General features: G+C 38.6%; 1 protein-coding gene and 1 long non-coding RNA gene across 4 annotated transcripts; one reads left to right on the top strand and one right to left on the bottom strand.

Moving 5' to 3' along the window:
* Positions 1 to 137287: 137287 nt before the first annotated feature.
* On the bottom strand, positions 137288 to 155479 carry Inhba (inhibin subunit beta A). Of its 2 annotated transcripts, XM_063233925.1 has the most exons (3): positions 155371 to 155479; positions 152391 to 152936; positions 137288 to 142986 (listed from the first exon to the last, which is right to left on the bottom strand). In XM_063233925.1, exons 2-3 carry the CDS (start codon positions 152776 to 152778, stop codon positions 142100 to 142102), a joined length of 1275 nt encoding a protein of 424 aa, XP_063089995.1. In that variant the 5' UTR covers positions 152779 to 152936; positions 155371 to 155479; the 3' UTR covers positions 137288 to 142099. The 2 variants fall into 2 exon arrangements, with proteins under 2 accessions (XP_063089995.1, XP_013008060.2); XM_013152606.3 differs by lacking the exon at positions 155371 to 155479 and having other exon boundaries at positions 152391 to 154251.
* LOC111756934 (uncharacterized) lies at positions 146424 to 280296 on the top strand. Of its 2 annotated transcripts, XR_010042278.1 has the most exons (5): positions 146424 to 146608; positions 178341 to 180082; positions 272060 to 272212; positions 273761 to 273851; positions 273991 to 280296. It is a non-coding gene; the product is annotated as an uncharacterized LOC111756934 (long non-coding RNA). The 2 variants fall into 2 exon arrangements; XR_002791326.2 differs by lacking the exon at positions 178341 to 180082.
* Positions 280297 to 288358: the final 8062 nt, after the last annotated feature.

Below are 288358 nucleotides of genomic sequence, written 5' to 3'. Positions count from 1 at the left end.
TTTTACTTCTCTGTGGCCCAACAGTGACCACTAAAGCATGTATCTCATAGTGGGAATTTACATAAACTGAGGATATTTTGACTTTGCTTCCCCATGAAGAGGCAGTCTGATGCATTGGCACTTGACTACTGTTTGATCAGAAGTGTTCACAACTGTGCAATACCAAGTCTGCCATTTTTCCCTTTGCCAATTCATTCATTCATTGAGGTCATCAAGATTTTTATATTATGCTACTCAATGTGATAGCATAATATGTTGACCATGATCAAACAGCTGCCTTTTCATAAAATGCTCCACCGTTCAGTAACTTTTTCTATGTTTAGAAGTTGCACAAAGCCAAGCATGGTGGTGTATGCCTGTGATTTCAGCACCTGGGAGGCTGAGGCAGAAGATCACCATGAGTTTGAGACCAGCCTCGTCTACATAATGAGACACTGTCTCAAAAATATTTTTTAATTCCTGTGGAATGGAAAAGCCTTTATTAGAGTTAAACTCTAACTTGCTCCTTGAATAGAGTCAACCATAAAAAACAGATCCCAAATAAGGGTGAAAGACACTGAAGCAAAATATAAAGAGAGGCATCTGTAAAGAAATGGCTGAAGATTCCAGTCTACGTAGCATGATTTGCAGCGGTGTCTCCCACTGTCCTAGAGCCTTTTTTCTGCAGGAGAATCACCATTCTGCAGAACTGAACTGTTCATTTTTGTCTTCCATTTCACCACCTCCATTCTTCTTAGTGACCAGTGTCAATTCCCAACTTTTCTCTGCAAAAGTGACTTTCACACCTAATCTGTCACCTCCTGATAAGCCTGTGAGTCTATCCCTAGGAAACACTAGGACCAAGATAGATCTAGCAGAGAGACCCTGATTTAATCTTTGAGCAACTCTTCAAATAGCTTTGTTCTCCCTTCTAGTTTTTCTTCCTGTATTAGTTTTCATGGAAGTCATGAAAAAGAGATAAAGTTGAAAAGATTTTTGCCATATTTTGGGGAAACTGAAACCTCTTATTTAGTGCCAAGATAAATAGGACCAAGAATCAGAGTTGCAAGATTCTCTCACTTGCAAAACCCAGGAATCATGCAAGTGGGTTTAGAACTCAGTTCAAAATATAAAAAAAAAAAAAAAAATCGGAAATCCCACAAAAGGAAAGACATCACAGAGATTTTTATGAGAACAATCAGACCCATGCTAGTTTTCATGAGAAAATTCAGATACGCAAAAGGCACAATTCAGAGCAAATTGTTGGAGTCAGGCTTGGAGGGCTTCCAGGATCGTCAATCATTCCTAAGACTCATCTTTCCAAGAGAGATCTCCTATTTGCATTTAAACAAGAACCAAACTCTTTGAATGTAGACTTCAGAGGCAAGTAGAGAAACAGTAGCTGTTGGAAGGGCCCAGAGTTTTTTTTTGTTTGTTTGTTTTTTGTTTTTTTCCTACAACCTGCTTGGGCTAGATTTAAGCAATATCTTAAGCCACTGGTTTTCAGAGTATTGACCCTCAGCCAAGAGCATTGGTGTCATCTGAAACTTATTAGAAATGTAAGTCTTGGTTTCCATCACAGACCTACTAAGGATCAACTTAGAGTCAGGTCAGTTCACTATGCTATAACATCGAGTCATGCTGATGCTTCACAAACAAGGGAGCTCTGACCTAGACAATCACATCGGGGCTCCTGGTTTTGATCTTCTCTCTTGTTTTCTGTCTTCCCTTCATCCTATACTCACCACCTCCCAAATTCCAGTGACTTCAACTTGCACAGTTTAAGGGGTTGTAGCATGAAAAAGTGATCTTGAAATTTATCAAATAACCTGCCACTAATGAAAATGAGAAGGCAACAGGAAATCCTTCCTCCCAACCAAGCAATGTGTGCTAGTTGTGTTGTTTCCATGACGGCATAGTGGTGACAGAGACTGACTCCAAGCCAAAAGGCTTGGGTTTAAATCTCAGCTGAGCTACCTGCTGTTTATGTGATAATGAGCAAAGCATTGTATGAGGAAATCATCATCGGGGAAAGAGGGAGAAAGACACAGGGCTTGACAAGATGGCCATAAAGATTAAATGTAAAAATAAAAGTAAAGCCTTCAAAATAGGGTCTGACACACAGTTAGTGGAATGGACTTGCTAAGTATTAGAACTAAGAGTCAGTCAAAACTGAGCTTTACCTGAATTCATCTACTCAACATGGTTTTTTTTAGAAATGGAAGATTGCTGAGTAGCTGAGTTGTAGTGGTAGACTATAAAGAACCCTAGTATTACTAGGTCACTCAATATACTCTTCAGATCTGAAAACCACTCCCTGGGTCCTGGTCCCTTGTGCTGTCTCCAGGGATCAGGACTATACCTTCCCAGGAATCACACGGGGGAGATGGAAATAGCTCAACAGCTTGGAGCTGAGGGGAGCTGGGAAGACCTGGGTGATCCAACTCCGCTGGGCACCGGACAGTCCATTGCACTGGGTTCTAAGTTTTGCCAAGGAAGCCATATAGGAAGGGCTGAGGGGATAAAGAGAGGAGGCTGGAGGATGGAGTCAGCAGCAGGATGGTGGCTGGGCTCCACACTCAGAGAGGAGCCAATCAGCCTTTGTCTGCACAATGAGCCCTGCGGGCTGTAATCTGAGTGGGGACCACCAGTCGCCTGGGCAACACAGGCAAAGGCTCAGCCTCTTCAGCACCAGTTCTGTGTGGCTTCCGTTTTCTGTGTCACTCTCTTGGGCCCTAATGCAGGAATCCGAGGGAATAATAACAGAAGCGGATTTCAGGAGACTTCATCTCTAATCAATCGTGGGGAAAACTACTTGCTATAACTCCAAAGATGCTCCTGATGGCCTAAATTTTCTTAAAAACACAAGGTCACATTCCCAGTGCGGGGTTCCTTGCTCAGCCTCTGCTTTTTCTTGTTCTTTCCGGTTATATTTTGTATTCAGCCTGACAGTTTGGATTCAGGACACTGTGCTATTCTGGATAAAATTACCAGCAAACATTCCCGGTTACTTCTCTCTGTAGATATATATCACTGAAGTATTTTATTCTACTCTTCCTCGGACTTCAGGCTGCTTTTAAATGACATTCTAATTAGACGAGATCAAGTTGTTAAGTTTGGAATAAACATCACCCAGGTGAAAAGGTTAGGGACACGTACTTAGCTTTAACAGGCGAGTTCAGGACAAGGTGTACACACTTTACTACTTCACGCCCATTTCAATCTAGATTCTTCTGTATCAGGTTGTCTTATGTATGTCATGTGTATGTTTTCTCATGTACGCCAATGGACAGCTTTTCAGTTAAACCATTCTGATAAATAGAAAGGAAATTAGCTCTCCCTTCTTCAATCCCCCACAAAATGCACACTTTTATAGCCTGTCTAACCCCATTCATTCTGTTATGGTTCTGGCAGAGATATTACTGTCTGGAAAAACAAATTATTTAAAACTCAGTCTAAGACTAAGTGAATACACCATCAAAACCACCTATAAATATGTCACTATATTGCAAGTTTAAACCATCTGCTTAGCATTTTATAAGCCAAACAACTTCACTTCCCCTCACTTCTATTCGTGGATGGGTAGTAGATCAATTACCTTCATATTACCTCATTTTTGAAAATTAATGTCATGAGAACTCTTGAGCCAAGCTGAAGTCCCTGGGATACCATTGATTTGGTACAGTAATTCCCCCCAAAGATGTAAATATCTCAGGCACATGTGACTACCCCATCTATATTATACTCAAGCTGAAAATGACTTGCATTGAATCTTTTATCTGCGTCATCTCCAAGGCCATTTAACTGGCAAGACAAACGGACTTGACTACCTAATTTTTTCCTTAGTCTATCAACTGATTTCTGACCCTACCTAGTAGACCATCTCATGTGTTAAAAATCAGTTAAACTTCCTCCAGGCTTTTAACTAGGCCATACTTCCTCTTCACTGAATATTGTTCTTTTACTCTTGTTTTTTTTTTTTTTAACTTCCCCATTTAAGTGAGTAACTCGTAACCACCTTCCTCCTAAACACCATGACTCCTAGAGTGCATGCTTCAATAGGTTACAGCCCCCAGCTGTAGCCAACACTCTGCCTTCCCTCTACCACTCTCCGTGTGCTGTTATATGTTTTCCTAGCTTAGTGACCTATGTCTCCACCTGCTCCAGATAAGAGGGAACAAATCAAAGTTGCTACATAAAATAAAGTGCCAGAATTTTCCTCATCTGATAATAAAGACTTTCATAACCAGATTTTTTTAAAAAAGCAACAGCTATCACAAGCTGGGGTTTAGATCTAATTTGTCATATATACTCTTGTGTCCTTACTCCTAATTTTAGGTGATCACCTTTTAGAAGTTTCTCCATATTAAGAGAATTATTGAAATTCACATTTCACTAATAGCACTGTCAGTGATTTTTCACCCCTGATTTTCATAGAATTGTCTTTGAAGACAGATATGTCACTTTCTAGCCCCAGCACAGTCAAATTTCAGCAGGCTTCCTGAGTGCTCAAGCAGAAAGATGCTAGAACACGCAAATGTTTCCATTTTCCTGTGCTAGTGACCCCTTGAATTCTCAAAGGGAACCCTAATTGCATCATAAATTTTAAGGTCGCTGCACTCTTAGCTCAGGTCCGCTCCATGGATAGTCAGGAAAGTTTCAAATTTCTCATGAAGTGTTAATACAGAAGACAATCCATAAAGAATTAATATCGGTGGGGTCATTTCGTTCTCTAGGCCCCAATGCCTTCTAAAGGGCGTTATCTTATCTTTGATGTAATTAACACACTTAACTCATCTTCACTACACATGCACACTTCGAACTATGTTTTTCCAATGCATTAGGTCTTTATCAAAACAGAAAACAACAGAGCAACAAGCCAGATTCAGACTATTCTGAAAAACTCTGCAAATTTGAATATGAAAGAGATGACTCCAGAATTTTGTTAATGCTTGCCTTCAATTTTGTTATTGTTTGGGTTCTTCGTTTTTTTGTTTGTTTGTTTGTTTGTTTGTTTGTTTTGTTTTTCCTCCACCTGTTTCTGTAACCCTGACTCTACCACCTCTGTCCTACCCTCTCCACCCAGCTCCTACCCCACCCCTATACCCTGCAATGGAGGAAAAATCCTTTAAAACAATTATCAAGATTGGCTGCCTACTGTGATCAAATTCATTAGATAATAGCTAAACTCTACATTTCACTTGGTGTACAATGTTGTACTTTTTTTCTGTCTCCTTTTCTCTTCCCACTATTCACATGGAAATAATGCCACAGTTGTTTAGGGGTAAATTCAAGGTGCTCTCTGAGGACCTGGCATATTTCAGTGAGCACAGGCAAAAGATGGATAGGTATCTCTGGCAGCCAGAGAGATGAGGAGAAAGAGGAGAGTCTTTTTAAAAATGCTTTTAAAAAGAAAGAAAGAAAAAAAAAAAAAACCAATTATCTCTGTTAGTGATTACCTCTAAGAAAGTTTCACAAAGAAAAGTTGAAAGTAGAAAAAAAAATTATTAAAGAGACTATTTTCTTTTCTTTTTTAGAAATAAATAACATAGGCAAGATTATAGCATAAATTCTTTAAACTTGGGGTCATAATAAGTAAATGCACTTGTAGTTTAAATTTCATATCATATTAACAGCTTTTTCCAACAGTGTTCAATATTGTTTTAGAACAGCGGTTTTCAGTAAAAGGTTTGCATCTGAGTCCTGTAGAAAGTCCTGTGTTATAACAGAATATCAGGCAGAAGATGCTGGAGTGAGAATGACAGGTTCAAATAGGTCTGCTCTTTCAAAGATTGCTTTGAGCTGATGAATCCATAAAAGTGACTGTTAGAAACCATGTGTAACAGTGCTGTAGATGTAGGTGCATCTAACAGTGGATAGATGCAGAGGCTCTAACCAGTCCCCTAACACTACACTTTTAGGTTGTAGTGAAATCATTTACTAGGCCTCAGCAGGTAAGCATTTTTAAGGCTTCTGATTTACCATACCCAGACAACAATAAAAACTTACAATTTAAAAGTATATGAAAAAGTGCATCTGATGAACTGTTTTGTACTCTCATAATACGAGAAAACTTGGCTAATCAATAAGTGAAACATGATTCCTAATTGTCTGTTAACTTATATGACTTTTGGTTTTCTAATAGGTTTATATATTCATGGGCTTAAAGACCATTTATGGTTTTTCCTCCCTTCGTAGTAGAGAAATTCATTTTTCCGAGTAATTACTATGACATCTGCATTTGTTGAGGATGTTAATATTTGTTTTTCTTATATTTTTCCATGTTTTATTTATCCTTCCTTCTGCCTTTTAATTTTATTTGCTTGTTTGGATAATAAAGTATAGATTATAGTAGTGTGAACATATGAAGTATAGATTATGCTGCTATTCTTTGTAGTTTTTCTTATGAATAACCTTCAGTTGAAACAAGGTAAATAAATTATGTCTTTCTTTTTTTTAGTTCTACTACAGATTGAATCTATAATTCATCTGGAATCTATTTTAGTATATTATTTGAGTGTCTTTTTTTTTTTTTTTTTATCAGTACCAGGGATCGAACTCATGACCGCCTACAAGCGGTGCTTATGCCGCTCAGCTAAATCCCCAGTCCCATTTTCGTATATTATTTGAAGAAATTTTGTTTATCTCTTTCAAAATAGTTTATCAATTTTTCCAGGAATTCTTTACTAAGTAATTCATTTTAACTGCTCTAATTTTAAATGCCAAAATTATCGTATTGGGATTTTTTTAATTGATTAAAGAGTCTATTTCATTGTTTTCTGTTCTATTTGTTTTCTTCTGACATTAGTGGCACACTTTTCAATAATGGTAACTTCATACTACATTTTAGTATAAAAATGCAATTTTCTAGTCAATTTGTTTTTCAAATATTTCTCATCCAGAATTTATCAAGTTTTATATATATTTTATTACAATTTCACTTGAAATCACATTAAATTTGCAAACAATTTGAAGATATGTTAATGGCAGTTTTTCCACAGGAGGAAAAAATGTTTCAATGGTAGTTTTTCCACAGGGGACAAAAATAGAGTTTGTTACTTTATCAAATATTGTTTCATGCTAAGTAGAGTTTTTAGTTTTCTTCACATAGGTACTAAGCAATTTTATTAACTGTAATGTCATCTGAATTATACTCTAGCTGTGTCATTGAGTTTATTTTATGAAATACAAATTTGAAATGAAAATTGAAAGTCTACTGGTTGTTGTGTGGAATTTGTAGCTCTGTTGATAATTTTGCAAATTATTAATAATTCCAGTGTTTCATAAATTACAAACTAGATCATCTAAAATTAACAAACATTTATCTTCTCCTTCCCAAATCTTAAACTTCTTAAGATATTCAGTTGTTTTTACAATGACTACTCCTTTTATAAAAATCTGAGTACTTGTGGAAATAGGAAGTATCATTTAAGTATGAGATTTGTTTTTGATTTGTGATAGCTGTAGTGCTTTTAAAATCAGGTTTTAAAAGTCTTTTCTATTAGATGAACATTCAGGCACTGTAATTTATTTTGTAACTTTGCCTTGGGATACTTTTAGACTTATAGGAAAGTTGAAAAAATATGTTAAGAGACACAACTACAGCAAATACAACTTTTCAGACCTGAATTGGCTTTATTTTTTGTTCTAGAATGGAACAGTAAGCTGCCACAAAAAAAAAAAAAAAAAAAAAAAGGTTTAAACTTCCTGACTTAATACAGAGCCATACTATATTTACTGCCAGAGAGAGGGAAGTGACTTACAGAAAATGGAACCGAGACAGAGACAGTCTGATTGGTTACAGTGCATGTCTGTCTATCTTATTTGGCTATGATTGGAAGAATTGGCTGTTTGTGGTTGGCTGAGACTAAGCTGCTTGTTACAAGAGTAGACTGCATTAGGCTTATGTTTCAAGTTAGGGTAAAGCTCACTACCACAGAAAACCTTAAGCTAAATTTGAAATATGTAGAGTGTAGCTTTAGACTAAACTTAACAAGATCTTTCACGTATCTTTCTCCCAGCCTTCTCTAGTGTTACTATGATACACAGCCATGGCACATTTATCAGAAGCAAGAAATTAACAGTGGTTGAGTATCATCAACTAAAGGTCTATTTAAATGTCACTTTTTCTCTTTTAACAGTTATCTTTTGTGATTGTTGTCTGTTGGATCCTGTTCAAGATCCCTTGGCCCCTTAGTTTTTGACAGACTATGAAATGATTGTTTCTTTCAGAGTTACCTGACATTTTCATGTTTGAAACTATGCAATTTTGCTGAAAATACCATAAAAACCATGGCACATTATTCTGCACTTATGATATTGTTATAGGGAAATGAAACTCCTACTATATGTCCAGTGTGAGTTCCTGTTCTCTAAAATCTCAGAATGAATTTTAGGAACAGCAGAGGTTAAGAGTGGAATATATTTACTGAGAGAAAGAAAGCTTCTGTCTGAAAGACAGAAGGGGTCCCAAGTGGATTGCCAATGACTTTGTCTTCTTCAGGGACTTTTATAGAGGAAAATCACTAGAGGGGTTCAAGGTAGGGAAAAATGGGAACTTGCAAGGTGGGCATAAGACAGGACAGAACTGTGGTCAACCAATAAGATTAATTGCTCAGGTAAAGTTGATTAAATTAGGAACAAATGGGGAAGCGAATCATATAGTAAGCATGTTTAACAGCAGTGACTCTTCCTGTAGGGTACTGGGATGCTGACTCCTGACTTCCTCAGGGCGATAGAGAACTCTGTGGCCTATGGATCCTTAGGATGTGGTTGCATTTGCTTTGCCTTTTGTCTTGAGATCTGGCCCACAGCAGGAGGTGATTGTCTCTTCCAAGGCTGCAAGGTATCTGAACTTCTGCTCTGGCTCCTTTGAGGGTTCAGCCTTGTCTGACTGCCCCTAATATTTCTAACTAACTCAGCGGCCTGTAATAATATCACACCACAGAGTTCATGTTGGCTAAGGTAACTTCTGCCAGATTTTCAGCACTGTAACTTATCACTGCTACTGGAGGTTACAAAAAACTTGAGAGAGGCAACATAGTCCTGCAAAACCTGCTTTCCTTCACACTTTTATTCAATCCCCAATGTTAGCATCCTTCAATGGATCTAAAAATAGTTTTTAATGAAAATAATTTTTTTTTACCAAAAATTCTTTCAAGATTTGTCAAGATAATCCTATACTTCATCAAATTTAAGATATGGTGCCACTGAACACGCTTATTAGATTTTCATTATGTTTAGAGAAAAGCAGGATCATTAATTTTTGGTTGTAATTAACTTATTCATTTGACTCCTTGAGTAACACCTACAGAGGCAGGAGATTAGTAGGGTATGGCCAGCGACCTGGGCAAAGGGTAAAGGCCTGTTAATCACAGCCATGACACATGCCAAGAAATCAGTTCTTAAAGTCCTGCACCTGAGACTAATGCAAAAATGCTATTTATAGTTCTTGAAGAGAATTCAAGCAAGCTTTTAGTAGGACAATCTAGAACTGACCTCAGCCTGAGAAACAGAAGACACAAAAGATGGTGGCCAGTCAGTAAGGTCTTAGCTGTTGTGAGCTATTTCACTGGCCAGGTCTCCACTCCTAGAGCGTACTTCTTTTTTTCCTGCTTTTAATTGGCCTGCGCTCACTCTGCAGATCGTATTTCTTTTCCTTACACTAGTACCTTTAGTAGATATAAAACCTTGCCCCCTTTGCATTTGGTAAGTTCTTTTCTCAGGATGACTAGAAACTGTAGTGTTTTTAGAAGGAGTTCACAGGCCCAGAACACTGATAACCCTACTGTTTATTTTTCCTTAAATATACTATTGAAATTAATTTGCTAGCATTCTTTCTGAGATTTCTGCCACTAGTATATGATGGTTGACCTGTGAGATTTTGGTTTCTCTGTATTATTAGTATTCTTTACTTTATTCTCCATGAGCTAAGCTAAAAACTATGAGGGTTATGCTAATGTTGGAAGTGTGTCTGAGTGTGTGTGTATGTGTGTGTGTGTGTGTGTGTGTGTGTGTGTGAGAGAGAGAGAGAGAGAGAGAGAGAGAGAGAGAGAGAGAGACAATTGTCCAAAATATGCCCAAGTATGGATGGTATTTAAGGGAAACTATTGCCACATTCTTTTCTTTGATGTCCTTCCTCAAACTGCCTAAGAATGGAAATGGGGTCAAGTCTAGCAGACTGACTGCTTTCACATCATTTTTTCACAAGTACCTTTCTTCTATTTTGCATAAGACAGAAAAATGGTTCACCCAATGGAAACTCACTGGTTGCATTGCTTCAGGGCATGCACATCTCTAAAGTGACTCAAGTCTCTAATCTAAGTAGGAGTCAAAATACTCTTACAGGTTTTGAGAAAGTGGATGATGTTCATTTTTGGTTAGCAAATTCCTGCACTTTTCAGGTGGTTGTAAGTCTTTGCTTTCAACAAGATTGAAGGAGGACCTAATGTTATTATCACGTGTTAGATCACCAAGTATATAACTTGAATTCAAATAATTATGTGATGTTTTAATAATAAAATTTGTTCTATTCCCAAATTTCTGCCTCTGTGGACTGAGTTTCTCAAAGATAAAAATTTTTGCAAAATAAAATCAAGGATGGAAATTTTAGGAAATGCTATTGATAAAAGTGTTATTCACCCACTGATAAATGAATTATAGATCCATCTCTTTCTCATGGGGTACAGTTTCAAAGAGATTTGCTTTTTCATATTTAAGATATACCATAGTCATTTATGTGATCATTTGTCTACTGTTAATTGTAATAATAATTACAGGAATATTTGCATTAAAAATAACATTTTAAAAACTTAATAGACATTTTACAAAGCTATATGACAGGTATGAATAAAATTTTTAAACATAAATTAATAGAGAAAATTGATGAGGAATGTGAAATAGAAATACATATTTAAAGAGAAAAGGATATACAAATATGAACTTTAGAACAAACGATTTTTCCTTTCTTTTTAAATGGCTGATAATGTTTATCAGATTGCTGTGATATTTTACTGGAAAATATTAAAGAATGATTTATTTTAGAATTTAAATAGTTAAAGCATTAAAATTATCCTAATTGTTTAAATCCTATTAAAATCACCTGATTTGCAATTATATGTCAATTTTAAAATATATTTTAAGATACAAATTTTGAAATTTCTTTTATGAGTATAGAAGCAGAATTTTGATAGCCAGTGTTATATTTTGTATCTGAATATCCCCCCAAAGCCTCCTGCATCATGGGAGCAGGCTTCTAGAGTTTGTGATTGATATATGGTCCACTACTGGGATTATGGATGTATTATATCCACCCTAGGCTGGGTGGCCTACATACTATATAAGGGACAGAAAGAGTCTTCTCTCACACTGCTCTCCTTTGCTGTTACTGTGTTTGCTGTCTTCCTCCACCATAAATGGTTGTTCCTCCGTCATGCCATCCTGCCTTAAATCCAGATGATTATGGACTGAAACCTCCACAAACTGTGAGCTAAGTAAACTTTCCTTCTCTAACTTTTGATGTTGGGTATTTTGTCTCAGCAATGAGAGAAAAGTAAGCAACATAGCCATTATTTTACTACAACTGTAAAGATTCTATTTCATTCAAATATAAAATACTGTATCAGTTCAACAGAAATACTAAAGAACCAGGCTGTTTGCGTTAATTATTTGAATGAACTACTCTATGTATTTGGGGAAAGTTGTTTATCCAAAACCCACACAACAGTTTAATTCTACTTTGCTTAAACAATTAAAGAGACTGCCTACTTATAAGCAATGACTCAAGCATTGTAAGATAAAACTAAATGAATATTTTTATGTGAGTTTCCAATCCTGATGTTCATAAAACTTTTTCTCAGTTATACAGTGTTAGTAACTTGAGATAATTTGCGTGAATATTGGATGGTCAGTTAACACATTATACTGATGCTATAGTTGTACTACTTAAAATATCCATGTGTGTTCTGAATTTTAAATCACAAATGAAAAGTCTTGGATCTATTTTTTTTAATTTTTATTTTTTATTATTACATATTTTCAGAACATAATGACATGCTTTTACAGAGCTGGTCTTTGTGTATAACACATCTTAATTGCTTTTTCATCCTCTTTACCTCCAATCCCTCCTGCTCTTTTGGTCCTCTGCTCTTTTGAAAAAGATATATCTTTTTTCCTTTTCTAACTTTTGTTTTGCTCTTTATATCTTGAATATCACATATGAGAAAAATAGGTGATATTTAAATTTGTGTATCTGATGTATTTCACCTAACACTGTGGCCTCAAGGTGCAGCCAATTTCCTGTAAGTGACTCAAGTTTACCCTTACTTATGGCAAAACAGTATTCAACTTTTCACATTTTCTGTATTCATTCTTATGTGGATGAGTATGTAGTTACGTCTAAGATTGTATCTGTTTTTGACAGAAATAAAGATGCTATCACTTCCAAAAATTGTCTTATAAAAAATAATAATAACAAATATAGAGGGGATTTCCGGTTTTCTGTTCAACATACAAGGAGTAAGAAGTCTTCACTCTTACAGTTACAATAACAACAACAGTAAAATGTGGATTTATGAAAATGAACAAGTCTTAGATCCTTCAGACACCTGGGGTTGCAGGGCAAGTCATTGTCCCCAACAATGTTAAGAATCATGACTCACCTGTGTGTGAAGAGCTACCAGGTCTGTACACAAGTGAGAAAACCTAAATCATCCCTTGGAAATTCCTGGGAGCTTATCATGGACAAGAGGTAAAGATACTTGAACAAGCTATTCTAAAAGGAATTTCCCAACTATTATGTGATTCACCTCCAAGAGCCAAAATGGGTTCACAGGGTGAAAACAGAGAAATATATTGTATTTTGGAGTGGGGAAGTGGGAAATAACAATTCTGAAGTGCAAGATGTGATAAAAATATGTGATTTATATTTAAAAATTTTAAGAGGTATTACAGTAAAAGACACATTGCCATTGATCCCCTTGAAAGATTACCCCCAGCTTCTAGCACACACACAGCATCATCTGTGTCACTCCCTGAAACAGTTCATCCAGTCTTCCTCCTTGAGAGCTTAGTTGTGCCTCTTGGTTGCCTCAATGTTCTGAAGTCAGACTGTATCTTTAATGCTCATTTTGACTTTGGGGAAGAATCAGAACTTGTACAGCGCCAGATCCAATGGGTGAGGTGATGAGAACACACAGTGATGTTTTTACAAGCTTGCCTTTTCATTGGATGGTACTTAGTAGCAGCAATGACACCTCATAAAGACACTCACAAAGAGGATTCTAGAGTATGTTCAGGAAGCTGCAAGAAATACAGGATAAGTGTGCTTACAACCAAGAGAAATATTTTGAAGGTGATGAGCAACTACTTGTCTTTTACTGTAATTTTGGTTTTATTTAGACACACAGTGGTTTTTCATTAGCCCTTGTATAGCAGGAACATTCAGTTATCTTTAACTATGGAAAAGATATGGGAAACTATGTTAGGGTTTAAAGACAGAGGTTTTACAAGCCAAAGGTTTTACCAGAAGTAAAATGCTCTAGAGAAGGGGATGTCTAAGTCCAACTTCCTCTAGGTTTCCCATATGACTTAACAAGGGAAACCTGCGAAGCAATTGTTACGATCACAGTTCAATGGCACGGACTTAGATCAAATTATAGGACTATAGGATGTTCTTCCCCTCACAATTTACTGCTGCATTAGTAGGGTTTCTGTAAAATAAGAGTCCAGTTTGCAGCTTTAAGGAAAATTCAAAAACAGTACAGAAACAAAAACTAGAGAACAGAACACTTTAGCTTCTTGCCTCTATAGTTTCAGTGTGTATTAAACATAGTTTAATTCATGGATAGGTAAAAACAAAGCCTCTCACTAACAGCCTATCTTCCCCACTATCTTTTACCCAGTACACCATTTCCAGCTTTCATTAAAAGTTTATAGGGGGCAGTAAAAGATAAAACACAATTTGATAATAAAGAACACACATCAGTACTCTACTCAGTTGTGGCAGATATTTTAGAAATATCAGATTATTAATTCAAAACAACCGTGATTAATATACTAATGGATGGAGCAGAAAAAGTAAAGCACATATACAGGAAGAATAGCTGGGCAGTAAGTTTGAAACTAGAACAATGAAAAGGCAATTGTACAAATCAAAACCCTTGCAACAAAAATGAAGTATGTCATTAAAGAGCACATCAAAAAACTGGACACAGCCATAATCAGTGACCTTCAAGAAAGTACACTAGAGACTTCCAAAAATTAAATACAAAGATTTCAAAAGGGTAAAGAAAGACAGATGGGAATGTCACAAGAAAATAACAGTGACAATTAGGAAAGGTACAACCCTTATATAATGATGCACCAAGACAAGACGAAAGCTCAGAAAACAATCAAGATGAATACCAACATTTGTACACACAGGAATATCGTGTTTCAACTTTAGAAATCAGGAAAAAAAGAAATAGCTTTTTGAAAGAGGCAGAAGAAAAAAGCTTTTACCAAGGATCAAAGAACTTCGCTTCAGAAACCATGCAAGCAAGAAACGCGTTAAGTAAAATATGTAGTGTTGAATGAAGAAAACCACTAACATGGAATTCTATATCAAGTGAAATTATCCTTCCAGAGTGGAGAAAGACCTTTTTCATACAAACAGTAGTGGAGGGAATTTGCCAGTAGTAGAACGGTTGCACAAGAAATCATTTAAGAAGTCCTGGATCTGTAGACTATGAGGAAGAGACTTACACAAAGAAAAATGAATACAAAATGGGATTTTGAACTGCTTGATTCTTTTAAAATTCTAACATAATCATTTACTCTAAATATTAAAATAGCAATGCATTTGGTGATGATAGCTTAAGACAGGAATGGTGTAAGGGATGGACAGAAAAATCTGTGAAAACTCTGTTATAAGGGGCTTGTAATGCCAATGAATCAGACACTAGAGAATGAACCTGGAGTACTCGTAAACACATATTGCATTTTCTAGGGAAGCCACTAAAAAGGGTTAAAGATGATATGCAAAAATGGAAAGTAAATCACATGAAAGTCTTAAAAACCATAGATGACATAAAATGTGTGGAAGACAAAAGAAAAGGAACAAGTAACAAAAGCAAAAAGTAATTTACAATTTTTCACTCACAAATATGGAACTATTAACTATACTAATAATTGCTTTAAATGTTGTTTATCTAAATACAATACTATCAAATATAAAAACTCATATGTATTAAAAGTAATGAGATAGAGAAAGATACTACCATGTTAACATTTAGCAAAATAAAGCTGGAGAAGTATGTAAATTTCAGACAATTTGTCAAATTGTCTGAAATTGAAGTATTCACACTTCAGGGCATGAAAAAATATTACCAAAGGGGATTTTTCCCAGCTTTATAGGGTTGTTTCAGTGTTACAAGTCAATGCATATCACTGATCACACAAACATACTAAAGCAGAAAAATCACATAAACATACTAACAGATGCAGAGAAAGCACTGAACAAATTCTAACATTTATTCAAAATAACAGTTACTAATTATGCAGAAAAGGAAACTTCCTCAGTTTGATAAAGAACATCTATAAAAATTACAATCTACTGCTAATATGACCCTTAATGATTAAAAAAGAAAAAAAAACTATTTGCTTTCCACTAAGATAAAAGTTAAGGAAATTATGTTCCTTCTTTCTACTGCTAATCCATACAAATCTGGAGGTCTCAGCTAATTCAATGAGACAAGAAAAACAAATAAAATGAATGCACCTTGGAAAGAAGAAATAAGGCTCTTTGTTTGCAGATGGCATAGCCACTTATGTAGAAAATAAATAATAATAATAATAAATCTTCAAGAACTAAAAATCTATTATCAGGTTTCAAGAGAGGAGATAGTATAAAAAATCAAATGATTTTTACATATCATCAAGTGAGATCTTAAATTAAAAGAACAATGCCATTTGAGCAACCCTCCTAAAAAAGAAATACTTATACATTTAGTAAAATATGTGTGAAATTTATATAAACAAAACTAAAAACTTTTAATATTTTCAGGAGTCAATTCTTCCAAACTTGATTTCTGGATTCAATTTCGAGATCAAAATCAGCAAGTTATTTTGTGGTTATTGATAAAGTGACTCAGAAGTTTATATACAGATGCACAAGACCCAAAAAAACAAACACAATATCAAAGAAGAAATAAGTAAGATTAACACTACCCAACTTCAAGATGTACAACATACCTAATGATCAAGAAGAAGCTGAAAGTGTAGGTGAACAGAGTCAGAAGAAGATGAAGAACTGGAAAAAGATTCATATGAATATAGGCACTGACTTTCATGTATCTGCAAGGAAATTCAATGAACATTATTTTCAATAACTGAGGCTGGAACAGTTGGACAGCCGCATGTTGAAAACATGAATCAAGATTCAGGTCTTATAGTTTTCTGAAAGTTAATTTAAAATGTATAGTAAACCAAAATTTTAAGTGCAGAACTACAAAATTTCTAGAAGATAACATAGGAGATAATCTAGGTGACTTTGGGTTTTGTAGTGACTTTTGTGTAAGACATCAGAAGTATAATGCATGAAAGAAAAAAAAAGATAAATTGAGTTTCATTAAAAACTTCTGCAAAGGACATTGTTAAGAACGGATACAAGGGAGCAAAGGGGGAATATGGGAACCTTCTGTATTTTCCGCTTAATTCTTCTGTAAACTTAACATTTCTCTGAAAATAAAATCTGTTATTATTTTCTAATCTGAGACACACACTCAGGACATATGTGGAAGGCTCCTAAAATTTGTGAATTTGAGACTTGCAATGTTGTGTAAGTTATTGTTTCTTCACAAAACATCAGCTGGGGACAGCAGGTGCTCCTTCCAAAAGGAAGCCTGAACTCCATGGAAATGGGAGTGCTTGAAATGTGTTTGGATCGGGGAGTTTCCAACTGAGGAAAGAGAATAAGCAGCCATGAGAGGGAAAGCAAGATGGCCTGGGTAATCTGCTAGGTGAGGGTAGGTCAGGCATTCCTGAGAGTGGCAGGGAGACATTCATCTGAGATGTGATGTCTTCCTCACCTTTCTGAATATAGGGCTTGGTTTTGGTTATTTTCCAGGAGTAACTGCCCAGGAATCAAAATTATACTTACTGAGCCAAGGTCTGTCACCGATGCCATCACTAATAAGGACCATTTCTCTACACTGTGAGAGTTATGATGAATTTGATTGTGGCTTTTTACATGGATTTTTGTTTTCTCATAGTTAAAAATTCACCTTTCATATTAGGTGAAATAATTTTAAGTACACTTTTAAACAAATAATGTGCATCCTAGTTTGACACAAATGTCAAAGTAAGAAAGGGCTTTAGGCTCAAACTGAGTTCTAAACCCAAATCCCCTGGTCACCTTGGTAACATGATTTTTATCACTGCAGGCTGAGCTTTCCTCAGTTTTTCTCCTCCCCATCTATCCTCGCGCTGATCTGGGCCTTGGAGAAATTGGTACCCATAGAGGACACCACCTTAACTGCTTTATCCTCTGAATTATCAGTTGGATTGATAAATTCAAAGCACCAGCAGAAACCTGGATATGGGAAGAGAAACAGGTGATTCTCCTTTTTTCTTACTCCTTTCTTGAATATGGACTGCGCAAGGCTTGAGTTCCTGTGTACCTCCAGTTCTCACTGGCATCTCTCTCAGATTGCCCCTTCAGTCTAGGATGCTAGTCCCTAGGTACTGCTCTGTTTCTTGGTGATTTCTTTGTCCCTACTCAATTTGTAGGTAAGAAAATTAAGATCAAGGAGTTCATCTGTGTACTAAGAAGAACCTACATTCAAATCCATTTGTATAAGTCAGCTTTCATGTTGCTAAGATACAATACTCAACACTCACAAATTAAGGAGAAGGAGCTGCAAATCTGGGAGAACATGGCGGACAGACAACAGCAACTACCGAAGGCTCTCTGAAAGGCTCGGCTCAGAGGCCAGGAATGATGCGGACTAAGGAGACACGAATCAGTAGAGATATGCTCTGCTGACTCAGGAACGAACTGGGCTGAGAGAAACCAACTTAGGATACAGTTCTGGCGCTAAAATAGGAACAGAAAAGACTCGGGATAGAGGCTCGACCCCGCGCCATTGGAAGCCGCGGTTTGGATTTCCCGCCGCCCGGGGGCTGGCTGCCTCCACAGCGGCTCGGCAAGGAGAGACGTGCCGAGCTCTGGGAACAGGAGTCTGCGAACGGAGTCGGAAACAGGATGGACAAGGAGGCTACACCAAAACTGACTGGTGGCGAGGTGAGCAAGAAACTGACCCCCTACCACAGTTTGACTACAGCGGCGGACTTTCTGGGCTCAGGGAGTCCTGTAAGAGCAGGGCGTGGTGGCGACTCCAGCCACACATTCCCCTCTCGGACGGGATTGGTGAAAAGTGCCTGGCCTGGGTGACGCTGCTGGTGGACTCCCTAGGCTGGCCTAACCCAGATCCCAGAGCCTGATGGTGGCCCAGAGGAGCGACTGACTCCTGCATAGGCTGCCTCCTCTGCAACTCCCTGGTGCGCAGCGGTGGGCGGGAACAACTAGCCAGCGCAATTTGATCAGGCTGTGGCTGACAGGCAGGGAAGTCGGGCCTCCTATGTAAGCTTGCATTTTATAAGGAACAGAAAATATGGGGAAGGGAAGCAACAGAAAAGGCTCCTCAGCCCCCAATCCTGAGAATCAGGCAGTAGTGGACACCGCACCAATATACATTAAGCACCATATAGAGAGCCTCATAGACCAATTCAGGAATGAAGTTATCAATGACCTGAAGCTAGAAGTATGCAGAATAGTTAGAGAAATGCTAAGCACCACCCAGGAAAAAACAGATGGTGGAATGGAAGAACAGAAAAAGAGGGGAGAATTGCTTGATGGAGAAAACAGAGAAAGCATTGAGTATGTGAAGCAGGTTCAAAGGGACTATCAAGAAATTAAGAAGTCTATCCAAGACTGGCATAACAGCTTGAAAGAAACTAAGGACAGACTATCTGAACTGGAGGGCAGACTTGAAATATGGGAGAAAGAAATGAAAAATTTCTTAAAAATAACAAAGAAACAAACAGCAATAATACAAAGACAAGAAGATGATAAGAGGAGCCATAACTTAAGGATTAAGAACATAAAAGAAGAAGTAGGGACACAAACAAGTGAACTACAAAAGCTACTCACAGAAATAATCCAGGAGAATTTTCCTAATTTAGCAAAAGGTAAAGATACTCAGATGTATGAGGCATACAGGACCCCAGCTACCTACAACCCTAACAGAGAAACACCCAGGCATATAATAATAAAAATTCCAGAAATTCAATACAAGAACAGAATATTAAAAGCTGTTAGAGACAAGAAACAGATCACTTACAAGGGAACACCCATCAGAATCACAGCAGATTTCTCTTCACAAACCATCAAATCACGAAGAGCATGGGGGGAAATAATTCAAGCTTTGAAAGATAATAATCTCCAGCCAAGATTGAGATATCCTGCACAACTGTCCCTGGAAATTGATGGAAAAACGAGGTGCTTCCAGGATAAAGAGGAACTGGGGGAATTTGCAACCACCAATTCAACCCTACAGAAAGTATTGCAGGATATTCTAAAAAAAGAAAAATACAAAGAACCCAGAAATAGTGGCGGGGAGGCCACAACGAATGGAGCAGAGAACAAAATGAAGAAGACAAACTGACAGCTACTGACAGAAAAAGAGCTCAACAGAAATGAGACAGAGAAGATTGGATGATAGGAACAGCTATTTTGGAGAAAATGACATCTTAATAGGTAATGCTGATTTAGTACCATCTTGTTTTGAAGTCTCATCTAGCTTTTGTTCTTCTGTCTCCAATGGTCTAAACAGGTTGTATCTTATTTGATTTTGTTATGTACGATAGTATAAGCAAAAACCTTTTAAAGACAAGGAGATTATACAGAGACCATTGTTCATTTTCTGTTAGTCGATTCTAAATACTCTATAATGCTGTCATTCTCTTAAATGGTTTTACATTGTTTTGATATACTTAATGCTACAGTATATGAAGTTGTACTCAAGGACTTCAGGGAGGGAGTCAATATGGTAACTATTTTTGGGTCGGAAATATCTGGTGGTGAAACACTATTCTGCTTAAATGGTTATGTTTTGATCTGCCCTGTTTCGCTGTTATGCCCTCTTTTTTCTCAATCTCCACTCCATTATTTACTTTTTTTATTTTTATCTATTTAATTAAAGGGAAAAATATAGCAGGATATAATATAGTAACCCACTTTGACTTTCTATTATCTCGATTTGAAGCCCTGTATTACTCTCACCATCTTGTTTTTGACTGAGGTTCCTCTATTCTGTTTTGCTGGATAGTATCAGGTTCGAAAGTTTAGGCATCAGCTGAGAAGATAATGAGATTCATTATAACGCCCATTCTCATTGACTTTTATCTACTTTTCAAGACCTACAATATCTCCAATGTTTTGGTTTTGTCGGTTTTATTCTTTACGGTTTTGTTCAATTGTATTACAACTAATGATATAGGCAATTCTATTAGAAATAGCGGGAGGCATTATGGTAACCATTGTTGATCACCTTGTATTATGTTTTTATATTATCTATTATATCCACCCTTTTGACTTGACTGATTCTGTTCTGTTATGTCACATTTGGTTTTATTCTCTTCCAAAAAAGCAATAAGAACCGTGGGAGCAATGAAACCCAAAATGTGTAATAGTCACTGTACAAAAGAGAGGAAAAGAAAGTGCTCTAAACTATATAACTGCATGTATATTTAAATGTATAAGATAGAAAATGATATCGCAGAGTTTTATTGGACCATTGAACGGAACTGTTTGCAGTATCATTGTTGGAATGTCCACTCTACAGGCTTTAATTTTGTGACTTGAACAATTATTTCTAAGATGGCAATATGTAATCCATTAACTAGTGATTTCCTACTGCGCATTTTTTTCTTCTGTAAATCTGTATAACTTGTACCCCTTCACTGTTTTTTTTTCTTTCTTTTCTTTTCTCCTTAAATAAAAAAAAAAAAAAACAAATTAAGGAGAAGAGCTTCATTTTGGCTTACAGTTTTCAGAGTATTCAGTCCATGGTCATCTGAATCCAAGGCAGAAACAACATTGTGGAAGGATATGATGGAAGTTAACTGATTATCTCATGGCAGCCAGGAAACTGAGTGAAATATAACATTCCAGGTCACACCTCTAGTGACCCACTTCCATCAGGTTACACCTCCTAACAGCACATTTAATCATGAATGCATCAGTGGGTTAATCCTCTGGCCAGTGTATCCCCCCACTCCATGATCTAATTATCTTCCAAAAGTCCCACCTCTGAATACGTGAGACTTTGGAAGGACACTCCAGGTATAAACCATAGCATAATTTCTGTTTGATTTGGGAGACTTTGCTTCAAACAATTGGATATAATACTTCTCAATTTGGGTGATACTATTAACCTCTAATAAAAAGTCAGGAAGCCTTTGAGATTATTCACCTTTTTACTTTCCAACAATAAACAGAAATAAGAAAATTAAAAATTCTAATGACAAATCATTGAATGTAGTCTCTTCTTCACAATATATCTTTTTGGGTTGTGTTCTTCAGCATAGCCAGAACACTGTGTCCTCTAAGATTTTATTTTGATATTGTCTCTCAATATGTAACATACAGTTAGAACCTTTTAAAATGCCATAGCTTCACAATATATGCGAGGAAAGGATCAGACAGGAAGGTGACCAGTCATGAGTGCTGAATGACAGATTAAGTAAAGCCCAATCAGTTAGTATTGTATAATTCTCTGCTTTATATTCATAGTTCTGTATTAAGTCAGGTTTAAAAAAATACAAGGTCTATCAATTCCATGTCAAAAATAAGAGCTTTTAGCTTTAAGGGACATTCTTTTCTTTACTGAAGGTTTGGAATTGATTGAGACAAATAGTTTCTGCTCTTTAGTTTAACTTTAGCTACTTCATAGGAGGTAGAGGTCCCTCACCTGGTGTCCTTGGCTTTCCTCATTGATGTCTACCTGTATCTGAAGGATGGGCACAAAGGATCTCAATCCCTCTTCAGAGCTGGGGGAAACCTCCCCTCGTGATTTAAGCCTCTCTTACAATATGCACTATTATTTAAAACGGATGCCCATGGCCTTTGATTTAGGGGATGTCTCTTGACATCCTACATAAATTCCTGGGGCTTGGCAAAATCAAACACCAGACAAAATTTCCTTTGATTTTTTTTTTTTTTTGGTATGGCAGTAGTTTGATAGAAATAAAATAATTATATTGTGTGTTTTTAATTAATTTAAAAGTAATCCATCCAAATTCTATTTTGCAAGCCAGAATTTGTATCCAAAAAGTGTATTTGGCCTTTTGGTCTGTTAAACTTCTTCAAGTGAATTTTTTCATTATTATCATTATTTTGGTTGTTGGATGAAAAAGTTGGCCAATGCTTAAAGGCTAAACGTAACCCTAACTTCAAAGGGCTGGAATTATGCTTAAAACCCAGACACTTAGAAATGTCTCTTGTCTGAATTGGAGTGTCCATCTTGCTCTCTGTCATAATGCTAGATCTCAGGCAGGGTGGTGGTGGCCTGGGAGTCTCTAATCAGTTCTTGTGGTGAGGTTGGTCACTGGGCTACAGTTCCTCCACTGAATTTCATTCATGGTGTGGTCTCTGAGCTAAGAGCTAAGCCTAAGAACTTGATCGGGAGGTCTAGGCTGAGAATAACAATTTTCCTTTCTTTTTTGGTGATAGAAATGATTGCTTCTTTTGCATCCCACACATCAATTAGCAGTGGTCAACTTTCAGTGAAAAATGTCTTAAGATTTTTCCTCAAAGTAGTGATTGACCAGGCTCCCATTAATATCTCCCTAAGAACTTCCTTTGTGGTCTTTTTACCATTAAGGATCCCCCAGCAATGAAAATTGTAGGCTTCCTGTAGCTTATACAATTGCTGCCTCTCCCTCAATTTGTAGCCTATAAAATCTGCTTCAGTGTTTATAGCTCAGTTCAAAGGCTACTTCCTCCAAAGAAGGGTTAGAGCCTCTTCCCTCCCAGCTGTTCTTAGTGTACCCACTTTGCAATAGTTATGTTTTCTCATTTGTAACTCTCTACTCTGTAAAAGGTAAGGTATTTTAGACAGGAATTTGTTTTTGCCTCTTATTTCCCCAAATCCTTTCAACATACCTGACTTCAATATATGAATATTCATTTGAATAGACTAATAAAAATAAAAGGAAAATTTGCATATTAAGTAGCTGTTTTCTTCATGAAAGATCTCAGGTATGAGTATTCAAATTTTCTAATATATCTCTTCTTAAACTGTAGCAAGAAACAAATCCCTTGTTCACTGGTCAGTATTTATGGAGCCAACCATCTGTGCCCAATCTTAATGCCAGGTTCCAATAATGTTGTATTTCCAAATGCAGGTGTGACCTTGACCCCAGGACTACAAGTATTGGCCCTATTTTCCTGGGAAACTCGATAGTGTTTGCAATTATTCAGATAAAAAAATAGTTCTTGCAACTTTATTTCTCATTCTATGACAGATCAATTATAGTTTTTATTGTTATTTTTGCTATGACATTTGCATTGTCTAGATTTTCCTGGCACCAGCATAGCATTGAAATTTTTATGGCAACAACGAACACTTACCGTCCCAGAGAAGGTGGAGGAGGTTCTCAACTGGCCATCGGGGAAAGAATTTCTGCCAGTGGCTTTTAAGTTTGCTGGCCCCAAATTGCCTCTTTCCTCCCTGAAACTATGGGTCATCCTCTCTTAAAGCTGTTTTGAGACTTTTAGACAAAGAAAGAAAAAGTTTCTGGGAGAATGAGCACCAATTCTCTTCAAATATTGCTTGGTCTTACTTCAATCAACTAGTAAGGGCAATGCTGTGCGAAAAGGTAATAGAGAAATATTCAATTTGGGTGTGTCTGGTTTTTGAACATCACAACAGGTTATGGAATGGAAGGATTCCTCTTGTCTGAGAATGTTAACTAAAGCCTCAAGCTTAGCCTAATGGCTTTTTAAGCACCAGCACATTCCTAAAGGAGGCAGTAGATTAGATATTCCCTACCAGACTTGCTAAGCAAGGTCTAAGTCCTCCCATATCACCCAGATAGCCTGTAAAAAAAGAACAGTAAGATTTTAGCAGAAAGAGAAGTCATTTCTTTGAAGTGAGTGCAGAAGAATACAGAGCACTGCACTATTTGCCTTCTCTCCTTACTTTCTTAGGCTCTATCCAAGCAGTGGGCTGGTGGAGGTACACTGACCACTCTGGCAGTAGTCTGTGAGAGAGAACAGTGTTTGTATCTGTGGCCAGGAGAGTGTTTGGGAAGTACAGCCACCCACAGGTCCACAGCAGGAGTGCAGTCAGAGACATGAGTTGGACCCCAGGAACTGGGGATCTGTGTGCAGATAAAGGTCAGATTCTTCTTCTCCTGTACAGATGCCCCCCGAGTGTCAGAGTTAGGGGGAGAAGTTTTCAAGAAAAGTGGTGATCCCCAGAGGCTGTCTATTCTTCGGTACATGGTAGATAAGGATTCCTGAAACGACTCTAGATGGTGTAAGGGTGGGCTCACTATCCTGAAACATCCTCAGGAGGATTTCTGGACCAACATGGAGGAATAAAAATAAAGATGTTTACAAGAGCATGAATTCAGAAGTCACTGGCAGTTGACTATGTGTGGGTTGGACAAAGAGAGGCTCAGAGGAGCCTATTAATGTACCTCTATAAAAGATGATGTCACAGTACAATGGGTATTCAATGGCTCAGAAAGGAATTAGAGGAATAGTAGGTAAGGAAAGAAGTCTTTTGCTTTTTTTGCTATAATCAACCAGCTTCCTCTATCTCAGAAGAGCCAGAAAGGAGGTAATGGGACACATGTAAATTTAGGGTAGAAAAAGATTAACTGCCTCAAGTCAGTCAGCAATATGGAGAAGGAAGGTCCTGTGGAAGCTGTTTAAAATTAGAAGAGACCGTCATGGTTTGTTAGCCCCAAGCCTCATGCAATTATGGATGCAACCAAATCTAGCATTTGTGATTGGTTTGTTGTCTAGCACTTCTATTGGTGGTGTGAGTGTTTCACCCACCCAAGGATGGAGCCAAAATATGATGTATCGGTGGGACAAAGGTGTGTGTCTCTTTGCTGTTTGCCTGTTAGAAGCGGCCATGAGTGGCTGCCCCACCACGCCATGCTGCCTTGGAGCCAACTGAGTATGGACTGAAACTTCCATGAACTGTAAGAAATAAATCTTTCCTACTTTCATGTCAGGCTTTGGATATTTTGTTTCAGGAACAAGAGTGGAAAGTAACTAAGATACTAACTTACCAAATTTATAAAGATTTAGCTTGTGCTAGATTTTATAGACTTTGGAATTATCAATATTTTTCTTAGCATGCTGCTAAATTGCCATGGAATTTGAAAGCAACAATTAGGAAAAAACAAAGTACTATTGGACTTGATTCTACTGTGTTCACCTGTTCCCTTAAACAAGTGAAGCCACATAATGGCTCAGGGTTGGATCTACACCGTGATCAAGGTCCTTCCTCGGTCAGTGGAGGTGAACAAGGAGCACACACCATATTTGGCTGGCTGGGGTAAAGTGTGTGGCACAGTAGACACTGTGAATGATACTCTCATGTCCCCTTGCCACTCTCTTCTCAGGTCCCCTTGCCACCATGGCTGCTTGACTCCACCTCAAAAAAGGTTGATTTTTCTGTAGAATATCTATGCCATCAATGTAAGTAGCTGTTCCATTAAAAAAAATTGAATTTAAAAGTTTATAATAAAAAATACAGGTATTTATCCCTCAGAATTCATTATAGTAAGGTTTCTTAGAACTTTCTAGATTATGAAACAGTGTGACCTGCAAGAGAAAGATGAAAATGCAGAGTTTCCCCAAGGTCTGTGGTCCTAGTACTCTTTGTTTTCAAAGAGTGTCCAAAGTGATAGGAAAAGCATGGAACATGTGTTGGATTGTTATGGTACTGAAATTTCAGCTCTTCATTAGATGTACATAGTTACTCAAGTTATGTAAAAACTGTCTCAGTTTAGCAGTTGCACAGTAGGAAAAATGATGACCTGATATGATCTGAGAGTTTGTGTACTTTTAAAATTCATATATTGTAACAAATCCCTAAAGTTAAGGTATCTGGAAATGAGGCCTTTAGAAAGAGATTAGGTCATGAGGATTGAGCCTCTATGAATGTAATGCCTACCCTTGTAAAATAAGACTCTCTCTCTCTCTCTCTCTCTCTCTCTCTCTCTCTCTCTCTTTCTTCCTTCTATAAAGTAGGAAAGTAGGAATTGGGTTTCTGGCTTCCAGAACTGTGAAAATAAATAAATTTCTGTTATTTAAATCATTGAATATATGGCGTTTTTGTTATAGCAGCTCAAACTAACGTAAACTTCTATCACTGAGTTACTATGAAGAATGTATAATGTTAGCAAAGTACCTACCAAGTAACCAAGCACATGGTAAAAGCTCAAAAAATGTGAGCTTACTGCTGTTTGTTTTTTCAGTTCTTTTTAAAGAAAATGATCCCTGTAAATATCTCTATAAGAAGTTACCAAGAAACCATCATTTTATTAAATCATCATATGAATCAATTCATCAGAATCTGTTCTTTGGAAAATAATCTTTTTTTTTCCAACTGGAGGAAACAGAATCCACCAGGACAATGTATATGGTATATTCTGAAAAGAGTCCTTTGTTACAGGTGAGACCCTGATGAACACCATTGTTCAGACTGTTATACTATACTGATTTCAATGGAGTCTTTAGGGAGAAGAGACAGAATAATGGATATTATTTTTGTGCAAAAGAATAGCAGAGATGAGAAGAGAGGACAGGAAAACAATGTCTGGTGGTATCAGTAGCAAGAGGATCTTACAAGTTCATGTTAATAAAGAAGGGCAAGAGATAAAACAATCTAGGAAGAAATTCAGCTTCCACTAACCCCCAAGAACTTTCTACAATCATAGTACTGATTTCAGGACCAGAATTTTGAGGGCAAGAAGGGGCAGCCACAAGGAACAAACCTTCTCAGGAAAGATGCTTTAGAAGGATATTTGCAAGGATACGTGAGGGGATCAGGAGTTAAGACTTTGAAAGGATGAAACATTGAAACAAGGATGAGTATAAAAATAAAAAGTAGCCAAAGCACAGAAAAGAGTTTTTTCACTTATAATCACCATTTGATAAAAAGTGAGCAGGATCTTTTTATTCGGGAAAATAATTTTATCACTTCTGAGAGAGAAGAGAAGGTAAACTTGGAACAGCATGAGAAAGCATGATCAGCTAAAGCTATGCCGATTTCAGGTGTATTGATTAAGGAAGTTATCTTCAGTGTCTAGATATTCTTACTATCTGAAAGAGCTCAGAGTTGCTCATCTCAGAGTTCTACCCAATGTACAAGACCTCCAGACTGGTCATGCTGTTATCTGTTAAAAATGACCGATGCCAAAACCAGATAAAAGGAACTGAAGTAAGGTGCTCATGAGAAAATTTCTCTTTGAGTCTTACACCAAAGAGTCACACAGAAATGGCATTCAAGTCACAAACTATCAACTTTTCGTGCAGACTAAACCCTGTACTTCTGACCTACTGATTCGCTCTGTCCTGGGAGATGCTGACGGTCCTTTAGAGGAGGCAGAAATTATTTCACTGTGGAGCCCAGAACCTGGCTTGCTTCTTATAACTTATTCAGAATAAGTCAATGGACACTGGGATGATTTTGGTTTACTGGTATACTAATTATAATAACTATTAAGTTTTACAATTCTTTCTGTTTCATTAGTATATCAGTTTCTGCATATTTTTCCTTTTAAATTAGAACACTGTTCAGAAGAAATTATTTCCCACAGCACATGAAACTGTGTTTAAATAAATGAAACGAGTTGTTTTGTAACTTTTTCTAAACATTTTTGCGTTTTATTTTAGAGACCAAAGTCATGCCAGCTTTTTATCTTATTAAGGACATATATTTCAACAATGAAGCACATTCCAAACACATTAGCAATTTTAAAAATGTTTTGGAATCCCAACAGACCTCAAAATTTGATGCATTAAATCCAATTTGTTCATTAAATTGAGACTGGTTCTCAGAAAATATATGCTGTGAATTTAAAAACTGTGTCACGGTGCTTTCAGCTTAAGGCCAGGGTAATGATATATTTTGTTAATAATTCAGAAAGTGATGACCAGGTGTTTTAGAGAAATTGATTTATCCATTAGAACGCAAAACACAAGCTGGACAATAACTTGGCTATGACTATTCCATAATTTGAAGAATAGTGACATTTACTCTATACCATATCCTCTCTCACCTCTTTTATCATTTTAGAGATCAAAACGAGCTAAGATATCACCCATTTGATCATTTCTTCACTCAGTAGAAGTTGATCAAACTGCTGACTGCCAGCCACTCTGACACCAAACTGTAACCTTCCTCACTTCAGGTGAGTATGTACATTTGCTGAAGTCTTCATCCTTAAGCAATGTAACCAAAGTGCATGGGCACACTATTCTCAACCAGGAAGGAAGGACTGATTTTATGTAGAAGACCTTCAACAGGTTGCACTGAGTGGTGCGCATTTGAATTGAGTGGGAAAGAAATTCTCCAGTTAGAGAATGAAAGAAAAAGGTCTCATTCGGAGCAGAGAATCCTGAGTATGTAACGTCCACATATATGAGAAGCCAAGCGTGTTAGAGTGGGTGGGACAGAGTGCTCCTGAGAGAGAGGAAGGTGGGAGTCCTGGGAAGGAAGGTGGCAGGTCCACTGCCAGTGACTGGTAACAGATTTCCACCAAGGTTTTTAGGTAAGGAAGTGTGACAAGATTAGACTTGTTCGAAAAGATAATATTTGCAGGACGTTAAGATACAGATTAACATAGAAACAAGTAGCAATAAGAAGAAAAAGAAGCTTTTGTATATTCTAGACAAACGATAGAGTATTGCTGGGCTCAGGAAGAAAGGGAGAAGTGAATGCCTTTTTGATAATTTTAGGAGTTAGACTTCTAGGTCCTAAGGAGCTATTGGAAGGAGGGACCAATGGTTACAATTTTGACACCTATGGACATATGAATGCCCTTAACTATCCAAACACTCCACTAGCAGTATATTTGAGGAGAGCCCAGGTTGGCAAAATTGGAGAGTTCTGCTGGACATGTTGAGTTTCAGATGATAATCTGAATTTCAGATGGTACATAGCTATGTCCAGCTATGGAGAATAAATTGCACAGTTCAGTAAACAGAGGATCCATGCATATGTAGAAGTTGCCGATAAAAAAAACTATGGGATCAAAGATGTATGCTTATATAGAAATTATATATAAAGAAATATTGAATCAATGGTATATGTTGCTATGGTCTGAATATTTTTGTCCCAAACAAATTCATAGGTTAAAATTCAAATTCTCAAGGGTGTGTTTTTAGGAGTTGGAATTTCTAGAAGGTCAGTAAGATTCCTGTCACTGTTCATGGTTCTCCTTTATAATGACATATTCCTTCTAAGTGAAATATGTGTTCTTATCAAATAACCCCCTGAGGTGACACCTGACCATTCTGTCATATGAAGATATGACAGGGAGATGCTGCCTATCAACCAGAAAGCAGGTACTCACCAGACACCAAATCTGCCACTTCCTGGCCTCCAGAACTTTATGGTATTTTGTTATTGTAATCCAAACTGACCAAGATATAGTAGTAGTAGCTGATATAATGAATGAGATCACCCACAAAAAATTATATGATGTTTGAAAATGAAAGGTTCATGAAAAGAATTCTAGTTAATTCAAAATTCTGTGCTATCTGGAATATAATCATTAACTAGATGTTTGGAATATATCAAAAATTGTTAGGTACCATTATTAATGCAGTCATTGATAACCTAGTAATTCAATTAATGTATAATTTATTTCAATGAAATTCCATCATTAATTTTGTCTGACTCATTAATGATAATCTAATTGTCTTTCTTATAACAGTCACATTTTTGATGTCTTCTAAGTTTCCCAACTATTCATCAGTGGCAGAATATATAATATCTAGCCTAATGGGCACAGATAAATGACATATACCATAGACGCGGGTAAGATATAGAGTTAACTCAAATATAGCTAACATGTAAGATACATGAACTAAACACAGCATACATGTAGGTATAGATATCATTCAATATTCATTCAGTAATTGTCTTTATCAGGCATTGTTTCTTCTAATGACTAACTTTCTAACTTACAATCTTTTGTGTTTCTAATCCTAAGAAAATAAGTTTAGTACCTTCAAGTAAATTTCTGTTCATATCTACCTCAGTAGTTCTAGTTTTGGTTATTGTTTTGGATTAAAAACTGGTGGTCAACTTAACGCCAGTGGAATTAAATCACCATGCTGCTGCGCGAAGATGTTTCACTTGAGGAACCAGCATAAATAGAGATGTGGAGGAGAAGGAGGTGTTGAGGCATTGTGGCATTGTGGGTTCTCCTACGAGTTGCTGTTTGAGCCATTGGTGCTCCTGGAGAAGCTCTGGTCCTCACATTGAGCATTGCTTCCTGGCTCCGGAAGGGAAGATGTGTGTCGCTTGTCTCCAGGACAAACTTGTCACGTTGGCCTCCTGGCATATACTTGACCGTCTTATTGTTGAAGGAGCATGGGGCCTCCTTGTAGCTGAGGTTGGCTGTGGTACTTTTCGGGACATCCCTGGTCTTTGTTGTGAGTGTGGCTTCTTGGCTCCAGCATAGAACCCTCGGCCCACCAACACAGCTCCTTCACCCCCAGCATAGACTTTCTGGCTTCCACCGCTGACCTTTGGGCCTTCCAGCACGGATCCGTAAAAGACACTGGCGTGAGTCCTTCTTGTGGGCTCTGGACCTCCAGTTGGACTTATGGGAGGCACTGTCATGAGCTCTGGGTTTTCATCTGGACTCATGTGGGACATTGCTGTGGGATTTAGGCCCTTGACTAAATATTCTATGTCTTCGGTGTTGTGGATAGATTTCCTTCAGTTTCTTGTGTTAACTCTGGGTGACCATCATAAAACAATATTATAAATTCCATGTGCTGATTCTAATTGTTCCTCACAACCCCTGACTATAACATCTATCAAGTGGCATTCACGCTCTGGATAAAATCTTGTTATGACAAATACGTATGGGCATTATAGCAATGTCAATCCCACACAGTGACCCGTGACAGATTTCTTGAATGTATTTGAGAATAAAAGGTGAAAGACCTTCTTGACACTATCCTTCAGTTAGGCATACACAAAATCGGAGTTAATTCAGGTCTCTTCAGTCAGTTATTCAGCAATTTCCATTAGCTATGTCATCTTGGGTGATTTTATGGCTCTCAACCTAAACTGTAAATGGACCAGATTTTATTTTACCCCTCTTCTACCTACAAAACAGTACAAGTTCAGGCAATTACATCCTCAAATACACAGCCCAGGCAGATGTATATATGATCCGTCACATAAAATCCCTATACATTTACACAGTGTATTTGGATAACATACACACATAATAAAGCTTTCCATACATACTTTTTCATGCTATGTTCTCACTTCTAAGTGAAATGAAAATCAACACAAGAGATCACTAGAATGTTTCACCCAGATGACATTATTGTCATGTGTGCCATACCATAATTCATACATTAATATGTAAAAATGACATTTTTTAATAAAATGTGTCACTTTAATTTAGAGCTGAAGGAGAAGACATAGGAAAATATTTTCCAATTCATTAGGCCACAGGCCCAAAGAAATAAATCCTTCTGATGAATCCTGTCATCACTTTGTAATTCCAACACTTCAATATTCTGAAATTAACCAGACCCGTGCCACCCCCCACTTCACTATTTCAGCCTAAAATGCTTCCAGAAAGTTCCCCAAGCGCTAACTGTGAAATTACATTGTGTACTAATGGGAGTCACCAGGCAGGGGGTAAAAGAGGGTTTTATGCAGTGTGTAACTGATTTCAGATAAGTGGTGAGCTCATGTATCAGGAAAATGACTTGCTTCCTTTTCACATTTTACATAGAGAAGCAGCCAAGGTAATTTTACAAGCGAGGATTTTGCTGTTGCTGTTGAGATTCTGATTGTGCATAAACAAATGTCCGCTGCTGCGGCCCTGAAGCCTTTCCTGGTGACATTTATTTATCATCTTCAGAGGGATTCTTCTCCCTCATGGTACCATCTGGCACAGGGCTTTATGGAAGCTGTAGATTCAGTCTCCATGGCAAGGAGAAAATGAACTGGCTAGTTGGCTGCCTTTGCTCTTCTATTTTGATTCCTCAGCACTTCAGATTTGACTCGTCTCTTGGCCAGCAAGTTGTTGTAAGAGACTTGCAATTTTTCTTCTAGGCGCTGGCCTTTCAGAACCTGCCTCCTGTCTTCAAAAGACTGAGTTGGCGCCTTTAAACCAATGGGCCTGCAGTCCTACTATGCATCAGAGAGAGTGTTCACTCTTAACTTTGAATATGTTCCTTCCAACATTTTGGGCTTGTTGAGAAATTCCACTAAGTTATAAAGTGTAGGTTTGTAGAGAAAACCATAGTCAGTTCCTACCCACTTCCGTTTTCCAAGCACTGTGTAGGTTTTATTTCTCCTAAACACATTCAATGCATTTCCTGAGCACTGACAATGTGCTAGTGCTTGGGACAGGGAAAATAAAATGAATATCACTGCTCCAAAAATTTTCCATGAAGAAATAATTTGGAAAAGCCTATGTTAAGACCTTTAGAAATATGTCTTTCCTGTGGAAATTTATCAGATCTGTGAATAGGCTAAAAAGTACTTGGAAATTTTGAAAGGGGAAGAAAAACCTGTAAGCTTTTTCACATTTATGTTATCAGGTTAGTTTTTTGTTTTGTTTTGTTTTTGTTTTTGTTGTTCAACTGAGGAACATTCATTTGGGCCATCTGGCCAGATAGTAATAGCATTTCTTATTTTTATATATTCCTAAGTCTTAATCATGCTCAGTTATTGGCTACTGTGAACATGAGTCCATCCATGCAGAGGTGAAAATATTGGGTGCCACTATGTTATTTAAGAAGTCTTATTTGCATTGGATATTCCCTGAGATTTAAATGTCAGAATAATAACTAAAGATGCCCTTTCCATAGTAAATAGGAAGATACTGAGGACAACTTTAACGTGTATATTAGGTCTGTGCTGAGTAGCTTTTATCTACAGCTAGATTAAAATCTTAAAATAACCAACTGAAGCAGCAGCTGTGTTTACCCTCATTTTTCAGATGAAGAAAGGAAGAGGCACATAGGTACCTGCTGAAGTTCTGACAGTTATGCTGAAGTACAGCTAAAATGCACCCTGAAGTACTCAGCATCCAGACCCAGGGCTCTGGCTCTCACAGTGGGGAAATTTGCTTATAAAATTATTATGTGTGTTGCGTGCTCAAAATGATGGTAGAAGGCCTTGCACTCCCACACTCTTCCCCCAACTGATTGCAGTAACCCTCTTATCTACAGGGGCACAGTGGATTCTGAAACCACAGGCAGCACAGAGCCCTCTTTACGCCATGTCTTTCTTACATGTATCTATGATAAAGTTTAATGTACAACATAGGTAAGTCATATCCTGACCATAAATAATAATGAAATAGAATAATTTGGTAACAGTATATTACAACAAGATATTTTATCATGAACTTTTATTTTTGGAATTTTCCATTTAATACTTTTAGACTGTGGTTGACATAGGTAACAGAGACATGGACAGGACAACAGGAGATGAAGGGAACTTGGGCAAATTCTCACTTGTTCAGTAAACACTCATCTTTTAGGAAGGATGCCTACTACATTTGGCTTGCAAATATTAATTTGTTGAATATGTGATTTTTCTAACCACTGGCATCAAAAAACTTTAATGTTAATAAAATATGTATCTCACGTAGACGGTATTTTTTGGAATTTCTGTTATCTTTGACATATCTAAGGTAGCAGACAGCAAGGTACAGAAGGTGGTAGGGACCCAGGTAGAAAAAAGAAACAGCAGAGTTTTGGAGCAAATTAAACTCTTATTTAAAGAAAAGGTAATGAATGCAAATGGAAGGAGTTAGCAAATAGGATGAGGTGGGAGAAGAGAGGTCCATCAAGTACAAGGGGGATGGAAAAAGAAATGTTCCCTGATATGTCCCAAAATATAGGGGGAAAATGTGCCATAGTACCTTGTTTTCAGAAAGAAAATAAGTAACTGTGTGAAAAAATGATACTAGTGATACTAAACAATTAAAATATTAAATATCTGTGCTAGAATGGAAATGTGTATATATATAGTATATATACTAGTGTAAATAGTATATATACTATATTTATACTAATATATATACTATATATTATAGTATATATAGTAATATATACAAATATACACATAGTATACAGTATATATAGTATATATACTGTATATATATAGTATATGTATATATACATATAGTATATGTATATATATTATATATATTATATATACTATATATAGTACTGTATAGTATAGTATATAGTATATATAGTATAGTATAGTATAGTATAGTATATAGTATATAGTACTATATATAGTATATATAATATATATACATACATTGTATGTATAGAAATATATATACACATAGTATATATGATATATAATGTATAATATATATAATATATAATATATATTATATATTTCTATATATACTATGTATATATACTTATAGTAAATAATATAAATAGTATATAGAGTATATAGTCTAATATATACTACATAGTATATATAGTATAGTATATGCTATATAGTATATATATATTATATAGTATACTATAGTGTATATATGATATATATATATTTTATATATAAAATATTAAATTTCTATGCTAGAATGGAAATGTGTATGTATAGTATATAATGTATATATAGTCCATTGTTAATTTTTTATTAATAATTTTACATAGAATGTTACGGAAGAATTCAGCAAATATCTTAAATTCATATCTCAAAATTCAGCAAATATCTTAAAACACTGAATTAAACAGATTTCATTAAATCTTTATATATTGATTTTCCACTGACTTCATTCAAATACAAAGTGATATTAAAAGATTCTATTGCAGAGTATCGGTTCCATTAATACTTAATCCTACACCTCGTCCTCTTGATTCAAGTGTCTGTTGAACATCTCTTCCCTGTTTATGCAAAATACATTAATTAAGACCTCAGTCCATGCCAGGCACACTGCTAAATGCTATGATATACAAAGGTGAATATATTAAAGGAACAACTTAGGTGGTATACAATGTGCTCATTTGAAGACAGTAAAAAAGAATAGACTCACTGTACAAGGTAAAGCAAAAATAAACACAGGCTGTGATTGTAGGTTACATAAGAAACCAGAGAACATTGAAGATTTTTTAACACTAGTGTAACTTATGAATTTAGCACTGAATGAAGGCAATCGTGGCAGTGGTGTGCAGGACCCTGCGCTCTGCTTGGTCTCTGGAGTCATTTCTAACTAAAACGATGAGGTCCTGGTCCTCATGATGAAAGAAATTGTGAGGAAAAAGAGCAAACTGAGCACATGCTTCATTAAAAAGGAATCCAAATAAACCAAGAACAGAAATAGGATTCAGAGAATAACTTGCTGAGAAGGCAAACAAGGAAATTAGTTAAAGACCGATGCGAAAGTTCAGGACTTCCCATTTCCAGTCCCCAAGACAGACACTTGGAAAGGACCACGTTAGAGCGAAACACTTAGTTAATCATGTAGTTTACAGTGACAAACAAGCATGCAGGGCAATTGCAGGCACAGGTGCAGAGTCCAGGAGACAAGACGAATGAAAATCTTAAACATTACAACATCACGCAGGCAAGACGGCTGCAGGACTAATGAAGTCAAGCTGAAGTGTTTCACCTTACTGGACCTGCACGTCGTGCCCTGAGTCTTTTACTTTTCCTGCTGTGGACTTGCACTTTGTGTATTTTGCACTCTGTTTCTGCCATTCTGCCATTTGTCTCTCTCCCCCCTCCTGATTTCTTCTTCAGTTGCTTGGCCTCACTGACCTTAGCCAACGTCTGGGCACCCATTGATTATTTCTCCATTCCTCTTCAACGCCAGAGAGTTAGATGCCATAGATCAACACACAGTGACTCAGTCAGGTTTTCTTTGCTATAACAGAAATAACTTACGTAAGCTCATTGTGAAAAAAAAAAAAAAAAGATTTGTTTACTCAAAGTTCTGGGGGTTGAAATCTAAACAACACGATGCAGGTTTTGTGCTGAGGGCCAGCCCGTGGCTACGTCACTTCATGGCATGGAGAGCGAGGGTGAAAGCAGGGCAGGAACAAACATCTCTGACCAGGAACAGAGAATGAGAAAGGTGGAGTTTGCTCCTCTTACAATTCAAGGGAGCACATAGGGCTACTTCACTCTACTTTACATTCTTATTCCATACTACTGTACCTCCATTAACTCCCACTTTATAAAGGTTCCACACCTTCCAGGAACACCCCCTTAGAGACCACGCCTCCAGCCAAAATGAACCCTTGAATGTTAACCACACCCAAACCACACCACACAGCATCCCCAAATATTTCATGTGCTGTCCTCTCCTTCTCATCTCCCCTACGGTTAAGTTAGGGCCGTGTGCCCAGTTTTGGTGGGTACACTGTGAGAAGGACGAAGTGTGCACTCAGCTCAAGGCAGATTCTGTCTCCTCTGTGCTCCTGTTTCTCTTTCATGACAGCCCTGGAGGCCATGTGATCCGGGCAGTGTCACCCAAGATGGAGATCAGCCCACATGACCCACACTAGACTTTGTGTAAGCAAGGAATAAATCTTGGTTGGGCTAAAGCCACTGAAATTCAGGGAGCGGTCTGTTGTGGCCAGTGTATTATTGACAACAACTCACATAGCAACCTAGAGGATCCTGATGATTGAGAACGAATGAGCTATTTCTGAAAGAAGTTAAGAGAGAGTCAAAAGCAAGACAAAGTCTTCTTTATGGAGGAGAATCTGTCCTGCCTGCATCCTGAGATTGCCCCTTCAAACTTCGTGTCTCTGGCCCTCAACTCTCAGATCATGCCAATTTGAAATTAATAAAGGTCCTTAAATTCTATTATCTTTTGGCACATAACATGAGCAAGCTACATAGGACATGAGGACCACAGCTGCTTCAGTAGTTATTACCTAATGTGCAATAAGAATCCACCAGATATTTATTACTGCATATCCCACTGTGCTTGCATGCTGCACAAACACGTAATAGCACAGAAGGAAATTTACTGGCTAATATTATTTGAGGATTTCTTGTTAAACTAAAATATACACTAAAATGTGATGATAATTGTGTTTTTCTACCTGATATTCAGCATTGAACACTTGTCAAATAAAATTCAATTCTATACTAATTATGTAGTAGGCATCTTCTGTTTTGCATGTGATGTTTATTTTTGGTGGAAATTATCGGTGGAGATGTTTTTGGGAGTACGTGTACTCTCCATAGAAACTGTTCTTTTTTAAGGGGAATAAATGCTGAGAATACAGGAGTCATTGGGAAGTTTAAAGCCAGAGCTGTCTGCTTGGAGTTAATCATAATTTCCTTCCCAGCCCCCATAAATAGCTGAGATTACAGAAGTGATGAGCAGGGTGATTAGGGTTTACAGAGCTCAAGGCACAAGATAGTTACAAAGTTTCGGCATGAAATCTTCTCTACGCTAACACTATACTTTTTCCCACACAAATCTGGGGTGGGCATTTGGTTCCTTATTTTGTCATGAATGGTTCTTCACTGGTCTGTGGAATTCCTGCTCTATTACAAACCAAAATTTGAAACTATGACACAAAAAGTCCAATTCCTTTCATATTGAAAACCAATCATAGTATCAGGTTTACACAATCATACAGTTAAAATAGTTGAGTTGGTCTTAAATTCTCAGAATGACCTCACAAGTCTTCCTCGAGGCTTAGACACTTGACGACAACCCTTTGGGAAGACAGCTGTAAACAAGACTCCTACAAAAAACAGCGTGAAATCGCCCAAGATAAATGATTTTGGAAGCTGGTAAGTTTAACAAGACATAATAATTGAATGGAGGATGAGTGTGAGGAGTGGTTGTCTTCTGGACGCAAACAAATATTCTGAAACACAGATTGCATTATAAAATGAAGTGTTTTCTAAAATATAAAAACAGAAAATAATTAGCAAAGTGGATCAAGATTCAAATCTAACATTTAATGATAATATAGTTTTCATTTAGACAGAAAAAAAGTTCATGCTTCTGTAGAATTTTGACACAATTTGGAACCAAGAAAAATAAAGTTTCCTTAAATATTTGATACTCTGTATGTGCCAAACAAAATAATAGCTGTGTATCTTATATCATTTTCCTCAAAACACTCTCTTAAGAAGCTATTACTATGGTGGATACTCCTGTTACTGATGATGATATGAGATTGTGGGGTCTAATTTTCCTCTTTAAGTAGAGATAACATAATGTGAATTAGATAATAAAATGCCAAAGCCTCACTTTGCTTCCTCTGGCTCATGTAACTAATTGTGAATTTTGAGCACTTGCACATCAGTTTGTCTTGCTTACTTTTATTCTCTTACAGAGAGAGAGAGAAAGAGAGAGACAGAGACAGAGACAGAGACAGAGAGGGACACAGAGAGACACAGAGACAGAAACAGACAGAAAGACACAGAGACAGAGATCAAAAGAGACAGAGACTTACAAACAATTTCTGAAAGACTGAAAAGCTCAGATTCTAGACAAAGACTGGTACCTGGTACCTGAGTATCTTCTACAGATCTGGGTGTTCCCCTTCAGTATTGTCAATAGGATTGTGCTTTTGCATGATTTCTTATTCATTTAATCATTTTCACACCAGCATCATCTGAAACACTATCAGAAACTCTAAGTAGTAAGCAGGTCCTGGCTATGGTCCCTGCCACCTCTTTCTCACCAGCAGTCCTTCCATAAACCTTGTATTAGCTTCTTTAACAAGACTTCTGCAGCTAGGAACTTTATAAAGAAAACAGATTTATTTTGCTCACAATTTTGAAGGCTGAAAGTTCAGGACTGGGAGGCCAATGTTAGGTCAATGGGTTGGCCATGGCTATATCACAATATGGTGGATGGCATTATGATATATGAGAGACGGAAGGATTGCACAGTGACACAGAAAGCAAGAGGCCAAGAAGGGGCCAGTTGAGTTCCCATTATCACAGGAACACATAGGAGTCCTGTAGGACCTAAGCTAATCCTTCGCAAAGGAAGCACACCCATTGACCTCACCACCTTCTGCCATGCCCCACCTCTTTAACAGGCTCCACCTTTTCAACACTGCAGCACTGAGGTCAAACTTAGGGCTCATGATCCCTTGGGGAACAAGCCACATCCCAACCACAGCACATCTCAACCTCCAATGGGAGCTGTGCCTAATGGAAAGACTTTGCAACCACATCTCCTGCGCTCACTGGCCTTTAAAATTATACCCCTGCCTTAGATGCTGCCCTTCTGGGTGCCATACTGAGGGTCCAGATATTGATAATGGCCACAACCATTCATGAGATTCAAAATCAGCCACAGAGTTTTCAAAGCTACTCTCAGCAGAAACCGCTTCTTTTGTGAGGCTAGTTCTCTTCAGATCCTCCCATGGCCTCAGCAGCTGGTCTCTACTTAAAAGTCACTTTCTTTTTCACCACTGGGTGTGCCACCATGTCTTACTAACCCAAATGTACCAATAAGCACTAACTAAAAACTATGCTGGAAATGTTTGTGGGTTTTCAGCGATAAAAACTATATAAGGGATTGGTTTAAACCCTGGGAAAATTCTCTCCATTCAGGCCATTGGAAAGTATATGGAAACAGAACTATTTTTATTTAGTTAGGCAATGTGTAATGCTTTATAGATTGGCTCCAAAGACAGCCAGCAACAATTCCTCCCACGCCTCTCCTCCTACTAAGAAGGGAGTGCGTTTCCCCTCCACTTTAGTTTTGTATGGACTTTTGGTTTCTTGGTGTGCTTCAATCAACAGATACGGTACTGATGTTGGGTTCTGCAACATTCTTCTTTGCTCTTGTGGAGGCTAAGCCACTGTTCAAGAAGCATGATTCTACAGCAACAGAGACAGAGACAGCGAGAGAAGCCAAGACCAGCCAAGCTTTAACTATTTTAATCACTCCAGTTGAGGTGTCAGAATTTGAATGAAGCCATTTCAAACTTTTCAGTCAAGCTCCTAGCTGAATTCAGTGTGACCACCAATTGCAACCAGAGCAAAAGGACCAACCACTCAGCTCCTTATCTCTAATTGTTGCTTTAAACCACTATTTTCAGATGATTTGTATTTAGAAATATATAATGGAAACAAGGGTGTACCATTTGCTTCTATCCTGCTAATATACAATACACATTAATTTCAATAAATTATTTTCTCTAGTATTTGTAAAGATTCAACAATAAATAACCCTACAGGAGAATGTCCTGAAATTTCTGCTTAACACTTCCCATCTTCATTCCTGGCACAGCTTTCAGGCAGTGGCTAAGATAGATTCCCAAGGGTCAGGGGCCAGCCATGGGCTTCTATTTTTGGAAGTGCCTTTTGAGGATGAGGAGAAGTGACTTTTAATCCAGCTCCTGGTCAAAAGCAGTGCTCTCAGGAGCGGGCTTAAGAGTGAAGTTATCTCTGTATTTGTTACCTGACAACTTGACCTTACTCTCTGTCTCCTACAATATCGTGTACAAACAAGTACTTACCACATCCAGCTATTTTGTCTTCCCCTATTCATTGGAATTCCACAATAGCCTGGTAGGACTTGGATTTGGAACAGAGTCGAGTTGATGTTTAACATTTCTTATTTTAAATACCATGGATTAGGCTATAGATTTCAAGGAAAAGGACAAATATTTCCCTGAGAGGTTGTTATAAAAAGAAACTTCCAAATAAGATAATTGCATCTATTTTCAGTAAGAACAACCAACAGTCATGTTTCATAGTACTTTTCATTTGTGAAAGGTCTTCATTTAAGGATGTATTTGCCTACTCTATTTTAAACTAGCAAAAGTTCCACCAGGAGAGCAGCGAGGAGCCCTGCAGATCACTCTTTCAGATCACCAGGAAGCTTTGGATAAATTTCCAAGTCACTGTTCTGTATATGATGATTTGATGGCCCAGAGATCATTTGAGTCCCCACAGGTAGACAGCTGTTAACTGTCCCTGAGCATCTTTGGCTCCTGGAAATAAAGCAAAGATGAAGCTGTTTGCAGCTGCAGTCAACAGAGATGCCATCTGCTTGGCTCTCCGGAAGCTCTTAGCCAAGGACTTTGCATCTAACAGCTTCACAGCAGAACGGGCAGTTTTCTGTAGGGAGCTGGCTTGAAGGTCACCTCTTGCCATCTCCAGGAGGCATTTCCAGAAAGAAGCACATGGCAGCTCTGACCCTTTGTAATCTATCTCAGCTACTGTTCTAAAACTGTTCCAAGGACAGGGAGGAAATAGAGAATTCAAGAGACTTTCTCCCACTGGTATTCTATGTGGCACTCTGGTATTGTTGCCACTGACCCCAGTGTGAAACCCTGATTTTCCTGAAATTTTGCCTATTCTACGTCTCTATCTTTGGGCTCTTTCTTTTGCACAATCCCTTCTCTGAAAATGTTTTTTTCCTCCAATTCTCAAACATAGTAGTACCGAAATCTGAGTCTTCTTTTCTCTATTTTTCTGTTTCTGAACCTCCCTTGCACTCTATCTACGTCCAAACAAACATACCCATATTTCAGCCATATCTCTGATTTCCAAAAGCATGTCTCCTACTAGACTTTCTAACTTTTTCATATCACCGTTTCCAAAGCAAAAGCAATCATATTTCAACCCAAAGGATGGCTGACTCTGAAGTTTACAACCTGCTGACTCAAGCACTGAAAATAAACATCCTACCAGCTATTCACTTCCCATGCCCAATATTACAACCATAAATAAGAGCTTTACCACCTAAAATCTGGCTGCTTGCAGTAGTTTCCCCATTCTGCTCCTTATCGCTATTATTTGACTATTATTTTTATTCTTCTTAATTTTAATACTTTGACTTAATTTTATTATTTTGAAAGCCATCCTAGATACATATCCTAGAGCAAGGGTTCTTAACCCTCGGCAACCAACCAACTTCCTCTGTTATTTACACTCACTCCTCATTGCTTGCATTACCATCTGTCTGCCCCACTCCCTGCGCCCCCGCCCCCACCTCCTGCCTTCTATCACACCAGCAGTGGTGTTAGATTCTCATAGAAACTCAAACTCCACTGTGAAATGCATATGATATGGCAGTGGAGGGGTTCCTTGGTTGTGTACTTCTTGGAATCATCCTAAAACCATCCCTTTCTCTCCTGGTCAGTGGAGAAAAACATCTTCCATAAAACCAGTCCCTGGTGCCAAAAAGGTGGGGACTGCTGTCCTACATGAAGTATACACTTGCAATTCTTCTACTTCATACCTCCAGTTAGAAACCTCCAATCATTTCTATGTTCCATATTAATGCCTTTTTACTGGCCTTCAAAGACTTTTACACCATGGCCCTGACCTACTTATTCAGCCTCATGACAAGCCCATACACAAAGGTAGATAGATAGATAGATAGATAGATAGATAGATAGATAGATAGATGATAGACAGAGGCAGAGACAGAGATAGAGTGCCCTAATTTTGATTTGGTATAATCCCAGAAACCTACTTGTTAAAAGCCTAGTCCCTAGCTTTGCGCTATTGGAGATGTGGAAACCTGAGGGCGGGACTTCAGGGGAGGTCTTTAGGTCATTGGGAACATACCTGCAAAGGGATAATCAGTCTTCAGCTTCTTCCTTTTTCCCTTTCATCTCCTTCCCTAAAAGGAAAATTTTTACTCACACAGTCCTACCACAAGCAGCTGCCTCATCATAGTAAAAGGGTCCATCAATCATGGACTGAAATCTTCAAAACTTGGAGTCAAAATGAACCTGTTCGTCTTGTAAATTGATTTCTCTCCAGGATTTGTTAACATGGCAGAGAACTGATGAACACACTGAGTCACTGTGTTGAACAATTTTGGAGGGTAGTGTTTACAGGAATCACAATAGCAAAGTTATCTCATAGTGTTGGTGATGCACGAATGTACCACAGATACTTCTACCTCTAAGCCTTTTCCTTTTCCTAGTATTTGCTGACTGTGTGCCTCCACATGATTTTGTCTCCCTCATCAGCATTTTCTCTTTTCTCAAACTCCAGCCAGTAACCTTTCTCTTGGGAATAGTTCTCCCATCCACTTCAATTTTTATTCCAAATTCGTGGGGCAATTTTTTACTGAAGTCATTATTCTGGCACTTATACTCCACTGGGCACTTGTATCAACTTGGCATTCTTCATGTATGATCTATTTCTGGGATCAGAGCAAACTTCCTACATGGCAGGAACTTCCTCTGAAATTATGTGCAGCTTCAATGTTCATTGAAAATGAGGGTTCTGATGACAGTTTCAGATATTTTTCTCACACACAAATGATAGCATTAACAAAGAAATAAGATCATTTTGGTAATATCTGGGCAGAAAAATTTGAATAAAAGAGAATGGGTAGTTGTTTTCCCATAAGCATACATCACCTTTTCCATTAGTCTTAGTATCTAATTTTATATTCCAACAACTTTATTCTCATTGGTCATGATGCAATTCTTAATTATCAACCAATCAGTTTTGTCCTTGCCTTGTGGAAAATATTGCTTATGGCATAGGCACTGTTGCAAATTTTCTTTTCCATACTGAAATTTTCTCCTCCCTGGACACTTTCACTACATCCCATAATTCTCTTCCTGTCTCTCCCTCTTTATGTTTTTGCGTGGGTAATCTTGCTTGCCTACATCTTACCCCTGGATCTGTCCTTTTTGTCCCTTTCATTGTCTCAGTCCACTTGCTCAAAGAAGATGGTTCCCAAACCTGTCTTCAACCCCCACCCTTTTCTTACGTGCAGCACAGAAATTTTTCCATTGCCAGCTGGAGACTTCTGCTCTGATGTTCTCCAAACCCTTCAACCTCAACACCTTCTCTTTTCACCTCATCCTTTCCCTTGGTTCATGAGATTGCTGTCTTTTGGTGTTACTGTCATCATGCACTTCTTCCCATTTCTCAACCTCAACACTGTTCTTATTTCCTTTCCATTCACCTCTTGAGTATTTTTCTCTGCTTCTAAATTCTGCTGATACATCCTTGATTCAAATCCTTCATATTCCCTACAATGGTTAACACTCACTGCTATGACTGTCAAACTTGGAAATGTTAGTGGTTTAAAATAACAGAGACTTCTTGGTATGAATTTACCCAAATTCACTGCAGGTTGAATGATCATCAGTTTGGTTCTCCTCCTTGTGCTAAGTCAGCATCCATTCTGTGGCCATCTTGTGACTCTGTTATCTCAACACATGCTTCTGTAGTCTCTGACCAAGAGGAGAGAAGGAGGAGGGGCTAGATCACCCTTTATTTCCTGAAGCAGAAGGTGAGACAAGTTATAGGCAGCAATAGAAGTGACAGAATACTGAACAGAATGAGTTACATGATCTAATTTAACTGCAAGAAAGTCTGAGAAATGCAGAGACACATGGAATATATGGCGAGTGTTAAGTATCTGTTAGGCTTCTGTCCTCTCTTACCTGGATTAGTGCCACATCTCCTAACTAATGTTTCTATGTTCACTTTCCTCCTTACACACTGTCACCAGAGATGTTTTATTTATTATTTCTGTTCTGTGAAGCATAAAACTGATCATGCATTCCCCTTTAGCATCTATCAATGGGTCTCCACTATTTATAGATTAAAACTTATATGGCCTCAAACCACTTTTCCAACTAAACCTCCATATCTACAAACCCTTAGCTAGAACCACACCAGATGAAATATTCTGAACATTCTGTTCACTCTCTCACTTTCATGTCTTAGTGCATATGGTACCCTCTTCCCGGAATACATAGAAAATGTAATTTAAATGTTTTGACTTTGTTCTGAATTGTTATGTTAATGTAAACACGGAAAGTGAATCCATACCGAAAAAAAATAGAAGTAAACAAACCCAACTCTTACAGCTCCCCTTATCTTCGGAAAGCAGATCTAAGGCTTCATGACTTTTTTTCTCTTTACGTTAGGAATGTGACCACAATTGGCTATAATTCCTGTTCTATGTATACTGTAATCCCTCAAAAACCCAGCACTAAATGATGCTACTTTTTTGAAGACAGGTTCCAGATCCCTAATGAGCCCATTAGAGGAAAATTTGGAAATACTTAACAGCTGATGCATTTCATATAAGAACTGGAGTATTTCCTTTCTGGTCCAGGCTGTGACCACACTAGTTAGGTTTCTCTGCCAGAAATTACCTCTGGGATAAGGTTTATATCTGGATGTAAGAGAAGATGAGGTCTGCGCTGCTGACAGTTTAAGCCACTAGGAGCTAAGATTATTCAAGCACAGGATAAGGAAAGCTCCCTTAGGAGGCCAGGTTGCTTTAAGGATAGACCGAGGAATTAGTGGGAGGGCAGGGTAGCCTAGTGAAAGCAGCCAGGTGTCCGAAGACAGACTAAGCCAAGGTCAAGTCTATTAAGAAATGTGTGAGCTCTGGAGGTTACTTGCTCCTCTGCACCACAGACTCATCAAGATCTTCTCCAGGAATACTGCTTTCTGGTGGTAATTATATAAAATAATCCATGACAGGTTAGTATGTTTAGTTGTTAGTTTGTGTTTTCTTTCTATATCTCCTTCATTAGTTACATACACACTTAAATTTTTTTTAAAGCTTTGAATTTTCTTCAGTCAAGGACTTTTCATAGCTCTTTGTCTCAGAAAAACCATTCCTCTTGCTTTTTTCATTGTGAGATTTCTCCAAGGAAATATCACTACAGAAGAGGATGGAGGAGACATAACAAAAACAGAGAAAACTGAAGGTTAAAAGGTGAAACAAATCTGGAACTTTGTGTGGCAGGGCCTGGAATATGTGGTCAGACCTTAGAGTGTATCTGAAAGGGGTTCTACAAATGCGGAATGGCTCTCAGCCTTTCCAAACATCCCCAGGCCTTGAGCATATTACTGAAAGCTCAGATCTCTGTAAATTGGAGGTCCTGGAACCAACCAGCATGACCTCAAGACTGAAGGTACGACAGTAATGACCTCAAGTAACTTTCCCTCCCAAGGGGGTTGGATGAAGACTACACCCTTATGCTCAGTGTGATGGTATCAGGAGGTGGGCCTTCGGGAAGTAATTAGGTTTAGATGAGGTGAAGCTGGACCTTTTGTAATGGGATTAGTGTCTTTAATTCCTCTCTCTGCTATACTGGGATACAGTAAAAGAGCAGCTACCTGCAAGCCAGGAAGCCTGAACTACAAAGCAATTCTTCCAGCAACTTGAGCTTGTACTCCCAAGTTTCCAGGACTGTGAGAAATAAATGAGTATTATTGAGACCACTTGGGTGTAATGTTTTGTTGTAGCATCCTGAGATAGTTAAGACGCTGTGAAGTCCTTGTGCTTGTGAAGCCTTCCATAGAGGTTAGTGGCTCTCCTCCTCTGTCATCCCTCTGCCCTGCTGCTGTGAACAATGCAAAAGCTTATCTGTATCTGTAGCTCTGTTATTGTGAACTCCAACTCTTCTCTGGGATGGAAAATCCTTCCTCAGGGACAAAAAATCTTCTGATCACAACCACAGTGAAATTAATGATGCAAGATTTTTTAACACGGTAAAAACTCAAAGTATCTCAGAAAGATAAAGTAATAAAAAATACATAGTCATTCCCAGGTTCAGCATCTCTGATGACCCAGAAAGATCTTGGGAGGAAAAAAAAACCTTAATTCATACCTTATTTACAATAGCATCTTGCCCATGATTTTTCTCTGAGACATGTCCCATGAAATCAACACTGTGGGAGATGGAAAGAGTGACCACCAGGACATCATGGCCAGCACTGTGCCTTTTAGTTCTAAACCAGAAGTAGACAAGCCAGAGCTCATGAGCAAAAATACATTCTAGTGACATGTTTTGTAAATAAAACCTATTAGAACACAGCCATGTCTGTTTGTTGGTGCATCATTCAGTCTGCTTTTGTGGTACCCAGTAGAGTTGATTAGCTACTACGGGTAAGTATGACCTAGAATATCACAAATATTAACTCCTTGAACTTTTCCTCAAAACCTTTTCTGACTCTTATTCTAGATTACAAACGTGCTAGGACAGATCATATAGATTGTGCAAGGCAGAGCCAGCCACTATGGAGCAATAGCATGGTGTATCCTTATTGAAGTAGAACACAGTTCCATGTGAGAAATTTCTAGAAAGAGCTCCCCCACCCCTCTACTACATTCTCCTCTAAAGTCTCTATTCACCAAAGCTAATTCTCCTAGAATCATTCCAATTCCCTCTTCATTTCAGCCACCACTGTCTGAGCATATACTATGCACCATGCCCTACTCAGCACAGTTGACACCGAGGTAAACAAGGTTCACACTGATCTGTCCTCAGAAGTTTACGATCTGCCAGCAGGAGATAAATATCAAAGAGGCAATGGCATATGGGATGTTTCAGGGCTTTATGCCAAATAAGTGTAACTGTCCATTGTTTGTAGAGCAACCTTGAGTAGAAATCCTGTCCAGAAGAGCTCATGATTGTCTGCTAACACAGCTGAGCCGAACAGAAGAAAATAGCTCTGTCTCTTCTATTTTTTATAGTGAGATGACAAAGTCTAAGGAAGTCTCATCCACATTTGGAGATCAGAGAGAAGAGTTCGATTTATAAATGTGCCCAAAGGGCCTTCCAGACTTATTATCTGGCACACATACTTTCAATGTCTCCTTATTTACCCCTCAAGGAGTCCTAGAAAAGGTGCCATTTGAGTTAATGTTTAAATAAATCAAATAATGTACTTACAATTTTATTTTATTTATTTTAGTTATTAATATACTTATTTATGGTTTATGACACTTAATTACCTTAACTTAAATAATTTATTTAAAGTTTAATTAATGTAATACCATTTGCTTTATGAAGTAGATATTTAATGTTGAAATACAAAAAAACTAAATCACCTTTACAGTGTGATTCAAAGTTTCCCTCAGTTTATCTTCAGGACCATGCCCCGTAAAGTACCTGGGGAATTGTTTTCCTAGAGAAAGTTGTACTCCACTTGCTTCACAGATCATACAGTACTATGAAAAGATAAATCCAAATCTGCCTAGAATGGGCTTTGGCAGATGTACACAAATTTTCAATTCCAGTGTCTAAGACTATTTATTATTGTCAATTGATTTTAAAAGGGTCCCAAAGAATAGTCATTACACTTCATGTATAGCTACTAAGTAGAAGGAGAGTCGCCTTGCGGAAGTCCTGCCCGAGATTTTCTGTATGATGTGCTCCCTGCACCTTTACACATTCAATGGTTGTCACGTTCTGTTGACTTACTTGTTCCCTGAGTGTCTCTCCCGGGAGATTTTGAACTACTAATAAGCACAATGTCTCACTCAGAGTAAATTTAATAGAAAATTCAACATAAAAGATTAATCATATACAACCTCTGAGTTATAAATAAAAATAATGTCTTCATGCCAGAACAAAATCTCTCACTTTGATATCATAATTATTGCTTTAACTTTTTAGCTCAGTAGATGACAGTGTCATAACCCAGGCTCCCTAATGAAAACCCTGTTCTGGGCCCTACTGTTTGCATGGAGCAGCTAAATTGTGCTTGGATTCAGCCAGGAACCATACACTTTGCAACCAGGAAAAGAACCAGACCTAATTTCCTCTTAGAAAGGAAATGGTAGCAATCATCGGACCTCAGTTTTTAAACAGACAGGATGGGGCAAAGAGCTCAGTGCTGAAACCTGAATTGCAGTTACTTGGCCTGCTTTTAAGATCCACTATCCAAACCCAGGTCCTGTTACCACATATTTCCTGCGTAAGAGTCATTTAGAAGACAAGCTCTGGTCTGGGCATTCATCGTGGTCCTTCAGTAGCAGAGCCTGAGACATTAGCTGTCCTCTGCAAACAGGTATTATGGAAACAGCCGGGAACCAGCGCCCTCTCCTCTGCTGAAGAGCCTCTGTCAGAACAGATCATTTGCTAGAGAAATCCCACACAGAACTGGCACATGTGGTTCTCTGAGGGATACAGAGCTGAGGAAGGCTCTCCTTCCAGGATGTATTTTCTTAACCAAAAACAGTTGTCAAATTGTCCGTCCAACCCTAACCGAAGAGTTGGTGGTCAAAGCTGGAGGAGTTTGCTAGACACAATAGGAAGAAGAAAAATGCAAATTGTTACTGAGAATGGCACTGAAACAGAGGTAATTTCCAGGAGCCTGCTCTTAGGAAGCTAACTTCAGACAGAGGAGAAAAGAAAACTTTTTGTACAAGAGAGAGCTGTGGGAAAAACAATAACAAAAATTTGTGATTTTAAAGGGAGTGATGAACCAGAAGAGATCAAACGATGAACATTCTTGTCTATGTTGACTGAATTAGCAAAGGGGAAAAGTGGTATAAAATGAATCATTCTTTCATGCACATGCAATGTGTTTAGATCTAAAATATCCCCAAAAGTCTCAAGTGGAAGACTTAGATCTTAGAAGTGCTCTGTTCATCAGTGGATTCAGCTCAGGATGAGTTTAGTAACTTAATGTGCTTTGAGGAAGTGGCCATAGGTTGAAGGTGAGTCACTGGGAACATGAGATGGAAGGATATAATCTAATTCCCCAACTCTTCCACCACCTCTTCCTCCTCCTTCTCCTTCTCCTCCTCTTTCTCCTCCTCCTCCTCCTCCTCCTTCTTCTTCTTCCTCTCTCTCTGTCTCTCTCTGTCTCTCTCTGTCTCTCTTTCTGTCTCTCTGTCTCTGTCTCTCTCTCTTTCTCTCTCTCTCTCTCTCTCTCTCTCTCTCTCTCTCTCTCTCTCTCACCCCTTCCTGGTTGCTATAGGTGAGAACCTTTTCCTCTACCATACCCCTCTGCCATGCCATGTCAGCTCAGGGTTAGCCAACCATGGACTGAAACTCAGCCAACATAAACCTCTCCCTCCTTTAAGTGGTGTATTTTGGGTATTATTTCTCAGGAACCTGAAAGTGACTGAGACACAATGTTTGTTATATGCGTGCCTGTGTCCCTCAGACACAAAACCCAGAAACACTTCCTAAACCAAGGAACACAAAGTGGTTAATATGCCTACTTTTCCAAGCCTACGCACCTAACTAACTGTTTTGTTTAGAACTGAATTCAACAGAATTATTTTAGTTAGAAATTCAATGGAATTTTCATGATTCAACAGAATCATTTTAATTAGAATTACAGTAAAAAGAATTAAGATGTGTTGTGTACACGTACAAACTTGTACCCCACAAGAAGTATAATTATGTGCTTCAAATATGTACTATCATTTTTTAAATTAAATAAAAAATGAATTAGCAGCAGTGGTACCTGAAGCAAGTTAGAAATGTATTTTGTGCAGGAAGAGAGCAGAGGCTGGGAAGGGTCCAAGGTAATTCTGCTGCACAAAGTCCCCGGGGCTGAGTAGTTTACCAACTATTTTTCTGCCATATTTGGTATGTGGCTGTCATCCTCATCATCTGGATGGTGACAAAGGCCACATTCCTAGCAATGAGAGTAAGAAAAACAATTGTCTCTAGGTTATCAATTGTAATTTTGTTTTGTTTTTGTAGTACCATGGACTGACCCCAGGACCTTTGGACTAAGCTGTGTTCTCAACCATCTCTTTTTGTAAAAAATTTAACACAGGGTTTTGTTAAGTTGCCCAGACTTGGTTAGGACTCATGATCTTTCACCTCAGTCTTCCAAAGTGCTGGCCCAGGTCATAATCCCATGTGTGGTTTTAGGTCCCATACATATGTACCTGCAAGGCTTTACCTTTCGGGCCTCGTAGGAGAAAGTTTCTCTCTTCAAATCAGACTGATGTACAAGTAGTACAATTTTGTTTCTCTGCCAGGAGTTTCGGTCAAAGCCTATCTCTCAGCCCTGCCCAGGCAAGCCAGGCCCACGTGTTCATCAAGTCTGGATACTAAATGATTAAATGGTATAATTTTGATACAGCTCTCTGCTTTAGTCCCACATAGCCAAATGGAATGCTTACATTTTAAACTGCCCTTAGGCAATATTGTACTTTTATTTATTATCCTGACTCCTGCTATTTTAAAGAGAAGACCAAATATTTAAAGATTTGCCATTCAAATCTCATTTATTTGAGTAAAGATCAGGAATGAGATCCACCATGGGTGAAGACCACCCATCATTAGAGATTTTTCCCTGTAGTTGAACCTCTGTCAGGGTTAGTCATCTTAGAGAAGTCATGTTCACTTAAAGGCTGAAACTGAATACTTTTCAGTTGGATTGCCAATCCTGAGTCTATCTGAACCCCAAGGGGAGAAGAGTAGATATGGAATTTGGACATCAAAGGAAGCAGATCTCAAACCAAATGCAGAAAATATAACCCTTAAAAATGGTAGTTCTAAGTAAGAAAAGATGATGTTTAAAAAAAAAAAAACCTCAACCACAGGGTACAATGAAATCATTTCTGGAAGAAGTTCACAAATTTTAAATTTCTTTGAGAATTTTAGACATGATGTTAATTCAAATCACATAAAAGATCATTGCCCCATCAAGACATGTGCCTTGAGTTATCCCTTGCTATTCTGTCTTTCTTCAATCTCAATATGGTAGGGCTGAATACAGATGTTCATCTCTATTTTCTGTATTTTTCTATTCTGTTGTAAATGAAAATATTATTGTTCACATTTTATTAGTGAGATGTTATAAAATGCATTTGCAAAATAAACATAAACCACATCCTAGTAATGGCTTAAATGTGCCTCTTTTAAAAATCTAGTTTGTTAACTGTTATTCTGATAGTTACAGAATATGTTTTATGCTAAATATTTTATATTTACTGTAAAATTTTCCATGTCCATTAAATATCAGTAACTTGTGCTGTTGACGTCATTTTATTGGGCTTCAGATTTCTTTTTCTGAAAGACATGGACCTTGCACACGATCAGTGAGTCTCACGAGGAAGCACTCCTCGTGGTGATGGGTAGACTTCAAAGTGCTCCTTCCCGAGATTCTACATGCATACTTTTCCCCAGCCACATCTCTATCCCATTTAGGAGCCATAGTAAGTGATGCATGGAGATTCCTTTGCACTTTGCTGAATTGCTATGCACAATGTACTCTGTTGGAAAAAGATTAAAGGTTCAAATAAATGGAAAAACATCACAAGTTCATTGAAAGAGTTAGTGTGGCTAACATAAGAATTTTCCCTAAATTGATTTTTAGTTTGCAATCCCTGTCAAAATCATTGTTGATTTATTTGTGGAAACTGACAAGTAGATTGTAAAATCCATGTGGGATATCAAGGGATCTAGAAGAGTCAGAGCTAACTTGAAATAGTAAAAGAAAGCAGGAGGACTCACACTTCTTGATTTCAAAACTTGTACAAAGTAGTGTCAATTAAGACAGCATAACACCAGCACCAGGATCTGAGCAATGGAATTAAGCTTCACAAACAATCCCATAATCTATGGTCAAGTGATTTTTAGGGAAGATGTTAAGACCATTCAAGGAAGAAGGAAGAATATCTTTCAACAAATGGTGCTGAGACACTAGAAGAATCATAAAAAAATAAAAGAACTCATTCCTATAACACTATCTATGAAAAATAACGTAGAACAAAGATCTCAGTGTGAGAATTAGAACTCTAGCACTCTTAGAAACAAAGGGATAAATGTTTATGAGGTTGGATTTGGCAAAAGATTTCTAAATATAACATAAAGTATGGGCACCAAAAGGAAAAGCAGACGCATTAGACAAAAGCCTTTCTCAGGAGGTGAGATGTGATAGGCATACTGGGCCAGTGTTTTCCTCAAGGTCACATAGCAGATCCAGAAAAAATCTTGCTAAATGCTTGATTGTCAGCTTTGTGACAGTGACTGTGCAACAGAATCTCCCAAACCCTGACGCTGAGGTTTAGAAGGAGAAACTGAAGCATGTAAGGCTGTGGTTTCCATGTGTACATCAAACCTGAATAAAACGCTTCTGGTCCTCTCCGAGCTGAAGGTCTGCTAGGAGATTTTTTATAATTTAATGGTAATTAAAAGGGTGGCATTTGTCTACCTGGAAGTAAATATATGAGACATAATTCTCCAGTTACACCGTCACATCCTCTGACATATGCTTAAAAACCTGAAACTTTCAGGGAACAGCTAAGAAAGTACGCACCCAGTGATGTAAACACTGCTAAAGGGTTTGGAAGAATCCATTGCAAACTACTATACTGATTAGAAAATGCAACTAGCATCACACACACACACACACACACACACACACACACACACACTATCACTTCTTTTAAATAGGTGCCTTGTGGTTGCACTAGAGAGCACTATGGTTTACTCCCAAACAACAGAAATCATGAATGACAGTTAAGCTTGATTGTTAAGTTGAGCGGATTATGAGACTAATGAAAATCTGATTAGAACATGAGGATGCTATACTCAGTGAGTGGATTATATGCTCAGTGAATGGGTCAAACCATAGATGTCCATGACTAAATGTACAATTAGGAGGTGGGGTTCAGTTGGAAGCAGGGTACTTACTGGTTTGTGTCCTTGGAGCCCAATGTTTGCAGGACCCTTCCTCTGCTCTCTGCTTCCTGGGCACCATGCATTGAGCACCTCTGCTTCACAACACCCTTCTACCATGATGTTCCTAGCACTGAAGCCAGCAGACCTTGGACTGAAACCTCTGAAACTGTTAACAGTTATAAACCTCTCCTCCTCTAAATTGTAGGTGTCGCATATTTTCTCCTAGCAGTGAGAAAGTTGACCAGTACCTCATAAAAAATAAAAACTACCCACTCACGATTCCTATATTATAATGATCCTAGGACTTCAGAACAGCAGAGTTTAATGCACACCTTTTGTCTGTACTGATATTTATTATCTATTATGCAATCTATCAGGTAAGACACAAAAGCACTCTGAGATAGTGCTTTATACTCCCTATACAAGCTACATTTGATGCTGAGCTAGCAATTAGGGACAAAAGAAAAGTAAAGTAAGTTCTTTTGTAAACTTTAGTTTTTCAGTAGACAGAAAATTCTCCTTGCTAGCTCAGCCATATTCCCACTCTCTTGGACTTTGGAAGGATTTACAGGTTGGGGTCATTAAAGACACTGCACATTTCTGCATGTGGCTTTGGAGCCTTCCCGATGACATTTCTGTGATGAAGCTCAGCACAGAGGGCAGGCATTCAGAGGCACACAGAGGGCCAGTGGCACACTTGACCCTCGGTCAGCGGTAGCATATGTGGAGTCTGCCTCTGCACTCCTGGAGCAGGCAGCGAACGTCAGTGAGCAAACAGCCTTTCTGTGGTCTTGCTTCTTCATGCAGCATCAAATGCTGTTTGAACAGAGAAGCAGAAAGCACTGTTTTAGCATGCTTTTATGTCCTACCCAGAGCTGGTACTCAGTAAGCTGCAGTTTACAATGGACAGTCATACATCACCTAGTGACAGGGATCTGTTTTGAGAAATATGCAACTGGATGATTTAGTCATTATGTGAATACCAGAGTGTACTTAACACCAACCTAGACAGGCAATCTATTAAGATATCTAGACTATATGGGATGTGTGCATATACACAATACAGACATATATATATATATGAAAGAGAGAGAGAGACTATGTTGTCTGTGTATGATATGATACGTAAGGATTAGGAAAACCTAAGGCCAAATCAGGAATGAGAGGAACCCATGGAAGAGGCTGTTGATTCCTTAGTTCACTGTTTTATGAAAACTTTGTTTTGATAAGTAGAAGAACTACAATCTAAAATAATTGTACAGATACAGTAAATACCTAAACCAGTAACATTTGTGGTCATCATCAGGTACTGCATTCTGTATATAATGTGTGTTGTACTTTCAGGACTGCAAACACAGTGGGTTTGTTTATACCAGCATCACCACAAATCTCTGAGTAATACACTGCACTGCAATGTTTGATGTAAGATGGCTATTGTGTCACTAAACAATGGGAATGCATTAGCTCCATGAGAAATCCCCACCATCGGGGTATATGTGCCCTATCATTGCCCCAAACATCGTACGTGGCACATGGCTGTGTGTACATCCTCAGCTTCATAAGCTTAGTACCAAAGTTCATAACTCAGAAGTCTGTGAGATGCAAAAGAAGAGACAGAAGCCCAAATGTAGACAAAGATTCTTGATACTCCTCTTTCCTTTTTTGGCATAACAACTCATCTAAAGTAAATGTGAATATAAAGATTGTCAGAGACATAATTAACATGATTGAATTAGGCAAAACAGATGTTTGTATGCTAAAAAGTGATGAAGCAAAGATTTATTTTAAAATGTTTTTATCTATTCACAGGTAGTATTGTGTTAGATGATATTAGAATGACCAGTCATATTTTATTTTTAAATCCTACTGGGATTTTTAGTTGGAGGTATGTGAAATTTAAATATATCAGGAGAAAATTTAGTATCTTGTATTAAAATCATTTAGAAACATAGACTGCACTGCCATTTGTTTAAACTATCTTCTGAGACTTTAGGCTTTTGTATAAGAAACTTTGCACATTTTTGTAGGTACTGTTAGTATTTTGTAGTTTTGTTGTTATCCGGGGTTTCTTTCATTGTGCCTTCCCTTTGGCTTTTGCTATGCATGACTCTATTTTTGCAGATGAATTAGTGAGTAAATGATCGAAATTAAGCTATTCTGAAAGAAGACCCAAAGCCTCATATCCCTAACTACTTTAAGCTGTTGCTTGAGAAAAAAGGTGTAAAAGATGCCATCTTTTCAGAAAAAAAAGGTACAATTACTTCAAAAGACAAAAAACAAAAATTTAAAGATCAAACATTTTTGTTCTCATGACCTATTAAACTTCTTTATTCTGTCAGTATTTTACAATTCCTTTATGTCTTTAATGAGCCATTAAACCAATACCCAAAACCTGTGCATGCAATAGCTAGATATTTTGGAAGTCTCAGTGTCATCAGTGAAACATAGATATTTCAGTAATTTTTTTTCTGTAAATACGTTATCTCAGATTTTCTCTATCCCATATATGATACATGCATTGTTATACATATTCCTTATCAATATTTATGTAAGACAGAGCAATTATCAATAGCACGGAATTTCCCGTTGCAGTATGTCATTAAACTCATTAGTTCTTCCAATAAGTTGATCTATACTGCAATATCAAGCATTAATTATTCATTGCAGTACAAGTCATCACTATATGATTTAAAGGTGAGTTTCTTATTATTGTTTACCCATATGATAATGATCTTAAAACACTCTCCTACAGTTTTAATGCAAAGTTGAAAATGTTTTACTTTTGCATGCAACTGTTTGATGACCTCGGATTGCCTCTTATGTCCTGTGTTAGACAAAGTTCTGCTGGGTTCATTCCCTCATAGTGAAGCATAATCTTATCTGGAGGAAGTCTTAGCTTAATTTACTGCTGTGTCACTTCTCCCCTTTTGATAGAAGTGTGATTCTGCTTTTCTGCTTCTGCTCTTTCCATCAGGACATCTGCTTGTCTCTGCAATAATTCTTGTGCTTACATGTACTACACACGTGAAAACAACGCTTAGTGTTTCGCAAGGGAAGTCACACAGGCCACCCTTCCCGGTACCAGCATCATGGTTATTGTTTTTTTTTAAGACAGGGTCTCACTGTGTAGTTCAGGCTGACCTTCGCCTCGCTATGTGGCCCAGCCTGGCCTTGAACTCACAATGATCCTTGTGCCTTCTAAGTGCTGGAACTATAGGTGTGAGCCCCAGGCCTGGCCATCATGGTTATTCTTGAGCCTTAGCTTTCCCACATAAGTTTCAGAATTAAACTGAAAAGTTAAAAAAAAATGAAAATTAAACTCTACCTGTGCCCACATTAAGTTGCCATTGCTTTGAGCCATAGAACTATGAATGCGCTATGCTGGCAGTGAATGCTCATCTTCAAGAGACTCCGTTGTCCTGACTTGCTGTGTGCCTCCAGTTACTGTTCCTCTGTCACGCATTCTTTAGATTAACTGTCTGTGTTAGGTGAATGATTACATTATATGACAGCTTTATTCTAAAAGTTTCCGGCTTCACTGCTGACACACATTTTGTCATTGATTGATTGATTGATTGATTGTGATGGTAGGACTTGAACCCAAGACTCACATATGCCAGATAAGCCCTCTTTCACTGAGCTGCACCCTCAACACTCACAGGCTCACATTTTTCAATCTGATAACCAGTTTTGCTTACCTTTTTGAGCTGGCTAAGATTGTCACTGAAATACTGAGTGGAGAGAATATTGGGGTTGATTTTTAAAGATATTGTTAATTTTCAATAATTAGCTTTTTAAAATGTTTTTCATATAGAACTCTTAGATATGATGTCATATTTGAGTACATGAATTTGATCAGTCGATAGATTTTCTCCTGAATAAATAATTAAATTATCCATATTTATTGTACCTCATAGTAGAGTTAAATGGTTCCTCTTCTTTAGTTTGTTCGTGTGGTAAATTATATTAATAGTTTTGCATGTTGAGCAAACCTAGTATTTTGAAAATCAACCCAACCATTACTATATACGCTACGCACAATTACATATCATTAGATTTTTTTTGATTCAAATTGCTCATATCTATACTCATAAGTGAAACATTGAATTCTAATTTCCTTTCCTATTTATCTTTCTCAGCTTTGCTATTAAGTTTATAGTAAATTCACAAAGGTACTGAGAAATTTTTTTCTTTTATTATCACTGAGAGAGTTCCAATAAGATTAGAATTAATATTTGCGTGTTTATTTGAGAAAATAGACCTATAAATTTGGGCTTGATGCTTCCTTTGTGGGTTAATTTTAACCTACTGATCGCTTCATTCAGATTTTGTCTTCAAAAAAGTTTTAGACACCTTAGATCACATATCTTTTGCTAAAACTATGTTTATTTCACTGAACTTTTCAAATGTATTATGAATGATCACTGCAGTTGTAAAACCAATATTTTAAATATTTAGTTTAAATTTCTGTGACATCACTTGTTATCTCATGGCCTATTTGTTTCATTTGTCTAATAAAAAAATACATTTTTCCTTGCTTTATTTCTAAACTTAAATTTTAAATTAACACACAATAAAATTGACTTTTTCCCTAGTGTACCATTTTATGAATTTTAACACAAGGATAGATTTATGTGACATCCACCACAAGCAAGATACAAAATAGTTCCATAATCTCCAAGTCTCTCTCTTGCTCACCCTTTAGAGTCATATCCTCCCTCTGCACCCTCCCAAAGCAACTACTGATCTGTTCTCCATCACTGGCTTTATCTTTTAAGAATGTCATACAACTGTAATCTTTCGGGGCTAGCTTCTTCCACTCAAAGTAATGCATCTAAGATTCGATTACATCATTGTTTATATCAGCAATTCTTGGTATCCTCAAGTGGTATTTGGTGGTATGGATATACCGAAATTTATCTAATCATTTGCTTATTAATTAATACTTGAGCTGTTTTCAGTTTGGGATAATTAATTATAATAGAGTTGCAATAAAAATGTACATGCACGGTTGTTTTTTAATCTGAGCATAAGCATTTGTACTTTTTAGGTAAAATGCTCCGGAGTAAGATTACTGCACCATATGGTAAATGTATGCTTATTTTATAAGAAACTGCTAAACTCTTTTCCAGGTTGTTCATACCTTGTTGCATGCTTACCGAACTGTTGAGAAATCCAATTCCTCAAAGTGTTTATTACCAGCACTTATATTCTCAGGATTTTTTTTTTAATTTTAGCTCTTCTTATAGATGTTTGGTGGTCTGTTAGAGTAGCATTAAATTATTTCATAATTACTGATGTCCTTATTTGTACCTTTCTGTTGTTCTCTTGGATGCAGTGTCTCTTCAAGTACTAGCTTAACTTTTTTAGTTTAATTGTTTTCTGTGTTAGCTTTCAGTCACTATAACAAAATAGTGCAATAATTAACTTACTAAGACAAAAGGTTTATTATTGGGCTCAGTTTTGGTTCCAGGCCGTGATCAGTTGGCTCCTTTCCTTTAGGTCTGTGGCAAGGCGGTACCTTACGGCAGCAAAATACACATGAGCAAAACCACCTATCTTATAGCCAGGAAGTAAGAGACGTGGAGGAGAAGCTAGGTCCCACAATTCCCTCCGGAGACATGGACTTAATGATTTAAAGACCTCCTCCAGACCCCAAGTCCTAAAGGTTCCCCCAGATCCCAATAGCACCACCCAGGGAACAAGGACATTTGGATGACTTTCAATATTAAAACCATAGCACTTTCTTACTCTTAAAATCTGAGAGCTCTTTAATATTCTAGATACAAGTCTTTGTTTGAATGTGTGATTTATAGTTCACACACAATCTCTCCCAGTCTGCAGTTTGTCAAATAGTTTAATACAGAAATATCTCTCACAAATAAATCATTTAGTTATGACAACATCTGGTAATTTGCCACTTTTTCTTTTGTGGCTCGTTCTTTTCTGGTCTAAGAAATTTTTCCTAACTTCCAGTCAGGAAAGGTTTTCACATGCTATTTTCTAAAAGTGATATGTTATTTTACACATGGATCTGTGATTCTTTTTGAGTTGACGTGTATAAAATATAAGGTATAGGTCAAAGTTCACATTTTAATTTTTGCAAATGGTTTTCTGATTATGCCAATACCAATACTGAAAAGACTTTCCCCCCTCTTTAATTACCTCTGTTCCTTTGTTTAAAATCAACTGGACATAATTTTGTGGATTGATTACTGGAAACTCTGCCCTTGGCACTGATCTATGTCACAATGTCTTTATCGGTACTATCTGGTCTTGGTTACTGTGCTTTATAGCAAGTGTTAAAGCTGAGTAGTGTTTCCTTCAAACATTTTTCTTTGAAACTATCATTCCTCCTTCCTTTTCATACAAATTTAGAATTAGCAATAATTATCTACAAAACTTTTGCTGACATTTTAGCAAAACTAAATTTTCCATAAAATTTTAGATGATGGTTTCTGATACTGAATTTTTGAATCAATGAACACAAAGTGCCTTTTTATCTTTGACTTCATTCTACTGGTTTTCTACTTTCTAATAGCTTTGTTCCCAATCTAATTAATTTCTATTCATAATTATTAACTTCTTTTTTTTAAACTTACTTTGTGTTTATTCTAAATTTTTCTAACTTCTTAGATGAGTAGCACAGCAGTTTTAAACTATGTCAATGTGATAACTAATTGTGATGTCAGTTTGAATAAAAAATGCTTAAAGAAGAGTACAAGTTATACAGAATTTCAGAAAACATAAACAGTAGGAAATCACTAGTTAAAAGATTACATATTGTCATCTTAGAAATAGTTGTTCAAGTTACAAAATTAAAGCATATAAAGTGGACATTCAAACAATGAGACTGCGAACAGTTCTGTTCAATGATCCAACAAAACTCAGTAATATGGTTATCTATTTCATACACATAAATATACATGCAGTTATATCCTTTAGAGCACTTTCTTTTCTTCTCTTTTATACAATGACAATTACACATTTTGGGTTTTATTACTCCCACAGTTCTTATTACTTTTTTTGAAGAGAATAAAACCAAATGTGCCATAACAAAACAGAGTCAGTCAAATCAAAAGGATGGATATAAGATATAATGTAAAAACAAAATACAAGGTGATCAACAATGGTTACCATAATGCCTCTTGCTATCTTAAAAAGAATTGCCTATATCATCAGTTATAATAAAATTGAACAAAATAGTAAAATACAAAACCAATAAAACCAAAACATTAGAGACATTATGGGACTTCAAAAGAAGATAATAGTCAAACCAAAATGGGCGTCATAATAAATCTTATTGTCTTCACAGTTGTTGCCTATACTCTCGAACCCTTTTTCTGGTTTTTTTTTTTTTTTTTCTTTTTCTCCTTAAATAAAATTAAAAAAAAAAAAAAAAAGAATTAGTTTAACACAGTTCTGGGTGTGTCTGAATGATGGAAGACCCAGCCTGGGTGTGAGTGATGATAGCCAATCATCTTTTAGCCTGAATGGAATTGAAAAGGGAAAGAAGGAAGTCTTCCTTTATCCTTCTTTGGAGGGCCTCTAGTTTTTCCAGTGTTTTGGGAAGTTCATCTCCAGGCTGCCAGTGTTGACTCTCCAGCTTTCCAGAGCAGGCACTTTGGCTTTCCAATGCCATTCACAGGGAACTCTGCAAATGAGTTTTTGAATGGATCCTCTGCTCTCCAGTGAATTGAGGATCCTTTTGTAGATGCCTATTGTAAATTCTTTATAGGTCATGCTTTTTTTTCGTATTAGAGCTGATCCTCTAGTGAATGCAAACTGATATAGTAAATAAATTCTTTAACACTTTTCAAAGATAGCGTCTTCTTTTTCATTGTTGCTGGATTTATTGAAGTTCTTTTAATGAATCAATTATGGAAGAGACGTGTGACTTCTTAAACCAGGTCGTAAATGGTTCTGTGACCTCTACCTTACCCAATCTTGCAGGCCTATCATAGACCTGCGGGGAAGCTAGAGCAACAGTTGTACTAGAAGTCTGGTGTCACTAGTACAATTTCAGCTCCCAGAAAACCTGAATGTTCATGGACAAGCTCACAAGGAAGAAACGACTCTTTTTCTTTTTTTTTTTTTTTTTTTTTTTGTCTTTTTCCTTTTTATCGGTACCGGGGATCGAACTCACGACTGCCTGCTTACAAATCAGGTGCTTATGCCGCTGAGCTAAACCTCCAGCCCTGAAATGACTCTTTCAAATGAAGTACTTTTAAAATTTTTTTGTGATATTCTTTGCTCCATAAATATATAAGGAGTACTTTAAGTTTTCTAAATGTGTGGGATGTTTTTAAGTCACCTTTGACTTATTGAATTATAAAATATTCTTGTTATGATAAAAAAATTTTGCAATTATAGGATATCAATCAATGTTTAGTGAGGCTCAACCACATGTTTAACTTTAATAAATGTTAATATGAGTGCTTGGGAAGAACAAGTATTTTGGGAGATACAGTGCTCTGTATATGTAAGTTAGTTGAAGTTTGTTAATTATGCTATCCAAATCTTTCTTATTATTAATGACATATTTTTACACTTGATTTATGTGTGTGATTGATCTGTCTTCTTTGTGAGAAGTTGTACTGAGAAACAGGTTTTAAAGTCTTCCTCCATAAAGGAAGATTGGTCAAGGTATTTTTAAATTTCTGTTAACATTTATGTATTTTTAAAGCTCTGCTATTGTGCACATGTAATTTTATGCCTTAAAAATGTATTTTATGAATACATAATAATTCCTTTAACTCTTAATAACTATTTTATCATAAGATTATTTTAACTAACATTAATGAATCTATACTACATTGAGTATTGTTATTCGCTATAATTTTTTTCATTGCTTTAGAGACTCTTTTTTTCTTTTATTAGGGTTAAATTTTAAACTAGCAATTTTTGCTTTGAACTGGAAAATTTATTTTATTCACAATGGTTATAATTATCAGTATATTTGGATGCATTTATTTCAATTTATATTTCTTATCCTTCTTTATAATCATAAAAAATATAGCACATACTTTACCTCTTACCCATTTTTGAGGATACAATTAGTTGTGGTAGGTATGTAATCATTGTTGTGAAGCAATTATCCAGAATTTTTTCCTCTTCTAAAACTGAACTCTTATCCAGCTAAAAAATAAGTCCTGTGTCCCCTCTCATCAGCTCCTGCATAACCACCATCCCACTGTTACTGTGAATTTCACAGCTCTAGATAGAAAATGTCAGGGGAATCACACAGTATTTTATTTTTTGTGACAAGCTTATTTTAATAAAGTCCTCCATGTTTAAATATATTGTACAGTGTGACACAACCCTCCACCTTTTGAAGGCTAATATCTCATCATTTCTGACCGCTACATTTTGTTTATCCATTTATCTTTGGATGCACATTTTGGTTGCTTCCTTCTCTTGGCTCTTGTGAGCAGTGTTGTAGCGAACATGGGTGTGCGAGTATCTCCTTGAGACCCTGCTTTTGATTCCTTTGAATATATATTCCAAAATGGGATTGCTAGATTATATGGTAGTTCTATTTTTAATTTTTTTGAGGAACTGCCATGCTGTTTTTCATAGCAGTTGCAGTCTTTTACGATCCACCAACAGTGCCCAAGGCTTCCAGTTTTTCCCATCCTTGCCAATGTGTTATTTTCAAGGTTTGGGATGTGGTTTTTGATCTTAATGAGTGTGAGGGTTTCCTCCATTTTCTATTTTATACTCTTTTTATTTTGTACTTTCAGACTGACTAAAATTCCTTCTGCTTTCTTTCTTGGAACTTATAAGCAATTTATGCTATTCTAATACAGATTACTCTAGAAATTTCAAAGCACATACTAACTCATGAATGTATAAAATTTATCAACATGTTCACCTTTCTCACCAAATCATAAAATAAATTTACATTATAACTTCAGATGCTACTTTGCAAATTGGGTTTTATGTACAGCTTAATTTATTTTGACCCTACTAGCTAGACATTGTTATTACTGTTTTATAAAGTGAATGTTATTTTCAATTTAGTTTTGTCAATGCTTGCTTCAAACATATTGAGGGCATGTTGCTAGGTTCATTTGTATTTAACATCAGCCATATTTTATCTTTTTGATAGATTGACCGTTGTATCTTTATGAATATCTATATAAAGTAATATATTTAATTCTAGTAAAGCACTTGAATTAAAGTCTACTTTGTTTGGAGTTAATTACACTGAATTTATTTTTGACAGTGTGAATGCAATACCCCTTTATACCTTTTTACTCTCCCTCTTCATTTTAATGTCACTTGTAAATAGCATATAATTCCTTTTAATCTACTGACAGCCTTAGTTTTTGAATCAGTGTATTTAGTCTGTTTATATTTATTAAATTACTGATATATTTGGACTTCTTTCTTCCATTTTGCTACTTAAATTCTCTTATGGCTTAGATTTAAAATAACCTCCAAGGACGCCTGTGTAGAAGGTAATTGGGTCACATAGCCACTATAGATAAAGTTACTGTTAGGAGGCGTGGCTTCCTCACTGGCTTTTCTATTGGCTCTCTGCTTCCTGGCCACCACGATGTTAACATAAGATAAACAACTTTCCATCTTCCACCCCTTTTCTGCTTAATATCTTTTGAGAAAAGTGCAAGCAGTGAGCAAAGCCACACCCTAAGAAAGAGACCATGAGGTTGGCAGCTGACAGTGCTGTACAGGTGGGCTGCCCAAGACTTTGGCTCTCTGATCTTATTCCAATTTGCCCCAGATGCAGGACACAGAGCTCTGGGGTTGAAGTTTAGTCTACTAGGTTTGTCTCAGTCTTGCTTTGGTTCCATTTCTTTCTAGGCCCCTACCTTTCCCTTTTGTAATTGCAATATTTATTCTGTGTTATTGCATGTTGACATTGTCTAAATCTTCCCCTTCCCCAAGGCTCTTAGCTAAGAGTTTGCCTTAATTCTCAGGGAAAGCTTTGAAACTGAATTTCTCAACAATGATGAAACTTAACTCGATAACTCTTAGAGATGAACTAACTAAATATATTTTGCATAAAAAATGGATATGGATCTTTTGGGGTCCAGAGGGGAAAAATGTTATAATAGAAACCTAAAATGACACCCAAAGCTTCCTATATTGGAAGATGATTGGATCACTGGGAGGTGCTGTGACTAAACATTTTTGTTAGGAGGTAGAGCCTGGTGGGAGGCAATTCAGGCACTGGACAGTGATCTAGAAGGGTGTATCTCTTTACTTGTTTCCTCTTTTCTCTCTCTGCTTCTCAGCTGCTATGATATGAGGCACTTTCCTTCATGGAAGGCCCTCCTGTCTTGCCATTTCTGAGTTTAACTCTGGCAACCATGGACTGAAACTTTTGAAACTGTAAGGCAAAATAAACCTCTCTTCCTTTAAATTGTGAGTGTGGGCTGTATTGTACAGCGATAGAAAGGTGACTGAGACAAATTGTAATATTCCCACTTGCTCTGTACAACATTTCTCTTTCTTTGTTGCTTTCCTCTGTGTTATTTTTTAGAATGACTTCCTTCTACTGCCTCTTCCTCTATTAGCTGTATATTCTTTTATTTTGCAATTAATAGCTAATCTAGAATTTACACCGTACATATATTTGCTACGAGAATTTAATTCTAATGACTTCTTTTACCATTTCAGTATAAGTGAAAGAATTAAAGCAATATATCTTTTATGCATTGCACTATTCTAGGTACATATTTTAATTCTACATATACTTAAAGACATTGAATGAATATAGTGTATAGCCAATAGCTATCAGATTTGTACACGTATTGACTCTATTTTTCATTTCTTCCTTTTATTCTTTATTCCTTTTATTTGATCAATATTTTCTGCCTGAAGAATTCTTGTTTTTCTTTCTTTTTCTCTTTTATTTTTCTTTACTTTTTACTTGTGTATGACTCTCTGATAATGGTTATTTTTTTGCCTGAAATGTGTTTATCTGCAATTATTTTCATAGAACACTTTTGTAACACTTTCTTTGATACAGAATCTTATTTTATCTTTTTTGTTTTGTTTTTTGTACAGGAAATAAAACTCATGAGCTAGCGTGCCTGCCAGGTGGGCACTGTGCCACAGAGTTATATCCCCAGCCGCTCTGCTTCATCTTTGAAGAACATTTTGTTGATCAGTATGGAGCTCAATATTGGTCATTATTTTCCATTAGTATATTAAAGATGCCACTCAACACTTTTTTGGCTTCCTTCATTTTATTAAGGAACTGATTTTATTTTTATTGCCTGAGTTAACAAAGGTGTTCTATTAAAGAAACAATAATCCTCACTGCACTGAAGACTTACTCAGTTTCACTGATTTCAGTGAATTTTACAGTGGTACGTCTCGATATGCTTTTAAAAAAACATTTGTGATTTTTGTTACACTTTGATCTTCCTTATATTATTTGAATGTGCAGTGTAATGTCTTTCATTAAATTCAGTTATTTCTTGTTCAGTGTCATTTCACAAATGTCAGTACTCCCTGCAACAGATACTCCAAGTGTAGCTAGATGCCTATGTGTTTCTTATGTCATGGTTTTGGATTTATTTCCTCTGAGCATTTTTGTTTACCTTATTTTTGTGTACTATACTGAACTGTCTCCAAATTGACTAATCTCAGCAGAGCTTTCTGTTCTTAATTTGTGCAGTTTTTACTTGTAAAATTATACTTGCAGTTTTGTAATTATAAAAATGGTAATTATAATTTTTCTGTGAAAATGAACACTGTAATTCTTCTTTGGAGTTAATTATTAAATTTTCCCACTTACTCTTTTTAATATATAAAAATCATATTAATTTCTATAGCTTTAATAAACAAAATATCATCTCATCTTGAATTTCATTCTGTTTTCTGAGAGTGTTTTTTAGTCAATTGTTTTGACTCATACAATGGATAAACTATTATTCATGAAAAGTCTAAGATTGTAATGAAAATTAAAGAGAAATTAAAGTTCTTGAAAAATGTAATTTCCCTTCAGAGATGATGTCTTCATTACCACAGCTGTCACATAGTGTTGAGCTACACTGACTTGGAATGTGTTTCATTTGCTATGAAACCTAATCTTATGTCATTTGGTCATTACTCCCAAAGTATGGCCATTTAAATTTCTTTCTTCGATGCTGAAATGTTCGCTGGTATTGCCATCTTATCAGTAGGCCTCCTCACACTACTGAAAGTTCTGCTAAGATTCTCAGCCTCACAGCTACTATTTTCCTCTTCATTTCTTGTGATCTCCCAGATTTCATAAATATATGTATAGTGTCCAGCCTGAAGCTTTGCTTTTTGTCTCTAAGTATATAGACTAATAATATTTTTGTGGTTTAGATCTAAAATGCCCTCTCAAAGTCTTATGTGTTTGGGAGGTGATTGGATCATGGAAATCATATACCCATCAATGGATTTACCAATTTAATGAATTCATGGCTGGAGATATTATTAGGAAATAGGGCCACGTTGGAGGTGAGACACTGGGGGAATGACAGCAAGATCGCTCTTTCCACTAGCATCTTCCTTTTCTGCTTCCTGGTCATAATGGATGGGCATCTATCTATCCCTGCAAGGCCTCTCTGCCCTGATATTTCTGATGGGAGTCAGGCTGACTTTGGACTGAACCCACTGGAAGCACGATTTTGTCCTGATGACAGAAAACTGACTAATATAAATATGTAGGCATTAGTTCAACAAGCCTCAGTAGATTTCAGTGGGTTCACAACAATCATCTTGAATTTTCTTAGCTTTACAGACTAGAGTCCTATCCTATAAAGAAATCTTTTTTTTTTTTTTTTCTTTTGCAATACTGGGGAATGAACTCAGATCTTTTACACTCGGTTACATCTCCAAGTTTTTTAAATTTATTTTATAAATTGTGAGACAGAGTGTTAGTAAGTCATAAAGTTGTCCAGGATGAGATCAAATTTGAGATATTTCTGCTTCAGCCTCTTGAGTAGCTGTGATTATAGGAATGTGCTACCATTTCTGAATTATGCATTTTAATCAATTTAATATCTTAACTGAATTCATTTTAACATTTAACCAGCTTCTTAGGTATATTGCAGGAGACTTTGTTTCTGAACATCGGGTTTGCCATACTGCCTTATGTATAAATCTAACCATGCAATTTTTCAATCACACTGAAAACTCACTGTACCTTTCCCTACTTTTATTGACTGATTATTCTAATTCTTGATTTTAGAAGCATTGCTATTTCACAATAAAAGAGTTTGATCTCTGGAGATAAATTCTTTGAAAAATTATCTTTAGAGATACTTCTGAATTCAAGTATTTGTATTGTTATCTTGGGCTATTTCTTTACTTTTCAAGGCCTCAGTTTTAAAATCGGTAAATGGGAGTATTTGCTTTTCAGAAGCAAATGCCATCATCCTGGAAAAGTACTAATAACAATGTTTAACACATTGTATAAGCAATCCAGGCAAAGCCTAATAGGAAATAAATTAATGTAGGTTAATATAATTAAAAGAATGTCTTTTCTTGGATAATTATTTATTGAATTTCTGTCTTCCATTTAAGGACCAACACATTTTTCTGTTTGCTTAAAAATCCATTCTTATTTCTGCAGTCAGCATTAAAGTATTTTGTCTTATACTCCCCTAGTACATCCAGTGCTTACAGATCTCTTAAATCATTTCTATCTACATTACTCCAGAGTTATGTAAGTATTTATGTGAGTGTCATCTCTACCAGCTCGTGAGTTCTTGCAGTGTAAAGATTCTTAAAGGGTGTCCTAACGCTTTTCTCCTAGTATAATCTCAATGCTATGCATTGGATTTCACCAAATAGATTTGCATTCTGTGTGCCCCATACTCCAGATCAGTGCTACAGTGAAGGCAATGGCGAAGCCTAAATAAAGAAAAAAATATTTTGTCCTGAAAAGTCATCTCACATATGTTATTCAAGTGATTCCTGTGACTAATCCTAAGTGAAGCTTTTGTGGAATTTATTATACTTTTCATTTTCTTAATAGGGAGTTATACATATCTATGAGTTAATTTCAAAATGTGTTAAATAGCAGATTCTTTGCTATTATTACACATAGCATGGTTATGAAATGAAAGCATACATAGAGGCAATTTAATTACAGGAAGTTTTCAAGAAGCACAGTAGGTCTTGCCCAAGAGAAGGTAAGTTTCAAGGGTAGAAAAAAAAAAAGAGGGGCAAAGAGTAAATAGGAAATTGAATGAAAGAAATTTGTGGCTGTATTAGCCAGAGTTCTGCAGAGAAACAGAACAAATTTGACATGGGTGTTAGAAGTTCAGATATGGGTACAGATATGGAGATGGTTTTGACTTTTTTAAAAATTGGTCTGTGTAACTGTGGGGACTTACAAGTCCAAAACCTAAGGAATAGTTGATGCTTCTGTCTTAAGCCTAAACACAAACCTAGGTACCTCCTTGTACAATCTTCAACTGATTGGATGAGGCCCATTCACATTACAAAGGGTATTGTTTTACATGGGTCAGCACTGGACTAAAAACTAGGCTCTGTAGTCTTGGCAAAATGAAACACAAAATTAACCATCACAAATGCAAGGCAAGATTTACTCTTACCTCTTAGATGATTTCTCTCTTCTCATCCGACTATGTTTTTTTTTTCCAAGTTACATTCTGCCTAAATACAGTTCTGTTAACCAGATTTCAAAAGTTCTCACAGCCTAGCCTTTTCCAAAAAGACCTTGCATCGAAATCAGAACTCCAAAGCATATCTTTCTCTTACCTTTAAGCCACTCCCATCTTTTTGTTGATTTGGGGGAAAGCATGATTTTATATATCATCTTGGAATGGGAGAGATGTTAGCAATTTAAGTGCAGAGTAATAAAATGAAATAGAGATGAGCATCCATCTGGGCTCCAGTGACCCAGGTCTTCAGCTTTCTAACTTCTCCTTTGATTGACAGATAGAAGGGACGGTACTAGGGATTCTGAAATAAGGATGTGGTATTGTTTACAGAAATACGTATTCACTAGTGTAACAGTAGTATTGAGCATTTCATTAGCATCTTTCCCTCTGTATTCAACAGTGCAATGTTAGCTCTTTTGAGGACCTGACTCCCTCTGAATTCACTGTCTCTATGCTTGATATTTTCAGTAAGTATCATCCCATTAAGAGCTACAGAGAGAAAATAAGTCTTTCTAAAGTCCTCAGCACTTAAAGTTTTCTACTCTTTCTAATACTTTTCACAATGGCATTAATATAGTTCATTATTACTGAGGTATAAGCATGCCCCCCAATGAATGACTCTTATTCTAAAGAATCAGTAAGAACAATTTGATACAGTAAACAATGCTCAGCCTTGTCCTCAGACATAACTTCTGAAAATGCTTGATAATCTGATCTACATTTTTTTCACTGTTTGAGTGAGTTTTACATTCTTTACTAAACAGTGGTTTGATATGTGTTTAAAGGCTCCGTAGAGGCTGAGCCCACTCTTGAAACACTCGTCTGAATTTTAGACATACCAGCTCCCCTTTATATTAAGTGGAGTCTAATTTTCCCAAGCTTTGACCCACTGATCCAGTTCTGCCTTGTCAATCCAATTACAATAAACCCAGCATTTTTGATTGTTAAGCCCTTAAAATATTTGCTGAAGACCATCATTCTGACCCTCCTCTCCTTTAAATTCAAAATGGTTTTTGTTTAGCATAATACTGCAATACTTTTAGCTATGATTTATTATTACTGAGTGCAATGTATACTTGTTTTACTGACACTTTTCTATACCAGATCCAACAGTATTAATTTCTTTACATGATCTGACCAACAGACAGCGATAGAAAAAGAACATTTCTGATATGTTTAGCACTGCTGTTATGTGATCTGACCAGCAGACAATGACAGAAAAAGAACTTTTTTGATATGTTTAGCACTTCTATTATTTCATTATCATATCTCTGTAACTTCTTGGTTTATTAAAACTCAACAGTCGCTTTATCACATTCCTCTGTGCTACATCACTTCCAACTGCGTTTGGGCAGTTGGGTTTTTGGACCAAAGTGTAGGATCTTATGTTAATCCCTGTTAACTTCTATCTTTTTAGAGATTCATCCCATTGCTACAGACTGACAAGATTTTTTTTCGTTGTTTCAATTCTGGTTCTGACATACAATGTGTTCATTCTCTTGCCAGGCCTCATGGCATCTACATATTTGATAAGCATGCCTTCTGTGGCTTCATACAATTCAATCTATAGGATTATGCAGTCATAATTACATCTTTTGAGAACTTTCCAACCTTCTAAAGTTATATTTCCTTTCAAAACTTCATGTTATGGAGTAATGCAAACTTTTGGCTAAACTTTTAGAAGTTCTACTTTCCAAACTTTGTGGTATACTTTTGACTTCTTTGAATGCCACACACTCTCAGATTAGTATTTCAGGTTTTGAAATATTCATTTCATTAATCCCTAAACCTGTGTCATGTTCGTTACCTATACTAAGCCTTGCTTTTATTGTATGTAAGGACTTACGTAAAAGCATATGCATTACCCATTACTACTATAATAAATATCATTAACTTAGTGTTTCAAACAGTAGAAATTTGTCCTGTATTTCTAGATGTCAGATGTCAAAACGAGCCTCACTAGGTTAAACTTAAGGTGTTGATGGGGCTGTGTTTAATATGCAGGCTGCAAAGAAAAATCTATTTCCATGTTTTCCAGTTTTAAGAGCTGCCTACATTTCTTGGCTTGTGGTGTCCTCCATCAGTAAAGGCAAAAGCATAACATCTTTAGATCCCTCTCTGTGACTCACACTTTCCCTTTTGCCTCCCTCTTCTACCCTGAAGGACCTTTGTGACTTCACTGGATCTGTCTGGATAAACCTGAAGATTTTCCCTATTTTTTCTCAGCTGAGTGTCAACCTTAATTCTATCAAGTATTTTAATTTCCCTTGGCCATGCATCATAACCTATTCTCCTGTCTTGGAAACCTCTTGTGGCTCATTATTCCTCTTACTAAAAAAATGTAAGTCAGACCTCCTGAGGTACTTTGTCTTATACCAGCTAAATGATTAACAATATGTTCACACAGACAAAATCGCAAGTCATACTTTTATTTCCTTTTAGTATTAGACTTTCCTTATTTGATTAAATGATCTGAAGTAGAAGAACACTTCCTTTTGGCTACGTAAATATGAGTTTTTAATGAAAGTTTATTAATATTATTAAAAATATACATTTGCTTAAGTAAGATAGCATTTATTTTGCAGAAGTAGCCTTTCATCATTTCCTAGCCTTTGTTTGTCCTATCCATTTTTATCAATTCATGGCAGATTGTTGTACTTTAATCTCTGAATGAAGCTAATATCTATCAGAAACAAAGTGACATATCCATGTAAAGGGCATCCGAGCAAAATAGAAGACATTGGTCCACAAATAAACTAATAAAGGTTTGTAAAGATGATGAAGCAAATTTTAAAATAAATAATAAATTAATTCATAAACCAAAACGAGACTAGAAACTCATGCTTGTGTTTACCACTGACATGAATGTTTTAGGTAGGATTTGATGTTCTCCCTTGGAAAACGAGCCAGGAAAAACTAATCTTCACTTTGGGGAATATAGAGGTGCATTCATCATAAGTATAACACAGAACTGAAAAGGTTTGAGGGTCCACCATGGAGGACAGGATAGAAATACAATATTAACCTCAACTCTCTCTGTTCAATTTCCAATTTAGAAAAATTTCTACAAAGTCATTTACTATATTGCTAATGGTGCTTTCTTTGTTTATTGTATAATTTGTATTCTGCCCATTTTAGCTGACATTTATTAATTTCGTCGATCCAGACGCTTAGGATTTTACATCAACCTGTGTCCTTCAACAGTGTAGTAGAGCTGAAAAAATACTTAAATGAGAAACACAAAACAAATGCAAATTTTGCCCCAAACACAGAGTTTTGCTCCTAACTTGACCCACTCTGCGTGCTTGGAGCACACAGCTTTTATCCGTAAAATGAATCTGCAAAATGAGGGTGTGAAACTACTTTACTGCCAGTTGTCTATAGTGACATATGGATCCTCAAGTCCACGGAGATGGTACCCAGAATGTTAGGATGGAGAAAGATAAATGTGTAAGAGAGATGGAGAAGATGTGGTCCCTTAAAATTCATTTTGTGTTATAGACAGTAGCAATCTGATTATTCATGAAATTGGAAGTCTAGATCATTAGTATGTAGAAAAATGTCCAAGTATAAGATTGAATTTTATTGAAGTTATCAATTTAAAAAGAAAAAGGGGATATAATATAAAAATTGATATTCTCTCTAATCACTGATCTATTTATCTTCATCATGATGAATCTACAGTATACAGAATCGTATAGTATCCCAGATAAGAAAGTGGTATGATATGAAAACATTTCCAAAGAAAAGGAGCCAATCTAAAAAATCCCCAATTCAGCAAAGCCGGAACAATATAAATCACAAATTAAATAATAATAATAGTATTAGATGTTGATACCTAGACTAAATATCTGTGAATCCTTCCTGTCATAAATAAATAATTGAATAAACAGATTAGGGAGAAGGAAGAATCTCTCCATGGAGGAACTCCAGTAATTAAATGCAGAAGAAATGAAAAGAATCCTTGTTAGAACTTCATGCTTCAAATGCCACTGAAAAGATTAATCAATGGATGGGAAAATAGTTGAATAAAAACTTGAGAATGTTTTCACATTGTATGTATCACTCCCCACAGATTTACTACTTACAAAGTGGAAAATATTAACTGTACAAAGGAGAAAACTGGCAGACTACATCCTCACCAAGTAATCTCTATGTATTAGAACACTGTCATTAGAATCATGATATAGGGAGATATTGTGATAAGCTCTCTGTGTCTAATTAATAAAGATGTTTAACACAACTTAAATTCATATCAATAGTACTAAAAGCTTAAAAATTAAAAGGAAACAAATTTTGAATAAAGAATTAGGAATGCATTTTTTTCTGTCCACTATCAAACCACATTATAAAGTCACCCTGAATAAAATGACATCCTAAGAGCACATGAAAAAAAAAATCTAGAATTGTCTTTAAGTGGAATGAGATAGACAAAATAGGTGCTGGATGGATTAGTATAAACTTTTAATTGATTATACAGAGAAAATTGCCCTTAAAAATCATCAATTTACAATCCACATACAAATAAATTCCAAATGTGCTAAAAGACAAAAAAACAAAAGAAAAAAACCATTAATTGTTCAAGACAACATAGGTGTACCATTAACAAGTGTTTGGGTTGGAAAGGTTTTCCAGGCAAGTGCATTTAGAAAGAAAAAGGATTAATTACTTAAAAATTAATTGCTGCTCCACTTAAAAATATAAAAAATTAAAAGTCAAAAACGAAACTGGGAAAATATTTGTAATAAATGCAATGGTGAAGACCAATAACTAAAACACCACACAAAATCATTAGTTAACTATTCACCCCACTCACCCAACCATTCATTTATTCACTGAGCAATTGAGAAGCTGCTTTATGCTGGGTAAGAAGGTAGTAGCCAATAAGCACAAAGTTATTGTCTGAAGGAAGCTCACATGCCAGTGAGGCAGGCTGGGGGAGGGCACAGGCAGTAAACCAATAAAGGGATCGTCCTGCAAAGTCATGCAAGTATTGTAGAGAAAGGGCCTGCTGTCCAATAAGAGTGAGATGTGTGGGGTGTGAGCAAGCTATTTTGTGTAGCATTACCAGGGAAAGTCTTAAAAGTCTGAGAGGAGCCTCTTGGAGTCCCCAGGATGTGAGGAGTCCAGTGTTGGAGCTGAGTGACCAATGGAGGCTGAGGCAGGGATGCCCTCAAAGCATGGAGGTGGATGATGCAGAGTTTCACAGGCCAATTAAAAGGACTTGGGTATTTATTTTGAATAACGTAGGAAATTTTTGAAGGACTTGAAAGAGAACAATTATTAACATTTGCTCCAAGACTCCTTATTAAATGATGATATTTATTGAGTGTCTTTCTGGATTTTGGTGACCCTTCAATGAATAAATTCTTAACCATGGAGTTTATGTTCTAGGAGGAAAAGATATTGAATAAACAATAAGCAAGCAAGATATATAGGTTATGGGGTAGTAGTAAATGCTGTTAAAGAATCAAACTGGCATAGGGATAGGGACCATCTGGGGAAGATCCCAGAGATTTTCACCTAACCCAGGCATAGAAAGGACACACCGCGTCTCTGTGGCAATTTCCGTGGGTGTAGAGAGCAGGGATAGAAATGCAGCTATCAAGAGGTGGTTGGAAACATTCTGCAAGAGAAGATGAATTCCTAAATAAGAATACTGGTGATCAATGAGGGTTTCATAGTTTTTCAGACAGAGCTGATAAGATTTTGAGCACAGGCATACACAAAGAGAGACAGAGGCAGACAGACAGACAGAAAGAGAGACTCAGAGAGAGAGAGACAGAGCGAGAGATATCAAAGCTGGAAAGCAATAGGATTCCAGTTTTTAATGTGAATTAAAAAAAATATTAGTGACCTGCTTTCCCTGCTGGGAAACAGAGATATTCCCAAGACCATCCATGGACAGAATCACACAGACTATGCAGCCAGGTCTGGTAACTGAATCACATTCTCCTTAGATCAAAGGCAAATGAGAGAAACGGAGATATTTTAAGCAGAGATCCTCAAAAATGATGATACCTCTGAATAATGTGGAAAAAGCCAGAATGAGGTCATAAACTATGATTTTACCTCAGCTCTTGCTTGGTAGCTCTTTGGAAAATCCACGCTCCTTCTCTCTCTCATCCCCTCTTTCTTTTTCTTATCTTCTTCTCTCTCTGAAATATTTGAAAGATAACTTTTCTTAAATTATGAAATTCATCAAGTAGGTTGCTTCTGGCTTCATTGAATCCACCTAAATCAAACTAAGTTGAACAAAGACCTTTATTGTTTAATATAGCAAGAAATGAAATTGGAAATATGTTTCAGGGAGGTTGAATCAGTGCCTGCACAGTGGTCCAGATCCCTCTGATCCTCTCCTCTGCTCACTGGGACATCAATTTCATCCCATCGTGATTTCTTTTGTGGTCATAAAATGACTGCCATCAGAAACAGAGGGAAAGATATTTCTCCTTCACATGTGGGCAGGACAGTGCTGAATAGAGTCTCTTTCTATATAACCTAGAGGACTCTTCCCCTTATATCTTGCTGTCCCATATAGTCTTTTTTTAATATATTTTTTTTATTAAGGAGAAAAAGAAAAAAAAAACAGAAATAGGGTACAAGTTATACAGCATTTCAGAAAAAATAAACAATGGGAAATCACTAGTTAATAGATTACATACTGTTATCTTAGAAATAGTTGTTCAAGTTACAAAATTAAAGCATATAAAGTGGACTTTCAAACAGTGAGCCTGGAAACAGTTTTGTTCAATGATCCAACAAAACTCAGTAATATGGTTATCTATCTTATACACTTAAATATATATGCGGTTATATTCTTTAGAGCACTTTCTTTTCCTTTCTTTTGTACAATGACAATTACACATTTTGGGTTTTATTATTCCCACAGTTCTTATTACTCTTTTTTGAAGAGAGTAAAACCAAATGTGACATAACAGAACAGAGTCAGTCGAATCAAAAGGATGAACATAATAGATAATGTAAAAACAAAATACTAGGTGATCAACAATGGTAACCATACTGCCTCTTGCTATCTTAAAAAGAATTGCCTATATCATCAGTTATAATAAAATTGAACAAAACAGTAAAGAATAAAACCAAAACACTGGAGATATTACAGGGCTTTAAAAGAAGATAATAGTCAACCGGAATGGGCGTCATAATGAATCTTACTGTCTTCACAGCTGTTGCCTATACTTTCGAAATTGGTACTATCAAGCAAAGCAGAATAGAGGAAAATTAGTCAAAGCAAGATAGTGAGGGCTACTGATTTCTGTTCCAAAAACTGCAGGTTAATGGTGAATCCTTGATAGGCTGGGGCCATACTATGTAGTGAGGGCATCCCTGAGGTACGCTGAAGAGCAGGGCAGTTTGGGACCGTGATGAGAACATGGCGTAAACACAAAGCCAGCAAAGGTCAGTGTGTCAAGGTATTTCTTCAAGCAGGAACTGTCTCTCGGAGAAATTAGCTGATAAAATGAAAAAAGTGAATTTTCATCATTAAAAAGTATCAGCATAATACTTCCTGGACTGTATTGAGCAAAGTTGGGAGCGGATTGATCCATCCAGCCATCAGTCCTGGACAGAACTCCTTAGGTCCAAAGGAAATTTCCATTTTAAGAATAATCAAACCCCACAGCAGAGCCACTTTGAACTTGCTATTTGACTTCCTATGAAAAAATTTTAAATGGAGAAAAATTTGGGGAGTTTTGACATAGGTACATTCAAGTATGTATATCTCAGTTTGCTTCTTTACATGGTCATGGAAGGTAATTGTGTGGATCTTTTTCTCCCTGTTTGATGAATCTGAGTCTATATGGTGCCATGAGAAAGAGAAAATGTAAAAGAATGAATGAAGAAAGATAAACCAACAGGAGTGAAAACAGAGAAGGAAAGAGAGAAGGAAACAAGACAAGGAAGATAAGAACAAATTCCTGTCCCTGGGTCCCAATGCCAGACACCCACAACATAAAGGAGGAGAGGTTTACTTTTGTTCACAGTTTTGGGGAATTAAGTAGATGGTCAGCTGGTTCCGTGGTAGGACCATCTTGGAGAAGAGGTGTGGCTGAGCAAAACTGCTTAATATGTGCAAAGTGGGAAACAAATAAGACGAACAATGACAAAGAATCAAGGGCAAGCAACCATACAAAGCGCTCAAAGCTGTGCTTCCATGAGCTTCCCAGACACACCTAAAAATGTGCTTTATTAAGCCTCTAGGGCAGCCTCAATCCAGCCGAGCTGACATAGTTAAGATTAACCAGCACAGGACAAGACGGAGGAGGGAGAAAAGAGCAAGAAAACTAGGAGACAATATTCAGGTGTTGTTCAGACACTGTGCAAAGTCAAGATCAAGAAGAGGAATCCCACAGGCCTCCTCACTGCCATAGTTCTCTGAGTGGTCTTCCAGAAGAATGAGCAGCCATAGATTTAAGACGTCTAAGTCTACATTGCAACCTGACCTGTCCGGTCTCAGAGGAAATGAGAACTTCCTTGTTATTTTTCACAGTGCATCCTCCTGAGACACACAGAGAGAACTTCAGGGGTTCCTTGGGGTTTGTGATTGATACAGAGTGCTGTGCTCCCTGGCTCAGAAAGGCCTTGATATAAGTGAGCCACTTCAGAAAATCTCCAAAACTTCGCCAATCCCGGGAACTGCCTGAATGGGATCTTGTTGGAAATGTTTAACATAGGAAGCGCTGTGTGCCAACTACACTGGAGACAGGAAAACTTTAATGTCTGCCATAAATTGGTTTCAAATGGTTAAAATATATAATGACATTAAAGGGGGGCTCAGCTTTTCAGTGTTTGGGGGAATTTCCGACACACAACTCATGTTTATTTGTGGGAGTACAGTGACTTGCTTCTCCCTAACCCCCTTGCATATGAACCCCTGCATGTTAACATAATACTGAGATGGAGAGAATTCTTAACAGATTTTATCATGCAGACTACTTGACATTAATCTTCCTGTCTGTAAGAGCAGAAAGTGGTCTCATCCCACCTACTTTGAGGGGCTAGCTAGTAGCTCCTTCTGTAACATCCAACAGCATTTCTCTCCAGCCTTATTTTAATTACTGTGCCCTCCAAATAATTTTACTCTTTTGAAGTTCCTTTCCTTTTATCTTCTTTTCTTCTGTGGCCTATGATTATCCTCCTTTTCCATCCTCTTCTCACTGGCCATTCCCATACATCTCAAGCTCTTTTTTCCCTTCTGTATGTTGGTTAATTCTCCCACTTAAGATCCCTGACCTTAAGGACTCAGACCTCAGATGTACCCTGTATAGTTAAGAGTACAAAAGGGAACTTCAAATGTAGACAGTTGATTAAGGAAAACACAAACAAAACCAAAAATGTGCATTATATACTTCTTGTCTTGCAAGAAGCTGTGTCCTGGAAGTTGTTTCACTTTGTAGGGCAAGGTAGTAATTGTTTTGGATGCAAGAGTGGGTCTAGCTGGCAACTTGAAATTTCTGTGCTTTCTAAGACTATCTTGAATAAAACAACAGAATTCACTTCTCCTATATCTGAACCTCCATTACCAATTGATGTATTGCTATTGCAGTGCCTTTAGGTCATGATTAAGCCTACCAGTTTTGTTATTTTTTCCGTATGATAGACATTTCCCAGAAGACTGTCTTTGTATTGGTATTTTTTTAATGCTACGGAGCTATCATACTGCCAGGCATACAGAGGACGCCAAATTAATATTTTGAGTTAGTGAGTAATATAATCAGGTAACTAAAATATAATAGGACTTGCAGAGAAAAATGGAAAATTTCTCTGAAAAACTATAATTGTCTACCACTCAAACATCTTCATTATGGTTTTAACTAGTACTTTTGTACCAGTAACGTCCTGAGAACCTGACCAAAATACTGATCAATTTGCAGTTTGCACAAATCATATGTGTTTTATACCTTATACATTTTATGTCTTTCTTTGGACCATAACTATTTTTTTAATTTACATAGTCCAGGCTTAAGCTTGTATGTTGTATGTAATAAATAAATATATACATACACATGATATATATATAAATAAACATAAAAGTAGTTCTAAATAAATATATACATATGTAATATAGGAGTGATAAAAGAGAAATGTAATTATATGTTGATTTGTTGGCAGAAACAATTAAATATAGTTCTTTAAAAAGAAAAATTTTAGGCCCTCATAAAGGCTGATAGTCCGAGCTTATTGATATTTCTAAAATACACTAGTTCCCCCAATTTTCTTTCAAGGAAACAGAAGTACTTTGAAGCTGCAATCCTACCACTAACCAAGGATATATATATTTTCTCAACTCAATCTATCAGGGCTTTTTAATCTGGGTAAGATTAGTGAAATTAGTAATGTTACCAGAACAAACAGGAAATCACAATGATCTTGATATTATACCTCTTAAAATAGCTTTCTTTAAATTTCCCTTTGCATGTTCCATAAGAATCAAGAAAGGAAATCTCTTGGTTCAGTGAGAAGACAGTGAAGAAGTCATTTTCCCAGTGGATGGTCTGTTTGTTTTTAATAGCACGTGCATGTAATAGCTGGTGACAGTCCACTCCTATGTCACTTGTAAGAATGGACGGGAGTGAGACCATGCATATCCCTGGGCAGATCATCAGGACAATCAATTAGTTCATTTATCGAGCCTTTGAAGACCAAGGGGAGGCTGGCTGAGAAGGTGGCTTTGTCATTTTCAAAATGGTTATTTTGATGGCACAAGTTTAAAAGGCAAAACAATGAAGTAATATGACCTCAGGGAGTCAGTTGGCTAAAGATTAAGGACACTTAGCTGAAAAGTGAAAGTTTGAGTGAATTAACCAATGGCTTTTGTGTATACAGAACTCATTTTTAACTTTTTGTCGGGTTTTTTTTTTTTTCTGTCTTTTCTCTCTCCTCGCACTCGTACCACTTAGGTCCATAAGTGACCAAGAGTAACAGGATCACAGGTTTCTTCCTTCTGGGCTTATTGCCACAGTTCCTGCCTGACATCTGTCCTCCCCAGTTTCCATGAGCCACCAAGCCGTAGCCTTTGGACACCCCATCTCCACCTCTCCTTTTAATTAGAAACAGTGATAAGATTATCTTGAAAATGCAGTGGCTGGCAGATACTGTTAGAATGTCTGGACCTTGGAAAATAAATGGTTCTTCTCTCCAGATTGTGCATTCAGAAGCCTGCATGTGACCAGTGCAATGTGCTCTCTTAAAATTTCAAACATCTGGTGATGCCTGCAATTTTTGAATACTAAGTGACCGTTTATTCATGATTAACACCAATTTACTGCATTATAAACCGAAGGCAGCGCTCTCCTCAAACAATGAATTGAAGGAGCTGACATTAATTCATTCTCAGGTACAGGCTTGAGGTGTAGTCTAAGAATTCCATGTCTCATATCAAAATGAATGAAAAACCTCCATCGGACTATAACTGGTTTTTTCCAAAGAAAAGTAACTGAGATGAAATTCTAGAATGAGAAATTAGGAATTTGAGGCTTTGAGACAAAGTGGAAAAACTGGTTTCAGTTGCTTCTTCTAATATGTTCATTTTCCTTCTTGGAAAATGGTGATTTCCAAACACAACACTCTATTTAGTACAAGGAACTGATTGAATATTTGTTCAACTGTTGACTGAAAAGAGTTTGACTTTCACATTTCATTTACCGCACTTGGATTCAGAAAAGGCTAAACAGTCTATATGAACAAAGCTATTTTAGCGTGGTGATTTTCAACCCATATTCTTTGTAAGGGTTGACAAGTCCACATGTATCTTTATAAAAGTAAGTCCCTTTCCAGGATTTTACCCCAAAATACACCAAACAATTATGTTAATGAACATGGTATTTTCACAATTATGATAATGCACATGGTATTTTCAATATTCTAAGCACTAAAACCCACAAAGTTATCTTTCCTCTTGTTTTTCTTTCTCTTTTGTTTTTCTGATAATAGAATTTGTCACGTCCTCTGTTGTGCTTAGCTATTTTAGGACATACACTATAATGCCAAAAAGTCAATACTATGAATAATTAGTTTAGAAATAATTATAATATCAACTTTTTATTTTGAAATCTAGTCCAAAAATTGGGAGTTAAGGAAAAAATTCAACAATTATTCTGCTTTTTTAGAAGAAAGGGTACTGCAGTCCCTCATAAGGAAAGGAGAGGATTGGGGATGAGGCTCAGTGGGAGAGCTCTTGGCTTGCATGCAGTGCCCTGGTTCCATCCCAGCACCATAGGGGATGAGAGAGAGAGAGAGAGAGAGAGAGAGAGACAGAGACAGAGACAGAGACAGAGAGAAAATCTAGCCAACAGTAGGAGATGATGGAACTTAAAAATCATTATTAGATGAAGAAATATGATTTTCTACAGCCTCTAGTGATTTAAGCAAAAAAAAAAAATCAGAGGATGATAAAACTATAATGTGAGAATTTGGGGGGACTAAAATATTCACAGATGTCTAAAAATCATCTCCAAGAGTTCTTGCTCATCAAAAAGTAGAAAATAGACCTTGAAATGAAGAAAAGTCATCATGCAAACTAAGTAGTCAGGTTTAGCTCTATATCTAGAAGAGAAACCAGGCATTATGTAGCTCCTGCTACTGTGCAAGACAAGGTATACAGTACCACCCTAAATAATTTTTCTAAAAATAATTGAATCGAGTCAAAACTGTTATACATTTGATATCTAATTCATAAGAAACACAAGGAGATAGGAAATCAGTTAAACAGTAAAGCAAGAGGAAAACATCAAGTTAATCTTCAAATATGATAGAACTAGATTGTTCTTTTTAAAACCTAACTTTTAAAAGTTTGAGGGGCTGATCTAGATTTTGCAGGACTAAATGCATAAAATTTTGTTCAAATGAAGTAGGCAAAATTTAGCTGAATTCTGGTTTCAAAAATATCATTTAGGGTATGATTGGAAAAATTTCAATGTGGATTTACTCTTAGTAGCTACCAAAGTATCATTCACTGTTCATCCTTCAAAGCATCATATTGTTATTGTGATTATGTGGGAGACTACCTTTAATTTTCGAGGCATTTAGGATTAATAAGTGAAAATACATCCAAGTAACTTTCAAACAGTTCAATATTAGCCATTATATTTAGATGAGAGTTTCTGAACCTCAGCATTACCGTCAGATTGATCTGAATAATTCTGTGTTGACAGGCGTCCACTTGTACATTGCAGGATGTTTAACCAGATCCCTGGCCTCTAACTTTTAGGTATCAGCATCACATACGCCACTCATCTTGCAGTTATGACAGCTACAAATGTCAAATTAACATAAACACTGATAAATGTCCCCCAGGCATGAAACTGACCCTCCTTATGAGCTACTACTTTGCAAAAAGCTAAAATGATTAATTAATTTGACATGACACATGTTAATAGATGATAACCAATATACCATTGTTTCAATTTCTCTGTAAATTTGCAGTTTTCTACTAACTACATATAGAGAGGAGTGATGTTTTGGCTTCATCCTTAGAGATGCCAAGGAGTTTTGGGAATGGACTTGGCATTTATAGTTTTCAAAGACCTGCCCATGTCCCTACCCTCATGATTCTAATAAACATCCTGGGTTGGGGAATCCCTAGAGTTAAAGGATTTAAATTATTTCATTCAAGTTTTGATACAGCTTTAGTAGATATAAAAAATATGAAACACAATATCACATAATTCATACCTCATGTGCATTAAACAAAGGAAATACCTTTTACTAGTTTGTATTCACAGAGGAACACAGCATTAAGGGTAAAAACTATGTAACCACTTGCTATCTGTGGTGGATTGAAAACCAGTGGTCAGCTTAAACACCAGCTGAACTGAATCAGCACGGTGCTGAGTGTAGATGGCCCACCTGAGGACTGTTGCCAGCATAAAAAGGAGACCTAGGGAAGAATAGTAGCCTTGTGGGTTCTCCTGAGTGGTGGTGTTGCTTGAGTCTGTTGCTTCTCCCAGAGGAGCTTGTCATGCTGGCTTCCCTGATGTGAACTTGACTATTTTCATCAGAGGAGCTTAGGACCTTGTCACTGAGAATGGCTGTGACTCACTGTGGGTGAGCTGTGGTCCTCACTTTGAGCATCACTTCCTGGCTCCCAAGGGGAAAATGTGTGCTGTTCAATCTCCAGAAAAAAGTTTGTCACACTGGCTTCCTCATGTATACATAGCTGTTCCCTTCATCAGAGAAGCTCTGGACCTTGTTATTGCTGAGGATAGTTGTGGTACTTTTTAGGGGAGCCCTGTTTCTTATCTTGAGCATAACTTCGCTCCAGTGCACAACCCTTAGCCTACTGGCACAGATCCTTCATCCCACTGGCACAGACTTTCTAGCTTCCACGGCTAATCTTGGGGCCTTCCCAGCTCAGACCCATGAAACAGATTTGTATGAGTTATTGTCGTGCACTCTAGGCCTCCAGTTGGACTTATGGGGGACATTGTCGTGGGATTTATGTCTCCATCTGAACTCACGCGGATATCACCATGGGATCCAAGCCTTCAGCTGGATTCTCTAGGTCTTTAGTGTGTGACAGATTTCCTGTATTTTCTTTGTATTTGACTCCTTGGGTGACCATTATAAGTATTACTATAAATTGTTTGTCCTGTATGTAATTGTTCTCCTTGTAACTCTTGACTACAATACTACCCAGAGTCTGGTCCCCAGAATCCCTCAGAATCTCTTAGAGAAATAGAATCTCAGCCCCCACCCTAGGCCTGCTGAGTTAGCATCATATTAAGGTTTGAAAACTGGAATGTAATGCACCCAAAGATAGATATGCTACTTGTGTCTTTAAGTAGTCCCATGACTGAGAGTTAAAGAGTCAAACAATCAAACTAAGACAATTAATCAAATAAAATGTGATTTTATCAAGTGAGTGTTTCAGTGTTAAAGTTGGCTTATCTCTGTCTCTGTGTCTCTCTCAGCTTTTCTTTAGGTAACACTTCCCTGGCAACCAGTTACCCTTAATCACTTTCATTCTCAAAATGTCCCAAATCCTATTCCACCTCCTTTCAGAATGAATAAATAATTTCTGGATTTTTTTTTGTTTTGTTTTCAAAACTCAAAGAAGGGATCAACTGAAGCAAACTAAGCAGCAGAGAAAGTTAAGAACATTTGTGCTTTCACCATATAAGGGAGAGAAATAAAATATATTTCATATCCAAAGATTTCATCTCTTTTATAGTTCACTGTCTCCAGGTTGGCCAATACCTTCATTACAGTACCGCTCTCTGGGCCTTAGTAGTTGAAGCAGAAAGACAGCCTAGAAAGATTCCTGATTCCCCACTTTTCATCCACAAGGGGGAAAAAAAGCTTTAAGATACACTTTCTATTCCTGCATCCTTTGCTCTGTTAAATGTTTCAAGAGATGAAATATTCATTGCATCCTTTTGACTACTTCAGAGCACAACAGGCTTCTCGTTAGGAAATATTTTTGGTAACTCTAACAAATTTTTTCCGTGTACAATTCCATCTAATTATCCTGTACTACAACCATTTAGAGTACCCAAGCCAACCCTTCTCCTCTGTTGCTACGCCCTCCAAATATAGCTCTTTTAGTCAGCATCAGCTCGAACATCCTCTCTTAGTCACGGCCCAGGTGCCTAAGACGCTAGAATATGAATCTGCCGAAATGAAACAACAATAGAAATATCGAGTAGGTGAAGTATTTCTCTCTTTTTTTTACCTCCTACATTTCAGCAGAAAACTGAGGGGGAGAAACGTTCTGTGTAATTTCTCAAGTACAAAAGGAATTTACCTTTTGCTTTCCTTACAGTGATTCTATAGCTAATCTCTTCTTTCTTAGAGATCTAAAGAAAACTTTTTAAAAGTAGCATTAGTTGTGTTTAGAATTTGCTCTCTCCCTCCTGACTTTGTGAAGAACACATCTATGGCACACAGTTTACTGTTTTCTGAAATACTGATCATCTTACTTAGCTGGAAAAGGATGCACGCCCTGAATATTGTGAATGCTCATGGTTTGCAGATCAAGTTGGTATTTTTTTCCAGCTTTCTCTATCTGTTTCTATAAAAGGATGCCCTCCTTGGCCTAAGGGGTTAATTTCCTTTTACAATCAAAAGAAATGCAAATGACGCAAAGAAAACAGAAGTAAACATTTAAATCTTCTGGTTGGAAAAGGCTGTGCAGTTAATTAAAAAAAGAGGAAGCCACCACTGGTTTGCATGAGAATTTGTGGGAAGGCTGCCCATTGTTAAATTAGGATCATCCATTCATTGCTGAATTTGATTTCACCACACTCCTTGCTTTAGTCCTCTGGCGGGAACTGTGCCAGCTTTGAGATTTACTGTCTTCCGCTTCTGCTCTTGCCAACACATGGATCTTGGGAAGGTGTTCTATGGTGTTTAAGATGTTTTCAATCAGGAAAACCTGTCTGTGGGGTAAGTTCACTTTTTGTCCCCTCCTTTCAACTTTCATTTGGCTATGAACTTGGCTTCTTTGTTCTTTCATGACTAATATTACCATCTGTGACATTACATATCAACATAGCAATGTAACATATTAAGCACAGGAAAACTCGGAATGCTTGAGTTCATCCAAGCATTTGTTACTTAAAGTTCCAGCCCTGCTTTCCAGCCACCTGAAGCATTTCCCATTTTCCTACCAAACTAATATAACACAATTAACCTTTGTTTCGTTAGAAATTGGAGCTATAATACCTTTGGCTTAGCCATCATTCGGTAACAGCCTGATACTTCACTACCAATAGTTTTTTTTAGCATTGGCTGCAATGGGAAGGCCTCTCTGGAATTTTCCCCACTTTCATGAGAAGCAGCTACTGACTGAATCATCCTGGTTCCCTTTTACAAATAAACATAAGACTCTATGTGATGATTACCAATCACAAGTTGGAAACTACAACATTATTTGCTGTGAATCATAGATATAGCCAATGCAGGGCTCAGGACCAGATCAGGAGATCAATAGGAAGAATTGTCCTGAATTAGAGTAAAGTTGTGAGGAGTTAAAGATACAAACTTTGAGCAAATTACAAAGGATTGATCCTCAGCGTAGGAGTCAAATGTATAACCCACCTTATGCTCAGCTATATATTTACCCTTCAAAATAATGTCACTAGTTCATATTCATGGGCATTAAAACAATGAAGAAATTAGTTCAATTTCCTTTTTCAAACTTTGTACTTCCCTAAATCTAAAATATGTCCTAAATTCTGCTGGATTTTACAAAGACAGCATCCCCAAGGTGGCTGAGAACTCATTGGTGTTTTTGCAGTGACAGTAGATATAGACATAAGGTGTTGTATTGTCCCTGTGTGCTTAGAATAATGAGTTTCCAAAGTTATTTTGGTTTGTGTTGAGGATTGTATTGTTCTTTATAAATGAATCTGAGCTGGAGAATGTCGGTTGTCCTTTTGGGAAATTCCCCAGAAAGAGACTCACTTTCAGTGTTTACTGTAAGAGCTGGTGATTACCATAGGTCAAGATGCTATAGCAAAGTACCATGCACCACGCCATAGATATAATTATCCTCTGTCCTGGGGACTGGAAAATCCGCAACCCAGGTGCCACCGGATTCAGCTCCCCAGCAAGTACTTCTTCCTCATTTGCAGATGAAAACCTCCACTGTGTGTCCTGACAAGGTGGAGAGGCAGAGAGATTGCTTCTCTGGCCTTACTTCCTAATCATACAAGGACAATAATCTTATCATTGTGCTCTACTGGGATGATCTTATCTAAATCTGGTCACCTCTCAATGTATTGTCATCTTGCAGGCCACAACATCAGTGTAGGAATTTTGGAAAGATACACACTTTCAGTGCATAGCACACTCATAGAATAAAACAGGCCCCTGACAAAGTCACTGGCAATATTTGTTATGGCTGTCACATCTTCAGCAGAATAGAGACTTAGCAAAAATTAATAGGTTGGCCAAAAGAAAGATTGCACAAGTCTCACCAATATTCTATGATTTCGTATGGCTATAGTAAGCACTGTATTTTTTTTTTTCACTGATTGTTTTAGAAAGTCTTTGGGGTTTTTTTGTTCGTTTATTTATATGCGGCTTCCTTATGAATGTCCTAGTTACTGTTCAGATTAATCCCATATATCTAAATAATGGTCAGCGGATTTGGAAATCATGAAATCAGTTTGGAGGAAATTGAACAGAATTTTATAATGAAATAGAGTAAAGTAAGATCCATGTCCTCAATGCACGGTGAAAGCAATAAGATAATTTCTATTTTATAAAACTGTTGTTTCATTTTAATTTCTACACACACTTTTTTTCTTACATATAAACACATACTGATTCACGCAGAAATGCTTTTCTTATGTTGTATCTTAGTTAAAGGTTCAAAATTGTAACTGTTTTCTTTTATTTTCAGTCCTGGTGATTGAACTCAGGGCCTTTACACTAAGCCACAATGGAAGGCCTCTTTAAATTTTCTTCTTAAAGATGCTCAGTGCCCCAGACTGAGCTTCAGCTTGAGATTCTCCTGCTTTGTACTCCTAGAGCACTCAGATGACAATAATGTGCCACCACATCTGGCTGCGTACTTGTCTTTATTTTTTTTTTTCTGCACTCCGTATGAGAAAGTCATTTTCAATGTTTGTATGAGTGTGATTTGTGAGAAACTAACTGCAACCCACGCTGAGCCATCTTTTATTTTATTGATCAGGAAATGACTGGTAACCACGGTGCACTTGGCAGTGCTCCTAGAGTAGAAGACACATGGAATTCCTAAGCTTGCCTGCCTTCCACTGCCGAGCGCTCAGTACTCCAGTGTGTGTGAGAACAGAGGCCTCGAGGTTCCAAGCAGACCTCCTCTGTCCAGTTTCTCACTGCCTCTATTGTTCTTCCCAAACACCACAGAAGGGTCTTCCTGACAGATAGGCTGATCTTTCATTTTTGCTCTAAACTCTTTGCAATCCCAATGTATAACAGCGCCATGATTTGCTGAGCCCTGGCGAAGGCAGCTCCCTGGACAGTAACCTTTCCTCGCTGCCTGTCTCTCCCATTTAGCCTTCATCTGTTAGATTTCACTCTTATGGCCTTTTGTTTTCCCATAGAAACACTGTGTGTGTGTCTCTCTCTCTAGCTCCCTCTGTCTCCCCAGGGGATCAAACCCAGGACCTTCATACAGAGCTACACCTACAGCTCAGCCAATCTCTCTCTTTCTTTTTTTTTTCTTTCCATCTTTCTCTCTCTCTCTCTCTCTCTCTCTCTCTCTCTCTCTCTCTCTTTCTTTCTTTCTTTCTTTCTTTTTTCCTTCCTTTCTTTCTACTGTGCAATCTCTATTTGAGATTGTACACATGTTTGTAACACCTAATAATTACATTTACTTTGGGGAGTATATATGTAAATTTCACATCTTGATCATGTTATTACTCCCACTTTCCCTACCCACTGCCCTTTATTCTTTAGCTCTTAGGTCTCGGTAGGTTGCTAACTTGCCCAGCTTGGGCTCCAACTCAAAATCATCCTGCCTCTGGCTCCCAGAGTGCTGGGATTACCAGTGTGTACCACTATGCCCTGTCAAGAGTTTTTCTCTGGAGAGGGTTGGATGGAATATCTAGAAGAACTGCACCTTTCCCCTGCTTCATCTGGGTGCACTGGCTTGAGAAGCAGCCCCGAATCTAGGCCTTGGTCACTAGGGAGACATCCGCCTTGTTTGAGAGCACTGTGGCAGAGACTTTTCACTCTGGTTCCCATTTGCTTCTGTCAATTCTGTTAAATTGCTATTGCTGACAGCAGCCGGTAAATGTCTAGTGATTGGTGGAGAGTAGCCAGGGAGGGGAAGTCTTCTTCTGCTGCTAATTCTCTGGTTGTTAATGGTTTCACCAGGGCTGATTTTAAGCTGCCAGCCACCCTCAGTGAATTTGGAGGTAGGCAGAGGTGCACAACTTGCTGGCAGGAGATCAATCCACTGTACACATTAACCAAATAATATGAAAAGTAACACACTCCGTGAGGCAATGATATGCTTTCAATCTTTTACTTTCAACTCTAAATTTATGTAACTTAATTTTGATAATAGCTGTATTGAAGAACTGACTTATAAACCTTCTTGAAGTTTAATATGCCACAACCAGCTCACCACTGGATACACATCCCATTTAACGTTAGAATTTGCCCACTGAACTAGAAGTCTCTTGAAAGATGGTAATTTAGAGCACTGGTTCCTTTACATTCATTTTTACATAAATCCATGCATTAAAAGAACTTTATTTCCTCTGGGAAAAAGTTAATTGACTTTTTCTGAGCTGGTGATATTGCATGCCTGCAATCCCAGCACTCTAAGAGGCTGAGACAACAGGATTTCAAGTTCAAGCCACCCTGCTTAGCAACCTAGTGAGAATATGTCTCAAAATAAAAAATTAAAAAGGCCTAGGGATGTGGCTCAATGTGAAGGGGTTGGGTTCAATTCCCAATACCAAAAATAAAATAAGATAAAATAAAATAAAAAGGTCTTCTCTACGGCAAGATTTGCCCTATTTCTATTTTTTCTCTTTCTCCTATCCCATAATTCCAAACATTACCTTTAAAAATAATTAAACTAAACAGCAAACTTGTTTTGTTTTAAAGGAGCTTAGGAAAACCTTTTTTCAAATATATTTGAAAAGTGCCTAAACATTTTTCTCAAAAAAACTAGTGAGAATTAGGGTCAGGGATTTAGCTCAGTGACATTCAGGGCCTGCCCAGCAAGTGAGAGGTCATGAGCTCCATCCCCAGCACCCACCCACCCACCCTCGCCAAAAAAAATAAAAAATAAAAAAAAAATAAAAACTAAAGAGAATGTATGTAAATGACTACAAATGAAGTTAATTTGAATATAATTAAATTTGCGCAGCATGCTTGCATTTGTAATTTCCTAATCCATTTTTCTGGATCCTTTCCTAATGGGCAGTGAAATCTGAAGAGTCTTAGAATTTTCTGGAAGCATATTTCTCAGCTGGTGCTGTGAAAAGATGCCCAGAGAATGAACAGAAAGTACGCATTGAACAGTGAGTTACAGGTGCTACATTACTGAATGTGTGCCCTTCCATTTTTTATTTTTATTTTTTGTTTTTTTATCTTTTGTCTTTTTGAGACAGGGTTGCCCTATGCAGTTCTGGATGGCCTTGAACTTGCTTTGTAGCCCAGGCTGGCCTCTAAATTTCCAGTTATCTTTCTGCCTCAGCCTTGCCCTTCCTTGATGAATGTGCTGTGACTCTACAATGGTTAACATCTGAGGTGAAACCTCGGAGCTTTTTCCAGCAGACTCCCAGTGTTACTGGGTGCTGTCAGTCCCCAGACACTCAGCTCCCATGGCAGCGTGGGAAATGTGTGACCCCAGAAACCACCTGCCTCCTTGAGAATGAGTAACCACCACCACCCAAAGGGACTCCAACTGACCGGCTGATTTCGCCGAGTCCTGAAACATTTTACAAGTGAGTGCAGCGACCTCTTTAGTTCTCCCTACTCATGCTTACTGTACTTAAATTAGGAAGAAGTTCCTATCCTAGGGTTAACATAGCATTTCTTTATTTGTGGTGGGGGAAGGGGTGTATGTGATTAAAGAACAGAAGCTATCCTGGATGTTTCCACAAAATATTTTTATTTACTGCTGAGTTTCCTAAATGTAACCTGACATGGTTGCCCTTGGGGCTGGGTACTTCTTTCCTGGGGGAATTTCCTATGCACTGTAGGATGTCTGCCAGCATGCTTAGGCCTCGTGCACTGGACACTGGTGCTGGCCCTCCAGATGTGACAGTCCTGAGCCCTCCCTATAGCATCCCACCCTCTACCCTCCTCCCCCAGTTGAAAACCACTGCCACTTCTGAGCTTGGGGTCTTGGGACACCAAAGCCTCCCATCCTGAGGCAATGATCTATTGCCAACTATTGCTATCAAATAAGGCAAGTTTATAGGACTACACAGGAAGAAACAAGAACTGAAAATTCATGGTTCTGATGTCTTTTATTGTGCCACTCATGTCATAATTCTTTTCAGGTTGGATCGTTGAAGTTTCTACCATTTGACAGTTTGACCCACAAGCATGCTGTTTCACGAGGTCGAATCTGATGTCTCGTAAGAACACGTGATCGCACACCATGGTTGCACACATCTGTTTATTCTGCCTTCTTCACAAGCTAGCCTTGGGATCAAGGAGTGCTGAGGACATAACACAGCAGATGATCACTCAGTGTGGAGGCCTCGGAGACGGCGAAGCAATGACAGTTCACTGCAACAGTCAGTAAAATCCAGCTGCATTCGCCAAGCATAGAAAAAGCAACATATTTTGACTTCTTTTCTTCTTCCGTACTAGGAACTGAACCCAGGGCCTTCACACTGGGCTACATCTCCAGCTCTTATTTATTTATTTATGTATTTATTTATTTATTTATCTTATTTTGAGACAGATTCCTGCTAAGTTGCTTAGTTTCCCAGGCTGGGCTTGAACTTGTGCTCCTCTTGCCTCAGCCTCCCAGAGTATTTCTCATTTTCTTAAAGTTAGACCCATCAGCACAGCAGGAATATTGGTGGGATAGAAATTCTGTGGCCCTTGGATGACAAAATTTCAATAGGATGCTGCTTGGAAGAAAGCTGTAATGTGGAGACGGCAGGAAGGTGGTCCATGTCCCTTCCCTCACTGTGTCTTTGTACCCTGTCCACCTCTACTGAACCCTGCTAAGAAAGCCAAGTACCTAGGCCTCTTCTGAAGAACCAGAACCCAAAGACACTAGGTGCGTCCAGATGAAATGTGTGGGCTACTCCTCCATGCAGTGTTTCTCTGTGAGTAAGAGGGCCTAGGGTGCAATTCTCTCTGCAAGCCGTTGTGTGGCCCTTGACTCAAGTGACATCCGTGGGAGGTGAGGATGCCTGGAAGCAATGGCTGTCTTCCCAGGGGAGCAGTTCTTTCTAATTTGTGCTTATTTGCTCACTCCCAGTTCACTCATTGCCTTTAACGACTCCTGAGACCAGAGCATAATCACAGATCCAAGTAAGAGGAATAGAAAAGAGGGATGAACAATGTATTCACCAGTGCATAAGGCACACAAAATGTGAATTGTTTGCAACTGTAGAAGAATAAGGCATAGTACATGCACTTACAATTTTTTAGCCTGAGATTTCTGTTGACATTAACCACTAGACCAAAAGAGAACTTCCAATGTCTTGTCTCTTCATTCTCTGCACAAGGAAACTGGATTAGGAGGCAAAAAATCAGCTTCCCCCAAATAGCGACAACACTGGGTACACTGGCTCAGGCCAAAGTCTTTGCTCCTCACTGCATTAACATCCTTAACAACTCAGTTTCAAATCCTTGAGTGCAGTGCAATGTCCAACAGTGCTGTCACAATAAAAATGCCCCAGACAGGTGCGAGAGCTGAAGGCTTTCTCCTGCAACCTTGAGTTCACTTGAGTGCCCCTGGGGAGGAGTTGGAAGGTGACATCTGCAGAAAAAGCTGGTGGCAGGAAGAAGAGTGGAAAGAGGATGTCCTGAGACAGGGGTGACAGAGGGCCCAACAGACCCACTGGGCCACCCACAGGAGCCCTTTCTGCCCCTCCAGAGCGAGGACCATGCTGCCTGGCTGCCCACAGCACCTTCAGAGAGCAGCAGCTCAGGACAGTAAGCAGGCAGTACACTGCCCTGGCAAGACATGAAAACCTGAGGCCCCTCTCATTTGATGAGCAAACACAATTTTTCCAGTTATTAGATAAGCACGAGGCTATTTCAATCAACATCCAAGGAGACACTTTTTTCATGGAAGTTTACAAATTTATTATGTTAAATGATTTTCCTCTGGAAAGTTTCACCTGTGAGGTTTTCTAAAAATATTCTTAGACATTCTTGCTCTAAAAGCTATCAAATACACTCCAAGGATGGAATTAAAGAACTGCGGTGCAAACCGAAAAAAAAAAATCACTTGACAAATATAGCTAGCCTTAACCAAGCTGTATAAATACAGAAACATTTACAAACACCTGTATGTACATATTGTAAAAAGCTTTTTAAGCAACTTCGCACAATCCAACACTTTCCATTCCTTTTATGAAGTAAAATTACCAAGGTCCAGAACATGGGTATTCAAGGATTAAAGTAAGTAAATATGTGCATGTTCGTGTGCCCAAGTTTTGTGTGTTTCTGTATTCTGTGATAACACAATACCACAGACAGGGTAAGTTATGACGTAAAGAAGGTTATTTTAGCATAAGTCCCTCAGCTGCATCTATTAATGGCCATTTTTTTTTTGCAGTCTTAAGAAAGTACAAGACATGACTGAGTAAGTATTCTGAGCCCTAGGCAAGCCTGACACCCTAATAGACCCAAAACTGAGATCACTCCTTTGTCCATTGTGGTTGTTAACTTTGTGTCTACTGGCTTTGGGATTCATCCCAGGGATTGGTGTAACATACCCTTAGATGTGTGTGGATCCCTCGTGGACACACAGTATTGGGTACTATGTCTGCTCCCAAGGACCCTTCCTTCATGGCCCTGTTATCCTGTTCAGCTTCTTGGTCACCATGAAATAAGTGTCTTCGCTCCCCCATGTTGTCTCTGCCTTGGAGTCTGTTGAGCATGGACTGAATCACCCTATACCAAAACATGAGTACATTAAAACTCTCCTCCTTTAAATTGTGAGTGTTGGATATCATGTCCCATCAACAGAAAAGCTCATGAATACATCTATCAATCCATTAATGTGTTAAGCACATTAATAGACCAATTCATTTATGAGGACAGAGCTTATAGACTTATGTTTTCAGTGTCAATAATCTCTCTCTCTTTAAGCTCTTTTTGCAAATGACCCTTGTAATATAATTATTTTACTGCCTTATTATGTAGCACATTGGCATCAAAGAAGAGCTATTGATGTACTACTAAAAACTATGCTAAATGCTCTAAAAAGTCTAAGCATAACCAAGCTACCAAAAATAGAAATCATAAAGTTGTATATACTCTGACCTTGGTTTGCATTTCTTAAATCAGTTCCCCACTTTGAAGCAACTAAATCCAGGAACCATAAATGCTGCACCATGGGTATAGTTTATATAAGCAAGAAGACTGAGTGTTCCTGTCAATGATTCACTCAGAAGGCCTTGGAACCACTTTTAAAAATTGATAAGTAAATAAAATTTATATAGGATAATATTCAACGGGGATTAGAAGCATTTGTAGCATACTTTAATCAGCTTTCTTCTAATCACTAATTAACTACTAGTATTAATAGACTTAGATGAAAGAGTTTCTCTTCAAGATGCATGTATTTTTTAAATAAGCTAAAATCATAAAAAAATGATGAACGAGGAAATGATTTACTACATTTTTTTAGACCGTGTCTCATCATGTAGTTCAGGTCAAACTTGAACTCACTATGGAGCCCAGGCTGGCCTGGAACTTATGGTGATCCTCCTGCCTCAACCTCCCTAGTGCTGGGATCACCTGCTTGTGCCATCACACCCAGCTTCATTACACTTTTGAGGAAAAAATTATTTGGAAAACTTAAGTAAAATCTCATTTGAGAGTTTACGCTAAACCCAATTACCAATAAATTTTGAAAAATGTAACATTTGAGCCAGGCATCGTAGTGTAAACCTGTCACCCCAGCACCTAAAAGGCTGAGGTAAGAGGATCATCAAGAGTTTGAGGCCAGCCTGGGTTACATAGTGAGTTAAAGACCAGTCTGACCTACATAGTGAGACCCTGTCTCTAAAAAATAAAAATAAATAAAGTTTGAACTGTAAAAAATTTAAAAATTACTTAGCTGACAAAAGGACATTAAAATGGACAATAAATTTCATCATGTAGAAGCACAAGGGAGAAAAACAGTAGGATGTCAACTCTCTGAACAAGACTTCTAGGTAAAACTGAACTTTGGGATTCTCCTGACTCAGCCTCCCTAAGAGTCAGGGTTACAGACGTATACCATTACACCCTCTGAAGCAGCCATTAATAAAATTAAAACATGACAAGCAATGTGAAAAACTGCAATAGATGCATGTGCAAAGGGATATTGTTTTTCACATTTAAAAAGGCCTTAAATCAATAATGTGATTATTCACTTTCAATATAAAAATAAACGATGAGCTGGGCATAGTGGCATATGCCTATCATTCCGACACTCAGGAAGCTGCCATAAGAGAGGATCAAGGGTGTCTGGGGCCAGCCCAGGCTGTGCACTGAGTTCAAGGTTAGCCTGAGCCACATTAGTGATGGAAATAAATACTCATTTTTTAAAAAATTAAATGGAAGGATGGAAGACAATATACAAATAAGAGAAGTAAGCTAGGGTAGTGATTCAAGTCTATAAACCCAGCACTCTGAAAGCCTGAGATAGGAGAAACACAGGTTTGAGCCCAGCACCTAGGCAATTTACATACTTGACTCAGGATTATATATATATATATATATTTTTTTTTTTTTTAAGAAGCTGGGGATATAGTGCAAGGTGAAGGCTGTGAATTCAATTCCAAGTTTATTAAAATAAAAGAAGAGACCAGCAAAAGTATATAAAAATACTTAATTGTAGTAAGTTGTGCATTCCAATAAACTAACATGTTCATAGTTTGCCAGTTAAACTGAGAAAAAAATGATAAATGCTGTCACGGGTGTAATAAGGTAACCATTTTGACGACTTCTTAGTGGGCGTAAAGTGGTGTTTCAGTTAGAAAATTAATTTGTTGATACTTATCAAGAGTGTTCAAAAATGCATACACTTTGCTTCAATAAGTCTCTCTCAAAAGCTATCTAAGAAAGTAATTAAGTGTGTGGAAAATCAATGTATGAAAATGCTTGGTATGTGGTAGCACTTATGAAAGAGAGGAACCACAAAAAGTTTAAATGTTCAGGGTCAAGCGAGTGGCCCCAAGTCCTCGTTAAGTGGATTAACCCACCATTAACTTGTCTTCGTGTGACATTTTATACATGTTTTTAAATCCTACACTGCTTTCTCCTCATGTTGCTTTTTTAGTGGGCACAAAGCACACCGGCAATCTGATACTAATTTCACTAAAAAAAGGTTATGTAGAGTGTGTGTGGGTGTGTGGGTTTGTGGATAGAAAAGATGCCTAACACATCAAAATACCACTGACCATCTTCAGAGAGAGTGTAGTTTCTTCTTAGTTGTTCTTTTATAGACTTTTGAAGTTTGCTTATTTTAGAAGCGTGGCTTCTAACAAAAAAAATGCAATGAATAATACACGGATCAATTATTTTATTAAATGGAGTGCAATTCTGAAAAACAGAACCACATGCAGGCAGTGCCAAGAAACTCTGAAGCCATGCCACACTCCCCCGATGGAGGTGGCATCATGTTATAAAAATCACCATGCCCTTCTTGGGTACCTATGACCCTTTTATTGCAACAGCCACCACGCACAGTCAGCTCTTTGGTGGCAGTATAGGCCACACCCAGTGCCCATTGGCTATTGTCCCCTTTCCCCAGCACCCTAGCCAAGGCCTTGTACTGATAGGCCACTGTTCTCATTTTTACAATGACCTACTTCGTGACTTCATCTGAGTGACTTAACCCAATGACTAGTCCGGGACTGATGGCCAGGCCCATCCCTCCTCTGTCTTGAGTGTGGGCTGACATCTCTTAAAATTACAATGAGGGCAGAAGCTGGAAGGGAGCCCCTCAGATTTTGCACATATTCTGCCATGTCAGCCCCCTTCTCAACTATGCTATGGACTGTGTACCCAGTCCTGGATTCATGGTTCAGAGGCTCACTCTTTGAGTCATCATAAATGAACTTTTTATGTGTGTGTATCACTGGGGATTGAACCCAGAGATGCTGTACCTCTGAGCTATGTCTTCAACATGTTTTTGTTTTGCTTTGCTTTATATTCTGAGACAGAGTCTGGCTTAACTAGACCTGGAGCCAGACCTGGTTGGGCTGCAAATTGTGATTCACCTGTCTCCACCTTGCTAACTGCTGGGATTACAGGATGTGCCTCTGTGCTTGACTCAGAAATTAAGTCTTAAAGCAGAAAGAGTGCAGAGTCCTAGTGCCAAGATTCCTTTCTGGGATGAACCAGGAGCAGGCTCATGTCTTCTTCTATGTGCTCACTAAAATTGACTCTAAGCTCAGCCTTTCCAGGTTCTCTGTGGAGCACACACACTCCAGACTCCACTTCTCCCTTACAGTGTGGACTTCCTGCATCATTCCCTGTTCTGTCTTTTGGTCACCTCATTCCATCCTGAGAGGTCCCCCAAATAGGAAACAGGAGCTTGAACTGGGCCCGCCAAGTCAATTCTTGACTCAAGACACAGTAAACAAATTTCAGAATGTATAAGGGAGAGGCAACGTCGGTTTATCAAGCAGAGTAAAAAGTTAAGGGAGAAAAGGAAAAAGTTCCTATTTGGGTAATTGGAAAGGGCTCCCTCTGAGGCAGGGATTCAGATGGATCTGCTCACAAAAGCACAAGGGCCAAGCCTCAAAGTCTAACTGAGATGGCCCAGGGTGAGTGGATCATTATGTCAGTCCTGGTCTGCATAGCAGTGGAGGAGTTCTCACCATTGAGGGGAAATTAGGTTCCCACAGGTGGTTATCTTTCTTGGGCAGGATGGCTCTCCTGGCTTGGGGGCTGGTGGGGAAAGTGATCTTATCGTGGGTGGTCTGCAAGGCTTCACCTTCCTTGGAATCTGAGGTGATTGCAGGTTTGGAGACTTCTAGGCATCACTTCAGGGGACAGTGTGGAGCTGGACATTGTAAAAGCAGGCAATTGAATGTCCCTGAAAACCCTGAAAATGAGTTACTCTTATCTTGGTGTTCTCCATTTTGAAGGAGAATGAGACAGACTAGGTAAAATTAGGGGTAATAAACATTGTAATGCAGATACTCCATGAGAGATTAGCATCCCTACATACAGGGCTGAGCAGGGATCCCGAAGTTTTAAGGTAAATAAAGGAGACCAAAAAAAATGGAGAGTTTGTTTATCTCCCATCGACTTATCTTTATTCTTTTGTCCTACCTCATTCCCAATGTCTCCAACGTGTCAGGTTTGAAAATGCAATAAAGTCTCCAACCACAAATCTCCCACTACAAGAAGCTGACAGTTTCTTATTCTGTGTGTCAGGGACAGGAGGTGATGGGATGCTAAAAGAAAGGGTTTATTTGATATGTTTTATAATTGCCTAAGGATTGAATAGTACTGGAGATGCATTATCTCCTTTGTTTAAAAGCCAAATATTTCAACTGATTACACACTATCAAGGGCTCCCTACACTGACATTTTCCTGAAGTGCCTCTGGTTTAGGATAACAGAATGCATTAAGCTTCTGGTGCCACGAGATGAATAGGTTCATGAGCCTAGTGGTCTGGCCCCATCATAAATCTGTTGGAAAGTGTGTATGTGGGTCATACCCCTCCCTTTGGGGTGTATAATGTAATGTTAATGTGGCATGGTAGCTGTTAGCAGAAATATGGTGGAGAAGCCATAAAAATGATTTATGCCATATGACCAAGCAGCTAATAATTATGGGGTCGAATGGGGACAGTCAGAGGGATGGTGGTCAGGGCAGAATAAAAATAAGATAAATGTGAGGTGTAACATAAATATGCATGAAATATAGAGACTGGGGAATGTTGAACCTGACCTTGGACTTCCATTCACAAAAAAAGTCACTAGTTGTGGGCAATCAGTATTTCCTAAACAGCACACTGACATAAGAGAAAGTACCCAGAAGGCGTTCAAAAGCTCCTAATGAGTATGCAGGCATCACCTTTCCTTTCTGTGCAAGAATCTGTGCTTTGAATGACAGTAGAAAAATGGTCTGCCCATGGGGAAAGACTAAAGGTTAATTGTTACCCTCCTGAGGCTTGGATGACAATGACAAAGTTGCTTTAACCAGAGAAGTTCCTGACTGTGGGCCCTGTTGCTCACTGCAGGTAAAATCTGTAGGAATCTCTAGGCTGGCTATACTGTTTCCTTCACCAAAACTTTTTATTCATATAATTTAGATTTAATTTTGCTTTGTGTGGATGGATGATAAGGTCCTACGAAGTCTCTCTGCATGCTCACGTGCATGTGTGAGAGCCACGCATGTGAGCACATGCGCGCGCGCACACACACACACACACACACACACACACATTCTTCTTTCATCTGCCCTGAAGAGTTTCCTTTTCCAGCTTTCTCTTTCCATTGCCACCAAGAGTCGAAAGTGGGTGTCACATATGGAAGATACCATCTTGCAAAAATAGAAGAAAAGCTTGATTTCAAGAGATTAGATTGATTCTCAAAGTCTATTTGCTCACAATTTCCAAGAGTAACATGAAGTGTGGTTTGCAGAATAAATGAAATGTAAAACTGTTGGCATCCTGTCATGAATGAAGGTAAATAATACAAGACAGCACTTGTGATTCTATTCCTCACTACAGTCATTTTCACACGTCCTGGCAGAAGCAATCAAAATTATTAAGTTTACGACTTTTTAACATTTGGATACAGGTGTAAGCGAAAAGGAAGGAGGCAGAAAGATCTCTGCTGCTTGGTAAAGCAAACTTCGTGGAAGGGATTTCTCTGATGGGATGTCTACGGAGGCAGCTGCTTCTTTGCATGTAGCGCCATTTTTATGCTTGAGAACCAACTAGGTATCTGTGCAGGCTTGGGAGTATATAAGGGATTTAGTCTCAAAACTGAAACAGGTCAAGAAAAACAACTGTCTTAGTCACTGTCCTGTTACTGGGGCAAAATACCAAACACACACAACTTAAAGGAGGAGAAGTGTGAGGTTCATCCGGCACAGCATTTTCAAAGTGATCCAGAATTGGTGGGACCCAAGGCAGAAGCAGCAAGGAAAAGGACACCCCCCAGGGACTGCCTTGAACTGGGCACCACCTTCTGATAGCACACTGAGCTGCTGAACTCACCCACCAGTAAGTCTGCCGATCAGTGCAGCACCCCACGTTCCAATCACCTTGCAAGCACATGAGACTTTGGGAGGATATTTTAGATCGAAGCCATGACAATATTTGTTAGTGATAGAAGTTGAGCTTTCAAGCAAAAATTAGGGTTTCAGAACTGTGAATCTGGCACAAAGAAGAGATAGCTTCCCAATATTAAAAGGGCTATCAGGTGAGATTGATATTAACAAATACGAAATGTATCAGCATTAACCTGGTGAACTGATAGTTTCCAAATGACCATGATGATCCAAAATCACAAATGGTTAAATGTCCATTTAAAATAACATAGCAACGGATTTTTTGGTAACAGTTAATAAAAGGCCTTATATTCCTTGCAGATTTGGCAACTAGCTTTTATGAAACTACTACTTAGTTTGGGTATGACATCAAAGAATGCCCACAACTATCAGAAAAGCCTATTTTAAAACTCTCTATATGTGAGGCTGGATTTTCTTCATATATTTAAACCAAAGCAACATCCATAAGTGATTAAATGCCAAACCACATGAGTTTTAGAGCTGTTTTCTATTAAGACATTTGCAAAAAATGTAAAAGAATGCCACTCTTCTTACTATTATTTTTATTTTATAATATTTGTTTTCCATAAAATCTTATTTTATTAGCATATAATGGATTTTTCATTGCTACATTAGATGAACTGATAAACATTTTTAAATGTCTTGATTTTAATTTCTAAATTAGTATATGTGACAGATAATGTCTATATAAATAAAAAATCTTTGGAGTCCTTTATGAATTTTCAAAGTGGTATACTTAGATCAAAATTTTGAAAATCATTGGATTGAATGAATAAAAGATGAACCATGATTTGCTATTATTTTTAATTCAGACATGAGTAAAATGTTTAGCTGAACCATATTTCACTTGAAACATTTTGATAAATAATAAATAAAAATAGTAGTCACTGAGCATTTACTTTGTGCCAACTCTTAGTCACCAGTTTTGTTTACATTGCCGGTGGGTGGCCCGTATGACATCAGTGAGAATCTGCTATGCTACATGCATGGAGAGAGAAGAGACCTATGACTTACAGAGCATAAGTAACTGAACAGCCTCACAGCTGGCCTCGGGCACAGCTAGCTTGCCTGGAAGGATTTTGCCAAGAACCCACGAGTCACCTGGTCAGCTGCCCGCGATGGCAGGAGCCATCTCTCTCCAGAACTGTTAAGAGCTACAATATCGTGTCTCATTTATCCTCCTTAAAGAATGGGGCACATATTTCTCATCACGTTTTTCCATCCAGAAAATGAAAGCTGTGAGAAGGGAAGTGATTGGAGCATGAATATCACTCTATAAGGATGGAGCACATTTAAATTCGGGGGGACTATGGAGTTCACCTTACTGCTAAGCTTGCTTTATACTAATTAGCAGTTCAGGAAGATCCTTTTGAGGCTCACTCTCTTCCTCAGGCTTTCTCCATCCATGCTGCTCGTAGACTCTCCTTAAAAGTCACATTCTTACGTTTTATGCAAACACACAGATATATTTCCTTAAAAATGGCAGTTGCATGCATATATTTAATTTTTCTAAATGTTACTATACTATAGATATACTCATAATTCCTTTTATTTGAGATAGAATCTTGCTATGTCCTATAGGCTGGCCTTGAACTCAGCTTGTAGCTAAGGTCGGCCAGGAACGCATGGTTAACTTCCTTTCCTGCCTCAGCCTCTCTAGTGCTGAGGTTACAAGTGAGCACCTCTATCACAGACTTCATAATTTTTTTGGAGCTCTACAGTTTTTATAATCTGTGAATGAGGCAGTAGTGTATAGTTTTAGGCTGCTATAGAGTACAGTATCCTATATGGCCACTATTTATTCTTGTTTTCTGAAAGATTTCTCCAAAGCACTGATACCACCAAGAAGTAATAAACAACCCAACTCAGAACTTGGTATGGACCAAAGTTTTTTTGTTTGTCTGGCTAGTTGGTCGAGTTTCTTTTTCTTTCTTTCTTTCTTTCTTTCTTTCTTTCTTTCTGTCTGTCTGTCTGTCTGTGTCTGTCTTTTTTCTTTCTTTCTTTCTCTCCTTTCTTTTTTTTTTTTTTTCTTTTGTTTGTCTTGTACTGGGAATTGGACCCAGGTTCTTGAGAATGATCTTCACTTACCCAATCCTTTGCAAAAAGTGTCGCTGAGTTTTGCAGGCTGAGCTGAATGTGTGATCCTCCTGCATCAGCCTGCCAGAATCCTGGGATTATAGGCATATAACAACATATACATCTTGGACTGAAGTTTTTTGTTTTTGTTTTTGTTTGGTATGGGGACTCAAATTTATAACCTTATACTTGCCAGTCAGACACTGAACTGCTGAGCTGTATCCTCTGGCCCAGGAAAGAGTATTTTTAAGGCCTAATATTGGGAAAGAATTTCTTAATGAAAAGTTAAAACTATCAGTTTATTAAGAGACATTAGAGGGATTCCCAAAATGTATAAAATAGGAGCTTTCAGCAGAGAATAAAGACTTTGTCCCCATTTCTAGTACTCGAGTACTAGAGTACTCTAGTACTCAAGTACTAGAAGTTGTAACTTCATATAATTTTTGTACATGTGTTAGATGTTTTCCTAATTATTGTTTTAATTTGGATTTTTCATATTATTACAGAAATGGAGAATTATTTTCATCCACTTTCTAACCATTTATATTTCTCAATTGTACCACCAACATTTAAATTGTATCTATTCTCTGTGGAGTTTTCTATATTTTTCTTGTTTTAATTTTTATATTGCAGCATTAATGTTTTTGTATCAAATATCTTGTCATAATCTATTCTCCAGTAGTTACCTCAGTCAAAAATTCCTGTCTTTAAAAATATTCCTAAATTTAATGTACAGAAATTCATCAGTTTTTCTTGTTAGTGATTTTTAAATCCAGGATATAAATACTCAAAAATTATGAAAATATTTGTCTGCATTTTGCTCTGCTAAGGTTTGTCTTTTGTCTTTCATATTTAGGTTCTAATTCACTTGGATTTTACTTTTATATGGGGCGAATTTTACGAGTTTTATTTTTCTCCAGAAAGTGAGTCAGTTTTCCCAGAAGTTTTTATTAAGCAATCCACTTTTTATGTACTGATTTTGGTGTCATTGTATATCAGTTTCCATACATAACCAGCTCTCTGTTCTGTCACATGGATTCTGTTTATTCTTGCACCAACATCACATCACTTTTACTAATTTTGATCTGCAGTGTTTCTTAATGACTTGCAGACTGTGTTTGCTGCTCATCCCATTTCAAAACCCTGGAGCCATGTTTTTTCATTTCTTTTTCAAAATTGAGTTACATAACTGGCATACTTTTTCCATATCCATTTTAAAAAATCACTTTTCCAACTTCCTAAAAGAATCTTCTTAAACTTGGTCTAAAAGAGCATTCATTATATAGGTTAATTTGGGAAGAACTCATGTAAAAACAGTGCTAGATCATTGCCTCATGGACACGGTTTGGACTTTCAATCTATTCAAATCTTGCAGGTCTTTTAACAGTGCTTGGTAGTTTTTTTTTTTTCCAATTATAGAAGTTCTCCTATGATATTTTAATAGGTTAATTGCTAGGCATTTTAGAGTATCAGTGAAGGAAATATTATTTTCCATTAAATTTTTATTCATTTTGTGTTAGTGTCAAAAAGAGATAGTGACTTTCATAAACTGGCCTTGACAACCTGATTTACTGGTAATTCCACTGCAGTCTCTATATAGACACTATCACTGAAAAAGAAAAAAAATATTTATCTCCTGGGCTTCTAAATCCTTAATCTTCTTAGTTATTTTTCATGTCTTAGTAATTTAGTTAGGATCATCATTTTCTGCATCGGGGATGCAGAAATATATACATATATATACATATATATACATATATATACATATATATATATATGTATATATATATATATATATATATATATATATATATATGAAATTTTAACTTGTTTATTTCAACTTTTGAATAAATATACAAATGCAGGTAGGAAAATATCCTTTTAGTCCTTCCTTTAGAAATTTATCATAAATACATTTAAACTTTGATATTTTTTCTATATTTATTGAGATGATAATGTGATTTTTATGAATGGCCCATTTTTCCATTTCTGAGGTAAACTAAATTGATAGGTCTTAGGTATTAAACTATATTTAAATTATGAGAATGATCTCTTTTCTTTTAAAAATATTTAATGAATTTTATTTTAAACCTGTTTTAGGTTCCCAGCATGATTAAGCAGATGGTAACAGGAGGTCTCATACACTCCTTTTGTGTGATTACATGTGTATTTTCTGTTGATTGTGTCCTCTAAAGGACCTTAACTGATACACTCCTACAATGGCAACTCTCTGCATTGCATTCAGGTGTTCAACGGATAAGCAATGTGTACAGAGCCATCAACTTGTGGCACCCAATGGTCTATTTGTTACTGTGAATGAACCTCCATTGGTACATCATTTTCACCTTCTGTCCACAGATTGCCTTGAGCCTCTCTCTTGGCCGTGTTCCTTCCAGGGTTTGGATGTAGGTATAACGATGTCTCTCCAACCACTGTAATGTTATACACAAGGTTTTGCTTTGAGGACACCACAAGTGGGAAACCTGTACAATTATAAACAGGATCCATGCTCTCTCCCATTTCTTATATTCTTAAGGGGCTTTTCTTTGCATTTACTTGTGAGAAACTGGATTTTCTCTGCAGGAAGCCCTTACTGTAACGTGCAAAGTAGACAAGACTGACATTATTGCTTTCTGCCAGACTCACCCATCAGTGGTAGCATTCCCACTAACTTCCTCCACTCGGTACTTACCCATTCCCAGAGATGTTATTTATTCTTCCTCTTATATTTCTCTCACTGTGAATGTTCCACAGTTCCTGATACCATAAAGCACACAGTTCCTGTCCTGTTTTTATTTCATCTCCAGAGCAGATTTTGCTCTCAGAAGCCACATCTTATATTAGTTCTCTTCTTGTCAGCTGCAGTAGAGATTTAAACCTTGTTTTTTTTCTACTCCCAAACCCATGCTCTGACGTAACAGAGCACTCAGTGCACTAGGACAACTAGATTTCCAGATGCTGACTTGAAATAAGAAGCAAGCAAGCAATTGACATTTCCTAGCAAAATTCAAAGGCATATATATTTTCTCTGATGCAAATATAATAAAATTTCATTGCAAAAAATTTTGAAGCTCTTGTGTACTGTTGATAGCTACTCTTATTGCATATTTTTCCACCTTACTATATAAATATTTTGTATAAATTTTTGTTATATAAATTTTCCAAGCATAAGGAAAACCAATTTACATTTTTTTTCTCATAAAAAAAGCATAAATGAAAAAGAAAAATCCAAAAACAGTTCAAAAGGAATCTGACTTCAACCTCCAATCCAGAGCCATATCCCACTGAGCTCTTGGCAAGCCGGACAACCAGCTCCTTAGAAAAGTCCTGCTTCATGCCAGGGATTGAAAAAGTCATTCAAGATCTGTATCCCACCTCATTTCAAAATAAATACTAGAGGACCCAAAGTTTAGTTACTGCTAGCACTTGGTTCCAGAGTTCTTAGATGGTGGAAATTTCAGTTTTATATTTTATTGCATTGTGTCTATAGGTGATCTTCTCTAAGGACTGCACTTACTACTTGCCACTGTTAGTTGTACTGCATCTAGTTGACTGCATTAAGAATTGTCTAGCAAGTTACTAACCCAAAGTTCTGGGTGGGTCTGTGGGTGACTGACATGTAGGCCAATAAACCTACTGGGGACCTACCAACCAATTGGTTTGATCCTGAATGGAATACAAAAGGGAAAGAAGAAGAAAGTGTGCCCTTTCAAAGAGCTCCAGTCTTCTTGAGTGGGTGCATCCTTGGCTCTGCTGCTTTTGGATGTTGGTCTCCAGGTGACTAGTCCCTCCAAGTCTTCCAGTACAGACACCAGCAATTCCCCGGTGAGCTTCCAGGCCTTGGTCCCGCTTGTTCTGTGGTTTCCATCTTATTGGCCTGAGCAGCTGCTGGATTTCACAGCTCTTCACAGCACAGACATCATTCTGGAATCTCTTGGCTCTGATCCTGTGAGCCCACCTACTCCTTCTGCAGAATTATACATATATTTTCTATTGATTTTGCCCTCTAGAGAACCCTAACTAATACATTAGTACAATTGCCAGTGTCTGCATTTCATTTAGTTGTGTAATGAATAAGCAACCTTTTAAAAATGAAATAATGGCTTCAGAATCTTTGTGATACTTTAAAAGAAATCTGACAATTGGTAAATGCATCCACTGCAAATATGTACTAATAAATTGAAAATTTTGATTAAATATTAATTAAACTTTTAAAAGCAGCCTCTAAAGCTTACCTGCTATGACTTATAAGAGTCACTATCTAAGTAAAATAACTGAGAGAAAAAGTCTTTATTGCATGTTAAAAGATTTTCTGATCTAGACAGCTGAACACCTGAAAATCTGATTACAGGATGAGTATACATTACACATATTTTCATACATTTTGAAGCTATATGACCCCTCCTTACTCTCCCATGATTACGATATAAGCAGAAAATGAGGGAGGAGAGAGTAAAAGAAATAAGGTCTTCTGACCAATGATTTTATGAGATTTTTGGCAACTAAGGTAACATGTAATAAACTACTTTGATACAAAATTTGATGTTTGGACTGTTATTTTTCCATAGGAAATTGACTTTCCAGGAAGCCCAAGTATAGAAAACCAACCCCATTTCTTTCCCCACAGGCCTCAATTCACAGACTCTTGTTGGATTAATGAATCTCTCTGAGTGGGTCTTATTTTGCATTTTTAATAAAACTGCTTAATTGTGATATATATATATATGTATATATATATATGCTTAATTGTGATATATATATACACTGAATATAACTCATGTATTCAAAGCACACAGTTAGTTTTTAGTATACTCACGGAGTTGTATGAGCCATCATCACACTCAGTTCTAGGACATTTTCATCACCCCAAATGAAACTCTGGATCCATTAGCAGCCCCTCTTCATTCAACCCAGCCTCCCCACTTCTAGCCCAAAAAGCCACTGATTTATTCCCCCCCCCCGCAGATTCATTTATTCTAGACTTTTCATCTGTAAGGGATTTCACAACGTGGTCTTTGTGTGGTTGGCTGCTTTCACTTAGCATAATCTTCCCAGCTACATCCATGTCGTAGCATGTATCAAGTCTACATTTCTTTTTTTCTTCCCAAATAGTATTCACTTATGAAAATACTGTACTTTATTTATTTGCTCATCAATTGTTTCCAGCTTTTTGGCAATTATGAATAATGCTACTTTGAACAACCAGGTGCAAGACCTTATGTTTCTATTAGGTAAATTACCTTGGGAGCCGAACTGCTGGGTCATGTGGTAAACTCTGTTTAAGCTTTTAAGAAATTGCCAGAAATCCCATTTGTTGATTTGGCTACTTCTTCATCCTTGCAAAAATACTTCTTCAGAGATGTCCCCCGTCACTTTCTATTTTAGCTCCCCAGAGATGCCCTCTCCTAGCAGACAGTGCTTCATCACAATTGTTATATTTGTGACTACACTTACCTGAATGTCACCCCCACAAGGGGAGGAGTAATACCTATTTAGTTCACCACTGGCTCCACAGCTTACAGCTCAGTGCCTGACAACTAGCAGGTGAATACTGGGTGAAGAAAGAAAGGCAGAATGGAGGGTGAAAGAAAGGGGGTCTCCATGTTATAGAAGCCTAAAGAGCTGATATAATAAAATATTTTATAAATTAGTCACACACTTGAATTTATTTTTAGCAGAAAATTCCAATAACTTGGAAACACATTATCCAAGAATCATGCAATATAATGCCCTAGAAAATCAAGATGATTAAGGAGGTTATAACAAATGAAAGCTAAGACTCACACTAGACAGACAGAGTCCAATTTTCCCCCTGCACTCACTGACCCCGTCACGCATGTTCCTGCTTCTAGGATGCAAAAGAGTACAGACATCTCAATTCAGTAGGCTCTGAAGTGGTGCGCCATGATAATCAGACACTATTACTCTACATGTTGCAATTATACATGGGAAATACACAGTAGATATCATTTGGTAGAAATATCATTGTAACTATTTCTATGACTATTCTTATAACCGTTTTTCTCACTTAAAATCAGAAATTCATTCAGTATTATTTTTTGTGGGTTAATACAATATTCCTGGAAGGTGATTTGACCAAACATAAACTTTTTCAAAATGTACATATCTGTAGATCTGACGAGTCCACAGACTTGACTTTTGGGTAATAAACCCAGGTGTTTATTGGATACACGTACATTTTTTTTTATTTTAAATATTGCATCACTTTTACTGAGAAAATTATAACTACACCACTCTTTTAGTAATGTGACTTTTTAGGAATTGCATGGTTTTTGTTAGAGAAATAAATTATTTGAAAATAAGCGTGCATTTTAAAGTGTAACTACATGTTACATCCACAAAGTGGCTCTTAAAGCATTTCTCCTTTCTGATTATATCAGCAAGTTTTTGAAAACTTTAGGGAATGAATTTCTGACTGCTTAGAAAGTTCATCTGATTCATTGTCTCTGGCATTTTTGTTTCCTGGAAAAAATGTATTGTTTCCAAATATTGAAATATAAATATCAAGACAAGTATTATGCTAAGAGTGGAGTAAAGAATTAATGTTTGTACTTTGATGATTTTTTAAGTCTCTGCATCTTGAAGGGAATCTAACTATGTTTTGTTAAATACTCAGCTGAGATTTTTCTGGCTGCATTGATAATCATGACTTAAGAGAAGGGAATAGGAATTGAAGAATTTATTGTGACTCTAATTACACCCACCTCTTAATTTTAGCATTGAGCAAGGTGTGCAGTACGAGATATGATTAATGTTGTTAACAAAGGATCCATGTCTCTCTCCATCTCTCAGTCCCAAGGTCAGTTTATAGGAAGCAGACTGAATATGTGTCACCAAACTCCCAATCTTAAAAGCCAAATAGTGGATTGAAATAATTCAATGTGCTTTAAGATTGTTTAAATGAGTAGAAAAATAGATTATTTGCACATCTGAACTCTCAGATGTACCTGAAATTCATGGAAACAATCTAAATGCCTCTGAAGTAGATTTGGTTGGAAAATGGAAACATACTTTTTGACAATAGCAAATACCATTTGGGGACTCACTGATTTGAGATTAAGATGCCATTAAAATGGACCCTTTACCCCTAAGCGATCAGAACAGTGCAGCCAACAAATTTGTCTGTGAAGAGGAAGCAGAGGAAATGTATTGGGTCATTTGAAATAAAATCCCCTGCAGCTGACCCATGAGAGGGACTGATGGCTTCCAGATGGAGCCGTGTCCAGTTCCCATTGGCCAGATGTTTGGGTCTGTCCAGCAGGATTGTTTTGTATGTAGAGTGGGGAGCCATGGAAATAGCATCAGGATTGACCAAGGGTTTATCCCTGAAAGAAGAAAATTCCACTCAGAGGTGTGGTCTATAGCTTTAATCTTACTCAGTACACACTGGCTTCAAAAACCAACTCTATCTCATCAGAGCTCTTCACCTTTGAGCAAGTTTATTTAAATTCCATGAGTGTTAATGACCTCATCTGTACGGTGGGGATGGTAAGAACACAGCTTCCCAACATTACAGTACTATGAGGAATCCAAGAGGGGATTTGTGTAATGTGTAGACTGGGTCAACCTTAATAAATGGCAGCCATTTATAATTATTACAATCATCATCACTTCTCTGGTGATTGAATATCTGTGATATGCCTGGAAGTATGTTGAGTGATAAAAAATACTAAAACAGGTAGGATTTTGGTCTAGCCTTCAGGAACTTCAATTACAAAAGACAAAAGAATAGACAACTAATTGCCCTAGCAGAGGATATATATATCGAAGTTGGCTTCAGACTTGATAATGCCACTTTAATAAGTTTAAGATACCCATGAGATAATCACTACTTCCCTTATTTATTAGTTATGGTGATTAAGTTTAATTGACATACTAATTATGTTAGGAGCACCTGAGGAGTAAAGTACATGACTGGGTGGACCATGACGTATGACCTTGGGGTCTAGGTCTGGTCCCTAGTCTCTTCCTTTGCGGCACTATTGTCCTGTTCTGCTTCCTGATCACAAGCATCTTTGTTTTGCTATGCTGTCTGCCATGATATCTTTGCCTTGAAGCCAGTTGACCATGGACTAAACCCTCTGAAGCCGTGAACCAAATAACCCTTTTCTTTGAGTTCTAAGTGTCAGGTTTGTGCCAGCAATAGGAAAGTTGACTAATATGAGTGAGGAAAGAAAATCTAAATAAATTTTCCAAGTTTGAGTAAATGATATATAACACAATTTGGTTTGATTTAACTGTCTTTTCTTTATTCAATCTGGCTGCAACCTAACCTGAAAGACTGTTTAGATGGACCAGAGGGGCAACAAGGTGTGCCTTAGTCCATTTTTTGTAGCTGTTACAAAATATTACAGACAGGATAACATTTATGCCTCATGGGATTTTATTTAATTCAAATATCTAAAGGCTATGAAGTCTAAGATTAGGAGGCATTTTTGGGTAAAGGTGCTCCTGGGGCACCATGATGTGCTAGGAGTCAGGCCATTTTAAGAGAGAACGTAGGCCAACTCCAAGTTAGTCTTCTTCTTCTTCTTCTTCTTCTTCTTCTTCTTCTTCTTCTTCTTCTTCTCCTTCTTTTTCTCCTCCTCCTCCTCCTCCTCCTCCTCCTCCTCCTCCTCTTCCTTCTTCTTTCAAAGCTATTAATCTCTTCATGGTGGCTTCTCCTTCTGACCTCTTCTAGCCTCCATTTTCTCCCAAAGATCCCACCTCCAAACACTATCAACATATAAATTGGAAGATTAAGTGTTCTGAATGTGAATTTGGGAAGGACACAATTAAATCATACCAGGGGAAAATAATGAGGAGAACTTTTTAATTCTAGATTAATAAAAAATCCCTGTAGATAAAGGGCAGGAAAACATCCAGCAATTGCATGGTGTGCTCAAAGGTATGAAATCATGAAATAGTATATTTAGATAACTGCAGTTCCATTAGTTTTACAAAATAGGGGTCTGGGTGTACAGGAGAAAGTGTGTGAGCAACCAGGAGAAAAAGTAATGGGACTTGAAATGACAGTGGGGGCTAGATCTCAGAAGGACCCTGTCAGTGATTAGAGAGTTTTCAGTCGGCTCATTCTGATACATGGCTTTCACCTTGTCTCATTCCTAGCTTAGTGCAAACCGTGGGGTGGTTGTTCAGTGAATCCTACTCCATACCACCGTGGAAGGACCAGCTGCAGCTCAGGAGAATTGGGCACAGTTTAAAGATCTCTACCATCAACAACAGCCCAGAGCACTTTACTTTAAAAGTGCTCCAGTCTGTGAATTTGAATCCACTTCTATGAATGCCACAATCCCAAGCATTAACTACCTACCTTGTTTTATGCATGTCTGTAAGCATCAGAGGTAAATGTGCATGAACGGAGCAGACCAGCATTTGTCTTCTCAGAGTTCACATCTTAGTCAAGAGGAGCAGAGACTAAATGGTACAATAAGAAATTCCTTCAGGATCATGGCAAATGACTCAGATATAATAGGGTGACATATGGGATACATGCTGGATAGAATCTACAGTTATAACTTTAAATGGGGTGACTGAGGGAGACTTTCCTAAAAAAGGAGGAGTAAAATTTGAATAACATGAGAAAGACACAACAAATTCAAGTCAGTTCTAAGCAACAGAGCAACCTGCAAAGCTATGAGTCAAGCATCAGGTGCTTGCTGTGGACAGGTGTCTCTGGGGGCCAGAAAGGAACTGGGCATATCTAGCTGAGTGGGGAATGGGGTAAGGTTTCAGAAGGTGCTGGCTGAGGGACAGAGTGAGAGGGACAGGAGAAGCCGTGGAAGGGTTCTGCTCTGGCTTGGGAGATGAGAAGAGACATCACAAGGGAAAACTCAAGCCAAGTGTTCTGACACCTCCCAGTTTCCGGCTGAAGGTCTAAAATGAGTGTCTGCTACTTATGATCCATGGGAAGAAACACATCCAATGTGATGTCCAAGTTATGTACATATGTGCACACACAGACACGCACACCAAAATTTTATGTGTACATGACTCATGCTACATTGGATGAGCTTTGATATTTTGTGGGGTATTCTGATTCACTTTTGAAATGTCTGGTACTGACCCAGTAAATTGACTTTATGAGTATATCAGTTACAAAATGAGGTTTTAGAAATACTTAAAAAAATCTTTAGACAAGATGCTGCATGCTATACATCAAGGTGGTCGATGGCAGTAGTGATGCCCAATATCCTAGGTAAGGCTGATCTCTATTAACTTTAACATAGCTGAACTTATATTATGTTCTCTATTGCTGTGATGGAGGCAATGTTTGACAATAATCATGTCAAGTATCTTACAGGTACTGAGCCTTATGCTATGGATGAAGGTATCTGATGAGACAAGCCAATGTTAAATACTAAGGGAGAAAGACAATGTAGCAGTGGCACCCATTAGAAATCCTGCTGGTAAATTGGGTTAAAAGTTAAATTAAAGAATGAAAGTTTAGCTTTTCCTAGGACCAATTTACATGCAACCTATTTATTGAATGCTTGGTTCCTTGTTTCTTTCATAGCAGAAGTCATATTTTAAATTGTAGGTGTCATGTTTCTGCTCTTTAGAGAACACCGATTAAACTGGACCTTGCACCCAGCCCAGTGCTAATGGAGACATCCTGGCTGTAGGAAAGGGCACTGCTAATATGACTGGACTCGCAATCAGTCACTTTTTCATTTATTCATGGAGTACATTATTTATGTAAGGTTGAGTGACCCTCTCCCATTCTCTCAGTCACCCTTTGAACCTTTGCCCATGTATATTATCAACCTTCAGTTGATACACTGAAATATTTGGATGCAGAGTTTATAGCAGGGACTAGAACAGGGAGTGTCAAAACACGACAAGAAAGGCTTTTTCTTGTTTGACTTCTGGCAGGGATCAGAGTGAAAGTGATGGAAGGCTTGGGAAAAAGCCCAATGCTGTCAGTTTTTCCAGCCAACTTGGCAGACTCCATAGGTTTACAGAGTTCAAATGAGCTTTGTGTCCATAAACCTTTGAATACTTGTAAAGGAACTAATCTCACTGTCTGAGATTTTCTGAGGTTCAACACATCTAATTGCTCTGAAGCCAAACTTCCAACTACAATTACAATATCCACCTCTGTTCCAAAACAATGAAAAGGGGCAGTGAGTTATAATCATATGTGTACAAAAAACTCACAAAAAATGACACGAAAGTCATTGGAATCTCTACTGAGCCTGATGGACTGAGATTATTGTTTGCTTTGCTTGTAGCCAGTGTATCCCAAAATCATTTTAGGGTTCTACTTGTCAGTTTTGATTTGAGTTTTTACAGCTATTTAAGCTCTGCAACCTAAAAATGGCCTCTGTTGAAAATAATCTTTTGAGTGTAAAATTTTCTACCTTCCTTCTAGAAGATTTAGGCCAACTTAGTATTTTAAAAGACAAGAGTATTTATTGATTTGTGTTTTAGAAGTGAAATATGTAAGGATGTACGTGTGTAAAATAACATGTGATGTACATATATTCTAAAGCTACTATATTTAGTTAAATGTGTCGTGATCCAATCTGTTTGTATCAGTATTATAATTTGTCTAACCTAAACCTTCAAGTAAAAAACAAGGTAGCCCAGAAAACCATGCTCTCTAGCATCATGTAATACTGACTTTTGAAGATGTCATGGGAAAGAATATGACCCTTTTACTAGATTCATTGTTTTTATGTTATACAGACCTCAGATATTCATCCTAGGGCTTTGTAGTCTCCACATAGATCTAAATTATCTCCAATGCACACATTTCCTTGAGAACATTCTTATTGAAACCACATTTCCAACCTTTAAGTCACTGGTGTTGCTGTGCCTATGATGTTGGCTCAAGACCAAGAATATGTCTCACATATTACTGCCACATTTCCTGAGTGAATTCAAGGTTCCACTTGGAGCTGAATTTTTCTCTGAACTATACATATATTCAGAACGAGCATAATCAGAGAATAATAACCAAAAGCTCCTTACTCCTATAGGCACACTTCCGAGAAGCATGTTTTGTATGCTATGCCATGGAGTCCTCTGGCTTATGTATCTCCTTGCTTTGGAGGCAGGACATTTTACATTCATGCTATGACACATCCAAATGTATAATTAGGTCACAGGCATGGTGCTTAATGGAGAAAAGCACAAAGCATCTACCAAGGGGAGAACAGATGTTAAGGTAGACACTGGTGTCTCTTCATCTCCTGTCATCCTTCACCCAGTGCCTCCCCCTGATTCTTCCATTTCAGATTTCCACAATGTGAAAACCTTATTGGAATACACAGCAGGAATGGAATATGCTTCAGTCACCTAACAGAAGTCAAGTTGTTGATTCAACCAAAAGAAGATTCCATTATGTTCTAGCCAATGAGGATATGTATTTATTTCCTTCTGTTTCGGCTTTGTCTGCAGTGTTCTCTGATGTGTTTATGGATTTTGACAATACTTGGAAATCTATCAGAAAGGAGCTCACACATCTTCATTTAAAATTTAAAATGAAATTCAACATAAAAAAATTGTGAAGATAGTTCCTCAAGTCAATCATTTCTGTAATTTTTAATGGATTTTAGTGTATTCTGGATGGGAATAATTACTGGAACTTATTATCAAAGTTCTAGTTGTCACTTGTAGAATATATCATGGACACTCATTATGGTCACTACAGAAAAAAATACCACGCTGCTTTGTAGAGCCTGAACTTTAAAATCTACCCAGCCTCACAAAGATTGAACTCAGAAACTTCACCAGATAACGAGTTTTTTAAAAATCTGTAATTTAGGTACCTAAATTTCATTTCCACTGGGCTTTGCTCTCAATGAACTAAAAAATCCCAAGGATATCTGCGCATCTCCCGGTTATTGTGGGGAAGAGGTAACAAAGAATGTCTGCAGACTAAAAAGCCTTCCAGACCCAAAGGAATTCAACTCTAATGGTGCCACTTCTGAAACTGGGGCAGACAGCTAGGCGGAGTCGCTGGCAGCCAGCACACCTGCCCGCTGGAAAGGTCAGCCATGTCCACTTTCTGGCAGAGAGGACTGTGGCTTTTTCTCTACCCCCATGCCCATGGCTTGGACTCAGAGCCAGTTCCTAGGAGCATACCAATGTTGAAAGAACAACTCCCTTATTCTTTCAGGAGGGTACTAGCTGCAAATCTAAGAAGTTCAGGGAAAATTTTTTGCTGGACCTATTTTGGTATGTTTCACTCCCAGATTTGAAAGTGAATAGAAAAAGGTGGTCTTCCATTCATCCAGAAGCAGGCACATCAAGTCACAGTAGAACAAGAGTCACACATTCTTTTTCTACAAGGGACACAGTTGGAAGAGAAAGCTGCCTAGGCACAGGCAGTTTGCCCTTAGATTTACCGTCCAAGCAGAAGTGCTGGAGCCCACTGTCTTTCCTCCCCACGTGCTTTCTCATTGACCCCGCCAGACTCAGTAATGTGATGGGGAAAAAATCACCATGGCAGCTTGAGCTTCACAGATTTGTCAATGTATAAGAAGGAAGTCTTCATTCCCCAGGAAGAGGATGACACTGGGAGTTGCTCCAAGTGGCAAGGGTGTGTTTTCTCCATCTGCAGAGACAGTGTCATAACAGGAGGCAACAGGATGGTACCTCAGGGCTCAGCTCCCAGTAGGATCCTGGTGCTGAGCTGGTTCACACTACACCAGCTTTTGAATGTGCTGAGCAATAAGATCCCAGGTACATGTGACAGAACATACCAAGATGGCCTCCTCCTTCTGCTCTCCAGGAACAAGCTTTCTGTGGAGAGACAGAGGGCACAAATTCTCCTGTTTGTGAGTGTGCATGATGCATGCATGCATGTGTATGTGTGTGTACCAGGATTGCATACCGGCCCTTCTCATTAAGCTACATCTCCAGTCTTTTTGTATTTTTATCTTGAAGACGGGGTATCTGTAAGTCAGCAGATTTCCCAGACTGAGCTTGAACCCCCTCAGTCCTCCTAACTCAGCCTCCCAGAATGCTGGGATGATAGGGATACATCAGCACACCCGGCTTGATTTGGTATTTTCAGTTTATCTTTCTGTTGTAAATAGTAATTGAGAGCAAAAAGTAAATAATAATTATACATGGGCCAAGACGCAAGATACAAGACATGCATATTTCTTATTAATGTCACATTTATTTAAGGTTCAGTTTCTCAACCTCTCCTTACCTTACCTGATTTCACCTGGTAAGAATTTTGATTTTTGCAATGATTAAGTGTCCTGTGTTAAGTAATAACCAGTAAATTTTCACATCAGATTTTTTACCAAGCCTTCAGGAAACAGAACTAGAGACAAACAGGAAAGGGAGGGAAAAGAAGGCAGAGAAGGAGGGGAAGAGGAACAGAAGAAAGACACGAGGGATCATGATTTCTATTGGATCACAGCTGCCTTCTCCCATCGAATGTTCTCCCCACATGATGTCCTGGGGAAGCTGAGCAGGAGGGATGTATGACAAGTGGGATTCTGTGCTATTTACTCTCTCAAATGTCAGCATGTGTCCACTTAGTCAGGCTGGCAAAGTAGGCACCCTTTTTTTTTTTAATTTCAGGAGGGAGAGTTGATGAGGACTATGCTTCCACATGGTGAAAAGGAATCCAGCAGGCCAGCAGGTGAAAAGGAATCCGATGTGCACGGAAGCAATGGGTTTCAATTTCAATAGGACAAAGAGAAGAGGACGCCTGTAATCACATGACTCTGGGAGGCTGGGGCAGGAGGATCACAAGTTCAGGCCCAGCCTGGGGAACTTACTGATCTAAACTCTGTTTTAAAATATTGTTAAAATTCAGGGGGCTGGGGATTTAGCTCAGCGGCATAAGCGCCTGCCTTGCAAGCAGGCAGTCGTGGGTTCGATCCCTGGTACCAGTAAAAAGGAAAAAGACAAAATATATATATATATATATATATATATTGTTAAAATTTGAATGAAAAGCTGGAGATACAGCTCAGTGTAGAGGCTCTGGGTTCAATCTCCAGATTTGGGGGTGGGGGGAGTAAGACAAATTTATACAAATGCAGTAAAAACTTCACAGTTAAGACAAATCAAATGGGTTTTACAGAGGAAAACCAAGATTGAATATATAATAATGGATTAGGAGACAAACTCTGCGATGACGGTATGATTGTATGTATAACAGCAAGGTGAAATTATTTCTCCCATGGGTGCGACTGAGCCACCCTTAGGAGTAGACTTATTATGATTATGTAATTGTGGGGGAAATGGCATGCCAAACTTTTAAAACAAAAGTGTCAAAAAAGGAAGAGAGATAAGAAAAAGACAGCATGAAACCAGGAGAAAGAATGGGCTATGAGATCATTTCCTGGGTCTAAACAGCGTGTCCCCTGACCTGCAAGGGAGGTGAGTAATCTTTCAAAGCAAACAGTGTGTCAAGGAGTGTTCAGATTCCACCTCGGAGAACCCCAGGGGAGGTGGCGCTGAGGTAATGGGGGGTTGAAGGAGTCTCTGGGTCTCCGGATATACCACTGCTCAAAGCACTGACTCCACCGTGCATATAAATGGTTCCCATAATGTTATTTGGCTTCCAGGGCATAAAACAGTTTGAAATCAACTTCTATATCATCCTGCTCCATGGTGCCTACCACAGCTGTTGGGATGAGACATATTCTACGGCCTCGTGATAGGGCCTCCTTGATACTCCTTCAAATTAAGTGAAAAAAAAAAGTCAGAAGGGTCAATTCATCTATAAACCTGTTGCTGTCATCCCTGTAATATCCAGCTAAGAAGAGTAGATTAACCCTAGGCAAGCATCACAGGATCAATTCCTTTGCTTAACTTGGAGAAACATAACTGTCAGAGGAAATTATTTCAGTTGTGTCAGCTTTGCAAAGAAAACTTAGAACACCAGTGAGTCTAAACTCTTTTGCTTCAGACTAATTTGGTTCCTTATGAGATGGGCTGTGCATCTTTTTTACATTTCTGGTTCCTAAGGGAACTCTGCCACTACTTACCACCAATGTTTAACACTTGAAATCTAGAAGCTTTTCCCAGCCCCACTTGTCTATATTATAAAAACAAGGCAAATTTGAAGATATCTTCTTTTTGCATTTTCACGGTAATATTCAGGCACTGATACAAGAATTGAATTACTAAACTTAATGTAAAGGAAGACATTTTCCATTGTAACTGAAATGTAAATCAACAAGTCTTAGACAACTTGTCAGTGATAGTATTGACCAGGATTATTTCATGCGGATGGAAATGAGAGAGCTTCAAATTTCCTTTTTCTTGAACTACATAGCCTACAAAGCTTGACTAGGATCTTGCAATATTCTTAATATATGGTTTAAGTGTCATTGAGATGCACCAAAATCCTATGCATTCTTCCACTTCTAATTCTTAATGCATTTATAATTTGTTTCTGTTTCATAATTAGAGTATTACAGTTCTGAACCAAAACCATTCATCCAATCTCATGTCCTGGTACCAGAACATCTACATTTAATGGAATTGCTTCAAAATCCCTAGATCTTTGCTAATCTCATTAGCAAATTCTTCCTTAGTACCTATATTATTATGGCAATAACATGTGTTTCACATTCTGCCACTCACAAGTTATTTCTTAGAGTAGAAAGCATGCACTGCACATGTCTAAACGATGAGTGCGTGTTAGCATGAACATACTTTGATTTAAAGTCTGCTATGGGGACCGTAACTCATGTGGGCAATGAAAATTATAGATGTGCTCTGATGATCAGCTCACTAATTCACTTAACTATAAAGCTTGTTCCAATGGAAGGTTTCGATTGCTGTATTTATCTGTAATGCTTCTGTCTTGACCACCAGAGTCCCTCACTGTTTCTGAATTCAAGTCATGAGTTTGTACACATTGGAAGCTTCAATCTTAATCAGCTTCAATTTGTAGTCACTATATCCTTGCATGCTAGGGCTGTCATGTGCTCAAGCACAGTCCTTCTGTGAAGTACTGAAGACATCTTATCAGAAAATAATAACTTTCAGTGAAGTTTCATTATTACTTCTGCTAAATCTGACAACCTGTGGTACAATGTGGAAATTTCAAGTGTTTTCTACTCTTAAATATTAGGAAATGTAGAAATATAACTGGATTAACCTAACGGGGAGTTGGCACAATTCTTAAGCAAATCCTTTATATGGAGCACATTGTATGCCTTTTATTTATAATTTTACAATGAGATAGGAACATTTGTGTTTGGCCAAGCATCAAGTTCTTAATGAAGAGCAGTCTCATATGTTTCAGTGAAGTCTGTTTCTTCCTGAAATTCATATTAACAACATCACTTTTGATAACCAACAGCCACAGTACTGTGAGTTGAACTGTAGTTCCTAAAAAGATATATCCATGACCTAAGCTGAGAGACCTGTGACATTTGCCTTATTTGATGAAGGATCTTTACAAATCTAATTCAGTTAAAATCTTAATCTGGACATGGTGGCAAGTGCCTTAATCCTAGCACTCTGAGAGACTGAGACAGAATTGCAAGTTCAAACCCAGCATGGTCAACATAGCAATGTAGTGATACTCTGTCTCAAAATGGAAAATAAAAAGGGCTGGGATGTAACTAAGTACAAAGGCCCTGGGTTCAATCCCCAGTACAAAGAAAAGAAATAGAAGGGAAGGGAAGAGAAGAGAAGAGAAGAGAAGAAAAGAGAAGAGAAGAGAAGAGAAGAGGAGGGGAGGGGAGGGGAGGGGAGGGGAGGGGAGGGGAGGGGAGGGGAGGGGAGAAACATTAGATGGGTTCATTTGGATTTCCTAGTTAAACCCATATTCAAGTGGCAAATGTCCCTAGAGAAACAGAGGAACATTTGAGACAAACAGCAGAGAAAAAGATACAGACATAGAATAAAAGGAGCTATAAAGACAGAGGCAGATATTAGAATGATACTAACAACCAAGGACTGCCCCAAGCCCCCAAAAGTTAAAGAAGGAATTCTCCTCTAGAAACTTCAGAGATAGAACAACCCAGATGACATCTTGCTTTTGGACTTTTGGCCTTTAGAACTTCAAAAAATAAATAAATAAATTTCTGCTCTTTTAAGCCACCAAGTTTGTGATATATTTCTATGGCAGCTATAAGAAATAAATAAAATAGCATGCATCTTACATTCCACCCTGGGCCAAAATACCCCACACCTATAACTAACTATTGGCATTCTGGTCTTCTAAGCTCTGGCCAGCATCTCCCTTAGGACTTGGGTTGTGGCATTCCATGGCTGCTTCAGGCAGCATCTCCAGACCTTTCCAAACTGTGGCTAACCAGTTTTAAAAGGTCCTGAACTATATGATCAGATAGCATCACGGCAACAACAGTAACACTTCTCTGGTACCAAAATCTATATCCATTACATAAGTATGTAAATGTAAATATAAGCCGAAGGCCTGGAGCTTACTGGGGTGAAAGTCCATGTCCTAAGTCAAAGAGTCTGCCTTGGAAAGCTGTAGAGCCTGTGCTGGAAGTCTGAGGGAACTGGAGACCAAAATCCAAAGGCAATAACCAAGACAAGATCTCCTCGAAAGAAGAAAAGACCAGAACATTTTCTTCTTTGTCTAGGCTACCTACCTAGTGGTGCCATCCATGTGTGGTTACAAATTCTCTCAGTTTTCTGGACTACATTTCAGTTATGTACAGAGCTTTACTAATCTACAAGGTGATTTTTACTCAAGTCAAGCTAAAATGTCACAATTAAGGATTGCATCATGACTTGAAATGCTTTCTAAAGCAGCAGATAACACTATAGGGTCATGGGATGTCAGTAAATTTTACCTATCCACTTCAGAGAGGAAAGATAAGTCTGAAATGTAGAAAATGGGGCTTAAGAGGGAGAAATTCTCATTGTGAATGATACGAATTGATGATATGGTGTCTGTTCCATTTCAAGGTAGGATCTAGAGAGAAGCATCTAGAGCAAATAGCATCTAGAGAGAAAAGAGAGAAGCAAAGGAAGATAATTGAGTTACAAAAAAATTTAACATGGGCTGTCAGAGTTTATGGCTGGAGCACTTGCCTAACATATGCAAAGATCTGAGTTCAATCCCCAGTACCACCAGTAAAAGTTTTAACATAATAATCCAAATACATTGAATCATCCAGATGGAATATTTGTAACTGAGAACAAAGCATAGAACAAAATCCTATAAAATAAGAGTAAACAAAAAAGCAAGTCTCCTAAACAGTACAAGAAGTAGTCATGGGGCTCCCAGTGTGTCTTGGATTTGTCCTCAGGGTTTCCTGAGATGGACACTGTCAGCTCCCTGTAGCTTTTGTCTATGAACATCTGCTCACAAAGTGCACCCTGGGTGGTCTGCCAATGCAGCCATGAAAAGTTCAAACTCATCATGCATTCAATTGTGTGTACTGTTGCTCTTAATATTTTTAAAACAGTGATCTTTTTTATCTCAAGTAGCTGTAGTTTGGGTTGTGTACTATTTTTTCTGAATAGTTGGGAAGTTGGTCAAGTGTCAGATGTGCTGCACCAGTCCATGAGAATCCATCACCTTCTGCTGTAGCTTTCATCTGACTGATTGTGTGAAGCCCATGCCTTGGCCTGGAACACCCTCCTCAAGCATGAGCTGTGCTTCTGTCTTCTTCTCCATCTGAGAGGACATCTTGCTTTCAACAGATACCCTGGTCTTTTCATGAGAAGATCACAGAAAGTCACTTTTGGTCCCCAGAGACCTGGACTCTTTCAGGGTCTTCTTATTTTTTTTTTCCTGCCTTGCTTTGTCTTCAGTTTAGGAACAGATTGTTAGATCATTGCCTGAGTTCCCTAACCTGAGAGTGAAGGGAGTGAAGGCAGAGCTCCAAACTTAACAGGGTTTACTAGAAGTTGGGGAATAATTGAAAAAGATAAAGACCTGGCAAGTAACTTTTGTCCATGATTAGCTATGCTCTTGGAAGTCCCAAAGCAAAAGGGCTGATATCACCCACTTGCTCACAAATGCTCATTCTGTTGAATTCACTAGGCACTTCCCCAGTGACAATTTCTGCTGAACTCCAGGCTCTAGCACCAGATCCCCACATAAAAGAGCATGGCCTTAATTAAGTTCTTAAAGTTTTCCTCATCCCAGCCTAGCCTCTGTGGAACAAAAGAAAAAATATGTTGAAAGAAAAACAAAAGGTCTAATTAGGTGAATCTCATTGTGTGGCAGCTCCTCCAACTCTCTGGTTAATTAGGCTGGGACTTCTAGGGACATCTCTGAATTTCCTCTCTTTTGGGCTCCACAATCAATGCAATCAAGTCTCTTACTTGCTCTGGTTCACTGCATACCCAGAACCTGACTTTTCCTCCTGACCCCTCAGGTTACCACTGGTTCCAATTACCACTACGTTTTCCAGAAATAATGAAGGAGACTTCTCATCTGCTGTCATGCTCATACATTACTTTACCCAACCCTACAAGTATATTCTTTACTTAGGAGCTGAAAGGATTCTTTTACTACCATTTCACAGCTCTGTTCAGAACCCTTCAATTCCTTCCCAGTACCAGGTTCAGTGCCCTGACCTAGGTCCTACATTTTCAAGCTCAATCAAATGCACCTCAAGTTGATAGGTGTTGTAATGGGTCTCAAGCTGACCATACACATTCCCACTTTCCTCCTCCTTCTCTACTTCCTTCAATCTGAGCACTCTGAAAGGAATTCCTCTGACTATGTGCCCTCGTCCACTTCTCTGTCACCTCTCTGCTCCCTACTCCATCTCTGCCTGCTCAAAAATAAGCTGCATAAGCCTGGTCTGTACCTCTCAGCTCACAAAAATGGCCAAGGTAAGTGCAAGGAGATGGATATGGACTTCTGCTTTTCTCTCTTGTGTGGCCTCAGAGCTCTAAGAGTGTGGTCTGTGTTTCCTATGCACCCAGAACCAAGTCAAAGTTCTCCAAGGCTGTAGGAAATCTGTCCTCCTGACTTCATCTCCTCCTGACCCAAGCTCCACGCTGTTCCTGGGCTGCTTAGACACATTGAGTCTCTGAGTCTTAGCATGCACACCCCTCTCCCCCTGGAATTCTTTCACCTTCTTTCTCTAATCCTTGTGCAGTTCACCTTATGATATGTCACCTTATATGCTTATGTGATATTCCATACTACATATCAATCGAATATTTCATTAAAATATATACGGCATAATGTCAATGCATAGCTAATGTATAATTTTCACAAAGGCAAAATTATGACCTCATGCAAACAAAATAAAAAGATGTCATGGCTAGGAACCATTTGCTTAGCCCTGGATAATAAATCCTTACATCATTATCAGTTTTTAGATCATAAATTCTATCCCTATACAGATATAAAAACAGCGTAGCCAATATAAAACAATTCAAGGTAAAGACCGTAGTATACATTCAGTGAATTCCTTAGAGACATGGCAGTCCACTGAAAGGATGTCCAGTGATTTCTTTGGTTCATTTTCATGCCTGAGACACATTAACTTCTGACAATAATTATATATTCATATTCTATCTTAACATAATAACATATACTATATTTGAATATATAACCATTTTCCCACACTGAAATATAAATTTCCTATAAGCAAACATTTTGACACATTCTTTTACTGCTGCCTCTTGGATCCAGAACTGTGGCGGACACTAGTAAACATTTACAAATGTTCTTGAATTGATGATCTCACAATTTCACCACCACATGCAATAGATAGATTTGCATATGAGAGACAAAATTTACATGGAGAAAAATAAGAATTATCCCATAAATGTAAAACAACCTTCAAATGCTACGGTCATGTGGCTTTGATTGTTTTAAAGCCTTTATTAAAGGTAAATTTAAATTTCTACCTATTACAAAGAAAAATAAAGGCTTTATTATCATATCTTAAAAATATCTTGGTGTCTAGCAGGCTATAGTGCTTAATTCCGTACATGCTTTTAATAATCTTCAAAGGATATATAAAGTTAGTCAGATAGAAAAGTATTTATTGATTTACTTAATTACTTATTTTTACCATCTTGGGAATTGAATCCAGAGTCTTGTATATTCTAAGCCAATTCACTACCCCCACCACCGGCCTAAAAATTTTGTATTTTTAATTTTTACTTCATCCTAGGTTTAAAAATCATTGACTATTTCAAAGACGGGACTGTTTCCTCTACTAACAGAGGAAGAAAAAGTATCAGCCTAGGTTTCAACAATTTTCTTTTTTATCAGAAAAGCTCTTTAGCTTATTTACTTGAATTCCAGGTCAGACGTTCAGTGGATCTCCTTTTTTTTCCTCTCTCTCCTTCTCTTTCTCTCTACTCTCTTGTTGCCTCTAAGGTAGACCAGCAATTTTTTTACAAATCTAATTAGTGTTTCTTAATAAACAGACAAAATTCTCTCTTTAAAAGTTCATCAGTGCTCTAACAATCTCAAAAAGTTTGAAAAAAGTTTTTCTAAAAGAACGCTTACATCTAATTCTTCATTTAGCTAAATTGCTTATGTATTATGGAATTCAAAACTTAGAAGTTTAACCAATTAAAATCTGAGTTTACAAGGAAGACAAAACAATCTCAGCTTCTACCTAAGCTGGAATATGATATGTTTATTCCATACCTCAAAAAAAGAAAAAGACAGAAAGCAATATGGGGGAGCAAAAAACTAGAGAACAAATGTTCACGCAGTATTTGTTATGTGCCTGATATTGTGTTACTGAATTTCGAACACTTTATTTAATTTGCACAATATTTCTAAGAGGAATATCATCCTTCTTCTCAACTTCATCAGCACCTTTATATATGAGGATATTGGGGCTCATAAGACCTAATAACATGGCCAAGATCACCGCACTGGGGACGAAACGCAGGATTCAGGACGGGGACTCAGGTCTCCAGCCCAGGGCTCCACTGCTGTGGGCGAGCTGAGGCCCCAGCTTCCCGCTCTCTTCTCTTTAACCTGTGCACCTGTAAATAGAGAGTAAGGCTTCACCGCAGGAGGGAGAATCACAACAGAGATTTTCATCATATTCATGCTTAAAATATACATCTTTAAAATATTATAATTATTCATGGTACATTTGTAAAATGGTGCTTCTGAACTTTAGATGAACACTACAAAGGATTTGGTGGCTTCCACAATCAAAAATTTCCTGCCTGGAAATTTTTTAATTCCTTTACTTCAACTGAAGAGGGCCTTGACAGGTTTGATAACCCTATTGAGTTGAACTTGTATATATAAATATCAGCAAAAAGAAAGTTCTTGACTTGATTCTAAACAAAATAGCATTGTAATTTCAGTCTCTCTCTCTCTCTCTTTCTCTCTCTCTCTCTCTCTCTCTCTCTCTCTCTCTCTCTGACACACACACACACACACACACACACACAATCATATCTGTTTTACCTGGCCTGACTGGGAAATTCAAAGAATACAATGAAGTACAACACAAGGAAATTATTTTCAAAACTTTGAGAAAGTCTAGGCACCATGATGCATGCCTGTTGTCACAGCCACTTGGAATACTGAGGCAAAAGGATCACTTGAGCCCAAGAGTTTGAAACCAATCTGAACAATATATGAGAAGTTGTCTCAAAACAAAACAAAAATCCTCATTACATGATATAAAAAGAAGATGGAAATAGCACCCAGTCTGGGCTTCTTTCTGCAGTGAGATAGGTGCCACTGTCAACCTGTCTTCCCATTGCTAGAACTGTTCCACCTGCCATAAAGATAATGATCATAAGGGCACCTAGTACTTCCTCAATCCTCACACCAACACTAAGAACATAGTACTGTCCTTATATTATAAGTGATAGAAGTAAAGCCAGAATTTCCAAATAACTAGTTCAAGTTTATTTAGGTGAGACTCAACTTTGGACCACCTAACACTAACTAGTGTGTTTGTTTGCCCGGGCCACAGTCTGGAACTTTAGACACCTACTAGTTCATTAGATCCCACCTAAGCAAAAGGATCTGTACAGTGCCCACTGCAATAGCAGAGGTGGAGGCCCTGGGGGTCCCTGAAAAAGCAGGTCCTTATTTTGGAAGGTGTGACAACCCGTAACTACTCAGCATACTTGCCTGTTGGTTCCCAGAGTCTCTGAGAAAAGAAAATGTGTCACTTAGTATATAATCAGCAAGAAGTTCAGTAAGGCCAGGATTTGTAATGAGCTCTGAATGTCACTAAACCTTTCTGTTTACTCAGCCAGCCAGCTCTATTCATGGTGAAACTCCTAAGTGGATGGCTGTGATAGATAAATGTATGAGAGAACCAGTAAATACATAAAGATGCTACACTAGATGCTTGCTGGGAGCTGCTTAGCCTAGACTTTGAAACAAGTTGGAAAATTTACTTTAATTGGACTGTGTATGCTTCTTCTAAATTCAGGGCCTCTTTACTTTAACAAAAAAAATTACACTTGACTAGGCAAGTATATCTGTAGTTGCACTGGGTAGAATGAAGTATTAGAAGAAAAAAGAAAAGAGCCCATGACTTTAAAAAGAAAAAAACCAACTTTTTCTTTCATGAGAAATATAGAAAAAAACTAAAGGATATGAATTGCAAACCATCTGATGCTATTTAAAAAGTTGGATTTGTATATAATGCTTGGGTGCATAGATCCATATAGTAAAATAAGCCTGACCATTTACTGGAGCCTAAATTTAGATCCTTTACTATTTGCCCTGCCTGTCTTTATCATGATTTAAACTTCATATTTCATTATGTGGAAAGAGTACGTGGCAGGCTAATGGTCTAAATACCTAAGTCTCATTTTATAAATATTTATTGCCAACTGGTATGTTCACATCTTTGAAGTCATGTGCCGAGCTCCCTGGGAGCTCACGTTTCCCCTTCTGCCGATGTTGAATCACCTCTCCAGCATGCTTGTTTACATCAGCGTAGCTTTGACACTAAGTGATTTTTTTTAGTCTATGTCTCACATCACTCATCTCTGCTTTGTCATAAACTTGTTCCCCCCTTCGCCTCACATCTCATGCAGAGAAGGCCAGAAATAACAAACTGAACAATGTGATCCGTGCTGCCTTCGGATTAAAGCCGTCGTCTAGGCAGGAAGAAGTGTGAGGAGAAGCCAGCTAAGGCAGAGAGACCTTTATGCAAGACCTGGAGTCTCGTGATGTAACCTAAAAATACTCAGTTTCTTTGAAAATCACTCATTCTAGCAGGAACCAGGAAGACACCAAACTAAATGAAAAATGACCACCAATAGATGAAACTGTCTGACAAAAATGGTAAAGCAACTATGATAAAATTCAATATGCATTCATGGCCAAAAATCATTTGAAGAAAATAGGAATAAAGTAGGATGACTTCATGGGCTTAATACAGAATATTTTAGAAACCTACATCTAACAGCACATTTAGCGGTTAAGACTGCAATTCTTCTTCCCTAAGACTAGCAACAAGACAAAGATGCCCACTCTCATGGATCTCTGACTAAAATAAAGCAAGAAGTGCTACCTAGTGAAATGAGGAAAAGGAAGTAAAAAGCTCAGAAATATAAAGACAGAAAGGAAACTGTCCCTTTTAGTAGATGACAGGAAATTCCAAAGAATCTACTAAAGGATTTCTCCAACGACAAGCGTGTTTGGCAAGATCACAATGTATAAGAAAGATTTTCGAAAGTCAATTAGATTTCTGTTTAGTACCAATGATATATGAAAAATGAATTTAAAAGTAGTGTACCTTACCCAGTCATTCAAAACAGAGAGAAATATTTAGATATAAACCTAACAAAACCTGCACTAGACTTATTTTGCTGAAAGAAATTAAAGAGCTAAGCTGAATGTATTGTGTGTGAGAACTGGAAAACTCAAAACAGAAAAAATGCTATTTGTTCACAGATATAGATGTTCTCTATAATATATGTAACCCCATGCTTAGCAAAAATCTAAATTAATTTTTTTGTAGAATAAATAGTATTATTCTAAATGTATATAGGAAAACAAAGGGAGATAGCTTAGTGGTACAGCACCTGCCTGGCAAGCATGAGGTAGTAGTGAGTTCCAGTTCCCAGTACCAAAATAAATAAATAAAAAATAAATAAAACAAAGGTACTAGAATAGCTCATCTTTTAAAAGAAAAATAAAGTACAAGACTCTATGAGCACAATTTTAAGACTTGTTAGATAGCTAAAGTTAAAGAAGTCTCTGAGACATCTGATACCAGGAAAGACATAGATACATGAAATATGCCCAAGTGATTTTTGACAAAGATGCATGTATACCCTCCTCCTCCCCTGATCCCTGACCTCTGTACCTCCCTGTTACCCACCTGGCTACACCTCCCTGAAGTGGACGATTCCAACCTACCCTATCTAGGAAGCCAATGTCTACAAAGGGCTGTCCTGAGCCTTCAGGACACCCTCCCAAACCATGCTGGTGACCAAGCTCAGAGGAAGAAAAATGGTCCCTTCCCAAATTCTGTACCACTTCTCTGTCCCGAGTCTTGAGGAGTATCCATTGTATCTAACTCACCCAATAGTTTAAGTGCATAAATTATTTTCACATTCACAGCAGTAATTTCATTTCTACCACCAAGTCAAAGTGAGCTCTTCTAGTTTCCTAACAAACTTACCTATTTAAGACTTAGTTTCAACAACTTGCTTTGCTCCAACCTACCTCATCATGAACTGGGCACTTTCCAGATTCTGGTTCATGTTTACAGTGTCCTTCATTCATCTTTCTCCTAGGGGTAGACATCAAGTCCTCCAGTCTCCGCTGCTGATTAGAACAACTCATTCATGCCAGCACACTGAGCTTTTCTCTGCTTGTAACCATCTACTGTCCTCCATAAGCCCACCCCATTCTTTCTACTCAAAAGGTCTAGCTTTTCATTTTCCCCATTCCTTTCATTTCATGATGATAAAGACAGTGTTTATTTTCTTATAGATCTTTCTTTTCCTACAAGTATGCATTTCCATAGAGCTAGTTCTGTCCTTTCATACGTACTTTCATGTTGCCCTGGGTTTGACTGACTCAACTGAGGATTGTTTCTTTTAAGAGATCACCAGAGTAACTGAAAGAATTAGTGACCCCAAAACATGAACTAAACTGCAGTGGAGAGCTAGACCAGAATTATTAAAGAAAGCTATTTGGTTAGAATCATAACCTTCCATGGATGATTTCTGGAATGAATCAAAAATGTTCCTGAAGGCCTCATGGGCTCATAGGTGGGGCCTTTGGAAGATGATTGAAATTTGGGGGTTTATAGTAGACTTCCTGTTAGGAGATGGGGTCTGGTTGGAAGGGGCAGGTCTCTAGGGCTGTGACCTGAAAGGATGCTTCCCCTCCCCAGCTCCTCTCTTCTCTCTCTGCTTCCTGGTCACCATGATGTGACCACAGATTATAATTATGAACGAAAGCAAAGCACTCCTTTAAATGTAGGGTGTTATTATGGGGCAGCAACAAAAAAAATGACTAAAACAGATGATAGCGGTGAGAATAAGCAACAGAAACATCTCCTCTGAAATGCCTAGTGGGCACACTGGCAGAGCACAAGTCTAGGGCTGACGGAGGGCTGGCACTTCTGAGAACGGCTGGAGGAAGAAGCATACAAACATGCTATGTCTTTCTAACAGGGGTGCATGAATGCACTGTGACAGGCACTGGGTCTACACAGATGTTTTCCACTTGAAATTTCCCCTATACCCCATCAGATAGCAACTATTATTATTCCAATTTAAAGAATAGACTGAAGAATAGCTGTGAGTGAGGGCTGCATATTAATGATGTATATGAAGTTCAGTTCACATTTTACAGAGACAAGGTTTCATATATATCACTAAAATTACTTTGTATTAAATCTACAAAGAAAATAAATACATGAGAATATATCGCTAAGCTCTGAATATTCTAATGTATGATCAACAAATAAGGTAAATGTTTAAACTTTGGAGAAAAGTATCATAGTAAAATATGCATTGCCGTTAACCTCTCTCAAAATACTCCCCTTTGCTTTAAATGCACATATGCCATCAGATGTTTTCCTGCTGAATGGCATCCAGCGGCAGCTTTCACTGTATTTTTTTATCATACCCTTGTAAAGAGACACTTGAATGAAGGCTTCCACAATTGTTTCAGAAAGTAGAAAGAATCATGTTAGGATAAGTATGTTACAAGCAAGTAGGAGTATGTTGTTGGATATTAATAATGATGTATCTTTTACTGTGATTTTTAAGAATTTAAACCCTCACCATATATCTCAATCATACTTCATATAGTTAAAGGCCATGTCCGTCTCTCATTGGACAATGGTTAGTAATCTTCTGATGACTGAATCTGCTTCTACCATCACTATACCGCACACTTACACTTCCTACTGTGTTACTTTACATTTTTAATATTTTCTGAATGCCCATCAGTAAAGGCCTCGTCCTCAGGTAGGAATTGTTAGGACACACTATAGACATTTAGGAGATGGGATGAAAGTATCCAATAGGAAACTGTGGGACCTTAGCGTCTTCTTTTTCTTTTTCTTTCTGGCTAATGAGTGAGAAGTTTTGCTCTACCAAAACTGTCTTCATGATGTACTGCCTCATTCCAGGTTAAAAACTATAGTACCAATCAGTTATGGACCATAGCCTCCAAACATCATGAGCTAAAATAAGAATTACTTATTTTAATTTTATTATCTCAGGTGCTTTGTTAGTAATTTAAAACTGAGCATGAGACAATCAGTGATAAAGAGAAAAGGTTTCTTTTGGCTCACTTATTCATAGGCTTCAGTCCAGTCAGTTGGGCCCCTTGTCTAGGGCCTGTGGTAGGTCAGCAAATGGTGGTGATGAGCACTTTGTGAAGCAGCCTGTTTACACTACGGTGGATGAAAAATACGAATGAGAGAAGAGTAGGGATCAAATTCCCTTCAAGGTTTCTAACTTCCTCCAATCAGGCCACACCTCTTAAAGGTTCCACTGCCTCCCAGTAACACCATAGACTGATATCCAAGCCAGGAGGACATGGGCCTTTGAGTGACACTTATTCAACAATCAACTAACACATTACCCAACAATACAGAAAAATCTATATGAACAGAGGAAATATCCAGAAGTGTGGGTCTGAGTTTTGGTAATTCTGAGTCAGTTTCAGCCAATACATCATCTACTTCTTGCTAGAGAAAAGTCAGGATCACTAATACAATAGGGCAGATGGCAGGTTTTTTTTTTTTTTTTAACAGTTCTATATCTTGTAAAACCAGAACAAAATTGAAACTGCGTCTTCACAGAACCCTTCTTCTCCATTAATTTGATGAATAATTTTGAAAATTAGGAGCACCAACCTGCAGTTTCACATACTTTACAAACTGTGTATTTAGATTCCGTTCCTAACCTATGGTCTCAAAACTTCTGCTATGTAGAAGAAAGAGAACGTATGTTTTTCGCCAGTTTTCCAGGTGATTATACATATTGAAGTTGAAGAAATTCTGAAGTAGGACTTAGGTTTCTATTGAAACATTACACTAGCTTTCAAAACAAACCAGGATTCTCAATAAAAAAATATGAAGAATGATAGAAAATAAATCCATAGAAGCAAAAGCATACACTCTATTGATAGCACTGAAAGAGAAAAAAAGCATCAAGGCATGATATTCAAAATGAAAAATAGTTCCAAATGTATAGAAATACCTGCAGAAAATAGCTGCAGTGTCTACATCATAGTTGTTTGTTGTGTTTTTTCATTCTGGGGACAAAATACTCAACATCCACAAGTTAAAGAAGGAAAGGTTTATTTAGCTCACAGTTTGGAGAGGTTTCGGTCCATAGTTAGCTGACTTCAAGGCAGGGTGGCATAGCGGAGGGGTATGGCAGATAAAAAATAGTCCATGGTGTGGCAGGTAGGAAACACCCAGCAGCAAGCTTTCCTTTCCACTTGGGTAACAAGACTATTGGGTGGTGCCATCTAAACCCAGGGTAGGGCTTCTCCTCATCCACACCCAGAATTATGCTAAACCGGTCAGTGGACTAATCCCCTACCATACACACTTAATCCAGTGTCACACACTGTTATGTTTTATTTAAATGTTCCCCCAAAACCTCATGCAGTCATGGAGGCAGCTGGATCTAGCATTTGTGATTGGTTCATTGTCCAGCACTGGAATTGGCCGTATGAGGGCACCCTCCCAGGAGCAGAGCTGGCATATAGTATAAGGGAGGAAAGGAGGTGTACCTTTCCCTTTTAATCCTTTCTCTCTTGTCACTTGCTTCTGCCATGAATGGCTGCTTCTTAGCCACGCCACTCCACCTTGGAGCCAACTGAGTATGGACTGAAACCTCCAAAAACTGTAAGCTAAATAAATCTTTTCTTTTTTAATTTTGGAGGTAGAGTATTTTGTCTCAGCAACCAGAGAAAAGTAACAAAGACACACACCATGATCCAGTCACCTCTCAAAAGCCTCACCTTGTGAATGCTTTGAAGGGAAGTCTACATGCAAGCCAAAACACTCCGAATATGAGAGAAAGGTATATATAAACATATTGGCCACATTCCAACTATAAGTGAAGTATATTTCATGTTTCCAATCTTATCTCTCTGCCTTAATTGCTTCTTTAAAAACAACCTGGGTAATTCTGAAGAAAGTCTTAAGTCAACTTGGCTGAATAGGCTTGACAATGTTTTTTCCACAACAAAAAGTTAAGTCAAATACTAACAAAAATTATTTATAAGAACATCAAAAGTCTATTAAATATACATCTGATGATTAGTTAAGTTTTTGTGGTAATGCTGTTGCAAAGGGAAATGCAGGCTTTTGGTGAAAAGATTTGTGTTTAACACAGGTCTAGGTACTTGGAGTTTTAGCATTTTAAGACTGAAATGTACTTTAGAGAGTCTAACTCAGCTCTTTTATAGATGTGGGCACTGAAACCCAATGGTTTCAGTGACTTTAGTATATAGCTTTGGATTTCCTGACTCATGGTCCAGATTTATTCTTTCCTCCCCACTGGAATGCCTCCTTTCTGCAGGTTACCAGCTGAATAAGTAGTTGTCTGTGGCATCTGTAATAAGCAAACCGTATACAGAAGCTAAAGAAACCAGTTGTATAGCATCTGCAGAATTCTGATGCTCTTGGCAGACGTAATAGGGCAGATGTCTGCTGTGGGATGCCCCTAAGTTTGGACTCCAGCTCTGTTGCATGCTGTTTGATTTTCAGGAATTAATTATTCTCTTACAAATATTCTTGTCTGTGAAATGGTAGCTAAAATCCACTATAAAAAAGTTTGGGCAGAGTTCTTAGGAAATTTAAAGTTTGCAGAATAGCCCATTATACCTTAATTGAAGTTTACTAAACAAACTTGTGGTATATCCATATACATTGCAGGTACTTTCTCCTGGTTACTCTTTCCAGAAGGAATTATTTCCACTCCTGGATTTCACTGTTTTCAGGTCCTTCTTTCTAGTAATTCCTAAACACTGTTTTCCAGACCTTGTTTCTTACACAGAATCTATCTCCAATTGTCAAATAATAAAAAGGGCAAGGGTTACTCTTAAAGGTCTTTAGTGAGATAAGTATTTTCATGATTTGTTTGAATTGGATTCAACAAACATATCTTGAAGATCTACAGCACTTTTCTATGTCTGTGCATTTCATTCTAATGTAAATTTTGTTTCCTCTACTTTTAAAAATCTGTAAAGGCAGCAAATTTATATTAAATGTAATAAAGCAAACATCACTAGCTCTTGACTCATCTAGTCGTCTTGATACCCATCCCTAAGCCTAATCAGGCTTTTCACCTGTGCTTCACTCTCATGGGGATCCATCATACTGATACTACTTCCAGAGGACACCTTGTGAATCTAGAAATCCAGGGAACAGTCCATGTCTCATGGCTCAAAAAATGTTGTCCTTGTCCATGGTGTTGATTCCAATGTAAAAGACGAGGGAAATGTTTCTCTTTTCCATGCAGTATTACAAGTGATTATCAAGAGCCAAAGAGTACCGACTTCCCATAGTCTTTTGTGTAAGAGAGACATTTCCATTTTTACCTGCAACCCTTCTTCTCACTGGTCTGAGTCCCTGAAGCCTGACTGGCTTTTCACATGCTAATTTCCCCTGCTCCCTACACATCCTTCAGGAAAATACGAAAGGGTCAACAACTTGTTTTCAAGAGGCCATCCCATTGTACCCCTGACAAATTTAAGTCATAGTCGAGGAGTGAGAGACACATCTATTCTCTTGTTCATCCCTTATCACCTCTAGATTTCATCCATTTTCCTCTCACTTTTGATAATCTGAAGGATTATTATTATTGTGATTTCTTTTCTACAGACTTTATTTCCAGTGCTTAATCCATATGCTACCATTTCTGTACTTTGAAATATGAGTGATTGGCAGATCAAATCAGAAATACAATTGTGTCTTTGTTGTCTATAAGATGGATTAACGTTACATTTTCTATTCTGTAAAATGTTTAAAGCCCAAAGTTAAAAGCTGTTCAGCCATCATGCTGTCATACCCACCCCAAATGTCTAGCTATAAGAGTGGACTCAGTGATCAAGTGCCGGATGAGAAATAGCTGTCTTAGGAAAAGGAAGCCAGGCTTGTCTTATTTCTCAGTACCTGTTGACACATGGCTCTTTGGGTACATGGACAGCCATCTCACATGTGCTGTGCATTCCTTAAGGAATCAAAGAACCATGCTGTACACTGGGCAGAGTTTAGTTCAGTGGTCATTTTTAAGTCCCTTACCAGGACCATTTCATATAGCAGTTAACTGAACGAATCAGTGAGCCCAAGTAGACAAAATTTTAACACGAATGGTGTATTACTCAAAGTCCAAAAAGAAGATGCTCTATTTGCTTTCTTCATGTTTTCAATCCAAGGTCCTTAAAAGATCAATGAAGACTCCTGCATATTCTATATCCTGAACTTTGGAGTTAGTTGATTTCAGAATTGAGAAGCTCATAATATTTGCCATAATAACAGCTACTGAAGGTGTGTGATTGCAGTAACCTGAGCTATGTCATCTAGGTGTCCATTTGTCATGTATAAGCTAGGATTCCTCTGATGGACAATCAATTTTATCTTTTTTTTAAAAAAAAAACTCCTATGTAATGACAACATTACTAAAAGTTTTCAAGGGATTCATAAATTGACCATGAAACACAAACATTTGTTGCTGAGATCAATGGCGAGGCGTCCCCTGGTTCCATTTAGGAGAGTTTGATGGTTCCCTTCAAAGAGGGGACTCTCCAGCACAATAAACACTTTGAAGCCCAATGTTTTGTCATCCTCCTGCCTTAGGCCTGCCTATTTCTGGCATAGATTAGCAATGTTTGCCTTTTTTTCCACTCTTTCTTTTTTTTCTGTATTTCACAATGAGGAGAGCTTTGCCTTAGTGACTCCCTCTGTCCATGTGAGGCCAAGCTTTTCAGATGGCTTAGGCTTTGCTGCTCCACTGTGTTAAGGCAACTTCATTGATGAAAGGCGGATTCCTCAGGGGTCTTTCATTGCCACATTACAGTTTTTGTGTTAGAACATCATGCCCCCCACATCACAGTGAGGCAGGCACGGCTGCCACCACAACTGTAAATTACAGCAGCGCATTAACTGGTCTTGGGTGGCTTTTTCAATACCTTTTCTGACAGTGATTAGACCTTTCCTCCACAATTCCTCTGCCTTCTTCCGGAGAAGAAACCAGCTTACGAAAAAGGGTTGCTCCTTCTTTTCTTATTCAATCATTTGGCCTAATATTTCCTCCCAACCAGCAGCAAATCTTCACTGTCAAGCTTTCTGCAAGAAAGAATATTTCTCTGGAGCCCCTTGGGTGAATTGGAAGTCATGGTGGAACTCCCAGGATCAAGGCCTTTCTTGAAATGGGACATTGTCAAGCAGGGCAATTGTTCCTTTCCAAAATGTCTTAAAACTGCTCTGTGGTTTTGCGCTTGTGGATAAACAATTTGCCTTTCCTATTTTTCTCACTGTAGACTCTAATTACATGACAATGAAAGAAAGCCTGAGAGGGAGGAATGGAGAATTTCCAGTGAGTCTGCATTCATGGACCAAAGAGAAGACAAAAAAATTCCATCAATGCAGAAACACTAGAACTGTCATAAAGGGGAAAAAAGTATTATTTGTTGCCAAAGGAATTTTTATACTTCTCAACTTCCTTTTGACCACTGCTTCCTCAGACAATGGTCTTCTGAGGGACTGGGTCTCTATATGACAAAAATTTGGGTAGGAAATCATGATGTTATTTCTCCCCTTTTTCTATAGTGGGTGTATGCATGTTGAAAATATTTTTGTTTTGTCTAGGTTATGACAACATCTATGTAAAATTTAATAACAATGTTACTCATTAACAATCTAAAGGGATGTTAACTTCACTCTTAATTGTTAAACTTGGCAGGAAATGAAGCCTAAAGTGCCTGCTCACGTGGGCACACACATAAATGTCACGGGACTCATAAAGTACTTTCACAAAAGATTTCCTCTAGCAAAACATAAAAACAAAATACTAAGACAAAATAATAAGTATAAAGCAAAACTGCTAACAATTCTCCTTTTCTAATTTTGTTAAAAAAACTGAAGCTTTCCTACTGCAGTATAAAGGGACTGAGATAATTCACATGAATTTGGGATTTCAATTGTATCTTCCACACTCATTTCAACTCCATGTTTCCCCCTCGGTCCATGAGAATATTAACACAATAGTGGAACTACAGGAAAGAACAAAAGAAGCATCAGTTTAGATTTGATTACAGACTAGGTTTGAGATTTTAGTTCCAATTAATGTGAGTTCGCTTTGCCTGAGATTCCTTGGCAAAAGCTGAAATAATATCTACCTCAAAAGGTAGTTAAAACGTATCAGATGAAGGGACACCAGGAGATTTTTGTTTCTGTGGCATCTGTGGACATTATTGTGTCCATATAACCTTGAGGATGGGAACAGATACTATACAAAAACTGTGGCAGAAAAAGTTGAAGAACCAATTCATTCTTGACTTTACTTCTGATTCTGAATGGGTTAGGTTGGTTGCAATACGAGGACTACATATGTTTCTTTTACGTATGTGTAATTCTCTAGCTTTTCATTGCTCTATGCAATCCTAGAAAGGAAAATAAGAAGAAAGGAGAGAAGAAAAGAAGGAGGAGGAAAGGAGAGAAGAAATGAATGTCTTTATTTCCTGCAAACAGTTGCCACTACAGTTAGAGAAGTAAGAAATTAACAAAATGAATAAATATTGCTGACCCAAGCATCTGCAGTTTATTACAAGCCTCTGCTATGGCAATTGTAGGTTCTTTTTCTGCTTGAGCTCTCTCACTCCACACTTTAAACTCTCCTTCATATTCAGGCTGTTCTTCATCCTCTTCTAGATAATTACCCAGCAAAGAATGTGGCAATGTGTGTGCAAAGTCAATGTTGGAAAAATCAATAAATAAGACATAAAATAAAAATAAAAATAAATACATCCCAAACAGGTCTTTTTATTTAACATAAGGCCAAAGAAGCTATCAGGCGCTGCTGAATACTGTCCACTAGCTATACAAAATATGGTCTGCATGCCTCGCAAACACCAAAATATCCGCTGGAATGCCATAGAAATAAATAACTTCTGCTATAAACACATGAAAACATATCAAACTGTTATTTCTTTAAACATATTGTAAATAAAAAAAATTACCAGTACTTCTACACAATAAATATTAAGAAACCATTGACATAGTTGAAATGCACTCATATAAATTAACAACTTTAATTACATTAGCCAAATAGACATTGGTTAAAGAACTGCATGTAGTATGCCAAAGGAAAAAAAAAACACAAAATAAAAATAAAACATACAAACAAACAACATCAACCACAGAACATTAAAAAAAAATTTAAAACAAAACAGGCTTCAGATTATCTTGGCTTTCATAATTATATTTTTCTTTTCAAGAAAAATATCAACCCATTGTCAATGCACTGTTTTCCAAAGCATTTAAATAGAGGGTAAAACCCATTGGAAATTAATACAGAAGAAATGATTCACTTTATGCATATAAATAAATAATAATATAGCTGAGACATGTAGTTTGTTTCTGCTCTTGAAGATGCGAACAGTTTCTAAGCATTCATTTTCTCTGACCCATATAATAGCTTCTCAGTAATACAGGGTTTAATTTAAACACATACAATGTCCACCCCCAAACCTGCCCACATTTATAAGTTTCATTTATTATGTAGGTTTTCAGGGTGACTAAGGTTTCTCTACATTGAAAAGGAAAGTTGCCAAAAGGCCCACAGGAAATCACGTTTTCAAGTGAATGTGATAATTTGAATCTCTCTTTAATGCAACTGAGGCATATTTTTTGTATTTAGAGTCCCCTCTTGACGCCAGATCCTACAAGGGCGAGAAAATCTTTTCCTTTTCTATTTCAATGTCTATATTTGAGGAGACTGCAAGAACTCTTCTTGACAATGGAGTGTGGAATCAATCTTAAATGAACTTGAAATTGGCTGGGGTACTGGGATAACCAAACCCCAGTAAGTGTGCTGAAATTTGTCTACTTTTGGAGGAAGAAAAAAAAAAGAAAATGAAAATTCAGCCTATAAAATCTTGGTTATTATGAGATATTGAGGACAAGTGATTTTTAGAGCTTCTAGAATTAGTGTGGGCAGATACTTGAGAGCATAGAGTTCAACTCCAGAGTAAAAGTGGCAAAATAGTAATATTAGATAGATACCCTCTTTTATCGTGTGTGAGGGAGTCTGAAGAACCCAAGAGGGCAGAATTTAAAAGCTTTTCATTTTGGCCTAATGTGGCTACGTGAAAAGAGTGATTGTTCACAAGGCTTTGTATCTTCTGAGATCCTTAAAGATGGTAAAATAATATCTTCCAACATTATGAAAGACGGTAGCAATTTATAATTCTATCTCAAGGCCATATAAAATTAAATGAAACAAAGTTAACATCTGCGGGCTTGCAATAGCCCAAGCATTTAAGCAGTTAAATTATCATCACATGAAATTTCACCTAACTCTGTTTATAATTACTGTGGCCACTAAACACTCCCCAGGTTTCCCCTCGTATGTCTACAACTTACAGGGCTTAACAAGACAGCAGATTGATTTGAGATGAATGGGAGCTACATTTAGCTATCTTTGTAAATCCTGTTTTTCCCATGGCCTTAACCTTCTGCACCATTGCACAGTGAACTAGGACATATATCCTCACACTATTTCCATAGGTTCCAGTGTCATTTCCAGTATCAAAAAGAAGCAGTTCAAAGGGCCCTCAAAGCTTTTTGTTAGAAATTCACCAAACCCAACTTCTCCACATGCATGATGCCCAGGGATGCTAGATGGTAATTAGAATCCATCAGGAGCTTTTCACACAGCGCAGACTGTGTTTCCTGCATAAGACAGGATGGGCCCTTAGAACAGAGTAAGTCTATGTGCCCAGAAACAAGACTAAGGTAATCAGCCTGCGTACCTCCTCATGTTACATATTCTAACTGAGTCTAATTTTAAACCCCCTTTTGTTATACCAGGTCTGATAGTTCATTCTCCTTCGACTGCTTTTTAAATTATGAGTTGACCCAAGGCTAAGAGCATCACCATTTTATAGAGTACTGATGAATGTAGTCTTTCTTAATTAGAAATGTCTTCTAATTTTTAACAAGCTTTACAAACTTCAAATAAGTCAGTGAAAATAAGGCTTTGTATTTTAAACACACAGACGAAAAACTTATTGTCGTTAAAGGCAAACAAAATACTGAAATAAAGTAGAGACCCCTAGCTTTAAGCGTATACTTTCATGTCTATAAGACAGGTTTTTTCGTTTGGTTTGGTTAGGTTTGGTTTTCTTGTTTTGCTTTGTTTTTGTATTTGCATCAATACATAAAAACTTACACACCAACAGTTTTGGCAGCAAATTAAAATATTAGAGTGGAACTTACTGCCTTCCTCTGTGCCTCCTCTTCACTGTTCTCTTCCTCAATTTCCACTCTCATTCGACACCTTCCTCTGAAAATTTAGTTTTTAACTATTTAACCCAACTGGTGCAAGTATTATCTCTCACGTTCAGACCCCAAACAAACAAACAAAAAGTATCCAACTCTTCTTCTGGTCTGAAATTCTGTTTTCTTTGTTTTGTTTTGTTTTTGAAAAAGTTTCTGATTTAAGATTGATTCCAATATTCCAATAGATAATAAATATAAAGTGAAAAAAATCAGCCCACAGTTTTGATTAGCATCTTGTTTTCCCCACAGGGGATAACTTGTAGGAGGTGGGGAACAAGAAAGACAAAGGAATTTGATCCCTGTACATTTAGAGAGGGTCTCACTGAATACTCACTGGAATTTTCAGGCTTTTGCCTTCCAAAGTTTTGAAATGTACCCACCTAGTTCAGAGTAAAAGCAAAAACTATAGCCTATCCTTCTTAAAAATACTGTGTTTTGCACACAAACATTCATTGCTTTAAGAACATTAAAAAAAGACAACCTGAAGTGCTTACATCGTGTATGGACATGATACGATACATGTATATATACACACAGGTATGCGTATGCACAAGCAATGTATATATACACATACAAGCATGTAATCTCATGAATTTGATTGAACTTGATATCCAACAGTGTACAACTACTGTACATCCAGTATGAAATGTCCTGTTTCATGGATGTCAAAAGAGTCAAAAACCAAACTTCTCAGGTCATTTAAGCCTGAACGTAATCCACCCTACTCACCTTGACTCTCAACCCCTGACTTACTGATGGTGAATGATACCAATCACAGACAGTTTAAAGGCTCACACAAATGTCTTTGGTGTATGTGTCTATTTTTAAGGTACAAAATAATAATAATAATTATAATTATAATAATAAAAATAGCTATTTTGTGTGCTGTAGCAGTTCTTTTATAGCTCACATTAAGTGCAGCTCTGAACCCCACCCCCACCCCCACCCAAAGAAAATACTTGTTAAATAAGGATTAGACAGGTCAAATACCATTGTAGTGCAAATAGTAAACGATAAAAAAAAACAACATTTACAAAATATAGAAATGTTTGGATCCAACAGATGGACAAACATATTCCTTTCAAGTATCTCTCCTTGAAGAAAATAAAAATTAATCAGGTTATTTCCAATACAAAAAAGTCTTTCTTTTTGTTCTCTCTCAGGTAAACAGTTTCAAACGTATTAGGTTGCATAGTTCTAAGATCAGAAGCACCTTAACGAATTGTAACTTGGTATTCGTTTTTCCTTGATCTTTCTCTCTTCCCATTCTTGTTATCAATTTTTTTGTTCTGTTTTTTTGTTTTGTTTGTTTTTTTTTGTTTTGTTTTGTTTTGTTTTTGTTTTAATGTTGGTTTTGTTTTGTCTCGCTGCAATCGTGGTGCAGAAAAAGAAAGTGTGACTGCCTGCACGCGGCTGCTCTCTTAGCAGTATGAGCATGTAGGTTGTGTGTGCAAATGCCTGTATGTGTATGCGTGTTTCTGCTGATATACACGGAAATAGTGTCACACAGACATATCGATGACCCGGTGATTGGGTGGGACTGGCCCTTTTAAACTCATGGCTTTCTAGACATTATTTGGGTTGTGCTAGTCTACATGAACACCACTAGACAAATTGATTTTGGGGTTCCTGAGGGAACCGCAGCAGGGAGGAGAGGACAATACCCCGTTTAAACAACTGATGACATCAGTTTGATTCTCCCTCCCATCTCCTGTCCCCTTCACTGCTTCATCTCTGAGCCCTGGCTAAGGATATTTTTTTTTTCCACATCTTCCTTCATCTGTTTCATAGGTTCTGTTTTTAGTTTAGTTTTGTGTGTTTTTTTTTTTTAATTTTTTTTTCAAAATTTCTATTTTTTTTTTTTTCTGGTTGTTTAACTCAGAAACCTTAAAAAAAAAAAATCTTCATTTTTGCTACTTTCTTCGCCCAGCCACTCTAGCTCCCTTTCCCCCAGGCCGGGTGACTAGGAGCACCCGCACTCCTCCACGATCATGTTCTGAATGTCTTTTTTGATGATGTTTTGCCCATCATCGTAGTACAGCATGGACATAGGTCTCAGCTTGGTGGGCACACAGCACGACTTGAGGTTGGCGAAGGGGCTGTGACCCCGCATGCGGTAGTGGTTGATGACCGTTGAGTGGAAAGAAAGTGAGGACCCCGAGGTGCCTGCTATGTGGCTGGGGCACTCACCCTCACAGTAGTTGGCGTGGTAGCCAGAGGGTGCGATGATCCAGTCGTTCCAGCCAATGTCTTTGAAGCTGACAAAGAACTGTTTCTTACAGCAGATGTTGACCTTGCCGTCACACTCCAAGCCCCGCCGGCGCCTGCGGTGAGGGTGATCTTCAGACTGCCGAGCCTGCAGCATGAGGAAAGGTCTGTGGGACTGCTCCTTCTCCTCCTCCGCCGTACCTTCACCTCCTTCCTTCTTCTTCCCGTCCCCTTCTTCTTCTTTCTTCTTCTTCTTGCCCAGGAGCACCAGGCTGGCCCCACTCTCCTGGCACTGCTCACAGGCAATCCGCATGTCCAGGGAGGTCTTGCCCTGGTCCAGCAGTCTCTGGATGCTGCTAGAGACAGGGAAGATGTGCCAGGTGCTCTTCCGTGCGTCCACCACCTTCTCCGAGAGCAACAGTTCACTCCTCTCCCCCTTTAAGCCCATGTCCTCAGCCTCATCGCCCGTGTCCAAGCTTCCCTGTGGGTGCTTCTGCTGCTGGAAGAGTCGGATGGTGACCTTGGTCCTCGTCCTGTTGGCCTTGGGAACCTTCAGGAAGAGCCACACTTCTGCGCGCTCCACCACGGACAGGTCGCTGCCTTCCTTGGAAATCTCAAAGTGCAGTGTCTTCCTGGCTGGGCCTGAAGGGAAACAGCACAAGAGAATACAGGGACATTGGTTAATTTGAATCCAGTCATGGTACAGGCAGTCCAGGCAAGCAAGAGTCTCAAACTCTGGTCAGCAAACTGAGAGCCACAGATCATCTGCTCCAGGATAGCCACCAAGCTAAGAATGGTCTCTCCAGGTTTACACTGCTCAAGAAAAATATTAAGTGACCTGTGAAATTTATCTGATGTTTAAGCCAGCGCCTGCACAGACAGTCACCCTGGACCACAGCTATGTTGCTGTCTTTGTAAGTTGCCTGTGGCTACATTTGCACTATATCACAGGACTGGGTAGTTATGAGAGACGTTCTGGACCACAAAGCCTAAAATATTTACTCTGACCTCTAACAGAAAAATGTTTGCAGACTCTTGTGCTAGAATGAAGAGAGCTTAGGCATCTGAGTCTTTTGACTGGCTGCTTAAGCTGTTTCGTCTTCCATAAAATGGGAATGACATGATGACATTTGACCTATTATTTCAGATTTTGGACGGATCAAGTGTGCTAACATAAAGGAAAACAGTTCGTAAGCCCCAGTAAGCTATTGAAATATTTGCACACAGAAAGACAAGCACCCTCTCCCGTGGCCTTCCTGCTGTGTGGGTCAATCTGGGCAGAACCTCCTGGCCACATCTCCTGCTTGTCAGCCCCTGACCTCATTCCTGGGTAACTGTAGCACAATATTCTTTATAGCATTGTCAGACCCCTCTCCACTGGGTTCTCCAGTAAGCCACTAAAAGAATCTTTCTCATGGGACTGATGCCACCTCCTCTTCCCAAGCCAACCCTGACATCCTGTGGCTCTCAGCATCCCACAGAGACTCCCAGCTCTGCCAGCCCCTGTCCTGCTTGGTCCAGTTAAAGGTGACTCCCAAGGGCTTGAGAATCCTGTGAGAGACTCTTGCTGCTCCTGCTGCCTAGGTACTCCTGGTCCTGGCCCACTCCCACCACACTGCCCCTCCTTCTGCTGACCTTAATAGTGCTATCTGGATGGCACTTCCTCTGGAAGCCTTCCCTCCCCTGTATCCTCCACCACTACTCTCCTTCCAAGGCTATTCAAGACATCTGACATCTGAGGGCTTGTCTGTCTCTTACTGCTAGAGCCTGGCGTTTAGCACAGAGTATGGAACTACTTGATTATTAACTAACCAGGTGTGGGGGTGCACACCTGTAATCCCAGCTCTCTGGGAGGCAGAGGCAAAAGGATTGCATGTTCAAGCTCAGCCTGGGCAATTTGGCAACTTAGAGATATGCTGTTTCAAAATAAAAAATTTTTTTTAAAAAATAGTAAGAAAGGGCTGGGAATGTAGCTCAGTGCAAAGGCCCCACATCCAAATCCCAGTACCACACATACCTACACAAAGGAAGGCATCATTAGCATTGAATTACATGAAATTAATAGATCCAGCCCCTGCCTCTCAATCCCTCCGTCCCCTTAGAATGCACCAAATGAGCCCCCCAAACAGATGTCAGACAGCAACTGCTATTGACCCAGGAAAACTCTGTGCATTGTCAGGGTGGCTCAATTCAACAACCACTCAGTCCTACTTGACTCTAAAATTAGAAAGTCATCTCTCTCTGTGTTCATATGCACCTGCACACTGATTATGCAGCACCATCTATTAGGTATAAGAAGCAGGTATCCCAAATCAAGTTCCTTGATTAATCAAGTATTTTTCCTCACTACTGGGTGTCCCCTGGGAGGTACACAGAGACATGCCTTTCTTCCTGACCATGTGCCTGCCCTACAACTGTCCATTCCATCCACACATCCCAGGGACAAATCTGGGAACTGTCTCCAAGAAGTTCATCCTAGAAGTCGCAACTCCCTAGGAGGATCTCGCTGCCTAGATTTCTATAGCTAACGGAAATCCAACTGTACTTATCACTGGAGGCCCTGAGATGTTTACGGTACTATAAATTTTAGGCACAGTTTCAAGTTCTCCGCAGCAGAAGGCAGGCTTCTCTGAGCACTGTGCACTGCCGACTCTGTTCTTAATTTAACACATTCTGCACACTGTGATTATGATAGTGGGAAATTCACAGAGGCCAGGGCCAAGAAGGGCTGCATATGGACATGAGGCGTTCTCTGGCATCTTCCTCTAACCTTACCACTGTGATGGCAGCAGTGGCTTGGGAGTTCCTCAGACCTCATGTCTCTGGCAGGAGTTGAGATGAATAGTAAAGCAGAGTTTATGATTTGATAGAACCCAGAGTGGGGGGCAGTAAGGGGGGAAGCTGCCTTATTTAGGAAGCATGATAATTTTGAAAAAAAAAAAAAAAAAAAAAAAAAACAGGATCCTGTCCTACTCCTTGCAAAGAAAGGGTGGGTTTTTGGTGGCTGTTTGTGTTTTTAAGAAAATTAAAGATTCCAAAGAGCAGAGTTGAATCATTTGTTATAAAATGGCAAAGAACACCTAGCTGATCTCTAGATGGCAGGGTCCTACTCTGTTAAGACCACTGAGAAATATCCCCAGCCTCTGCTGGAAAAGCATGCAGGTCCCTCCCTGTTGGCATTTCCACCCTGTTCCTGGATAATATTATCAGGCTATTTGCTGGGTTTAGGGTTTTTTGTTTGTTTGTTTTGCTTTGCTTTGTTTTTCCTGTGCATTTAGGCAGGACAGCTTCTAAAATGCTAAATTGCACAGAGCAAGTCACTGTACAGAGAGAGACAGTAGCTGCTAAATTAGAGAAGCCAGAGGTCACAAGGTTGCCTTTGGGTTTTCTAGAAAAAGAGCATGAGACCAGTACCTGAGTGGGCAGACCAGCAAGTCTCAGGGACTGTGCTCCCAGGTCTGCCCTGTACTCCTCCACACTGGGCAGGGGATGAGGTAAGGGGTGGGCTAGCAGCACTGAGCCCACATGCTGGACTTCTCACAAGTAAAGTCCAGAGCCACCTGGATGTTTGGGCTTGAGGGATAATGGAGGGTTAATCCAGTGACTGGAACAAGTGACAGCCACATGCAAATTGCTTTTGTTGGTCCAGTAAAGCCAGAGGCCAGAGTTTCCTGTCACATCAGCCTGCAGGCCAATCCCCCCATTTCGTAGGAATGGGTTTCTCATGTATAATCTGGCCCCACCCCATCTTCACAGGCAGCTGTACTTGGAAGCAAATGATTTAGTGTTCCTGGGAGAGGATTGTACAAAGAGAGTACTCATTAGAGGGGGCTCAATCTGTCAGGTGCTGTTATATTAGGATCACTAGAGTCATCATAAAATTACTTTCATGCTGGTCTTGGCTGCTAATTCACTGTAAGGCATCACCCATGTATTGTGGAGGCTCGGGCACTGATTTATGCATCAGTTTAATTATCTGAACTGCAAGACTCTGCTGCCTGTATTCGCATCCACTTGCCTGCATGCTTTCTCTCTCCCCCATATTTCTGACATTTGGATTTTCCCCCTTACTAATTGACATGCCTGCCGCCTCCTTCTCCTGGTGTCCATTTCTGGAACTGCTATTTGTATATTGCATGATATTTTATCAGGGGGAAAAATAAAACTGAGATCCAATTTCCCGAAAATGCTGTTTGCCATAATGCTCAGGAGGACAGGGGGAAGAGAGAGAGTCAAGTCTCCCTACTGTCTACCTCTTGTGCAGGTACATTTTACAAGTTCTATTGTATTCTGACTTATTAAGCAGTGAATATAGATATATATATATATTTTTTCTTTTACAATAGCTCATTACAGAAGGGGGTGGGGAGAATGAGTTGGCTGGAAGCTGACATAGGATTGCTATTTATCAGAGCTGTTGGTTTCAGAAATATATTACAGCCCTTAAATATCTCACGGATGAAAAATACAATAAATAACAGGACAACTTAGTCCATTCCCTTTATCTCTCTATTAGCTGAGAGAAGTCGCCATGTTTCAGTGTTACTGAAGGGCTGCCCAATCTGCAAATCTCTGCGCATAACAGCTTAAAAAATAGAAGAAGGCTGCTTACAGCTAAAGCATTTAGGATCAATTTCCAATCAGTTTCAGGGATGATTTAAATAGCTGGTGAAATAAAATCCTGAAACGGAAGCCTCCACCTAATGCTTCCTGAGCAGGTATGATGTTCATTTGTACAGGTGTGTGTTGGGCTCCTGCCCTATTTCTTAGCTAACTAGATAGAACTGGTTGCTTTGCTGATCTTTCCTTACCTACGCTGTGCTAATATTCTTTTCATCCTCTGTGCTTTTTTTTCCTACCCATGGCTTGTGAGCAATGCTTGTATCATAGCCTGCTCTGCCTGAGTAATTCACTAAAAAAATCCCACGCAACCCTATGTGGGTGATAATATCTCATCCTTTAAACCCCTAGGAGCATGGTGGACACATACCAAATGGGAAGAAAAATGGTGCAGAAAAATGAGCAGGGAGAAATCGTGTACTTTGTAGGGAATACCTCTGAAATGTTGTCTGGTGGGAGGGGTGGACAGAGGAAAGACTTCTGCAAGCTGGAAGTAAAGGTGTTTGCATTTCTTTCTCCTTAGCCTTCAGGGCTATCTACCAATTCAATCATGGAGGCATGCCAAGGGTTAAGGAGGAAGTTTCTTGCTCCCTCCCCCCACATTAGGATGCAAAAACCAAAACAAAACAAAACAAAAACAAAACACTCCTCATCCAAACATCCAGCACCTCCCATTTGTAGGTTCATGAATGCTTGCCATGAAATAAGCCATACACACATGCGGTGCTTTGCTCCTGTTTTGTTTTTTCTCTCACCAGGGTCCTGCATAAAGTGTGCTTCCCTTCTACATAAGGCTAATAATTGTGTCTCTAACATTAATGGGGAAAGCCTTGCTGTTTGCGGAGTATATTTAAATTCACCAGGGAGGAGTTGCTGTAAAAAAGCATCTGTTACTTTAATTTTCCATCCTTCGTCAAAGTCTCTCCCTGTGCCTAGATATGGTTTAGCTGATGGCAGCAGTGTAAGGACCTATCATTTACAGTGTGTGTTCACATCTGGACTGCATCCAGGGATCTGCAGAATGCAGCCAGTGAGGTCTTAAAGGTTACTTCTCCTTTGACCTACAGTAGAGAATCTTGCCTGGATTAGAGCTATAGGTTTGGTTATAAATTATCTTCATAATTTTTTTAGCTTTAATATCTCTCCTTAGGATTCATTTTTGAAACGTTGTAAACTTTCAGCCCCAAACATTTATCATCCATGCCTTTTCCATTAAATGGTGATGAAAAATGTCAAATATTTGGGGAGAAATGGGGGCTTCAGGTTCCTATAAGAAATAGAAAAAGATTCCCAAAGTTCAACCCATGGGAGATCAGAGACTTCTTCCAAAGTTCCTGTGAACGTTTACACTTTTGATTTTAGACCTAGGAACCACTGAAGGATGGAGGATTCTGAATTACAGCTAAGAGATCACTTTCAAGTATTTTGGAGCATAATAGAGGCCAAGACAAATATGTATCTTCGTGAAAGATGCCTGGGACAGTATAACTTCAGTTCTCCAATGTGCAAATGGTGTTTCTGCTCTGACATCTCCCCCACCCCCACGTTGGGAAACAGACTCCTCAGGCCAAAACCCACTATTACTCTCTAGCTTCATCTCCACACTCCCATTCTCTCCGCATCTTCAGATCCAAAGCACACACATCCTTTTCACCCCAACACCATTTTCTCACCAGGCGTTAAATGAATCGCCTTTTATTTCCTGCTGGAAGGCACTTGTCACTGGCTGGTGGAAAGCATTGATAAGGCAGGCGCAAAATCAGGGGAGATGGAAGGTGCTTTTGTAAGAGGAAGAGCCTGGTGAGCAAATCAGCATCGCTGATGATTCATGGTCATATTTCTCTCCTCTCTGCTTTGTTTGCTTTTGAAACACTCCTTTGCTTTCCATAGAGCTCGGAAAGGTTCTCACGTATCACCAGCACTCCCATTTCCATGCTTTCTGTCTCATTTAATATCTTACAGGTCGTCGTGCTCCTCCCATCCCACAAAATCCTAACTTTTTCAGGAGGATGAAAGAGAGTAAGACGGAAGTGACAGTCACAGGTTTAGGGCGCTACAGACTGGGGATTCCAGTAGGCACAACTGCTCTCTCCAGATTAACTGATAAAAAGCAAAAGTCTTTGGAACGCGCCCTCTTGTGGCCAGTTTTTCCCCCTTTTTCAGAGAAGAAAGTTGTAACCCCTAAAGATTCAGAGGTTCAGTGGAGGGTAATTCACAGCAAAGTTCAGCAGATAGGTGGGAAATGGAAAGGTGGATTCAATCGGCTTTAAAATAGCTTTCTGGGGGGAGGGGGACACAGAACCAAGCCAGACTTCTTAGTCCCCTCTCTGGGCATGGTATCTCCAAAAAGGGAAATTTATTTATATGCCATTTCCAGCAGCTACAAGGCTGAGGGAGGGAAGCACTATCCACTTCTCAATGTCTCATTTGTCTTTCTTTCCTTGTCCTTTCTACAATAATTGCTATTAACTGTTAGGTTAATTATGAGATTCAACATTTGGCAGGGATGGAGATTCAATGATATATTGTTATTATACATTGACAAATCAGCTACTGTCATGAGTCAAAAGCAGATGAATGATACATATCAGCCAGGGAGACCTCTGATTTTAGTTGCACTAGCAATTAAAGTGATAGCTGGTTTGGCTTCATTTATTCTTATCTCTCCTTTGAAGAAAGGACGGAGATGTGGAGCCAGCTATGCAAAGATTGCAGTAAACTTGAGGAAAAATTTGGGGTAATGGCTGTAAAAATGAAATCATTTTTATTTGTTGAATTTCAGAGCCTTAGAATGATTTCTCACTGCTTAACCAATAGCGTTCACCAGCTTCCCTGAGCTGGGGGACACTTTCTACCTGAGCAACAATGAATTTTAATGAAAACAGTTCAAGGGACTTTAACTTTTACTGCCATGACCCTGTCTTGACTTTATTTAAGAAGCAAGGAGGGGACAGACCAAGATTAAACATCAGTCCCCAAACTGAGGTATCATGGAGTTGAAAGGTATGTCTATAGCGTACTCCTAGGTGACACTTAGTGACTGCATTTTATGCAGTGCTATTAGTTATCAAGAAAAGAAAAATGTACGACCTTTACTATTCTCCAAAAATGTTGCCATTCCACATTGGTGGAAGGTTACTAAAGTTGAATTATTCCAAAAGATGTAAGCATTTACTATTGATTTCCATATAGCTGCCCCAGGCATTCAGATGATAAACTTGTTCCCTGGGTTGGCAAAATTAGCAGAAAAAACGCTTACATGTATGGCACTTTGCTTGGAGAAAAGATTGTCCGCACAGCAATCATGAAATCAGTGAAATTATATCAAATCAACCAAGAGTCAATGCGTACAACTTCTTAGAGGAGAAAAATCAGCAACTGTAATAAACTGCTTCTAAGAATCTAAAGTCAAGATGTAAACTCAACCAGAAGTTTTCCCATTACAAATCTTACACTTTTGTCAACGTGTAAGTCCAATGAATTGCCTCATTTTCTCTCTCACTAAACACCAGAGAAGGCAAGTAAAAGAAAATGACAAGATCCCATATAACTGAGAGAAAGATTGGCAATGAGATGAAGGCCATAAGTAAGAAAGAATGTAAATGGCCCAATTCTTTCCCTGCCAAATTCCAAACGCCAAGAAAGTGAGTTTCTATTCAAGTCCAGTAAGTCAGAAGGAGACAGACACTGCCAGTACTCACTGTCGGATTTAAAGTGTCAAACACACAGGTATCCTGCTGCATAGGATGCTAGGAAAACCAGCTGAAGAGGATCTGCACCTGAGTCCATCATTGATGAGGATATAAAATATATAAGGGTCCCTTCTGGTCAAGATATGGAGTAGCCCACTATACCAGTGAAACTTACTCTACACACAAGGCCCAGTGTCAAGAGCATTTTCTTTCCTAATTTCCTTCCATGAAAAGTTGAAGCAAATGAGGTAGCAGCTTAGAAACTGCCACATGATTCTTTTTCCTCAGTAAGCATCAAAAGATAAAGTCACAGGAAGCATGTTTTGCGGGAACTGCATCAGGAAAGAGTTGCCCCAGGAAAGAAAGTGGGACTTTTCCTTAAATCAGAGAGGCTTCTGGGGAGAGAGCCACCAAGCCAGGGAAGCTGTTGGAGCACTAAGATTTCTCCCACAGTGAAGTCCAGAAGCCGGCAAGCACCCTCAAAAGGATGCCCAGGTCTTATGCCTGCTTTCTTGAAAACAGAACATCTGAGTCAACAGGTTTTCAGGATTGGAAATTCTGAGTGTTGTCTTAACTGTTTACACTACTGCAACAAACTTTTAAACAAAATGCTGGGAGTCCCTGCACATACTTTACTGGCCATATGCTCTATCACACAAAACAATGGCATTCCTTTCAAATGGATTTGGCAAGGGATCCAATTCTTCAGCCTGGCGTTACCATGAAAGCAACATGGTATTAACACATCTGTGTGCTCCGCCTGCATGAGCTTGAATGCATTGGAAAGATCTGTGTCCTACAACTATAAAAACAGCCTGTCTCCAAGTCCCCAGCTCATACTTTTGACAGGTATTTTGCATTCAGCAACAGGTTACTCTGGTCCTGAGCCAATGAGGAGAATCTATTTATTAAAGTTCTTCCCCTTATGGACTGAGTTAGAGTTCAGCACAGTATCTGAGAGCTCTCTGTCAAGGTTACATTCCTTGGCACAGAGTTCTTAGTAACTTTACAAAAAACAAAACTTGAGTTTTGGTGTGCCTATGGGGGGGGGGTCCCTTTTTCTTTTCCTTTCTTGTTTGAAGAATGAAAGTCAGGCTCCCCAAAATGACCTCTGGTTCAATACCGACTGTCCCCCAAAGTAGCTTTTTATTGTCTAGGATGTGCTTTGCACACAGGGACAGAGATTTTAAAGGTTAAAAAAAAAAATGATTGTCACTAATAAATGTGCCCTGCCTCTCCGGTGTGGCCCCAGATTGGACGTTTTAAAGGGGAAGGCTGGTTTTAAGACAGTGACCTCTTCTGTACCTTTCTACCCAGATACCTGGGCACTTTTGCCCACTACTCACAATGAAAACTTCGGATGGGGTCCGGAAGCTACCTCTGCTCCCCAAACACCGGAATGTGCCCTGGCTTTTGCCCAGGCTGCTCTGATCTGGTTTCACAGGCAGGGGAAGGGAGCCCCTCACAGACTGGCCCGGAGCTTCCTCCCCCGAGATGGCTGAGTTTAGCAAGTGTAAGCTGGTCCTCTCCAGGCAGAGTCACCCAAGATTTCCCTTTCTGCGCCGCCGTCCTCTCCCGCTCCCCTGCCTCCTCGGATCGGCCACCATCCCCTCCTAACTAATCACCTTCGCAGGCAGCTCCCAGCTCCAGGGAAGAGAAGTTCCTCCCAGGACTGTCAAAGAAATCTATTTTCCTGCCCCCGCCCCACCCCCGCCCGCCAATGCCAGCACCGACCTGATTCTGCGAACGTGATGATCTCCGAGGTCTGCTCCAGCAGTTCATTCATTTCTGCCCTCCGGCCGATGTCATCTTCTATCTCCACGTACCCGTTCTCCCCCACTTTGCCCACATGAAGCTTCCTGATCGCGTTCAGAAGCGCCGCCTTGGGCACCGGCTGGGTGACATCGGGTCTCTTCTTCAAGTGCAGCACGTTTAAGATGTGCTTCTTAACGGCTTCCACCATCTCTGGCTGAGAGTTGGGTACATCCTTTGGGAGGGTGGCCAGCGCGCAGGAAGGGCAGTTGGGGGCTGCACTGTGCCCCTCGGATCCCGGGGTGGGGGAGCTCCTCACTATAATCCAGCAACTTGCCCACAGAAATCCTCGCAGCCAGAGCAGGGGCATCCTGGCAGCCAAAGTTGTTGTGATTGCCTCTTTAAAAGGCCTCGCTCTCCTCCCCCTCACGCACAGGTTTTTTTTTTTTTTTTTTTTTTTTTTTTTTTTTTTTTTTTGAATTTTTTTTTTTTTGATTTTTTTTTTTCTTCTCCTCTTCAGCAGATTCTCTGGAACAAGAGCAAAAAGTTTTCTGTGAAGTTTTGTTTGCAGGTTCTCTCTCTGAAGGCAGTCAGTGTTGTAGGTTTGTGGCTGTCAGGGAGGAGAGTTCTGACTGTCTCCGAGTAAAAGAGAAGAAAGGAGGGAGAGAGGGAGGGAAGGAGGGAGGGAGAGACAGGGTGGGGGGGAGACAGAGACAGAGAGAGGATGGGAGGGAGAGAGAGACAGGGAGAGAGGAGAGAGGGGAGAGGGGAGAGAGGAAAGGGGGAAGGGAAAGGAGGAGAGAGAGAGAGAGAGAGAGAGAGAGAGAGAGAGAGAGAGAGAGAGAGAGGAGAATTGGCCCTAAATGAGTGAGTGTGAATGGGAGAGGGAGGGAGCTGTCTGTGAGTAGAGGCTGTGATTAGGGAGGGGAGGGACAGCCCGTTTTCTGACAGGCTGCTTCCCTTCTGCTCCGCTCCCTCTCACACACCTCTCTTCCAATATCACCAGCTCCGGGGTTCTGCATCCCCCTCTAGCATGCATTCTCCTGATTTTGCTCACTTCTGTTTTTTATTCTTTTCTCCTCTTTCTCTCTCTGCCCAGTCCCTTGGCTTTCCCCTCTTTGATTTTCTGAAAGGGAAGTAAAAATCCCAACCCAAGGCACACTCTCAATCCACAATGCTGGCTTGATTTCGAAAGCGGGTCCTGGCACTCCTCCCCCGACCCTGGGCTCCGTGGTGTCCGCCTAGGTGACAGGTACCTGGGGGCAGCCATTCATTCTGCCAGGGGAATCCGGAGGAGATGCTCCTTTGCCCATTCATTCATATTTAAATGTTCAGGGTCCTCACCCCGGCAGGTTGCTAAGCAGAGCGCAAATGAACTTTTGTTTGGGGGTCACTGAGTACACTCTGCTCTAGCCAGCTAGGCAGGACAGCAGGGCACTAACAGAACTAAAGGGCAAGTGGCATTTTCTGTGCCCCGGAGGTGCCATCTCCTCTCCCCTCTGGCTGCCCCTCTCCAGGCTGGAAGGGCATTCAGGAATTGCAAGCTACCATCCCTTGCCCAGACTTCACAGATAAAATGCAAAATTCATTTGGCCTTTCCCACATTGTTTCATGAAAACAGTGTGCTCTCCTGACATGAATAACTGGCCCTGCAGAAAAGGAATCTCCAAAATATATTGGCAAATCAATTTTATCTGTCATAGGATAGTTTTTTCCAGCTTGACCCCTACCCAGTCCTGACCCGAAGATAGATGCCCAGAGAGTCTCCTAGCTTGCTTCTTCCCTGCACGGGAACAGCACAAATGAGATATGCACAGAAAAAGAAAGAAAGAAAAAAAGAAAGAAAGAAAGAAAGAAAGAAAGAAAGAAAGAAAGAAAGAAAGAAAGAAAGAAAGAAATTGTGCATTTTTAAACAATGCCTGAAGCTTTTTTTTTAAATTCCTCCCCCCATTCCTTTTTTTTTTTTTTTCTGTTCATTTTCTGTCTTATTGCTTTTATCTTGCAGAAGTATCTCTAAGGGTCCATCTGTTAAAGCTTTCCTTCCCTCTCGGTTTCTTTCCTACACATAAGCCCTCTTGGTTTCTGTAGATACAGTCAGCTTATATCTGACACCTAGTATATTCAGAGCGTTCCAGTCAAGCCAGGCAGTTTGGGTGAAAAGAGTTAAAATGTATCATTACTGCAAGCATAAGATCTGAGTACAGGAGGAAAAGAGAGAGAAAATTGTGAAACTAAGTAACATCACAGTTTGCCCAGGTGACAATGCTTCTTCTGCATGTATACACTGTCCTCTTTTCAAAAGCAACCATTTGTAAGCCTTTCTCTGTTAACATGCCTAACACCTTTGAGCTTTCAGCTCCAAGAACATCAGTTATTCTGCTATTATTGAAAAAACTTTGGCTCACATTGCCTGAAAAGTCTCTTTTGAAAGAAAGGATGGGTGAAAGGATGAGGGAAGCATTATAACTGCTAATAAACCATCTTTGTACTATAATATTTAACATCACCCACCTAATTGGAGCCATAGATATAGTACCTAAAGAATTCTGTAGTCCAATTAAGTTTTATGAGAGTCTGCAGTAGAACTAAAAGTTTAACGACTCCAAAGAACTCAAGAGTCCTAACAGAATCATTGAGATAAGTACAACTTATCAATATTTGGATTCTCTCTGCATGTGAGTATGTGTGTGTTCTGTACAATTTACTGTTTGCAAATGTAACTCTTAAAAATAGCTTTCTCTCTGGCATATGTACTTGTATATATGTGCTGAGTGGGTTGTATAAACACATAATCTATTTGCATGCCCTAAAACTATTAAAAGCTGCATTAACCTGCCTGAATAATAGGAAAAAGGTACAAATCACATTGCCCAGGGAAGTGCCAATAAGCTGTAAAATTCTTCCTAGCCATTCTGACTTGGAATTTGCAAAGAGCTCATAAGGAAGAATTAAAGAGAATTACCTTTCTGCTTATTCTCTTCCACCAGCCGGCTCTTGTATCATGTGGTAAGAGCTGTCTGAGCTCCTCTTCATGGTATTGGCACTGTGAAGTTTTATACTGTACTACTTATTTGTACACTAATACATTGGTACCTCTCAAAAGAGGAGGGCTGGGGCTTTGTTTGGGATTGGTTAGAACCAGCATGACATCAGCGGATGACTGGTTTTTCCAGAGTGAGACATTTCATAATTCATTATCTAATGGAAATCCCTCTTGCCTTCTGAGACACTACTGGGTCATGCACTGAGCCACTGATACCTCTGCTGTGACTAGTCTACCTTTTACAAAGATATTAAAATCAAATAGATTCAGCTCAGTGAATGTCCGACTTTCAACTGTTACTACTCACCACACACACACACACACACACACACACACACACACACACACACCCCTCCTGCTATATTCAGGTTCAGTATTATGTCCTTACATAAAACATCTGTTACTTCATGAACTTGCCTCTGTTTACAGAGTATTTTATTGTTTTTCACAGGGAAAATGTTTGTAGTGTTCTTAACAGGATTCTAATTTTATTTTATTTTTACATGAGCTATTTCTGAGAGAGAAAAAGGCAAATCTGTATGCTCCTAGGAGAGGAGCTCTGCTGACTGACACTATTATTTTACATATTGAAATAGAATGCTTTCTCTGTAAATCATGGAGCACCGAGAACTTGGGAAATATTCCTTCTCTGTAAGTGAACTCAAGTATCCTTCCCAGGTCTTTACAGTCCTATCCTAAGTAGCAAACATAAAATATTTTTAAAAATCATGCATTCTCATTTTTACCCACTTTAAGTGCAGTGTCACTAAATGTTATACATATGAGATTCATGAAAAGCAATGAACATTCCTTGAAATAGGGATAAAGTTGGAATTTCATGATTTTTTGGGGGGAGGGGTACCAGTAAATTGGGGAAATAATAGAATGAGGATTCTACAGACCAGAAAAGTGGAGAGAAGGTTGTTTGAAAGAGGAGAGTTGAAGCCCGAGCTGGGTTTGCATGACAAGCTGGATAAAATGTGCAAAATTGGGAGCTAATGAAAGCCATACGACCAGATATGTTGTTTTCTATGCGGGATTTAACATGCATAAAATAAACTTCTCACTGTGCCCACAAGCAAGACCCCTAGGCGCTGGCCTCCTAACGTGGGGTGAGTCAGGTAGGAGAGAGCAAGCCTTGCTGGGGAAGAAGGTCTCTCTTGGCTTAGTTACAGAGAAGGCGTGGGTGCTGGCTGTGTGTGGGGGAGGAGGAGAGGAGTATTCTAAGAACTGCATATGCAGTGCTGAAGTAGGAAATAAAGTCATTCGGTTGTAGGTTGTAGAGGAAGACAGGGAATGTGAGTGGCAAAGACAGAAATAGGATCAGTGACCGTGAACTCCCAGCCTGCATGGCAGTGTACAGTTGCTTGAACTTAAACTTCTATAAGAAAGGAACGTCCTTCTTATTTTTTAATGAGAGCTAGTGTAGGGCAATGACCTTTAAGAAATCTACTCACCCCTTGCCTCAGGTATGAGCCCTAGTGCCAAACAGTCGTGCCATGCCCCACATCATGGGGTGGAGGGCACAAAACAAACCTGACCAGACCTCAGTGTTCCTACTTCCTTGCATGGAAACTCGGGTCTCAGTGTTCCCATCTCTAAAATGGGATCCATAGAGCAGGACTCAGAGGATGATCCCTGATGTTATTCAGGAGGTTTGTGGTTCATCTGTGTCCGAGAAATGTGCAGCTCCTGACTCCAGGGTCCACTCCACACTTGCCACTCTCAGACCACCGCAGGGCGACAAACAGATGCCCCTGAAGTGCACACCTGCCTTGATGTCATGCTCCACCTGGACCCCTAGCCCAGGGACCCCACAGTGGGACAGCCTCCTTGCTCCGTGGGATTCAAGGTGCTGGAGGCGGAGGAAGCAGGCAGGTTAAATCCGCAAGGTCCTGCACTGAGAGTGGGATTTGCCTTGCGGAACTCAAGGGGGGGCTCAGGGCGCAAGCTGGTCAGCCAGCTCCCGACAGGCACCTCTTTTCTCCTGCTCCGTTTAGTTTCTCTTTCACTTCCTGCCCCCTCCCCCAGGCGTCCCCAGCACCCAGGCCCTCGGCCCCGCTCCGCCGCCTGCTACTGTACCTTGAGCAGCACCTGCTGGCGACTCCCAGAGATCACGCCGGAACGCGCTGCCTGAGCCCAGCTCGGGGCGCCTTCAGGGAGCCAGCGCCAAGCCGTTCCAAGCGGCCGTCTCTATTTTTACCCTGAGCACCCGCAAGGGCAACTTCTTTTAAGAACAGCTCTTGATTTTTTCCCCTTTTGGCAGCTCGAGAATTCAGGGAGGAGAATAAGAAAGAAAGAAAGGAAGAAAGAAAGAAAGAAAGAAAGAAAGAAAGAAAGAAAGAAAGAAAGAAAGAAAGAAAGAAAGAAAAGAGAGAAAGACAGGGGGGGAAAAAGAAAATAATTACTGCTCAGTGACTACAGTTGGGGAATCTGTAAACTCAGCCCTCACCCCGAGACCTGCGCGGGGTCCCCAGGACGCGGGCCGCGGGGCGCGCGCGTGCACCCCGCCCCCTCCCCATCGCTGAGCCTGTTGTTGGGTCCCCCCCAGCTACTGCGCCCGCAGAGTGGCCCGCTGCCACCGCCCCATTCACCTAGCGGAGGCGGGCTGATTTACTGGTTATTTCACAAAGCTCCCAACTCCAAGCCACAGCATATTTGTATGGCTCCGTGCAGCCACTAGCGAGCAGCTTGCTGCGACAGGGAGCCGGGAGGGAAACTGGTACCTTATTTTACTGTAATTGCAAAAGGAAAGATGTGCCAGAGATTTATATTTAGAAGTTGTATGTTTCTACTTTTATGTAAATGGAGCAATTAGGGCCTGTCTTGCTGCCGCTAACTCCACTGTTAGTGCCTTGTTGGGGAGGTGGTGTTTTCAATCACAATTAGTGAGCTGGTCAAAAAACAAAGTTCGTTTGAGGATAAGAGCTCAATTGTGTGCATGGGGGAAGAGTCCAGACTTCGGGTGCTGGCCTGTGGCTTGCAGGGACACATACTTAGGAGCGCCACTAACCCTATAGTGTAGTGGTGTTTACCCTTGCAAGCAGCTGTTCTCATGCAAAGTTGGCATAGATCACGAAGCAAGAATGTTCACTTTTCTTCTCGAGCAAACCGTATGTCCTTCGGCTTTCGTCCAGGCTATTAATTGGTGTCTTTGCTTGCTGCTCCTGGAACAAGGAGACAGGCCTGGAAACGGGGACCATTTCTCATGGCTCTGTTATTTTAGCTGCTACTCACGGATTGTTGTTATTCAGTCAAAAATGCAAGCCAGGGGACATGGACACCCCAAGCAGGTGACAGGGAAGTTGTTCTCTGATTCAGCTAAATGATATGAGGTGGGGGGTTCAGAGGCATGCACACGGCTGCTGAGGAGCTAGGGTGTTTTAGTTCCTGCCTATGAAAAAAAAAAAAAAATCTGTTTCCAAAAAGGCATGATTTCTGCCTCATCCAGCCTGGGAAACTGAACACAAAACGTGACTATGAAGAGAAATCAAAAGGACTCGAGAGGTGTTCTCCACAGCTGAGTGTTATTCTGGGCTCCAGCGGGAGGACCCGGCCTCATGGGTGGCTCCCTGGAGAGGAGGCTGAGGATCCAGAAACCGTGGGCAGAATCTAGGATGATATTTGCTGCAGTAGATTGCGGGAGTCAGTGACTAAGGCTGTCATCAAATGGTTTAAATCAAACACGGGATTGGCAAATCCTGCCTGTTTCCTGGACGGATGCAGGCTGCACAGAGCCTGGACCCAATCTTAGGGAGAAAAATTGGGGACAAAGATGGATCATCATCTCACAGTGAAAATTAATGCAGGAAGCTGTTTTGCACTTAGGGTCAGCCAGTTCAAAACAGAGAGAGGAAGAGAAACACTGAAGCCCTCTAAAATTCGTTTAAAATGGGGTCAGAAATAGTTAATCCCAAATGCGATTCCTAGCCCCCACGTGCTTTTCCTCGGAGCCACCAGAATATCCCACAAGGGCTTTTGCTCTGTAGCAAAGCCTGTTTTCAGAGTATTTGGAAATGCTCTGTTCTCAGCGAGGGGACCCAGGTGCTAGAACTAAAACAATTGGGGAAAGAAAAAGAAGAAAAATATCCAGTTAAGTAAACGGTTGTTCTTCTTTCCAGAATAACTGTTCTCAGCTGGGGTGATTTTGCTCCCAAGGGGACATGGGGACAATGCTCAAAGGTATTCTGGGTTGCCACATCTGGGAGGGAGATGCTACAGGCATCCAGCAAGTAGGGTCTGGGAGGCCTGTTAAACATCCTCCTATTTTGCTGGGCATCTCCACTACAGAGAAATTGGCCCAAATGTCCAGTCTTCTACTGTTTGAAAATCTTGGTTTAAAGTTGTAATGTTTTTCCTACTTGCTTTTGCATCAGGAGGATGGGAACCCAAGTTGTAAAAAAAAATAAAATACAACTAAGCAAAAGATGATTAATTTGATAATTCTGGCTTGTTGTGCCTATGTGCTGTTGATTTCTAGACAGATGCCGGAGTCCCTCATGGACAACATTACTGCCCCAGTCCATTTTCTACGATTCCCTAAATGGATTTCCTGTTGGCTTTGGGGTTTAACGCAAAGCAGAATTTTGGTGACCAGCAATGAAGATGAACTGGCCCATACCCAAGTTGTTAGGAAACCAGACTCATAAAAATTAGTAAGTGAGTGGAGAATTAAATTGTTCATTTTAACAATTCTGTATCAGATAAATCCACACCAGAGAATATTCCCGGAAGTAAAATTCACAAATGTGAGATTACCATACCTTTCTCCTATCAAAAAGCAGTATGATGGAGCCTGATTTTATTTGTTTAATACCTCAGAGGATTGACACGCAATCAATATTCAGAGATAACTCAGAGGGCTTGCTAAAGCCTAGTGCTTGTTCCAAGCAACTTTATATTCTCCAAACCGCCTTAGTATAAAGAATTGCCGGGGCCATTCAGGGAAGGCCTTGCCCTCTGGGTACTAAGCGCACATCATGGAAAATAGTAATGATCCACAAACACTGATGCTGCTGGTGAAACTCATGAAAGTACAGTCGCCTGGATCACAATAGCTTAGATATCAAATGTTGTTGTCCATACAAGGAGGAACAACTTCTCTGGTTCGTTGCTTAGCCTCTGAGTTTGATCATTCAGAAAAGAGGAGCCAGGACAGAGGTCATGCCAAAATGAAGACAGCCACCAGAGAAACGTTTTAGACAGAGCAATGCCATGTCATCTCCTCCAAGTATGAATTACAGGCATCTAAGGTAAGTGGTCATCTTAGAATGGAAGGCCTCAGTCAACTTCCAAATGATGCAGAAATGCCTGGATTTCTTCCCAAGATGTAACCATGTAGTTCATAAAATCATTGATTGAAAGAAGCATTTATAACTGCTATAGAGAACTATATGCTAAAGAAAAGATATACACTGAGGACAAATAAAAGCACCCTCAAAGTTCTTCTTTACCAACAACAATCTCTGTATTGTTTGTCACAGCTCAGTTCTGATCCAATCAGGAAACATCTACTACAACAAGTGATCTTGCTATTTCCCCAGAAGATTACTGAAAAAGACTTCCAAAGGAACCCATAACAGATTGTAATGATCATTTTTCTCACCTGGAGCCCCTGGTGTAATACGTTCCATGTTGCTGACTTGAGGACACAGAGGTTTAGCATGTAGATTCCATTGGGCTGATAAGAAATTAGAAACCTTGAGCCTATGGAGCTAATCATGGTGGTACACATCTGTAATTCCAACATTAGGGAGGCTGAGTCAGGAGAATCGCTGCAAATTCAAGAACAGCGTGGGCTACAAGGTGAGCTCAAAGCCAGCCTGAACTTCATAGTGAGATCTTGTCCTCAGACAAGAGACTGAAAGAGAGAAAGGGGGGTGGGAGAGAGAGAGAGCAGGAAAAAAAAAAAAAAACCTTGATTCTAATCCAGTTTTGCTTATCCACAACGATTCACCCACAACCTGTTCCCAAATTATAACCGTGCAGGGCAAAAGTCAACAAAAAAGCCTGGGACAGTCCTGTGTGTATTTTTTTTAATCAATGAATCACTGCTTCCCTTGTGTCCTGAGAAGAGTCCAAAGTTTCTGTCCCTCTGTGGTAGCCGCTCCCAGGCACAGGACAGGAGCGCTGCTGTCCACAGCCACTACACACACGGTGGCTGCTCACTGCCAGCTCATTCTGGCAGCAGCTCAGCCCAGTTAGCAAATAATTCCAGGTGCCTGACTCTAATTTTAGGAAGGTCAAGTTTACAAAGGTGAACAGCAAGCAGGACTCTATCAGTCTTAATCGGCTTGTAGAAGCAAGCTGTGCCTAAGCACAATATTCCTGCAGAACTGAACTGGGATCATCAGTCTTAAACTTTCAAAGCATAACTGATGGCCATTGCCCTTGTCATAAGACTAGCTGAGCTCTTCCTGAAAGATGAGATAAAATGATGAATGAAAGAAGACCCATCATTCTACAAGGGAAACACACACTCCAGAAAAACTCTCTACCAAAGGCCAAGGGTTAACTGGTGATCACTTCATGTAACAGGGACCAAAACCCAGTAATATACTTTTGACCAACTCCAACTGCATTTAGCTATGGAATGGGAATAATTACATTGGTGCTCCTTGTAGAAAAGAGTTTACCCAATAAGTTCCCCAACTTTCAAGGAGCTTTTGTTTTATTAGATGCTGTTAGCTTCATGTTAGTCACAGGAAAGAAAAAAAATGCCCACATCCACACGCACGACTAAATGTAGTCAGTTTGCTCAGCTGTTGCTGACGTCACTGCTGCCCACTAGGAGTGAGTTACTGTAATAACCCTGTTTTATTAATCATAGGCTGGAGGAAGCACAAAGTGGGTGACATCATTAGTCAAAGGACCAGCTAACTCATGCTCCAATTTACTCAGCTTTATTATAACATTTCTCAAGTGTCATATGAAAGTGATTACCATTTCACACTTTCCCCCTCTGAGCAATCATCCCTAACCTTCAATTCAAACTCCCAGAGAAAAGCTTAGTTTTTCAGATGGAGGCACGGAAGGGCTAAATCTCACTAAGGGTCCTTGTTTGCAGGATGACGATGTCCTCTTCAGGATGAATAGCTTCATCCTGGACTTAAGATGGGAGCAGTTTCTGGACCGTCAGCATCCCAAATGGCTCTGAGTTCACTCTGGTCCTGGTGGTGGCATCCCATCAGAGAAGAAAAGTAGGATGATGACCTGGATGGCATGTGCCATGCATGGTCTCGTGGTCACCAAGGGCACAGGCTATGCATACCTGGGCTCTAAAAGGCCAAAACATCATTTGAAAACTTAATATAAATTGTGTTGAATAGGAGAAGATCTTGCAGTTAGACCCTCTGGGTTCAAGTTCAAGATTCACCACTTTCAGAGTATAAGATGCTGAGCAAATGACTACCCACCAGCAACTCAGTTTTCCAGATTAGTAGATGGTGGTGATAATTTGCCTTCTTCCTGGGTAAGATTGTTGTGAGGGGTGAATGAATTGTTACCTTCAAGGCACGTAGAACATGCCTGGTACGTAATAAATGTTGCTCATTGGTATTCCTTCCTTTTCCTTGGGAAAGTTTTGCTGGTTGAACTGAACCTTCTGTGTCCTGCTCAGTAGAACACTGGAACGATGCATCGCAAAGACCCTGTGAGAAGTCACCACGGTGAACATGCACAGGAGAAACCCGACTCCTCACTGAGCAATGATACTCACTTGAGAACTACCAATCAGACCACCTCTCCATGGTGCCATTTCCCACCTACAATTGCCATCCACTGAAGCACTTTTGAAAGCCATAATAAAGGTACAAGACTGAAACCAAAAGAAGACACCAGGTCAAGGACTCAGGAGCTCAGCGTCATGTTGCTGACATTTCTTCCTGAATAGACACATCTCTTGGTTTGCTCAATGGTGCTCTCTATATTTGCAAAAGGGGCGGCTCCGTATTATTGTATGCGTTAGAAGCAACAAATGTTTTTATCACAGCCCGAGCTATACTTCATCCTCTTCAACGAGCATCTTGGGGCCCTCGCAAAGCCGTTTTATAGATGCCTTCACTCATCCTTTATTTACAGTCCTGTCCTGGGGGTATTTTAGGGAGCCAAAATAAAGCTCACTTAGGCATGAGGAAGCGACACAATGGCAGACCAGAGGAGAAGACTGGGGCTTTATAATACTGAAATAATGATGAAACCGACTGTGTTATTGCAGGATGCAGTAATTACATAGGACAGTTTATTACTTGGGTTCACCTTTGCTCAGTATTGAATTTTGAGTTCTCTACCAGGTGGCAGTTTTTGGCTTCCAGAATAATCATCTGATGCAAGAAGGAAGTATCAAACCATGTTAGGTGGTAAATAAAAAAAATAATACCAGCAACCCCTGACTGGAATCTTCTTTTAAACAACGAAGAATGCCAAGATATCTGCTGCCCCCTAACTGGGATCTCGGAGAACAGCATACATTTTAAGAAGCCCAGAGGAGGATTCAGGTACAATTCCAGTAGTTGGTGACTGAGCCAACCTTGTCCTAAAGCGGCCACTTTCCTGAACTTTGTGTATGTGTGTCTGTAAGGCAAAACCACCGAGTAGATTCAAGCTCTACTTCAGTCCTTCCCTGATGAAGGAGTTCTCTCAGATTCCAGAGGCTGCCTACGTGGAACCAGGGCAAAGGGTTCAGCAAGCACAAATCATTAACAAAGAGTGTTTGTCAGTGCTTTGACTGGAGGAAACCGTTCCAGGGCCACTTCCCATGACACGTCCTTCGTTTACTGAAAATTTCTGACAGATCCAAAAAATGAACATGATCACCAGGGAAAGTGAATCCTAGATTTGTGTGGAATGTTCCAGACCTCTAGGTGATTAAAGCTAGTGGGAAGAGGCGAGGCGCCCTCTTCTGGTGCATCTGTATAAAAGAGAACCCTGCAAGGTGGCTCCTGGACCACCTTGTATTTTGCCCACTCCCAGTCTCCAAATCATTGCTTTTTAAAATGACATCCACCCTGATTTTAACAATAGTGCACATTCTCTTATGAAATATGGGATCTACAAATAGGCAGGGTGTTTATGTCCCTATACTAAATCCTTGTATTTTACAGACCTATATTTTAGCCTGAATATCATCATAGTTCTCTTCCTGTCCTTTCAGAACAATTTGATATACGTTTTGTTGTAACTTGTTTTTTAAAATTATTAGTTAGGCTTAAACATTGTATTTTCCAGTTGAGCACCTTTCTCTGGAGTTACTGTGTAGGTTGTACGCTTGCGTACTTCAAACACTGCATGCCAATGTTTGTAAATGTATTTTAATCATAGTGAGAAGTTTTTTTTATATTAAGGACCCTAATCCACTGCTTGCTATGATATTGTGATTTTTCCTCTATTTGTTCTTTGCTCTTCGATTCTGTTTACAGTGTTTCGGGTTTAAAAAAAAAAAATTGTACCTGCCTGGCAAGCATGAGGTCCTGAGTTTGATTCCCAGTATCAAAAAAAAAAAAAAAGTTCATGTTTTTGTATAAACTAATCCTGTGAAGCTTCATACTGTGTTTTCTCCATAAAGATACCAAATTATTATCCATGTACAGTTTCCTCTACATAGTCTTTTACTCCAAAATATCTGAAACATGGTTTGACATACAAAGCAAAGAACAGCTATACTTTTTCCCCCAAAGATTGAGGCAGCACTTTTATGGACTGCATGTTGGGAATATCACTGTTAACACCTATTGTGTGCACACAAATACAAGTCCTGGATTTCATTCTATTCATCTATCAATAGATTTAGCCCAGCGGCACAAGTGCCTGTTTGGCAAGCATTAGGTTATGAATTCAATCCCCAGTACCCCAAGAATAAAAAGAAAATTAGTTCTTCTGATATATCCTTCCCCATTCATATGTTTTTCCAGTTTTAGTGCTGTCCCTTTAACTCTAATTTGTCATATCTATGGTCTTTTAATGTATTTGATTCAAATCCACACTCCACAGTTATCTAATAACACTTCTTAGTGCTGGGATATTATAATAACTGTAGGTAATTCTAGGTTAGCTACTCAAAGTTTGTGATTTAATGACAGTATATAATTAAACAGTATTTATTTTTAATTGAAATAGAGAGAGAGGAGTGAGGAAAGGAGGAAAGAAGGGAGAAAGGGAAGATCATTAGGATTTAGCCATGCAAAGAAAACCAGAGACAATGTTTCTTTTCTGTCCAGTAATGGAGGGATCTTTCCTCCTACCAGGGAATTCTCTTCTATTGTTTTTTGTTTGCTTGTTTGTTTGTTTTGGTTTTGTACCAGGCATCAAACTCACAAACTTGTACTTACCATTCTTGACCAGTGTTTGTGGGTTTTTTTCCCCTTGAAAATTTTGGAAAGTGCTATACATTGTCGATTTAATTTTCTATAGCTTTTAGTATGCTCTTCATTGTTTTGTTTAGTTCCTTCTTATTGGTCGCAGAACATACAGAAAGCTCTTTGTACCTACTGAATTTATTTTCTCTTAACTCATTTTTTAATAGGATAAGACAGGAAGTCCAATATTTGCCCAAAAGCAGTAGATGCACTGTTATGTAGAGTACCTTTCCTTTGACTTCCGTGCACACAGATTAAGGTCAATCTTAGCTCTTTGGTTGGAGGCCAGGTGGTAATGGCCTGTGGGGCCTGGTGGCCAGGGACTCTGATGTCACTTGCAGCCATATCTGATTCTCCCAATCTGGGAGCACAATCCATCCTATTAGGAGAATACCCTGTGATCACAGGGTATTCTGCGTTTCAAAGATGCTGCGTTTCAAAGATGCTGCACTTGAGAGCAACCAATTTTTGGGCTTCTGCATGTATTTCATTCTACATCATCCCCGTATTTATGGCTCTTGCTTCTCCTTTTCATTTCTCACAGACTTCCTTGCCTCCCTCCTTACTGGTGAGCCTGTGCCTCTATGAGCAAACTTACAGGGAGTAAAGCAATTAGCCCTCACACACTGCAGGCTGGAAGAGGCTTACACCCTGCCTGGCTCTTGTCTGAGTTTTTCCACCTACAGCTGCCATGCTCTTGCTGAACTCTTGGCTTACACAAGCCTGCAACAGCAAATGTTTTTCTTTTGGGAGGTAGTCGTCCCCACTCAGACCCTGCTGCCCCTGGGTCCTTGGTGGCATATTAATCTCCCAGGTCCTCCTTCTGGGCAGGACATAAGCCACCCTTAGTTCTGTCCTCTCTCTCACAGAGACCATGGTCCATGGGAAATGAACAGATTTCTGGCCTACTCCAGAGAGAATACGGTGTCTCCACAAATTTAACCCTTTCCTTATTTTTCTGCCTTAATGTAGACCGATTTACATTTTTTTCAACATGAGTCAGACATCATTGTGCAGAGTCCTTCAAACTGCAGGGGGCGCTCTGGAGGCCTATGTTTTGTTCAAATTGCAAAAATAACTGTCCTGATTGGGGGAAAGTGGGACTCGCACATTGGCTATGCTTTTTCTGAAAGCATCTCACAAGCTCTGTTCATTCTCACCATCTTTTACAGTCACAAGGTCTGTAAGAAGACTTAAGAATCACAGGCTCTCTTCTCTGATATCTACTGGAATAATTCCCCTGCAGTAGACTATGAAACTCTCAGCCTGGTTTCTCTGATAGCTATCGGTTATCTTGAACTCTGAGTTAGAATTTCAATCTTAAAATACCATAGGCTAAGAACACTTATTTTCTCTTATTGCTCAAGTGAAAAGTTAAAATTCTATTTCTCCTAAGGCATCTGGTTTTGGGATCTGTTTCTTACAACAGCTACTGCATTCCTGGGTGAGAGCAGAGCATGAGAAAAACAGAAAGTTAAAGACAAAGTCTTGATGTTTACAAGGTAAGTGGAGGTAGAGAGCCTGGGAAGCATTTGGAGAAGTAGCCAGATGTGGATAAGAAAACCAACGAGAAAGCATTGTCCAGGAAACCAAGGAAAGTAAATTTTGAGGTGTCAGGAGACTCAAGTAAAATATAAGCAGAAAAATCCAAGGATGTGACAGTACTCGAATTGATACCAGTACTAACCTGCCTGGGTCCATGCCATCAATAATGGCTGTTTCTTCTGTGGTGGAAAAACAGTGGAGGGAACCAATAAGATTCAGCTGAGACAGATCACTCAGGCAAAAGCTGGGGAGAAGCGTAATAATACGTGGAGGTGAGAGCACTGAGGGTTGGGAGAAAGCACATTTCTAGCTATTAGAGAGCTGGGATGTGCCTCTTCAGAGAGAAATGAGCTAAGAAAGTGAGAGAATTTAAAGACAGAAGGAGAGAGACAGAGAGAGAGTGAAAAAGAAGACAGACAGAGGCAGAGAGAGACAGACAGACAGACAGAGAGAGACAGAGAGAGAGAGAGAGAGAGAGAGAGCCTGCAGCAGTAAGAAATGATGGACTGAGTTCTGTAAATTCTAACACTAGAATCATTTTGACCTCCTCTATCACTGCCTCTTTCTTTGATCAAGATCACACCTCCCTTGATCACTCAATATTATGTGCCACCTAACTCCACTCTGACACAACTTATTCTCCATTGCAGTACGTGAGACACTCATTTGTTTACCATTTACCTGGCACCTCACAGAACGAAGATAGGCTCTATTTTGATAACAGCTAAATCCCAACACCTAAAATTGTGGAGAGCAACTGCCTAATAAATACTTGCTGGCTGATGAATGAATTCTAAGTAGATAAAAGTGTTCACTTGAAGCAGGAAGAAGATCTAAAGGATGGATATAAAAAGACATGAATATAACCAGCAGAGAAAAAATTAAGATAATTTTCACCTACTGTAGTTGATTTTCACAAAGAATGAGGACATAGTTTCTGCCGTTGAGGGAAAAGACAGTGGTAATAGTAATTGTAGAATGATGGGAATAGGAAGATATGAAAATTTTGTTTTTGTGGGGTATTACTGTAGTTCGATCTTGAAATTCTTCCCAGGGCCCATGTGTTGAAGATTTAGCCCCCAGCCCATGGTGCTACCTGAGGAGATGGGGCCTATGGAAAGGAAGTTAGGCCACGTGGAGAGTGGCCCAAGAGGGGCTGTTGGGATACTGGTTTTTCCCATTCCTCCTGGAGAACAGCTCCTCTGCCACACACTCCTACTAGGAGATCCTGTGTCACCAAAGGTCCAGGGGCAATGAGGCCAAGCAACCATGGACTGAAGTCTCTGAAACCATGAGCCAAAAATGAACCTTGTTTCCCTTGTAAGTTGATTATAGCATGTACTTTGTCACAGTGATGGAAAGCTAACACAAAGATGAAAGTAATTAATTCATGACAGCTCTAGGCCCCCTGAAAGACCAAATAGAACAAAGGTTCCTCTCTTAGGTGATGCCCACATGTGTAGCACTGAAATGGAAAGGACTGTAGTTCTCAGGAAGATCAAACCACACAGCTGGTCTAGCTCGTCCAGCAATAAGTTTAATCCCAAGGAGTAGAAGAGAGAAAATCTGTTGTTAAGGTAAAGTGCTGCTGCCCCATAGACCTTTCTGCAATAATGAAACTGTCCTGTGACCTGTGCTGTGCAGCACAGTGGCTGCTGGCTGCATGTGAAGTGTGGGTGTTGTGACTGGTTCAGGTAGAGTCACCCAGAGTCAGTCCTGGCACAGACGGAGACAAAAAAGACAGCCACAGATGTGAGAAAGAGGAAATTTCCATGATAAAACTGATAGATGAGCTCAGGAGTCTCAACTTGGTGAAGGAAGAAAGCAACTGACAGGAAAAATATCTTTATCCAACAGTCAGAAGCACTGATGAGGTGAGGTGTAAATACATTTGGAGGGCAAGGAGTGGTTGTCAGAGAGGGGAGTGGTGAAAATGAAGATTTCAAAAGGCAAACAGATGGGGATAGTGAAATTTTCAGGACGTGGTCATGAAGGTGAATTTCTTATGTCGAGTGGCATCAAAATGCATGTCTTTAAGTCATTCACAGAGAATTAGATAAATTAAAAATCTGAGGTTGTTATATGATATGAAAGACACCCAAGAAGGTCACTGAAGCCTCAGGGCTGTTTTCCGAGGAGAGTAAAAATGCAATCAAGATATTGCTGTTGTTAGTTACCAGTGGTCAAATGCATACGTTGGAAAGCCAAGCACAGTGTCTGATATGTATTGATCTCTTTTGATCCACTGAGCAACATTTTAATGTTGGTCTTTGTATTGTTGCCTTTTAAAGATGAAGCCACTGATGCTTAGACCAAATCACTTGTCCAAGGATGTACTCTGAATGGTATGGAGCTAGTATTTTAATACAGCAGTGTGACACTAAAGTACATGAGGTTTAATACTGAGTTCTCCTACCTTCTTACTGTAGCACTTGGTAACATTAAGTGCCTTTGGGGGCTCCTATTGAGTCTCATTCATTTCTCCCAGATCTGAGGCCCTCCGGAACACATATATGGATGAATGCAAGAAGAATGTCCATTAGAACTCCATGTTAGAACAGGTCAGACACCTGCAGGGTAAAAACTAAATGACAGTGGCAGCTCATTTATAGTGGGATATTAGGAAAGGATGTAGGGAGAAGAAGGGCGTGGAGGCACACAGCTCATTGGGTGGGATTCCTGGAAAGAACAGATTCTCAAGAGGCATTGATTCAGGATTCTACTAAAAGCTGGCAAGCAAACAATCATCGACCTTAAACTTTTCCTCTGAAAATATAATATATGTGGTATCTGTATAATCACTTTTCATACCATAAGAATCCTCCTAAGCATGTTGTTGACATGAATTAATATGTATTAGAAGAATACTAAAGACAAAAAATGTAAAATTTAGTGGTACTTGGTAAGCAAAGTAGCATTTCACTGGCCTTTGCTACACCTGACCCCAGGAGAATATTACACAAGATAAAACCTTCAGAAAGCATTCAAATAAAAATAAAAATGAGGCTAAATCTTGGGATCCACCTTTTACGGATGACCAGGATAGGTGTCATACTTTTCTTTGGATTGTTGCATTAGATTTCTACTGTGAGTTTTCCACTTGCCATGTACCAGTAAATGAACCTCCCTCTGTCTGAAGCCCCACATTTTTCCCTGCTCCTAAATTTTGGAATGGGAAGAGTTGGTACAGTGGTGAAGAATTAGAGATCTTGTCTTGATATGTGGTGAGCGAAAGGAACTGATCATCATCTATCTCACTTATGTTCACACAATATGTTTTTTTTTCTTCTATAGAGATTACAGTTAAATTGTTCCTCATTCTTAGCTGTGATGCCTTCTTATTTTTCTAGTTGTACACATGAAGCAGTATATAAAAAGTGAAAATAATAAGCAAGATAGCAATAGTAATAAAAATTACAAACATTTATTGACAGAGGGTGGGAATTAGTTCAGGTACAAATTCATGTGCAAAACACAATACACTTCTTTAGTCTTGAGATCAACACAAGCGAGCAGGAAGTCAGAAAGCTCCGTTATTGTTTTTGCTTTCTCCCTGTTGCCTGTGTCTTATTTAATGGAAAATTACTCTGTCCAAGTCTCCCAGGGCTCCCACTGGCCAGCGCAGAGACTTCACTTTCTTGGTTGCACAACTCCACGAGGACTGAGACTTTGCTGTTCTCCTTGGGTGCTGTTCCGACTCTTGTGAGTCTTCCCCCACCATCAACCCCCTCCTTCTCTTACCTTCCACCTTGTGTAATTCAATATCCTCTCTCTTACCTGTACCAAACACCCACCATTGTCTTTCCCGGATTCAGGAAGGATCTTCTTTGCAGAAGAACTAAAGACAAGAGCTGCTTTTCTGTTATTCATATAGGGCACAAAGAGTGAGAGGGAGAACAGACACTAACCAGTTTTAAAACAAATTGTATTCACCAGAACAAACCCCAGCTGTAATAACTGACAAACTAGAATGCCCAAGCACAGAGCACAAATATGCAGTAATTAATATAACCATCGTAATAGGGGAAGTAATATATAATACCTAGATACTGTTCAGTGTTTGTGTTAGAGGTGAGAAGAAAGACATATAATCAAATCAGTCGAAATCTATGCAACTATCCAGTGGCAGGATTAGACTACACATCCAACTCTACCCAAGTTCAAGATCCAAGCAGTCCATACACTGCAATGCACTGGTAGAGTCTACATTTGCAGGACAAGTGCTATGCACTATGCCCGTCGCTAAATACCCTTCAGACAATCTCCTTTAATCCTACAATATTCATTGGCACAGATATTATTAACCCATTTTACACATGAGATAGTCGAAAAACTTAGTGAATGAATTCCTCATTCAGTCTTCAACTGCAATCTGAATCTTTCCCCAGAAAGCCATCAAAGCTGTCCTGAAAAATGTTACCAATAATCCTCTACACAGAAAATTTCAATGCACCTGTTTCTCTCCCTGCACACACTCTCCTTGAGCTTCCCTGTTTCTCTGTTTATCCTGATACTGCATCCCAGGGACTCCACTCACAAAGATTCCCTCCAGCCTCTCTATCAGGCCCCTGACCATGTTTTTGTGCTCTTCTGTTTCTAGAGTCAAACTTTTTTGAGTGATTTCGTCCACTCTGATTTTAACTGATCAAGATGGCAATTTGCAAATCTGTAGCCTCACATTTCCTTGACTTTCTTCCCTACTCCCACTCTTTGGCTCTACCATTCCAGCATCCATTAGACAACTTCAGTGTCTCATGCTAACATTGATCTCATCCTCTTTTCCCACAAGCCATGCCATACTTGGGTATTTGCACCTTATTTGTCGGTGTCCAGTCACCCAGCACTTACCCCCTTGGCTGTATTCTCTTCTCCATCACGTAATACAATCAACATTTTAATCACTTGCCTTTTCCACATCCCTTTTATCTAGGCTTTCTGTCTCATTAGAAAAGTGGTAGCAGAGTAAATAAGACTTAGAACCTTAGCCTAAGGTTCTACAACAATTTAAAACACCCACAAATGTTAGCTATTACTTTAAATGTTTTGTAAACAATAACTACCATATCAGAGGCACACTGCCGCTACCACTAGCCACCATGATTAACTGATGAGATGTAGGATCTTGGAGATTAATGCTCTGTGGGGTTTTTTCTTTTTTATTTCCTATTTCCTACAACTTTGTTCTAGGTCCAGAGACTTCTCAACTTTGCTTTCCATCATTTATTTTTAATATTTGTTTATTTATGGCTGTACCAAAGAGTGAACTAAGGGCCTGTGCATTGCACTACAGCCCCTCAGTTCCTTTTATTTTTTAAGACAAGTCCCCACTAGATTGCTAAATTATCTAGGCCGGGCTCAAATTTGCAGTCCTCCTACCTCAGCTTCCCAGAATACTGAGGTTCTAGGTATGTGCCACCTCACCCCATTTTCCATCTATTTTATTTTTGTTTTAACTTAAATATTTGCAATTTGTGAAAGCCCTTTGTATTATGCTGTTTCTTTTTGTAGTTTTATTTTGGATTTAATTTCTTCTAAAGTATTTCTAAAGACATCTTTAACGATGCCTTTAGCAAAGCCACTGTCTGTTTTTTACTGCAAATATATTCTCTTTTCCACAACCTAAAATTCTGTTTGTGCATCTTTCATGCGTTTGGCTTTCCTAATGCCTGGTGTTCCTTTACAACTCAGATGGGCTGTGCCAGCATAGCTGACATGCCGATTGCCAGAGCTACAGCAGGTATTTCTGGTGTAGGGTTGGTAGGTCTGTTCCCTCTCCTCTGACTCTGATCTATGGTGGGAAACATGAGCACATTTTTTAGTTGGGTTTAGAACTCCAAATCTGACCTTCCTATCTAGAAAAATGTTTGGTATCTCATAAAAACCAAAAATCTAAGAACCTATCTCTATCTGAAAAAGTTTTTGAAGCCTTTTCCCTTTTACAGGGAACAAAATTGTTAGCTGAGTCTAAAGAAATATACATACCATCATACCAACCAACCAACCAACATCTTTCTTGGGAAAGAAACTTGATTTGTACATGATCAGTCCTTCAAACCAGTTTTACCCTTACTATTTTTATTATAGAAACTTCCAGAAATTAAATCAAAGCAGAAAGAGACAATGCTGATCTGATAACTCATACCTGGCACATCAAGAATTAAAGGAAATGAATCTGGATTCCTTTTGTGTGAGTGAGATCCTGGGAGCCATCTTTAACTTACTAACTCCAGTTTTCTCTAGATAACGAGACCATAAATCACATGCACTTCTTTTTCACACAGGGTTCTGTGGGAATTTAAGTAAATATAGGATATTTCACTCATCTTAGAACTATCATGTCTTTCAAAATCCCACTACCAACCTTTGCAGTTAAATTCATGATGGTACCACGGCCCTGTATCTACACATAATTCCTCAAGGACAAAAGCCTTACACGTTTTATTATCAGAGAATGTACTTGAGTCAAAACATGACTGAATCAAGTTCTCAGGTCCCCGTCCCTAAGTCAGAACACTTACTGTTCTCTCCTCATGGCCTCTTTGCTTCTGGGGATGACAGAAGTCGTATTTAATGGATACGTATAAACTCTGTTTCATTCACTCTTCTTTGTTTCATATAATTCAAAAACTCATGATGGCATGGTAAGTGATATTTTCTACTAACAATTTCTGAAACGTGTTAACCTCTCATCTAGACACTGGTCTTTCTTTCCACTCAAGAAGGTTTTCTTAGAATTAGTCAGAGTTCCTCTCCAACTCCTAGCCTGGCTCTCCATTGCCTGGCTTTCTTTTCTCAAGATCCCTCCCTCTGTAGGCTGCTTCTTTCCAGAGAAGCTACTGAAGTTTCTCACTTTCGTTAGTGTCTAGTTCTACCTGATCTCTATCTTGTCCTTTATAACTTCTAGTATGGGTTTTAATTCTGTAATTATAATTTTAGTTTCCATAACTCATTGTAGTGTTTAGCCCTTTTCAAACCTTTAATTTTCTTGTTAAATTATCTTATTGCTTTCATCAAATCACCCTCAGACTCTTCTTTCTTACACTATTTCAAGATACTGGATTTCTAAACTGTTTTTCTAATAGATATTTTTAAGAAGAATGGTTTTCTATTGAATGCTTAAGTGGAACCCTTAAGCAGCACCCTCTGTCTCCATTGCTTGGGGTGTTTTTCTTCTCATTTTGCGGAGTGTGCAAAGAGTGCTTGTTCACATTTAATGATTACAATTAGACAGAGAATGTAGATTCATTAGCTATGTTCTGTAAAAGGTGAAATGCTTATAGGAAGGTGGTTAGTGACGCCTAGCATCTGGCAGGTGTTTTCCTTAAGATCGTTGATTCCATAATATTCTGCCCCAATAGGATACGTGAATCCCTGCAGTTCCTACATTCTTGTATAGAGGAATTCCATGTCTCATTGGCAGAAGGGCTTCACTGAAAGGATGATATTACCAAGGTACAATGATTCAGTATCTGTCCCTTCATTTTCTGAAAGTCAGCTTCTCAGAGACAGGCAGAAACGTGACAGAGGTTGATAAAAGAAGAGGAGAAAGAGGAAAGGGACCAATGTCTTAGCCTCAGTGGAAAGTCCTAAATATGCAGTAAAGGGGAAGGGGATGCTCAGTTTTAGCAAGACATCAGGATTGAAGGGAGGTATAAAGGGTATCTTGTTATGGGGAGGTGCTAAAGTGTCAATCGGTTAGGATTTGTGTGTGTGTGTGTGTGTATGATATGACAGCTGAGCCCAGGGCCTTTGCACTGACCTACATCTCCAGTCTTTTTTAATTAACTAGTTTTTTTTTTTTTTTTTTTTTTTAAGTTTTGAGTCAGAGTTCCCTAACTTGCTAAGTTTCCCAGGCTGGGCTCAAACTTGGGGTCCTCCTGCTTCTGCATCCTAGAATGCTGGCCTTACAGGGCTACATCATCACTCCTGACTTCAGTTAGGGTCAATTGTATTCAGGAGTTTCTATGCTTCCTTCTCCATCACAGTTTTCTGTGTCATAGCTGTGAAGTAGGCCCAGCCTTACGAGATTTCTGAGTCAAAAACCATTTGCCTCTTTGATATGATCCCCAGGGCCTTCCCATGCCACAGTGACTACCCCACTTGCAGACGGTATCTGCTAAGAAAAATCGACTTCCTTTGCTTAGTTTTGAGAAATTGTATTAAGTGTCCTGCCAATACCAAAATAGCCCCAATCCCTCCTGACTTACCCCTATAATGAACGTTTTCTCACCTCGGGCTGAGAAAGAAGGCAGATACTAACAGTGGAGTCTTGGCAGAACTGTGGTTGACACCCTGATGAACAGGGTGCTTGAGGAGTGGATTCTCAGCCTTGTGAGATGTGAATTCAAAAACCATTTAATTTTCCCTTCCAAGAAAGACAGCCAGAGTTTCCTTCAACAGGGACCTGCTGGCTGAAAACTAAAGGAGAGGGAGGATTCTGTGTATTGCAACATGTTGAGGTTACACAAATAAAAAACATCTCACTGAATGTGATTAAAGTTTATAATTTTTGCAAAGTGCTCATAACAAATAGGACCTATTTGAGTTTGACACTCCGCCCCTCCCTGCCTCCGACGTTCTGAGGATGAAGCCAATGGGTTTGTAATGATTGCCCCACTGCAGTGGATGACCCATTGAGGCGTGGAGAAGCCTTCCACGAATTACTGCTGGCCACACAGCTTTTCAATAGAAGAATACAAAATTATAAGCAAGCCGTCCCAAGCCCAGGAATCTTCCCAGTATGGTCTTCAGAGAAATTGGCCGAGGAGCAGAGGGAATTGGAGAGAATGATCTAACCTCAGATGTCCGGCTCGGACAGTGGGCCTGGTTTTATGAATAAATGAAGCGGCTTTGAAGTGGTGTCATGGGAGGGATCGCGTAATGGGCTGCAGAGTCAGATGTGAGCTCCGGGCCCATCTCTGATATTAATTAGTTCTAACCTTGGGCAAATAGTGTAAGCCAGCTCCGTTCACACCAGCAGGAGGATGAAAGACAGTGAGCTACTGGAAGACACAGAGCCAGCACCTGACAAATTATAAATTCTCAATAAGTGTATGTTTCCTTTTCCACTTAACTGCAGCAAGCAAGGAAGGCAAAACTGTTTCTTTAGTATGTAATAATCTTACATGTCTGGGAGGCTGAGGCAGAAGGATCACAAGTTCAATCACAATCTGGGCAATTTGGAAAGACCCTGATTCAACATGAAAAGTTAAAGAGAAGAACTAGGGATATGGAACTGAGGGGCAAAGCCCAGGGTTCAATGCACAGTACTGCAAAAATAAAATAAACAGAATAGCCCTTGCCGGGGAAGCACTGGTACCAACCTTCCAGTAGCCAGGCAGCAGCAAAGATCTGGGTCCTCAGGGAGACTGTCCTCACTCTCTGCCTGATGTAGACAGCAACATGGGGTTGAACCCCACGGGACCTGCTTTCCTCCAGGCAGACTGCATCTCTGCAAGTTCCTGCTCCCACTGGGCCCCACTCTTCTTTTTGAAAAATTGTACTGCTCTATGCTTGTGGTTTGACACATATTTATATCACCTCTTGATTACTTTTATCCCTAGGCCCCCACTTCCCCCTGCCTTCCCTCCCCAACTCCACAAAGTGTATCTCCCTGTTTCTTTCTAGGGCTCCCAAGTCAGTCACAGAAAGGTAGACATTGCATGGTTTCTCTAACGTTGTGACTGATTTATTTCACTTAGTATTACAGTCTCAAGATCCACCTGTTTTCTTACAATGGACTCACATTTATTCTTTCCGACTGAGTAATACTCCATTGTGCATAAATGCCACGATTTCTGTAGCCCTGACTCTTGGTGGGCATCCACACTGCTCCCATCTTTATCTATGGAGAATTGCCCTGCTGAGCTCTTTTTGCCCCGATTTCAATTTGTGTCTCTTTATAATAATTTATTTACTTTTATAGATTACCAAAATCCTTCTAAATTCAGCCTCTGAAGCTCCGGCTTCTGCTACCTTTTGAGGGTTGTTAGGGCCTGCCTTACAAAGTTTCGTTTAAATAAGGAAACCGTATAAAAATGCCCAGGTTAAAACAAACAAATAGGATGTTGCCTTTAGGTTTTAATGGCTTCCTTGTGTCACACCTTTATTGTAGCAAGGTGTGGCAGTTATTGTCAGGCGTGTTCATGCTCATCACACTGTTCTTTGGACAGCTAGCCCTTAACAGCTGAAAAAATAACACAGACACTTTCCCAGCTTTCTTTGTGGAAGGCGGTGTGACTCAGTCCTGGTCAGTGAAGCCCATCCTCTCCTGACAGAAGCACACATGCTGTCAGAAGTTTTCCTTCTTCTTTTCTTGAACGTAGTTGCAATGGTTAGAGCTGGAGCAGTCATCTTTTGACAGTGAGGCAATAAGCAGTCACATGTGAGTGACAGAATAAAAAGATTTTTAAAAAGTTCTTGGACCGTCTTCAAATATAATGTCATCCAAGAAATGTAAGTTTCTATTGGTTTAATTTACTAGAAAAGGAGAAGTTAAAAAAAAGGAAAAGATCAAGATATATATGTGTACGTATTTGTATAAATTCCCAAGATGAATCAGATGATTTAAAATTGCTTTTAATATTCTTTATTATCAGGCCTCTGACTACTTCTGTATCCAGTCTCCAAAGCTCTGACTTTACCACCTTTCAAGGGCTATAAGCACATTTATTATATATTACATTTATTATATATCATGATCTGTATAATAAATCTATTATGCTTCTTATATACCATAAAGATATACTACTAAAACATATAAAAAGAAAACTTTTTAAAATTACTGCTAGTCAACTTTTCTGTTACCTGAAACCAAAAATTTTCTCAAATAAAAATAATATGGACAGCCTTACAGCTGTATCCACTGGAAGCTGTTCTGACTTTCCTTTACTGCCTTATCTCACAGATAGAGCTTCATTGCTACCCTCTGCCATGTGATTCTGTGGACTAAAGTGTCGTCTGAACTCAAATCTATATGCACTGTTTCTTTAGGTTATTTCTTTGAGATATTGCACACAGCAGTGAATGGAAATCTACAGCAGGGAAGCAAACACAGCCCATCCCACTTCACACCATCTTTCCTGGCGATGTAGTTTAATGATCTCTCAGTCTAGAAGGATCCTGGAGTAAGATGAGGTTAAAGTAAGAGAAGGAAGAAGTCAACAGATACTGGGATGATCTGAGGAATACATATTTTTGACTGCTAAAGCAAGCTGTCCGGATTTTTACAAAATTAAACATGTGTATTACTTTCATCACTGATTCTCTCAAAACCCTAACAATCGGATGACGTGAACAATTTGGAAGGCTGTTTTTATGGGAAATGGTCTTGGTTAAGCTAAGCTGACTGGCCTGCGGCCTCATGGATCGCTCAGTACTGCTTTTCTCCATTTATGCCCTTGATCATGGTGTGCTTTCTCTTGCCCACACTGTCCTGGCTCTGAATCCTTTGGGTTGATTTCCCAACTGACATCCGCCTCTGCCCTGCTCCTCTAATGTTGAGAACATCCTGATTCACCTTCTGGCATTTTGGACCTCGGCTCTCTTACAGTTTATGAACTCGGTTGCTCTTCCAGTGTGACAGTCTCCTGGAATGCTCAATCGTGGTCTCAGCTGAGCTGGACTTAGGGAAGGTGGACCTCTGGGATGACCCCACGGAAGAGCCACACCTCCTCCCAGCCCAGGAGGGTTTCGAATGAACACAGTGAAGCCAGAGGTTAAACAGCGGAGACTTCAGGCTGATGGCTTTTCTTGTGGTCAGAAACCTCCCCTGATTCCATCTCTAATGACCCTTTCAAGATACAAAGGGGTCCTGGCAGACAAAGTCCACATCATCTTGAACTGGCCCTTTGTACTGAAAAGATGGAAAAAAATGGTAAACAGTGGCTGAGTCTTCTCAGATGTAAATTATTAAGTCACAGGGACAGGAAAAGCTGATTGCATGAGATCAATAGTTTGATAATGATGGGTTTGAGCGACACCTCTACACTTTTCACCCCTTAGCCTACCAGTGCTACTCCATAATCTCTAGTACAGAGTCACCATTCTTCACTATCTGTAGTATAGAATGTCGTCAGTTTCAGGGATCAGGACTCTACTACATTAAAGTAGTATGATCAAACTAAAGATATGTGCCCAAGAGGATAATCTGCAAATTCTGGGATGAAAAATGTCAAACATCTATCCAATGGAACTGTGTTTACTGGACAATTTTTTTTTTCATTTTGTGTCTGAATGAAAAAAGTCTTTGTGCAAATTGTGCTTTTAGAAAAATAGATTGGAGGGAAGGAAAGACACTACTGATAAATCATCTACTCAGAAGCCACCTGCCACCTCCTTCCTCTCTGAACCCTGATTTTGTTCAGCTCACCTGGTGTTCCAGGGCTGGCTGCATCTCCCTTCAGCCACAGAGGTGCACACTGATTGATCCAGGCTAATTGGTTGTTTTATTTCCTAGACTAGTGATTCACAAGGAATGGACACATTGGACAACTCTTTCCAAGGAGGTGAAGTCTAGAACTTGTGGGAAAGCTTTCCCTTCCCTTCAGCAAAATGAAGGGAAAAAAAAGCTCTATCTTTCTGCCTCTGAATGTCATAATGAGAGGATATGATACTGAGAACAGCCATCTTGTGACCCAGAATAAGGAAAAATCAAGATTCTTCCAGGATAGCTGACCTCACTGAGCTGATATTAGTGAGATACTAGTGGAATTACCCAGCATCCAGACTTCCTGGTAAGTGAGATCACCTGCCTTTATTTACTAAGACATTTTTAACCTAGTCTTTTGTTGTTGGTAGCAAAATAGATCCCAGATGGTATAAAAACCACCCCTAAAGGCACAGAATCTGGAGATTATTTGGTTGGGATAGAGGTTACTGAGATAAAAGTTGGCTACCTAAAATATAGAAGAAATCAGACCTCCTCACAGGATTCATCCCTTTTTCCTTTTCCCTACTATCTCATTGGGAATGGCTTGTTAATTTTAAGACCATTGACATGCACTTGCATTTGAATGGTTTTCTTGTGATCATTGCTGTCATTTTAAATAAAATATTTAGCCTGCCAAACCAGGTAATGGGAAATATTTAGCTAGAGGGTTAGAAACTAGACTCAACCTTGTAATTTATCACCTACAACTATAAATCAAGCTCCTGTCAGAGAGCTGCAATGAAGAATAAACAATCACACAGCTGCCCCTGGTCTCTCAACAATACCTGGCAAGTCTAGATGTGCTCAGCAATTACACCGCGCCACAAAGAGCATCTTAAAGATGCCTAATTTTCATTATCAGTATTTGAACACCCTCGAGGGTTTCAATTCCAAATCTTTTATCTTGTGTTGCCATGTCATTAGGTAGAAAGGACCATGCTTTAAAAAAAATTCCATTTTGCATAGGCTCTCAGGTCTTTGTCCCGCTTACATGTGCCTGTTAAGCACAAGAGGGTTGATGCATCTCTGCTGTTTCTGGAGGATGGCAGCCCTGGGGTTCTATGGAGGAGACTGGTCTCAGTTTGCAGAGAGGGCTGTGTGCCTGGCGTGGGTGGAGAATGGACAGGGAACTGTTTAAGTCAGATCATTTCAGAGTCTTGCAACATGTCTTTGAAAAAAAATCTGCTGTGAATAAGTTATAACATGTTCTTCATACTGTAGGGTTACCTTCCTGCCAAAATGACTTTTGGTGGAGTCTTTCCTTTAGCTGTCTAAACTCTCTATTTAGAAGCTACCTCATCCCGATCACCAGGATTGATGGATGCTAGGCATGATTCCCTGTCATTCCGTGCAAATCATCCTCCCCCAGTTTAAGACATAAGGTCAAACCCAGCTGTCCTCTCTGCTTGGGAAAGCTGTCTGGGTCATGGCAGCTAGATCCAGAAGTGGCAAAGATGGTAGCTGCAGAATCATTTGACCCCAGGGCCTGACTCCTCCAGGAGAAGCTTTGATGAAATGCTGACAGCAACGTTACCACTGTTCACATCTTCCGCTGTCTCCCTGCCAAACTGGCAACCAAAGCCACTCAGAGTTACTCTTGTGGTTGGAAGATAGTCCATCTTCCAGAACTAACAATATTTGTATTTCTCCAACTCTCTAAAACAGCAAAAGTCCCCTGGAAATGTTCCCATCACCCTCCGGCGGGTGGTTCACAAGAGCACAGCCTCCTGGTAGTGTGACACCATTCATGGCAGGAACAGATTGGCCTGTGGGGGCTTCTTCAGTTCTAAAATCATTTCTGTCTCACTGGTTTTTTCTCCACTGGTTTTTTCTCGTACTTGTTGCACTGAAGGATATTTGTCTGGTAATCTCCATGAGTCTTCCCAGTTTATTGAAAACTATTTTGAGATGGGGATGGAAATGGAATTTGAAGATCAGGTGTATACTGCAGTCATGAATGCCCACCTTATTTCTGAAACAAGAAATTTTCCTTGCTCCTTTTCATGTGTGCTGAGTGAAAATTCAAGAATCACTCTTGGGGAGGCCTAACTTCATTTAATCATTTATAAGAACTCATCTCATTTTAGTGAAAGGCACATGCCATACTTACAACAGAGCCTTATTAAATCAGAATTTCTCTTCCGTTTTTATTTGAACATGAGTTTTAATTACACAGAACATCAATTGCTGCACAAATTATCCTATGCACGTATTTGAGCTTTGAGTGCCCTCTACTGGAACGAAAAATGAGTAAGAAATCAATTGTGTAGAGGTCTTTTCTGAATCTGTCCAGGTACTAACAGGCCGTTACCCTTAGAAAAATAATAGCAACAGAAAGAACTTAACAGATCTCACTCATGGTAGCCTGAAAGCAATAAAAATATTTTTCCTAAAAAATGCTTTAAATGGACATCGTGCTGTATATTTTCTGGGTTTTACAATTCTGAAAAAATCCAAGTGATCCCAAGAAGTATCTCCAGTTTGGCTCCTGACTTATTTCCAGCAACTGATATATCCATGATATCATTTTTTCAGTTACAATCATCACCTCTGGAACAACGTTGGACTCCAAATCATTTTCCTCCTTTAAACCTTTTTCTTCCAAAACTGTTGGGTGATTTCAATGTGCATTCGAAAAAGGCATTTTGGATCTCAGCTTACTGGGATTTTGAACTTTTCTACTCTTACCATTCTCTCTCTCTCTCTCTCTCTGCTTTAATTTCATCCACATCCACACACTCTGCTCCACTCCGGACCTCCGTGGCCCATGTGCATCTCCAGACTTGACCTACAACCCATCATCTTCACACCTGCTTTACCCACCACCGCCAGGACCAAGCCTGGACTCCTTCCTCTTAACCAGACTCTGAGCCCCTCCTTTATTTCAACTGATTTCCTGACTTGTCTGGGCTTCTTGGTTTATTATTTCAACCACACTGTCATCAACACACTCATTTCCAGCAGCTCTTTGATCTTTTCTATAAGCTTTGCAAATAGTCCATTCTACAACAGCCTGATGATTCATTCTGACTGGCTCTAGTTTCCAAGCCGTGAGGCACTGCTAAAGAAAGTCATATTCCCTTGCTCACTAGCTAATGACAGAAGCGCACGGCCAGCTTCAGGTGAGAGCCCAGGACTGCTCAGCAATGCTCTTTCACATCTGCTGTTTTCCTAATGCCTCAAGGAAGATTCAGACCTTAGCATTTTCCTCTTGCTTCTGATGTTACTTGCTTCTTAAGTTTCGGAGAAAGCAGAGGCTGCTGGATTTTTCAATTCCTTATCCTGAGGTTTCAGATTTGCCTTTCTCTCCATTCATTCTTCTCTTGGGCCATGAGATACTGACCTCTTCCCCATTTGCTGGTCTTTCTTAGATTTTGTTCCAAGAATTTGTCCAATTTTTCTTTCTCTTCACAGGTAATTCTTTCCTAACTCAGGCAATAAATATTCTAGATTCTGTGCTTTCCTCCCTTCCAGTTCCCAGAAAAGTCATGCCCCAAGCCCACACCCAACTCTCCCACAAACTTCTGCCCATGTCTGCTTCCCTGTGAGTATTCTTGGAACAGTCACCTCTTGCTGCTTCTGTTCCTCCGCAACTGACTTTCAGCTCCTCGGGACTCAGCATGGTTCCCTGCCTCTACCATTAATAAGGAACTGCTCTGACCTAGGTAAAGCCTGTGGGCGACATCAGATCTGAGTGATATATACCTGGTTGTTTAGCTATCCTTAGCGGAGACTCCAGAGTCTAGATCAGCTGATTACTCTCTGATCAACTGCTGTACCAGAAAGAAGGAAGCGGGACCAAGGACGCAACCTGCCCTTCAAGGGCCTTTGCCAGACTCGGTTCCCACCCTTTCAATTTGCATTTTATTAGCTGCAATTTAGTCACAGGACTACACCTAGCTGCAAGGAAACTGGAAAATAAAAAATCTGGAAAATAAAAGTTACTAATGAGATTGAAGCTTCTAGATGCAATAAAACATGTTTTTCATTTTTGTGTAATTTCACAAAATCTGGATCTGGAATTTTCTGTCCAATATGTACTGTAGGAAAACAATTGTTTTGTATCATAGCATATATTATATGTTTTCCAAATGTTTTCCAAACACATGAGCAAAATATATATTCATTTTTGAGTGAGAAGTAAATAAATACATGCTCTTTTATCCTATTAATATTATTACATTTCCATGTGCCCAAGCTTTAAAAAAAATTAACAGAGGCAATGCCAGTGACTACATTGTTACATTTAGAACTTTTTCCTCCATTTGCAAATCATTTGTCCATAAATGGGAAGTGATACGTTGATGTTTTCAGTTCACAAATACTTTGGACAGTGACATCATCATTGAGGACTTTATTTTCTATCCTGGAGTGGCTTACAAGTTAGAATCTTGTATTCTACTTGGTTCTTTCACGATATCAAGTGTTTCATATATATATATATATATATATATATATATATATATATTTCATTTCTTACTGTTTTATTTTCTGGTTTTCATTTTTTATTAGTACATGTTGATAGTCCATAATGATTTCATTCCTTGTGTGCAGTTGGTGTGTGCCCATAACACATATTAATTCTTTATTTGTGCTCTTTCTCCTTACGCCCTTCATCTCTTGGTCTCCTTCATTAGTGTAAAATAAAACCACAGTGTTTATTCAAAGGCACTCAGTATCAGAGCAAAAGCAAAGTTATTATGGGAAGCCGGACACATTACATATTTTAAACCATACACTTTTTTTTTTTTAATCGGTACTGGGCATCAAACTCAGGACTGAGCATTTGCAATGCAGGCATTTATGCCGCTGAGCCAAATCCCCAGCCCCAACCATACACTTCTAATTTTTTTTTTTTTTTTTTTTTTTTTTTTTTTTTTTTTTGGTACTGGGACTGTAACTCATGACCTCATGCCTTCCAGGCAGGCACTTATGCCACTGGGCTGTATCCTCATCGCCTCATCTCCTATATTTCTAATTCTTAATATCTTCTGAGTATAATAATAATTTTCAGTAAGAAATGTCATACATTTTTGCTTTATCTACTCTCCATTATTCTTCTTAGTTGCTATTAATTGAGGTGGGTTGTAGATCTATAATATTACTGTTTAATTAATTTTATGTGTAATTATTTTTAAATAATTATTTTGACTTGTGCATTTATATTGGTAATACATATTACAGGGTTCATCACTCCATATGGTTCATTGATTTCTACACTTATCTTGGGTCCTTGTGCAGGACTTTTCCATTCTTGAGTTGTGTTTTAAATTGACACCCTCATTAGTGGAAGTGCGTGTTTGTTTTTGTGTTTCTTTGCTTGCTTGCTTTTGTTATGTTTAATTAAAAATTTGTGAGCGTTCCTTTCAGACTGCTTACATTTTTGAAATTATTTTAATTGTATAAACATAGTACTACTCAGTGAGGGCATAATGGTCTTGTGATACATCCCACATATATTACCTAGAAGCCTTAAAGAATCAACTATTATTAGACCCAACATGGGGCTAATAATGCGCTGGTTTTGATATAAACATGCACCGGTAGCTTTCTCTATGCCAAAAGAACTAGTATGCTGAGAAGCATCAACTAGAAATTCCATAAACGAGGAATATGTTTATGCTTATTTCTTAATCTTCCCGAACGTTGTCTTAAATCAGTGGTAAATCTCTTATTTGTGTCTCTTAAGAACTGAGCAAATTTCATTATTTGCTTTGTCAAAACATATCTAGATTGCAGATTAAATCATAAACTTGATTTAAGTGACTTCTCTTTTTTTCCAACACAGGTTTCCCCCAGGGTGTTAAAGGTCTGAGGGGAAAAGTTAGACTTGCTTAGTTCTCTTAGTTGCTCCATTCATTCCCTTGCATGCATGGGTTCTTAGACATGGAAGCAGCTACATTAAAAGTGCAGAAGGTCTTTTCAAGTTCAAAGAGTTAGCAAACACAATGTACCTTTGAGGTGAAGATCTTAGTGTGGTTCTAGGAGCTATTGAAGACCCAAGTCATTTGAGGTGTATAGAGAAAGGGCCCAGTCATGTGTCACGGCTGACAAATCAGTCAGGGGCCACATATGGAGACTCTTGGAAGACTTAACAGGTGACAGTTTATCCTAGTAGTTTTAGGAGAAACCCCGTGTGTGTGTGTGTGTGTGTGTGTGTGTGTGTGTGTGTGTGTGTGTTACTGGGAACTGAACCCAGGTCTTCACAAATACTAAAACAAATGTTCTCCACCAAGCTGCATCCTCAGCCTTCATCTGAAACTCCTGAGTAAGGCAGATGCTATCTGATTTATATCTTTAAAAGATGTCCCCGACCACAGTGAGAAGAAGGGTATGTGAGAAGAAAATGCACAGGAAGGAAGACCAGCTAAAAAGGACAGCAGTGGTCCAAGAAAGGGAATTCCACAGCCTCGACCAGGACAGTGTTAAGAAGGGTAATGAGGAGGAACCAGATTGTGTGTATGCTTTTAAATATTTTGAATATCTACAACCAATTTTATGAAGGATTAGATGAGAATGGGAGACATGGAGAAACTAAAGAAGGATTCCAGTTTTTGTTTTGTTTTAGTGGTACTGGCAACTGCACCCAGGGCAGCCATAGTCCAGGTAAGTGGTTGGCCACAGTCTCCAGATTGTTGACCTGAGCAGTTAAGTAAATGATACCTTGCCTGACAAAGAAGGGATGCACCAGAGGGAGAGAAAATGTGATGGCAGTCAGGAAGAGTTCAGGCTTAGACACACTTGCCTGGGATGATAACCCCATTGAAAATAAAATTGTCACATCAAAACTGTCACAGTCACAGCACAAGTGTGCTAGAGCCCATGACTAGCTTGCTGAGGGACCACAGAAAACACCCAGAGAGCTTTTTTCTTTCTTTTTCTGTTTCTTCTTCACTTGCTTATTTTTCCTTTTCACTTCCTTATTTCCATTCTTCCTTTTATCCTTTCTATCTTCTTTCTTTCTTTTTCTTTTGTTCTTGGAGGGGTCTTGCTAGGTTGTTAACTTGCTCAAGCAGGCTTCAAACTTGTGATCCTCTTGATCAGCCTCTGAGTGCTGAGTTTATTTCTGCCATCCTGTATGGCTCAGGAAGCTTTTGAAAGATTTATCTTTATTAAACCTAATAACTGATGAGAAAGATACTAACAGGGAGAGATCTAGCAGAAGCTACGACCCAAAAGTTCTGCTCAGAATGTCCACAAGGGGCTTGCACTCTTCAGAGACCAGATTTGACATATCCAAAAGGGCATGCACTCCAGAAGAAAACCATTTAGGGAGGGAGTGCTTAAAAAGAATTAAAATGTATATTGTACATCTGCACAGATACACCATGCACCAACTCCTCATAATGCAAGTAATCATTATGTACTAGAACATTTAGTAATGAACACTTTCTAAGAATTAAGAGCATCATTGAGAGGTCCAGTGTTGATGGACTGTGTAACTATTCACACAAAGTTTTGGGAAAGTCAGTAGTAGCCAACTGGTCTAACACTCAGCCTTTCCACAATGCTCTGCTTCATACCTGGTTACTACAAGGAGAGGTCTCTATAGGTTAGATCACAGAAGCAGTGGTCTCTAAGTCAGCAATTGTACCCATGTGGGGGGAGATATAAAATCTATATACAGAAGAAACCTAGCTTTTAGAACTCAAGAACATAAAAAAGAAAAAGCAAGTATAACACAAAGAATGATTAGCTCAATAGAAGAAAGAGTGTGGTTCCCTAGAAACTTGACTGAGAAACACTTTATAAACTATTCAAACAATCTAGAGTTACTGTAGGTAGTTTCAAGAATTGTTTCAATCTTTTCTTTAAACTTTTGATATTTTGGCTTCAGGTCACACTTGATGCTTGTTGAAAACATCCCCAAAACATATTTTTCCTGTTTCTATTCCATCATTATTTTGTATAAGTGTGTTTCCTTTGTTCTTACAGGAGAATATTTTCTTATGTGTGATGCCCTATTTTTATGTCCCCCTTTCCCACATACAGTACAGTTACAACATATGTACAGTTAACTTGGGTAACTTGAGCTATGTGGCCTTGAAGGGGAGAAAATATTGCAACATTGTGGATGATTCCACTGGCTGCTATTACACGAACTTTCCCAAGCACAGCTGAGATGGATGTAAACTTGATGCCTTCTGGGGCTATACTCACAAAGAAACACTCTGCCCCTACAAGAACACTGTAGTGTTTTTCCTCAGATAACTTAATTATATGTAAATGCTTGCTTTGCTTGGTGATCTTGGACTCCAACCTTAGGTTCCATGTGATCTCACCCTGCACTGGAAAGGAGCAAAATCTGCTCAGCCTCACCTCCATTCACAGGAAGTATGTGAGGAACATTCTTGGGTTCTGGGCAATCACCTTCATGTCTACCCACACATGGCCCAGCAGTTTATCATCGCTGGCCTCTGTCTGATGAAAGTGGAATATTCCTCATCCTACGCAAAGCTTCCTTGTGCTATAGCAAGTGGACTAAGCCTGACCTGAAATGTGTGGCATCAGAAGAGGTTTGGATTTCAGATGTTTTCTTCAGACTTCACCTATTTGCACAGATATAATGAGGTACTGTGGCAAAGGAACCCAAACTTAAACACAAACTTCTTCGTGTTGGATATGCACCTTAGGCACATAGCTTGAGCACAATTTCATGCAATATTGTAATTAATTTTGTGCACCAAAGAAAAATTGCATTGTATGGGATTTTCCACTTTTACCATCATGTAAACGATTTGGCTTTTGGACCATTTTGAACTTTAGATTTGTGAATTTATATTAGGTTCCACAAGCTTTTTCTGGGTCCCTAACGTACTCAGAACATCTGTTTGTGATGACATTTTCATATATAAACTTTTCTATCAGACATCATCCCTGCCTTCTTCCTCAACAACAAGTCTTCTATTGAGATGAATACATAACCCACATGTGTTTGGGGGAGTGAATTTTTACATTTATTTACTTGTCTGGTTAATTTATTATGCTTTTAGTTTTGTTAGAAAAGTGATATTAAAAAACTGGTCACTTCTAATTTTGGCAGCATAGCTGACCCTTTTTTTTACGTTCAGGGGAAAAATAGGTCACTGTTAAAATTTGTGATATGGGACAAAAACATGGTTTTCTTGCTGACAAGGCGAGTTGCTGAGTCACAGTTTCACAGTGGATAAAGCTGGGTATTGTCTGCCCCTTTGCACCTATTTGTACCCTCAGACTTACATTAAGGAGCCAAGCAAGCATCTTAGAAGAAATAGAATGAGAGCGTTGAGTCTCTAAGTTGGCAAAGGCTCTCTGGTGGGCCAATATCACCCACAATAAGACCTAAGATGAAGCAGAGGCCCCCCAAGAGAGTTGGATTTAGACTCAGTCTCAGGGTTTCAGTTGCTAATGGAAGAGCTGTTTCTAAAGCAGGATGTAGGTACCAGTGGCACCCTCTGGGGAACACATCCATGGTTAAGTGTAAAGTAATATAATTCCATCTTAGACGTGGGGTCTCATTCAGTGTGAGATAAAACTAAATGAAACATAGCCTCAGGAAGGAGGGGCATCCTCCCTACCTTGCATGCAGGTGCACTCCAGGGCCTGGGGAACTCCGGAAGTGTCCTGCTTCAGTGACATCTCAGTACAGGGGCAACAGCTGTGCAGAAGATGTTTCACTGTGGACACATCACCAAATGTTCCAGATTTCTCTCTTGCGAAGGATTATTAATGACCACTGATTCCCTTTCAATGGGAAAGTATTTGTTTCCTACCCAGGGGGGTTGGCATTGCATGACATTCACACCAGAAGAAAGGAGACCTTATTTTGTACTACAGGTTGGTGCAGAGGATCCTGTCTTGCTGAGAACTTCTATGTGACATTTGGAGATTGCCATGCTTCGTGAACACAAAGGTGGTGATATTTTCTTTAACAGTAAAGGGACAGAACTTAGGGGATGCAGCATGCAATTAAAACGCATAGCTGCTATTCTGCTGCTCAACTGATATCTTATTAAAAATGTGCGCTTGTGGCCAAGGAAGTAGGAGGTGTGCTCTGAGCTGTCAGGCAGAGAAGAGAGTGCTGTGCCCTGGATCCGTCTTTAAAGGCCTGCACACTCAGATCCCTGGTCCCTGAGGAGGGAGCCGTTTACATCCTCTTCCCACATGACAATCAAAATCACACCACAGACTTCACTTTTCTCACTTCTCCTACACAAGGGCTCATGGTTGGGCATAAGATAATGAGGACAGGCTCTGTCTCCCACAGTGTGGCAAGATAAGATGGAGCATAGTCAGAAGAAATTATTTTAGGGTCCCCCTCCCCCAGAATTTTCACTGGTGACTCAATTCATCCTCTACTTGGCTAAATGGGTGATATCAAATAGAGGATCCTCAGATGCCCTAAGTTTCAGCAGAGGATCTACCTCGGACTTTATTTCTGTAATCAGTATGCTATTAAATATCTACATGCCTCAGCTTCCTTGAAGGGAAAGTTCACAGGTAACTTATCTCACCAACCTGTGAGGAATGTTAAGTTATCCTGATGTCTTGGTAAAGTTCAGTTGAGATTTGTGTCATTCTCCAAACTGCTCAGCACCAACCTCCCTGTTCTCTTGTGCACAGTTATTCTCAGTAAATGGAGATTTCCCAAAATCTAACTGCAGAAATGATGTTCACATCTTACTCATGTTTCATAGTTTATCATTATGGCCACAGGATCTTTGGTGAGGTTCTTACATTAAACCCGAATGAGCAAGTAATGAGTTTAATCCTCTGCCTCATAGAACTCATGCTATGCCTCATATACCTCTCATTTTATTTTGTCTCTAAAAAGCTCATGTCTCTTTTAATTTTTATCTTTATTAGTACACATTTGCAGTACATGATGAGCACATTCATCACTGGGAGTTGGTACATGTATACAACACATCTTATTCTTTTTATATCTCCTTTCTCTAAGCATATGTTTCACTTGGGAGTTGAAAAATACTTAGTGGCAATGAATACAATAGGAAGCCTAATTCAGAAAACAGTGAAGGTGGACTAGTGACATTGAAAGCTAGAAAAAGGAGGAAGAGGACAGAGAGAAGAAGGATTAGGAGATGAGAAATTAGTGACAAAGATCTAAGCAGCTTTTCTTCAGACTATCAGTAAACTCAAGGCCAAACATGGGACATTTTCTTCCCTTCTGTGTCTCAATTTCTGTACTTGGTAAATAGAGATGCAGCTCCAGTCAATGTTTAATAGAGATTTACATCAACGATTGATAACCGTAACTAGTCACCCACTGTCAGTGACCAACAGGAAATGCACTTCCCCTAGGTAATAAGCTACCTTCATTAGTTTTTGAACGATTCTGCCTACAGGTATCTTTTTTTTATTTTTTGTATTGGGAATTGAACTCATGACCTTGCACTTACCAGGCAGGCACTGTGCCACTGAGCTACATCCTGGCCCTCAGATAACTTTCTTGAGTGTTGCATTTTGTTTATTTCCAATGAAGTTAGAGATGTTCATGCATTGCAGTAATAATGTTATATTTTAAAAAGCAGTAAATTATTATAGTATTTACATGTAGTGTTATTCCACAAATGGTAATAAATTTGTGAAGAATTGATGGCTAAAGATTTAAGACTTAAGTACCAAAATTCCATACAGTCATCAAATAGTCCCACAGCCATGCAAACACTTAATAATATAATCAGTGTATGTGGCCTTTATCTGGATATAAAGAAATGGCTTAAATATCCATTGAATTACATTCCCAGGGAGCTTATACAAAATAAAGTGACAATATATCATATGTTGATTGGTAGAAATTGTTTCCCAAAATGGATAATCACAAGGGACCACAATTCCTGAACCACAACCAACATGGTCCAGAGTTAGGGATTTGTAGTGTGTTCAGGATGGGAGTGTGAACACACATGGCATATATTGGGCAACACTCCCATCAGGGCCGGAGGAAACACAGAACACATGACATTTTCTCCAATAAAACATGTAAATATATTCATGTAAAATAAGATAAACAATGGTCAATCAATTCATATTGCTTAAGATATTTTAGTATGAAGAAAAATTTTGTCTAGCTGTCTTCTCACTGCCCATGAACGGGGGACAAGTGATCTTGGATCTGTATGCTTTCAAGTACTCAGGGCTCTCTCCAGACACCTATGGGAAAGCCTTTAAAAACTTCATAAACACCATGGGAATGTATAATATAAAGCAAAAATAATGGTGGTGGCCTTGAACTCTCAGAAAAACCACCAAATATGTGTGCCAGGAAAACTTCCTAGCTTGGTTCCCAAGATTTAAGTAAATGAATTCTTAACAGTCCCCAGATAGTGTTCCAAGTAAGGAGAACAGGAGATTAACAACGGGACATGGGAGCTGGGAGGAAGATTCCACCGATGAGAAAGAAAAGAGCTGTCACAGCCAAGGTGGCTTTCCAGGTTCACAGTCAGCGTGTTCTGCTTAGAAGGATCTGCACTTGATTTATTTTCTTCAGTTTGAGGTTCATAACCATTGTTGAGCAAAATCCCTCCCATTTTCATTGTGCCCAGGATGCTGCAAATTGCATACCTGGTTCTGACCACAGGGTAAGTTCTGATCACAGGGTAAGCTCATCCAGAGTAGGAGCAAATGTTACTTTCTTTATGTATGGGTATCCTTTGTGGTTCGATATTTATACCAATAAATTGGGGAAAATAATCATCTCTAACTGCTATTGTTTTCACAAAATGTCCCTCATTTGTTCACCAAAATGTTTTTGAGTAACCTCTCTGTGTTAGGAAGTGATGAATATGTTAAAATATTCATTCTTGGGGAACTTCTGTTAGGGAAGGATACAGACACTGAAGACATGAGCAAATGAATCAGTACACAACAGTAACAGAACCTATGAAGGATGAAGCAGAGCAAGAATTAATGACCTACTGGAGGCAAAATGGTACAAGGCCTTATAGAGAAGAAGCACTCACTAAAATGGGGATCAGGACTCCCATAATGACTATCTCCATCATGACTATCTTATTATCACCATCTCTGTCATTGTCCATCACTGTCATTGTCCAACCCCATTTCCATCAAGAATATTCTCATCTTGACCATCACTACTATGACCATTCCAATCATGACCATTCCATTATAACCATTCTCATTACGACAATTCTCACCATGACCATTCATATCACTGTCCCCCACTATCACCATCAGCATCACCATCACCATGACCATCATGACCAGTGGCTGCAATAAGGGTCTTTGATCTGTTCCTAGTCTTGGTGTCCAAAGAGAACTCAAAGTTAGTGTGCCTAAAGCCGAATTCATTGTATTCATTTTTGACATAAATGTATTGAAGTTTCCTTTGTGGGATATGGACTTTTATATCACAGAATAAAGAAGTTTACAAATCAAATTCATAGTGGGATATTCAGTGGGTGACCTACAGCATAACTGGGAAAACTTTCCCATGGGCTTCAGATGTTATAATAGCATTCTTAGCGTTAGGAGTGATGGAGGCCAGAGCTCTACTCGAGCCTTTCCAGTATACTCCAAGTAGTTTCTCTAGTGCTCATAATGATGAGATCAGCTACATAAGTCAATAGTAAATGGCTTTCAAAGGGACTACATTGTGCAAGGTAGTTTTGGCTCGAATTTGTAGCATTTCATCTCCCTACAGTTATGATGAACCCATGTCAGACTGTCTGTAGGATCTTTCATACAGATATAGCTTCTTTAGAAATTCCAGCCTCATGTCCTTACATTTAATTATTTTTATCCTCCCCCTTGATCAGTGGCACCAAAGTCTCAGCTGAACATCAATTTAACCACCCTAATGCATATTTTGGCTCTCCCCTTCCTCCCCATCCTTGATGGCCTTGCCTGGCTCAGCATCCCTTATTTGATCCACTGAGGATGCAGTTGAGTGATAGAGCACTTGGAAAGCATGCTTGAAGCTCTGGGTTCAACCCCCAGTATTAAAAAAATGAAAATCCAGAAAACAAAGATAGCACAAGTCTTTCAACATTGCTGCATGCAGAACTGCAACTCTTGAGTCCAGCCTGGAGGCCTTAGTGAGACTCTGCCTCAAGATAAAAAATAAAAATTAAGAATAAAACAGCTAGAGATGGGAAGGTCCTGGGTTCATCCCCCCTGTTGGATCCCCCACTTGTTTAAGTTCCCCCACTCCAGCTCATGTCCCATCAATCCCATGCACAGGTACTTTGGTGGTGCCTGTTCCATGCCTAACATTAGAGTGTAGCTTCAGTTCCTCTATGGGCATGGTTCAGAATCCTTAACTCAACCAGCTGGTAAAACTCCTGTGCTCCTGCCTCAGCCCTAGGCACATGCCTGCCTTTCCAACCCTATAAACTCCAAGACCCTGGAGGGTGTGAAGCTCTTCATGTTTACCACTTACTAGGTGGCCTTGCTTCTGTGTCCTTCTCCCCTCTCCTTTTAACGCAGCACCTTTAATACATCCTTTGATTTGGCTTGAAGTTTTTACCATCAGAGAATCGGGACCAGCTAGAAGTGGCAGTGAATGCCTGTAATCCCAGGTACACAGTAAGCTGAAGCAAGAGGATTGCAAGTCTGAGGCCAGCCTGTACAACTTGGCAAGAACCTGTCTCAGAAGAAATAAAAAGTAAAAAAGACTCAGGACCAGCACTCCCTTGAAGCATTTCCCTGGTCTCCCTTGAGCACTGGTTTTTCTCTTGCCTCTTCTCAGTTAGTCTCTTCACTGTGACTGGCAAATACCTCGCTTGAATCTCTGCCAGTTTCATTAAAATCACTATCTTCCCCTGTGTTTTCTTGTCATGTCTATCTTTACCATTGCTTATTGAAGAATGGATTCCCAGGTTTTTCCAAACACCATCAGCCACATTCTACCCAGACTCCTCCTTTATCTTCCACAGCCCATAACCGATAATCGTGGATACTCCAAAATCTGGGTTGGTCATCTTAACAAAGTACTTTGTTGAAAACACCAGTAACCCAGTATAAGTTATGATTTATGGGAAACTTGGCCTACATCTTTCAAAACACAGGTAAGCTAGAGTATCCAATTTACATGATTAAACAGAGCACTTCGGATCTCATAGTATGACTTCTGCAGTTGTATTTGTAATGATCTTACTTGTTCCTCAACAAATCTTGGAGTAAGTATGGATTGCCTCTGTGTTACCAGACTCAAGTGTAAATTTTGCAATTAATAAGAAATTTCCAGTAGAACAATCCACTAGAATCAAGAACAATGATGCTTTTCCCAAATCACTGAAGTCCTTTTCACTGGCCCTCCTGCAGTGGCCTGAAGTACCTAGCACAGGGCTTAGCATCTTCAATAAGAATACTGTTCTTCCCTTTATTTCACAGCGCTGTCTTCTCTCTCCAGTTGTCTCTATTGTTATGACTGCTAGAAACTAATTTTCTCTTTATTATTAATGATGCGAATATCCCCACGCCATCATTCACCTTTTTGTTTATCTTGAATTCACATCCTAGTTAATGAACCAAAATTTACACAGGCGCCTCAAGTTAAATCTTCTAGAAGATCTTTCTTTCTTTTCTGCCCTTTCCACCAGAGACATAATCAGTTCCCAGAATCTGCCATGCTGCCTTTTTAAACTCTCAAGCCTGACTAGTGGGTGCTCAGAAAGCCTTTGTTGAGGGTCTGTTCTTAGGAATCTGCACCCTTACCTCCACTTTCGTGCCCTCTAACCTTTGACCTAAGGTACCAACTCGTTTCTCTGTCTTAGCAATGTTCTCCCTCTGTGCTATAGTTTATATCTAGTTGTCCTCCAACATCCTCATGCACTTATGGGTGGGGTTTTGCGAAGTGGATTTATAGCTGACTTCCTGTTAGGAGACGAGATCCAGTCAGAAGAGATGAGTCACAGTGGTGTGGTCTGGAAGGATTTATTTCCTTCCTTGCCTCCTCTTCATGTCTACTTCCTCTCTGCCATGCTCTGAGTAGCTCTTTGCCACCAGGCCCTTCTGCCATGCTGTCCTGTCTTGGAGTCAGTGGAACATGGAATGAAACTGCTACAAAATGTGAACCAAAATCAACCTCTCTCTTAAAAGTATGAGTGTCAGATATTATGTCCCAGTGATGAAGAAAGTGACCAGTAAATAGGCTTTAAAACTGCCTCTCTACTTCAAGCCAATTAAATTCTTCATTATCTTTTCATTGGTAGAACCACACATGAGAAGTTTTACTCTCTGGCACTCATATACAAAGGGTGATGGAAATCTATGGTGGATACTTAAGTTTAAAAAAGGAACTTGTTACACTGAAAGACACATTGATGAGAATGATGTGATAAATGCATTCAAAGAGAAGGAGAGAACATCAAGGAGGTGGTAATGTGTTTTTTACTATAATGAATCTTTTTAATTTAAATATTCACCTATATTGTAATCACACACATTCTGCTCTCATCTGCCCTTATGCCCCAGGGCACTGTTCCTGTCATAGCCAACTATGGCTTTCTCAAAATGCCATAATTCCTCATGTCTTCTACTTTTTCACTTCATGCCTTTTCTTTTTCCTATTTTGCTCTTCCCCTATACCCTGCCTAGAAAGTCTCTATGCTTCTTCTAAATTCTTACACAATTGGTGGAGATAACTGTCCTTCCCTCTTATGGAACCTGCCTCATCTCCAGGCTGCTGACAGAAGGCAATATAGCTATATTCGCAGAGAGCTTTCTTCTTAGTCAACTAGTAGATCTCACTAGATTGCGTGTGCTTCTGCACCTATAGCACCAGTTAGAACAACCCAGGATGATATCATTCTCATTTTTTATTCAAAGTATTCACAACAGTGCCTGGAACATAATCATCACTTAATACTGTGATCCAATAAACAGCTGAATGATTGATTATAGTAAGCTTTAGAAAAGCAAAATATCTCTCCACCCAATATCCCATGAACGCGTTCGCTCTTCATTCAGAGAAAATGTGTACTTCAGAAAACAATGAGGGAGCTGGGGATTTAGCTCAGCAGTATAAGCACCTGCCTTGCAAGGAGGCAGTAGGCAGTCGTGAGTTCAATCCCCAGTACCGATAAAAAGGAAAAAGACCAAAAAAAAAAAAAAAAAAAAAAAAAAAGAAAAAGAAAAAAAAGAAAGAAAGAAAACAATGAGAATTTCTAGCTTTTTTTTTTTTTGCCCAAATGAATTTTACAAACATGCCCACAAAGTCTGTGCCTTCCAGAGGAGCAAAAGGTGCATCAATTAGCATATAAAGATCTCAAAAACAGAGGCTCCTAAGAATTTAGATGAGGGTTAACAGAACTGCCAAAGTGAAGAAAAAGGTCTACAACAGAAAACATGAAGAAAGCCTTTGGGGGCCAAAGACAGAGCAGATATTTGGAGTGAAATAGAAAAATCAGTTTTCTTTGAGGGTATGAGTAAGAAAATAAATTTCTAGCAATCAAAATCGGGCCAATAAAGAAATGAGAAGAAAGAGGGAAGTTAAGCTGTGATGTAAGAATAGGTGCAAATAAAGGTAAATAGTTAGGACAATTATCATTGCAAGATTTTCTCCTTAAAAATATTTTTAAACAGTGAGTATCCCTAGATATTGCCTATAGTCCTTGTGGAGCATGTCTTTAAATACTTGTTAAGGATGAAAGTGCTTGCCTGAGATGTGAACATCATGTTTGTTATGACGAATGCCAAGAGTTATTAATGCTGCCATTAAGAGACCATTGTCTTAAGCATCCAATTGGCTAACAGTTCGGAGTCTCACAAATATCCCCTTCCTGCAATCCTGACTTACTTCCAAAAGACCTACTTAGGAGCAAGCCACAAGGCCCTTTGTGTCAGGGAGTCAGAACTCCCTTTCTGCTTTGGTAAATGTTTTCTTTTGGAGACCAGTTTGTAGGGAATGGACCAGCTCTTGCTTTGAGATCCAGTATGGTCCATTCAGACACTCATCTGCAGCAGCACTGTGTCTGCAGAACTGCAACACCAGGGGCCAGAGCCTCCTCTTCCCTCCCTGACCCCCACCACACACTGGGCAATGAACACAGTGGCATCTCCAACTGCGAGAATCACATCCGCTGGGGCAGGGCTGCATGTTCAAACACGAGAGCACGTCACAGGGACTAATTTGCTTGTGTCTGTACAGAAAGGACACAGAAAATAGAGTAAGAGATTTCCAACTCTCTTAATATCTCTCTGAAATATTTGTAAGCAACTCTGGACCTCTGAACTAAGTTTTATGTAGTTGGTGATTTTAGGAATTCCTTGAAGAACTTGGAGAAATCCCTGGGATATTTAATGAGCTTCCTGGTACGGGAGCGTATTTGTACTCCCACACAGTTTAATCCAAGAATATCATTAAAGAATAGTTTCAGGGCAATAGAATCATGACTATTATATAAGAATAACATGAACACGTGTCATCAATTTTCATCTAACTCATTAGCTCGTGATGGAACCAGTCAGATGTTGAAACTGGTTCAGATGAGACCCTGGTTGTTTATAGAGACTGACATTTTCTACTGCACAAAATTCGTTTGCATAACTCTGAGTAGGAAATTTTGGACTTATAACTGGCAAGAATCATTTTGGTAATATCAGCCTTCTAGGTGTCAACTTCTGTCCTATAAGAAAATGGCTAATAATTTTAGTCCAAGGTGCATGTCCTCATCGTGTGTGATAATTCCCAGAGGATGATGCTGGGCAATGCTCCTAATTCACCAAATACAAATCTAGGTGTCTCCTCATCACCCCATTTTCAAGTTTTAACATTTTTTTCTTAGTCTGAAACAGTCATAAAAACATTGTTTCTCCCCTCAGATGTCCAGCTGTGCTTCTGATAGAGCATGTTCCCTCTGTTAAGAGAAATTTTGAACAAGAGAATGAAAAACACTAAAACACACAAAGAAATTAATGTAGAGGAAAATTATAAATAATTTTAAATTGACCAGAAAATTGCCAAAGTCTTGTTTAATAAACCTGTCCAGATTAACTCCAACTTCCGCTGTCTTTGAGTTATTTCACAACTCTACTGAGTTTTGGGGAGAAACTCACAAAATTAGTAATGTGAATTATTTTTGCCTCTAAAAATGCAAATTAATAGTGCACAGTATGCTGGGACAATTGGATTTTGTTTACATCTATTTTAAATTTTTTTATAAATTCATTTCAGCATTTCTTCTTTGCTAATATATATGTATTAATATATTTATATGTGTGCGTGTGTCTCCACTTGCCCTTAAATTGGTTGTACTATCTTTCTAGTTGCACTGTTAATAAGTTAAAGTCAAGGTCAGATGATTGTTTCAAATCGCTATTAGAGTACTATTTTATCTCCTTCAAAATTGTGTTTTTCAACATGTAAAAATAGGTAACAACACAACAAAATAATTTTTGTTACTTCCAATAATTAGAGCCAGTAGGTTACTAATACCAACCTATGCAAGAGAAGAAGTTTCTCAGGGACTTTATAAAGGCCCAAACAGAGAGTTCATCTTGGTCTACATGCACCTTGTCCTCTGTACACATTACATGTGTGTACTTCAGCAGCAAAAGATTGCAATAATTCAGAAAAGAGTCTCTCACCAGACCACTCGCCCAGGAGTAGCACCCCACTGACAAGCTGATGCCATCTCTTCCTTGAAATCTTCAAGATCAGTGAATTCTGTATCCAAGTAGCTTACACAAATTTCTATTTTTTCTCTTTCAACGTGTTCACTTGCATGGAATTTCTTGAATACGTTCCTAGTTAATCATGGCATATGTAGTCACGTTGTGATTCTGCTATTCCCAAATGAGTAGCATTATGCTTTGGAGAATTTCTTCTTATTTTTTTAAGGCTGATTTTTAAAATGGAGATATTAAGGGGATTAATTTAGAGAAATCAATCTCAGTTCAGTGGAATCTCTGGGTACAAACAATTTTTTCTTCATATCATTAATATTATTTTAATTTATAGTGAAAGGTTAATATATACAATCTCTTCTATTGTTTATTTTCTAGACTCTTTAGTAACTTTATGAAATTTGTTAAATCAATCCATTTAAAGCAGAGATTTTTATGACCAACAGTAAGAGAACACAGAGCACTGATTGATCTCACTATAAATTCTACAGTAAAACACAATGGGCATTGTTTGGTTGACAGATTTCCAAGATACATCTAAGAAAAAAACAAACAAAACAACATCCTGTTCTGAATGGTGCACTTGGTTCTCAAGTACTCTAATGAATCCTAAGACTCAACAGATTAAACTTATCCCCAAGTAGCCATTCTCCAATGCATTAAGTATAAATCCTCCCTGGAAAAAGGATTGTCAGTTTAGGCATCCAAGTTTTTAAATGATTGAGGCCAACTAAACATTCAATTAAAAAAATGTGAAACAAAAGTCAGACAATATCTTATTTGGTGTGAGGAAATTATTTAAATCCTTACAGAGTACTAAATATTGGGATTTGAAGGGAGAACATAAGTTAATCGCATGATCTCACTAAAGAAATAAAGTGAAATATTGAAAGAGAAAATAGAACAAGAGGAGTCATACAAAATGCAGCACACAGAATCAGAGACTACTGAGTCTTAGAAGACAGAACAAGACCACCGAAGAAATACCTTGTTAGAGGTTGAAAAGCAGATGACAGAGAAACTGAGGAAGAGGTTACCTTAAAAGGATACCAACTGAGAAATATTGTAGACAACATACAAAGAATGAGTGCATGCTGACAAATAACACAGAAAATTTCAAGCAATAAACATTAAAACAATAATGAAATGAAAGCCAGCATTTGTCTTAGGCAGCTTTCCATCACTTGAGCAAAACAGCTGGCATCATTAACATGCAGCAAGAACAAATTAACTTTGGATCAGTTTTAAAGTTTCCAACCCATGATGTACTGGCCTCACTTGCTTTTGGGACTCTTAGTGGAGCTGTGACAGAAACACATAGTGAAAGAAAATAATTCATCTCATGGCCAGGAAGCAAAAGAGCAAGGAGTGTGGCAGGTCCCACCATGCTCTTCAAGGCCACACCCGAAATAACATAAAAACCTCCCATTAGGCCCCGCCCACTAAAGGGCCCATCACCTCCCCATGATACCACAGAGGGAACTAAGTCTTTAATACCTTCTTGGCCTTTGGGGAACACTCAGTGTTCAAATTACAGCAACACTACAGAGAAAAAGTATAAAATATCAAAACAGATAATAATAAGGATTACCATAGAAGCAGAGACCAAAGAGAAAAGTTAGTTTATCTACAAAGGAACAATAAATACCCTGGAAGCCCATGTCTCATCAGTAATAATGGAAACCAGAACCCAGTGAAATAGCATAGCCCCACCAGCCCCAAGAAAAGGTCCAACTAGAGTTATGGATATGAATGCTTATTTGTTAAGAAAGACCGAGGATAAAATAAAACATAAGTAATGTATGAGGATTCTAATTACTTCACATTCTCATCAATCTCTGTTTTCCCTTTGTTTACCTATGGCCAAGTTAATGGGTGTCAGGTAGAATTTCACAAAAGCTGATTTGTATCTTCTACTGAATGTCTTCGGCCTTAGAAAAGGATAAGCAGGCCACAAGGAATGTAAATGTCCCTCTTATAGTCAAAAGTGATTTTCTGAAGGCAAAAGCTGCAAGCAGAAATTTAGTCTTGGGGTGGAACGTGTAGGCATACACACATTTAAAAATACTCAAAATACGAGGATGCAGGAAGGGAGCAGGGGAAAACTTTTTCCTTAGTGAAATATTTGCATAAATATATTTTCCCGTATTTCATCCTAGTCATGTTTAAATGTATAATAAACAAATCCATCACAAATTTTTCAACCTTTCAAGAGATTAAGGAGCACATACATTTCAGACAATTTCCTGTTTTCCCTACTTTACCATTAGGAAGTGTTTTATAGGTATCTGGGGGCAAAGAAGAGCAGAAAACTTAATCTGCATGTCCAACTCAGGAAATTTGAGATCCAAAGTTGTGTATTGGGAATAATAACTGTATGTGGCTCTGATAGCTTTCTTGGAGAATTAATGAAAAGAAATTAAAGCCAAGTGCCTAGACACTAACATGTAGCCTCCTGAATGAAGAGATTAGACAAAGGCTTCCTAACTACAGAGAAGAGTAGGTGGAGGAAGTGTTTGGAGAACTTCCAGGATCCTGGATGCTGTCACTGGATCTTAGTTTAGTGGTGGCCACAAAGGACAACTTTTGGTACTTCCATTAATGTATCCTTTAGTCACTCTGAAGAGGATTTGACACCATTCACTCCAGAGCATTCCTGTTTCAATAGAAAGCTCTACAATTTCATTAGAACAGCCTGTTCTCTCACACCAAACAAATTGAAGGTGTCAGTGCTGGCTACGGAGAGTATCTTTCATTGAAGAGTAGAAACCAATGGTAGCAACTAGGTGACCACTGAATGAAGTCTTGCCTAGAAGAGTACCCTGGAATTTTTTAGATAGAGAAATATGAATGATCACAAAGGAGAAGCTCTGAAATATTAGGAACCTGCCAGCTAAACAATGTAGACACAAGGGAAGACTCAGTGACTGTCCAAAATGTGGCCTGGAAATATGACCTGAATAAGATTATTTCTTGGTCTTTGAAAAAGCTCTCCCACTATTAGGGCTAGAGCTTAGGGGAGCACCTGTCATGTTTGCATTGCCCTCAAAACAGTTAACTGATCATTAACCTGTCACATCACTAAGGCTCCTGTCAACTAAGGCAGCAAGAGTCACAAAGAAATGGACAAACAGTTCTAGAGTTTCAAGCATTATAAATACGAATCAAAGAGTAGATATTGGACAGTGGAAATTTCTTCTTTTACTCTAACAAAATGTAAAAACAAAGTAGAAAGCCACTTTTGATTTTATTTCTTTCTTTCCACTTTTATTTTTCTTACTCCAAAATGTATGGATGCATGTCTATAGGCACTATATATATGTGTATATTACAAAGTGTAATCAAAAATAATTGTGTGTTTAAACTTTTTGAATTATTCCAGTAAAAGACACATTACCACTAATACCCCTCAATATGTTCCCCCTTGCTCTGAACACAATTGTCCCATCATTTCTGCCACTTTCTGGAGCAGTTTTGAAGTCCTCTGTTCTCATGTCTTTAGTTGTGTCACTCAGTTGAAACTTGCTTTTCCATTTAGCAGTGTATTTTAGGTATTCTTTATGTATAAACATAAAGCACAGCCTCCTTTTATATATTTATTATATAATATTTTACAAGTATGAATATATCTCAAAGATTTAAGCATCCCATTGTGTGAAAGTTGCTAACAATTTATTTGGAGAAGACAGACTACACGTTAATGAAGCCAGTTGTATAAGTTCACAGGTCTTCTTCAAGATAGCTACCATTGGCTATGATCATCACAGGTGAGTTAGACATCATGGTTCTTTAAAAGTTTGAAATAATTCTATAGAATCAAAATAAGTCATTATTTGTCTTATGAACTTGGGGCATATTTTTATTTTGCTCAGGTCTGGAGTCATAGCTTGTAGTATTTCATGGAAAGCACACAACCTTTATTGGCAACAGTGTGTGTGTCCTATTCATCACTAACACTTTCACACACACCCCAGTTACAAGAGTAACATGGACGGGGATGTGGCTCCATGGTGTGGGAATTGTGGGGCCACGTCCCTCCTCACCACAGACGCATTCATCCAAGATTCTCTGTCACAAAGAGAGCACCGTACAATACAGAATATGAAATTGGAGCTCACGTCAGTGGTAGAAAGTATTCCTAAAAGTCCCTAGGCTTCAAGAACACAGTCATAGCAACCAGAATGTTATTACATGAAGAAAAAGAAAAAAAGAAAGAAAAGAGGAAATTTCCTGAGGGTGCCCAGTCTGCCTTGGTGCCTTTCACTTCTACCACACTGAGGGTTCCGTTAGCAGCCAGTAAATTCTTAGCAGAGTTGGAGGACAGAAAGGAAAGCAAGCAATCTCCACCATCTATGTCTTCAGCATGCCTCATGGGCACCACGCCTCAGCATGAGAAGGACCCTCCGACATTAACCATCTGCATTCTCACCCTGCTGCCTTCAGAACTCACCCTTACATTTTGTGCTTTTCAATGAAAAACCTCTGATGTTTTACTAAAAGAAAAAAATCAATAATGACAGCTAATAAAACAATAACTGTGATATATTATCCATTCCAAAAAAACCTTACAGACATTTAACACAAATCAGACTTTCTTTCTCCAATTCCTACCTCTTTCTAAAACTCCTCAAATCTTCTTTACATCCACAAGTTATTTTGAGTCTTGTTGATCTCTTTTGGTGTGAAACTAAGAAGTTTTAAAACACCCAATCTGACATCAGTTTTATAAAATGCTGATTTGTTTAGAAATACTTTGGTGAATCCAATCACTCATTTTTAATGTTCAAAATGCAACACTGCACTTATTGATTTATTGAGACCTAACTTTTCAGGTCTAAAAGATATTTATCCTTCACAAACCCACATAATCTCCTTCAAGTTATACTGTTCAAGTAAGAGTGAGATTCAGTAGAGCGGAAATGTAGAATGAAAAGAAGAAAGACAAAGCATAATAATGAGATTGAAATGTTATTTCTAAATACCTCATTCATTTTAACTACTTTACTATTAATAAATCTTTTGGAGTAGGCCAATTTGCATATTTTGTAAGTTTAATTTGGATCCCGATCAGTAAGCAACATTACTCAAAGATACATATTCCTTTTAGTCGTTGTTTTAATGATCTCTGGGAGTGTTTGCATGTATATTAAGAAGCTTAGAAGTTGGTAGTGTGCATGATTTCTGGCTTAAAACCAGGATAGTTGGAAGAGTTTTTGGTTAGGGGAAATGTTTAGAAAGAAGTGTCAATAAATAATGTGTCTCTTACCACCCAGTTAAAAATGGAAATGTGGGAAAACAGATGAAGGAATCAGGTAGGCCAAAATGGTGTCTGTGTTATGAGCCTCTTATGAGTTTCAGTGTTGTGGTAAGAGGGACAAATGAAATATGGAAGCCTCCTTGCCTCAATGAGGTCAGCCTGTTTGATTATAGGTCTTGCTGAACACAGGTAATGGTCACCATAGGACAGGGCCCTGAAGGCGTCCTCAGGCAGAGCTGTCCCAGAGGAAGAAGGCAGAGGACTGAACCAAAAATGGAAACCAGGAATATAACTCTGCTCATGTTCTTTCCCATGAAAACACATGGAGCAAAAATACATCATTTTTTCATTATAATATTTGGTGATAAAATGTGACATTAAGTTTATCATTTTAGTCCTTTGAAAGCACAATTTAGTGGTATTAAGTATATCCACAATATCATGCAGCAATCAACACTGTCACCAGAATATTTTAATTACACCCAAAGAAAACACTATGCCCACTAAATGATTGGTCCCCATTTCCCCCTCTCCCGGACCTCTGGTACCCCACAGTTTGCATTCTGTGTCCAGGATTTATCTACTTTCAGGATTCATACAAATGGAACCCAGCACTATTTGGACTTCTGGGCCTGGCTTCTGTCATTGAACATGGTGCCTCTGAGCGTTGAGGGCTCCAATTTCTTCACATCCTCCCCCGTATTTATTTTTCTTTTCTTTTTAGAGCCATAGCTGTTGTAGTAGTTGTGAAGCAACATCTCACTATGGCTTTGATTTGCACTTCCCACTAACTAATGACCTTGAGCTTGTCTCTGTGACCTATTTGGCCACTTCGCTGTCTCTACGGGAGTAACTTTTCAAACCTTTCAACTATTTTTAAAAACTGAATATTTTTTTTTGTTATTGAATTATAAATGCCCTGGACATTTTCTGGGTAATACATTCTTACCAGACCCCTGATTTACAAATACCTTCTTCTATTTTATGGGTTATCTTTTTACCCTCTTAATAGTGTCCTTTAAAGTATAAAACTTTAATTTTGATGAAGTCTAACTCACCATTCTTTTGTTGTTGATGTTTCTGGTGTAATGTTTAAAAGACTATTGTCAAATCCAGGATCACATTTATCTCAGTGTTGTCTCTTGAAAGTTTTATGCTTTTGTGTCTCATAGCTCACTGACTTTACAACAGAAAAATAACAAAGCTTTTTCTAAACATCACGGTTTACATGAAACGACCTGCACTCACTTTTAAAAAGCATATAATTCAATGAGATTAGATAAATTTCTTCTCCAATTAATCACTACTACAAAGACATGTAAACTAATACAGCCATTATGAAAATCAGTATGGCGCTTCCTCAAGACATTAAAAATAGAAATGTCATCTCTATTTTGACCCTCTTCTTGTAGGTATCTTCCCCCAAAATTTATGGACATCATATTACTCTGATACATCCATGTCTATGCTTACAGAAGCACAATTAATAATAGCTAAACCTTGGAAAGAGACTCTATGTCCATCAACAGATGAATGGAAGGAAAATACCATACTTACACACAACAGAGTACTACTGTGCCATAAAGATAAACTTGAATCATTTATTGGACAACAAATGCACCTTAAGACTATAGAATTAAGTAGAAAATCAAATATATAAACTTCAATATTCCATGGTAAATCAAACACACAAACTAAAATATCCTATGATTTCTTGTTTGTTTGTTTGTTTTTTCTGAGACAAGGTCATAGTATGTAGCCCAGGCTGGTCTTGAACTCACTTTGTAGCCCAAGCTGGCCTCAAACTTGCAACAATCTTCTTGCTTCAGCCTCCCAAGTGCTGGGATTGCAGACCCCATAGTTTCTTTTATATGATAAATCCAAAATATATAAAGAACAAAATAAAAGACAGATATTAGGAAATAAGGAGATAGATTATTTGCAAGGGAAGATGACAAAGAGATGGACAGATGGGATAGAGGGAAAGAAAAGGGATGAAAAAGTGTTCTGTACATAAACCAACTCCCCACAAGCAATATAACCATTGTACAATGCAAACATATAGTAATAAGAAATAAACTAAAAGAAATGAAAATAAAGTAAAATAGTTTTTTAAAGACATGGACATTTCGACTATAAACCCAGAAAGCACCCCCCACATCCTCTTATGGTCAGTCTCCCTCCACCCCACTCCAGACTATGAATCTACATAACCCTGGTATGATTTCTACCTGTACGGATGAGCTTGATCTGTCCCAAGAGTCCTAGTAGTATATATGTACTCCTCTGTCCAATTTTGGTGAGGGTTACTGGGGACTAAATATAGTTACTGTGTGTGTTAGATAAGCCTCAACCACTGAGCTACATCCAACACCCAGTGAATTTTTTTTTATTTCTTGATGTGCTCTTGCAATAGTAGTTTGTTCTATTTCATTTATCATCAAATGACTAGTACATGAATTATTTATTATTTTACCTATTTTTAACAAAATGGTACTTATTTAATTTCCCTACTATGAGTGCAAGAAAGTCTTAGGATAAAGAAAATAAGAACATAGGAAAGAAGACAAATATAATAAAGACCCATAGAGATTTGATATATAATCTTTGGAGCTTCTTTCTAAAAGTGTACAGTATGGGTATGTTTCTTTTATAATACATGGGGCTTTTCCCATGACCCATAAAATTTCCCCTAAATCTCAAAGCTGAAATCAGGAAGTACTAGAGTGGCCACATAGAACAAGAGCCAGTCTCTAAGTCTAAACACTTTGTCACCAGTGATGGGGTCAGTACCTCAATGACTGTCCAGCATCCCAGCACTCCTTCCATCAGAGTCCATGTGAGAGGAGGAAAGAGGATTCATTGAGATCATTGGTTTTGTCAGTGATTAGATTTAAGGTAAGAAGAGTGTTCTTTCCTTCTCTTCTGATGACATCTTTGTGCTCTTCTCTCTTCGAAGTCAGGAGGACAGACCCATGAGTGTCACTACAGTAGGCTGGGATGACTTGCAACAAGGGATCCCTCCTCCCCATTCTCCAGGAAGATGTCTGCATTAGCTGCTTAGCTACCTCTTCCTAATTTGCAAAGGAAATAAATACAATAGAGAGGACAGAGTAACAAGAAGCAAGTCTGTGCATCAACTTGCACTATACATTGGCATTGGCTTGTTCCGGAAGCGTGCATTTTCCTATGTGGTCAAGTGGAGACCACAGGTGCTACCTGGGTCAAGCTCATCCATTATTCCTTTGAAAGGGGACTCAAGAAAGTCCATGTGATTGTGGAAACTTACAAAGCTTAAGAGATCTGGGGCCCTGCATCAGAGGAGTATGCAGTTGGTGGACTTGTTGGGACTCTGCTTAGAGTCTGGAAGAGCCTGAGCTTGGATGCCTACTCTATAGAAGACAGTGCAGTCAGCTCACGTTATACAGAGCACCAAAGTACCCAACAACAGGGGTCTATGACCCTTACCATATTCATAAGGAGAAAAAAGTCCTCTGTTTCCCCTCCCTTCTGGGAGCAGAGGAGGCTCTTCCTTCACCTACCCAAGTCCCTGTGCTGACACCAGGTGATAGGCAACTTGTGCTATTTTTCATAAATCAAATTACCTTCTCTGCCTTTTAATAAACTGTTTTATATAAAATTTAGCAATATTTAAAGAGTATTGACCATGAGTATAAATATTCATCTAGGACCTCATGATCAAGTGTGCAACAGGATTCTGATAAGTCAGGTTGTTCAACTCAGAGTGAACATGTGGAGTTATTCTTTTTCACAAGCCTATGTAGTGATAGAACAAATATCCTCTTAAATAGACGATCTTTTCACTTTTCAATTGCTCAGTAAGACAATCTAGAAATAGAATTCCTGAATCAAATAACATACACTTATTTACTTACAAAATCCCTAGCCTAACTTATGGCCATATAAGTTAGTACAGCATCAAAAGTGTCTTCACTCATTTTTTGACCATTTAGACATGTTTTGTGAATTATCCCTCAACTTCATTCCATTGTATTCTTTCTACTGGGCAGATTGGGTGGCTACAAAGACCACACAGCTCTGCACTTCTTCAGCCACATAGAATATCTGAATTGCACATTTAGTAAGGAAGATACTCTCCAATTCATTGTTACCCCATTTCTTTCAAGAGCTTGATCAGACCATGGAGCAGCAACCCACAGAAATCTAATCCTTTCCTCACTGTGAGTTTGAATTTCATTCTTGAAACTAGAGAGTTGATTAGAGAGTTGAGCACGTAGATAGACATAGCGCCACCCATCCGTTGTTTTATCAGTGTGATGCCATTTCTCATACCAAGAGAAATTATAATCATTCTGTAGTTTGTAGACAATACTGTATAGACAGCATTATCATTATTTTGAACAATCTATTTTCGTGAGGTATTCTTGGGAATGATCTTTAGTCATACTGTAAGAAATGTTTTCTCTTTCCCTAAACTAATTTTGTCTAATCTGCTAGATATTATGAAATTTTAATGCAATTTTTAGGAAACTAGGATCTGGGCCCACATGTAGAAGAAACAATTCCATGGTGTATTCCCATGTTACCACAGCTGTGTGCATAATAATAATGTTTTTGATCCACAAAAGATCATATAGAAGACGGAAGTCCGTAACACTAGAATAGTGCTGAAAAGTACCATTACCTAGTGATCTTGTAACCACCACAATGTCATAGGACTTCGCAGTTCTCAAGTGCAGTGCAGTGCAGTGTGTTGTTGTATATATTTTCTACAGTCGTGTAAAAGAACAGCACAAAAAGATCACAAATAACACAAGTAAATAATACTTGATAAAGATAGTAAATGATTATGCTTCTGGTTTGTGTTACTTACTATACTATACCTTTAGTCATTATTTTAGGATGCTCCTTCTACTTATAAAAGTATGTCCTTCAGGATCCCTGTAGTCATAAGAGATGATAGCTCCCTGTGTGTTATCGCCCAAAAGACTTTCTAGGGGGAGCAGATGTGGAGGCAGAAGATGGTAGTGAATGACTCTGACCCCAGGTGAGCATAAGCTCATAAATGTGCTTGTGTCATTGTTTTTACCAAAAATGTTAAAAAGCAAAAATGCTTTTAAATAAAGCAAAAATTGATAAAACAAAGATATAAAGAAAATTATTTTATATAGTTAAATCATAGGATTGTGTGCTAAAAGTGTTACTACAAAGGAGTCAACTATTTTTAACTTAAATTTTTTTTAAGATTAAAAAGTTGTAATAAGCTTAAATTATAATGGAAGAAGAATGCTTTTATAGGCTTCATGTAGCCTAAGTGTACAGTATATATGGAGTCTAGTGCGAGTGCCTGGACAGTTGAATCCTTTCTCTTTCATACTATATGTTTCTTGAACATGTCCTGTGTTTAAGTATGTTTAGGTACATAAGTACATAACATTGTGTTACAAATTGCTTACAGTATTCAATACAGAACATGCTGTGCTGGTTTATAGCATAGAAGCAACAGGTTCCACTATGTAGGCTGCATATATAGGAGACTCTCTCATCTCCGTTGGTGTTAATGTTCTGTGTTGCTTGCACAACAATGAAATCACCTAAAACACATTTCTCAGAACGTGTCCCCATCGAGTGACATGTAACATTTTATTCTGTCTTGGGTTACTTTGTACTTTTATCATGAAGTACAAATTCTCCTTTTCTGTCCTCCTTTATATCTCTTTTAAGTACACTTGGAATAAATAACCAATATATAGTGACAAAACTGTAACATCCTTTAAAAGAAAGAGAAAGGGGACCAAGATAGTCAATTTCTTTTCCCTAGGTGTGGAGGTCATAATGGTTGATACAGTGTGTCAACTTGAGAAGTTTATAAGTTTAATGTAGTGACTCAGCAGGAAGCCAGGGTCCTCACTTTGTAAACATCCTCATCCTGTGCAAGAAGAGGGAACAGAGATGGTGTGAGTGCTGCACACACCATGGGAGGAGGAGTAGCCTGCTTATAATATAAGGGAGAAAAGGGGGGCTTGTTCTCCCTGCGTTTGCTCGTTGCTTTTGCTGTCCTCTACCACCTCAAAGTGTTGCCCCAGTGCCATGCCACCTTGCCTTTGAGCCAACTGATAATGGGCTGAAACCTCCACAAACTGAAAACTAAATAAACCTTTCCTTCCTTAATTTTGGGAATTGAGTATTTTGTCTCAGCGATGAGAGAAAAGTAACCAAGACAGAGATCAAGGGGTAAGGAACTGCAGGAACAGGTCAGTCACTGGGGATAGTTAAGAGCATTTGGTTCCCATAAAATTTCAGATCAGGGCTGTATAACTAGGAAGATGAGTGTCTTTACTTAACAATTGCTTATGTAAAGAATTAACAGGCTTAGTGATAGGGAACAAGGACTTGAATTCCTGTGTGTCTTTTGGCTAGAAAACCCGTGGGAGGATGCAGAGAGTTGGTTGCTAGAGACCCAGTATTTTTCAAAACATTTCAGTTTTCTTGTGCATTGCTTGGTAAGGCAGGATTTTAATGGGGTTACTGGAGGAAGTGTGTGTAGGTCTAAAGTATTCCTTGCTCCACACTTCTTATGAAACACTGTGAGCAACAACTAACAAGAGAACACAGAGCACCACTCTCATGTCATTCTCTCATTTGTGGTTTTTCATTCCTTCCAATCCTTATTCTAGAAATTTTTTTTTCAGTCAATGGGAATTTTCTTTGTTACTTAATTTCTTAGTTTTAAAATACTTAACAGAATCATGAAAACTGTAATATTCAAGGTTAACACGCATGAATAAGAAATGCATTTGCACTTCATAGTAAAAATAAAACATTTAAGAGAGATATATCTATAGGTAGATATATAAATATATCCATTATCTGCCATATCCATCACTACCCATAACTATCCTCGATGTGTATGTTGAGAACTCAGAATCTTTTCAAATTTCAACCAATAAAATATTAACACTATACATTAGATCTACAGAATATGTTACTGAAATTTTGTACCCTTTGACCAATATCTCTTCATGTAATCAATTCCCCAGCCCCTGACAATGGTCTTTTGACTGTGTCTTTCTTTTAGATCAGCTCTTTTCCTCACCTATGTGACACTGCAGTATTTGTCTTTCTAAGCCTGGCATATTTCACTTAGCATAATGTACTCAACGTTCATTCAAGTTGTCATGAATAATAAGAAATCCTTTTTGTGGTCAAATGATAACCTTTTACTTACAGTTTTCTTTATCCATTCGTCAATGGACACTTAGGTTGGTTCCATATTTTGATTGCTGTGATTAGTGTTTCAGTAAACACTGAGATCATGATTTTGTGTCTTTTGGGCAAAGCTTGATTGCTGGGTCATGTGGCACTTTTGTGAAAATCTATGTGAAAAACCTCTGTACTGTTTTCCTTAAAGGCTATACTAATTTACATTATGTAATTATATATTAATTCACAATATTGTGTATGGTCTTGTTTTCCTGATAAGATTGCTTTTGGACTTATAATCTGTTTTCTAAAAGAATAAATTTTTTAATATACAAAATTTAAGAAAATGAACAATAGAGTAAAAAAGCTTTCAAGTTGAGGGACGGTGTTATGTTTTATGTCTAAAATGTCACCTGAATTGTCATTTGTTTGGAAGATGATAGGTTCATGGGGGCACTGTTCTCATTGCTCAGAAGTACAGTTAGGAGGTGGGGCCTGATCGGAACTGGGTCCCTAGAGACAGCTCCACGCTTCTTTCCTGGCTGCCTTGGGATGAGCAGTGGTTCTCAGTCTAGGTCCTTCCACCATGCCTTCTGCCTGGGAATCAGCTGACCATGGACTAAAACTCTGACTCAAAATAAACCTCTCCTGCTTTAAATTGCAGATGTTGGGTATTGTGTCCCAGTGATGGGAAAGTGAGTAAGACAGTGTGCTATGCTCACCATGATTTTACCCTTCATTTACTGGAATAGGTTCTGTGGAGATGCAGCAACAGAGTTTAAAGGACAAAGGCTTACTCCTCACTCAAGCCACGCATCCATGGAGGGTTGCATGGGGTTCTGCTATACAATGTCCTCCATCTAGCACTCCAGATAGTAGATCAGAAACACTGCCCAGCAGAGGATACAACCAATGGCAGAGGACATAATGGCCACAATGAAGTTCAAATTGGCTCACACTGAGTGAGCCAAAACCAGCGCTCACAGCTCTTCTGAGATGATGACACAAGTCTCAGGGCCACAGTTAGCTCCTGGCAGGTGAAAAAGAGAACTCTTACACAGAGAATGAGAAAGAGCTAGAACTTCTGTGAGCAACCCTGCTGCCTACTGTACCTGTTTCTGTTAAGCTAAGTGCACAACTCTCTTCCTCTTACAGCACATATGATCTTGATAATATCTTGTAAGTGTCCACAGTATTTTATAAAGAAGTTTTCTTTATAGGGTTGGACAAGTCTAAGATATTACCACTTGCCTACAAAGGTTAAAGATATAACATGAAAAATAATTCTCCTGGTCTATAAAACTAGCTTTTTCATCTAGAAAAGTAAGTAAATAGGAATACATAAGATCATGTGAAAAGAAGAATTTGGGAAAAAATTAACTTGTATCGAGGAAAATCACACTTTTTTTCCTGAATTAGGTCTTATATCTGAACATTCTCATCTATTAAGGAAAGAGGCAGATTCCTATCTGATGATGAAAAAAGATACAACATGGGCATGGAGAAAAAGTAAACATAAATCTCTCCTGTTGACTACAGAGATTCTGGCAGAAGAAATGGAGAAAGAGGCCATGCTGGTTGCTTTTCTTCTGCTGCTGAGAAAAAATACTCAATGTAAAAAATTTTAAAAGAAGGTTAATTTAGCTCACAGTTTGTGGAGGTTTCCATCCACAATCTGCTGATTCAAAGCAGAGAGGCACAGGGCAGTGGAACAACTGTTAATGGTGGTAGAAGAGAGCAAAAGCAACAAGAGCAAAGAGAGAGGAGCACAAAAGAAGACTGTTTCTATCCTGTACATTGTATGCAGGCAACCCACCCTAGGATGGGTGTAGCACTCACACCTATAATCCCAGCATTGTACCCTAGTCAGTCACAAATCAGTCAGTCAGTCTAGAATCCTGGCCCCAAGACTGCATGAGGCTTTGGGGGAGACATCCAGACATAAACCATAACAGAGGCAAACTAAGCAGGGATGGGAAATCATAGGAACCTGTGACAGTTGTGGGAAAACTGAGGGAAGGATGCATGTACCAATTTTAATAAAACTCTGAGAGACAATTGTCTTGAAGGCTGCCTCCATAACCAGCAGACCAAAATCACGTCAAAATAAGTTGACAGTCCCACATGTAGTGGTCTGTTGCATTTTAGAAAACCACACTAATTTCCTATGGTATGGACAGGACCCATATTGACTCAGGCTCCTAGAAGTTCTCTGAAGCCAAAGGGGTTGATGTGGGGCCCTTGTGATGGAGCACAGCAAATTACTCTAGCCTAGATCAAAGGAAGAAGACATGTGGAGGAGATGACTGTGAGTCACAGCATGGGCATAAGATGTCATGGCTTATGTTTGTGGCCCCCTGGCCTCATGAGTTTGCATTGTGCATTTGTGATAGTTCATTGTCTAGTGCTTGGATTGATGGTGTCAGTGCTCCACCCACAAAGGGGTGGAGCCAGGATGTGATGTAATGGCAGGAAGAAGGTGTGTCTTGCTCTTTGCTGGTTCCTGCTTGCTGTTTGCAGCCACCATGAACTGCAGCCCAGCCATGCCCGCCTGCCTTGGAACCAACCGAGTGTGGACTGAAACCTCCAAAAACTGTAAGAAATAAACCTTTCCTTTCCCAACTTGAGCTTCAGGTATTTTGTCTCAGCAATGAGTAAAAAGTAACTAAGACATAAGACATACTGAAACCAAGTCAGCCAGTGAGACTGTTAGGTGCTTGCCACATCTTGAGTTGCACTTAACCAGGAGAACAGAAGAAATCCAAAGGTGCCAATCTCTTCACCCTGAGACAGTAAGTTGCCTTCAGCCACCAAGGTGCTGTTTTAGGAAATTGAAAGAGAAAGAAGGAGCCTCCAGAGAATGGGCTGTTGTTACTTTGAAAGCATTCTATGCATGGAGTCAGACTGAGATCACTAAGTAGAAGGCATCATTAGGAAGATCATCTCATCTGGGGTAGTTTTCCATCCTGGCTTTACATTTTCCAGTAGAAAATCCCCGAGGTTCTCTGAACATGGTGCACCACCCCAACCCACAATGATTATCACAGAATTGCAAGTGGTCAACTTGGTTCTGGGTGTAGGTGCATACACTTGGAAGAGAACATTAGTATGTTATTTCTCCAGTATTTGTAATGTATAAGTCAGAAGAATCTAATCAAAATACATAAAGCCCTTGCAGGGCGTACCCTGGGAAATGCTTAGGGCTCCTGGAATTGGTGCCATACCTCTTGCTGTTGATTCTCATTCTTTAATAGGAGGCATCTGACTCTGGCCTCAGGTTCCACCCTCTAAATTCAGATTATGTCTTTCTGCTTTTGGTGTGCTCTCCATGGACTTGGAACTACTCATAACACCTTTGTCCTGCTTGATGCAGACCTGACCCTCACCCCACCCAATGAAATTCTTATAGGTAACTTATTCTAGATCGGTGAGTATTTTTCATAGTCCATTAGCCACATTTTCATCAGTGGCACAAAATATCCAAAATCCACAACTTAAAGGAGGAAATGTTTATTGTGTTTCATGCTTTTCAGAGGATTCATCCCGTGGTTGGCTGGCTCCAAAGCAGAAACACCATGGTGAAAGGATAAAGCAGAAGAAAGCTACTCACCTTGTGGGCTCAGGAAGGAAAAGCAAAAGAAGAATCATGCTTTCAAGTTACTCCCTAGTGAACTACCTCCTAATAGCAAGTCAGCTGTGAATGTGTCAGTGCTCTAATCCACCGATGAGTACACTGCCCCCATGGTCCAATCACCGTGCAATCACATGAGACTTTGACATTTTAGATCTAAACCACAAAGGCTGGAAAACAAACAAACAATACAGACGGATTTTTTTTTTTTTTGGACATTAGCCCATAGGGATAAAGGCCTTGTGTGTTTATATGAATGCACACTCAATGGACTAATTGCTTCTCATTGCAGCCAGTGGTAATACTGGCACATTACCAATATGGAAGGGAAGCCAAAATTCTAGATTCCTCTCTCAGTTTTACTAATGTTTATATATTGGTAATTCCTTTCTTAATACATTGTATGTGCTCACAAAAGCATATAAACTTATCCATGAGTTGGTCTCATTCAAAATGTGACAGAGAACAAGTTCCAGACAGTCCTTAGAGAGTCATGGGGAATCACAAGAATTGCTAAGAAGGATCTAGAAGGCCAAGCTTCTGCTAGGCCTTTGTAGCCAGGTGGGTCACAGTGAGACAGTTAACTGTTTGGGCAGGTTGTGACCACATAAAAATCAGATTTCCCCTAGGGGTTACTTTATAATAATGATAATAAAAACAAACAACAAATAACAGTGATGATTAAATTTGCTTTTCACATAGTTGACCCTCAAAGTTGTATAGAATCCTATAACTCTTTCAAATCTATGTAGGAGAGAAATATTGCAAATGGTATCTTCATTTTTTAGCTGGAGAAGTAAACACAAGGAGGAAAGAGCTAATAACTTGACTCAAACTCCCCCTACATTTTTCTCAGAGGTGGAGGAAAATCAAGCTATCTGAGAATCCATTTAAGAAAACGAATAAGTGTGGCCATCTGATTTGTCCCTTGTAATCATGGATCCACGTTATACTCTTCCTTCTGGGCTAAGTTCAGGGTCAACTGCTTTGTTGGGAACCTTCCTGGGCTTCTCCAGGCTTTGGATATCTCTCCCTCCTCCCTCTGTACTGTGGCATTTTGGATGAATATACTCAATGTAATAATTAGTCATCCCCTCTCTCCAGAGACATTCAATTGCCCTGTGTTTCTAGTTATCCTTTTTAATATTGCCCAACTCTTGGTCTCTTTCAGGGCTACTATAAAACCCTATTCAGCTGTCTTTGGGTCCCTATTACAACCCTGGACAGAGCAAGCATCAAAACGTACTTCTTATGTTGCCTTCTTTAGCATTGGCTCTCAGTTCTTTCTAAGAATATAATAAAAAAATAACTGAAGCTACTTCTTATCAGATGTCATGATATAGTTTAATGCATATGAATCTCTTTGACACCACTGTATCAGCTGTATTTTCTGTTTGTTAAGTGTTTTTTATTGTTTTTTCTATTGTCTTTATTTGACTTTTAGAGCAATTTTTAAACATGAGCAAAATTGAGAGGAAAGTACAGCACATTTTTCATATGTCCCTAGATCTTCAACATGCAGAACTTCACATATTGCCCACATATTGCCCAAATGTGGTACATTTGTCACAAATGATCTACGTGTAAGAGTGATGCATCATTATCATCATTATAGTGACATTAGGAATCAGTCTTGATGTTGTATGTTCTATGGTTTTGCACAAATATATGATATGTCTCCAACATTATAGTGTTATACGGAGTACTTTTAGTCCTGAAAATCTATATAATGTTTTCCCCTCTTTCCTGATCCCTGACAATGACTGGCCTTATTTACAGTCTCTGTAGGTTCTATGAATTAAAAATTGGTGATCAAATTAATGCCAACTGGCTTACATCACCACGCTGCTGAGTGTACATGTTCCATCTAAGAAAGGTTGCCAGCATAGAGAGATGGAGATGGATAAGTTGACGTGTTGGTGCGTTGAGGCATTGAGGGTTCTCCTACGAGTCACTGTTTGAGCCGTTTGAGCCGTTGATTCTCCTGGAGAAGCTTTGATCCTCACATCAAGCATTGTTTCCTAACTCCAGAAGAGAAGACATGTGCCACTTGGCCTCCAGGATGAACTCCTCATGCTGGCTTCCTGGCATGTACTTGACTGTGCTTGTTGTCAGAGGATGGCTGTGGTGCTTTTCGGGACAGCTCTGGTCTTTGTTGTGAGTGTGACTTCTTGGCTGCAGTGTAGAGCCCTCAACCTACCAGCAGAGCTCCTTCACCCTGTTGGAATAGACTCTGCAGCTTAGACCACTGCTGATCTTTGGGCCTTCCCAGCACGGATCCATAAAAGAGACTGGCATGAGTCCTTCTTGGGCCCTTATCTGGACTCATGTGGGACATTGCTGTGGGGTTCAGGCCCTTGGCTAAATATTCTATGTCTTTAGTGTCATGAATAGAGTTCCTGCATTTCTTTGTGTTAACTCTGGGTGACCATCATAAAAATAATATCATAAGCTCGATGACCTGATTCTAATTGTTCTCTGCACAAACCCTGACCAGTAGGTTTTCCTTTTCCAGAACATCATCTAGTTAGCATTAAACAAATGTAGCCTTTTCAGATTGGTTGTTTTACTTAACAATACAGTAGTCTCTGCTCTCTACCTATAATTTCACTTTCTGAGTATTAGCCATACAGGGTTAACCATGGTTCAAAAACACTAATTGGGAAATTCTTGAAGTAAACAAGGTACAAGTTTCAAATTGTCTGCCATTCTGAGTAGTATGATAAGCTCTCAAATCGTCTTGCTCCGTCCTTCCTGGGATATGAGTCATCGCTTTGTCCAGTGTATCTGTGCTGTATATGCTACACACTATACTACATACTAGTAGTATATACTACTAATCTCTGGTTAACAAATGAACCATCATGGTATCACATTGCTTGTATTCAAGTAATATATTTGAAAAGGGGGAGAACATACATCTAACTTTAACTGGAGTATATTGTTATAGTCTATTTTATTATCAGTTTTGATTAATATTTTGCCATGCCTAATTTATGAACTAGACTCCATCATAGATATGTACATAGAGGAAATAATCTTCATCTATATGAGTTCAGCACTATCCTTAGTTTCGAGGATCTACTATTTAGCCCTGGACTATTTCACCCAAAGATAAAGGGGAGAGTTGTCATATATACTCAAGTTTCCTCCATGTTTTTTCATGACTTTGTAGCTCTTTCCTTTGTGCTGAGTGATATTCCATTGGATAGCTATATCACAGTTTATTTCCAAATTAACCTACTGAGAGAACTCTTGGTTTCTTCATGTTTTCACAATTTTTCCCTATTTTTTTATTTAAAAGGAAAAAGAGACAAAAAACAGAACAAAACAAAACAGTGTAAGGGTACAAGTAATACAGAACTACAAAAAAAACAGTGAGATATCACCAATTAATAGATTACACACTATCATCTTGGAGACAGTGGTTCAGGTCACAGGATCAAAGCACACAAAGTGAACATTCAAACAGTGAGACTGCAAACAGTTGTGTTCAATGATCCATTCAAAAACATTAATATGGTCATCTATTTAACACACCTAAACACACTTGCTATTGTATCCTTTAGGGCACTTTTTTTCCCTCTCTTTATTACAACAAAATCTACACATTTTGGATTTTATTGTTCCCATAGATTGTATTTTTTTTGGAAGAGAATAAAATCAAACATGGTAAAACAAAGCTGTCAGTGAAAACCAAGGACAGACATAGCACCTGATGTAAAAACAGAGTACAAGGTTATCAACAATGGTTACCATGTCTCTTGCTTCCTTAAAAGAATTGTCTATCTCATTAGGTATTGTAAAGTTGAACAAAACAGTAGAGAACAAGACCAATAAAACTTAAACATTGTAAACATTACAGGACTTCAAAAGAGGATAATGGTCAAACCAGAATGGGCATCATAGTGAACGTTATTGCCTTCAAAGTAGTTGCCTATACTCTGATACTTGGTACTATCATACAGAATGGAACAGAGGCTAATCAGTCAAAACAAGAGAGTGGGAGTATTATAGGACTTCAAATCATGTTAATAGGAAATCCAAAAAGTTACTATATTATATCCTGCCAGTTTTTTTTATTTTTCCCCTTAGTTTAAAAAAGTAATAAAACAATAAATATTTTTTAATGAATAAGGGAGAGATTGAGATAAAAGAGGGCATAACAACATAACAATACAGGTCAAAGCATGACAGTTTCAGCAATCTAGTGCTTTACCACCAAATAACCCGACTTAATAGTAGTTACCATAGTGTCTTTTTCCTTGAAATATTTGAATATAACTTCATATACTATAGCATCAAACATATCGAGGCAGTGTAAAAGCATTCAAGTGGATGAAAGCATTGAAGAGTATTTAGAACCAGCTAACAGAAAAATGAACAATGGTTTCTATATTATCTCTTTGCCTATAACATTTTTTGTTTATACTATCACATATAATAAAATCCAGCAAGATACAACATGATAAAACTAATGGAGACAGAAGAGCCTTAGTTTTGTGGGGCTTTAAAACAAGATGGTATTAAATCAGCATTAGCTATTATGATGTCTTATTTTCTTCAAAATAGCTGTTCATTGCATCACAGGCAATAGTATCAAACAGCTCAGAATAAAGCCACTCCAATTAATGAGTGAGAAGGCAAATTCTTTTTTTGTGTGTGTGTCTTTTTCTTTTTTATCGGTACCAGGGATCAAGCTCACGACCACACACTTGCAAGGCAGGCGCTTATGCTGCTGAGCTAAATCCCCAGCTTGTTTTCACAATTTTTAATAACGCTGTCAGAAGGATCCATGTGCAGGTTTTTCCCCCACAGGCATAGGTATTTAGTTTCTTTGGGCTAATACCAAGAGGCATGAGTGCCATTTCATACGGTAAGAGTACATTTAGTTTTGTAAGAAACCACCAAACTTTCTTCCAAATTGGCTGTACCATCTGGCACTCCCACTAGCATGAATAAGAGTTTCTGTTGTTCTACATCCTCTCCAGAGTAAGATGTCATCAGGACTCTGGTTTTTTGGCATTCAACAGGGTATCAAAGCACTCTCTCACTTTAACTTGTATTTTTCTGATGATGTATAATGTGGAGAACATTCTCGTATGCTTCTTGGCTCTCTGTATATCTGCTTCAGTGAAGTGTCTGTTCAGGTCTTTTGCCCATCTTTAAACTAATTTTTGTTTTCTACTTGTTGAACCTTAAGAATTCTTTGTATTCTGTACAGCAGTCCTTTATAGGATATGCATTTTTTCCTAGCCATTGGTTGCTTTTCGCTCTCTTGACAGTATCTTTCACAAAGCAGAAAATTCAAACTTAATGAAGTCAAGCTTATTAATTCTTGCAATTTTTACTGTTATAAACCATTATCTTTATATAAATACTATATACAGGGATATTTTAAAATGCTCTAGTTAAAATGCAGCAGGAAATTTTACCTTTCAAACTCCATACAAACTTTATAAGAGACTCATTTTATGTCATATTTTCTGGTTATGGATTATTTTATTTATCCTTCTTTAAACTAATTATGCAGCATCTACTATAGAGCCATCCTATGAGGAAACCACAGTGAATAAAATGGGCAAGTCTCCTCAGCCCATCAGAACTTTCTGGTAAAGCAGGAAATCAGATATTAAACCAATCATGATAGGTGGCATAAACTTTTAGAAGGGAGAAACAGAAAGTGTTATGACAGACATGAGAGACAGACTAAAATAATACAGGATCTTTGAAGATTTTCAGTCTCCAAACTCATTATTACATTTCATTGTCATAAATTGGTCAATGGATATTGCCACTCATAGAACAATTTATCTTTGAGGCTTAATATCTTCAATGGTTGAAATCAACTGGCTGAATTGAAAAAAAAAATAACAATTCCTGAAGCAATTTACTCAAGCCTGTGAAGTTTAGATAAAGACAGAGAGGCAGTTCAGACAGCCCATATGCCAGCATTACACACACCAACCACCTCCTGTCACCTCCTCTCCAGTTTTCACCTCACAAAGTGTCAGATGGAATAGTGGAAGCATTGACCACATAGTTGAGATGACTCCTGTAAGTATTAGAAGACCCAAAAATTCTCATGATGGGCAACAAGTAGAGTATAGTGGCATTTTGGGGAGCTGGTACTCTATGATAGATGTCCTAGTACTCTTCAAAGCCCTGCAACAGTGTAAGCTCCCATCACAAAAATGTTCTGGCCTCTTTTTCTGTTACCTCTGGGCTTTTGCCACGAGTGTCAAACAAAATGGAGATATTAGCATAGTAGCAGGGAGAGAGGAAGAGAACTCTGCTGGATTGTCACCCAGAAATTATTATAGAACAAATTTTACTCTAAATCTCAAATCTCTCTTCCAATGGTGCTTTGAAGCTCCTGGGCTTGTCTGAGTTATGTGTTCCCCTTGGATCCTTCACTGCCACCTCAGATGCTTTGACACCTGAAAGTGAATCCCAAACTAAACATTTTTTGAGGTCACAAAACACTGCACTATCTTTTTCTGCTATATAAGATTTCAAAATGTCAGCACATTTCTAGCTAGACTTTGGCCTAGAAATTAAAGTTCACACACGCTAAGGGACTGGCTGTTGGTTTAATAATTTCAGTCCTATTGGAAATACCAAAGTTGTTTGGGCCTCGTTCAAATTCTAATAATATATTAGGCTTGCTTTTGACATTTCATATGAGACTTTGCAATGTCCAGGGAAAACAAGAAATCACTAAACCTTTTTATGCCCTTAGGAAGGAAAAGGAAGCTTTGAATTCTTCTCTCCTGCTTATAAATGTTAAAAAATGTGCAGGAAGAAAAAATAAATCATTGCTTCATCAAAGCTTCCTGGTTTCTAGGAGCTTGAGACTAGCATGGTTGAAATTCAGAGCAGCATGTGATGTGTCCATATGAATTCAGAGAGAGAAGCAACTCAAGTTCTCCCTGAACCTGGTAGACTGTGGTCACTTTTTTGGTCTGAGAACAAGATAGATGAAGGGTTTGAAGCAGAAATTTGGCTGGGGGATAATTTAATCAGTTTTTGATTTGGAACAATTACCAGGTTCTATAGAGGAGTTGAAGGGGAGGACCAAAAACAAGTAAACCAATTGGCAGGCTCATAGAGAAGAGGGGTGAGATACTGAGGACCTGGGCTACAAAACAGGCTATGGACATGGACAGAAACAAATTCACAGTTCACAGGGCACGACTATGAGCTGATGTAGTTGGAAAAGATGAAGGAAAGGTCAGGGATGGCATTTAATGGCTGACAGTAACATTAAAAATCAGAGCTAGGGGACAGTCAAGGAGAATGAAAGTTCAAAGGTGGGTGTATTAGTCAGATTTCCCATCACTGGGACAAAACACCCAATATCCACTACTTACAGGAGGAGTGGATTTACTTGGTTCATAGTTTTTTGGGATTCAGTCCATGGGCAGCTAGATCTAAGGCAAGAATGGCATGGTGGAAAGATTGGGTATGACAAAGGAAAGCTACTTATCCTGTGTCAACTTGGAATCAGAGAGAGAAGGGAGGATCAAGGACCAGGATGAAGCTCTCCAGATCACTCCCACAAAGTTACCAGCCAAGAGCAGATCAACCATGAATTCATAAATAGATTAATCCACTGATGACTATAGCACCCCCCTGATCCACTCATCTATCATACATATAAGATTTTAAGGGTCATTTTAGATCTAAGCCATAATATTTGAATGGAATATTTTCCTAGGAAGTTATAATAATGACGAACTTTCTGTGTTCTCTGTGAATGGAGTATACTTGTCATGCTATATGATTAAAACAACTGAATACAGTTAAATTCTGATTGGATCCTAGACATTATGTATAATTGATGTTTCCTTTGCTTTTTATTCCAATACTCAAAAAGACAGCTACTGTGGGGCAGACTTGATGATTGCTTTTACTTTCATAAGAAGAAATTAAGACTGATAGTAGACACACTAGTTTCAGAAATCCTTGTGTCCATTCACAACAGATCCTGGACTTTAATTTCAAGATCTTTCTGACTCCAAAGCCCAAACCCTTAACCACAATGTTTTGCTACTATTTTATAAGGAGTCTAAACATGAAATGCCCAGGAATTTGACTGAAATAAATAATAGAGCTACACAGAGGAAAAGAGGTATTATAAACCACATTTCCAACCCAGCCGGGAACTTTAAAAATATGTGTTATCAGTTACTAGGGTTTGGATGACATACTATTCTTGGATCAGCACAAGATCGTGTGCAGTTTATTGGAGAAATAATTCACATCGCTTCTGTTTGATTGGGGCATTTGCAGCATGCATATTATGAAGGACAGCACACACATCCATGTTAGCAACTGGAAAAGTAATGATGTGCCTCATTGGGAGGAAACGGCTTACTTTTTCCCTAAATGGAACATTGTTATTAAATTTTGAAATGCATTAATGTAAAGGAAATACAGGGAGGAAATGCTTTTTGCAGCCCCTGCACATGTGGAGCAACTGAGTAGTTCTCCCAGGTAGCAGTCTTTCTTCTGGTTGGTTTGTCAGGAGAGGTTCACTTAGGGGAAGACGGACTCAACAGTGATTGTTTCTAAACCGCCCAAAAGCAGACAAAGCATAAAGTCATGAAAGCAGTGTGTGGTAGAGGCTAAGCAGGACTTCAAAGACAGGAAAAGGAAACCAGGTAAGGAGGAAGCAACTCTAGATGCTAAGAAAGCTATCAACAAGCATTTTATATTCCATCCTGCCACACATTAGCAAAGGCAAGAGACATAGAGGACCTCAGACCCAGGCCTAAAGAACATACCTTTTCACCTATTAACAGAGTTGATTCTTTGTTGGAATCAGGGGACCTAAGAAGGAAATAAAAGAACCTCGTGGACTCTGGACCACTTGTGTGTTTTCATGACAAGACTATAGGACAAATTATGAGCCTTGAATGATCAAAGGTTTGATTTTGACTTTAATTTGACCAAAGTGTAAAGTCAGTGAAATTAACTGGCAGGCAGGAAAAATGAAGCAGTGTGGTAAGAATATAGACAACTTTGGGACATAAAAGGAAAAGGAAATAACCCAGGAAACTAGTCAGGAAAATAAACCCACCTCCATTTGCAAATTATTGCTTTAAACCCTCTTCTTAGATTTGAAGTGTTACTTTGGGTAAGGTGGTTAGTACTAGAGCTTGAACCTAGTGCCTTCACACTGAGCTACATCACCAGCCCACTTCTCACTTATTATTTTGAGACAAGTTTTCACTAAATCATGAAGTTGCCTAGGCTGAGCTTGTGCTCATGGTCTCCCTGCCTCAAGCTCCCAGAATACAGAAATTACAGGTGTGCACTGTCATTCCCCACGGAGTGTTGTACTTTTAATTCAAAGAGGACATGGCCCTCCTGATTTTCTCTTCCACATAGTGGCGTACCAGGGTAGAATGGCTGCTGATCCTCTTAGGTGTCCCATCTAGTGGAACTATTATAGCATGCTGCATTCCCAGATGGAAAGAAGTCTCATCCAGGTCATGGCCTGTGAAGGATGCTGCTTATTTGCACATGTTCTGTGCTAAAGGTTCTTGGCAGTCACAACCAGTGCAAGTCTGCTGATTCAGACATTTGCATATGATAGCATCTACAAATGGACCCTGAACTCTAATGAGAATGACAGCCATTACTCAATTAACTCAAAGTTTAGATAGATGCATAAAGTCATGTATAAATTAAATGTATCTGTATGTGTAATATAATGTATAAATCATTATATTACATATATGGTAATTATACTATGGTAATATAATTATACTATATTGCATATATGGTAATTATACATTACATTATATATAATTATAGTACATAGTTATGTATTTATACATATATGTACGTATAAATCATGTGTTAGAACCCACATATAAGACTAAAATGAGCGGGGGGCTGGGGATTTAGCTCAGCGGCATATGCACCTACCTTGCAAGCCTGTGGTTGTGAGTTCGATCCCTGGTACTGATTAAAAAAAGACTAAAATGAGGGGAAAAATTAACACTTTTAAAAATTGTATATGCAAAAATTTTGTTCTCTGAACACATATGATTTCCCTCTGTTTGTGTCTCTTTTGTTTTTATTCTTAATTGATCGTTATAAATTATATATTCCTTTGCCCCCCTCCCCCGCAGGGCTCATGTAAAATGAATGTGACCAAATTTAGCATTTGTGATTGGTTTGTTGTCTAGTGCTGGGATTGGTGATGTAAGTGTTCCACCCACCTAGGGGCAGAGCGACAATATATATGTAATGGCAGGGAAAAGGCAGGTCTTTCTCTTTTGCTTTAGCTTTTGTGTTTGCAGTGGCCATAAATGGCTGGCCCAGCCATGCCTTGCTACCTCAGAGCTGACTAAGTATAGACTAAAACCTCCAAAAACTGTAAGAAATAAGCCTTTCCTTTCTTAACTTTGGGCATCAGGTATTTTTGTCTCAACAATGAGAAAAAAATAAATAAGAGAGTGATACTAAGCAAGCCAAGCATCACCTCATACAATTGAGGTGAAAAAATTGGGGGGAAGTCACAGCTGTAGTTAAAGAGAAGATACTATACAGAAAATGATGAACACTTCCCTGAACTTGGCCACATCTCCCCATTTGAAGAAGATGATGAGAAGCTGATGTCCGAAGAAGTGATGGCGAAGTCACTTTGGAGGACAAGTCTGGACTGTCTCAGGATATAAGAGAGGCCTCTTCAGCAAGAACCTCTAATACTGGATGGAGCTCGGCACCCACAGCCTTTTGGTGGGACTGTCCCCCAGGAAAACTGATGTGGTCATGCATCATGATGTGATCATTAAAATAAGAGTTTATTCCTAGCAGAAATAAATCATGCACAATGTACATGATTTTTTTCTGCTAGGAATAAACTCTTATTTTAATATTTGATTTTCCATAAAACAATTGATAACCACAAACAACATATTTTTGCAACAAATTATTTTCTTAAAGTGTTCTGTTTTTAACCCACTCTTTTTGAAAGAGTCTGAGTTTCACATCACCACTCAAGATTTATCTAGTTGGAGCAAGTGAACTCTAAGGGAAATTCATGGTGACTTCTGTTATAGGCCTCCACTTCTTTTGCACTCAAAAACCAGTGTTAAAAGGGGAATTGGAGATGAGTTCTTATCTGGCATAGACATGTGTGTCCTCTATCATTCATGAATATTGGGCCTATAGTGCAAAGAGGTCCACCTCTTGCTTCAACGATTTATGACTTAATCTCTTTGCTTAAAGATGAGTCTTTCTCGACAGACATTTATTAGCCTTGCTGTTGACTGGTTATGATTTAAACATTGCTTTTCTTCTCTGAAACTTCTGTTGAAATGAATTGCCCATTATGAATACTGAGAGGTGGAACTGGGTATGGTAGATAGAATCCTTAAGAAGTAACTAGGACTGTGCCCTTAGGAATGGATTAAAGATTTCATAGGTAATCTTTGCAGTGGATCTGCTCTACAAGCTAGTTTGGCTAGGTCTCTGCCTGCTGTCTGTGTCTGGCTACATGATGCTTTGCATGGTTTCTGGACTCTTCTAGCCAAAAAGTCATCACTACATACATGCCCTTGACCTGGTACCAGAACCATGAGCCTCCCATAAAACCTCTTTTCATTATAATTTACTCTGACTGTGGTGTTGTCTTATTAGTAACAGAAAACAGACTAAGACATCTCCATGTTATTTTGTTGATTTTAGCTTTAACTTTGTTTTTAAACAGATTCCACCTCTAGCTAGAGAAATCTGGGTCTGATTTCTGTTTCTAACCATGGAGTTCTCATCCTATGAAGGAAAAAGGTTATAAAGTTTGCCACACAGATACAACCGCTTACTTCTTAGAGTCCTAGCTGCAGATGGATCACCTATTGAACAGAAGTATGGTAGCCAGACACCACTAGTGCAACAATAAACAGCATTTCCATTTCTGCCCTACCCCAAACAGTAGCTCTATACACAACTGCTTAATCACTTCCTGCTCAATATTATATATGACATCATACTAACACCTCCTTCTAGTTCCAGCCAAAGATAGTGCAAATGACAGGAACACTAAATCTTGCCTGCTCACGCGGCTTCCCCACGAACATATCACTTTCATTTTAGATGACAAATGAGACGGTGCTCCAGTCTTCTGTGAATGGCATTCCTGGCATGGTCACTTCACTCCTGATCTGTCAGCTCTTAACTGAAAATCAGTCCTTGAAGTGATTTATAGCTCAGCTATAAAAAGCTTCCCCTCCAGCTAAAACATGCGCTTCTTTCAAGTTTTATGACAAACGTACACAGGCAAGGAGGAGGGTGCTCATGAGCACTTGCTTAGAAATACAGCCTCATACACACACACACACACACACACACACAATTCCTATTCTCTTATGAAAAAAGGAAAGTCAATTTTGCAGTGTTTCAAGACCATTCTAAGCAGGTGGAAACCATTAGCCACCTGAATTTTGGAACGGCCTCTGGCACCCATTTTGAGCACTCATTTTGTCTAGGGTGGACTTGTGCCTGTTCACTCTTTTGAACCCAGTGCTGTTGTACCCGGTCCTCCATACCTAAACTAGTTGATGGTAATAACGCTATAACCCATCTTAACTCCATGAAAGTCCAAAACCAAAACCAAAACAATAACAGAACCCAACTAAACTCTCCATCCTACCAAAATGACTAGTCTCTTGTGTTTACCTCTTTTTCAGTATTTGAGTGAAACACATGCCCCACCCCCATGTGCGGTGAGGCACTTTGCCAGTTCTTGATGGAGAGCTTATAGCATAGCCTGAGGGTATGGATTTGGCCTGACCATCACAATACTTATTACAGGAATCAGATATATACTCGTTATGCTAAGGGCCTCAGGCTTCTTAGACTTGCCAGCAGCAGACTCTGGCCTCTAGTTTAGTTTCTGAGTTTCAGAGCTTGCTGGCCTCCTGTAGCGCGGCCCACACTTAGATTAAAGCCTTCAGGAAACTATGAAGGGGCTCACTAGCCAACTTTCCCAAGCGGGGTTTTGAAAACCTTAAATGGCAGATACAGAGGGAATGGCCACATTACATAACAGGACAGGGGGAGCTCTGAAGGGAAGTTAACATTCTTGTAGGGTGACATAAATCACAGAGGGACAGTGAACCACATTCTTTTAGGGTATACATTACTTCCTGTAAATTAGGGAATTTGGTAAACTAAATTCATTCATTCAGACCAGGTGCTCCCTATCACCCTTCAGGAAACAGTACAATCCCGCTCATTGATTTATTACCTGATTATACTTCGGGTTTGATTTCACTTTTGCACTAAATGATTTTACTCTTTCCTATTGACTTCATTGAGAGAGTTCTAATCAATGGCAATCATTGTTGGTCATCCACAATTAATGTGTTCCCTGTTTTCATCATTATGAAATAGTGTGTTTACCTTTTCTCTTCTGTTAATGAATCAAAAGTGGAAAGCCCACTCTAATCCATACCCTCTCATTTGATAGCTTTGTTTTGTAACATGATACCTGATTTCTAACCTGGGGGAAATAAGACCTATTCTGTTTTATTATTTTATGGTTCTATTTGGGTGGAGGTGAGGAGGTCACTATAATCCCAATAGATTCCAATGAATGTATCAGCACACTTTATTAAATCCCCAAAGTTGTCAAAACATTCTATCTTTCACTCGGGACATGTGATTGTAAAAGGTGAAATGATTAAAGATGATTAGAAAATCACAATTATTTGAACATGCAAAACAAACAATTAGGTTTGCAGTAACAAACATTTTTACTCCTCCCAAGAACTCTAGAGGGAAATGAAGAGTTTACAGGAGTCTAATTAAGTGGTTGGTACTGGCTAGGCTTTAGACAAGTCACTTAATTTCAAACACCTGCTTTAACACCTCCCTGGAGGAGGCAGGAGAACACATTATATTCTTATTTATTTTACAGATATATCATGGTCTGCCATCTTCCAGCAAAACTGCATGCATCTTTCATTTTCTTGTCACTTGTTCTTGCAAAATAAGTGGAATTCCATAGTGCACGCAAGTTTCAACCTGTAAAGGAATCTGTTTCCCATCTTAGTATGTTCACTATCTTTACTGGAAAACATTCTTTATCAAATACAAGCAAACATGCCCTTTTCAGGCAGCACGCAATGGTGACATCTCTCATTTTGAGCTCAGTCAAATCCAAATGTAACAGGCTAAAAATAAATCTGCCAAAGCATTATTTACAATGCAAAGGTCTCTTAAGCCTAACACAGAACAAACAGGGTATGATGAGGATAGTTAAAGATAGAAAGCTAAGTTGAATGGAGAGGCTCAGCGTGAAGTCTAGAAAACATTCCAAAGCTAAAGCACTTGGCAGGAAGAGACACGTGGATCGTGTTTTGTTCTGGAAAGATGTTACAGATGTTACCACAATCATGAGATCACGATCACTAGGATGCCGCTCATCTTACTAGGTACCTGATGTGGAGAAGTACTTTTGTTTGGTGGTCTTCATCAGGGTGAGCATGTATCCCAATCCATATCTACCTGTTCATAAATTACACTTACCACCATTATAACTCAGAGCATAATATTATCAAAGAACGTATATGTATGTACATATATGAATCAGATAATACTTAATATTGTTTAGAAAATGCCTATAAAACTCTTAACAAATATATACATATAATTATGTAAATGCATCCTATATATACCTGTAATAGGGTGATTGAAAACATACTATGGATTTTTAAATTTAAAACACTTTAGTACAGGGGAAGTGTCCTTAATCCCCTTTCAATATACTCCCCCTTGATTCAGCCACACTTATGCCATCATTCTTATCCCATCGGAAGCATATCTGGTGGTCCTCTTTTTTGAGTGTCTTCACAAGGTGTGATAAAGAATACAGTGAATTTTGCTGATGCAAGCCATCAAACAGAAAAGCAGGCTCATAAAAACATGAAAGTGTTTCCTCATGCACCATATTCACTGGATCTGGTACCATGTGACCTCTAGTTCTTCCCCAAACTGAAAATGACCACAACAGGTAAAGGTTTGGAATTAAAGCAGGACATGGAGGCAGCCATGCCTGTATAACTAAAGACACTAAGGAAAGAATATGTCCAGAACTGCTTCAGAAAGTGGCAAGATTGATTGGAATTGTTTGAAACAGGGGAGAGTATTTTGAAGTTGATGCATGGCAATATGCCTTCTCCTGTAGTAAAACTTTAATTTAAACATCTGCTGTATATTTTTGTGGTCAACTTCCTAGATCAGAATAGACTGTCTTGCTTTTAACACCCTTGGTGGCAGAAGGACCTGAGGAAGCTGGGGTGTGGGCTCTGCCCTTTTTTCCTTTTCACTTGGCCTTGTGTTATTAGAAAGATCTACTTATTTCTTTGCAGCAATGTAACATGTTTGTGCATCTTATTTTGCAAAAACTTGATGATATAATAAAACATAATGATGTGAGATGACAAAGTATAGACACACAACATATATATTCATTTAACATATAAACTATAGCAAGTTTTCCTGACAGCCACACACCTCTCCTAGTGTGTGGAGAGGGTGACATGGGACACTCAGACTTGCAGACTCCTGTGGTTGTGCACTATATGTTGGTAAAGCCTCATTTATTTCCTGTTTTTACAATGGAATCTGAAATTTGTAGCATCATCTTCCCAGCAATCAATGGAAAATTTTTCCTATGTATGGGAAGGCAAGTGTTTTCACTAAAAATATTTTACCCATCATAATGGTAAACCTCCTACAGTTGATTAATAAATCCATGCCAACAAACAGTGTGCTGACCAGGAATTAAAAGTACTCCAGATAAATTAATATTTAGGTCTGTTGTTAGACAACAGGAACTTTTCCCACATACATAGGCAAAGGCCAATGTCCAGATCTGCAAGCAGGCTCAGATCCTGGGCCATAGCATGAAGCTCAAGGCTATGCCACTGGTCACCTAAATGCAAACTGGTGTTCATATGGAGGCTGAGCTCCACATTTCAGCAGCACGTTTTGTCCTTTGACAGGCCCTGGGATGACCTCTTTGATCTATTAGCTATAAGCGGAGGCTGTTAAAAGACCACCTAGATCTTCATACTCGGTACCTTGTGATTTATTATCTCTACTTAATGTTTTATAAGCATTTTGGGAATGTGCTATGAAGATGGTAAATCTGGGCTTGGGTCTCACCAGACCAATCACTGTTTCCCAAATCAGCTTCACTTTCCTTTAACCCACATGAATGCTCTTCTCCCTGGGTGACACTGCCAACCACTGGGCAGTTCAAAGATGGTCCAAGCCATGAAGCCTTTCTTGTCTCCTATAAAATGATTTCTCCTACCTCTAAACTTTTATAGTACTTTGTACCCAGTACAGCTTTTATTATCTTTTTGTGAGCTTCTTTCTCCCTCATTCAAAGATACACTCCTTGAAAGCAAAGGTCATGCTTTATATATTCTTCCAAACTCACGGTGTAAGGCTTTGAAAAGCAGGTACCCAGTGGCTGTTTGTAGAAATGTATTAAATTTACAATCCGAGCTTTGAGGTCCCTGATACTCTTTTCTACTATTTTCTTTTCAGACTTATCAAACAGCTAACACTTTGGTTAAAACTATAAAGATCAAACTGCCAAACATATGATAAGTGTCTTCATGATGAGAATCTTTACAATCAATTATCTGTGCTGGTTTGAATTGATGTTTAAAGTCCACTCATATTTGGACAAAGACAACAGTTCACTCACTTCAAAGAAAAACTCTTTTTAAAATGTGCTTTTAAAACTCACCCAAATCCTATGGTAGCAAGATGGCCCTTAGAAGACCGCTATTCTGATGACACAGGGAGAAGCAAATAAAAACTATTTGGTAGCCTTTGAAATACAGAATCTTCAAAACTCGGGAGAAAATATTTGCACTGTGTGTAGTTTGAGAATTTCCAGCAAAGTCAACGATCCTTCCAGTCTTCTGCTATCTTTAGTTCTCAAGTGATGCTGAGCTGGTCCTACAGCTGTTTGCTGGTGTTCTACAAACAGTAGCTTCTCCATAGAGAATACCAACGTATGTGACAGGTACATGCTGCAAAGCCTCATGGGCCACTAGAGGTAGAACAGGCTCTCTGGGTAGAGCAATACACCCTAGTTGGGAGTCCAGAGCCCAAGTGGATCTTAATTCTGAGATTGACTCACCACACAACTTTGGACAAACCAGTTCACTGTGTGTTTTTCATCTCTGTTGCTCAAAGGAGAGGCTGGAGATGGCCAAGAAATGATTGGTAAAACTCCCTGAAATCTCTGCTAGAAAAAAAATTGTGGTTAAAAGATAATTACACACCAGTGGACTTTCCCAAGAGAATTCCACAAGCAAGGAAAGAATATCTAATTAAAAATATATAATCAATACTGCCCAATTTCAGTTAATCTATAACATATTCTAAGTGGAAAATATAATGCCCCTCTAATTTTCTCACTGATAAGGTAAAACATTTTTTAAATGTGGCATAGTCTAAACAAAGTATGAATTTTTTCCAAAGGTGATATTAAGACACAGAACACAGAACATGGAGCAACTCAGTAAGGATTGTGAATTTTCTGTATTAGAGATCTAGTCACACAAACCTTCACATATAAGGCTATTGTAATCCCTCAGCAAAGAGCAATTATGGAAGCGAATATCCTCTGCTTTCATCAAGATGTTAAAAGTTGAGTTTTGAAAGATGGAGAAACCAATGGACACAAAAAAATTGTAATAAAAATCAGCCTCATTCTCCTCACGAGGCATGAGGAGACTGTCTCCCTTTATGCATCACTTTTATCCCTGAGTGAGTTATTGGTGGTCACCACTAAGTCACTGCACCCGCCTTGTGCTGTCCTTGATTCAACTCTTTGATGTATTAGACATAAATTTCCTTTTTCGCTGAATCAGCATGTGTTACATTTGGGCTTTTTCTCCCCAAACTGTTTTGGGTTTTTGCACAAATATGCTTACTTTGGCTGAAGTTGAGATGTTCCACCTTCTGGATGGCCTTGGTCAGTTTGCTGGTCCCTTGGAGCCATGGTGGAGCATGGAAGAATCTGGTTCCAAATTGATATTTGATTGTTATTTTTGGAACCCTCAAGTAAATTACAGGAAAATTGATTTTCTTTAGTGACCTCCTGCACCTACTGAACCTTGTATCTTGTTCTAACTTGGCTTTATTTCCTTCTGTGTTTAAGGTTTTTGTATATGTGCCATGGAAAATTAAGTGAGTTGATGAAAATCATATTGCCTAATTAGAGGGAGATTTTATTTCTTTCTAAAGTCTCAGATAGAGGGTTGCATTTCTTGCTGAGATAGCTTTGAATATACTCGCTTATCATGAAGACTTGAATTAATTTATCATATTAAAGAAAAGGAACCTTTTCTACAGGTTTCTGATGTTTTGGAAGGACATTCATGTATAACTTCTGCTCCAAAATTTTCTCTATGTGTAGCCAAACTGCCCAACTGTACTCCATTTGTAACCCATTAGCTAGCATTTCATATCAGGAATTCAAAAACATGGTTGATTTTAAGGTCCAACCTGACCATAATAAAGGTGTTTGCTCCTCCTCACCACTGACCTGAACACCGCTTTACCCCTGAGTTGGCCTCTCTTGTTTTTCTGATTCTTGTTGCAGTAATCCTTGTGGGACTTCACACTGCAGGGATATCTATTGTCCTTGAGAACTGACTTTGACCATAAATCCTGCTCTCCCTTTGGTAATTAAGTCCAAGTGGATACCACATTCTTCCCTTAAATCTTCATGTGCCAATAGAAACTAAACTCTAACTTGAAACAGTATTTTACCCAAAATTCAAAAATCAAAAAAAAAAAAAAAAGTACTATCTTGGACCAGAATGGATAACATTTGGAAACTACTGTGCCCAAACCCTCTTCATGGACATTTTCCATCAGTCTATGTGCCTTTCCCAGTCTAGCCTCCACCTCATGACACTTCTTCCTCATTCCATCACCTGTGGTCCCCTAAGGTATTAATGCTCTCAGCATCCAGATCTACCACCCCTTAGACCCTGAGAAAGAATCCTGTCCCTCAGGCCAAATGTCATCTTCCTTCAATGAGGCTGAATGTCACCCTTTTCCTTGGTAGATAGATCATGGGACCATTCCTTTCCTGCAGAGGGAATCATTCTCCAAGCAGAAAAAAATTATCTCAGAAAATAATAGTTAAACCCCAGTGCATCTTGAGTTCTGACAGAAGTAACTCTGAGACATGCTAAGTGCTCAGGAGAGTTGTGGTTGTATTGACTGTCCTCTTTCCTCAGTTTGCACAGCTCAGCTCTGGAGTTCTGGAAAAAACTTTCCACACACAGAGCTACACCACAGAGCATAGAACAAAGTGCCCTGAAAATCAGACAGAAATTCTGGAACATGTACTTCTCCCTGTCAGGCAACTATGTCCCTCAGACAGAACCTTGGCTCAGTCTTCACCCCAAATTCATGTTTTTAAATAGAACACTTGAGTTCTCAGTCAAAAACATCTGTGCTGGGGTTCATACTGACTTCACGTGTCCCTCTAGAACAGTGGGTGAATATTTGACTTACATTTTTGTAAATAAATGGCAGACTCAAGTGGTTTTCCCAGACAAAAAGCAACAGTTTGCCTCTGAGGTAAATTCGTGTCCCTATCCTTGGGGACTGGAAATTGCTTGCAGCTTTACATGTTTTCTGTCTTTTCCCAGCTACTAAAGATCAAGTTTCCAACAATATCTTGGGGCCAGTGCCAGCTAGGGTAACCCATTGCATATCTGTGGAATTAAGGGAATGTAGCCATTTTGGGAGCCTCGATTCACCGTATAGTCACGTACATCCATTCTCAAATATGGGCTCAAGGAAGTATCACTTGGGAAATTGTTAAGCAAGTGAAGTTTTGGGTTTCATCCCAGCCCAGTGAATGAGAGATTCTGGAGTTGCAGTCTGAGTGCATATCTTAGCAAGCCCTACAGGTGATCTGGGGGGAGTGTTTTGTTTTTGTTTATGTTTTTGTTTTTTTGTTGGTACCAGGGTTCAAACTCCTGACCTTGTGCTTGCCAGGTAGGCCCTTATGCCACTGAGCTAAATCCCCAGCCCCTCTACAGGTGATCTGACCATGATAGATTCACGCCAACCGCAAGAGAAGATGAACATAATATCCTTCAGGCCCTCTTGCAAGGGGCAGAGAGGTTCTCAGCCCAGTGTGTCCCAGATCTCACAAATTCTGAAACAGATGATGTTTGGTTTTTCTTGTATGTGCCAAAAGGTGCCAGAAAGTTCAGTTACTATTTGAATGCACTAAGATTATAGGAAAGAAAGGTATGAACTGAACAGAACCCCAGGTCAATGGAAGCCAGTTTGAGAAGTGTGAGAGGAAAGATGAGCCAGAGCTGAAGGGAGGTAAAATGAGGGGAGAATATGATCATCACTTCTGTCCTGGAAGAGCAGCAGAAAACATGAGACAGTGTCACTCTCCATTGCCCTAAGTGGATGTCTATCAGACCAATTCCTTAGGTATCTGTTCTGTTCTCCCTGTCTATTTGTGGTGTGGATCTAGGAGACAGTTAGGGGACATAGAAATCTCAAGTCACATAAGTGGGCCATAAAGGAGAGACTCCTGGCCCAGTCTGTCTCCTTAGGAACCTTGAAGACTGCCATCCAGATTCAGCCAAGACATCCCAGAAATGCTGGGCCTGGGTTGGGCTCTACCTGCTCTGCCTGAGGGGACCCATGCAGCCTCTTATGCTGAAGACAAGTGTGCTGGTTCAGGAGGACACAGCCGTGATCACCAAGGTGACTTCCCACGAGCATGTGTGGGGAAAGATTGGGAACACAAGTTTTGATGTGCAACTTTTAAATGTATAGGTACATGACATAAGGCTCCATTCATGTTCACGTCCCAGGCCCTGGAAATTGTTCAAACAGCATGAGAAGGTATTTCAAAATTCAATCCAGTTCAATGAATGAAGCAGTGAGCATCCACCCTTTGCAAGACAGGATGCCAGATTTCATAGCTCAAAAAAAGATGAACCAAATCTGTGTGTCCTCTGGCCCTTGATACCTGGGCAGAAATGCACACTGACAACCACCACACACAAGATGTCGCAACAACCCCAAGACAGCTATAGAGAAAGTCCTATGAAAAAGCACAAAGAAAGGGGGTTTCCTACCTAGAAAAATCCAAGAAGTCTCTGGGGAGACAATTCTGTAAGAGATCTCTGCGCTACTCGCTAATCTAAACTTCCACAAGACTCAGGAGCCCCGGTAAGAGCTCCTGTTCAGCCTTGACATAAAATAGGAAGCAATAGAGAGGAACTTTTCAGCTCCAGTGTCTTTCCCTAGATCTAGAAATCCTTTTCAATCTCCTGATCAGAGATTGGAAGGATCAACCTCTAATCTGGTGATACCACATTGTGCTATGGTCTTGTCTTTTGGCACAGACAAAATAAAAGAAATTATTCTTCCATAAAATATAAAACTCATCTGCTAGAATGGTGATCATTTGAAGTTGTCACCTTGTAACTGTTAAAACTTTCCTCAAAAACCATTTTCTCATGAAACTGTCCAAAAGACTAAAATCTTGTTCCCATGCTTGAAGGTCACAAACAAAATAAGCTAACACAAAAGTCAGAAAACTGTAGTCCACCTCCAGATTTTATAAATCAAGTTTTATTGTGACATATCAGCCATTCATTCAAAACTGGCAAAGTTAATGGTTTCCAAAGAGATCGTATGTCCTACAAAGTATTAAATATTCCCAACAATCTTACTGATCTCTCAATTATACAAAGTCCCTCCATAAGAGAAAGGAAAAAACCGTCAAATTTTTACCCAACAGACTTCAGTGTATGCCTCAAAATGTTGCTTATATTTTAGGGTTGGGAAATTTTATAACTTTAAACAAATAAAAACCCAGACACAGAGACAATAGATAGACAGCAGCAGTCAAAGTCCTGGTGGAAAACAGAATTCTCTGTAAATAGCTCAATGAAATCTTTGCTAAACAGGCCACTTCCAGAAAAAAATAGAAAAACTTAAGGGAATGGACAAGGGATCTTTGGGCAGTCCAAGGTCAGCCGCAGACCTGTATCTGCCCTGGAATCTGAAGAGACAAGGCTGGAAAGAGTGTCACGAGACAAGGAGGAAGGTCATCCTACCTCTAGTCATCACAAACTCTTGACTAGAATCATCACAAACTCTTCCTGTGTCCTCCTGCCCTTCCTGGTTGCTGCACTGCCAGCTGAGCATAACTGTAAACCAAAGACCTCTGGAACTAATGACACAGCTGGTGCAAGGTGATCGACCATTGAGAACCAAGAAGGGTACAGACAAAGCAGGGCCCATGGGGAAAGTGTGGAAAGTCAGCACAGACTTCAGAAATCAATGTGACAAGAGTATAAGTATATATAAGTTAAGATTTCTATTGCAAGAGCAGGAAACAAACTCAAAGTGACTTACTTAATGAGAAAATATATTAACTCTATTATGGAGATCTAAAGCTCAAGTGGTCTGACTCGGACCTCTTGAATGCCATCCAAGAAAGCTACGTCTGCATCTGCCTGTTCTGTCCATGTCAACCACGTCAATGATCTGAGGTTGATTTCCCAGTCAGAAAAACAAAACACGTTTCCTTGATCTCAGGATGTAAAATGGGAGTAGAGGCAAAAATAGGAGGGTTCTCTTTCCATTTCTACCAATTTAGAAGCTGTGCTTAGGTCTCCCTCTGCTTTAGTTCACAGATACTCTCTCTGTCTCTTTCTCTCTCTGTCTCTCTGTCTGTCTCTCTGTCTGTCTCTCTGTCTCTCTCTGTCTGTCTCTCTCTGTCTCTCTCTCTTTCTCTGTCTCTCTGTCTCTCTCTCTCTCTCTCTCTCTCTCTCTCTCTCTCTCTCTGTCTCTCTCTCTCTCTCTGTCTCTGTCTCTCTCTCTCTCTCTGTCTCCTGAATTCTCCTTACACTTCTACCCTGGCTTGCTTTGTCTGACGATGCCAGAGCCAAAGCTATAAATTAGACTAGTCATCGGAAGGATGTAGATAGTAGACTAATCATCTGAATGGTGGAATGGGTAGAATGGGTGGGGATGTGGATGTTGGATAGTGTCAACTAAAACATCCATGCTTCAAGGAATTATTGCAATGTACCACAGTACCACCTTTCTTTCTTCATCAGGTGACCTGCAAGTATTTAGGATACAGCTCTTCACTCACTATCTGAGGCTCCTCCAGGAGCAGGGTAGTTCCTGCTATGCCATGAGCCCTGCTCTTCTCCAGACCCAGAACATAGTTCCTTACTTATGCAGTTCATGTGATTCTAGGAAAAGCCCAAAAATAATTTGTTTTTTTTTTATTTAAGAGGAAAAAGAGAAAAACACAAAACAAAACAAAGCAGTGTAAGGTTACACATAATACAGAACTACAAAAAAAAAACATAACAGTAAGAAATCACCTGTTAATAGATTACATAATATCATCTTGGAAATAGTTGCTCAAATCACAGTATCAAAGAATACAAAGTAGACATTCAAACGGAGAGACTGCAAACAGCTGTATTCAATGATCCAAAAACATTAATATAGTCAGCTATTTAACATCCCTAAACACACTTGCTGTTATATCCGTTAGAGCTCTTTTTTTTCCCCCTCCCTCTCTTTTTTATAACAAAATTTACACATTTTGTATTTTATTACTCCTTAGTTCTTATTACTTTTTTGGGGGGGAGAGAATAAAGTCAAATATGGCAAAACAAAGCTGTAAGTCAAAACCAAGGATAGACATAGCACATGATGTAGAACAGAGTACAAGGTTATCAACAATGGTTATCAACGTTGTCTCTTGTTTCCTTAAAAGGAATTGTCCATCTCATTAGATATTATAAAGCCGGACAAAACAGTGGAGAACAAGACCAATAAAACTTAGGCATTGTGAACATTACAGGACTTCCAAAGGAGACAATAGTCAAACCAGAATGGGCATCTCTGTGAATCTTATTGCCTTCAAATTAGTTGCCGATACCTTCAAACTTGCTACTATCGCACAGAATGGAACAGAGTCTAATCAGTCAAAACAAGATCTTGGGAGTATTACAGGACTTCAAAACAAGTTAATAGGAGATCAAAAAGAGTTACTACTATATATCCTAATTTTTTAAGTTTTTCCCTTAATTAAAATAAACATAAGCAATAGCTAAATAATTTTTTTAAAGAATAGTAGTTACCATAGTGTCTGTATTTTTCCTTAAAATATTTGGATAAAACTTCATATACTATAGCTTCAAATATTTCCATATCAAAAAGCCCAGAGTAAAGCCTTTCTAATTAATAAGTGAGAATTTTATAAGGCTTCAAGGCCACATAATGGGGAATCATGATTATCACATATTTTTATATATTTGAATCATTACTTACATTAGGGAAACTATTCGGTATTCATACATGCGAGATTGATTTATTTCACTTATGAGTATGGTCTCAAGCTGCGCCCATTTATTGATAAATATCTCAATGCGATCCTTCTTTATAGCTGAATAATACTCCATTGTATAGAAATACCACAACTTTTTTATCCATTCCTCAGTTGATGGACACTTGGGTTGTTTCCAAGATCTGGCGATTACAAATTGTGCTGCTATAAACATAGGTGCACATATATCACTGTGGTATGATGCTTTCAGTTCTTCTGGGAATATGCCTAGAAGTGGAATAGCTGGAATGAATGGGATTTCCAATCCCAACTTTTTGAGAAACCTCCAGACAGACCTCCACAAAGGCTGTACCAGTCTACACTCCCACCAACAGTGCAGGAGAGTTCCTTTTTCCCCACAGCCTCTCCAGCATTTGTTGTTGTTGGTTTTCTTGATCCTGGCCATTCTTTCAGGAGTGAGATGGTATCTCAGTGTGGTTTTAATTTGCATTTCTCTAATGACCAATGATGATGAGCATTTTTTCATGTATTTATTTGCCATTTGCATTTCTTCATCTGAGAATTGCGTATTCATCTCAGATGCCCATTTTTGGATTGGATCTTTGAATTTTGGAGGTCTGAGTTTTTTTAATTCTTTATATGTTTTAGACAAGAGTCCCTTGTCTGAGAGAGAGTTCACTAAAATCTTTTCCCAGTTTGTGGGTTTTCTTTTCACTATGCTGGAGATTTCTTTTGACATGCAAAAACTTTTTAATAAGAAGTGGTCCCAGTTATTGATTCTGGGAAGTATTTCCCGTGCAGTTTGAGTCCTATTCATGAATTCTCTACCTACTCCTATGTCTCCAAGGTTTCTACCCAATTTGTCTTCCAATAGATTTAGCGTTTCTGTTTTAATATTCAGATCTTTGACCCATTTAGATTTTAATTTAGTACATGGTGATAGACATGGGTCTAGCTTTAGTTTTCGGCAAATGGAGAGCCAGTTTTTCCAGCACCATTTATTAAAGAGACTGTCGTTCTTCCAGTGAACCTGCTTGGCTCCTTTATCAAAGATAAGGTGGTTGAGTGTGTTTGTAGTTGTGGTTGTATCTTCTAATCTATTCCATTGATCTTCAGCTCTGTTTTGATTCCAATACCATGTTGATTTTACTACTGTTGCTTTGTAGTATAATTTCAAGTCTGGGATTGTGATGCCTCCTGCTTTGTCTTTGCTGCTTAGAATTGCTTTTGCGATTCTAGGTCTCTTCTGGTTCCAGATGAAATTTAGGAGTGATTTCTCTAGATCTATAAGGTATGTTGATGGTATTTCTATTGGGATTGCATTGAATCTGTATAAGAGTTTTGGGAGAATGGCCATCTTCACAATGTTTGTTCTTCCTATCCATGAGCAAGGGATGTCTTTCCATTTTCTGAGATCATCTTCAATTTCCTTTTTCAGAGTAATATAGTTTTCACTGTATAAGTCTTTCACTTCTTTCGTAAGAGTAATTCCTAAATATTTCATTTTTTTGCTTGCTAATGTGAATAGTCCAGTTTCCCTTATTTCCCTCTCTGTGGTTTTGTTGTTTGTGTATAGGAATGCTATTGATTTCTGAGTATTGATTTTGTATCCAGCCACATTACTGAATTTATTTATTGTATCTAAGAGTCTTTCAATGGAGCTTAGGGGGTCTTCTATGTAGAGTATCATGTCATCTGCAAACAATGACAACTTAACCTCTTCTTTTCCTATCTTTACCCCTTTTATTTCTCTTTCTTGCCTAATTGCTCTGGCTAGTACTTCCAGTACTATATTAAATAGGAGTGGTGATAAAGGACATCCTTGTCTTGTGCCTGATTTTAATGTAAAGGCTTTCAATTTTTGGCCATTTAGTATGATGCTGGCTGTTGGTTTGTTATAAATGGCCTTTATTATATTGAGGTAAAGACCATCTATTCCAATTTTCTGTAGAGTTTTTATCATGAATAAATGTTGGACCTTATCGAAGGCTTTTTCTGCATCTGTAGAAATGATCATGTGATTCTTATTTTTGGCTTTATTGATATGGTGGATTACATTTATTGATTTGCGTATGTTGAACCATCCTTGCATTCCTGGGATGAATCCCACTTGGTCATGGTGTATAATCTTCTTGATGATTTGCTGGATCCTATTTGCCAATATTTTATTGAGGATTTTTGCATCTGTGTTCATTAGGGAGATCGGTCTATAGTTCTCTTTTTTAGTTGGGTCTTTCTCAGGTTTTGGTACTAGAGTGATATTTGCTTCCAGGAATGACTTAGGAAGGATTGCTTCCCTTTCAATTTCATTGAATAGTTTGAGGAGTGTCGGCATTAGGTCTTCTTTGTATTTCTTGTAGAATTCTGCAGTGAATCCATCTGGGCCTGGGCTCTTCTTGGTGGGTAAGGACTTAATTACATTTTCAATTTCAGTAACCGAGATTGGGTTATTCAACAGTTTCCAAAAATAATTTGTGAAAAAAGAATAGCAAAGTTACCAAGTCTAAGTCAAAATTCTAAATACGCTTTCTTAAACTCTTTGGTAAATCAACCACATTGTGTGATTGAACTTTCTTCTACAGTGAAGGTATAAAATGGTTACAACCCAGCAAAAGAGAAACTATATAATGTGGCCTGGGAGAGTTTAACAGCTGAAATTAATTTGAAGGTCTTTTAAAAGGTGCTGTGTGTTTCCCCCACTTTTCCCTGCACCTGGTGGGTGTTGAGTCCCATTGGTAGAAGCTCTATTTGGTATTTGATTGATGGGCTTTTCATAGACACTGTAAGGCAGACCTAGAGCTTGCCTTTATATAGGTTTTCCACTTCATCAAGGGCACTCTTTTGCCATCAACCTAATTCTCACCTTTCCCCCTCTCCAGAAATGCCCTGAGGTTTTAATCTAGTTTATACATGAAAGTGTCAAAAAAACAACTTATTGCCCTCCTTGTTGAAATCCTAAACAGAGGAACTCTGAAGATAAACTATTACTCTGATATTAGCAGATTCTCTTCAATTATTCTTGGTTTCCTGAGATCAGTAACTATCAGTAAAGCAGTCTCTTGTTATATGACCCAAGGGCCATTAAACATAATACACTGGTTAAAGTTTTGCTGGAATCAATAAAAATGGGAAGCTCAGTGTTTTTCTTATATAGTTCAGGTACTTGGCTGAGTTGACAAAATTGTTGACTGTGGATTGTGGACTGAAATAAATTCCCAACCCACTTCAGGATTTTCAAAACAAAATGCTCATTACATGGGCAGACACATTGGTAAGGTCAGGTGCTGGAATATCCATTTCTTTCAACATCCGGAGTGCAAGAATGTTCCTTAGGCCACTGGAAATTAAAGTCTTGGCCAATAGAAATAAGCCAGAACCTCTGTTCCTTCTTTTAAATTCAAATTCCTCATGAATATGTTTATAGTTTCCCAGTTATTTCTCTTACTAAAAATTAATCTAAAATGTTGACAAACCACACCACTTTTATGAGTTTCATACTGGCTTTTCTATACACACTGCAGTAAATCCCTATGAAAATTATTATTATATTAATCAGCACTGACTCATTTAAAATTATAGCTTAGGATTCCTTATTTAAAAAAAAAACAAACCAATTTCATTTTCATCACTACCCAATTTTCTTTTTTACTTAAAATTCACATCACGATTCAGAATAGGAAATGCCACTGGCAAGTTATTTTTCAAACCAAGAATTGTTTTTGGTTCCAAAAAGAGAGAGAGAACAAATCAGCATGATAATGCCAATAATTATGTGTTACATGATTTTATAACCAAGCAGTTTATTACAACTACTTTTGTGGGTGGTACAGAATATTTGAACAGGTTTCCAGACCAGTTGGCGATTTATTAAATATTGGTGATTGTTATTACAGGTTGAATTTTATGATCCATGGTAGATTTATTTCCACAGACATCAGGGCACATACCAGATTAGTGTTCTGCTTTGAAAATGCTACTTAAAACCTGATTCACCTTTGAGCCATTTGTGAGGGTGTTGTAGGGCTTCAAGCAGGAGAAACTACTGAGAAAGCAAATTGGCTTCTAGGGATGTGAATGGTCTTTGTAAAGGAAAAATCTCAAAAGAACATATTTGTGTTAACTTTGGAGTAGTATCTCAGCTAACTGACCCCAAAAACACTTTCATCAAATAACAGCCAATTTACTGACCATATTAGAAGAGCCTAGAATCCCAAAATGTATGACTAAGTCACTTTCCTCTGTTCATTTAGTAATGCTATAAGGAAAATTGATGAGGAGACGAACTATGGGAAAAATGGGATTAAATGCAGCTCTATTTACATTACATTGTTGTTATGAAAATGGGTGAATAAAACTTCCTTTAGCAACTCATGCAACTCTCACCAAGTCTAGAATTTAGGAAAACATCACTAAGAATGTACCTAAGCAGTAACATAAATTGGTTGGTCACTTTCAACCACCAATTCTTCAAGAAAAAATCAAATCAAGAAAAAAAAAATCTTGTACTCAGAGACATTTGGAGAAAAAACCCTGATCTCAAGTAAACTAAATCCCTTTGCATTGTTTCAAATTATATGTTTGTCTTTGATTTAAAGTGAAGCATTCTTTTCCTGAGAGTCTGTAGGTTCTGTGGGATCAGGGACTGTAAATGTCATCTTCCTGCCCAACAACACAAAACAGCCATGTAATAAATATTTGTTGGAGACATAGCAGAACAACTAAACATGACTTGAAGTACCCAAGAATTCTAGCTCCCTTCCTTCTGATAATTAGGAGCTGTCAAGGACCAAGGCATCACTGTAGTGGAACCTAGGACAGTCTGTTACGATCCTATACAGTATAACACACAGGCTTGTGTTTGCAAAACTGAGATTCTGGATCCTCAGTTTCTGCATACTGATCTAAAATAAGCAAGCAAACAAAAAAACAAATCTAACATTTAAGCAATTGCAGTACATTCTGGTTTATATAGCCAACACTTAATTGACAGTATAATAAAACCTTTTTTCTGTACAACTGTCTTTTGCTTTTAGCAAAAGTATAAGAATTTATTCAAATAAAGTGATCTAGAAGCATTAAAACTCATAATGGTACTCTTCATTAACATGTATGAATTTTTAAGAGAAATATTTGATTGTTTTGTAGTGAAACTTACCAGGATTGCCTTTTTAGGTTTTTACGTCATGCTTGAAAAAAATTTTCTCTTAGTGCAACAACTCCCAAGTTCTCTTCCAGTACCATTATAATTTTCTTTTTATGCTTAACCTTAATAACTTTTTAAAATTTACTTTAATGTAAGAAGAGATATAGAAATCAAAAGCAGTATTTTCCCACATAAATAATCAAATATCCACATAATTTATTTAAACACTCATATTTTCACTCTGACTTAGAGTAACAGCTTTTTCACATAATGATCTCATATATTTCTGAGTGAATTTCAGGGTTCTCTATGCAACTCAATTCAGGTGCTCTATTTGTTTGCTTATAATCTCATAATATTTTGATTACTACAGGCTTATTTATGCTAATATAGCTGATATCCTTCAATTACTCTCTCATTGCAGATTTTTGTGGCCAATTCTTTTAGTTACTTTAGTGGTGAACTTGAAAACCATCTTGGGTCTAAAAGTGTCCCAGTAATGCGTGGGCAGGGCTCATGATAAACATAGAGTTTGATTGTGAGAATGGACTTCCTTCGGATGCTGAGTCTTGCCAGTCATGGATGTGATAGGATAGAGTGATGCCTCAGTTTGCAAATTTAATTCTTTTCACAATTCTGGTGGAGAACTGAATTGGACAAGAACCAAATTGAATTTAATGACTAGGTTTAATGCTGACCTTATGGGGAAATTTGATTCAGTTCTCCTCCAATTTGGCTCACGACTAGAATTGTAGAAAGAATTAAATTCGCCAACCAATACGCCACTGTAATTCTTCCTTTGTGTCTCACAGTGCTTTCAAGGCTGCTTCACATAGACTTTGCACAATTCTAATTTTTTCCCTAAGCATTTTACCTTTGGATGCCATATTTTTCACACTGTATTTTTAAAGTGCTGGATATAAATCTATCAATGCTGTTTAGAAACAACAAAGCAACTTTTAAGAATCTTTGTATGTCACTTTCTTTTTGCAGCACTGAGAACTGAACCCAGACCCTTTACACTGAGAAACATTCCCAACACCTTTTTTTATTCTGATTCAGAGCATCTCTAAGATGCCAAGATTGGGCTCAAATGTGAGATCTTTCTGCCTCAAACCTCTATAGTTCTGGGATTATAGGCAGTACCACACACAAAACTATTATTTAAATTTTTTAATTAAAAAGAATAATTGTAAATATTTGTGGCATACAATGTGGTATTTCAATATATGTACATAATATGTAAATATCACATCAATATAATTGAAGTATTTATCAAAATTAAAAATTCTCTCCACTAGCTATTTTGAAATTTATGATTAGTTGTTGCCAATCACATTGTCCTAATTTCTAAGGAACATTACAAATTAAATCTTTTGTCCAACTATACCAATGTATTGGTTAACATCCTTTCTACATTCTCCCACCCCATTCTTCTTCTGATAATCACTTAGAACAGACAAGTGGTTATCAGAAGATATGAGAAAAATCTTTTAGCATTGATACATGAATGCAAACATACAATTTCACTTATTGAGCATGGCAACTATCAAAAACAAAAAACATAGCAAAGCCATTGAGGATGATGAGAAAGAGCAACTCGCACACACTATTCATGGTGCCATGGTTTGTGTTTAGATGTCCTCCTATGATATCAGGAGGAAAGGGGAAAAGAACAAAGGGAAAAAGACAAAAGTATATTACACTTGATCTTAGCCAAAATGCTGAGAAGCAATGAAAAAAAAGTATACTTATGGACAAGATAGTTATAGTTGGTTGAAAAGAAAGGTTTGTGTTTATTTAGACAAGATATCTCCTATGTCTTGTACTGTGAATGACTGCTATGACAATAATAATATGCAATATATTAATCACTGTAACTCTCTTACTAACCTGTTTTGAAACTCAATTTTATTTTTCTCTTTAAAATATAAAAACAGTTTTCTCTACAAAGCCTAATGATGTCACAGGTGGGGTTTTTCGGAGGTGGCTGACTTTAGAGTATGTGATGATAGGATGAATTCATAGTGCAATGCTTGGATCAAGAGCACTAGGATTAAGGATGTGAGTGTTACCTGCCCTAAGTAGCACATATAAGTTATAACAAAAAGAGAATCTGGGGAATTTGGCTGCCTGAGGTGAGTTCCAGAACACCAGCTTGGCCCAGGGAAAGTTTAAGATCATTGCTCCCAATGGTTATGTGCCCATCTAGCTTCCAGCCACACTAGACTAGGCTTGGGAGCTTTTGCGGCCTGACTAGACCATGCCAAACAATCTTCTTCAATCAGGGGAGTTGAGGGCACATGAAGTGAGTGCCAACACATTGGTGCTTGCCTGGGGAGAGCTTTGAACATGATTCATTGTGTTTAGGAGCCCTCCCAGCTTTCTGGAATATGGGAGGCGGCACGAGAGATCCTGTGGCCTGATTGGACCACACTCAGCAACATTCATTCAGCCCCAGGAGCTGAGGGTACAGGAGCTGATTTCCAACATGCCCAGGGAAGCTTTGGAACAACACTTGAAACACAGAAATACAGGAAAATGCCAAAATGAAACACCAAAATGCAATATCAAACCTCCAGCTTATCCCAAGAAAGCATAGGAGCCATGTATATAGAAGAAAATATATGCCACACACCTGAAATATCTGAAATAATAGCAACTGAAATAAAGAAGCAATTCCGGGAAGTTTTAAAGGAACTCAAATTAGAAATAATCTCCCAAGTAAAAGAAGAAATGATAAAAGTAATGAAAGAGATGCTGAACACATCTAAAGAAGGCACAGTTGAAAAATTAGAGGAACAAAACAAAAAGAATCCCTGGATTAACAAATGTAAGAAACAAACAGAATACATGAAGCAGATTCAAAAAGATATACAATAAATCAAAAATTCCTTTGAAAGTTGTGAAAACCACCTCAGCAAAAGAGAAGATAGAATTTCAGACCTTGAAGACAAGATTGCACCTAGTGAACAGGAAAGGAAAGATCTTTTAAAAATAACAAGAAATAACAATTCAACAGCTGCAAGATGATTCAAAGGAAAACAACATAAGATTGATAGGGATAAATGAAAAAGAAGGGGACAACACAAATGATATCAAGAGGCTATTTACAGAAGGAATAGCTGAAAATTTCCAAGAATGGAAACTGACATTCAGATTAGTGAAACATATAGAACTCCAAATAGCCATAACCAAAATAAAACTACACCCAGACATAATAATCACCATTCCAGAAGTCCAACATAAGAATACAACATTAAAAATTGTTAGAGACTGGGGCTGGGGATTTAGCTCAGCGGCATAAGCGCCTGCCTTGCAAGCAGGCAGTCATGAGTTCGATCCCTGGTACTGATAAAAATGAAAAAGACAAAAAAAAATTGTTAGAGACAAAATACAGATCATCTATAAAGGAAAAACCTATCAGAATCACAGCAGACTTCACAACACAAACAATGAAGTCAAGAAGAGCAATGGAGTAAAGTATTTCAGATCCTAAAGGAAAACAACTTCCAACCAAGACTGTTGTACTCTGCAAAACTGTCCTTCAAAATGGATGGAGAAATAAGATACTTCCATGACAAAGAACAGTTGATGAACATCATGATCACCAAGCCAACCCTGCAACAAATACTGAAAGAAAGTCTGGATACACATAGGAAAAAACCACTAAGCAAGGCAGACAATTAAACAGAATGGAAAGCTAAAGATACAACAGCAGAAAGATAACATGTCAACAATAAACCTATATAACAGTTATAACCATTAATGTAAATCGTCTCAATTCACCAATTAAAAGAAAAGACGGGCAGAATGGATCAAGAAAGAACATCCAACCATATGCTGTCTACAAGAAACCCATCTAACCCAAAAGGAAATTCACAGAATGAAAGTCAAAGGATGGAATACAATACTTCATGCAACAGAAACCCCCTAAAAAGTGGGGATAGCTATTTTGTTTGAAGACAATGTGAATTTCAAACCAAGAATGATCCAAAGAGAAAAAGAAGGTCACTACATAATAGTTAGGGGAAAACTTCAAGAGGAAGAGATAACAACCTTAAATATATATGCACCAAATTCTAAAACACCCAGCTACACAAAGCAAGTATTAACAGAAATGAAAAATCAAATAAGGAATAACACAATTATAACAGGAGACCTTAGCACACCATTGACACCAAGAGACAAATCAACCAGACAAAAAATTAGCAAAGAAAATAACAGAACTGAATCACACCTGTGAACAAATGGACTTCATAGACATATACAGTGTTCCATCCAAAAACATCAGAATATACATTGTTCTCAGAAGTACATGGGACATTCTCTAAAACAGACTATATACTAGCCCACAGAACACATTTAAGCAAATGCAAAAGAGTTGAAATTATCCCATGCATGTTATCATATCATAGTGTCATGAAACTAGAAATTAATGATAAAAGAATTTGCAAAAACCCCACAAACACATGGAAATTGAATAATACACTCGAGCAATCAGTGGGTCACACAGGAAATTAAAGAAGGAATTAAACAATACCTACAAGAAAATGAACATACAAATACAACTTACCAGAATCTGTGGGATGCAATGAAAGCGGACTTCAAAGGAAAATTTATTGCATTGAGTTCCCACATCAGGAAAACAAAATGAATACAAATAAGCAACCTGATGCTACACGTCAAACATCTAGAAAAAGAAGAGCAAATCAAGCTCAAAGCTAAAAGAAGGGAGGAAATTATAAAAATCAGAGCAGAAATTACTGTAATAGAGACTAAGAAAATAACCCAAAGAATCAATGAATCAAAGAGTTGGTTCGTTGAAAGAATAAATAAAATTGATAAGCCCCTAGCCAACCTTACTTTAAAAAGGGAAGAAAAAATTCAAATTCATGCAATGAGGAATGAAAATATGAAATCACTACAGACTTTGGAAATACAGAAGATCATCAACACCGATTTCAAAAATCTTTACTCTCATAGGTTTGATAACACAGAAGAAATGGACAGATTCCTAGAAATGTATGAATTACCAAAGCTGTGTCAAGATGTAGAACTGCTGATTAACCCAATTTCTATTAACAAAATTGAAAATGTAATTAAGTCTTTATCCACAAAGAAGAGCCCAGGCAGATTCACTGCAGAATTCTACAAGAAATACAAAGAAGACTTAATGCCAACACTCCTAAAACTCTTCAATGAAATCAAAAGGGAAGCAATCCTTCCTAAGTCATTCCTGGAAGCAAATATTATTCTAGTACCAAAACCTGAGAAAGATCCAACTAGAAAGGAGAACTACAGGCCGGTATCACTAATAAACATAGATGCAAAAATCCTCAAAAAAACATATTGGCAAGCAAGATACTGCAAATCAAGAAGATTATATACTATGACCAAGTGGGATTCATCTCAGGCATGCAGGGATGGTTCAACATATGTAAATCAATAAATGTAATCCACCATATCAATAGGGCCAAAAGTAAGAATCACATGATCATTTCTATAGATGCAGAAAAAGCTTTTGATAAGGTCCAACACTCATTCATGATAAGAACCTTCCATAAAATTGGAATAGATGGTCTTTCCCTCAATATGGTAAAGGCCATCTATGACAAACTAACAGCCAGCATCATATAAAATGGCCAAAACTAAAGGCCTTTATCTTAAAATCAGGCACAAGACAAGGATGTCCCTTATCACCACTCCTAGTCAACACAGTACTGGAAATACTAGCCAGAGGAATTAAACAAGAGAGAGAAATAAAAGGGGTAAAGATAGAAAAAGAGAAAGTTAAATTATCATTATATGCAGATGACATGATACTCTACATAGCTCTGTTTAAAGACTCCTAGATATAATAAATAAATTCAGCAATGTAGCTGGATACAAAATCAATACTCAAAAATCAATAGCATTCCTATACAATAACAACAATATCACTGTGAGGGAAATAAGAGAAGCCACACCCTTCACACTAGCATCCAAAAAAATAAAATACTTAGGAACTGATCTTATGAAAAAAGTAACTTATCTCTACAGGGACAATTATAATACCCTGAAAAAGAAATCAAAGAGGATCTCAAAAAATGGAAAGATATCTCTTGTTCATGGATAGGAAGAATAAATATTGTGAAAATGGCGATTCTTCCAAAACTATTATATTGATTCAATGCAATCCTAATGAAAATACCAGCAACATACATAATAGACCTAGAGAAATCACTCCTAAAATTCATCTGGAACCAGAAGAGACCTAGAATAGCAAAGGCAATTATAATCAGCAAAGGCAAGGCAGGAGGCATCACAATCCCTGACTTGAAGTTATACTACAAAGCTACTGTTATAAAATCAACATGGTACTGGAATAAAAACAGACCTGAAGATCAATGGAATAGATAAGAAGATACAACCACAACTACAAACACACTCAATCACCTTATCTTCAATAAAGGAGCCAAACATGTTCACTGGAAGAACGACAGTCTCTTTAATAAATGGTGCTGGAAAAACTGGCTCTCCATATCCCGAAAACTAAAACTGGATCCATGCCTATCACCATGTACTAAACTCAAATATAAATGGATCAAATATCTGAATATTAAAACAGAAACATTAAATCTGTTGGAAGACAAATTAGGTAAAAATCTTGAAGACATAGGGGTAGGTAGAGAATTCGTGAACAGGAATCAATAACTGGGATCACGTCTTATTAAAAAGTTTCTGCATGTCAAAACTGATCTCCCGCATAGTGAAAAGAAAACCCACAAATTGGGAAAAAATATTAGTGAACTACCCCTCAGACAAAGTACTTCTGTCTGAAATACATAAAGAATTTTTTAAAAAATCAGACCCCCGAAATTCAAAGATCTAATCCAAAAATGGGCATCTGAGTTGAATACTGAGTTCTCAGATTAAGAAACACAAATGGAAAATAAATATATGAAAAAATGTTCATCATCATTAGTCATTAGAGAAATGCAAATTAAAACAACACTGAGATTTCATCTCACTCCAGAAAGAATGGCCACGATCAAGAAAACTACCAACAACAAATTCTGGAGAGGTTGTGGGGGAAAAAACTCTCCTGTACTGTTGTTGGGATTGTAGACTGATACAGCCACTGTGGAGGTCAGTCTGGAGATCTCTCAAAAAGCTGGGATTGACCCAGCTGTTCCACTTCTAGGCATATTCCCAGAAGAACTGAAAACAACATGCTACAGTGATATATGTGCACCCATGTTCATAACAGCACAAATTTGTAATGGCAAGATCTTGGAAACAACCTTAGAGTCCATCAACTGAGGCATAGATAAAAAGTTGTGGTATTTTTATACAGCGGACTACTACTCAGCTATAAAGAATGATCACGTTGAGATATTTATAAATAAATGGATGCAACTTGAGACCATACTCATAAGCAAATAAATCAAATTCACATGTATAAATACCGTATAGTCTCCCTAGTTCCTCATGACTCCCCATTACATTGCTTTGAAGCCTTATAATGTTTTCATTCATTAGTTGGAATGGTTTTGTCCTGGTTTGTCTGATGTTATTATCTGTGATAGTATGAACAGCTATTTTGAAGAAAACAAGACATTATAATAACCAGTGCTGATTTAATATCCTCTTGATTTGAAGTCCTACCATGCTTTTGTTTTTGTTTCCATTGTTTCTATAATGTTGTATCTTATCAGATTTTATTATGTGTGATAGTATAAATAAATTTTCTATGAAAAATGAGATAATATAGTAGCCACTGTTCATTTTCTATTATTTAGTTCTAAATGCCCTGTAATACTTTCATTCTCTTGAATGGTTTTATAGTATTTTATTATGTTTGATACTATTGTATGTGAAGTTATGCTCAACTATTTCAAAGAAAGAGACATTATGGTAGCTACTGTTAATTATGGGATGTCTTGTGGTGATATCCTGTGTTGCTTACATTGTTCTGTTCTGATCTGTTTTGTTATGTCCTCTTTTGTCTTAATCTCTTCAAAATAAAAAAATAAAAACTGAAATAAAAAGAGCTGTTTTTGTCCCTTGTTTTGCTACCTTCTGCCTAACATGAACTGTTTCTCTTCTATGAAGCCAGTCTGTCATACCACTGTCTGTCAAAACCAGCCAGTTAGGGACTGAAACTTCTACAAACTGTGAGCTAAATAAAGCTTTCCTCCCCTGACTTGTAGGTGTTGGATATTTTGTCTCAGCAATGAGAAAAGTAACTAGGACAGAATTTGGTTTTCAGAGAGTCATTACTATAACTGTACTTGACCATGTGGTTTAGGACCCTTTGTAGCTTGCTTTTGGGAAGGGGAAGAGTTAGGAAAAGTTTGATGAAACCAGCTGAAACAGTAGAGCCAAAACAGTAGAAAAGTGGAACACATGAAACTCTACTTGATGGGAGATTCTGGTCAGAGCTCAGGAGACCAAAAGTCTGATAGAAATCCTACTGTTAAGGATTTAGGTCTAGGAGATTTAGGTTTAGGATACAGGTTTAGGAGATTTCTTCTTGGAAGCAGGAATCCGTCAACAGTTGAACTTCAGACAATGTGTGTTTTGCCTTGGCAGAAAGTTAGTCTGTACTTTGTTCCTGTCTAGAGACCATGAGACTGAAATTAAAGGAGGTAGACTAATTAATCTTGCAGAAGACATTTTAAGGCAATCGAATGTTAAGGAAATGGCATGGCTGCTTTTTTTGAGGGTTTTAGCCAATTTATATTGAAAATCAAGAGGAAAAAAAAGCCCATGAGAATGATTTAAAATGTTTTGAGTTTGGTCAGAAAAGAATTGTCTATAAATTTTCAGTCTACAGAGATGGAACAGAGAAATCAGTCCCCACTTTGAGAAGTGAGCCCCAGATCAGTGTGATTCAGAATGACAGTCGCCTGGGAAAATTGTTCCTAGGGATTTGGTTCATAAGATTCTACCCCTATAGGCAAGAGAAAAGTAAGCCTGGCTACTGCTCCAACTGGCAGCAGACCTTGACATCATCCACATGGTGCTGGTTTTAGGTGCATGGAGAATGCAAGAATTGTGAAGCCAGGAAGGCTTCCACCAAGATTTCAAAAGAAGGTCCAAGAGGCCAGGCAGTGTGCCCTTGAGAACACAGTGTGAGAAGCTGTGAGGGTGAAGCTGAAGGTGTAGTGGGGACCCCAGAAGTTTGGAGATGTCAATAGCATGCATTGTCTGAGGAAAACTACAAGGACAGAGCAGATCAGGCCCCAGAGAAAAACCACAGTAACTACAATCACCAGCAGTGCTGTAGGGGTAGAGTCACCCAAACCCTTTGGAGTTCACAAATTGCCACCGATTTCCATGGAAGCTAGAAATGGAACTGTGGGATTTAATGTTTACCCTGCTGGATTTTGAACTTGCTGTGTTCCTATTCCTTGCTATCCCCCTGTTTCTAACTTTTAGAATGGAAATGTCTATCTTGAGACATTGGATGTTGGAAGATCTTAACTTTCTTTTAAGTTGTACGAGGGCTTGTAACTAAGAGTTTACTTTAAGTCTCAGATGACACTTTGGAGTTAGACTTCTCAGCAGTGCCAAAAATGTTAGGACTGGAGTAACTCTTGGAAATGGGCTCAATATCTTTTGCATAATGGAATGTACATGAATCTTTAGGGGCTCAGGGGTGGAATGCTACAGCTTGTTTCTAGATTTCCCTGCAAAGCCTTATGCAGTCATAGATAGGGTGTTTTCAGAGTTGGCTGGCTGTAGAGTGTGTGATGCTGCTACGACTCATGGTGCAATGCTAGGGTCAAGAGTACTAGGATTAAACACTAAATAAAATATAAGGGATAGAATGAGTTGAGCTCTGGTCATCCTTTGTTGCTTTGATATCTTCCGGTTTCCATGAAACGGTTTCTTCTCTGTGATTCTTGTCTTCCATGCCACCTTTCCTTGGAGCTAGATAATTATGGACTGAAAACTCTACAAAGGATGAGCAAGATACTTCTCTCCTAATTAGACTTAAGGTATTGGATATTTTGTCTCTAAAACTGAGAAAGATGGGAATGTAAACTTATATTTTCATATTGAAAATAGTCTAGTGGTTCCATAAAACTCTAAAACTAAAATTACCATATGACTCAGTGATCCCACTATTAGGTATGTCTTGAAACAAGCAAACAAAAACCAGACAATCAATATGTCAAAGATAAAACAGCTTTTAAAACGGAAACATAGTATGCTTTTGTAGTTCATTGCATGGTAAGAATAGAAAGATTAAACTGAAATGGTGAGATCATGTTATTAGTGAGAAGACTGTACGTGCAGAAAATAAAGAGATGAGATGGATCCCCCAGAGTCACAGTGAATTAACATAGGTGCTCCACATAGTAACAGAACTACCAGGAATCTAAAAGTTAACATTTATCAAACAGTGAAGAGGAGTACGTAAAGACCCACAGATGAGAACAAAACTTACACAAATAGATTAGCCATTTACATTTGGCTAAGCCACCGCTTCTGCAAAATGAAGGTGAGCAGTTCTTAAATTAAAAGTGTGTGAGTCCTGACAATACCGTAAGGTAGGTTTCCTACTCTACTCACTAAACAAAGCAGTTACAATAAAAAAACAAAACATTTAATACTGCTTAACTAGCTCAACGTAAAGAGGTGATTGTTTTGTGCACATTTACACCAAATACCCAGGAATGGACCAGCCTTTGAATAAGACAAGAAAAGAAAGAAAAACTAGACAGAAGTCTTTCATTCTGCCATTTTTACAGGTTTCATCAAATCTATTAAAAAGAATTAGAGGCTACATTCAGAATAATACTCTGTGACAACAGTAGAATAATTATCTTTATGACAATTGATTTACTTGCATATGACCTCATTCTACAGTATATAAACCCCAGTCATATTCAGTCATATTTATGAACTTCTGCATTAAAGAAACTTGCTTATCTACAGAAATAGAAAAACACAAACCCATTTGAATTCCCAAAGGCAAGTAACTTAAGAACACTGGCTTCTACAGTAATTAGTTCAATAATAAACCACACCCAAAACAGGTTGTCTTTGTACAGAGTGCTATTGGCCAGAACATTTCTCTTCCTGTATCTGACAAGCATTAAATCTATCAAATGGAATATAAGTAGAACTAAAAGGAAAACTGACTTATATATTGGTCTTATATCCAGTAAATTTGCTGGATTCATCTATTTCTAAGTAAATTATCCAAAGATGCATTTATTTTTTTATATAACCAATACTATTATCTGCAAAGATTAACAGTTGCACCCTGTTTTCCAAACCTAATGCCTTTAATCTTTTTTGTGTCCGTCATCTTGTTATCTCTAATGAAATGTCATCCAGAGTAGTAATGGGAAACAACCTTGTCTACTACCTAGTTTTAAGAGAATAGTTTTATCCTGACATCTCCTCAGCAAATACTCGAAAACTTTTAAAAGATAACATTTATATACAAAAAATAACATTTCTATATAGAAACTTCACCAAAGGAAATAATCAGAAAAAAAGAACAAATTCTGCAAAAGATTTTATGAGACAATACCTCTTTAAATCCAAACTATTATAGTATTATATGCCATCAGAAATAAAGTAACGTTGTTGTTCAAATATTCATGAGTCTGCTACTACAAAAAAACTATTTTGAAACAACAAGAGCTCTTATCTCTTCTGGGAAAAATAATTTATTAAACAGTTGCATTTTTTATTTGTTCATCTAAATTTATAAGTATAGTCATGAGGCTTTATTTAGAGGCCAAATAGTGTAAGCTTCCTATCTGTGCAGGTGCTCAACTTCCAGACAGACTATAAATTCCAAAATGTCAGCCCATGCATGAGCTGCATCAACTCACCTAGGGAATTCTTAAAAACCCGCGTTACAGGGCACCACCCACAAAACTCCAAATTGAAATCTTCAGGCTGGAACCAGAAACCTATTTTGTGATTCCCAAGTGTTTGGCTACAACTTGAGGACCACTAAGTTCAACAATTTACATTTTTTATTCACTTAGGTTTAGAATAAGAGAAATCATCTAAATTCCACTTACTGAGTCTTAAATTCTAAGACTTGTGATTTTTTAAAAAATCATTGAATAACTAAAACATTAATGTATAGTGTATAACTAACACCTAGTCCAAGAAAAAGAACAATCTCAGAAATCACTTTGTACTTCTCAAACATAACTCTTTCCTCTTAAAAAAGTCCTAATTTGTGACTATCACTTCCTGGTCTTTCTTTATCACCTGTGAATCTCTGTACAAAGCAAAGTTTTTAAATCCATAAGCAAAAATTTTTTTAATTGTATGAACTGACTTATATTCCATGGCTTATTCTTTTTGTTCTCCAATTATGCTTGTAAGTTTCACCCACACAGCTGTGCAGTTATAGTTCAGTTTTTGGCACTGTATACTACTCCACTGCCTGTGAATATACATATTCAGCTACTATATTGTCAATGACATTCATATTTTTTCCAAGTATTAGAATATTACTATTAATATTCTTGTCCTTTACCTTGGTGAAGGCATGTATATGTTTCCTTTGAATGCACGTACACCCTCACATATACACTCAATTCTTACTTTACACTAAAGTACAACTTGGGGGTATCAGAACTGTGTCCTCCCCTTGCAGATTTAGTGGTAATTTGTGATTGTTTTATCAGCTGTCAGAGAATTCTGCAGTGTGAGAGAGTGTTTCCAATACTCAAAAGTTTCAGTTAACACAGTATTGTTCTAAACTTGGTCTATAATCCTGGATGTATGTGTATACATGTGTGTAGAATTGTTAGATGATAAGAATCCATGACCTCTTTTATTAAATGGTATAAAGATGTTTCCAAGGAGGTCATACTAATTTACTTTTCTATGAACGATGTACTAAGGTGGCTATTTCTCCTCATCTTACTCATACTTGGTGTTTTCCTTGTTGGGAGTGAAGATGAGGACATTATCACTGTCACATGTTTATACTGACTGTATGGATTCCTCTTAGTGAAACAGCAACGTGGACATTTTTCTGTTTCCCTGTTGGATTGTTTTTCTTTCCCTCATTTATTTATAGAGTTCTTATATATATATTCTGGTACATTCCTTGCTGATATGCTAAAAATATACTCTTCAAGTTTATGATATTATATGATGAACAAAAATTCTCAATTTTATATGCAGTTACACGTATCAATGCTTCTTTGTTGTTCCTGCTTTTGTGACTGCTTAAGAAAGAATCTACACTGAAATCAAATGATTTCTAATAACTAAGATTTTTGCCTTTAACACTTAACTCTTCAACTGGAGTTGGTTTTTTTTTTTTTTTTTGCCTACAGTAAATTTGTTCATCATGATACTTAGTTCAATGAGCTTTCACAAAATTTTGAACATAACTGAAATGCACGAATAAGAGCTGCCTCAGTTTTGTGTGTAAGTGACAGTCAGCCTCATGCACATTTCTCAAGATCTGCTCCGAGAGATGGATGCTTACTAAGGAGATCAGGTAGAATCCTCTGGGGACTGAGCCACCCAGCCAATTCATCTGGGTTACTAATTTTCTCTACCTTCATTGGAGATGAGTTGTAAATCTGCGTAAAGAGATACGCTTCAAAGGGTTCGAAGACTAAATGACATAACACAGCTGAATTATTTAGCTTTGTTCCTGATAAGTTTACGTGCATAGTGAGTGTCGCTACTACTATATCTCATAAAACAGGACATCAACTGTGAGTGGTGCAACAGTTATTCATGAAGGAAAGCAGCCTTCCCAGCTGGCTTGAAACATCAGTAAGAGTGGTATCTTCCCTGGGACCACAAGACAAGGGGTTTGAGTTTCTAGGGTGATCAATGCCACAGAGTAATGGAAATTCTTTTGCAATGGAAATCCTGAAGCAATGTGGTAAAATACAGAGACAGCCTCAAAGAGGTCATGTACTCTAGATCAGAGTCAGTGTTAGGGGTGTGCAATCTTACATCCTGGGTTCTCGCAAATTCCTAGGATTCCATGTTGCAGGGAATATTGTCTGTCCCATAAATGGACATGGAAAAGAAATCCTTGATCACTTCGTATCTCTGTGTAACTATTAGTATTTAGTCCTTGCCTCTTAGTGCCACTGTCTGTCCGGCACATATCTGTTAAACCTGGCCTGCTAACCTGACCCACAAATAAGTGAACATCTAAAACTTTTTCTTAACCTGGTTTAAAGAACTAAATCAGTATTTCACTCTTAAAAGCCCCAGTTGATCTTTCCTGAGACTAAGCAACACATTATCTTAAATAAATGCTAACATTAAGGAAAGAGGTGTCTATCCTTCTGTGTTTAAGGAATATCATGCTAGTCTGTGTGTGTGCATGAATGCATATTTAGTAAAGTCCTTTCTCCTCTCTGCTGAAATTGTGGCTTGAATTTTATCCAAAGGATGTTGAAATTTTATGTACAAGTCAAATATTTAAGTTTTATGCCCAAATGTTCTTAATGGGAAACTACAACTCTTATGAATGCTCCCACAGTTTTAAATTTTTATTTTATGTTTTTGTTTATTTTATAGAACTTAGTGGCTTTGAGATTCTTTATAGTAAACTAATGCAGGTCTGGCGGTATATCTTGGTAGTAGAGCACTTGCTTAGCACATGCAAGTCCCAGGGTTTGATCCCTAGAACTAAAAGAATAAAAGTAGCTCTCACTCCTGCCTGGTCTCATGAAAAAAACCACTAACCACATCAGCCTCCTACCTACACTTCCATTGCCCAAGCAACTTTTTCATATTTCACAGGCTTCTTTGGAAGCAGGTTTCCAGGAATGGTGGGCCAGATGAAGAAATCAGCTGGGAACTACATGCCTCATTGACAAGAGAGAAGGGTGGGGAAATCCTCCCAACTGCAATGTTAGCTCACGCCTGTTGTGGTCACCAAGGACTGTCATCGCTAAAGTTTCAGCTGGCTGGTGAGGAAGTGGGATGTTTCTCAGCTTTCACACTTGTGCAACACGATTTCAGAAGAAGGCAATGGGGAAAGGCTCTGTGTGTGTACGTGTTTGTTCAACACAAAAGTAAAAGATTATCCAGAAGGATCCATGTGCATGGTGCAAAAGCAAGTGGGTGAAATGCCACAGCATACTGCTTAATGTGATCCAGGGTTTGTCCTATTTTGCTTTCCTTCATTGTTCAATAGTTAGAGCCCAGATTGCAGCCAGGAGCTGCAGAATGATGCCAGACTGGAATAAGAGAGAATGGGATGAGGATGCCCTGTGGATGCCTTCAGAGAGAGCAAAGCTTAGCAGGGAAAACTGCCCTGATTCGCCACTCAAAATGTAGGGAATGAAGAGTCATTAGAAATGGAGGCTGATGGAACCCCACCTTTCTGTGGTCTTCCACATGACATGTGCACACATGTGCAGACAGAAACATGCCACAAGGGAGAGGTGAAGAAAGTCCCACGGACTTCTGTTTATTCAAAACAAACGACAAAGATGCATCCATGGTCATGTAGGAATCCTCTGGGTTACAATTATCCATTGCAGCCCTCTATGTGTGCTGGAAGGATGTGCATGGGAGTGACGACCAGTCTGGACACCTCTGAGCTTTGGGGCACAAGACAGGCACAGACATCACGAAACAATGAGCACATGAGCCCATGTGGGAAAGAGCTTAATCCTTGGGAATCCAGCTCCCTACCTCCTCATGTATCCCTCTTCATCCCTTCCCGCCTGCTTATTTCTCTCCCCAGAAGCTTATGAGCGTCCCACTTCAATAAATTAAGATTTTTGCCATATGCCTTTTCACATTCTTCTCCAGAAAGTTCAACAAAGGTGAACAAAAAGGGGAAAGGGATGAAGTTTTGCAAATTCCATTGGTAAGAGACCCTGGCTCCTCATGGTTTAATCCTTGGAGCCGCGGCTTCAGGGCCTCTTGGTACATTGCTGGAAATGCAGCATTTCAGACTTTATCTCTACCTTCCAAATTAGAATCTGCTTTTTCAAATTGACAAATAATATTTGAAGATATTTATAGAGTACAGTATAATAATTCATTACATAGTTAGCATTACCATGGCCTCAGACAGAATCATTTCTATGTATTAGGAGCCAGTGGGACTTTGGAATTATTTTGGGATATATAATACATCCTGGCAGACTGTGCTCACCCTACTTTTCTATATAAACATGGGAATTAATTCTCCTGTCAAAATATTTCATTACTGGTTATCTAACCTCTACTTTTTTATTTAAAAAAATAAAAATAAGACAGAGTTTCAAACCAGGCTATAATTAACACATTGCATATTATTATCTTCAAAATAGTTATTCAAGAAGTAGTGTCCATTATATCCAGAAATTTAAGGAACTGAAAAACATCAAACCCCAAATTCAAAGACCCTCTCCAAAAATGGGCATCTGAGGTGAACACACAGTTCTCAGATGAAGATATATATATGACAAATAAATACATGAAAAAATGTTCGCCATCACTGGTCATTCATGAAATGCAAATTAAGACAGCATTGAGATTTCATCTCTGGAAAGAATGGCTGCCATCAAGAAATCGACTGATAACAAATGTTGGCAATGCTGTGGGGAAAAAGGAACACTGCTCCACTGTTGGTGGGAGTGTACACTGGTACAACCACTATGGAAACCAATATGGAGAAGTCTCGGAAGACTCGGATTAGAAATTCCATTCAACCCTCCTGAATATTTTCCCAGAAAAACTGAAAGGGTCATGTCACAGTGGTATATGTGCAACCATGTTGATAGCAGCACAATTTGTAGTAGCTAAATCTTGGAAACAACCAAGATGCCCATCAACTGCAGAGTGGATGAAAATATGTGATACTTTTATAAAACTGAGTATTACTCAGCTATAAAAAGGATGATTTTTGAGGCCTTCATAGGCAAATGGGGACAACTTGAGGCTATCCTCATTAGTGAAATAAATAAGAATCATATTTATAAATATTACATTGTGTCTTTAGTGTACAAAATAATAAGAAACGTAGGAATAATAAAATTTAAAATGTGTAATTGCTGTTGTAAAATAGAGAGGAAAAGAAAGTGTTCTAAAAGATATAACTGCATGTATGTTTAAGTGCATAGGATTGATAACCATATTATTAGGTTTTTGTTGCATAGTTGAACAGAACTGTTTGCAGTCTCATTGTTTGAATATCCACTTTGTATGCTTTACTTTTGTAACTTGCAATTATCAACTAGTGATTTCTCACTGTTTATTTTTTTTGAAATTATGTATTATTTCTACCATTTTTCTGGTTTTTTACAAAAGAAGTATTATCCAAACAATATTAGTTCAAACCTTTCTTTTCAACAAGCTAAGAGAAACTAGCTTTCAACTATCTTAACTATCTTAGGTATCTCTATATTTTTTCCTTTTTCCTCCTCTACTTTATCCTCTAGTGACCACTATTGTACTCCCCACTTGTCTAAAATCAAATTGTTTTTAACTTCCATGAATGTGCAAGGATATGAAATAATTTGTTCTGTGCATGATTTATTTCACTTAACATAATGTGCTTTTTAGGTTTTTTTACACCATGTCTTTATCACAATTGCTAAAAACTAACGAACATGAAGCTACATTTATAAGTTCAGAGACTCTAATGGTTGGTGATATGAAGCATGACAAAAGAGAGAAAGATCAGTTAAACATGTTTGTCTCTGTTTATGCTAGTTTTACATTTCTCTACGTGAGATAATCAACTTACCAGGAGGATGGGTTTATTTTGGCTCAGAGTTTTAGAAGTCCCAAGTCATTACTATTTGTTCCTATTGCTTTGGGCCTGTGGTGACACCATACATCATGGCAGGAGGAGGGCTGTTCTCTGGCAGCCAGAGAACAGAAAGGGAAGAGATGAGACCAGGATTGTAAAATCCCCATCAAGGGCATACCCACAATCACCTAACTCCCACTAGGCCCATCTCCCACACGTTTTGCTACCTCCCAACAGTCTCATGAGCTGAGAATCAAACTTTCAACACACAGGCTCCGGGAGACACTGAAGACCCAAACTAAAGCACTACTCAAAGTGTGTCCCTCAGACAGCACTTGGGTGGTTGTTAAAAGACACACTCTCCTGTCCCAGGCCAACCCATGATCAGAATCTGCATGGCAACAGGTCCCCTCTGGGGAACACATGCGCCCGTTGCACTTTGAGAAGAATCAATCACAAAAACAATAAGGTCACACAGCCTACCTAAGTTTACTGTTGCTTATTTTCATTTCAATACCACTTGTTCAAAAATTACCATCTCTCTTAGAAAGTTACATCCATCAAGATACATTCGGACTGTGTATATAGTTTATTTTCCTACTTCCCTAGTTCAAGTCTTGTACTTGATGAGAAGAAAAGAGTGGAGAAATGTTGCCTAGTCAACCAGACAACTGCTGTCACCGACTTGCTGTGGGTACATAAAATGCCATCCTAGCCTGGGGTATAGTGCCAGTACTTTTACAGGGCCTGGGAAGAAAGCTAAGCATTCTGCACAGAGAGGGTGAAGATGATCACCTCTGCTGTGTCCTTTCTCACTTAGCAGGACTATGAAGGCACCTGTGGAATAAAAGAGGGGTCTTTACTATAAAGGAGACCAGGTTTTACCATTTTTTTCACAAAATCTCAAAGTGGTCAACTTTCCAGCTTATTAATATTATTCTATTTTGAACTTACAATCATCTCACATGTCAGCCTTATATTTATGACGGTCAAATTCCTTCTTACTTTTTTTCGTGAGAAATTTCTATTAGAGACTTAAATATCTCTGTATACTCACTATAGTTGATTGCAATGCTCTGTAGTGATTGGTGAGACACTTTTGTGCTCTAAGCTATGTTAATACCCATTGGTACAAAATGGGACTTACAAGGTTTCTGATGTTCTCTTTCATGGCCAACCACTGAGAACAGAGTATGGAAATTCTCTGTCAGCTAAATGCACTGTGATCCTAAAGCAGAAGCCTCAATCAGTGAATTAAGAGTCACACATAACCAGGCAACTCTCCTTACAGGATTGGTAAACTTTGGAATCTTAGTGCTACGGAAAAGAGCAGTGGGGCTGGGGATTTAGCTCAGCGGCATAAGCACCTGCCTTGCAAGCAGGCAGTCGTGAGTTCGATCCCCGGTACCGATAAAAAGGAAAAAGACAAAAAAAAAAAAAAAAAAAAAAGTAGAAAAGAGCAGTGTGAGAAGTTTATTTGCAAGGAGAAAAGGAGGAACTCATTTTCCACTGGCTTGTATTTATTAGAATGAAAAAAACACTATAAATATTGTAAAAGTGCTGACCCTCCAAAGTTCCACAAGCCAAATTGTGTAAAGAATAAGATTTCCCTAAATTTCATCATGTTTGCAACAGGTGTGCTGGTGAGCTTGCTAATACGAGGCATCCCCAGAACCGAAAGAGAATGACAAAAAGACCCAATTTGGAAAACCATGTGAGAACCCATAGCTCCTTCACAGAAGACAGCTCTCAAGACTTGCTGTAATAATTGGATGAAACTTTGAAACAGAACCAAAGAGGTTGCATTGTGCAAGCCAGAGGAAACTGAACTGGGAATTAATGTGAAAGTATTTGCAAACAATTGTTAGTGAGTCTAAGAAAACTGGTTTGAAACAGTTCAATGAAACCTGCTCCCAGCAACTGAGGTCACCAACAAAATGCATAGGAAAAGGTAGTGCAATCCCTTTGAAAAAATAGCTTTCTTGAATGTAGCATCTTCCATGGGTATCCAGGACAGTGGGCTTTTATCATCACTATTTGTACAAGAAAAACTGAAGAGGGATTCATACCATCCAAGCCACCTTGCAACTTTTGGGCTTGTTTATCTTAGAAATACATTTTAGGCAAAGTAAATTCTGCTGAAAATATTTCATATTTGATTACATAAAAGCAGTTTTGCCTTTTACTTTATCTCATTTTGAGTCATCAAATATCAGACATTATAATTCTACTTGAGTTAAAAGGGGAGAATAATATTCATGGTAATTACAATTGGGGACTAGGGAGCCAGAAAAAGTAAGCTTAATCCAAAGGAGGGGAGATATTTCCTGAATCCACCATCGCTGGCTTGCTAGTTTCTAAAACTAACCTGCGTGTTTCCATTAAATAAGAAATGTCTTCACAGAAATCAGATTATCTGAAAGTGTATATAGAAAGCTTGGCCAATTCACTTGAATACTTCTCCAGCCAAGATCCTGTTGCTTTATTATTCATCATGACTTTTTATTAAAGGAAAGTTCCCATTTTTAAATCTTTCTCAGAGAATAATAATCTAAGTCCTTGAACTAATTGAATCCAAATAAATCTCAGGAAGTAGAATCCTAATCAACCCTTAACTGAGAAATAAAGAATTTCCCAGAAAGAAATTTGCTTTAAATGATCCATTGGAAAAGCTGAAGAGATACAAAGAGCTACAGTTGTCTTGAGTCCAAAGAGTCTTGGGAGCATGCCTGTACAAAGCATCGGTATATTCCTATAATACAAGGTGAAGATATTCTGAATTTTTCCTTTCCAAGCTGAATTACTGAGAAGATAGATTCATGCAAAACAGAGATGTAGAAATATCAAAATGGTCTTGATAATGAGCTCATGTGACATCATGTCATTATTGCAGAAAAATAATGCTACCAGCTTAATTATGCACCAAGAGAGGGATGCTCAAGATGACAGGATACCCAGAAGTGGTGGCTAAGAGAGCAAGCTGAATCAGTCGCATCCCTGAAAGACATTTCCGAGCCTTAGTTGTGAACCTACAGTCATCAGCAAAGTGTGATGAGAGTTCTAGTACAAGTATCATATTGTTGCCATGAAGGTTAAATAAAATTATGACTGTATTTAGCACAATAGTCAGCTCAGAGTATGATAAACATGACCAAAATGCATTTTTAGGTAAAAAACTGCTTAGCACTCCTGTGCATGCAAGGCTCCAGGAGATGCTTTTTCTGCAGTGAGATTATAAAGTGGGGGTCCATAGGCTGATGATGTGACTTCCCTTTGGTCTGTGGGGAATGCAGGTAGTGGGAGGGGCCAGTATGAAAGCTCATGGGACACGTACCCGTTCCTACCCAGCTTGTCACAGCCTGTTTCTTGAAAGATGCAATAGCTGAACTTAGTCTTTGACTTAAAAATTAAAGGAAGATAGATGCACTTATTGTCAGGGTGCCAGATGCACTGGAATTTTTTTCATTGTCTTACTTTGCATTTTTCTTTGACCATGATTTTTTTCCTGGTTTCTTTCTTTCTTTTGTTTGTTTTTTTTTCTACTTTGCGGTGGATTAGTCAGGTTTACTTTCTTCCTCTTTTACCATCTGTATGTGGAAGATTTTTCATTTAATTTCTACTCTTTTGGTGGTTACCGTTTGCAGTGACTTTTGACACCAAATACACAGATTTGAACTAAATGACACAGGTCAAGACACAGTCCTTTACAAGACTGCTCTCACTTTAGATGTCCATTACAAGCTTAGGCTTCCAGACCAATCACTCTAACCAGAAGGCTACAGTGTAGAAGGTTTCATGACCCACAGAAGTTCTATACTTCACAGGAATGACTCAAAATACAGGATACAAATCAAAAGAAGAAAACACAAGATAAGGTCTGAGAGGGTCCTACTTATAAAATGTTTGTACCCTCAAGGAAGTATCTTCCTTGCTCATTCCTGTGAGACAGCAGACAGATGCTGCAAGAGGGGAAGCTTACCCAAGAGTTGGTTTCATAGTTTTTGTTGGAACTTCACCACATAGCCATGAACTATTGGATTATTGCTCGAGGGATGGAGCTCAGTCTATAGTTCTCCTTTCTTTCCCAGAACTTCGACTCAAATCATGGGGTTAAAATCTGTAACCTGGTCACAAGGCTTAGCCATTCCTCACCCTGAGTCATTTTGTCAACATAAATTATAACCGTAAGTTAGCTCATGAGCATAGACTCAAGTGTGGTCTGAGAGATTTACTACAAATTGCAGACATTACTATCACCTGGGAAACTCCAACGTTTGCAGGCTACCTCTGAAGAACTAAGGAGAAACTTCTAGGAAAATGGGATCTATTTTTTTCTCATTTTTTTTAATTAAGGGAAAACTAAATTTAAAAATAGCGGGATATATTATAGTAACTTTTTTTTCCTATTAACCTGATTTGAACCCCAGTATTGCTCTCCCCATCTTGCTCTGTCTGATTATACTATATTCTATTTCGTTTGATAGTTCCAGTTTGAGGGTATAGGCAACCACTTTGAAGGCAATAAGATGTACTATGACGCCCATTATGGTTTGACTATTATCTTTTTTTCAAGTCCTGTAAGGTCTCCAGTGTAGGTTTTATTGGTCTTCTTCTGTGCTGTTTTGATCAATTCTATTGTACCTGATGATATAGGCAACTCAATTTAAAAATAGCAAGAGGCACAATGGTAACCACTTTTGATCACCTGGTATTCTATTTTTGCATCATGTACAATGCCCATCCTTCTGTTCTAACTGACTATGTTTTGCTTGGTCACATTTGCTTTTATTCTCTTCAAAAAAGTAATAAGAACTGTGGGAGTAATAAAACCCAAAAAGTGTAATTGTTATTGTAAAAAAGAGAGGAAAGAAAGGTGGACTAAGGGATACAACTACAGGTATGTGTGAATGTGTAGGATGGAAAACCATATTACTGAGCTTTTGTTGGATCATTGAACGGAACTGTCTCCAATATCACTGTATGAATGTCCACTTTATATGCTTTAATTTTATAATTTGGACAACTGTTTCTAAGACAATATGTAACCTATTAACTAGTGATTTCTTACTGTATATTTTTTCTTGAAATTCTGTATTACTTGTACCCTTTTACTGCTTTGTTTTTTATGTCCTTTCTTTTTTCCTCTTTAAACAAAAAGAAAGAAAGAAAATGGAGTGACAAACAGCAGAGAATGCCTCTCCAAGATTTGGTGTCCAAACACTCACTGGAATAAAGCAATGTGAGGCAAAGGAGGAAGAAAATGAGTCCCCAAGACCCAAGAAGGACCTGAAATGAGAATTGAGGCCCACAGAAAGATAAAAGGGTTTAATGAAATATCCAGGAGATTAAAACTTCCATTGGGAGTATATGCAGTAGTATAATCCATGTGAGGACATAATCTCAAATATAGAAGACAAGATTGAGGTTAGTGATTAGGAAAAGAAAGATATCTTAAAAACAGCAAGGGACCACAGCAAATCCATACAGCAGCTGTAAGATGATGCAAAGAAGAATAACACAAGATTGATCAGAGTCAATGACAAAGCAGGAGACAGCACAAATGACATTTAAAAAAAACCAGTTCACGGACCTCATGGCAGAACACTTCACTGGCAGCGAGAAGAGTTTGATGTACAGGGTAAGTGATACATAAAGAACTCCAATTAGCCATGATAAAAAAATAATTAGACTGCAAGCCATATAATAGTCAAAAATTCCAGAAATTCAATATAAAATAGGATATTAGAAACTACTAGAAAAAAGAAATAAGTCAACTATGAAGAAAAATTCATCAGAATTACAGCGGATTTATCAACACAAACCATTAAGCCAAGGAAAACTTGGAGTAAAGTATTTCAAACCCTAAAAGAAAGCAACTTCTGACCCAGATTGATGTACCCTATGAAATCATCTTTCAAAATTGATAGAGAAATAAGATACTTCCATGATAAAGAGAATCTGAGGAAATTAGTGTATATAAACCCAACACTCCTAAATGCACTGAAGGACATTCTAGAAAGAGATAAAAAAGATTCCAACTCCATGAACACCAACAGGATGAATCTACCAGCAAAGCACATGAACAGGAGGAGGGGAGCCAATAACAGAAAAATAACATGACAGTAATAAGCCAATACCTATCAGTCATAACCACCAATGAAAACAGTCTCAATTCTCTAGTCCAAATAAACAGACTGGCAGAATGGATGCAGAAGCAAGAACCAAGATCCAATAATATGCTGCATACAACAAATATATTTAATTCAAAAAGAAATTCATAGATTTCACAAAGTACAAGATAGAGACAAGAAATGATGTCCAATCTTTCTATTATCTCGATTTGAAGCCCTGTATTACTCTCACCATCTTGTTTTTGACTGAGGTTCCTATATTCTGTTTTGCTGGATAGTATCAGGTTCGAAAGTTTAGGCATCAGCTGAGAAGATAATGAGATTCATTATAACGCCCATTCTCGTTGACTTCTATCTACTTTTGAAGACCTACAATATCTCCAATGTTTTGGTTTTGTCGGTTTTATTCTTTACGGTTTTGTTCAATTGTATTACAACTAATGATATAGGCAATTCTATTAGAAATAGCGGGAGGCATTATGGTAACCATTGTTGATCACCTTGTATTATGTTTTTTATATTATCTATTATGTCCACCCTTTTGACTTGACCGATTCTGTTCTGTTATGTCACATTTGGTTTTACTCTCTTCCAAAAAAGCAACAAGAACTGTGGGAGCAATGAAACCCAAAATGTGTAATAGTCACTGTACAAAAGAGAGGAAAAGAAAGTGCTCTAAACTATATAACTGCATGTATATTTAAAAGTATAAGATAGAAAATGCTATCACAGAGTTTTATTGGATCATTGAACAGAACTGTTTGCAGTATCATTGTTGGAATGTCCACTCTACAAGCTTTAATTTTGTGATTTGAACAATTATTTCTAAGATGGCAATATGTAATCCATTAACTAGTGATTTCCTACTGCGCATTTTTTTATTCTGTAAACCTGTATAACTTGTACCCCTTCACTGTTTTTTTTTCTTTCTTTTCTTTTCTCCTTAAATAAAAATTAAAAAAAAAAAAAAGAAATGATGTCCAAACAATATTAGCATAAATAAATATTGTGAATTGGGGATGGTGGAAAGGAAAAGGAAGAGAAAATGAAAAATGCCTACACACACAAGATAGTTAAAATAGTTCATTGACAAGTAAGATTTGTGCTGTATAACTATGAAGCCAAAACCAGAAAAGGACCTAACCAAGAAACGGAACCACAGGCCAATCTCCCCAATGAACAGAGAAGCAAAAATTCTTAATAATCTACTGGCAAAGAGAATGCAGCAAATCATCAAGACTATGACCAAATAGGATTCATCCCAGGGATACAGGAATGGTTCAAAATACATAAATCAATAACTATAATCAATCATGCTAAAGAGCCAAGGACGAAAAACGTATGATCACTTCAATACATCCAGAAAAAAAGCATTTGACAAAGTCCAGCATCCATTCATGATAAAAAAAAATAGTCCTACAAAAAATTGGAATAGATGGCCTTTATCCCAATGTGATACAAGCCAATAGCCAATATTGTACTATATGGACAAAACCAGAAAACTTCTACTCTAAAATCAGGAACAAGACAAGGATGTCCACTGTCATTACTCTTTTTCAATATAGTTCTGGAAATATTAGTCTGAGCCATTAGAGAAGACAAAGAAATAAAAGGATTATAGATAGGAAAGGAAGACATTAAGTTGTCATTATTTGAAGATGACATGATATTCTATGTGGAAGATCCCAAAAACCCCATCAAGTGTAGCTTGATATAAAGTCAACAATGAAAAAAATCAATGGTTTTCCTGTACACAAATAGCAAATTCACTGAGAGAGAAATTAGGGAAGCATGTGGAATGTCAAACATGATATACTAGGAATTAATACAATGAAGGAAACAAAAGACCTCTACACTGAAAATTATAGTACTCGGAAAAAGGAAATTGAAGAGGATGTCAGAAAATAGAAAGATATCTCTTTCTCCTGGGTTGGAATATCCAACATAGTGAAAATGGTCATACTCCCAAAATTTCTATACATATTCCAATAGCTTATCTCATAAGATTAGAGAAAACAATCCTAAAATTCATTTGGAACCAGAAGAGACCTAGAATAACAAATTCCTTCTAGGCCCCAAGGCAAAGCGGGGAGCATCACAGTCCCTGACTTAAAAATTATTGTTGACAAAGGTGCCAAACATCTCCATTGGAAGAAACACCGTCTCTTTAATAAATGATGCTGGAAAAACTGACTTTCTATATGCCAAAGATTAAAACTAGACCTACATCTTTCGCCATGTACTAAACTACAATCAAAATGGATCAAAGATCTAAATGTTAAAAGTGAAACACTAAATCTGCTGGAAGATAGAATAGAAGACATAGTGTAGGTAAAGATTTTCTGAACAAAATCTAAACTGCAAGGAAAATATTACAAAGAAACAACTAATTTCTCATCTTATTAAAAAGCTTTTGCACAGCAAGAGAAACCACCAATAGAGTGAAGAGACCTCCTGTAGGAAAAAGTTTTGCTAGCTGTTCCTCAGAGAAAGGACTACTATCTAAAATATATAAAATACGCAAGAAGGCCTGGGGATTTAGCTCAGTGGCATAAGCACCTGCCTTGCAAGCAGGTGGTCATGAGTTCGATCCCCGGTACTGATAAAAAAAAAATAGATAGGTTTCCACATCAACTATTATCTAAAATATATAAAGTACTCAAGAAAATCAAACCCAATGTGTATAAGGACACAATCCAAAAATGAACGTTTACAATGAATTGATGATTCTCAGGTGAAGAGAATAGCAAATAAATATATTAAGCAGTGTTCAACATCAGTTGTGATTTGAGAAATGCAAATTAAAACACTGAAATTCCATGTCACCCCAGAAAGAAGGACTATCATTAAGCAATCAACCCATAACAAATGGTGATAGAGTTGTGGGGAAAAGAAACCCTCCTCCATTGTTGGTGGGAGTGTAGACTGGTGCAAACACTGTGGAAATCAGTGTACAGATTCCTCAAAAATCTAGGATTAGGACTAGGACTACCAGTTCTTATGAATAGAATTTTCTCCCCCAACCCTGGAAGGACATTACAGATCTTGAAGGGTCTGATGAGCACATGAAAGCAATATTTCAGCTCTCTGGTCTTGAAGGTCAAATTTGTTCTCTTCCCTAGAACAACCCACTTTGTCCTAGACCCAGGGCTTGTGTGCTCTCCAGGGTTTGTTGAGTCCCTTTTTCTACATAGAAATTGTCTTGTCATCTTTCATCAGAAAACATGCTGAACCTTTAAAGAAGAGTATATTCCATCCAGATTCCTGCTTGTGGAAGGAGAGAGTCCTTTGAGGTCCGCCAGTTGGTCATTTTGCCAGATGTCCTCAAAGATTCTGCGTGTGTTCATGCCTTGATGACAGCTAAACACACTTGTAAGTATGCCTTTTGGGTCTAGTTTTTCCAGATCCAAGAATTACTTGAGTTAAGTAGACACCAGCACATCTCAATTAATTATAAATTCTACTCTTCTTAGCAGTATACCTACTAGCACCTAGTTTCTAACTAAATGAAAGAGAATTTCCCAAAGTCATCCACAGTGTATGAAAAAAAAGGCATTTGCTGAGAACATAGTGGAAGAGAAATAAAAAAAGTGTGTGTAACATGTGTGTGTGTGGTCAGTTTTTTTGTTGTTGTTGCTGGTTTTTGTTTTTTGAGATTTTTGTATCAGGGATCAAACTCACAACCCTGCACTTATCAGGCAAGCTTTTGAGCCACTGAGCCTAGTCCAGGATTTTTTAGTTTTGGTACAGGGCCTCCCTGAATAGTTCAGGCTGATCTTGAAATCACTGTGTAGGCCACACTGGTCTCAAACTCTCTCTGATCCTCCTGCCTCAATTTCTCAAGCACTGGGAGTATGTGATCAATGCTTATTATTCACAAATTCCATCCTTTTATAATGCATTTGTATACTCCAAATCAACTCCACCTGCATTTTTGTAATCATTCATAAATATTCAGACTGGTAAAATCTGAATTGCCTGTAAGGCATTATTTTAGCTGAGACCTAAGAAGATTTTCTACTGCAGCTTATAGTATAAACAAGTGTCCTTTTCACTATCAATCTAGTGCCACTATTTTTTTTTTCTTCATTTTTCTTCTGGTGACTTCAACATTTAAAATGTCCTGTAAGTATGGTCCTGACATTCCTTCTGGTGTCCCTAACACAGAGAGGTTGTGACATGCCTCATAGAGAAGACCCATATGTGTGCTAGATAAGCCACATCGCTGAATGAGTTAAAGAGCTGTTAGATACACGCACTCAGTAAGAAGCAGAAACACACTTAAAGTAAGATTATGCACTGATCTATTGATGAAAACATAACCAGAGTTTCAAGGGACCTAATCCTATATTTCTCTCATACATGTTCTTAATTCTGTTTGTAGTAACTATTTATATCATAACTATTACAGATAAGGAAATTAAATGGTACATTCCTATCAAACTAAAAGAGGGGGTTACAGGGAAAATAATAATAATAATAAAACAAAGTAAATTACATCACCGAACAATGCATTTTGATGATTTTCTTTAGGAGTGAATTTCAGGCTTCACACCTCTTAGAATGGAGTTTACTGTATTCAATTTAATTTCAATCTGTAGATATAGATTTCCTTTAAGGGACACCAGAATGCGATTTTCCCTACAAAATGCACAATTTTTTGAATTTCCTCCTCCGTAACTATACCCAGTGTTGGGTGATAGTAGTGTTCCCTTGATCTTCACAAATTTTATAAAACATTTCCTGAAAGATGCATTTCTGTTCTTTTTTTTATGTGAACATTCCTTCTATCATTTCAGTTATCATTTTTAGAATAAAATTTCATGGACATCATTTAAAGTTTTTTTTTTAATATAGGTTACAGCTTGTACCAGGATAATAATTAAAATTTTTGTTTCATCCTCTTGGTTAAACTTCCAGGACTAGCTTGGAAAGTACAGAGAAAATGAAGTGGGAGGAGGAAGCAGACAACACCCCAGAGTTCACAATTGCCCGACCTCAGGAGCTCAAGGTTGTGGACAGTGCTCTATATTTAACCAAAGAGATATTTTGAGTAATCCTGAAAGCAATGTTTTTCCACGAATTTTCTATAATAATTTTTTCCTAGGCAACTTTAACAAAAATACTGTCTTTTCTTCTGTTTTTCCAAGGCGATGCAGGCCCGCAGAGGACTTCCTTTAAGAGGGTGGAGGAGTCTGCCAAGCAGGGCAGTCTATTCTAGTCAAATCCCAACTTTCCTGGCCAAACTCAATCATGCAGGCTTGGATTTTGTGGATGGTTTTCCTCTGCTAAAAGAATGGAGAAACAAAATTGTTTTCTTATGAAATGCGATGGCTTCCCAAAATGTCAGTCAAATACTACTGATGGGTTTTCCTTAGACTTCCGCTCTCCTGTTAATATCCACATCCCATGGAACAACACAAAGCACACCTACTGGTACCAACAACAAATCCCAGCTCCATATGTGGACCTCCAGGGACTCTGCCGTTGACAGCTAGCTTTACCCCTTGGGACTCTGTATGTGCTTAAAACACCACTACCACATTTTCCCACCCAAGGCTGACCCCACAGCAGCCAACCCTGCCTGTCCCTCATGCCTTACACACTTGAACCCAAGTGGAAGGAGTTTGTTTTCTTTGTCTTGCTTGTGGAAATTAATGGGGAGTAGCAAGAAAATGCAGTCAAAGACAGAAGTGATATCCTGGGAAAGTGACATCTTAGAAGCTTCCTCCAAGATGCATCATCAACACAATAAGAACATCTTGAGCCAGAAGGGACTGAGCCAGAATACGACCAGCGAGGTCTCAGTGAGTGTTGAGAACAACCATCCAAAGCACAGCAGATTCCAGAATGGAAAATTAGGAACACATACAAGGAGTCAGACATTTGTAAATATCTTGTACAAAATTGTTGGGAGTGGAAGGCTCATGATTTTAATGATGTACAGGAAGTCAGTAACCGCTGTCCTTTAATGTCATGATTCTAATTGAAATCAGATTTCCTCTTCCCTTAAACCTTCCTAATTTGGAATCTTCCTAGCAGTCTCCTCTCCCTCTACACTCAAGGCTCACTGGTGCATTCTTGGTGGTCGTGTCTCTACCTAGAGTGCTTTCTCTGTGGCTCTCTGCTTGGCTGTTTCTTCCCTGTGCTGTAGGTGCAATCACCTATAGCAACCACCTATTGTATTGTAGGTGCAACCTCCACCAGGCACCACCACTTCTTGCCTCTAATGTAGCTGTGTCTTTGTCACAGCCATGTGTCACAACCGAAACTTATTCTATTTGGTTAGAGTTGAAGTCTAAATGGGTTATTTATGTATTCCTATGCTCAGACAAATGGTAGTATACCAACAATTACCTTTAGAATGAATAAAGATGAATAGGGAATGAAAAGAATGATAATTCATACTGCTAGCTGCATGGCCTTGGAAAAGCAAGCATGTATTATCTATTGGTTGCTTTTTCTTTGCTGGAACAAAATATCCGACATCCACAACTCAAAAGAAGAGAGATTTACTTTGGCTTACAGTCTTCAGAGGTCTCAGCCATTGGCTGGCTGGCCCCAGGACAAATGAGGCAAGGCAGAAGGATGAGGTGGAATGAACCTGCCCAAACTATGGCAGTCAGGAATCAGAGAGAGAAGGGAGAAGAGCCAATTTCATGACCCCAGTGATCCAACTCCACCCAGACCACACTTCCCAACCTCAATTTCAACTACTGAATTCATCAGTATGTGCATCCATTGATCAGTACAGCACCCCATGACCCAAGGACCTTCCATTATCGTGTGTACCAGGCTTGTGGTTTGGCAAATATCAAAGAATATAGTAACCAACCAAAGAAGAAGGATAGGAAAGTTTTTTATTGAAAATAAAATGAGAAACAACTCTTCGATTTTGATTTTGTGTAATTGTTTAGTGGGCATCTATCATGGGTGGCTTGATGAAGTTTAAAAAAATGACCAACTGAAACTCATGTTCCCAACCCAGTTCCTTCACATTATTTTCCATAAACTGGGATCTTTGAAAGAAACCAACTATTGTATGTTATAATTTCCTCAAAATCCAAAGACTTAAGTAGGGTACAGCTGCACCTCCCTTTAGGAGGGTCTCCATTCCATATTGATTGAGGTCAAAGTCCTTGTTCAGCATTCTTATTTAAATTTCCATTAAATAATTTAAATTCCCATGGCCTATCCACCTCTATGTCAGGCCCTTCCCCTATCTAGCTACCTAACTCATAAGCTACTAAACTATGTTCTACACTTCCACAGACATGAGATTTTTGTGGGATTTTAAATTGAAACCCTAACAAGAAATAAACAAAATTTCAGAAATAAAACCAGAAAGTACAAAGCATTACTCAAACATCAAGAAGTTTTTAATATTTAAGTTCAGACACTGAAGAAAATCCTAGAAAACAAACCTATCATGATACTTCCCTTAACTGGATTCTTTGCATCAAACCATTTCTTTAGAAATCCATGAATTTGGGCTGGGGATTTTGCTCAGCGGCATAAGCACCTGCCTTCCAAGCAGGCAGCTGTGCGTTCGATCCCTAGTACCGATAAAAATGAAAAAGACAAAAAATAAAATAAAATAAATCCATGAATTTATCATTTTCTTCATTATAAATTGCTACCTGGACCTGAACTTTCTTTTTAATGTAGACTGGATATGCCTGTGACATAAGGAATACTTTCACCAGCAAATGTCAGAGGTCTTTGTGAGCAATGGTGTCTCTGTGACTAGAGCTCAGTCATAACAGTCACAGTCTGGGGACAGGTCACCATGTATGTGTCAGAGCTCTCTGCTCCAAGACACTGGCTTCACTCATCCTTTACTGGAGCTGGTGTTCAGAAAGAGGCAATGTGAACAAGGAGTCCATACAATAGAGTAACTTTTCCTCCCGCCAGCCCTCAAACTCACAAGACTTTAGAAATTCAATTCTTTTGACCATTCTCTTTTAAACAACAGTTCTCAGAAAAGAAAAAAAAAAAGCTTTTCAAAAGTCAGTGTAAACTACTATTTATTTTAAAATCGAAAGACTAAAATATTTTGGCTCCTGAATCAGATTTCTGAAGGTATTTCACTGCCTCTAATTAATGTCAGATTAAAGACATTTTTAGTCAGTCCATACAGACTCATAAAAAAAGATGGTGATATTTACAAGAGTTAAAAAAACAAATCCCAAGCACCATCTGCCATGGGTGATCCTGACAGCTCTAATACTAGGCCATTGTTTTTCTGGAATTGAAATACAGATGACATTATTGTACGTAATCACAGATTCCTATCTCTCAAAAGAGGAAGATATGCCAGCGACAAAAGGAATATGCAGCAATATAGAGGGACATCCGATATCCACATAGAATTGGTACAGGAGAACTATAATTCCCAACCAGTGAGATATCAAATGTGCTGAGTTCGTGGTCCCACACCATCTAGGAATGAAGTCTTGAAGCAAAGGAAGAAGTGAGACGATGTGGTGGACTAACTAATGGTCAGCTTGTAACACCCAGTTGAACTGAATCATCATAGTGCTGGGTGTGGAAGGCACACCCAAGAGTTGGTGCCAACATCGTAAAGAGGGAACTGGAGGAGATGAGAGTGTGCTATTGAGTCTCCTGCAAAAGCTTGTCAGGCTGGTTTTCCTGATATGACTTCAGCTCTTCTCTTCATTGAAGGAGCTTGGGTCCTCGCTGCTGCTGCAAAGGGCTGCGGTTCTTTTGTGGGGAGCTCTGGTTCTTACCTTAAGCGTTGCTTCCTGACTCCATGAAGATTGCTCAGGCTGCTGGCAGACCCTTCACTCTACTGGCGCAGAACTTATAGCCTCTGCTACTGACTTTTGAGCCTTCCCAATGCAGGTCCTTGATACAGATTTGCATGAGATATTGTTGTGGGCTCTAGGCCTTCAGCTGGACTCACGTAGGACATTGCAATGAGATCCTGACCTCAGCTGGATTCTTTGGTCTCTAGTGTGTGGACAGATCTCTTGCACTCCTTGGCAGTTGACTTTTTGGATGAGTATTATAAAATAGTCCTATAAATTATGCATCCTGTATCCAATCATTCCCCTGTAAACTCTGACTGCAACAGGCGAGTTTTACTAGAAATAAGACTAGCTGGTGGATTCCAGGAGCAGTCCTGAATGGGGTGCCCACTGAGGCCCTTTGGCAGGGTAATCTGTATGGCAAAGTTACAACATGAGTACTGTGTGGGTCAAACTCCCACCACGCTACAGCAGTGATCACAAACGGACAGCACATGTGCCATCACAGGCATGCAGAGCCATTTCTGCAGACTCATGAGCCAAGTCAGCCCAGCAGCTGAGTGCTGGATTTCAGTTGTGTTTCTTCTAAAATAAAATCTTAGTATTCAGGTTTAATTGGAGTGTTGGCACTTCAGAATAAATAAGTGGGCTTTGGGTTGCAGCTTGGGTACTTGGTCTCTGAAAGGTTTAGCATCACTGCCTTATGGAATTACAAGTATATCCACTTAGCTTATATTGATCCATTAGGGAAACAAGCCACACAGTAAGGATGCATGGAAAGAACAAAGGCATTTGGAAGGAGGGATGGGTCCAAAGCTGGGATCGTCCACTTGGTGATCCTAGCTGTACTTACTGGACCACGGAGCACTCATTAGAGTAAAATTTCAAGTTACTGCTTATCACATAGGGAGGCGGGGAAGCCTGGCCGTTGTATCTCCCACAACTTCTTCAGATGCACCTCCAGCCACAGTGCTGATGTTTTTTTAATTTTTCTGTGCTGACTTGCTCAAAGGCCCAGTCCCTCTCAGCTTATATGTGAAATTCTATCTAATTTATTTGTCTATAATAGAATGAGGAACATGTGATATTTCTATGGAGGGTCAGCATTACATTTTGAACAGAAAATGTGATGGTGTAGACATCTTTACTCCAGATCTCTATAGTTGTCTGGTAAATCATGTGGGTTAAGTTTTTCTTAATGTATTACCTAAGGCCTAATATTTAAATAATTTATCACTTTCATTCAGTAGCACTCAGTTATCTCATGATTATAATAAAATAAACATGAAGCTAGTTATACGTTTCGGTTGGGGGGAGGGAGTCCGTCTCCTGAAATTTTCTCATATATAGAAACTTCTCTTTAAAATATATAAATGTTTTTTTTTAATTTTCTCAGCTCCATCAAATGTTGCTAGTCAAAGCTCACATGTAGGAATTTATACTTCTACTGATAGGCCAGGAGCAGTCTGATGGATTCAATCTAATTTATTTAGATTTCAAGAGTGGTGAAGAAATGATTGTTTTTGAGGTCACATCAGGACCTTTTTTTCTACCAAGCAACCTTAAGACATTTTCCCACCACATGTTGGTTTCCATTATTAGGAGCTTGGCCAACATGTATTTAGTTTGGCAGCCAGCCACAAAATGTTTGCTGAGTCTCGATGGTACCAAGTTTGACAGAAAGCCCACTGGAAAGAAAGGTATTTTCAAGTTAGTATTTTCACATCAAAAATAGAAGGCTAAACGTCTCTCTTGTGAAAAGAAGAGCTTTATTATCCTGCTGCACATTCTTCTGTGATGGGAAATACAGGCATCTTGTTTTTACTTACATCTCCCTAACACTGCTAGGTAAGAGAGAGTATTTTTGGTGACCGCAGAAGAATCCCCAGATGCGAGGACAGGATTGACTGCACAGTTAAAGGGCTCGTCTGAGAGAGCTTCCAGTGTTTCTTCTTGCCAAGTCGTCTCTCTAGAGCAGGGTGTTTGGTTTTACAAATGCCTCCTTGCTGGACCCTGGTACCTTAGTTTAACCCTTTCAGTCACTCTACAGTTGAATACAATTGAAAGCCTCCTATTTTGTTCTAAGGCTATTTTCTGGGCAAAAAAAAATTTTTTTTGATGGTGACTGTTTTTCAGAAATGGCCAACCAGCCCCTCAAGTCCCATGTTAGCTAAGTCTTTGTTAGCAGGCAGTTTGATGTCAGTTCTTTGGAGAATACTAGTAAAGGGCAAAGAGGATCCCTGACAGTGGTCAAGGAACTTGATCCTGAGGTCCTGAGATATGTAACAGTCATAGCGATTCCAACATCTAAGGTGCATCACATCATTTACAAATTTAAATTGCTTAACTGGCAAAAGTTGATGTGACCATTAATCTTGATATGTCCATTTCACTGGATTCAGAAAAGCCTGGCAGATCAGTAAGAATGCTTGTGGGTCTGGGTGAGCTGTGATTGTGACTTTGGACACAATCTATCATCTTTCATCTGCTCTTCTCCAGAATGTTCCCCCTACTCTGCTTTCTAGTCACTATGAACTAAGCATCTTTCTCCGCCATAACTTCAACCATGAACTGAACCTCCTGAAACTGGAAACTAAATAAGTGTTTGCTCTTTTAAGTTGTGTCAGGTATTGTGTCCCAGCAACTGGATCAATGCATTTGATTATTAAATTATTGTAACTCTAACATGGATATGTGCTGTGGTCAATGCCATTATTGTTTATGACCATTCACTCCTCTTTTCCCTCAAAGAGGATCACTGCCCCTGGATATACAGAGTAGCATGCTTCTGGGAGCAGAGGTAACAAATCCAATCATGTGCTTTCATCAGATATTTGCCTCTGTCCTTCTGCCATAAAAAAGGCAACCCCCAAATAGGGACTGAACCCTTAGCCCGAGTCCTTGAAGGAAAAGATGTATAACATATGCCACTATTGTTTACTCAGAGCTGCCAACATATAATATAAACAAGAAATCAACATTTGTTATCATTAGTCATTGACACATTAGGGTTCTTTATTGCTGTTGCAAAGTTAACCTACACATCTACGACATCTATACTATCACTTAGGAGAACATCCAAGAATATGACAAAATATTTATGACAACAAATATCATGGTCTTAGAACCACAAAATCTAGAAAATTCAAAGGTAGCTGTCAAGATTTCAGGTTGTAGAGTCAGATTTGAGTCCAAAGCTGCCATTTGCTATCTCTGAACTTCAACAGATGATTTATTTATCTATTTATTTCTTTATTTACTTACTTTTTGTGGTGTTGGAAATTGAATCCAGGGACTTTCCACTGAGCTACATCTTCAACCCTTTTTTATTTTTTTTTAATCAGTGTACTGCTATGTCATTGAGGTGGCCAGGCTGACCTCAAACCTGCAGGCCTCCTCCCTCAGGCTCCTGGAATGTAGGGGTCACATGAGTATACCACTACACCCAGCTTTTTCAGATTTCTTGTCTGTAAAAGAAAGCACAAGTAATAGCCATATCATAGAATTATTTGAGAGGCTTTAAGGGATGAGAGCTTAAATCTACAAGTGTCCCCCATTAAGCCTTGGGCAACAGGTGTGGAGATAAATATCAGAAACAGGGGGCTTAGTAGAGAACTCATCTGAGAGCAGAAGCCTCAGCTGATGAGGACAAGGGTTGAGGAGGCTGAGGAAGTAGAGCTGACTTGCAGCAGGATGTGATATGATACCACAGCAAGGTCTACAGCTAGGATAGACCTTCAGAAATAGCTCAAATTGAGACAAGAAGAGTGGCTTTTTCTTTCAGATTCTACTGACCATTGGATATAGCCTACTCCCAGGAAAGGAGGCAATAGAATTCAGGCCAGCCTGTACTCTCTGCCAAGAGTCTATTCCAGAAGAGGGTCTTGGCTGTGAGCCACCAACAGCCAGCAACAAGCAGCCGGAGAGAAGAATGGCTGGTGCAGAAGAGAGTATGTGCCTGCAGGCATCTGGCCTTGACCTCAGGCAGAAGTACTTCCTGTGTGACCCGGATTCACTTCCTACAGGTGATAAATGACTCCAATTTAATAAAGTTCCTCCAGGATCCCAAATGCTCTCTTTTCTTGGGAAAACTGCACCAAGAGGTTTAGTAGGACAAACTTCAAAGTGGCTGCAGTCTCTAGTCTTGGAATGCAAACAAATATGCCTCACTTCCTTCCTGCATATCTGTTCTAGATTCCACTTACCTTGGGTGCCACCTCTTCCAGAACAAGTGACTTCCCTGTGTGATATTTCTCAGATCCTCAGGGTGTGGTCATTAAGATGGTTCCTTCAATGACAAAACTGAGCAGAAGAATATGAAGAGATGTTGCAGTAGGTGCCACATTCATGCATTGCTACCCCCATGATGTGACCGCACTGCTTTCCCCACTTAATCATCAGACTGATGTACCCCTTGCCTGGCACAGGGTCTACAGAGACAGGGAAACAGCTGCTTAAAGCTCAGTGTCCCCTAGTACAAATGTTTGTCTTGGGAGCTGTAACTTTAAAACCCATCCTCGAGTTGTAGCCATAAGAAGCATAGATTTCACCTAAGAATTTCCTTTAGGTTGCATTAAAATTTATTTGAAAACCCATTGAAACTTTTCCTTCAAAAAGAGAACTCACTTTCCTCTCCTCTTGCATGTGCACTAGGCTGAGTGATGCACCTCTATCAAATACAACACGTGGAAGTCACATCCAAGGCTAGTCACTCTTGAGTTGTGCCCCCTGTAGAAAGCCAGCTATTATCACGAGGATGTGCAAGCAGGCATTTCTCTGACTTGTTAGGTTCCAATAAGAGCCCTGTACTATTTCAGGATCCTGTCATTCTCATTGTTCTCAGCTTTGAAGTAGCCTCTCCCTCTCACACTTCTTAATAACTGCACTGCCCTCACCTGTACATTCCTTATCACTTTAGAGATGATGGTCTCTGGTTCTTCCTGAGGAATAGTGGGCATCAGGGTTTTCTGACATTGTTCTGCTGTGCTCATTTCTTTGGATTTGTTTAACAAAAGGATAATGACATTGTTTACTTCATAAGCAATGGAACACCGTTTCAAAATCAGTGGACCACTCCCTTTTCTAGGCTCCAGGAGCAATTCCCACCATGTATTACCACTGTTATTCTGGCTCTTTGCCAGGGAGAACTACCTCATAGGAGAGGGTTTCCAAATTAAGAAACTTCCACCTCATCCAAATATATGATGAGCTGTTTTTGAACAAACCCCTTCAGCACTCAGCCCATCCTCCTCTCCAGTCGCCTGCCAATGTATGTGGTCTTGAACTGTGTCTCTCTGAAGGTCTGGTCCCTCCTTTAGCATATCCATACTCCCCCAACTTGTTGCCACATGAGACCAGTGATTCTTCTGATGACCACATAGGAAGGCAAATGCAGATCCTAAGGGAAAGGAAAATAATGTAATATTTTAGCAACCTTAAATTTAAAGTGGGAAGGTCTAGACTTCTGCATGGAGAAGTGGATGCTTAGTAGGTGGAGAATGTCAAGGGAACTGGGGAGAGTTCAAGATTTCCAATTAGGGCCCTGCCCTGAATGTCGTCAACTGTCCAAAATCAGGAAGATAACATTCTCGAGAGTCCAGCTACCCTGAGATTAAGCCTGGGCTTTTCCTGCCCTCTGTTTGCAGATTAGAGTCCTCCATAGTCTGCTAGTGAGATCATAGAGTTGTCATACTTCTCTTTAAACTGACTAATCACTACCAGGCTTTCATTATCTTTCCTTGATACATTTGTTTGGTTCCATGTTCTCAGTACTACTTTGCTAAACATCTGAGACATATGCCAGAGCATTTCTGCCCTGTCCCAGTTCACTGAATAATTGCCCTCTACTACACAGGATCAATCAATAGTGTTCCACTCATCACTGGAGATGGGGCTTCACTGCTGGTCAACTGGTGGTTTTTAAATACTTCCTTCACACCCATCGGTGACACTGTTTCCAAAGACAATCATTGCATGGTGCCTTCAAAAAGACATGCCTGCTGAGAACAGGTAAATGCTACTTTTTCCAGGGAAAGGTTCTTCTAAATGTCATAGTGCTAAGGGTCTTGAGATGAGAGTTGCTAGGTACTCCCATGAGCCTTAAATCCAATGACAAAGAGTCCCTTTCAAGAAACACATGAAGAGTAAGGTGAAGTCCATTGGAGACCACAAATTATAAACTGAATCTAGAGCATTTCTGAGGCCATCCCTGTCCTGCTCTGTAGGCTGGATGGGGATGTGGAATCCTGCCACTTTCTTCTGGCCACAGCTGAAGTCCTATGGCTCGTGAAGCTGCAATGTTCACAAGGCAAGATAAGACCTGCTAAGGACTCTAAGGGTCTTTAAAGCAGTGTAGGGGTATCAGCAGTGATAACAGTAATAGAAGTAAAAGTTTCACTTGGGGAAGAAAGGGTTTCCTTATTGACCCTTGTCTCATCCTTGCAAGAATGCTTTGTTCTTTTTACTAGCCCACAATAATTGCAACCCAGTTCCAAGAAAAGTACACTGCACCCCCACCTCCCTGGAGGAAAACATGTGTATGTGATCAATAAATGATGGCAAGCTTGGAGAGTCTTTGTCTTTGCCCATCCTGAGGCACTCATCTCCCAGCTCCTCTTTCACGCAGGACTGATTCACTGCCTTTTATTTAATCCTTCATAGTACCCCTCCTACAGGCAGCTGGAGATCTTGACCAGGTCCCTGAAAGATGTCAGGACAGAGGCAGAGATTGGAAAGATGCATCTGGAAGCCAAAGAAAGCTAACATTTGCTAGCAAACATCCAAAGCTCAGATAGAGAGGGATACAGAGGATCAAGGAATAACTTCAGGCTTCTAGCCTTCTGAATCATAAGAAAACAAACATACAACAAATGCAGTGCTGTTTTAAAACACTCCATTTCATGGAAAGCCTGAAGCTGATAGAGACCTTCAAAGATACCTTGAATCAAGAAACAGGGCAAGAACATTTTATTTCTTGTACTGGCTTTTCATTCTCTGTATTACATGTAGCAACCCCCACAAAGGTAGTGCACCCTAAGATGAGACAGCCCCATTCAGCCATGGGCAGTTCCAAAGTATTGATTAAATGTGGCAGTCAGCAGGCAACATCTCTAGCAGCTGGAGAAAGGAAGAGAACAATCAGAATGGCATCTAGGCAGAATTTAAAATAAGGGCACCTCTATTCAGAAAAAAATTATATATATAATTTTATGCATATATATGCATAGTTATTGATACCATATATGCAACAAAAATCACTATTATGAGCTAAGCTATACATGAATATATATATATATATAATACATTACTATATTGCAGAAGAGACAAATTTAAAGTATAAAGAGCAAAATCAGATCAGTAGAAAAATTTTGTAGGTGGGGATACAAAGAAATGGTTAGGGGCCAAGAAAAGTTTCTATGTTGCCTACAGTGGCCATTTCACAAGTGCGCATACTTGTTAACATTTTCCAAGCTACAAGCTCAGGTGGGTACTATAAAGTCGAGTTTTTAAAACACTAACTTCATGCAAGCCTCTGCCTCTGTTCTGAGCAGCCCTGGTGTTACTGGGTGGAGGAATAAAATGACCACTCTTTTCTTAGCTCTCACAGCCATCCAGAGCTCTACATCAGAGGCTTTCTCCTAATTACCACAAGGCAAGATGACAGGGTTGTCTGTCGCAATAAGAATTCCTTATTGTGGCTAAAGAAGCCACAGAAGGTCATAAGAACACTCAGTTCCAGCATCATCATGTATTTACCTAGGAGATCTCATGGCCAGTTTGACCATATTGCTCCTTCCCACTGTCTCTTTGCTTTCGGATTCATTCATGGAGACACCAAAAGGTCAAAAGTCTTACTCAGAGTTGGTGACAATGAGTCAATGACCGTCATCCCTCTGTCTTCCTGTCTCTAGCCTGAGCACTCACCCACAGAGGGGCCCACCAGCTGGCAGCATTTTTTAGAATTCCCATCACTCCCACTTCCTCAGCCCTCTTCCTCTTCCATATCCCTACCTTATCACCAAGCACCAATACATATTGTGAAATAAAGTAATTAAGGAAAGGTTAGCAAATATGCAATAGACAAGAGTTACAGAACTTAACTGGCTTGTGACCTCAAGACAATTGTTGAAGTACTGGATTTTCCAGAAGTTTCAAATAACATTCACCTGAAGAAAGGAACATTTTTCACATTCATTCATCTTAATAAAGCAGACAAAGCAAACAATAGTATAATCAATGGAGCATTTTTGCTCCAGTAAACTTCAAAATTGTATAGACTATACAAACAGTCCTGTGATTCTAGAGTTATTGAATAAAATTGATGATCAAAACACTGGAAGAAATGATCTAATTGAATATGGAAGAAATCCCTGTGGTTTCCACTGAAAGACATAATCAGACATCTTATTACATTAAATGTGTGATCAGACTTTAGACTTTAGAACAGGTTCAGAATTTCTAGGCAGGAGAGCAATGTTCTCTAGCACAATTGTTCACCCCAATAGTTTGCACATAAAAATATTTTTAAAAATATAGATTCCTAGGTCTTGCTCTGGAGTTCCTATGTGGTTGCAGAGTGAAGCCCAAAAACGTGTATTTTTTTTAAATGTCCCCAAGGCAACTTTGATGTGCAAATACATTTGGTCCACTCTAGTTCCCTGCTTCTTAAGTCCTGGGCTTAAAGACCTTTTGTTCTATACTGCAATCATTAAGAATGGTACTCAAATTATCTTAGATCTTATATCCCTGTGTATGAGATCACACCTCCAAAGCAGACCTATTTATTTAACTGCAAATTTATGCATGAATGCAACATATTTCAAGAAAATCCATGCTTAAATCCAAGAGAGTTAACAGGCAAGAGAAAGCAAATAATTCACGTGATGTTCAGACACAGGCACTTCCAATTAAAGGGATCAGATACACCATGTTTAGAGTCATTACCATGAAGCTGTATATTTTGTGTGACATATGGTTTGCTTGTACCATGATCTTTGTCATTTCAACACAACAATAATTTCAAGTGGATCTAATATATTCCTAGTGAAGTGAAAAGTCACTCAAAGACTTTTTTCTGATCAAATCATGAAAAAATAAGAGTACAAAGCTATTCATTTTATTATGCTACTTCAGTGACATCTTCCAGAATAAGCAAGGTGAAATGAAGCAGGAATACGAACCTCCATGTAATGCTGAGGAAGGTTGGATCAGCAGCTCCCCACATGTGGCATTTTAGCATATTTTGTGGAATGTGGCAAGATCCAGGAAGAGTTTCCATCAAGTTGGTAAAACCTCCAAATGTGTTGCCCTGTGCCAGAGTGTGAGTGCCTCAGAATGAAGCAACCAGAGCAGGAATTGCCAAATTTGACTAAAAGCCCATGACAGTGTTCTATTCCACTATAATGCTTCAACCGTGTGAGTCAGGGAGAAGTGGATTCAAGAGCTCAGCCCTCTTTGCCAGGGCCCTGGGTGCCTGAGAGGACCTGTCAGACTAACATGGCTGCCGCACTGCAGCAGGGAAACATGGCCTCCCAGTGAGAGTCTCTCAGGGGAAAACACAGGGGTTCCCCATCTCCATTCTAAATTTTCTTCTACTTCTCTCCTTTTTTGTCACCAAAATATAATGGCATGTTAAAAATAAACAGTGTTGCCTTGTTACAGATCTCTGTTCTCCTTTCAATAGTCATACAAGTACCAGTGACTCAAGATCCCCTAGTGTGCCCCACCACAGTACGGAGCGTTGGGCCCTCTCCTTGTTTCTCTCCCTATCTCTCTGCCCCAGCTTTTGTCTCATTCTAATCCCTAAGTATCAGCCACCCTTCATTTCCTCATTACCTCTGGATAAATAGCCAGTCCTCTCTTAGGAACTCTCCTGGCCTTATGTATTTATTTTGGTATAATTTATTTTTCTGTCATCATTTTCTTTGTCCTCCATTTCTCCCAGGAAAACACAAAATAAGCAGGAAAAGTGAAAAATAAAGAAAAACAAGACCAAAACATTGTACTAACTTAACACAAGGGGGGAAATCTGGCCCGCTGTGGTCATATCAGCATCTTCAGTGACTGGGAGTTTTCTGAGCGGCCCTTAGAGACTTTCTTCCTCTATGCAATATTTGCATCTTTAATGTACAACTGAAGACAAGCTCTTGGCACGCATGCAAAAGCTTTGTGGAAGATAGGGTTTTTAACCTCAGGTTGAACTAATAAGTACTGGAAATTTTAAGAGTTTGCTTTGACCTTTTGGGTCACTCAGGATGGGGCCTTGCCTGGCAGTTGTTAATGGTGGTTTGATTGGGCTCCAGTACTGTTTTTAAAGAATCTACTTAGAGTCTGGCCAAGTTAAACACATTTTCTTTTCATCTCTACTCGCAAGTCCAGGTCTTCAATCGTCCTTTGGTTCTTCTCTGGAGTCGTTCCAATTTGTTGACAAGTCTTGCAATCTTCATTTCAAACTACATCTTAATGTCTTCCTGATAGTATCTCACGCAGTTTCCTCAGGATCAGCACTTCATTCTATTGCTGCCCACACAGTGAGCTACATGTGGGAGCAACGGTCTGGACAAAGAGGCCTCAAAACTGCCCGCGGGAGAGGACTGTAGTCAGGGCTAATGGATGGGCCTTTCAGAAGAGCGGATCCACGCTATTGTGGGGCTGGCCAGAGTCTTTTGCTTTGCTTTGCTTTATTGAAAATGATGTCTTTTGCTTGACTGTAAAACTATACATGGATACCATTGCTGAAGAACCTAAA

Source organism: Cavia porcellus, unplaced genomic scaffold, assembly GCF_034190915.1.
Source record: "Cavia porcellus strain 051 isolate PalLab524CR breed Dunkin Hartley unplaced genomic scaffold, mCavPor4.1 scaffold_23, whole genome shotgun sequence".
NCBI classification, from domain to species: domain Eukaryota; kingdom Metazoa; phylum Chordata; class Mammalia; order Rodentia; family Caviidae; genus Cavia; species Cavia porcellus.
Note: the sequence above shows the minus strand (reverse complement) of the source record. Positions and strands in the feature narration are given on the sequence as shown.

Coding starts and splice junctions, on each gene's coding strand:
- Inhba (XM_063233925.1), bottom strand. CDS start 152,778: ATGCCCCTGCTCTGGCTGCGAGGATTTCTGTGGGCAAGTTGCTGGATT. Junction 142,987..152,390: donor CATCACGTTCGCAGAATCAG/GTCGGTGCTGGC, acceptor GTTTCCCTTCAG/GCCCAGCCAGGAAGACACTG.